This window comes from Protopterus annectens, chromosome 5.part0 (assembly GCF_019279795.1).
Source record: "Protopterus annectens isolate FY-2018-M chromosome 5.part0, PAN1.0, whole genome shotgun sequence".
Classification (NCBI taxonomy): Eukaryota; Metazoa; Chordata; order Ceratodontiformes; family Protopteridae; genus Protopterus; species Protopterus annectens.
In genome coordinates, this window is record NC_056735.1 from 672,487,861 (window position 1) to 672,776,218 (window position 288,358).

The following is a 288,358-nucleotide window of genomic DNA, read 5'->3' on the forward strand; positions in this document are numbered from 1 at the left end:
GTTAAACAGTTCTTCAGTATTTTCACATATCTATCTATCTATCTATCTATCTATCTATCTATCTATCTATCTATCTATCTACCTTTTTATTATTTTTATTTATTTGACATTTGTTTACAGGGAAAATCCATTTCCAACAAATGCCCAGGGAGAAAAACTCCAATTTCTAAGCTATAATATATACATCTATATATCTATGGGTCTACGTCACGTCACCTAAAACTCATTTCACTGACAGTGATTTCAGAGAGACCAAATCATCTAAAGTTTACTTCACCTAAAGTTAGTATATATAGTTGGGGGGTGTATTGTCCGGTTTGGTTTTATATTGTTCGGTAAAGCCAAACTAGGTAGGGGGCTGTACCCCCCAAATATATATACTAACTCCAGGATTGCACTACAGTGGAGAAAAGGACATATACCTTTTACTTGCCTTACAGTACTCTGCACACTGCCAGTACTAATTGTCAGTGAAATGAGTTTTAGGTGAAGTGAAGTAGACATATATATATATATATATATATATATATATATATATATATATCTGTTCTTCTTTTGGCTTTTCCTGGTTAGGGGTCGCCACAGTGGATCACCTGTCCACTCATGATTGGCAGTGGAGTTTTACAGTGTCAAGTTGCCAACCCAGCACCCAATCTTCCATAGAAGGCACACACATGCACACACTCACACCTAGGGCCAGTTTAGAGTGTCCAATTCACCTACAGCATGTCTCTGAGATGTGGGAGAAAACCGGAGCACCTGGAGGAAACCCACGCGACCACAAGGAGGACATGCAGGCTCTGCACAGAAGGCACACCAGCCGAGGATTGAACCGGAGAACCTCTTGCTGTGAGGTGGCAACCCTAACCACTGCACCACCTGTTCAGCGAAACAATAAAGCCATGGAGAGAAATGTAGGCAGACTTCCGTTTAATAGTAAAAGTCACAAAACAACAAAACACATAAACGTATTCAACACTTCGTTTTCATTTTTAGCACTTCCTCAGTCTTTAAATCTAAAATCTTCCCTGCTGGATTTAACTACTGTGGTGTCCTAGATGTGTGTATGTCTCTAAATTGGATTGGTTTGTGACAGCCCACATCTGAGGAAGTGCTAGAAATGAAAACAAAGTGTTGAATACGTTTATGTGTTTTGTTGTTTTGTCGCTTTTACTATTAAATGGAAGTCTGCCTATTATTTCTCTCCGTGGCTTGATTGTTTCGCTGAATAGTGGCATCCAGGTTTATTCTTTGGTTTATTTGTGTGATTTTTCCTTGTTTGCTTGCTTTTTGGATATACTTTATATATACATATATATAAATATATCTATATGGTTACCCTTTATAATCTTAAAATACTGAAATCTCAAATTTCAGTATCTCAAAACCATAAAGGCGAACACTCAAAATCCCGAAACCCTAAAACCATCAAACACAAAATCGAGAACATTAATACACCATACACCACACAACACATACACCATCCTACCACACTACAACGTCTCAAACAACAAAACATACACAAACACAATAACACAAATTAACTCCAAGATTGCACAAACAGAAAAAGACAGCAAACTCACACTCAGACATTCTACAGTCCCTTGCACACACACACACACACACACACATACACACACACACACACACACACACACACACACACACACACACACACACATACACGCAAACACACACACACAAACAGACACCAACACATCCAACTAGGGTTGCCACCTTTTCAAATGGCCAAAGTGGGACATTTTCAGGACACACATCAGATTTTACAGGCCGACACATACCCACGGTCAGTACAAAGGATATAACTTAACTTTTTTTCCTAAATAAAAGCTTATTCTTGTAGCAGTTTAGTTGTTTATTATGTTTCTTGTAACATTTAGGTATTTTAGATACAGAAATAACTATTTTATGAATCTATTACATAAAATATGGTACATAATTATGTCCTACAATCTCAGGACATTTGCCCTTTTTAATATTTTTTGCCAGGACACAACTGTCCAAAGAGGGACTGTCCCTCTCAAAGTGGGACAGGTGGTAACCCTACATCCAACACTTACACACTCATACTTTCACCTGCCTACCCTAACCCACACATACAACTTACAAACACACTCACATACATTCAAACTCCCACCCAAAACCCTTACAAAACACTCACTTACCTTAAATCGCACCTACATCCACACACTACACCAGACACCATCCACACAAAACACCGCACATAACGTAGCGTAAAGTCATAACCACAAATTAGAGATATTCCAATTCGCGATTATGCACTTTCGCTATTTTTAAAATTTGCCTTTATGGTCTCGAGATACTAAAATTCGAGATTTCAGTATTTCGAGATTATAAAGGGGAACCACACACACACACACATATATATATATATATATATATATATATATATATATATATATGGGTACCATTGTTTTGGTTGTGGCATAGAGCTCTCACTTGTGGCTGTTTTTGATCATTTTTGTTGTTGGTGGAGATAGTTGCATTATATTACCTTCAAACTGCAATAAGTCAGCTGTTACGTAGTTAAGGAATTTTCTTTCTCCTAAGTTTTGTGACCATGGAGTATATTTGTACTTGTTTTACATGATCACAAATCTAATGGTTCTAGTATGAAATGCTGGCATCCTGAAAGTCGATGTTTCAAAAGAATGAAAACAAAATTGCCTGAAATACAAAAGGGCAAAACATCCATTTTTTATTGTTTTTTTTTTCTTTTTCTTTCTGCATCCCCAACATATATATAACAACTTCATGGTCACACAAACCCTAAAGAAGTGAATCATTGCTGGTGCACAATTAGAAATCACACTAGCAACGCTTTCTTATGGGAAAAATCATTCTGCATTTTGTTGTTCATCTTTTTGTTTTGTAGGCTACTGATGCTCACACAGTTTCACCTTGAGCATGTGCAGGGAAGCCAAATGTAATGTTTGCTTACATTTGCAATCAGTTCAGTTAGATCTTTTTGTGCTTCACTCATACTGATCACTGATGAACCTGTTTAAAGTATTTTTGTAGATCAGAGTTAATTTCATCTGTGATTTAAGATAATATATGTATATATATATATATATATATATATATATGTGTGTGTGTGTGTGTGTGTGTGTGTGTGTGAGTGTGTGTGTGTGTGTATATATATATATATATATATATATATATATATATAATATATATATATATATATATATATATATATATATATATATATATATATATATATGACTTTGTGACAAGAACCAGTTTTCTAATCCTACTAAAACAGTTATTTCTTATGTGACAGAAATCTGAGCTCATGCATGCTATTAATCTGCATTTTTCATAATTTTTTAGGCTTTGGGTTCTTTCCCATTGACTTCAATAGGCTATGTTAATTGCCCAAATTTCTACTAAATAAGTGCTTTCGGTAGTCTGCCATAGATTTCTATGAATGTTGTGTCTCATGGGTCATTTCTGCTCTAGATCTGAAATATATTTTATTCATTCTTTAGGAGTTAGCTTATGTTGTTGTTTAGAGGGGTAGAAGACAGCATGGTAGGTTTGTTATTTTGATATATATACAGGGTTTAGTGAAAACACTCAAAGTTAATGGACTAAATATTGACTGTATATGGTAATAAACATGGAAAACAACACAGCAGTACACATGTATCGAGCAAAAGCCTCTGTACATGCAACTTCCGCAATAAAAAAAAAAAACATGTTCTTTGCAGTGGAGGAGCCCCTCTTCTCCCACCACATCCTCTGCTAATTATTTATTTATTTATTTACATTTGTTGATCGGGAGTGTCCGACTGGACGTAGGTCCATTTTCAGCGGAGGCCCGGTGAGAAAAGCTCCACAGTTAAAATAAACAGACAGTAGTTACATTGGATTACTTAGAGATTAACAATTTAAGATAGCAATTACTTACAACATATTTACAGATGAAGAACATAGTACATCAGTAGACAACTAGAATCTTTATCTGTGAAGTACATAATAGACATTAACAAATGTTACAATAAGAAGTTCCTGCTGTATAATAAGTACTAGGCTTATGAGCATCTGAGCTTGCTATAATCAAGGTAGTTAGTGGAGTGGAAATAAAGGTAGTGGCTGGATGGGGAGGGTGATATTAGAGTGGGAGTTGCAAGGGCATAGCCCGCATGTTTTTAGGTGCGCTTTTAGTAAAGTTTTGAAGTGGGTGCATGATGGTATGGAGGTAATTGTGGGTGGGAGCGAGTTCCATAATTTGGCTATGGTGCAAAAGAATAGTGCTTCACCAGCAGGGTTATTGGCTTTAGTGATCTGCAAGTGATTTTTGTTGCTGGATCTTAGTGGTCTGGTGGTGCGATAGGGTTGGAGTAGATTCTGGAGGGATGGGACATTTAATGGATGGTTTACTAGTTTGTGGGTGAGTGAGAGTTGATACCATTGAAGGAGGTGAGGGAGTTCAAGCCAGCCCAGTTCAGCAAATGAGAGACAGTGGTGACTACGGTAGGATGCCCCTGTGGCGAATTTGGCGATTTTGTCATAGCAGGTCTCTAGCTTGTTTAGATCGCATTGCCTTAGGTTGGCATATATTGGAGAGGCATAAAGTAGGGTGGAGATAAGGTGGGAATTTGCTATTGAAATCTTTGCTGCTTTGGTGAGAAGTTGCTTATTTCTGTATAACGCTCCTAGTTTTTTGTGGACTTTTTTTTATGGTCATGGATATGTAAATGTCAAATTTTAGTTTATTGTCTATTTCCACTTCTAGCAATTTGGTGTGTTCATATAAACTAAGTCCAAGATTGCACAATCCCAGGAGAAAAGGGAACATTACCCTTCCCAGGGATTGTTAAAAAAAAAATATATATATATATATATGTGTGTGTGTGTGTGTGTGTGTGTGTGTGTGTGTGTGGGGGGGTATATTTATACCATCGACAAAAAACGACCAGCATTCAAGATCTTTAATTTAGTTTAGGCTATTTAATCAACATAAGCCTGTATGAATGAAGCAGCAAGAAATTTAAAAAAGCAGACCGGTTTCACCAAATTGACGTCATCAGTTCAATTAGCATCTAATACTGCTATTTACATTAATCAGATGAAATTCATCCATTAAATATACAAGCATATTCTTACAAAAAATAACTTTAAAAAATCCTGACTATTAAACAATAATAGCCACCAAGTTGCTGACCCTTTAATCACATCTAATTTTATATTAAATCAAATTAAAAATATTCATAAAGTCTATGTCTATAAATACCACCAAGATTATCAATTTTTTCTTTCCTATCTAAAAGTTTACATTTAGATTTTAAAGAAAAACCACCCCCAACAACAGGATCAATACCAATAAAAACAAAATGTGCAGTAACATGTTCCAGTTTATGTTTATACAAAGCACTTCTGTCATGTTTCCATTTTAAGTCACTTAAATGAACTGTAATACACTGTTTCCAAGATCTTGAAGTCTGACCAACATAAAAAGCTCCACACTGGCATACCACCATATATACAACCCATTCTGAACTACAAGTAATTAACTGTCTAATAGTATATATTTTTGATGTATTGGAGGTAAAGGATTTGTTTTCTGACAGCATTTTACAATATACACAATTACCACAAAAATACTACCATATATATTATTAGTACCTACATCATAATTAACAACCTTTCCTCTTTTATACCGAGATAAATATTCATCAATACTCTTACCATGTGGTAAACCAAATCTACATATATCATTCAAACATTGATCAAAGAATGGGTCTGTCTTTAAGAAGTGCCAATATTTATTAACAACCTCTCAAATATTAAAAATATTAGTGCCAAATGCGGTTACTAGTCTTAGTTTACATTCATTATTATTGCCTTTAACAGACAACTCAGACTGAAGTAAACTATCTCTTGGCACCTTTGATGCCAACAGGCGTGCATGGGTGACATGTGCATCATAACCCCTTTTCCTGAACCTATCATCCATATTAATAGCTTCATAATCAAAACATTCTACTGAACTATAAATATGACATAACTTCAAGAACTGTGCCTTTGGAATGTTCTTAATAATATGCTTAGGATGATTTTAAATGTCATGTTGCTTCATACAGGCTTATGTTGATTAAATAGCCTAAACTAAATCAAATATCTTGAGTGCTGGTAATTTTTTTGTCGAAGATGTTTAACTGGACCGTACACCATTTGTAGGGTTCGTGCACCAACTTATGTGGTGGAAATAACTTTTCTGAGTGCTGGCCCTTTTATTGTGCTGATCAGTGCAATAACCATTACCGTATCATCGCAGTATGGTGGAGATGCAAGATTTGCGTGCTTTGCTGGATAATTTATCTAGTGATAAAGAGGACATCACTTGTTTTTCTTTTAGTAATGAAACTTCTGTTACAGGTAGTGGTACTTTAAGCTTGGAGATGGATTTAGTACAAACGTTTAAGGATTTAACATTTCACATGAAAAATTAAGGGCCATGATATGGCATGTTAAGCTTCTCAAAGCTTCTTTAAATGCAGGTATAGCTCCTTGCACACTTCGTGTGTATGTGGAACCAGGAGTTGGTGTAGAAAATTAGTGTTTTCTGAAGAAAGGAAGTGCAATGCAGCAAACGGCTTCCCAGATGTTTTTGGAGGTATTAATTGAATTCTATGCTCAACAGCTGGTGTATATTGGCAAATCTTTAGACAACTCTACTGAATCTTTGCAACTGTTTACTGAACAAAAGCATTATGAGGGGTGTATATGCAATTTTTAAAAGAGATTAAAGACTATGCGAGTAACCTTAAAAGTCGTAAGTTAAAGAAATATAATCGTGATTTAAATGACTATTAAAATAATGTTACATATACATGGCAAACTTCTAGATGAGCTGTACATTTTGCTGAGTGTAACAAAAAGAAAAATGTCTGGCTTGAAAGCAAATGGGGCAGTTCAAACTGAAAACATTCCTCAGATCATAGTGCTTCTGAGTCCAGAGTTTCTGATTTTTCTTCTAATACTGATACCGAGACAGATCTAGGTGATTTGGTGGATATTAATCCACCTAATAGTAAAAAATCGAATGTCTTAGGCAAAGATGCAGAAAACATAGAAGAACAAGTCAAGATGTTTTTCAGGACAATGATGCAATTAATGACAATGATTTCAAAGTTAATCTATCTTCACATGATTTACCTAGTAATGAAATTGGTATATTAAAAAAAGGTTTGAGTTATGTTGCATTTTTTTGTTTCACAGTATTCAACTGTTATGAATATTAAATATTTTTTATCAGATGTGAAATTGTAAATATCTTTCCAGTCTGAAAACAAAATGAAGACTTTGAATTTGGAGCGCCTTTTCATTTTTAAAACTCTAGGTTTCAACCCCCTACCATCCCACAGTGAAATTGTTTGAGCAAGATGTGATTTGTGAGTTACATAACAATCAGGCTATAATATTTAGAAATGTTGGTCATAATTTGAGTAAACAACAAAAGGTTGCACTTAAAAGCTTGACTAAATATGAGCAAACAGTAGTGGTTAAAGATGATAAAGGTGGGGCTATATTGTTGCTTGCAATTCTGTTGATTATGAAAAGGAGGTTATGAGACAGTTAAATGATAACATGTTCTATTATAAATTGCCTTTTGATCCTACTGTTGATATTAAGCAATTTATAGATGGGTTTCAGCATTATGCTAGAGAGTGTTGTTTTATTTCTGAACATATTTTTCATCACTTAACAGTGGACATACAGAGATCGCAGAGATTTTAAATTTTGTCAAAAATTCATAAGCCCATTGATAATCCACCAGGGAGACCAACAGTATCAGGATGTGGCTGTCTAACTTAATCTCAGACTGTTTATTTAGAAAGTCAACTTAAGCCATTATTACAGTTGGTTCTGGCTCGTTTGAAGGATACGACAGAATTTTTAAAGCTTACGGTTGATATACAAGTTCCGAATAATGCTTATTTATGTATGTCTAATCACTATCCAAAACACCAAATACAAACTTGGAATAAATGGCTCATTGAAAGCTGGAAATACAGGCACCAGAATTGTACTTTAAGGAAAATTTAATTAAAAACTTTTTTTAAAATCACTGCTTGAAGATTTAAAATCCAATCCTTTTATTTATACATAAAATGATGAGAGCTTTCACCTTTTGACGTGAACGACTTCATCAGACAAACAATTCAATTACACACACACTTAAAAAGTATTTTAGACCAATAAAAATGACTTAATTATAACCATGTGATTTTCAAGCCTCCTAACAAGCACTACCCAGTTCATAAAACACTTTTACTTTGTAGCCATTTACAAAACTCAAATGATACTCTCTTGTGAGGTTAGCTTAGCAGTCAAGGTATCCACCCCACAAGCAAAAGGTGGAAGGTACAGCTCTCATCTGGGGCAAGCCACTAGGTTCCAGATGCCACACCATGGCACCCAACCCAGCACCACCCCATAAAAGTTCGCTTTTATAAATATAAGTTCAAACTTGAAATTTAATGTTGATCTGGGGCAAGCCACCAGGTTCCAAATGCCACCCAATGGCACCCAGTCCAGCACCACCCTATAAAAGTTAACTTTTATAAATATAAGTTCAAACTTAAAATTGAATGTTGCTCCTCAATAAAGCCAACTTAAATACATTTACTATCTCTGTTGAGCCCTTAGTTTTAATATACAAGCTATTGATACATTTTCATTTAAACCTGGCTGGAGATCACCATTCAAATAAAGTTGCCAATACAGTTCACACTTTTCAAGGGTTAAAGTCCAAGGTACCCCCTCTTTCATTCTCTGCAATTTGTTCAAGTCTGATGAATTTAAAACAACTGGCAGGGTTTTGCTGCACAGGATTAAACAGTACACTTCTATTTTTCTATTTTTTTAATGTTATAAATATGTTCATAAGCTCTCTTCCTGAGTCTTCCTTCTGTCTTACCAATGCAAATGCATGTACACGCTGAACAAAGTGCTAGGCATACCACCCATTTTGTATTGCAGGCGAAATGTCCTCTAATTGTGACTTTATGGGTGGAGATAAGGCAATCCTTCTTAACAAGAATATGTTAACATTGAGGGCAATTCCCACACTTGAACATTCCAGGGTTGTTGGTGTTGGTAAGTACCTTGGGTATACTCAACCCTTTTTCAAACATTGCCTTTAAAGTCTTTAATTCTTTCCCCTTTTATATACCACATGTGGATGTGAGCCAACATTTTTGATTATCCCCTGCTCATTCCTTAAGATGGGCCAATTTTTTTACCAAAATGTCCTTTATCGCCATACTGTCAGTTGTAAAAGTGGTAATGAGGCACACTTAAAAGTACTTGGATTTTGGCATGTGGTTGAAATCTGGGTAGTAGTAGGCTGAATCCCCTTACTCCAATTCCCATTGTCATGGAAGATAGTCTTCTTATTTTCCAAAATTGGATTAAATATATTTTGTTCTCACTTATTCATGACTTCATACATTAAGTTGTCCATGAAGTCATTTGGATACCCGTTGTACTTTAAACATGTCCTTCAACCTATGACATTCTTCCCCAAGTTTCAACAACTGTCATCATTCTTGTAGCCTGAACAAATTGCCCCTTCACTACCACTCTCTTTTGACTTAATGGATGAGAGCTGGCAAAGTAAAAGAAACTGTTAGAATAAGTGCGCTTTCTATAAGTTTCAGACACAAACATCTGATTTTTTGCATCTTTTATCAAGAGTATATCAAGATAGGCAATCTGGTCATTGTTACGTCCATGTGTAAAATTTAGAAACTCTATAGTTGCATTAATGTACTCAATAAATGTTGGTATGTCGTCTCTGTCCCTGTCCCAGAGGATAAACATATCATCCAGGAATTGGGTATAGAATCTACAATGGAAAAATAATTCTGAGGGAAAGAAATATGTTTTCTTCCACTGGTCCATTACGAAACTTGCAAACAGACCCCCACATGGTGAACCCATAGCGACACCCTTACTTTATATGTATAACCTTTTTTGAAGACCAGGTAATTATTTTTTAGCATCATCTCCAGTAGATTCTCATAAAGATTAATGTGATCTTGCTGTATCCCTTTTTGGTGCAAAAATTCAACAAACCGCTTGATCCCCAATTCATGTGAGATGACTGTGTACAGCTCCTTTATATCTATTGTGATAAATATATATGACTTCTTGAATGGTATGCTATTCATCTTATACAGAAACTTCCACAAGTCCTTACAGATGTGTTCCTCATCCATAATTAGGGATTTCAGTTTCTCATCAATAAAGTTTGCACTGGGATAGATAACTGATTCCCAGGAATCTACTATGGATCTCATTGAGGGTTGCTTGATGTTTTTATGATTTTTTGGCAGCCCAAAGATAGATGGAATTAAGGATGTTGCCACATTCAAATAGTTATTCATCTACTGAGACTTAATCTGTAAATAGGTCTTGAATGTTAGCTCCAGTTTGTCTGTATGCCCCATTTAATTCACTAATGGAGGTTTCATAGTAGGTCTCATCAGTCAAACATTGTTTCTTCTTGTTGGAATAATCTCTCTTGTCCATTACCATAGCTCCTCCCCCTTGTCTGGCTTCATAATATGAATCTCTGAATTACTCATGAGTTTGTGTAGGCTGGTCATCTCTCTTCCTTCTTAAGATTACTGAAATAGGGAACCTAAGCATTAAATTCAGTTATCTCATGAAGTCAAGTTCACAGATCGTCTCATAGAGGTGAATTGCTGGATACAAGGGGGATTATATGTGCTAGAAACATGTAGTGTACTCAAAGTCTCATCCACTTGTTGAAATATTATGGTAAAATTTGGTTTTCACATGTATAATTTCATGTCCATTAATGTATTAGCTATAACAGCAAATTTTCTTGGGACAAACGTAAAACCCCTTGCAAATAAAGCACAACGTGGTATTAGTATTTTGTGAGGAATAATTGTACACTTTAAAATCCTCACTTGTATTCGAAACAATAGACACTGTTGCCTCTAATGTAGCATTTTCTAAACCCTTTGATTCCAGTACTGTCCTCTCCACCTACTCCTCCCCATGTGGTGGGAGAAGGTTTGGTTGGTTGATTGGGAAACTTGGTGGTGTTGGCACTCCTTGAGACACTCCAATCTCCTTGGGATAAATTCCCCCGTTGATCTAAAAATACATTTTGTCTAGACTGGTTATTCTGTTGCAAGACCTGAGAATGGTTAACATTTATCATATCAGTTCTATGTTCAGAATTATTTGGAGACTGGTTTGAATTAAATCTAGTTCCCTAATTTTGTGAAGGTGAGGTAAGCCTTATTACAAGCATAATCTTTTCTGTCTCTCTCCAAGTTTTTTATCTTATGATTTTGTATAGAATGTATTTGTGCCAATGTTGTTGTCTTTTGGCTTTTCCTGGTTAGGGGTCGCCACAGCAGAACTTCGGTCCACTAATGATTGGCAGTAGATTTTGATGAATGCTGAGGTGCCAGCTCGATGTTCAACCTTCAACGAAGGCATGCCCATTTATGCATGTCTTTCAAATGCCCACCCAACTGTGGGGAGGACATGAAGACTCCACACAGAAGGCACTCCCCACACTCCAGCTGAGAATCGAACGGGAAAACCTCTTGCTGTGAGGCAACAATGTTACTGCTGCACCACCGCGGATGTTGTATTTGTGCATCAATACTTGTAAAAAATCATGCATGTTCAAATTTGTGAAGTTCATATTGAGTATAACTAGTAATTTCTGTATCCAGTATTTGGATGTCTTTAATTAATTAATTGATCAGTATGGTGTTATATTTAATTAGCAAATTCTTATATTCACATCCATATCGATTGAATAACACCATAAGTTCTTTATGAAATGAGGAATCTGCCAAAAGCCCAGAAGGGTACTTCCGTATCCTCAAACCTTTTGGTACCATATTAGCTCTTAGGCATTCCCCAAAATATACATTCTCTAATTGCTGCTTTTTAATTTTTGATAATTTATAATCAAACTCACTCAGCTTGTTAAGTTAACTATCAAATTTGGATTTGAGCCAGTCTGTTGGTTTACAATTCGATTAAAATGAAGTTGCAACCATTCACTTAATACTGGTGGATTATTTCTAAAATTATTTGCAGGTTGTCTTAAACTGTTATTACTGTCAGATGCCAAAATGATTGAAACAGAATAAATTACCTGGTGAAATTCCAGTTCTACCATTTGAATGCTCATTGCTTGCTGGAATATTGGAAGGCCTGAAGATTTCTGTTAGTTGACCAGGCTGTGAACTGGGTAAAGAAGAAGGATTATAAAAATCCATTTGCTGAGTTAGCTGTCGTGCAAGTAAGGATAAAATTCCAACAGAGTGTTAGAGGCTTGGAAGGTCTATTTCACTGAACGAACTTTGGCTTTGATGTCCACCAATCCTTCTATCAGCCAGGACATAGTAAAAACACCAAACAACTGTATAATCACAATCCAAAACACCAAACACAAATTTGGAACAAACGGCTCACTGAAAGCTAGAAATACAGGCACCAGAATTATATTTAAAGGAAAATACAGTTAAAAACTTTTGTTAAAATCACTGCTTGTAAAGTTAAAACCCAGTCCTTTTATTTATACATAAAATGATGAGCACTTTTGTCTTTTTATGTGAAAGACTTCAACAGAAAAACAATCAAATTACACTCATGCTTAAAAAGTGTTTTAAACCAATAAAAATCACTTAATAAAATCATGTGATTTTTCAAGCCTCCCATCAAGCTCCACCCAGTACATAAACACTTTTACTTCATAGCAGTTTACAAAACTCCAATGCCACACTCTTGTGAGGTTAGCTTCGCAGTCAAGGTATCCACCCCACAAGCAAAAGGGGCAAGGTTCAATTCTCATCTGAATCAAAATTGAATGTTGCTCCTTAAAAAAGCAGCTTAATTTGCTTTTGCTGTTGAGTCCTTAGTTTTAATAAGCAACCTGTTTTTTAATGTCATAAATATGTCCATTTTGTATTGCAATTGAAATGCCCTCTAATTATCATTTCATGAGTGGAGAAAAGGCAATCCTTCTTAAGAATATGTTGACATTAAGGACAATTCCCGCACTTGAACATTACATCACAATTAGATGGCATTTTGATTGCAATACAAAATGGGTGATATACTGTGCACTTTGTTTGGCATGTACATGTTTTTACATTGTAAGACAGAGGTTTATGAAAATATTTATGACATTAAAAAATAGAAAAATAAAATTGTACTGTTGAAACCTGTGCAGCAAAACCCTACCCATTGTTTTGAATTCATCATAAAAATGCATCAATAGCTTGTTTATTAAAACTAAGGGCTCAGCAGGGATAGTAAATGTATTTAAGTTGGTTTTGTTCTGGAGAAACATTCAATTTTAAGTTTGAACTTATATTTATGAAAGCTAATTTTTATGGAGTGGTGCTGGGTTGGGTGCCATGGTATGGCATCTGTAGCCTAGTGACTTGCCCCAGATGACAGGTGAATCTTGCCCCTTTTGCTTGTGGGGTGGATACCTTGACTGCTGCCATAACCTCACAAGAGTATATCATTTGAGTTTTGCAAACTGCTATGAAGTAAAAGTGTTTTATGAACTGGGTGGAGCTTGTTGGGAGGCTTGAAAATCACATGGTTTTATTAAGTAGCTTTTATTGGTCTAAAATACTTTTTAAGCATGTGTGTAATTTGATTGTTTGTCTGATGAAGTCTTTCACATAAAAAGGCGAAAGGGTTCATCATTTTTTGTATAAATAAAAGGACCGAATTTCAAATCTACAAGCAGTGATTTTAACAAAAGTTTTTAACTGAATTTTCCTTTAAGTACAATTCTGGTGTCTGTATTTCCAGCTTTCAGCAAGCAGTTTGTTCCAAGTTTGTGCTTATTTATGTATATTGGATATACACTCTTTGTATATATTAGTATTCCACATGAGAGTATATACAAGCTGTTAAATATTGGTTAATCCATTCTAAATTTTATTCTCATTAACACTGTAATATTTTGTTAAAGTTGTTGGGCTTAGTGTTGGAACATATTGTGTTTTTGTACAAAGATGACTACTTTCTACAGATAAAGGATACATTTGTAGGAATATCTGATTTATAATGAGAGTAATATTTATAAGAAATATATGGAAATGTGGTGTCGGTATTTAGAAGATTGTTGGCTCATTGGGATTGGCTTGGTCAAGGTGTTGAAAGTATTTGTTAGATATTTGAATTCTAATTCTTTTGGTCTGTTTTCTGTGGGGAAATTTGATTTATTTAATGTTGATTTTTGGATGCAAGTGTCACTAATTTAATTGATGGTACGATGTTGATTCGTTTGTATAAAAGCCTTTTACTGAGAATTCATTACTTGAAGCTACTAGTTGTCATCATAAGCATATTATTAAACTCTGAGCTTTGTCCGGCTAAAACCTATCTGCAATCAACTGGACGTATAAGTGAATTTAAGTAAATCTTTACCTGTATTTTTTTTCAAATAATACAGCATTTAAATTGATTTATTTGTGTTGCATTGAATACTATCTAGCTGGAAGTTGTGGCTCTGTTTTTTCAGTTAATGCTTGTTAGAATTTAGTGCTTGTTAGAATTCCTGCATAGCCAGTGATAAGTGGGGGTAGTTTCACTTCACTGATATTTGGTTTCTGCTTATTTAAGTGGTACATTTTGGATTATTTTCTGCTTAAACTCTGTGCTTTGGCTGGCTAAGACCTACCTGCAGTCAACTGGATGTATAAGTGAATTTAAGTAAATCTTTATCTGTACTTTTTTTAAATAATACAGCATTTAAATTGATTTAATTGTGTTGCATTGAATACTATCGAGTTGGAAGTTGTGGCTCTGTTTTTTCAGTTAATACTTGTTAGAATTTAATGCCTGTTAGAATTCCTGCATAGCCAGTGATAAGTGGGAGTAGTTTCACTTCATTGATATTCAGTTTCTGCTTATTTAAGTGGTACATTTTGGATTATTTTCTGCTTAAACTCTGAGCTTTGGTCGGCTAAGACCTACCTGCAATCAACTGGATGTATAAGTGAATTTAAGTAAATCTTTATCTGTACTTTTTTCAAATAATACAGCATTTAAATTGATTTATTTGTGTTGCATTGAATACTATCTAGCTGGAAGTTGTGGCTCTGTTTTTTTCAGTTAATGCTAGTTAGAATTCCTATATAGCCAGTGATAAGTGGGGGTAGTTTCACTTCACTGATATTCGGTTTCTGCCTTATATAAGTGGTACATTTTGGATTTGTTTTCTGCTTAAACTCTGAGTTTTGGCCAGCTAAGTCCTCCCTGCAATCAACTGGACGTATAAGTGAATTTAAATAAATCTTTATCTGCACTTTCTTCAAATAATACAGCATGTAAATTGATTTATTTGTGTTGCATTGAATACTATCTAGCTGGAAGTTGTGGCTCTGTTTTTTTTCAGTTAATGCTTGTTAGAATTTAGTGATTGTTAGAATTCCTGCATAGCCAGTGATAAGTGGGGGTAGTTTCACTTCATTGATATTCGGTTTCTGCCTTATATAAGTGGTACATTTTGGATTATTTTCTGCTTAAACTCTGAGCTTTGGACGGTTAAGCTCTACCTGCAATCATCTGGACATATAAGTGAATTTAAGTAAATTTTTATCTGCATTTTTCCAAATAATACAGCATTTAAATTGATTTATTTGTGTTGCATTGAATACTATCTAGCTGGAAGTTGTCAATCTGTTTTTTTTTTCAGTTAATGCTTGTTAGAATTTAGTGCTTGTTAGAATTCATGCATAGTCAGTGATAAGTAGGGGTAGTTTCACTTCATTGATATTCAGTTTCTGCCTTATATAAGTGGTACATTTTGGATTATTTTCTGCTTAAACTCTGAGCTTTGGCCAGCTAAGACCTACCTGCAATCAACTGGACTTATAAGTGAATTTAAGTAAATCTTTATCTGCACTTTTTTCAAATAATGCAGCATTTAAATTGATTTATTTGTGTTGCATTGAATACTATCTAGCTGGAAGTTGTGGCTCTGTTTTTTCAGATAGTTTCCCACCCAACCTCCCTGCTTTTGTTTTGGTGTTAATCTTGGTGGCTTTAAATCTGCCCACCCCTCTTGTAAATTTGCATTTGGATACTACTCCTGGGCCCATCTCAAAATTTTGCCCTTTATTCATCTGCTTTTACTGTATTTGTCTTTCTTCCTACTTTATTACTTTATTTTACTTTTGTGTCATCCTAAAAGTACTCAATTGTATTTATTACTGCTTGGTGTAACTATTATTCTAAGCATTTGGTTTAAGCACTTGGGCTTCAGTCCAGTTGTTTTACATTAAGAAGGTTTGTGGTATGCACTGTTGTGGCAGGACAGGTAGCTTACACCCTTCTAAGTTGGGAACTGCTGATTGAAGGCTCAGTGTCTGTTATTCAAAAAGTGTATTCGTTCTGGTTAAGCACTTGGGCTTTAGGCCAGTTATTTTACATTAAGAAGGTTTATGGTCTGCACTCTTGTAGGAGGAGAGGCTGGACTCTGCCCTTCTGAGCTGGGAATTTCTGGTTAAAGGCTTGTAGTGCCTGCATATTTGAACTATTTCTTACTAACATTGGTCTGCCTTGTTTGCTGTAGCATAGACTAGATCCAGGCCTGCTGAATCTAGCTTTGTTTGCATAACTTGAGCATTAATCCAGGCTTTCTTAAAAGTATTCAATTGTATTTATTACTGCTTGGTAGTAACCTGATTAAAGTGTAGCTATCATTCTAAGCTTTTTGGTTTAAGCACTTGAGCTTTAGACCAGTTGCTTTACATTAAGAAGGTTTGTGGTCTGCACTGTTGTGGCAGGACAGGTAGCTAACATCCTTCTAAGTTGGGAACTGCTGATTGAAGGCTCAGTGTCTGTTATTCTAAAAGTGTATTAGTCCTGGATTAAGTACTTGGGCTACAGGCCAGTCATTTTACATTAAGAAGGTTTATGGTCTGCACTCTTATAGGAGGAGAGGCTGGACTCTGCCCTTCTGAGCTGAAAATTTCTGGTTAGAGGCTTATAGTGCCTGCATATTTGAACTGCTTCTTACTGAAATTGGTGTGCCTTGCTTGCTGTCGCATAAACTAGATTCAGGCCTGCTGAATCTAGATTTGTTTGTATAACTTGAGCACTAATCCAGGCCTTCTTTTTTGGAGAAGGTTCCCCTGCACCCCAGTGGCAGAGTGTGCAGTTACAACTTGTCTGATTGAAGACTACAGGAACAGGGCTCAGTTTTGAGATTGTTTTACTGGTTAACTGGGTAATTTGTTTAAAAGCCTTTTCTGATTGCTTGTAGTCATCTAAAGCTGTCTTAAGTGCATTTGTTTACTGTTTGTAGTCATTTAAAGCTGTTTTAAGTGTATTTTTTTTACTGTTTTTGCCTTATCTTTTCAAAAATAAATTTTCCTTGTTTCCCACATTTCTAAGCTAGTATAGTCCAGTTTTCAGTCTAGTGCTGAATTCAGGGCTGTGTTACAGGTTTCTGAGCTGCCCATACCTTACTTGGATAGAAGGAGGTTTCTCTGTTTACCTGTGAGAGAGGGAGCTTTGAGCAGCCATCTGTCCCTTGAGGAGTGGTCCCAGCCCAGAAATTAGTATTTTATAGGCCATTTTGGGCTAATTTCTATCTCTTTCATTTCCTTGCTGTAAAAAATGCGTTTGCACAGTTTTGCACATCCGGGTAGTGCCAGTTAGCTAGGGCTATTTCCGGCTCCACCAAGTCTTTTCTTCAGTTTTTCCCTTGAAAGTAGTCTAACTCTCAACCTAAGCACTTAAAAAGCATCCTACAGTCCAGCACTTGCTCAGACCTAATGGCATGCACTAATATACCACAAGACTTGATTGTCCAGCAGGGCAAGGCTCATTATTCACTCCTCACCAAAGAAGTGACTAAGCAGCTCACCCTACTATTCAGGCATGACCAAAGGGCAATTTCAGGTATTCTCTCCAGTCCAGCTGGTGAACATGGGTATCCTGAGACAGTTACAACTGCCTCATGTACACAGATAACTCTCTCCTCCTACCACAAAACATTAACATATGCGAGAGATGCAACTATATAGCTAAACTGGAGGCTAAGCTCACTCCACCCAAGACTGGAACAGGAAGTCATGAGAAGAACGTTAACATTGCACCACACCTCCAGCCTCACATAGACATACTAAACCAGCACTGGCAAAAAATGCACATAAATACACAAAATCATACTCAGAAGCTCTAAATAAAATCCTGCAAATGCATCAGAGACCTCCGAAGCAGACACCCAAAAAACCTGCACCTCCCGTCACAAACCAGACAACACATAAAACACAAAATCAGTGTGCTGCACAACCACAGCCCTTAAGGTGAATTAACATACCTAACACACTAGTAATAGGCAACGTTATAGTCAGGCACACTGACGTCCCACTCACTAGGCTGGATAAGGAGCAGGTTACTGTTAGCTGCCTGTCGGGAGCCAGAATCTGCCGCATAACACAAGCACTCAGGTCGCTCCAGAACAAGTACATAAGTACAAATATGACTCGGTCATTGTTCATGTTGGTGAGATTGACCTGAGACATACCTCCCTGGACTACATGAAAAGAGACATAGAAGAGCTTTCTGATTATGTAGACCAGGTGGGTATGACCCTGACCCTGAGTAGCATCCTGCCCTCACCAAGAATGATACCACAGTATAAAGAAAAAAATGATCAATTTCAACAATTGGCTAAGCTTCTGGTGTCATTCAAAGGGGATCCAGTGTCTGTCAGCCTGGGATGACATGCTCAACAAGCCTCGTTGCTTCGCAAGAGATGGCTTGCACCTGTTATCCCTAGGCTTTTGAATACTGGCCAAGGCTCTTGCTGCCCCCATAGTGCCTTTTTTAGGCAAGGCTCAAAAGTCAAACCCACCTCTGTAAACAGCACAAATAAAAAAATGAGAGTTATGCTACTCAATGCCAGGAGTTTAAATCTCCAAATGCATGCACTCAAAGCACTCCTCAGTATGGAGAACGCTGACATCTGTGCAGTAACTGAAACCTGGTTCAAGGCTCCACAGAGGTCCCCAGCACTACCTGGCTACAACTCATGCCACACATTTCGGCCACAGAACATGGACTGAAACACAAAAGGAGGGGGTGTATCCATATTCATCAAGGATACCTACACCTCCAGGTTAGTGGCACAGCATGATACCTCTGAGATCATCCATGTGCAACTAACATTGGGCAAATCTGAAATGCAAATTGTGGCCTGCTACAGATCACCCTCTATGACCTAGGACCACCACTCTGCTTTTCTGGAGACACTGGAGAACATGAAGGTCCTACCGAACACCCTGATATTGGGTGATTTCAATTACCCTGCCGTTAACTGGGAAAACTACTCAAGTACAAACTCCAAGGTCCAGCGCTTCCTGGAATTTATCAACTGAAATGCCCTGAATCAGTGGTGAACTCCCCTACCAGAGGTGAAAATATATTGGACCTGGTCATCACCAACATGGGTGACAGGTGTTCCGCACCGGAGGTCAGCCTGTCACTGGTTAGATCAGACCATAAACTAATCACTCTGAATGTCCACACCACATCACACCACCACTCCCAACCAAGGAAACCACAGTGAAAAACTTTTCTATAGCAAATTTCACCTTATTTAAAACAGAGGTAGTAAGTTTCACAGCCCCCACACTAAAGGATAACAGTATCCAAGATGCAGGAACCTTTACAAATGCACTCTATGAGCACCTACAAGGATGCATGGATCGTGCCATCCCTAGTAAAACCAAGACTCACTCCCCTAAGAGAAGGAAACCAATCTCGTGGACCCTTGCCATAAACAGGCTACACAATAGAAGGAGGAAACTAGTTCAGAAAAAAAGCAAATCTCAAGAAGGAAAGACTTCCCTGATCAGTATCAGTAAGAAACTAAGGTCCCTCATAAAATCATCCAAGGCTAACTTCAAAAGAAAAATAGCCAAGGATTCAAAAGATAACCAGAAAGCTTTGTTTAGCTATGTCAAGAATCTAAGTGGCAACTTGCAGATATGCTCTGAGCTAGTGCAAAATAGCACAAAATATACTAAACCTACTAATATTGCCAACATCCTGGCAGTTAGATTCAGTGCAAACTTCACCCCCCTCTCACCTCCAAAAGGGCCCACAACAATACCAGAAAAGTGTAGTGTCCCGGAAATCACAGACACACAGGTAAAAACAGCCCTTCCAAAAGCCAAAAGCACAGCGTCAATGAGGCCAGATGGTGCCCCAGGCTGCATCTTGCATGAACTACAGAATGAACTAACCCCCCACCTGTACACACTGTTCAACCTCAGCCTCTCCACAGGCTACATGCCCATAGAATGGCGCACAGCAACGGTTATTCTGCTCCACAAAGGAGGGGCCACAACTGACCCTGGTAACTATCGCCCCATAAGCCTGACTAGCCTGGTCTGCAAGGCTATGGAGCGCATCATCATGGAACTCATTAGCAAAGACATTGGGAACCTTCAAACACTTGACCTGACCCAGTTCGGCTTTGTTAAGGACAGATCATGCCTACTAAACCTGGTTGACTTCTTCGAGACAGCCACCAAGGCCATAGATGAGGGGAAGGTGGTTCACACAGCCTACCTTGACCTCGCCAAGGCTTTTGATACCATTCCCCACTCGGGAATTATAGAAAAACACACCAGCCTGAACATAAACCCCTACATTACGAGATGGGTCGCCAACTGGCTTACAGACAGAACTCACACGGTAAGACTAGCGGGCTCCAGGTCTGACTCTAAACCAGTCACAAGTGGTGTCCCACAAGGCTCGGTCCTGGGACCCCTACTGTTCGGCATATACTTTTCAGAAGTACAGACAAACACAGGAGGACTATGGCTAACCAAGTTCACTGATGACTGAAAACTGGGAGCCATAATTGACTCTCCGGCTGACACGGATATTCTCCAAAAGGGCTTTACTGAGACGGACACCTGGTGTCAAAGTCATGGTCTCAAGCTAAATGCCAAAAAATGCATAGTCATTCCATTTGGGAAAAACAAAACACCCATGAATTACCACATAGGTGGCAACCCCCTTAATACAGAAGAGGTAATAAGAGATCTGGGGACCCAGGTAGATAGTAATCTCTCCTTTGACAATCATATTGCCAACGTAGTTAGGAAATCCTTCTATGTAGCCCATAAAATTACTAAAGGGGTCGCATCTAGAAATAAAGAGGTTATAGTGCCCCTCTACTCGTCACTCATCAGACCCATCATAGAGTACAATGCCCCATTTGGGATGTACCTCACAAGACACTTCCAACAACTGGAAAAACCACAAAAGTACCTCACCAAGAGGATTACTGGCCTCAAACATAAGTCCTATGCAACCCGACTGGAAAAACTCCGGCTGTACTCAATGGCATATCACTTACTCAGAGGTGATCTCTGCCTGACTTATAAAGCCATGTCCAACTCAGAATTGATGGACATGCTCCACCTAAAGAAATCCAAGTCACTGTGAGCCACTCGATCTAGTGAGCTAAACCTCACCACAACAATAAATAGAACATGCTGGAGGGATAGATTCCTGTCACAGAGACTCCCCATGCTTTGGAACAAAATTCCCAACTACATTAGGCAGAGCACCTCATTAACACTCTTCAAGAGAAACCTTGACGAGTGGATGGGTAACAGAAAACACACGCCTGGGATCACTTCATTGGCTCTTCTTGACAGAGACTCAGTTAATTAATCAATGGGGCGGCGAAAGCTGACACACTCTGGCTAGGCTTATAAATGCCCTCGGGCAGATAGCCTAGTACCTATCTATGAACCTATGAACCTATTAAGAGCATTCCAAAGGCACAGTTCTTGAGGTTACATTGTATTCGCAGTTCAACAGACAGTTTTGATCATGAAGCTATTAATATGGATATCAGGTTCAGGAAAGGGGGTGAGGTTATGATACACATAATGTCAAGCAGGCACATCTGTTGGCATCAAGGGTTCCAAGAGATAATTTACTTTAGTTTGCGTTGTCCATTAAAGGTAATAATAATGAATCTAAATTAAAACTAGTAACCATATTTGGCACTAATTATTTTAAGATTCGGGAGGTTGTTAATAAATATTGGTACTTCTTAAAGACAGACCCATTCTGTGATCAATGTTTGGATGGCATATGTAGATTTATTTTTTGATGTGATAAGAGTATTGGTAAAAATTTATCTTGGTATAATAGAGGAATTTTTTTTATTTATGATGTAAGTACTAATAATATATATGGTACTACTTTTATAGTAATTGCGTATATTATAAAGTGGTGTCGAAAGCTAAATCCTTTTCATCCATTAATAAATCAAAAATATATCATATTAGACAGTTAATTACTTGTAGTTCAGAATGGGTTATTTATATATATATATATATATATATATATATATATATATATATATATGTATATATATATATATATATATATATATATATATATATATATATATATCAGTATACCAGTGTGGTGCTTTTTATGATGGGCAAACTTCAAGACCTTGGAAACAGCATAATCCAGTTAATTTAAATAATTTAAAATGTAAATGTGTCAGAAGTGCTTTGTATAAACATAAGTTGGAACATGTTACTGCACATTTTGTTTTTATTGGTACTGATTCTGTTGTTGGGGGTGGCTTATCTTTAGAAAACATGAACTTTTAGATAGGAAATAAAAAATGTGGATTATTAATCTTGTTGCTATTTATAGACATGGACTTAATGAATATTTTTGATTTGACTTTATATTAAATTAGATGTGATTAAAGGGTCATCTCCTTTGTGGCTATTATTGTTTAATAGTCAGGATTTTTTAAAGTAAATTTTTTGTAAAAATATGTGTGTATATTTAATGGTTAAATTTAATCTGATTAATGTTAATGGCAATATTAGATGCTAATGCATTTTTTGGGGTTTGGATTTTGGGGTTTAGATTCTGTTTATGATGTGATTCTCTTTAAATACACAAATATATATCTGTGCACTTACTGGGGACGTGTTTGATTTCAATGATGATGCCGATAGGCAAAACCAGTCTGCTTTTTATAAATGTCATTCTACTTCATACAGGCTCATGTCATACCTCTCAACTGTACAGAGTTTCACAGATTTTACAGATTTTTGCCTCAAATATTTGGTCTGTTTCTCATAAAATATTTGGTTTTCCTGCAAATCATGGAGGACTGAGGTCACTAAATAATGACCGATAACTACATATATTTGAGTTTCAGATATCGTATCCTTCAGAAAATTAATGCTAACACAAATCCTGTTATTCTAGCAGCTTTCTAACCTTATAAAATCAAGATTTAAAATCTGTCCCTATTTTTGGGCCTTTTCCCCCCATTATATTAGGCTTTGTACAGATTTCCTGCATTAAGAGGTTGATAGGTATGGCTTATGTTGATTTAAAAGCCTAAACTACATTAAATATCTTGAGTGGTGGTCTTTTTTCATGAATGTGTTTCTGTACTGATTTATGTAGTGGAAATGTATACACACACACACACACACACACACACACACACACACATATATATATATATATATATATATATATATATATATATATGAGTCTACTGCATTTCATTGAAAACTCAGGTCACTGAAACTCATTTCATTGAAAACTAATTTCTCTGAAACTCAGCTGCCTAAGCACAATTCACTAAAAGCTTACTTCACTGAAAACTCATTTGACTGAAACTCAATTTGCTGAAAGGTATATGCCCTGTTCCCCACTGTAGTGCAATTCTGGAATTAGTATGTATAGTAAGAGGGGTGTGTGGGTAGACCCCACATAGTTTGGGTATATATTGTCTTCTGGAAAGAGTTATTCATTCAACTTGTAATTATCCATGTCTATGGTTTACAGTGTTTAAAATAGGTGAGGGGCTACACCCCCATATCCCCCAATGTGGGGGATGTGTCCCCACACACTCCCTTACTATATATACTAACTCCAGGATCGCACTACAGTGGGGAACAGGGCATATACCTTTCAGCAAAATGAGTTTCAGTGAAATGAGTTTTCAGTGAAGTGAGCTTTCAGTGAATTGTGCTTAGGCAGCTGAGTTTCAGTGAAATGAATTTTCAACTAAATGAGTTTCAGAGAAATAAAGTAGACCCATATATATATATATATATATATATATATATATATATATATATATATATATATAGTTGCAGGCTGAAACAGCAAATGCATTTTCAGGTTGTAAATAACAGCAAATGCTCATATGAGTGAACATTGTTTTCACTGGAGTTTTTGCTAGTAGCCTTTTGTATGGGATCATGATGTAGCAGGATAAAGGAATTTGTCCTTACCCCATCGTTGGTGATCTCTGAGTTTATATAGATATATGGAATTAGCAGAAAGGGTGTGAGGGGGTGTAAAAATGAATTTTAATTTCATTTTTTTTTTATAATTTTAGATTTTATCTAAAATGATCATTCTATTGTTAGGTGTTGTGAGAGTTTGATGTTTGATGAGACTCCCACGTGTGTTTGTATATAGATATATGCATCTACTTTGTTTAAACGAAAGTACATTTAAATGAATCTGACTTACCCAAGCTGATTTCTCCGAAATGGCATTTTAATGAGCACATGGACTACCAAATTTCTTTCTCTGTGAAAGGAACCACTTGGCCACCATGGTAAGTAACCAAAATGGAGCCAAAGTAAGCCCACCAAAGTGAGGAGCTATGTCCACCACACCCCCCTTCTTAAATATACCAACTCCAAGATCACACTTAATGGAAGAGAGGGCACAGTTCATCATGGTGGCCAAGTGGTTCCTTTCACAGGTAAAGAAATTGTTATATTTATATATATATATATATATATATATATATATATATATATATATATATATATATACCTGCGGTGGTGATGCTGCAGTAGCGTTGCCACCTCACAGTAAGACGTTGTCCTGTTCAATTCTCAGCTAAAGCGTCTTCTGTGTGGGAGACATGCGTGAATGGGCGTACCTTCGTTGAAGGTTGTGCATCAGGGCTGGCAACTCGGTACGTAAAAATCTACTGCCAATCATTAGCAGACCGGAGTTCTGCTGTGGTGACCCCTAACCGGGAAAAGCCCAAAGATACAACATATATATATATATATATATATATATATACATATATATATATATATATATATATATATATATATATATATATATATATATATATATATATATATATATATATATATCTACATGCATATATATATATATATATATATATATATATATATATATATAGATAGATAGATAGATATATATATATATATATATATATATAGAGAGAGAGAGAGAGATTTTTAGTTTTAAATAGTTTACTATTAAACTATGAAAAAACAAAAGTCTTTTGATACAGATGCAGTTTTCCCAAACTACTAAGTAGCAGTCAATGTTTTAAATATATGTTTCTAGGGATCTACTTGATATGGTCGACTAACCATTTCGTCGACTTTCACATGATTGCAATGACATTGTCAAAAGTTTAAAATAATGAACACCCGGAACATTGTCTTTTTCCTCCATGAAACTAATCACTTGGCCACCAATTAAAATAGAAATGTAACAAATGAAACCCACCAAAGTGGGGGGCTTTGCCCCCGCACCCACTTTGTGGGGCATTGCACCCCCACTAACTAAATATACCAACTATGAGATTGCACTACAGGGGAGGAAAGGGCAAAATTCACCATGGTGATAAGTTGACTATATGAAGCAGATCTCTCTCTAGATGTACTTTTGCTGTCATTTTATTTATTTATTTTTTTTATGGAGGGGAATTGAAAATGTATGTGTGCAGAATATGAAGCTACTTCTCAAAGAGAAATATACATGTTTTACTTTAGTTTTAATTTTATTTTACTCTTTATTTTAAAAGGTTTAATTTTATTTTGCTTTGTATTTTAAAAGTAAGTATATACTTAGGTCGGGGTTGTTTTAGGTGGGCTTGCATGTTTTGGGGTTTTGTTTGTTTGCTCTGTCTGCATGCAGTATGCAAACTTTTACTTCAGTTTTTAGCAAGTACATTAAATATTCATAGATTCATAGATTGTTACTAGGCTAACAACCTGGGGGTGGGGGTGGGGGGGGGGCTTTCTGAGGCTAGCCAAGTTTTCCCTGAAGAAGAATGATGTCCTGTTTCTGAACAGGATGTTGAGAGCCAGGCATTTATAATCTAACCATGTCCATGAGGGACATGGGTGCCAGGCCCAGTGTAAATTTCCTATTCCTCATTCACTGGTCTAGGTTGCACTTAAACTGGGTAATAAAAAACTCAGTTTCACATGGATGACAAGCCTGTTCCATAGGAGGGGTAGTCTCTGGGACATATATCTGTCTCTTGAGCATGTTCTGTTTAAGTCACAAACAAAATTCAGGTTCTATATCTTGTATTTGTGGTACTTTTTGACTTGCAAATATGTAGGAGATTCATAAGTGTAGGTTTTGCAGATTGTAAGTCAGGTATAGATCATCCTTCAGGCAATCTATAGGAGACTGAGTAGAAGGCACTCTGCATAAGGCAGGTTTGTTAATATTTGTATTCTTTTTGTAAGTAACCTTTGAGGTCACCCTCTTTGCTGCATATGCCTGGTCAGGTACATACCAAAGGGAGCATTGATTGGCCTGATGAAGGTGGAGTACAGAGGGATAATGACCTCTTTGGACATAGATGCCATGCCCTTACTTATAAGTTGCACAACATAAAAGGATTATCTCTCCACTGTGGCCACATGGTGGGCAAAGGTAAGGCTACTGTCTATGTGCATACCCAGATCCCTGACCACTGGGTCAACTCTTGGGGGAGTATTTTCAACATGGTAGTTAACCAGGATGGTTGACTTGCCAAAGGCTACAGTTATGCATTTCTTAGCACTGAGTTTAAGACCATGGTTTTGGAATAATTTGTTAGTCAGATATAGACCTGCTTGAAGAATGCTAGTGTCTGCAGAGGAGTCAATGATAACCCCCAGCTTGCAATCATCTGCAAACTTAGTCAGCAATAAACCTTCAGCATTTGCTTCCATTTCAGAGAAACAGATGCCAAAAAGGAGCTGGCTCAGTACCAAGCCCTAGGGGACTCAGCTAGTGACTGGTCTCTTGTTGGAGATGGCCTCACCTATTTTGACCTCCTGGGTCCTATTAATGAGCAATTTGGCTATCCAGTGGGTGATAAAAGGGTTAATACCTAAATTAGTGAGCCTGTCTATAATGCCTGCATGTGGTATTGTATCAAAAGCCTTGTCCAGGTCAAGGTAAGCTGTGCACAATCTTATCTTCATCCAATACTTTGGTGACTCTCTCAAAAAAGTCCACCAGATTTAAAAGACATAACCTTCTCTTAACAAAGCCAAACTATGATGGGTCCAGCATTTGCAGGTTACCAATGTCCTCATTCATCTTGTCCTTGATGATTCTCCATGGCCTTACATATGAGGCTGGTAGGACTTATGTGCCTGTAGTTACCCAGGTCAGTGGTTGGACCTCCTTTGTGGAGGGAAATGACTGTAGTCATCTTTCATTTCTTGGGCACAAAACCTGACTGAAGGCTCCAGTTGAAAAGAGATCCAAGTGTACCAGAGGGGTCATGTTAGGCTTAATAGAGTTTCATAAGTTTCTGATGAGTTGCCAACAATGTACATAAATGAAAAATATGAACACAGACTAAAATCATATTGTTATTACACTCTCTTTCTTGATTGGATGCAATATATAAAAAGTTAATGTCTTCTTAAACATTTTAATAGTAGCTCATCAAATACATAAAGAAACATAATTTATATTCAGTTATAAGATTAATTTACTAATAATTGACTAATCACATTGCATTCATTAAAATATATCTCATTTCTTAAAGTGCAATTGTGCAATTGCCTTAACTTCTTAACTTTTAAAATAAGTTTAAGAGTTACTAGTTCATTCATTCATCCATCCATCCATAACCCCCTGTACCCATTTTTGCACATGGGGTGGGGGTATCACTTCAACAGTGACAGTCATCTAGAGCCAAAGTTCATTACTACTTCATTCGTAATAGGAAATAAAATAACAGCTGATTGCAACTGCCAAAAAAACTTGTTTTAAGTTAAACAAGAGTTCCATATCCTCCCCTCCCCCATTCATCTGTCCCTAACACAAAGACACAATTGTACATCTCAATGTATGCCTATATCAGGAATTATAATCTTTTCTCTTAACAAAGTAATAATCACGGACAGTGTTTAATGATTCTCAAAAGAATGAAATTCCATTTTCATGAAATTAAATTCAGGAACTATATCTGTGATTTTTGTGTAATTTCTGTTCATTACCATGATTCATTATAATTTTCTAGTGCATTTGTATTAATGGAAAATTAAAGAAGATTCTATACACAGAGCACTCAGCAGAATTAGTTGACAAGATTATAAGTAGTATATTGAAATACAGGTTGCATTGAATGAGTATTCTAGACTAAAATGCAGAATTCCATGAAAATCCTATACCGTTGTTTGTCTTTCAGCTTTTCCCGGTTAGGGGTCGCCACAGCGGAACTCCGGTCCGCTAATGATTGGCAGTTGTTTTTCTTATGGTGTCAAGTTGCCAGCCTGACGCCAAACCTTCAATGAAGGCACACCCATTCAACGCATGTCTTTCAAATGCCCACTCGACCGTGGGGAGGACATACAGACTCCACACAGAAGGCACTCCCAACCCAAGAAGAGAATCGAACGGGAGAACCTCTTGCTGTGAGGTAACAACGCTACCGCTGCACCACCATGGAAGTGAAAATCCTATACCGTACAGACCAAATTCAGGGTGCACTAGTATTTTTCCTAGAAAAATGCAAACTCAGTGTCCCGGGTAATAATTATCTCAGATGTTAAATTCAGCAACTGCAAGAGAAAAAAACCATATAACCTATACAGCATAGATAACCTATTAAAATACATTAGAAATGCTAGTCAAAACATAAAACATTCAGAAAAAAATGGATAAATGGAAAGGGTCTGTTTTTGCATTATATGAAATATATTGTACTGTAGTGCTAGAAGAATCTTTTCATGACTTCATGACTTGCAGTAAAGCCACTCACAAGAAACTCATTCCATAAAATTCCCAGAACACACACACGCCACACACACACACACTCACACACACACACACACACACACACACACACACACACACACACACACACACACACACACACACACACACACACATGCACGCACTCTTATAAATATATTATCTTGTGTCAACAGCGCAAATAGCAAATGCGCACATTACCAAAAACATTCATTGAATATTATACTTCGTTGCAACACATATCTTCTAATATAAATCATCTCAAATACAAAACTAGTGCTGTACATTTGGTATTAAAGTACCACAAATGCAAATCTATCTTACCAATGCAATACATAGACTAAAAATGTACTGTAGTGATTGCAACTGTTCATAGATTGCTTTACATTTATGATCACAATTCCTACCAATGCACATCCCAAAAAAAAAATTAAAAATACAAATGGCTTCTGAGAAAAAGTTAATTCCTCACAAATTAATCATTTAAGTTATTGTATCTTTTAGCATGTGGGGCTTCTTCCTTTGACAGGAGCCCCCACAACCCCATAACACACACACACACACACACACATATATATATATATATATATATATATATATATATATATATATATACTAACACCACAGTCACATGACCATAGCACTAATTATACTGAAGTCAAGACTTTGTAGCTTGACTATAGCATAATTCAATGAATGATACAGAGACCAATTCTGCAGAAAAATCTAAATTCAACAAGGTCATTATTCAATGAACTGGTACCTCTCTCTTTTAACACACACACACACACACACACACACATACATATATATATATATATATATATATATATATATATATATATATATTTATATCTATTAATAGGTTTGACATTTATCATCAAGCTGACAGCACATCAATGTTTGGTAGACATCAGTGGTTGACAGAAACAGATGGCCAACATGTGTGAGAGGGCGACAATCCTTAGATAATGGGACGTGCAATTTCACAATTAGTATATATAACGGGGGGGTAACAGGGTCAGGTCGGGCTTGACCCCCCCCTGCAAAACACTTGCTTTTGGTTTTATCTGCTCCAAGGTTAATCCTCAGAGCCTACACAGTTAGTAACATGCAGAGTATGTGCCCTTTATGTTCATCTGATCACACCAGTTTGTCTTTTATCATATCAGGCATAAACCTGAGAAGGCTGTTACATATTTTAGCATGAAAAATTAGACAGAGAGGGTTTTGTCAGAAATATAAAAATTGTGCTTGCTTTAACAATGTGAAACAATTGGAGAGTAATTGGAAACATTTCCAGCATGGTTAAGAAATGTTTACAAAAAAAAAAAAAAAAATTGGAAAGAAGTCCCAAAATTAAACCCTAGTGGGACAAAGGACTGAAAAGTTATTAAACAAGAAGATGAGGTTATATAAGTGATAGAAGAAGCATATAACTAATTTTAACAAAAACTGCTTGAATACATTTACTGGGAAACTTTTATTAGAGTTAAGAGCTAAAAATGTAATATGAGGGATTTCTACTAGACTATACAAATATAAATATGTACATGCCTCTATAAACATCATTACTACAGATGGTCCACTGCATATTAATGGTAGCGTGATATCAACATTAGCAGTCATTAGCAGTGTCAGGATTATTTAAAACATACTTTGTGGCTATATGTTCATATAATAACATAATGAACCCAAGCTATAGTATGTATATAACATCTAAGTGTCCACTAATTACAAAAGAAGATGTAAAGCTTTCATTACGTTTGGCAAAAGAAACTTGTTTAGCTGATCCAGATAATATTTCAGAATATCTGGTCAAGCCTATATGTTCAAATAATGACATAACAATGAACAGAAGCTATAGTATGTATACAACATCTCAGTGTCCACCTATTACAAAAGAGAATAAGACTTTCATTACATAAGGCAAAAGAAACTTGTTCAACAGATCCAGGGAATATTTCAGGATATTTGGTCAAGACAATCTCTGATAATGCGGTGACTATATTAGTGCAAATGTTTAATGTCTTTCTTCCAAACTCTGTGATGCCAAAGGAATAGAATTTATAAGAGAGGAAACAAATATGATTCTTCAAGTTACAAACCTATATGTTTAATATTTGTAACTGGGGAATGTTTTAATAGTTGTTTACTTCAACATCTTATATAGGGCAGTAAATATGGCTTAACTAAGGATGATACTTAACATGGTTTTATTAAGGGCAGGTGCACTCTTCATTCTTAGATCAAAGGAGAAAGTGTGTATTTATGTATCTGGATATATCCAAGGCATTTGGCTGCATGCTATATGACACCACGATACAAACCAATATATCATAAAATAGGGAACCGGTTAGCAAATAAGAAACAATGTATTGTATTACAACAATCAAAATGAGAATGGAGATACACCAACTCTGGGGTACCACAGTGTTCGGTTTTAGGCCCAGTATAATTCAATACAGGTCAAAAAAATATGCAGATGATTGCAGAACTGGAGCTGCCATAAATAACATCACTAACATTGTGGCACTAAAGTATTTAAGCTTTCTTGAAGCATGGGCACAAAACAGGCATGAGACTTAATGTTAACTTAACCAAGGTTGCATGGCTCCACTAGGGCTATACACATTAAACTAGGCAACTCTACCCTTGAAGTGACACCATATTTTAAAGTCCAATCAACTCTAGAATAACCCCAAGGCAACACATTGCCAACATAAGAAGCAAAAATAAAGCAAATTTGACATATTAAGGAGCTCTTCAGTCCTGGGGCCGCTCTTGTTTGGCATCTACTTCTCTGAAGTACAGGTCAACACTAAGGGACTCTGGCTAACAAAGTTTGCAGATGACTGCAAACTGTCAGCCATTACTGAATCCCCAAATGATGTGGATACTCTACAAAAGGGCCTTACAGAAGCAGATGCTTGGTGCCAGAGCCATGGGCTCAAGCTCAATGCCAAGAAATGTATTGTTATCCCCTTTGGGAAAAAACATGTATCCATGAATTACCATATAGGTGGCAGTACACTAAACACAGAAAGTGTGATAAGAGACTTAGGGACACAGGTGGACAGTGGTCTCACCTTCGATAACCACATCGCCACAACAGTCAGGAAATCCTTCTATGTGGCACACCTCATCACGAAGGGCTTTTCATCCAGAAAAAAGGAGGTAATTGTCCCACTGTACTCATCCCTCATTAGACCCATTATAGAATACAACGCCCCATTTGGTATGTACCTCTCAAGACATCTGCAACAACTGGAAAGGCCTCAGAAATACCTCACTAAAAGAATCACAGGCCTAAAGCAGATGCCCTACGCTGACCGCCTTAAAAAACTCCAGCTATACTCTGTCGCATATCATCTACTCAGAGGCGATCTCTGCTTACCATACAAGGCCATGTCAAACCCAGAGCTGTTGGACATGCTACACTTAAAGAAATCCCAATCCCTTAGAGCTACACACTCCAGGGAACTAAACCTTGTCATCACAATAAACAAAACATGCTGGAGGGATAGGTTCCTGACCCAGAGACTCCCCAGACTCTGGAATAGATTGCCCATACATGTCAAGCAGAGTGCCTCTTTGGACCTCTTCAAGAGGAACCTTGACGATTGGATGGGAGAAAGGAAATTCACCCCAGGGATCACGTCAGTCGCCCTGCTAGACAGGGGTCCAGGAAAGTAAATAATATGGGAAGAAATGGCCAGGGAATTGTTATGGCTAGGCTTGTATAGGCCCTAGGGCTGATAGCCTAGTACCAACCTATGAACCTATGAGCCTCATCTTTGTCTACTGTTAGACCAATTATGGAATCAAATCTTATCTTGCTAGAGCTCTATTTGTGCCTAATGGAGAGTGTTTCTTAAACAATCTGAATTACAAAGCTACAGAACTATATTTTTTGCACATTATCTAACAGTTCAGTGCTTCTTATCAGTACTGCACTGGTTGTGTTTATTTGCTTATGAGTACTGCACTGCTTTTTATTTATTTGTGTAACATTACTGTACTAGTTTACTGCACTTTTTTTATTTATTTGTTTGACTGAATTATTTACTTTTCTGTGTCTCCATTTATATATTTGCTGATCTCTGGTTGAATTTTTGTTTTTCTCCCAGCCTCCCACCCATTTGCTGTTGTGATGTTATAGTTTGTGGCTTTTGCTGTTGCCCGCCCCTAATGTAAATTTGATAAGGGACACTCCTCCCAGTCCCATCTCATTAGCTCATTCTACGTAATACAGAGATCATTTGGGAAGGTCAAACCCCTTAGTTCCTTGAATTTTATTCTGTTCCTCCCCTCCCCTCTCCCTTTCCACTTTACTAACAAACAAACCCCACACTTTATTCAGCTTCTTTTACTATATTTGTGTTTCCTCCTCCTGCTCTATTACTTCCTCTTGCTTTTTCTGCTACTTGCTGTGGTTTGTTCTCTAAAGTGTTCAATTGCATCTTTTCTGCTGCATTTGTTACTGCTTGTTTATAGCCTGTTTAAATTGTAAGTGTTATTCTAAGCCTCTTACTTTTGGTTTAAGCACTTGGGCTTTAGGTTTACCGCTTAGCTCTCCCTGACCTTTCTCTCTCAGACTCTGACAAATATGGATGGACAATTTCCTACAGTTTTGCCTGCAAGTCTGGTTGATATGGGCATGCTGAGATAGTGTAGCAACTGCCTTATGTACACAAACAACCACCTACTACTACCACATAGGTACACAATTTGCGATATATGCAATTAAATTAGGAACCTAGAGTTTTATGATCTCTCCCTCACAAGCCAGGATATCTGGCACTGGGAAGGTTGACAACACAATCACTACAATTCGAACACCACCTACACCTATGCAACACACATCCACATATGTGGATATCCTCAACAAAAACATACCCAAACAAAGGAGACCTCGAGACAAAACCACACACGATCTCCACAGCCCTCCACACCACATACCATGCATAGTTGACACACATGTATCTCACAAACACTAAGGCTTAACCATAAACCCAACATATTAGTCATAGAAGACTCCACTGTGAGACACACAGATGTGCCTCTCACCAGGCTGGATAAGGAGAAAGTCATGGTTAGTTGTCTGTCAGGGGTCAGAATCTGCCATATCACACATGCACTCAAGTCTCTCAACAACAGGTACTGTTATGACTCTGTCATAGTCCATGTTGGTGTGAATGAATTGAGATGTACCTACCTGGACTATATGAAGAGAGACATGTTTGAACTCACTAAATATGTGTCCCAGGCAGATATGTCCCTAACCTTAAGCAGCATTCTACCATCACCCAGAATGATGCCTCAATACAAACAGAAAATTATTGATTTTAACAATTGGCTTAGTTTCTGGTGTCATTCCAGGGGGAATCTACTACCTGACAGCCTGGGAAGATATGATCGACAGACCATGATACTTTGCCAGAGATGGTCTGCATGTGTTTCACTTGGGCTTCAGGCTTCTGGCAAAGGCACTTGCTTCCCCCATAGTACCTTTTTTTAGAAAAAGTGATGAGGTTAAAACTACCGACATAAAAATTTCAACAAATAATAATTTAAAGGTCATGCTGCTAACACTAGGAGTATAAACATGAAACTGCACTCATTGCAAGCATTCTTAAAGCTAGAAAATGCTGACATCTGTGCAGTCATAGAAACCTGGTTCAAAGCTGCGGACCGCACCCCAGCCATACCTGGTTCCTCATCCTATCATACATTCAGACCCCAAACTGTAGGTAGTAAAGCCAAAGGAGGTGGAGTTTCAATATATATTAAAGACATACACACCTCCAGGCTGGTCAAACAGTATGACACACAGGAGACACTTCAGGTGCAGTTAACCATTGACAAGACCACTATACAAATCATAACTAGCTACCGCCCCCCAAATCTGATTCAAGATGCCCAATCTGCCCATCAGTGGCAGCTGGTGACTTCAAATCAAAGGGGGGCTGCAGGAGACAGCTGAATGGGTGGGGTAAATGGGAATGGGTGTGGTCAACTAGAAAGGGGAGGGGCTATGTTCAAAACCACAAAAACTGTAACTTTAATTAAATACGCTGCCCTGGGTGCCAAACCATCATTATGAGAGTCCAATCAAGACAAAATGAAGTGTAGAAGAAAAAAATATTTCAATGCATTGGCTGCATGACAGCTTACTTAATATCTAGATGGAAACAAAAAGGTTGTGAGGCATGAAAAAATAAATTACTTTTTAAATACATTACTGGAATGCCAGTCAAAATCAAGTATAAGAAAAGCAAGCAGCACTCAACTCAAACCACTTCTCCTTGCACTGCAGTTTTAATTATAATTTATATTTAGCTTTATTAAAGTACCAAGTAATATGCTGAAAGTAGCAATCTCTGTGATACCCCTACTTGTAAAAATGTTTCTTATCCAAAAAAGACCTGTTGCCTGACAACTATCTACTTGTTTCATGGGGAAAATATGATCAAAGTAAAAAATGAAAAGCAAACAAGAAACAAGCTCAAGATACATTGCTTAAAGGATTACTGCACAGGTTATGGACCACACACAATAGCTTGGCATTCTGTTTAGTTTGCAGGTAAAGCCTGCAAAGATGACTGCAAGTCTCCAACAAATGTAATGAGCTTCTTAAAATAATGTAATCTTGTCCTTTATTACAAATACTGTAATTTCAATATCCAAGGCTTATACGTTATCTAGTTATGCAAGTATTCTCTGCATGACAACAACAGAAAGGCTTTCAATGTTGGCAATTCTTTAACAGTATACTTATTAAAGCTTACTTGCATTTTACAATCTCAGAGAAGCTTACCTGATGGTCATTAAAGCATTGCTACTTAAACACAGCGCAACGGGTACTTTCGGAATAATGTTGTTGTTTGTCTTTCGGTTTTTCCCGGTAAGGGGTCGCCACAGCAGAACTCTGGTCCGCTAATGATTGGAAGTAGACTTTCACAAACACTGAGGTGCCAGCTTGACGTTCAACCTTCAACGAAGGCACGCCTATTTACGCATGTCTTTCGAACACCCACCCAACCACGGGGAGGACATGCAGACTCCACACAGAAGGCACTGCCCGCACTCCAGCCGAGAATCGAATGGGAGAACCTCTTGCTGTGAGGCAACAACACTACTGCTGCACCACCGCGGATGAAATCAACAGTATAAAAATATGACAGAAACCAGAACATTCTGCAAAAATCATGGACAGATGAAAAGCCACTGTAGTACTTGTGTCTACCTTGGATGGGGGGAATACTCTGCATATTTACACTGCAATACTGCTTTTTGCCTTGCTTGGACACATCCAGAGTCACTACATAGGGGAGTGGGGTGCAACAAGTATGTCACAATTTGAAATGTCTCTGGCCGACTGTGATGGCCCTGACACATTTGTCATACCTCTCAACCTCAGAACAAGAAATCTGGACAAAGCCACACACAGAAGTGGGACAAAGGCCCAAAAATAAGGACAATTTTTAAATATTGCTCTTATAAACTTAAAAAGATAATACAATAGTAGGTCTTGAATTAGTATAAATTTTCTGAAGGGTATGAAATCTGAAACTGAAATGTCTGTCATTATTTTCTAACTTCAGTCTTTAATGATTTGCCACTAATTTGCCAAAAAACACAATTTTATGAAAAATGGACCAAAACTGTAATGCAAAAATATAAAATAGCCAGACGATACAGCTGGGAACCTGTCAAAGAAGGGACACTTTTTTAATATTAGTACTGCTAACTTGAGCACCTGACAAAATAAAAGAGTCTACATGCATTTCTGAAATAAAAGTAATCTATAACTCTGATTATTACAGTTATTTATTAATTGTAAACCCTCCACGTTTTCTTCCAAAATTGCCATTTTGCAGAGGGATTATTAGGGGAAGAGCAACATTTTGAGCCAAAATCGGGGACAGTTGAGAGGTTTGGATATGCCTAATTCTATAAAGCAATTTATTTGCACATACACGTACCTCTCAAACTGTTAATACAGGAAATCTGGACAAGGCCAAATATATTGGGGGAACATATAAACAGTACTAAAAATTGCTCTTGTATAAACTGAGACAGTTGATAGAATAACAGGTCTTGCTTTTGCCTGCATTTTTCTGAAGGTTATGAAGTCTGAAACTCAGTGTCTGTCATTATTTAGTGACTTAATTCCTAAATGATTTGCCAGAAAACCAAAAATTTTAAGAGGAACAAACCAAAAATAAGAAGCAAAAATCTATTCATTCTGAAAAATCAGGACAGTTGAAAGGTATAGTTCAGCTGGGGATGTCTTTGAGTTTGCCTCCCTTCCCCTCTCACAAAATCATGGTTGAATGGAGCCCCCCCCCCCCGCAGCCATTCCAATGAACCATTACTTGGCTATTTCACCCCATTTACCATAAACACTAATGTGCATACTGCTTTACTTCTGCGATGATTTGGACTTCATTTGAAAGTTTTATTTTGCATTTTACAGCACAAACACTAACAGATATCTGATAAACAAAGCAATGCAGTCTCACAATGAAAACAGACTTAGCATTAAAACTTCTCTGCCCTTGAAACTCACATTAATTGAAAAAGCATTGAAACCCACATTCAAAAATATACATTTTGCCAGTGGCAGATAAAGATTAACTTTGGGTTTGGGCTGTTTTCAAATCACAGGCCCCTTGCACATGAAACCTACACATGCTCTTTCATACACCTTCCTGATTGTATTAAATTATATTCCTTGTACAATACAGTACAGTTTTAGAGGGCATTTTAAAATTATTGTTTTGAACATTTTTCCAGTAAACAATGAAACAAAATGCATGCATCAATAATGACAAAACTAGCAAATTCAGAACATTTCCATCATAAAAGTCTTCTTAAACTTCTACAGTCTACCAGTATCAGTAAATATGCACAATCTCTGAAGAAGTAAAAGTCATCTAAATAATTCCACATTAAAGAGATCTGTAACTAATGAAGAGGTTGCTGTTAGCAAACAACTTTATATTTCATTGTTTCATCTACAAATAAAGTACCTGTTGCCCTTGAGGAATAAATTGCCTATGTTACACTAAAAATGATAAGCTAGTAATATTGAAATAGGGAATGGATGGCAAACTGATAACAGATTCATAGTTACTAGGTATCTTCTCCAAAAAGGACTACAGCATCCATCCCCTTCACAACACAGTACCATATCAGCAATGCATCTACCTACTATGGAAGTAGGACCCACAGCCTTCTGCATCAAAAGCAAGGACACTACCTGTTGTGCTCTTAACAATGCAAGCAGACTCACCATAAGCAGCACTAAACTTTTGCTCCCCTGCAACTCTCGGCTCCTTGTAAAATCTACTTAGCACTCAGCTGTTTCTCTGAACTTTGCAGCACAAGAAATCTGGAAAAAGCCAAAATTTATTGGGGGGACAAAAGCCCAAAAACCAGTGTCACATTTTAAACATTGCTTGTATAATGTTGGAAAGTTGCTAGAATAAAATGCTGTGTTATTCCCATACATTTTCCTGACAAGTCTTGAACCCAAGATCCTGTGCAAAACAGTCAGAGCAACATACCACTATGCTAAATCAGTTGTTGTGTGAAAGTGAGGAAGATTGAAACTTAAATGGCTACCATTTAGTGAATTCAGTTCTCACCATAGCTGTCAACCTTAGCATAAAACACCTGAACAAAACCAATAATGGGGGAAGACAGCCCCCAAACATATTCAGTGAACTCAGTTCTCACCGTAGCTCTCAACCTCTTAGCAAAAAACACCTGGACAAAGCCAGTAATGGGGGAATACAGCCCCCAGACATATTCAGTGAATTAAATTCTTGCCATAGCTTTCAACCTTAGCAGAAAAAACCTGGATGAAGCCAATAATGGGGGAATACAGTCCCAAAAATAGGGCAAATTTGAAATATCCATCTTATAAACTTAGAAAATTGCTAGAATAAAAGGTTTTGTGTTACCATGTATTTTCTGAAGAATATGAAGTCTGAAATTCAAATACTTATCATGTTTATTTATTTAACATCTGTTAACCAGGAAAGTCATACTTGGAACAAAAGCCAATTTTCAGCAGAGGCCCAGGGAGAAACACTCCAGACACACGTCTTTGTGAGATGGGAGGACACCAGAGCACCCAGAGGAAACCCACACAAACACAAGGAGGGCATGCAAACTCCACACAGAAGGCACCCCAGCCAAGAGTCAAACCAAAAAACCTATAGTTGTCAGGCAGCAATGCTACCACTGCACTACTGACTTTACAAGGACACAAACATACAGAAACCACAGATGTTATGAGGAACAGAACAGAACAAATATGAGGGAAAAATCTGCAAACTTTTTACAGATGGTGGTGGGTAGGGAATTCAGGCTCTTGCCACCTGGTCCCAAGGTGCAGGGTTCCAACCTGTTCTCTACCCACCACCATATATATATAGCAACTGGGGAATTACACACACACACACACACACACACACACACACACACACACACACACACACACACACACACACACCTTGGCAAGGAGATGTCATGTCTGTTACATTTGTTTTCAGACAGTCACCAAAGCCATGGAGAAGGAGAAGTCAGTGCACACCACCTACCTTGATCTGGCCAAAGTCTTCAACACAATTCCCCACTCAGGCATAATAGATAAACTCTCTTAACTAGGCATCAATCCATATGTTACCAGATGGGTAGCTAACTGGCTCACTGATAGAACCCACCTAGTCAAAATAGGGGAAGCCACCTCAAGCAGTAGACCCGGATCAAGTGGCATACCCCAGGGTTCGGTATTGGGGCCTCTGTTATTTGGGATATACCTTTCTGAGGGTCAGGCCAAAACCAGTGGGCTATGACTGACCAAATGTGCAAATGACTGCAAGCTGGGTGCTCTCATCAATTTCCTTAGTGATGTGGACATTCTCCAAGAGTATCACCCAAACAAATGACTGGTGCCAGAAACATGGCCTCAAGTTGAATACAAAAAAATGCATCATCATCATCCCCTTTGGGGAGAGTGACATCCCCACAAGTTATCACATTAATAGCAATGTCCTAAGTATGCAATCAGTTGTGAAGGATTTGGGCACCCAGATTGATAGCAACCTGACTTTTGACCACCATATTGTTGCCATTGTATGGAAAGCTTTCTACATGACCCACCTCATAAGTAAGGGTATCTCATCCAGGGACAAGGAGGTCATAACATCCCTGTATTCTTCCCTTATAAGGCCCATTATTGAGTACACTGCCTCATTTGGCATGTACCTTGCAAAGCACATGCAGCAGCTGGATAGACCACAGAGGTTCCTCACCAGGAGAATCCAGGCCCTCAGAAATCTACCATACACAGATAGGCTAAAAGCCCTATCACTCTATTCAATTTCATACAGACTCCTCAGAGGTGACTTCTGTCTGTCATACAAGATGATCTCAGACACATTTGTGATGAAGTCATCTCAGGTTGGAGAATAAAAACCACTTATAGGACATAATGTTCCCTTGGTCCCTTACAAGATTGGTGGAGGTAACACACAGGTATATAATATAAGTATGGTTATCCCCTATGGTACTGGTGTAAGAGGAATCAAGGACATAATTACCAGAAATTGGGTTATGTTTAAAGGAAACCCAGATATAATGCAGATTTTAGGCTCTCAACCTCATTTTGTATACAAAGCTGGTAAAAATCTTAAATATCTTTATGAACATGTTTACATCAACCAATATCTTTTTCCCAGAGGTACAACTAAATGTGGTGCATGTTAACAATGTTCTTATATTTTTGAAGCACATTCAGTTACTCTACAAGGGACACCATTTATAATTAAGTTAAAAAAGGGAAATTTTAGCACTGGATGCATAAATTATATTGCAATTAGTGACAATTGTGGATTTTTCTATGTAGGAAAAACAGAGAGACATTTAAGAAAGAGAATTTATGAACATCTTTATGCCATTTCTAAAGCAAACTTTAACAATTCCCTTTACAAACACACCTTAGTATGCAAGGGGTATACAAAATTTAAGTTTGGGATCTTGGAAGTGGTGCCATGCAACCCTAGGGGAGGATGGTGGGAGGTAGAATTAGAAATTAAATAGTTGCAGTGACAAATAAAATTAAATGCTACTATTCCTCCAGGAATTAATGAAAACCTGTTCATACTTCCTATTTTAAAGAAGAAAGCTTTAGATTTATAAGAAGGGGTTTACAAAAGATGAATTGCAAGTGTTCGGTTCCTATCGGTAAAAAAGACGAGTAAAATTTATATTTTATTAGAATAAGGAAGTTATTTTTTGGGGGTATGCATTTTATTAATAATTAATTTGGTTAGTTTTAAAGTGTTCTAAATAAATAATAAACAGTCAAGAGACTTTTAATGGAAATGTTTGGTAAACAACATAAGCAATCATACATTTATATACATGAAAACAAACCACATTGACACAATCCTAGTTGCAAGCATTTTACATCACAAACCATACTGACACACTAGCCACACTCCCACTTGCAAACATTATGCATCACTTATCTACCCAATCATTTTCAGTCAAACATCACACAGCTAATTTAAATCCTGTCATTCATCCACTGTATGTATTGTTCCCACAGTTCCCATCTTTCCCATGTAGTTTGCTCATACCATTTTCTAAAGATCTCAGTTCCAGTTGTTTTATCTCTGTTACTATATTCACTACTTCTAGTGTAGTTAGTTTAAATTTTGTTTTCCATTTTCTAGTAATTGATGTTTTGGCAGCCACCATAGACATTGTAAGGTCTTACCATGTCTAGGCAATTCTGATTCTGTATCATAACTCAGAAAAATCATCTCCCTTGTCAAACCAATTTGCTCACCCAGCATCTCTGACAATGCATCCTGCAGGGAATGTTTAAAGTCACCAGCTCAACACCCTCCCAGAAATATGTCCCTAATTACCTCTTTTTTCACTGTCATACCTCCAACATTTGCTGTCTACTTGAGGAAAAATTCTCTGGAGTCTACTTGGGTTATAAAAATATCTATGTAAACATTTCCAAGCAAAAATCCTAAATCTTCCAGATTCCGTTACATATTTGGGAGACATACTTATATCCTCCCATTGTTTATTTGTGAATTGCTTATCCAGTCTCTCTTCCCAATCCCTTATAACCTCCTCTGATTGATTCTTAGTTATTATGCAAGATTGTATATGCTCTACTAATTATTACCTTTTTAATGGCAGCTTCTGTTCTAGATTTTATCAAAATCTCTACCATTACTGGTCTTTCATTAAGGACCCCCCTTCCTTTCTCTTTGTCTATACTCTGATATCAATCCTTGATATGGAAGGCAATCTCTAACCTGCAGTCCAAATAAATTCTTGGCATCTTCCCATTCTATCATCTTTTCCTGTCTAGTTATTTGCTGCTAATACCTTGGTTCCTTTGCCAGTTTTCTCCAATAAATTCCAGCCCCTCTTGCCTATTGTCTATATCTGTAATTGCAGTCATTCCTATCAGCAGAATCTCATTTCCCGTGTGGGCTTAGTTCTTAAGCCTATTTCTAAAATCCCAGTCTCTCCTTGTTTATTGAGTTTCCCCCTCCTGTTTCACCATCATCCCTTTCAACTTTGAATTATAGTTTTCTGCTTGTGCTATGTATAGGAGGAGCCTTAACTGTGTAGTTCTGAAATACCGCTTCAAATTGGGTAATTCCAATCTGCCCTATTCTACTGGAAGAATCAGTTTATCCCACTTGACTCTTGCCATCTTCACCTCCCAGATAATGTCCTTCAGCTCTTTATTAACTGCTCTCCACAACTTCTCCTCTAGTTGATAAAAATATGCCTGACCTGTGTATAAGACTAATGGGACTAAAAGCATTTTAACTGCTTGTATCTTACTATGCATATCCATATAACAATATTTCCATTTTCCTTAGTTTTTGTATTATCTTTTGTTTAGTCTCTTCCCACATATCTTTAGCTGCCACACCAGAATTATTTTAATCCATACACCTAAATACTTCATTTCATCATATCCCCATAAATATGGACATTGCTGAACCGATTCATATATAGGTAAATAATTTACCACTATTGCCTTTGTTTTAGCTTCATTAATTTTGTATCCAAAAAGACTTGAAACTGTCTCAAAATGTTCCACAACACTATAATGTCTCTTTCTGGTTTTGTCAGGTATAAAATAATATCATCTGCAAATAGCTTTTTTTGATTACCATACCAATTATATCCTTGAATTTCTGAGTCCCTTATTTTCTTTGCCACTAGTTCTAAATATAATGCAAATAACAAAGAGGACACCCCTGCCTGGTTCCTCAGCTCAAGCAGAAATTATTAGAGAGGACCCCACTCACTTTAGGTTTCACCTCCGATCCTTCATATATCCTCCTTATCAACCTTATATATTTTTTTCAGGAAATGCAAATGTTTCAATTGCCCTACTCATGAAGTCCCAACTTACTCTGTCAAATGCTTTCTCTGCATCAAGGCCCACCAACAACAATGGCATTTTCTTACATTCTGCTTCTCTCTGGATCATTAATGTTCTGTTAATGTTGTCAAATGTTTGCCTCCCCTTCACAAAACCACCTTGATCTATGTCTATCAATTTTGGCATTACTTTTGCTCGAATCCAGATTTTAAGCATAAAATATTTTTTCTTAGAAAAAAATTCCAAGCGATATTTTACATCAACCTGAACTATTAGCAATGTGGGCATTTGAGGCTTGATTTTAAAGTCTCTTCTAAAGGTTGGCACCTCAGGATGCTAATATTCTCTTTATATTGAAAATTATAACCAGTACCTGAATACAAATCTAAGAGCTTGTTGTGGCATGAGAATTTACAACCTTCTGATCTTCCAGGCCATCAACGGTGAGCATTCTTTCTGCTTTTCTCCTGACACTTCTTTTTAAATACCGCTAAGAATGCCCTAATCTGCACCTGATTAAATTTAGATCCTCTGACTCTGAGTTCATCTGTCAGCTTTTCTAGAATACCTCATCTGTAAATGTCAACAAATCTTATGTCCTATTGCGTATATCATTGTGTTAGACTGAATGCCCCTAAATTAAGTTTGCTATTGACTAACATTACATTTAGTAATTAGTACTAGCTGTCTAAGATTGCTATGGGGTCTATGTCAGTTCAGTGTTTTAGAGCCATGAATAACTAATAAAGAATTTTGCTGCCTTATTTTTTCATTCATTTCCACTATTTTACCCACTTGGAAACATGGATTTTTTTTCATGGACACATATTCACACTCCTGCTGCTAAATGCTGATGTTCAAAAGTCTTTGCCCACTAAGAGGGTATAATTTTTTTTAACTTACCATATTCTGTAAAGGTAGGTAGGTTTAAAAACATGTAATCATATTAAGTGGTGCTCTGTACAGCACTGTTTCTTTCTGAATATCCACTTTCCCACAAGTGTGACTGTATTATGTGACTGTTATGGAAAGTATAAGACTTTTCCACAATAAGAAGGCAAATGATAAGTCTTTTGGGATTATCTATTAGCAACAAATAAGCAGCTCAAATCAAACTGAACTCTGTTTAATATTTCTAATGTATCTCTATGTAAAAGAAGAATGTGGAATGCAGGTTTGCTATTTTTGTTAATTAGCCTTCTTTTATTTTAGAGACCATATCATTTTTTTCCTCTTAAATTCAGAGTTAAACTTTTGTTAATTTTATCTCAGAGTGTGTAGCCAGGGATAATACCTGGCTACAAGAAAGTCAGTTGTGAAACCAGGGTAGTGTCAGGCTAAAGGAAACAGAGTTGAAAATGTATAAATGTAATGTATCTTTCTGTCTTTTCTCTCTTATTCATCTCTAATTAACATGTTGTTCTCATGTTTGCAAGAATGTGTGACTTTTTATCTTTCGGGCTATCAAAGAACAGGGCATGTATTTTGAAGTTGATCTTCAAACTTGCTGTCTCTACTTACTAATGTTGCAAAGATGAAAGACCAGGAAATGAACTTCTGCTAGTAAGTAATTAATGTAATGCATTATGAACTTAATGGCTTGCATATCATTAAGATACCAGAATGGATTTAAAGGAAAGGAAAGGAAACAAACTTGGAAGTGTATTGACAAGTCTATTATGAGTATGACAAGTAAAAAGTGATTTCATGCATTGAACAGTGTGGTAAGGGAAAACATATTGTAAATAACTGTGTGTATATACCATACGATGTAAGAGACAATGCTAGATGTTGCTGTCATGTTTGCAGTGGAAGCATCTGTGAGTAAGCAATCAGGCCCCCTTTCAGGAGTGCTGGTAGGGCTGGCCAGAGAAAGAATCTCTGGAACCCTGATTCTGCAGGCCACCTCTGCCTCAGGATTGGTGTCCTCAATTAGAGCTCCCCCTCTGCCCTGAAGGGAGCATCCACAATGTGTGTCCTGGAAAGGCCCTTGGGACTTCTTGAACCACATATTTCCACTCCTCTGATTCCTAGGGTAGGACTGTTGGGGAGTAGAAAAACATATGCCCACTACAGACAGAGTCTTCCCATCTTTCTCACACCTGGCTAGAGTGTCTTTGACTTTGGGGCCAAAGAAGATTCATCAAAGGGAGCATTGACAAAGGAAGACTTAAATGGCTCTGCAAACTCACACAGGTGCATCCAGGTATGTTATCTAATTGCCTCACCAGTACTGGCTGACCTAGTTGCCCCTTTGGCCACATGTGCAATGAATCTCATGGACAGGTTGTAAATAAACTCCAGGGTAGCTAACTGGGAGGCCACATTTTTTTGAACCCCATCAGATACAGCTACTGCTAGGGTTTCTGATAGCTCCTTGATCAGATCCCTCTCGAGCCTAGTGAAATGTGCCATAAAATTCAAGGACTTTCAGGTGAAGGTCAGTGATGCATAATTCCACTTTCCAAATCATTCTATTGCCGAGATTTTCAGTTAGTGGATGAACAGTGGAACTTTCCTCAGCTAGTTACTTTTTGGTGGCCACCGCCACCACCATGGCAACTACTACTAACCCTTTTACCCAATACTGTTTGTCCTCAAGAGCCAAGAGTATCTTATCTGGTCTCCACGGAATCAGTTCTATGGAGTCAGAAAACTTTCAAGTCTGCTGAGCAATCAACTTAATGAGATTGCGAGTGAGAGGGGTCACCCAGGAAGTAGATGGATGAGAACCAAAGACTTGCAAGTACACAGACTCCTCAGAAGAAAGGTCTTTGGGTTTCCAGTTACTGTCTGTTTAAGGATCTCTAGAATGTCTCCAAAGGAGATGTCTTCCAGTGGTGACTGGGGGGAACCCTCCCCATCATCAAAATCTGTGTCCTCAGTGACGGACTCTTCAGGAAATTCTAGGTGTTTCCTCTTACACATTTTCTTCCAAGGAAACTCTTCATTGGGAATTTCCAAGGAGGACTAGGAAGAGGAGTGACCATTGCTGGGATTTCTTGCAGCTTTGCAGCTCACTGTCTGGGCATGGAGGTTGGTGGAAGCTCTTGGTAATAAGGGATCAGGGGATGAAACTCTGGCACAGCAGGAGCCACCTGAGAGACCATGGTGGCCAATGCTTTCTTGATTGCTTGGAAGGCAGGCACTCCCCAAAGAGGGAAGGGAGCCTGGAACTGAGAGAGACAAACTCAGAACCAAGGTCACACCCTGCTCTGAGAGACCCACCTCCAAAGCATGAGCCAAGGAAAGGTCCTCTGCCATCAGAGTTACAAGAGGTAAGGGTGACCCCAAAAAAAAAAACAGGAGCTGACTCAAAACCCTCAGGTCCAACAGTGAAAATACAATCTCAGGAGCCCGTCAATTCTGATGGAACTGAAGAAGTCAGAGCCGACTCTGGAACCGAAGACACAAGGACTGTCAGTGCCAGAGTAACTGGAGCCTGAGTGGTCAGAGTGGGCAGCTCTAAAGCCTCCAAGAAGGTCAGAGGAGGGAGAACTGGTGGAGCTCTGGAAGAAAACATCCTTGCTCTAGGTGGGAGAGGAGGTTGGAAAGAGGCAGAAAGATCCTAGCCACTAGGAGCTGGCCCACCAACCTTACTGCATCTACTTCAGTGAGACTCCTGGAGAATCAAACAGACAATCCAGAGGGGGATTCTGGCATTTCCACAAATGGACCAGGAAGCTGAACATAGAAAGGGTCAATGAAAGGAGAGTACCTTGTCCTGGGTATATAGAGAGGTTCACTTTCAGCACCGAAGGAGAGGGTAAGATCTGTTGTGGTGTGGTTGGAGATGTCAGTATCAACCAAGAAGCTGAAGAAGTCGATGCAGACACCGGTGCCAATGGCGCCACAGTAATGGCTGGTGCCAAAGAGGAAAGCCATTCCAAGAGTTTGGAACCTTAACTTTCAGTTCCAATGAGGAGCCAGCAAAAGAGGGCTTATGGTTTATTGTTATCAGTGCCAATGGAAAAGTCGGTACTGACTGACTAGTCCTGGAATCAGTGGCCTTTGGAACAGTATCAGCCTTGGATAAGGCATCTTCAAAGGGGGCCTTAATAAGCCCTTTAAGAATTAATTTATTTTGACGTTCTGCCAAGGCCCTAGTACTGAAGGCCTGGCAGATGGAGCACTCCAAGTCTAAATGCAGAGCACCTAAACAATAAACACAGGTGGAGTGCCCATTGGAGTTAGGCATTTTTCGCCCGCAGTCCTGGCACTGTTTAAAACCAGTTGTGCCCTTGGACTTGTCTGCCATGTTGACAACTAAGAAAACAAGGGAGGTCAATGGGCAGAACTGTAGTCACACAGTCACACACACACACACACACACATACACACACGCACACACACACACACACACACACACACACACACACACACACACACACACACAAACAAAATTCTACCAACAATGGTAGATAGAACTACCTAAAAATAGGTAAAGAAGTTAGAAGAGAATGAATACTACCAACTATGGTAAAAAAAGGCACTACCTAATGGTAGAGAGGGGACTACTAGGGCTGGTAGGGGAAAGGATACAAATGGGTATAGAAAATAATCCACTTGCTTGAGAAAAGGCGGGTAGAGATGAGAAAACAAAGGTTTTTAAGTAACAAGAGGAGAAAGGAAAAGTAGAAAGACTAATAAAATTTAAACATTTAGTTAGCTGCAAGATGAGACTCAGCTGATGTGTCTTGTGACAAGAGCAGCAAACAAGATCTGAGGTAATATAGAGAGGGGCATTGTGGGTAGAGTCTTAGCTTGAGAGATTTTTGGCTGGCACGAGCTGTATAATGGTTGAACTGGTTCTGAGAATTGGAACTGACTGCCAAGAGTAAAGAGTAGATGAAGACTGACAACATCAGATTAATAGTTAGGGATAATATAGCTGTAGTAAACTATAGCCAGGGAATGTAGGCACCCAGAGCTTATTTTTTTCTGTATGCACCCTACTTTATTGTCTTTTGTTTTATTTCTCTCTCTGCTAATTTTTATGTTTTTAATCTGTATCTGTACTGTTTTCTTTATTTTTTAAGTAAAGTTCACTTATTAACCTGTAAGTTTTTGTTGCTGGGATTTATTTACTTATTATAAGCACGTTTATACATTGTTATTTTATCTTAGAAGAAGATAAATATTATTTACACTGTTGGTTAACAAGCTTTATAGCTTACATATCCCTTTAGACTGCTAGAGTTAGTGGCAGTGAAAGAAATGTTAATTGGTGTATTTCATAATTATCTTGATTTAGGAACAAACTGAAACACACACACACACACACACACATATATATATATATATATATATATATAAACACATTATATAATATAATAAACATGCGAAAATAATATTTTAAAACTTTGTTAAAGTTTTTTTTAAACCTAGCCTGTTCCATAAATTAAATATAATAACAAGTTAAACATACATAAAAATGTTTAAAAGTACAATTCATGAAATTTCAAAATTGCAAGTATGTCTCCCTTAAAAAAATCATATATACTAGCGTTCTAAAGCTTTTAATTTCAATAAACATGAAATAGAGCAGTGTTCATTTAAACCAGGTCTATATAAGGCATTAAAATGCAGTTGCCAACTTATTGCTTGGTTTTGAAATATTATTTTAGCATATATTTATTATATTATATAATGAGTTATTATAATAGAATGCACTTTGTTAATAATATGCTGCCAAATATTGGTTCCTTGTCACTTCAAATGCTGTAAAGGGAAGGTTTCTTAATGATCACATAACCAAGATTTCTTAAGGATCATGTGATCACCATTTTGGAGGGTTATTTCAACTACTGACTCTTAGAACGGTTTATTCTGAAGAAGTCCTGTGGGTGTACACGATGAAAGCACTTATTTTAATGTGTTTTATTTTAATAAAGTTGGATGTAAAGTTTTAAATACTGTTTGGATTTATTTATAGAGCACTAGAACATTGTGGTTGGCCATTAAGCTGATGACTAGTCATCTTTTGTTCTTTCATTGGTTTGTTGTTGGAATTATTACCTGGTTATTAAGTTGATTTAAGAGCAGCAGGTAAGTGGAAGTATCTGGCCTTTTCAGGGTTTTGGCAATACTATCATGTCAGCAAGGAGACTGTGTGGAACTGGAGAATCCAGGCTGTGCATGTGGGGGTGTGAAAATCCTACTTTGTGTGGAAGGCGGTTGTTGTGGGCAAGGGATTACTGGAAGAAGAGAGAGAGAAAGAGAAATCTGTGAGACAGGGGCCTGGGAGTGCTTGGCTAAAGGCTCTGTACATGACCTCTTTGCAGTCAAGTCTGGGAATAGATGTTAGAAACCCATACACCAGACAGCAGTACATATTCCCTTTATGCCCTTTAGGCCAGATTGTACTTGTGATGCCCATGCCTTGGCCCCAGCAATCAAGGAGCCTCAATTCTCACCACTGACACCTGTGAGGGGCGTCCATATAAGGAAAGTATAATGAATAAACACACAGTAAGGTACAATTTCCCTTAAGAGCACACAGAGATCACAGTCAGTCTGGGACTGGTTTCTCCTTTTCTCTCCAGGTCCCCAATAAAACTCCCTACTGGCACAGCTACAGGGTCCAGATCTCAGCCTTGTGGGAAAGCTAAAACCTATAGCACCCTCTCTGCCCAACCAGTGCTTCGTGTCCCTGCCCAAGTAGCTGACACACACATACTTTGAGATAAGAGTTATATACAACCACACAGACACTCCCAGGGAAGGCTGGCACAGGTTCTCCAGCTGTGCCCCTTTTCTGCCCAGTCTAAAAGGTAGTACCAGCTGCCACCACCCACTAATATCAGCTACTCAAAGGCCCTTCTGAAAGGGTGTCTAATTATTACTGTGCAATATTATTATCCAAATGGTAAGTGTGACTGAACAATCAAGGCTTATTAGAGTGACTTGGTACAGTATCACTATATGCATGCAATGTACTCTAGAGCTTAAATTAACCCTACATAAAACAACCACAGTTGAAAGGTTTAAAAATATTTAATAATAAATAATAAAACACCAGACAATACTTCTTACTACACAATGCTAGTCATGAGTTCAGAAATCACAGAGAAATACTTAAAATAATACAGTAGCAAAAGTTCTGCCATCACAGAAAAGCAAACAAGTCTAATCTTTCTATTTCCTAGCTATATCTAAGAGAAAACACAGTTCTAAATAATTTATATATAGAAACAGGCAGTGCAGTTGATGTTGGATGTTCTCAAGACAAAATGTTCTGAGCTCCCTGATTCTCTCTCTTTAAATTGATAACACAGAGCTGTTTCACATGACATAATTCTTCACACTTCTGTGGTGTTCACAGGCTAACAGAAACTACATTTACATTCTTTACACCTGGTCAGAAACCAGATCAATAAAGGACATTTATACATGCAAATTCTAGCCATTAACTCTGGTCTTAAAACAGTGGGCAGCCACGGTGGTGCAGTGGTTAGCATTGCCACCTCACAGCAAGAGGTTCTCCGGTTCGATCCTCGGCTGGAGTGCCTTCTGTGCGGAGTCTGCATGTCCTCCCTGTGGTCGCGTGGGTTTCCTCCGGGTGCTCTGGTTTCCTCCCACATCCCAAAGACATGCTGCAAGTGGATTGAACACTCTGAATTGGCCCTAGGTGTGAGTGTGTGCATGTGTGTGCCTTCTGTGGAAGGTTGGGCGCCGGGCTGGCAACTCGACACCGTAAAACTCCACTGCCAATCATGAGTGGACAAGGTGATCCACTGTGGTGACCCCTAACCGGGAAAAGCCGAAAGAAGAAGAAGAAGAAGAAGAAAAACTCTGGTCTTAAAACAATAGGCAGGTTGCCTCCCTCTAGACATATTGGCTCCGAATCTTGACATCAAAGACAGTCATAAAATGCTTGATTTAGCTTTCTTACAGCAGAGTGCACTGTTGTTACATTTTTGCAGTTCAATATCCAATGCAGTCTTTTCACATTTAAGAGAACAAGCCTGTGGCTTACATTAATATTTACAAATGACAGAATTATCTACAAAATTCTATCTGGCTAGGCTGGGAGCCTTCACAGTACTTTATGAATTAATTATTGAAATAGACTTATGCGCACTTTCTTGTTATTGTTTCACCCTTAGAGACAGTGGTGGGATTCAAACCTCACTGATGCCAGCTGGATTGACATCAGGGTATCATCACATTTGGTGACAATGGTACCAGACAGGTGACACACAGAGTAAAAGTGGAAACCATATGAAACCTTGTAATGAGAAATATGCTTGGCACTTGCCTCCTAAATGAATTGATAAATTAATTTATTTATTTTTACTTAGAAGAATGGTTGAGACCTCATTGTAATGTATTATCTCTACAGCATATGCCCTTAAATATATTGCCCTTAAATACAAAACCTTCCTATGAAAGATCTCAGCTTAGTACACTGAAATATATTCACTCAGTTCACGTTTATTAATTCACAGATCCAGCCCTTTCCCCCAGTACTCTGAACTCTACCCCTTCCATCTCGTGTAGTGAAGATCTATGTCAAACCAAGGCTCCCCTTCCCTATGCAAGATGCGATATGCACAGTTTCTATCTATTTTATCAGGAACCAAGGATAAGGACTTGGAAGCACCACCCTTAGAAAAGAACTAAAAGTGTGTGAATGAAAAAGCATAGGTATTATGATTAATAGTACAACATTCCCTCAGTTCTATATGGTGGGGATGGGGGTAATAGTGGAGGCAATAAAGGCCAAAATAGACCAAGGAAGTGATCATACCATGAAAACGGATGTCCCATGAAGCCAGTGTTCTTTACATCCAATATGAAGATCAAGTCTAGAGTATGTCCAGATTTTTGCATTTAGGAAGTAATAATATGAACATACCAAAATCCTTTCATAATACAACTACATTTCTCAACAAGAGTCACTGACTCATCATTGATTCAGATAAATAATCAGCAAAATCAATGACAATCTACTAGGAATGACTTCACACAGCCAAGGAGATGGTAGCTAAGGAGAAACCAATATGTTTCGACTGCAGGATTTACATTAAGCAATCATATTATTAATGAGAAAAAAGAAAATATGGACTAGTCCAGTCAAGAGACACTAAGATGAAAATAAACTCACAAAGAGAAAGTACAACTCAATAAAATACATAATAAAGATAAGGGTTGTGAAGTCTAATACAAAGAAAAGGCAGATGAGAAAGAATTCAAAGAATTAGGCCAGAGACCAGGAATGTCCAAACCTGGTGATCATGTGCACATGCATTAGAGATTGTTCCTGGCCAAAGCTGATAGAAATGGTATTATGTAGAGAGAAACAGGGAAGAGCAAGAGGGTATAGGTTAGTTAAATTAACCCATTTTGCAGCTCAGAACAAAAGTACCAAATGTGTGATAATACGTAGTTTGCATAGTATTGAATAAATCTGCATATTGGGTGACTAGCAACTTACAAAGATCCTACACCAAAAAAAAAAAGTAGAAAGGTTATAGAAATAACTGTGGCACCATACAACTAGTATTAAAATAAGATCAAAATATATTGTAAAAAGTTGAATCTAAAGTCCGAAATCCAGTACGTATGAAAGAGAATTAAAATTAATGCCAAATACATTTGATGAACAGGCTGGTATAAGAAAGAAATGTGAAACTGCAAGATTTAAAAAAAAAAAAAAAAAAAAAAAAAAAAAAGAATACAGTGTCCAAACTGATTGTAATTGACAGTAAAATCGACAGACAGAAACATCTAAAAACAGACTCAGTGTTCAGATGTTAAAGTAGAAAAGAGTAGGAGAATAGTGCCAGAAAGCACCCTGATGTAAAAACCATGACCAGCCAAAAGGATGGCTCCACTGGGCTGCTAAACAATAGTCTTCAGGCTACAGAAATAAACAATGCATTAAAGCATTGCAAAACAAAGTCTAAAAACAGCAAGAGTTATCAACTATAAAAGGGAATTGGCAATGGTAAACCTAAATTAATGCTTATATAACTGTAATATGAAAAACACTGCAGTCTGGAAATCACTGGCAAGTAGAATAAATCAGAGGGAAAATAAGGGGATCAAAATGGAGGAGTAACGCTGACAGACACTAAAATGTTCTTGGACATTTAAACAGATAGTAATGGGATATAATGCAAGCTATCAGCATGCTGTCAAAAAACAGCAGTGCTGGAGAAGGCAGTCAAAAAGGTATTAACTTCATGAAAAAAGTGAGAGTCTGAAACAATCTGTCAGGAAGCAGTCAAAAGCTGAAACGGTGCTGAACATTATAAAAGAATGATAGTGATACTGACTGTCAGCAGGCTGTCAGAAATATAAATCACTCACAAAAGTCAAGGCAATGGATAAACAAACAAAAAAAAAATGGATAAGGACCAAAAATATTAAGATGCACAGTAACTGGGTGTGTAGACCTACAAGTTTAGTAGGCTGATAAGATGGAACACAATGTGGTGAAATATTGGTCTGTAGAGCAGCAAAACCATGGCTAAACACATTTATAGCTTAACTACATACTCTTCAGATAAAGCCCGTGGTGGCATAAATAGATTAATGAAAATTAAAATTGTAAAAAAATGCTTAAAATTAAATTAATAAAATTGTCAAACATCTTAATACACATGCAAAGTTATATGTGGGCACAAAGAGAATGACTAGGCAGCCATTTGTGCCATCTGGAGCTGTCCTATTACAGACTAGTGATAAAGCTGAAGTTGAAAACCATTGTTATAATATTATTTCTATTCTCTTTTTAAATTTGTAATATACTTGCTTATAACGGAGAGGCATAATACACAATTAAATATACTGCAGTATTTTTCTTTGGCTTTACATACTATCTTCCTTAAAAATATTGCAACTTTGCTTTTACTCTTCAAACATATTATGCATTTGTTGTTTGATGATGATGTTATAAAAAGGGAAGTAATACTTTTATGAAGGCTTGTGGCTGTGGTGTTAGTTTCAATAGAGAGGTACAAACAGCAGCTTTTTTGTGTTTTTTCCCTATTTTGGTTATGTTATTACCTTTGGGGATGATAGCATGCACAGTTACACACATGCTCCATGCTGAATGCCATGCACACATGACTTGGTAGCAGCACATGCACATCACAGACTAGTATACTCTTCAGTAAATACAGCATTGCAGCATGCCATGTGACCTGCCTCTCCAAGCATGGACAAGCCAGCACAGCCCTCTTACTTCTGCTGTTCCTCACTGGTTCCTCCATTGTCTGCATTCCAGTCAGTCTCTGGTCCTAAAGGATTTTATCCCTTTCTACCACTGAGCTGACTCATCTTTTGAGTAATATGGCATTATTTATTGAAGTAATTATGATATGTGTTTTGCAGTTATCGCATATTTAATAATCTGGGATCTATTTTCCATTCTTATGAATGAGAAGTACAGAGCCCTGTGGACAGCAGGCAACCTCTCCATTACCATTAATTATGTCTCTCTCCTTGATTTCACATAGGGTACTATGCAGTGTGGTGGATCTAATTTTGTGAGTTTTTTATGAACTCATACCAGTACCACTTCCATCCTAAATGAGAGATACAGCCACATTGCAGCATTATGTTTAACATTATTTATAGTGGTTTAGTTAGTATTTTCTTTATACTCTAAAAAAAATCCAATTTCTGTCAGTTACCACAGAATGTAAGATTTTAATTCTACTTTTGACAGCTTTTACTATAGCTGTACTTAAAACATATATGTCTCCACTTGCTGTTGTAGCACTTACATATATGTCTTTACATACTGTGAACATTTGTACATTCACTGTACCCTGTGGCTAGAGTTGCAAAAAATTGTTATAGCTCATGGTTATTCTTCATTAAATACATAATAACTTGTAAATTCTTCACAAGTGATTTAAATAAAATACTTATATTTTTATGACAAAGGAAAGCTGAAAATCAAATGCATGATTATGCAAGGCATATTTTCATATAATTTAAGTAGTAGCTTTATATTTTCAAGGGCCTTACAATTATATTCTCTCTATTAGCAAACTATACTGTACTGACAAATAGTTAAAAGACAAAGTAAGTGCTGAAAGAGTTAAGGGATGTTATGTTGAAAAGTCTAGTTTCAGAAAGTTAATGAATTCTGGAAGATATCTGATTAAAACTGAAACTGTAAACAAGGAACAGTTGCACTCTGGCCTTCTCAGACTAGGGGATGAGTGTTTGCAAGGCTGCCTGTAAGATAGTGCAGACTGGTACTGAGTGTTATAAAGTTAAAGGACAGTAAATTTGAACACAGGTGGCTCATGTTTAAAATGCATATTTGTGAAGTGTTCATGTGAAGCACTAAGTGAAAAGCACAACAGTTGAAAATACTTTAAAATACACTGATCTGCTAAAAATAATGTAACGTCAAATATCTGCATGCATGCAGCTGATTAAAAAAAAGGTATATATGCACAGTGTTTTCTCTTTATTCCTTGAGACTGATTCTGCTGATTTTAGCAGGTAGTCTCCCAGCACTGATTATGAAATAAACAAGAACTTTGCATACACTAAAGTATCATTATTGACTGAGTCAAAAGGTAAAATTCTTTGCTATTTAATTTGTACTATAAAAATTGGTACCATTACTCATATCCTAAACTTTTTGTTGTAGGGCACTGTGAAGCAAACTACAAGGGTCCAACATGAAAGTTATTCTGTGAAGTCCACACTGCTTTGTATGGGATAGTCAGAGACTCAGATACTAAACTATTCCATCTGTGAAAATATGATAGACTAGGTGGGAAAACTGATTGCTGGGAAAAAATGTAGATAATTGTAGTTAAAAGAGTGGAATCAGTGTATAACTGTTTTTGTTGAATAACTGAGTTTGCTTGGCAGGTTTATGTAAAGTAATAGTGGAAGGACCCCAAAGGAAATTTGGAAAAGTTTATTAATTGCGTATGTGCATACAAAAAAGGAAAAAAAATAACGCAAGGAGGGACCTTGTGTTGAGTGCAGTACCCTTGAGAGAAAACTAAAAGGTAAGAGGTATGAGATGTATTGTGTGTTGTTAAATGTATGAGTTAGGAAAATTTAAATCAAATTCATGAGCACATAGCACACTAGGACATAGCTGTGTACAGGTAAATCAAATGTATGAACCCATAGCACATTGGGACATAGGTGTGAAAGAGTAAAAAGTACCATTAGAGGGTCCAAAAGAGTGGTCAGTTCTGGGCACAGTACCTAGTTGCCCTGTTATCCCAATTGCAATGCTGGAGGGGGGTGCTGTGGGAAAAGGCTGATCGAAACCCTTCCTCTGTCATTGCACAACAGAATTCCTACCCTTCTCTCCCTGAATGGTACATGAATTGGTGTAGTTATTTTTGCTGAATTACCAGAATTCACAAGGTAAGTCATAATAGGGGAAATGGAAACAACATTAAGAAGGCAGGATCAAATCACTGCAAAGGGAACACCTGCGTATTTTATGTACCACAATTATGGGAAGAAAGCTGTAAGTATTTGAATGATTGGTTTCAGCTCACAAATCAATTACCCAGGTGAAGTGTTTCCATTAAATAGGACTTATGATAAGGATATTTGAAGAATATTTTCCAAGAAAAGAAAAACAAAAGAAGTGGGAAACAATGTGCAGTATTTTATTCCTGGCATGCTGAACCCCTTAAAAGGGAAAGGAAATCAGCATTAAGAGGATTACAGGATACAAAGAAGAAGTTGCTTGAGCAGGTAAGATAGGTTAAGAAAGCAGTACAGATGAGTAAAAAGGGGACCCTTTATCCTGTCATGGCAGGTTTGGTAGAGACTGGGGATGCCCAAAAAGCAGAGACTTCAGAAGGAGATGATAATCCTCCAGTAACTATTGCACCCCCACCCCATAAGCACCGGTAGAGGTGGCTCCTGTGCAAGATTTCACTGTTTCTCAGACCCTTACATTTTGATGAACTATCCAGTGGATGCCAGGTCAGTGTAGTATTGTCACATCTCACTCTAGTTTACCTGTTCACCCCTCATCTTTGGAACAAGCATCCAGAGTCAGAGAGGCTGATTCTTCTCTGTTTTATTCTTCCTCTCCTTTCCAACAAGTGTCTACCTCTCTAACATGAGCACTTGTATTTCACACACCCACAGCTCTCCACATGTGCTCACACAACAAGGTAGCACAAGAGGCTGATGTCTCTGGAGAGGATCTTCGGGCACCACTTAGAGAAATACTAGGGGTCAATAACAGAGAGTTGTTTATTGCCCATGGACACCTGCTGATTTGCATACTATGTCCAAATATTTTCCAAATATTAGAAAAGATCCACTGAGGTTTAACAAGAAATTGAAAACTATAGTAGAATGTTACAACCCTACTATAACAAATTTGAACAAGCTGCTTTAGGTAGTCACTTAAGATGAAATAAGAAAACAGTTACTTGAAAAGGCTGGAATAACAGATTTTACTCTCCTCTCACAGGAAATGCACTTCTAGGCAAATGGACGGGGTGTTAAATAAAATTACGGAAGTCTGTCAAGTTAGGACAGATTGCTCTAAGATATGCAAGCAAAATAAAGGGGTATCCCATGCAGATTATTTGAGTTGTCTCAAAGCCTTGTTTGCACAATATTCAGGAATACCAGAACCAGAAGAACAAGCTAAGGCAGCCGTTGCAGCTGCTTTTTGTGCAGGGTCTGTGAGCCCCTGTACAAAATCAAATAAACCAAGTACTTATATTCTGTCAGGAAAAGGACATGAAGTCCCTAGTGAGTGCTGCAATTCACTGTATTGAGCATCAGAAAAAAATGGGAAAAGGATACTGAAGATAAGCTGTTAACCTTACAGATATGGCAGTTAAAAGCCCTAAGGGGATGAGACAGAGGCAGGGGAAGGAGGAGAGGAGTTGCTGGGGGGTTTAGTAAAAGTGCTGGTCAAGGAAAACAAGGTACATCTGATTGTCACCAATGAGCTGGCAGTGTTCCTTATGCCCAACCTGATGGATCTTGCTTCAGCTATGGTAAAGCAGGACACTGGAGAGGAGAATAACACAGAGAATCCAAGATACCTGGACTAAATGGCAGACAAATTATAGCAGAACTGCATTTCCCTCACCACCTAGTCAAATTAAAAGGAGCCAGAAATCACTGTACTGGCTATGCCAGGATACTAAAACAAAAATAAATCTTGATCCTCTACTGCCAATAGACCAAAAGGGAACCCATGTTAAGGTAAAAATAAATTCAAAGGGGACAGTGGAGCTACTAGGTCTGTATTAAAGTTACTTCAGATAATCAGATACTGATATCAAAACATAAAATAAAAGCAGTTGGGGTAACAAATGCTACTGTTACATATTGTGTTTCAGAGCTTATACCCATTTCTTTAGGACCTATTGAGGAAAGACATTCTTTCCTTTTAAGTACTACTGCACCAGTAGATTGATAAATATTAGGCTAATTGCTGTTATGAACTATTTTAAGCCTAGCCAATTAGGCCATGTGAGGAGCAAACCCTGCACCTTGTGTTTGTAAGGTAAACATCTTAACCATTATGCCAACCTCTCACCTTTTAATTTGCTGGAAAGAGAGCTGCTATGAAAACTGGGCTGCATTATTTAATTTACACCAGAAGGGCTGTATTTGGATGTCCCTACAAAATCAGAGGAAAAAGTGTTAGTGGTTTTGGCACAAGCTGAAAAACAGCCTGCTGAAGATATACAGATAGCTGAAGAGCTGTTATAGCAGGTACCTGCTATGTCATGAGCTAAACATGCTAATAAACTGGGTATATTAAAATCTGCAGAACCAGTAAAAATAAAATTGTATCTATCTAAACCTCTCCCTAGGGTTCTACAGTATCCAATAAAACCAGAGACAGAACAGGAAATTAAACCTGTAGTTCAATCTTTAATGCAACAAGAAATAATAGTGACAGCTAAAAGCCCTTGTAATACTTCTATTCTCCCTGTAAAAAAGCCAAAAAAGATACATATTGGTTTGTGCAAGATCTGAGGGCTGTAAACAATGCAGTATTACCAACCTTTCCTGTGGTTTCAAATCCAACAACAATGCTGAGTTGTATAACACCTACAGCAAATGATCTTTCTGTGATAAATGTGTGCTCAGCCCTTTTTTCTATACCCATACAACCTGAAAGTGAGTTTCTGTTTGCTTTTACTTATAAGGGACAACAGTGTACATGGACATGGTTACCACAGGGATACACTAAATCTCTTTCATTACTTTCTCAAATTCTAAAAAAGGATTTGGAAAATGAGACATTTCTTGGTGGGTCTGTGTTAGTGCAATATGTAGATGACTTATTATAGCATTTAATTCTTTTCAACATTGTCAGCAAGATACAATACACTTTTAACTATTCTTGCAAAAAGGCACATAAGATGATAAAAAAAAGTTGCAGCTATAGTATCTCAAGTACAGTATCTTGGCCATTTGATATCTCAGGGTAGTAGACAGATGCTACCATCTCGTATTGAGGCAATGCCTAAAGCCCCATGACCAACTACTCAGCGACATCTTAGATCCTTTTGAAGTATGACAGGATATTGCAGCCAATGGATTTATACCTTTGCAAAAATTACTAAACCCTTAACAAATCTCTTAAAACCGGACACACAAGAGGCCCTCCCTTCAAATACCAAAGAGAAAAATTAATTTCTAAATTTGAAGTATGCTTTAGCTACTGCCACAGCTTTAGGCTTGCCAGATTATTTTGTTTTGTCAAGAAAAAATGGATTTGTTCAGAAAGTGCTTGCACAAAAACATGGAAACAACTATCGACCATTATCTTATTATAGTTCAGCATGACTGTGTTACAAAAAGATTTCCACCATGTTTAAGGGTGGTGCCTGCTTCTGCCATTTTTAGTTGCTCTTGCACAATCATTGCTGCTTGAGTACGAGCTTACAGTTGCAGTTCCTTATTCTGTATCAGCTCTCTTGCTTAAAATGAAAACTCAACCTCTCTCGACTGCATGTCTAACTGAATAAGAACTTACTCTTTTTCTGGACCCATTTATTTTTCATACAGTGTCGTGTTCTAAATCCTGCATCTTTGTCTCCTATTGTTAAAGATGGTAAATCACACAATTGTGCGTGTGTGTGTGTGTGTGTGTGTGTGTGTGTGTGTGTGTGCGTGCATGCGTGCGTGTGTGTGTGTGTGTGTGTGTGTGTGTGTGTGTGTGTGTGTGTGTGTGTGTGTGTGTGTGACTAATTATCTGCTTTCTCCTAGGGATGATTTAAAGGACAATCCTATAACTAATGCTAAACTAGATTTATTTGTGGACAGTTTCTGTAGGAAAGATCAAAAAGAAAGTTTGGTTGTGGGAATATCCATCCGTACCATTAATGAGGTCTTGCTCCAACAAAGACTAAAGGGTGCATATTCTGCTCAGGTAGCCAAGTTAGTGGCTCTACAAAGAGCTTGTAAATTAGCAAAGGTAAAACTGTGAACATCTGTATGGATAGTCATTATGGTTTTGGTGTTGTACATAATTTGGGCAACTTTAAAAACAGAGGGGGTTCTTAACCTCAGCAGGAATTCAGATTAAAAAATTATTTCTATGTCAATGTTCTTTTAGATTTTTTTTATTACTTAAAAATGAGCAGTAGTCAAATGCAGTGCCCATCAAAATGGCATAGATACAAGGAAAATAATTTGGCAAATCAAATTGCTAAGCAAGTTGTAAAAGGACTTTTTGCAAAACTACATGTGATGTTATTACATGAATCTGAAAGTGATGATGTGTTTAATTTTAAAAAAGTATCAGCTTTCCAAGCTGAAGCATTACAAGAAAAAGTTCAAAGGTGACTTAAGGACAGATAGAATAAATCCACATTGGGGCTATGACAACATCCAGACAGCCGACTCGTGGTATCTGCCTCCTTGCTATCTTACCTGGTAAAGGCATATCATTTACAAGCCCATGCACATAAGACAGCACTATTTAGTCAAATTACCCAAAGCTGGTATGGCCATCATATCTCTTCTTTGATTCTTCGGTATTTTAATAATTGTGCGGTATGTTTAAAACACAATATTAGCAAAAATGCAAATATTAAAGCTGCATCTTTACCACCTTCTTAGGGACCTTTTGTTAACGTGCAGATAGACTTTGAGCAGATGACTAAGGTGTGTAATTTACAGTATAAATTGCTGTTGGTTTGTATGTTCTCTGCATGACTGAAAGCTTACCCACTCCGCAAAGCAGATTTTGCAACAGTTTTTGATTGTATTCCTAGGTTTGGTGCACCCAGCACTATCAATAGTGACCAGAAAATACATTTTAATAATTTACTAATAAAAGAACTGTGTAAAAATGTTAACACTAAATTAAGTCTTCACTGCTCCTACCACCTGCAGTCATCTAAACTGGTAAAAAGGTCAACAGGGCCTTTAAAAATGAGATGGCAAATATCTGCACCGAAACAAATCTCAAATGGCCAGATGCACTGCCCTTAGCATTAATGTATATGAGAAGTGCATTAAATATGACAAAGAGATTCAGTCCCTATGAGATATTAATGAAAAGACCCATAGCCCTTCCAGCTACTCCCCCTGTGTCAAATAAAAAAATGATTCTAACTGATAATGTTATATTGTCTTACTGCACAAAACTTATTCATTTATTATGGCAGTACCACAGAACTGTAAAAAAAGCCCTTTTTCAACCTCCTGAGCAGCTCTGTCACCAACTGCGGCCTGGTAATTGGTTTATGTTAAAACTTTCTATAAAAATAACTGTTCATGTCCAAAGTAAAAAAGCCCTTTCCAAGTGCTACTTACCACCTTTACTGCAGTATGTTCTGCAGGACTACAAACCTAAATTCATTCATTTCATTGTAAAAAGATCTGTCGTGTAGAGACCCCAGACAAATCAACTTTGTTAGCCAAGGGAGAGCAAAGAACAAAGGATAAACCATCTGCCCCAGTAATGAATTAAAAAAAAAAATCGACTCAGATGGCAGTCCATAACAAATCCAGTAGTAGCAGGTATTTCTAGCTTGTTTTTGTTGCTGTTTTCTCTTACAAACTGGTCAAAAAAGATAGTTTCCCATAATTCTGATCCCTGCATCACAAGTGACATTTTAAAAAAAGTAGTGATTCTAACTTAACTTGGCATAATGTGACTGACTTTTCAAAGGCTGTGTCTCTTCAGCTTGCAACAACAAATTGTGGAGACACATATTACACCAAAAATGAGACTGTACCAGTAAAAACCAGCAAATGTAATGATACTAGACATAAAAGTGTGTTAAACCCTTTATAACTAAAAAGCTGTGACTGGGGCATGGCATGGACATAATAGAGGAATGTTGTTATATTTATAGTGATCATGCCTATCCCTAATTGTCTACAAACTGATTTAAATGTTGTTTCATGGACTTTAACATCCCTTCTAGTCAACATTTCAAAAAAATCTCTAGCAGACAGACTAAAAAATAAAGGGACAATCCACTAGGCAAAACAGGTATTTTCAGCCTTTAAGAAAACTGTAACTCCACCAAGGTAAACTCGACTACCTCTATAAAAATGACATAAACAAGGACCTTAGCATAAAAAAAAGTTATTCACTTTCTTCTATCACAGACTTCATCAGAAAACACATTACCCCGGATTCATGAAGCTCGGCGCAAGGCTGGTGTAAGGCCTGCGCCGGCTGTGCGGCATATAAATGGTGTAGTAGCACCATATGCATATTAATGAAGGTGCGCTGCTACCACATCCACGTGCATAGGACTCGTGTGCGAGTGCATGGGGCGTTACTAAGCTGCGCCCGGAGGTGTGTCAATGTCGGCTGGCGATGAGCAACCTAAACTGCTGAATATTATAGCCTGCCTGCAATAGTAATCGCACCTATCATTGTCCGTGGATAATGAAACGTATGCAAAGCATGCAAGACAGTTCCCGGCCACACAAAATGGAGAACAAAACAGAAATGCACGCAACATAATATGAGTTTCCGTCCATGGAACAAATGACATTTAAAATCACGTGTCCATAATGTACTGCACTGTCAGAAGTTATACTCAGTGAAAGTGAAGCGCATCATGTCAGCGCACCGCCAATACACATGTCTAGCCCCATGGGTATGGTCACCAGCAGTCCCACAGTGGTAGTGATAGTACACAGCAGGGCAGTTGTGGCTATATAACAACCGTAAAGAAACCTGACAGTCCATATTATATACCAAACACACACAAACATATGTATATTAAAATGTGCTATACACATGAACAGGAACGTAACCGTCACATACACATAGGATGCTATATGCGGAACCGGGATATCCAAAAGGAGAACCCATGCATGGAAATGCAATATGCAACAACCCCTATATAGCATATAACCCGCACCCATGTCCGAATGTCCACCAAATCCAGCTACCAGCCTTGCGCATCCGTACACCTACTCATAGCGGGTATTCCCCATATGTAGAAGGAAGTAACGTCCTAGGTAGTGTCCGGATTGCAAATATGTATCCCACATTTGTAAACATCCCATGACAGGTATGTAAATCCAAATGCCCGCGCGTTAATGTTACGGCAAAATGTGTGTACATCCCGCGTGGGATAAGTAACCTGTTGAAACCTCAGAGTTGTTAACACACCACGGTGTCCATTACTGTGCACATCTGGACAAAACATGTATGCGTAGTCACAGTACTGTTCAGTATCTACACAGACATGCAATTCATACTACGCAGGATGGAACAGCTGTCCACCATGCAGGTCACCCCACTAGGGTTGCCACCTGTTCAGATGGCCAAGGTGGGACATCCCTTGTAGAAATGTGAGAATTTGCAGGATAAAACATACCCCCGGCCTGTGCAAAGTACAGAATTACACGTGTATGCCAAGATAAAAGCAAATGCCATAGCATTTGAATAGCTTATGCTATCCCAAATAATAGTTATGTGTACCAGATACAAAATACCTGTATCATGCAACTAGTACAGAAATGAAGAAATATATTATTGTCTTAAAATCACAGGACATTTGCCATGTCTTAGGTGTCATCGCAGGACACAACTGTCCAAAGTGGGACCTCCCCTCATAAACAGGAACAAGTGGTAACCCTACTCCCCACTGAATTATCGACAGTATATATTCAACTCAATCACATACTGACACCACCTCTCAACCTATTACAGTAACAAAACCTGGACAAAGCCTAAAAAGATGGGCGGACAAATAGGGACAGATGTAATTACTGCTCTCACAAGCTTCGAAAGTTCAAGGAATAATAGTATGTACATAAGCAGGAAATGTTGTGAAGGATGTGGAGTAGTCCCCAGTATTACAGAGGTCCCTACATATATACTGTAACAAGCCGTCACATATGTTGACTGTACTACTGCATACCCGTAGTTAATTAATAGTTAAGTCATGTGCAAAATAATAACCCTCGTAAGAATGAATACAGGAAATAGTCAAATGTGAATGGGAACACCACTCACCATGGATTATGTATCGTAACCGCTCCCACCCATATTATGTATTGCCAACATCATAAGCTGCTGACAGGTGCCCAAACACCTGTGTCTGTAAACACAGATTAAATGAAGTTAAACGCCAAAAAATGTATAGGCATACCCTTCGGGAAAAACAAGGTAACCCCAAGCTACTATATAGGTGGCAATCCACTAAGCACAGAAGAGGTTATCAGGGACCTGGGGACCCAGGTTGACAGTGGCCTTTCTTTTGACACTCACGTTGCTAAAGTGGTTAGAAAGACCTTCTACATTGCCCACCTGATCATGAAGGGATTCACATCCAGATCTATTGAGGTCATTGTTCCCCTGTACTCTTCACTTATCAGACCAATGATCGAGTACAATGCCCCATTCGGGATGTATCTCACCCGACATCTGCAGCAATTGGAGAGACCCCAAAGTTCCTCACCAAAAGGATAAAGGGACTCCAAAATCTGTCATATGCTGCCAGATTGAAGAAACTCCAGCTCTATTCAGTCGCATACCGTCTGCTCAGAGGTGACATGTGCCTGACATACAAGGCCATGTCCAACCCGGAATTAATGGACATGCTCCACCTCAAAAATCCAAATCCACCAAAACCACTAGAGCAAGCGACTTAAACCTTAGCACGAATATAAATAGGACGTGCTGGAGGGATAGATTTATCACTCAGAGACTCCCTATGCTGTGGAATAGAATCCCGGTCCATGTGAGGCAGAGCACCTCGCTGACTCTGTTCAAGAGAAATCTAGACCTGTGGATGGGAGATCGTAGGTTTACCCCGGGAATCATCTCTGTGTCACTGCTGGACAGAGGCACAACAAACTAATGGGCACAGTATTTTTTCATATAAGGGGTGGCGTAAGCCACAAAAATTTGGGCTAGGCTTATAAATGCCTTAGGGCAGATAGCCTAGTATAAACCTATGAACCTATGAACCTATGTTTAAAATGGACAAACCCTGTCCATGTCCTTTGTCTGACATTTGAACATGGTCAGGGCAGTTCCATTCACCAGGCGGACAAGCCTAAACCCAGATCACCAAAAAACACACTGACAATTAGAGGCCTGTATGTGTCAGGACTATAAGCCTTTGGATTCTGAATATCCCTGCAGTGATGAAATATGCAGCGTGGGTCCAGAGCAGTAGGGAATAGGGAATGTGTAACATGTAGTACCGCATTTTTCCCAGCAGGAGAATGGATGCCTGTGACGTAAGTGAAGTGGTGAGGCATATGTTAATGTAGCTATGTTCTATGGGTATGCATATAAATGTCAGAACACCAAATGTATAGTGGTTACAGCATCCGGCCAACGGGAATGCAGTCCCGGTTGAACAACGACTACAGCACATATAATGTGAAAGTGTAATGAATGCATCTGTGCTGTACAGACAGTTAAATATGTAAAGGTGAACGTGTGTTTCGCAAATGTCCGTTCACCCTATTACAGATAATTACTGGTACTGTCACAAGTAATAAAGCCCACATAAGCACAAAGACTTAGTAAACATATGTAACCCAGAATAAGGATATGCATGCGCGCCTGCGCGTAACCCACAATAAGGAAATGCAAGTGTGCCTGTGCGTGTGTGATCTGCTCACAGCATAGTAAATGAATGCTGTTTCCCCCATGTTAGTTATACATGGCTCAAACCTGTTAATCTCGTAAAGTATGAAACCGGACAAAGCCATGCAAACTACCGGTACAAATAGGGACAAACACCAGATATGTGCCAGAACAAACATAGAAAGTGGATAGAATAACGGGTGTGTCAGTAGCATGGATTCTCTGAAGGGTATGCAGTCGTAACCTGAACTGCTTGCCAGAAATCCCCACTGTAAGTCTCAAATGAAATGCCACGACATTGCCAGATAGACACAGGTTTATTTAAAACACAGTGAAGATAAAGGGGCAAGCAGCTGTACACTCTGCGACAATCTGTATAGTGGAAAGGTATGGTATGGATATAGATATATGTGTATACACATAATCCACAGACGTAAACCAAAGCAAGTTACGAAATGAGGATTGTACATGTATATATGTATACACAACAGACTTATGTCCCGTAGATATGACATATGTACATAAATAGGCGACGTTATATCTAATATAGGTAGACAAATAGACATGCAGGAAAGGTGAATACACCGCAGCATTCCAAACCATTGGCCAGAAAGTGACAGTCCAGCAAGTTCTACACTTTAAACATGCAGATAGGTGTCCATTGCAGGACTCCAAAAATTGAATCTTACGTAGTGTCAACCGACATTGACGCAAAAGAAGTGACCGCAGCAAATACGAAATAGCTGTACATGCAACAGTATCAGGTGCAAGGGTGACGACACATGTGTCGATAGAATGTACGACGTATGAACTGATATCCGGAGAGTGGGGAGTGCATATAAGTGTCTCCACACTTCAGTACCACACACATTAAACATGTGTAATGGGTACTGTAGAGTGTTGTCAGGTATGGGAATCATGGGTATGCAGAAATGGGCCTAGGTGTTGTTTGGCAGGGATTTCATAGGCCCGCCCTGTGGGAGTGATGTGGGTATAGCACACGCCTATATTCTCAATAATGGGGCAAACCATCCACTGGATATTGCGGAAACCATTTTGGCAATATGTAGGGCCCTATATCAGTGTCATGTAGGTGATTATCATGGATGGACATGCGTACGACCAAGATGGTACCCATAACTGGCAAACTGTCAGAATAACACAACTGCACTAAGGCATAGTACATGAAATACAAATAGGGACTATATTAGATATACCCCAGACAAAGTCAGAACGTCGTGAGAATACTGGCGTACCCAGGAATACGGATGTTATGAGTGTTACTAATCATGTAATGGAAATGTCAGTCACTATTATCTACTGCACAGTCCGTAATGCCTTGCCAGCAATTTATCAGAAATGCACATCACTATGACAAATGTAACAAGGTCAAACGTCAGGGTGTTTACCCATAATGTGTACAGGTAAGGGGTATGAAGGTAACCTGTCCAAAATACATGTACAGAACTAGTGATACTAGGTGGACAGGTGAGAAGAAAGACATCAGGACAAATGAGAAAACATGTACAAGACACATGCATGTACCCCGACAAATGTGAATGACAACGTATGCCCTGTGAATGTCAATGTGGAAAGTTAATAGACACAAAAGTAATGTGTCCCTCAGGGTGTCATGCAGTGTCACCATAACAATGTCCAGTCCCCCAGACACGTACGTGAGCTCTGCCACTGACTGAAAGCGCAAATACCGGCGCACACATACGGTACATTTTAGACCAATTAGTGTGGATAAGCAGCTGTTGGCCTGAGTGAGGAATACAACTGTCTGGGTGGGTGTGTCCTGCAATATAAATGTAATGGCATGTGGCCTGTGATGCCGCCATACAGTGTGTGTATTGGTGTCAGAAAGATGATACTTTGTTACAGACACATGCTCCGCAACTGTACAGATTTACGCAGAATGTGCAGAGTTCTGCCTCATATGTTTGGTGTGTTCCACGTAACAACAGTAACATTCTGGCACTTTCATGATAACTGAAGACATGAAATAATGACAAACATGTGAGTAAGACACGAAATCCGACAGAAAAGCCATACTAATGCAAAACCTATTATTGTGTCAACTATCTACACTTGTAAGAGCAACATGTCAATACTGCCCCTATGTGTCCCACTATCAGATAAGGCCTTGTCCAGCAACGTGCTCTAGGAGGTGGAGTGGTATGAACAGAAACAGATCCATGTGTGAGGAAACAGCAATATCGACTGCAAGATAACGCAGAAGGTATGAAATGCTCTGCAGTAGGACGTGCAGTACTGTCCGCAGGTATGTGCTGACATGTCAAATGACACAGTAGTCTACATGAAGAACCTATAGGGCTGTCACCTTTACAAATGATGATAGTGGGACATACCCAGAGCCATGCACACATCACAAATAGACATACACACATCAAAACTAGGCCATGATACATGAAGCCTCCGACATGTACGAGTACAGTGAGAGTACAGCAAGGATAGATGTCTGCCAAGATATACAGCACTGCAGTAGGACGTGCAGTACTGTCTGCAGGTATGTGCTGACATGTCAAATGACACAGCAGTCTACATGAAGAACCTATAGGGCTGTCACCTTTACAAATGATGATAATGGGACATACCCAGAGCCATGCACACATCACAAATAGACATACACACATCAAAACTAGGCCATGATACGTGAAGCCTCCGGCGTGTACGAGTACAGTAAGAGTACAGCAAGGATAGATGTCTGCCAAGATATACAGCAAACGCCTGTAAGGGCGTGTAAAACTGCCCGTAACACGGACGTTGCATGGACAATGTTGGGAGTTGCAACATACCCCATTGGTATGTGAAAGCTATGTAAGTATGCGATACATGAAACAGTCAGCTGTCCATGCAAGAGCAGAGTTATGGGCAGAAAATAGATTATAAATATATATATATATATATATATATATAGAGAGAGAGAGATACAGACACACACACACACACACACACATGTGGCAGGGCTGATAATCGAACCTACACATAACTACCCTATCATACTACAGCATGACACATTTACAGAACACGCTACCGAGATTACTAAACACAGCAGACACACAGGTATTCTACTAGGTGCGTGTCAACATCCGCAAAGACAAAGACGTCAGCAGGATACATCTGTGTTGCGAAGCATCTAAAAGCATAACCTGAGTCCCCAGGCGGACGGCAGCATGCACACACACACACACACACACACACATCTGGCAGGCCTGGGAATCGAACTTACACCTAAGTGCCCTATCACACTACAGCATGACGCATTTACAGAATGCGCTACCGAGACTACTGAACACAGCACTCCCAGAGGCATACTTCTAGGTGGGTGACATCATCCGCAAAGGCAAAGACGCCGATAGGGAATGTATGTTTTGTGAGGCATCTAAAAGCATTACTGTGTCCCCAGGCAGCTGGAAACACACACACACACACACACACTTGGAAGGGCTGGGAGTTGAACACACACCTACCTACTCTAACACACTACAGCATTATGCATTTACAGAATGCGCTACCGAGATTATTGAACACAGCACTCCCAGAGGCATACTTCTAGGTGGGTGACATCATCCGCAAAGGCAAAGATGCCGATAGGGAATGTATGTGTTGTGAGGCATCTAAAAGCATTACTGTGTCCCCAGGCAGCTGGAAACACACGCACACACACTTGGAAGGGCCGGGAGTTGAACACACACCTACCTATTCTTACACACTACAACATTACGCATTTACAGAGCGCGCTACTGAGATTACTGAACACAGCACTCCCAGAGGCATACTTCTAGGTGGGTGACATCATCTGCAAAGGCAAAGACGCCGATAGGGAATGTATGTGTTGTGAGGCATCTAAAAGCATTACTGTGTCCCCAGGCAGCTGGAAACACACGCACACACACTTGGAAGGGCCGGGAGTTGAACACACACCTACCTATTCTTACACACTACAGCATTATACATTTACAGAACGCGCTACCAAGATTACTGAACACAGCACTCCCAGAGGCATACTTCTAGGTGGGTGACATCATCCGCAAAGGCAAAGATGCCGATAGGGAATGTATGTGTTGTGAGGCATCTAAAAGCATTACTGTGTCCCCAGGCAGCTGGAAACACACACATACACACTTGGAAGGGCTGGGAGTTGAACACACACCTACCTACTCTAACACACTACAGCATTACGCATTTACAGAACGCGCTACCGAGATTACTGAACACAGCAGTCCCAGAGGCATACTTCTAGGTGGGTGACATCATCCGCAAAGGCAAAGACGCCGATAGGGAATGTATGTGTTGTGAGGCATCTAAAAGCATTACTGTGTCCCCAGGCAGCTGGAAACACACACACACACACACACACACACACACTTGGAAGGGCTGGGAGTTGAACACACACCTACCTACTCTAACACACTACAACATCACGCATTTACAGAATGCGCTACTGAGATTACTGAACACAGCACTTCCAGAGGCATACTTCTAGGTGGGTGACATCATCCGCAAAGGCAAAGATGCCGATAGGGAATGTTTAGAGAGTGAGCGGTCTGAAAGCATATTACCGTCCCAAGGTAGACGTACACAAACACGCCAGTGCTGTCAACGGGCCAACTAGATATCTATGGAGCCCAACAACACTGAATAGATACGGCATGTGCCACAGACAGTACACCCTTCAAGAGAGCAACAACTGTGTTCAATGTAGGCATCCATCGTGACATTGAAATTGGACATCTGGTGCCTGGATGACCACCATGGCTATACAGGATGTCAATGGCCATGGCCACACGCTTAGTATCACACATCTGTTTGGAAAGTACTGTGTGTCCATCTACACAATGTTGTACTGGGCATGCTCACACACTTAGCTGTTGCAAAGGGCCAACTTGCATGCACACGGAGTCTCATCACGGAAGGGCGCAGTATGGAATGTACTGTGTGTCCATCTACACAACGGCGTACTGGGCATGCTCACACACTTAGCAATTGCAAAGGGCCATCTTGCTTGCACACGGAGTGTAATCATGGAGGGGCGCAGTGTGGAATGTACTGTGTGTCCATCTACACAACGGCGTACTGGGCATGCTCACACAGCAGTTGCAAAGGGCCATTTTGCATGCACACGGAGTCTAATCATGGAGGGGCGCAGTGTGGAATGTACTGTGTCTCCATCTACACAACTGCGTACTGGGCATGCTCACACACTTAGCAGTTGCAAAGGGCCATCTTGCATGCACACGGAGTCTAATCACGGAGGAGTGCAGTGTGAAATGTACTGTGCGTCCATCTACACAACGGCGTACTGGGCATGCTCACACACTTAGCAGTTGCAAAGGGCCATCTTGCATGCACACGGAGTGTAATCACGGAGGGGTGTAGTGTGGAATGTACTGTGTCCATCTACACAACTGTGTACTGGGCATGCTCACACAGCTATTGCAAAGGGCAATCTTGCATGCAGATGGAGTGTACACACAGAAGGGCACAGTAAGGTATAACTGCCCTCACGCACTGGGCGGTCACACATGCAGTGACCTGTACACACACAGCTGCCATCACAGCTGTCACAGGTGCAGGTCACACGTACACACTGCAGTGTACACTGTAGCTGTCAAGTCAGCACCATGTCATTGGTGCAGCACTACACAGCCTTACAGTCCAACAACACCATGTGACACATGACCACTGGGCTGTACAGTGGTGTACACCAGCTGTGCAGAGTACACACGTACCAACAGGGATCCAACAGGTGTTATGCATTGCAATGATACCAGTATACATGAACAGGTCGGCTCAAGACATACCATGGCCCTTACACAGCTGTGAAACCTGACTGTTGCTGTACACCAATGAACACACGTCTGGGTATGTCATACATGTGATTGTGTGGATGTGTGCATGGACTGCACACACAACACATACATACCTTTGATGTACCTCGTGCATAACACTGGCCTAATCAATGCTACACACGTGAATTGAATGTGGGCCCATGTCTGTTGAATGCTCACACTACAGAGGGTAGCAGTGTTGGCCGGGACACATACCCTTGTACTGGTCGCCTGTGACACCTGTGATATCATACCGCAGTCCATGTGTTATGTATGTCAACACACATGTCCAACAATAGCAATGCATACAAACATGGCAACAGGAGACACATGTGACATCTGTACTGTGCATGCAGCAAACATGCATGTGCAATGGCCGATGTCCGTAACATAGTTGCACCTACCTACGACATGTAGACGCAATGCAGACCCATCATTGACATCTGTATACGGTGACATACAAACAGCACGGATGGAGGGATGTGTGTACATAATGTGGTGAACCACCTGTCTAGATGTATGTGTGCAGGGGGTGGCTCACAGTTGTGTCACACACCATCCTATCATGCCATGTGCTAACTGTACACTATGTCGCTGTTACGTGACGGTGCTGACATAATGCATACACAGCGGTCAGGTGTTAACAACTATATGTCATATGGCACCTGTAACACCTACAACCTCTCATGTGTATATAGCAGCACATTTGCCAGATATAGCATTGGTACACATAATGCAATCAATACCACTGCATGTCCATCAAACATGTCATCATATGGCTGGTGTATCATTCCCAGCACTGCCATATGTGTCTGGATGTGTGACCAGGGATGCCACATATTGCGGGGAATATGTCCCAGTTGCTACACATCCCTGTACACCATTGTAGAGAACTGTACATACGTCAGTGTGGGAAGCATGACGTTCACCGGTGAGGTGATTCACACACATCGGCTGTCCATATACACATGTGTGGTCACCACAGTGTGTGTGTGTCTGTAGGTATGTCTGGTGCTTGGTGTGATTGTGTATGCTAATATACGGTGGGAAATTATCACTGGCCCCACGTGTTGACTAACCCGTAATGGTGATGCATTGCACAACCCTTTTGATGCCATAGGTCCCAGCCATACTGGCTACCTGTGCATGTCCCTTCTCTGTGGCACATCGTGTGGGTGCATAGTACTGTGAGGGTGATGACCACAAAGGCAAGGGTCCCCAGCTGCACAGTATGGGGTGTGCTTTATAGTGGTGTACACCCCGTGACTGCGGCCATGTTCATGTACTGTTACAGGGTCCTACTGCTGCACAGTGTGGCCTCCAGCTACCAAGTGACACCTCACATCATCATTGGCCAGGCCGCTGTGTACAACACCTGCACCATGTCACCATACCTGTAATGTGTCCTGCTATGTATGTCACATCTCTGTCCAGTGTAGACTGTGGCACCGACCACATGCATCAGGTGCAGTATATGTGCGGACATCTGTGTCATGTTTGTGTGTCCAACAGTCAGGATGAAGGTACATGTAGCATTCTGATATTGAATTGCCAGACGTGCCTGTGTGTACTCCACAGTTACACGTGGGGGACTGCAAACACTGCTACCTGTAGGCACATGCAAGTACACCATAGGAGGGAACCAGGGTATCACAACCAACATGGTGCTACAGATGTAACCGAGACACATACCGTGAACACATCACAATGCATGCTGCACCTGCACTACATGGTGTGACTGGTGCATGTCGACAGTACACAACCTATGTCACATACACAACTCAGTATTCACACACAACCACTGCAACATACACATCCCTCACTATGCATACACAGGTATTACATACACCTCTCACTATGCTGTTCACCCTGTGCATCAGAATATTTGTGCATAACCCTGCACCGATGGTGTGGATGACAGGGATGCGGCACAGGCTTTATCATATGCACAGGGTGATATGTTTGCCAGGGCCATAGGCTGCACACAACCACTGCAACATACACATCCCTCACTATGCATACACAGGTACGACATACACCTCTCACTATGTTGTTCACCCTGTGCATCAGAATATTTGTGCATAACCCTGCACCGATGGTGTGGATGACAGGGATGCAGCACAGGCTTCATCATATGCACAGGGTGATATGTGTGCCAGGGCCATAGGCTGCACACAACCACTGCAACATACACATCCCTCACTATGCATACACAGGTATGACATACACCTCTCACTATGCTGTTCACCCTGTGCATCAGAATATTTGTGCATTACCCTGCACCGACGGTGTGGATGACAGGGATGTGGCACAGGCTTCATCATATGCACAGGGTGATATGTTTGCATGGGCCATAGGCTACACACAACCACTGCAACATACACATCCCTCACTATGCATACACAGGTATGACATACACCTCTCACTATGTTGTTCACCCTGTGCATCAGAATATTTGTGCATAACCCTGCACCGATGGTGTGGATGACAGGGTTGCGGCACAGGCTTCATCATATGCACAGGGTGATATGTTTGCCAGGGCCATAGGCTGCACACAACCACTGCAACATACACATCCCTTACTATGCATACACAGGCATTACATACACCTCTCACTATGCTGTTCACCCTGTGCATCAGAATATTTGTGCATAACCCTGTACCGATGGTGTGGATGACAGGGATGCAGCACAGGCTTCATCATATGCACAGGGTGATATGTTTGCCAGGGGCATAGGCTGCACCAATGGATAACATCATGTGTGTGTGTAAGGGCCAGTGAGTTGACTGGACATGTCTGTGCAGAATGCATGTGGATGTTGTGGAGCCCTACAGTTGTGTTTGCTGTGTGTGTGTGTGTGTATGTGTGTACACAGTTCTGCCATTTGTGATGTCTACACGGGGTATAATTGACAGCCCCAGATTGTACAGTGCAGGTTGTACAGCTCACTGTGTCCATCCACGGCTACATGACCTGTGCCTGCTTGGGGTTGCACGGGCACTACCAGATGGAGGTACAGAGTGGCTACTGTCCGATGACACATGTTCACTGGAAACGTGTCCCCGCTGAGACCGTCCAGGGCCACGTCCACGTAGCCTGCTGTGTTCTGGTGTTGGACAGCGCAGCAGCAGCTGCACTGCTACTGCTACCGGCACTATGGGAGCGGGCATGTGAGGTGGCACGCTCACGTCGGCCTACACTAGGTGGTGTTGCTGGCCTACGTCCACATGGCCTACGCCTCACTCCTACCAGGTGTTCTAGCGCAGACAGCTCCCGCTCGCAGATTGCCATGTCTCGGTCAAGGATTCCGACCATTTCACCTAGTCGCCTATCCAGAACATTAGCAATCTGCTGTTGAGCATTTGCCAATGCCTGGATGTTGTCATTTAGGGTATGGATAGCAGCCCTCTGCAGCCTCTGCCCTTCTCTGTTCTGCCATTCAGCACGTGCCTGTGCCGCCATTACAGTCTGGAACATGCATCTGGTGATACCAGCTGCTGCGCTCTGTCCTGCAGGTGCATGTCTACCAGAGGTCCTCCTACGAGCAGCACCGGCCACATGCCTGTGTGGCACATCTGCAGTCATTACACTGACACTATGGTGTGTAGACACACCTTCTGTAGCCACCACACGTTCCTGTTCCATGCCAACAGACACTGACTGCCCTTCCTCTATGGCCACCGGTGATGTGGTATGTGTTGGCAGCAGAACTGTGTGCGGGGAAGAGGGGGATATAGCTGGGATGTTAACCATTGGCACAGATTCAACCCCTGACAACCCTGCCTGTACCTCATGCATATGTTCATCACCGCTAGTATCTGTGGGGACACTAACATCAGATGGACTGCAGGAGGGTAATGCACCTACATCACCTGTGAATGCAAAGAAATACTGTAAAGTACAATAGACACAGACACACACACACACAGACACACACAGACACACACAGACACACCATGCATGTGATTTGTCAGATGGCATGCAGCATGCCTGCGATAGAGCAGAGGGCATGCAGCTCAGACATTAATAGTGTTAGTAAGTATACCTCCCTGGGGTGCACAGTACAGCAAGCAGGTGTCATATCAGTAGCCATGCAGTTCACACAATCATGGTAGTATGCATGCATCCCCGTGATACACCATGTGGCCCAGAACAGGATAACAGTACACATGGCTGACGTGACCTTGACATGTAATTTGCTGACATGTGCATTAACATGCATGCATGTTTGACACAATGGTGTCCGGACACATGTACAGCATCATAATGGGCTTCACATTGCAGTGTTGTGTGTATGCCCTACAGATAGAATGCATGTTTAGCAAATGTGCATGAGCACGTGAGGGTAGTGTGAGCCATCTACATTGCTATACAGTGTGAAGTACAGACACTGTGCCATTGCATGGCAACATGAGGCATGTATGTTGCTGTAGAATGCATAATATGTACACATTGCATAGCCATAACTGCAACACAGTCATGATGTTCGACAGATCGTATATGGTAGACTTCAGTGACACCTCCAGTAGCTGTGCACAGGCTTTTAGGTTATCCACTGTACCACATCAACTGTATAATTGGTCAACTAAGGCTATAATTGGACCATGTGTGGACAATGTGCAACAGGGTGTATACACATCCCATGTACTGTGTGGCTGCATGTCTCTGGCCATCCCCCATGGCCATGTGTGCACATGTGGTGGCCAATTGTGTGTGATGGGCATCTTCTTCACATGTCTGTGCAGTCCCATATGACATACACCCATACATGTCAGATATGCCACATTCCACAGGTCTATGCAGACAATGGGTTGTATGTTTGGTATGTGGGGTATAGGTCATGTGATAGTGTGACAATATTGCAGACAGAACACTACATGTCTGGGACATGTCAGGTGGAACATCACAATGTGTGCACCCGATGCAGGGGCATATGACACAATAGTGACACTTGTGGGCTGCCCATATCACAGCTGACTGTGTGGTACTGTGTGCGTACTACACATGTTGTTCCAATACATACTACATATGCCTCCATTGTAGAACACCTCCACCGTTGCATGCACAGCTGACCACACATGTTGCAATGACAAGTACTGTGGTTTCATGTCTGTGTATCATTACGTGTGAATATATTGAACATGGGTGGCATGTGTGAATGCATGGTGGTGCGACCTGCATATCATGACTGGAACAAACATCAGGTGTGCAAGTGTTAACTGGCCACATGGCAAATAGATCTACACTGTAACATGCCTGATACTGATGACAGTCTCACCTGCAACGGACCCATGTTTGTGCGGCACACCAGAGGTTCCTGTATAGGGGGGACACACCAGTATGAACATTATCCATGACTGTATGACAGCCAAAGGTTGCACTGTGCATGTGCACACATTCACCTGTGTAATAGCATATAGTATGCACATGTGTGCATACACAACGTAGCATACTATAGTATGCAGCATGTGTGTCCACATACCTGGCATATGTTGTTACTTTACATTATGTACAGTGACACGTGCAACTACATGGGATATAATAGCCATATGTGCATTACTGACTTACCAGGCAACTCCAGGCTCATTGGTTGGGAGACACCCACCTCCACGATGGCAGCTAGTGTTTCTGGATGCTGTTCCCTGGGTGTCCCCAGACTGGCCAGTAGCTCCTCGGTGTGTGTGAGTGGGGGCTGTGTTGGTGGCTCACCACCTGTTCCACCTTGTTCCCTGGTGATTGCAGTGGCACGCTGTTTTGCATGTCATATCAGGTCCGTGCAGTGTCTGTGCACCTGCTGGTAGGTGCGGTAATGGCCACCCACATCGTTCACCCTCCTGCGTAGATCCTGCCACAGGTCATCCCGCTGCTGGGCATGCTGTGGCACATGGCTGAACAACAAGTCATAGTTGTCATGGAGCTGTGGGATGAGGACATCATCTTCCTGGTGGGTGTATGCTGGGAGGCGTGTATGGGGCATTATCTGTAAAACATAATGATGGTGACAGGTCACAGTTTCAGAGATGTACAGAGATATTGCTGCACATACATTTCTATGACATCTACTGCATCTGCACAGTTATCTTTGCAAAGCACCATGACACTGACATGACTGACGTGTTTGTGTCACACATGTCACACCCATTATGCATTGGATATCATCACCATATATGTGTGTCACCTCATTACAGTGTTCATACTCCATGTACATGCTGTCTTGCTGTGGGCATGTCTATTTGCCTGCACTTGTATTCTTACCTATCTGCACATGCCTCAATTTGTCCACGGTACTACTGTTGATCTGGATGCTGTGTACATGTCACATATCAACACAGACACAGCCGGAATGGACTTGAGCAGTGACAATGCACACATACGCATGGACACCTGTACATGCATGTGTTTTGCCATATACATCTACACAGCACTGTACAACTGTTCAACATCCTGACACGGATCACCTGTATTACACATGTGATAGACATGGGACAATGGATAGTCAGACGACATTCGCAGGGATGGTCATCAACCATAGCATGTGCGGGCACGGTTTCCACACTGTTACAGATGGCTGTTGTGCCACTGCAAGCTGCATCAGTGCCACATTACTGATCCAGTCAGTTGATAGTACACCTACCATGCGGCCATCACACCATGTATGACTGGGATGACATCTGCAGCTTTAATGGACAGGGTTGCATGGTATGGTGGGAGTATGTCACATATATGACACAGGGATCTGTCCAGCCTGTGGCGATCCTAGCATTAGGACGGTGGCTGTTCATGACATATGTCATATGGATCAGGATATGGACATGTAGCATGTCCATCATCATGGTGTAGCAAATGTCCTTCTGCAAGGTAGACAGCATGCTGCATAGTGGAGGTGTGGATTGTGAAGGCTGTTATCGCACATCCATGCATAGCCATTACCCCTTACAGGTGGTATGTGATCCAATATTGGTCACCACAGTGCTGTATATGCCTGGCCACTGATCTCCGTGCTCATGGATGGCACCCTGACATGACATGGGTACCTCAGATGACTACCTAAGGGGCCTGGAGACGTCACCATGCCAGGGGTGCACTGCACAGCACCGTCCCTTACACAGTGTCCATGATGTTGACCACAGCCTAGGTAGCAGTTTATGGGTACAGGGATGTTCACCTAGCAGTGACACCACTGGTATCATCCATCAGACTGTGCACATATGCCACACACCTCACACACACAGCCCATTCTGTATGTTGTTCACAACACTGACACAGCTACACTGATAGGTCATGGCCATTCACAGCCTTACATACACAGATGCCTAACATTTGTGTGTGTGGTATGGGCTACAATGAGGGTGGGGTACAACACATTAACCCTGTTCTACTGTATCTGGCACAGATGTGCTGTGCACATGTCACTCTTGCACCTTTTGTAGTTGTGGGTCTGACAACAGGCCACTGGTGGAACACACCTGTGACATGCAAAGGTATTTGTAATCAAATATCCGTGCTATCTTGTACATCTGTACTGCTAACATCTACAGTGCTAATGGTTCATGGACATGCACACCATACTCAGCAGGGTTATAGTGCGATGCCACCCTAAATGACTGTCATCACCACTTGTGGGTTGATATTATCCAACACCCTATCTGTATTGTATGGTCATGCTAGGCACTTGTTCAGAACATGTGAGCATGTCATGAGCTAATGATTACTATAGCACCCATTCCACACCATTTCCTACAGGTACACTGGCTGTCCAACACTTCCCAGCTTGCTTAAGGTACGACAGCTGTTGTACACACGTAACGCACATATCCTGTGGGGCATGGTTGTAAATGCAGGCATGTCCAACTGTCACGTACCAGTGCTACTGCCTGTCTATATGAGGGATATGTCGTACATGTGGCAATAGAGCAATTGTCTCGTGTACACATTCAATGCTCACTTCCCAACATACGGCACTACAGCCTGTGGGGGATGCACGTCTGCAGCCGTGCTGGGCCCATAGCTCTCAGGTGTACCTCATTACGGGAACGCTCTAATTTGGGGTTCTAAAAGGTGCATGTTCCTCAAGGTTCCACATTGGAAGGGTCTGTCACACATTCATTGTTGTACATAGTTTACCTGCTAGCCATGGCTAGATAGATGAGAATCATAGTAATTCATTGGAATATCTGTTTTATACGTAACACCAGCCTATTTTAGCCATCATATGGCCTTCCTAGTTGACGCTGTTAGTAAGCCAGTTGTAAGTGTTCCACGTTTCGCCCATTTGTCACACTGTATGAGGGCTAATGTTCCTCATTTTGGGGACAGGAGGCTGACAGCTATGGCTGGGGGTAATGCTGTCGCCAACCCTGACTGCACCTGACATTCATTTGGGGATGTGTAACATTCTCAACACACCCCACCCATCACATAGTCTCACATAATCTACACCACTGGCCACACCTACGAGGACAACCTGTGCAGTACGTCTCCATACTCACTGTAGGCACCAGAGGTAGCCCCCATCAGGGAAGACAACATCACCAGCTTATAGCCCACAGACTCATGTGTGCCCATCACATACGGCCAATAGTGTGTTATAACATTCACAACACAACAGTCATAGCTGACTGTAGGGTGTCACACTGCAGTTCCACACAGCAGGCTACACAAGGCGTTAGTCGCTTACATGTTGCTGTCGGGTAACTGCTTCTGCAACATAACCTATGCACCCATGCCACACCTCACCAGGTACGATATGTCTGTCATTCGCCATGTTAGTGTGACTGCCCTGTGATGCCACTTCACAGACTACGTGTGCAGGGACATGCAATAGCTCACCAGTCTTATAGCCCTGAGGGTGGGCCTAGCCCTGGGGAGCATTTTGCATTCGTCCAGACACGATACCACTGTACAATGACCGACTGTGTCACTTCAACAGTTGCCTATGCTCCTATTGTCATTCCACAGGCATGTGTTATCTGTCCGCTATGACTGTCCTGGTCAAACACAATGCTGTGGCACAGATGACTTGCACCTGTCAGCCCTGGGAGTACAGCTCACATGTTAGGCTCTTGCTGCTGCTATACTGCCTGTCCTGCACAGTTTTCTATAACTGTCACCGGCAGGGCAGTAACTGGCATGCATGACATGGGGTCATGTGGCACATTGCTTGCATCTTCCCCTGTGATGCACGCAGGCAGGGCACACCTTATAGTGCACCACTCCAACATCTCTGCAGTGACTGGGATCTGCCTGTAGGCTCTGCAGAGCACACCTGCAATGACAGGTTATAGACGGACCATACCTTCCAGGCACATACCTGGACCGGCACACCCACAGCTGAGGGGTTCCCATATCCCACTATGTTTTGCACACATCCTGGCAAGTTGCTTAGCACAATGCATCAGAGGTGCTCCATGTGCAACTAACTGTGTCTGGGACCACTATACACATTGTAACAAGCGACAGAGTCAACATCATACCCCACGGGTAACATACCTTCTATGGTGGTATAGTGGACAGTGGGCCTCAGCTACTACTGATGTATGACTGACACTACCCCACACTTCACTAGGATAGCCACTCATGTACCGACACATCCATGAGTCATACCCTCCACTCTGCTGGATCAACACATACACAACACCTCCGAGACCTACATTACCCTTGGCATGAACACTACCACCATGTGACTGGTGTTACACACCTGGGGTTATCCCCTCATTGGTGGATTCCGAACATATGCTAATCTACCTTGTTAGCCACATCCCGGAAACACACCCATCACAGCATACACAGTACATGTGTACTACTACACCTACTACAGACGTCTGCTGACAGCGGTTGTTAACATCATGACACCCGTGCAGATGGACAATGCACATACAAATGCTGACACATACCCCAGTGCACTTAATTAGCATGTACACAACTGCATGGATCATGCTATTCCACACAGAGCCATGATGGTACACACCAGATAACAGACGCCACTCTGGTGGTCATGTTCCACGGACATATGATGTACGACAACAGGTGTAGGCTGTTGCACAGTGTTGTACATTCCCATGTGTGGGGTGGCTCACTGGTCAGCCATGGTGGAGCCACAGGGTCCCTCATCACATACTCCAAGACTAGCTGCGTAAACATGACTGCCACACATTCCAGGGTGTACCACCAGGCATTATGGTGGCATGTCAGTATTCGATGGCAACACCCACATCTGCTGTCACATACAACAGTCACTCAGGGACATTGCAGACCCAGGTATTGTTGGCAACATGCTGGAGGATGGATTCAATGTTGACAGTACACCCTCTCACTCACTACAGGGCCGCAATCCATACATGAACATTGTGGTGTCCCTGTGGTCACACCTACACAGTACTGACCTACACTCTATGTGTCCTGGGACACTGGCCCCATGTCACCTTCCAACGTCCCAGGCTGTGATGTCCACTAACCTCTGAATTCCTTGTCTCCCCACTAGGCCACCATATTCAGTAATAGCCTTGTTTCAGACATTGTAGACCCTGAATGGCACACAGCAGCATTTATCACACTACACACAGGTGGCACCACATTGCACGAGTGGGACTATAGTCCTACACACCTGACTGGACTGTTCTGCGTGGCTATGGGGCACATCGTCAAGGACGTCATTCTCAGAGACATTGTTGGTCTCCCGTCCTCTGCTGCCGCCCAGGTTGGGCTTGTTAAGGCCAGAGCATGGCCCCTACACATGGTGGACTCCTTCCATACAGTTACCAGGGCAGTTGCTGATGGTACGGGAGTCCACACATCCTACATTGTCCTCTCATTGCCTTTCAGCACCATTCCCCATTCTGGTATTGACAACATACACATCCACCTGCACATCGTACCCTGTGTCTCAGGATGTTATGCTATGTGGCTCATGGACAGGACACACAGTGAGGCCAGCATACCATAGTACCTACTACATGTCAGGTACTTTGGCATACCACAGTCCTCGGTCATAGGGCCCCTCATGTTAAGTATATGCTTCCCTGCGGAACAGGCTGGCACAGGGGACTTTCCCTGCCTAGCTTTAGAACCCCTACATACCGGGCGCCATGATTGCTCCACCAGCTGATACTGACTCCAACCATACGGGTGTCACTGTGACAGATACATAATATGACTATCATAGCATCAAGCTGCATGACACAAGGTGCATGCACATCACCTTTGCATTACACCATTCACCCACTGACTATCACATGGATGGTAGTCCCCTACATACATATCGCATTGTACATGTTTGCAGTACACACATATGTTGCACCCACTCCTGTGGTTACCATATTGCCACTGTGGTGTGGATATCCTCCTACGTGGCCACACCTATCTGTACTGGGTGTGTAACAGGTACATAGGCACCCATTGTACCTTTGAACTCAGGACATCTACACACATTCAAGGGTACACCACCCCATTTAGGGTGTATCTTACACAACAGCTACAGCTTTACATGCCACAACATTAACACGCCATGACGTTTACTGAGCTCCGACAGTTTAAATATGCGGCTGCACTATGGACAGCACATCTGTACACATTTGCATACTACATACTCATGGGTGACCTCTGCTGATCAGACAGGGCCCATGTCCACAACATTATTGATGGATATATTCCTCATACGCAACATACGCAGAGGCCACTGTGAGCAACATGCTCATGGATATGTGTACACACGCCTCAATGAGTGGGATGTGCTTCAGGGTTACATTCCCAAACAGGACACTCACCATGCTGTGGAACATAAGTCCTGTGTACATCACGCAGGGACACTTAGTAGCACTGTTCATGTGATACCTCCCTTGGTGGTTGGGAGACACATGTAGGCCTGGGATCACTGCAGTGGCTGTACTGTGCAGTGGTGCAGGTGACACCTGGCTCTGCTCTTCACAGGACACTACCCTGGAGAGGTGCCACTAGTGTGAACACTGTAGTTGTGCTTACACATGGACTTGACAGACTGCATAGTACCCCACTATGCACCTGTGCAGCTATTACATGTCCTTTGTGCATGGTTACTTGGTAGCCCTTCCATTTAGTTTAGCTATCATGCTATTACTATGTCCCATACCTACAGGCCATATGTATCCTGTTATTTTACATACCAATAGACGATACCCGTGGTATGCATGATATGCCTGTTATGCTGTGTAGACTATCTGTCATATCTACCTATAATACTATACATTACACATATTTCACATAGTATCCCATGATGCAAAGCATACTTGCTCAGCTGGACCACCTTACATATGTCATTAACGTTATTTACCCACACACATGCGTGCTGTGACACTATATCAACATATACTATCCCCTGCTATGGCACATCCTTGTTAGACATACCCTACCACTGACGGCGGGTTGTATGGCATTGTTCTGTTTAATGGCCTCATGTAGCATCCCTTCTGGTGTCTGTGCTGTGTACCTTGTGTCCCACTGCTGGACGCACAGATTCTACAAGCGTTAGTATGCTCAGCAAGACATCACTACATCAATACCTTTCCCCACTTTATGCATTGCGGACACGTTTAATTAATGCAAACCAGGCTATACATACAGTAAATCTAATTAATACAGATCATGCTATACATAACCTTACATATCGGGCGTTCTACATACCTTATTGTCATTGCAGCATTTCGTTTCTATCTCTCTCACAGTGTTTCAACTGTTATTCGGTATGAGCATACGGTTTGAATGTCTGGCAAGTCATCCTTATATACATCGATACCTGAAACATGGGGATTCTTCCCGCCAATTGGTGTTCCTGAGTGACTAATTACTTGCATATCAGCTGTGCAGCTACTCCATTCACCAATTACGCGGCGACAGTGGGGTATAATTGGATTCTCCACTTGGGCGTTGCCTATTTGCCCTACCTTCGGGGAGACGGTCTGTATTGTGTTTTATTATGGGTAACTGCAACTGCTATGCATGGAGACAAGTATAGTTTGGATTCATGTCCCCCGTGGATTGTGTGTGACAGGTAGAGTATTTGGTTCAACATGTGGGTGTACCTGTCATCCCGACGTCTCATAATGGAGTATTGCAATTAAAACCTGTAACATGGCTGTTTGTTCCATTATACAACACCTGCAATTTTGCATGTCACCTTTAATTGTGTTTCTCACACGGTATGTTGAGGGTTCTGCAGATGTAATTGACTGACTGGATGTTTGTGCTGCTATTACAGTTTGTATTGCTTTAGTTTCTAGTGTGGGGGATGTCGGTGGTTGTATGTAACATATACGGTTTGTGGGCCTTGCATGTCTACATATTCCGTATATATGTGTGCGGGCTCCGTCCCTAATTAGAGAGCTAATAGTTAGTAGACTTCTGTTATGGGATTGTACGTTGGGCCGTTGTTAATTGGTTTCTACATCATCTGCAGGTGAGCTTGCTACTTGTATACCTCCGTAATTGCAGCAATATATCAGGGGATATGTGTAGGTGACAGCTATCCCTTGTATTTCTGTCCCAGATATTTGCAGTCATTGTGGTTGTGTTGTTAAAAGAGCCTGTTTGCCATGGGTTGCCACCTTATCATATGGTCATTGTTGGACACTTGCGGGACACAAAGTGGTGTTTACAGGCCAACATGTAGCCACGGTCAGTACACAGGTAGCACATGCTTTTATCCTCAATAGATACCTATTGTTGTGTGACTTTGGATACTTATCATATTGCATGTTACATTAAAGTTTCTTACATACAGGCATAACTATTAAATACGACTGTTACATTATATATGGGACATATTTATGTCCTACCATCTCGGACATTTGCCCTTTGTACTGTTTTATGTCAGGACACACCTGCCCAGGGTGGGGATGTCCCTCCTACTGTGGTACAGGTAGTAACCGTATGCCTACGGCTAGCTATACCCACACCTACCATACTGATCTGCCTCTGACTTGGCACCAACATACACATGTTGCGGACACACACACACACATTACAGTCACACAGAAACACACATGGCACCCTCAATGCACACTTACGCAGACTACGGCACTCACAGACACAGCTGAACACAGTACCTACGTGGACCGCGACACCGTCAGCGGTGAGTAACCGTCCCTTCATATCATCATACTATTACTCGCGGATGTACTGTTCCGGTACTGTGTTCTATCGGTCTTTCAGCCTCGTGGTTACGCATGTCGGTATGTTACACATTCCATGGTTGGCGGTATCCTATTTATTTGTACCTCCAAGATGTTATGAATATCGTTGAACTATCTATTATATTTGCAGAGATCGCTGAATCCATCTATATCATCATATATCCCTCTATTGCCCTTTCTATCTGTATTATATATATGCATATGTGTACATATATATATATGGATCTATCTTACTACGTCGACAAGTCAAAACGCCGACAACAAAATCACCGACACCACATAACCGACATTTCACAAACACGAAACCTCACATGCCCGACACACCATAATCCCGACAAGCAACAAACAAAACAAATCCCCGGTCCAAAAAGCACACACACAACACAAGCACACCAAAATCCTTACAAACCAACACTAAACCTCACATACACAACTACCTACAACCTTAACCCAAACCCTAACCCTAAGGTCCGCCACTATCGCACACTCACCTAACCCGCCTAACCCTAACTCACTTAACCGCCCCTAACCCACAAACTATCACAGTCGCACACTTACCTAGCCAGCGCCCTAACCCTAACTCACTTAACCCACCCCTAACCCACAAACTATCACAGTCGCACACTTACCTAGCCAGCGCCTAACCCTAACTCACTTAACCCGCCCCTAACCCACAAACTATCACAGTCGCACACTTACCTTACGACCCTAACGTCCGTCACTACCGCATACATACACAGCCTTTTCCCATGTCGATGTTCTCAGCGTGGGTTTTGATCCGTCGGTCTTCTCCGTTTTCGATCTTCTGGCATCGGTGTTCTCGCTGTCGGCGTTCTGACTTGTCGACGTAGTAAGATAGATCCATATATATATATATATATATATATATATATATATATGTATCGATATATATATATATATATATATATATATATATATATATATATATATATATATATATATATATATATATATATATATATATATATCTATCTATATCTGGCGGGGAACGTGACAGGCACACAGCACCACCATATGCTGTAAGACTCATGTACTGTTCACGTGTTGGCATTCCATGTTGCACTGGCTGTTGTGTTTACAATGTTTGAGGGCTGCCTATGTAGGAGTCACGCATTGGGCCACCTATACATTACAATTTACAGGTGGTCATGTTTGTGTGCCATCCATTTTACTGTGTGTGCAGGTGGAGAGGTGTCAGTCCATAGGGGCCTACACGGTCAGTGTATGTGCTATACATTCCCTCTTTGCCAAGGCGTAGGCATATTGGGCACGCCTCCATCTGCCTACTGGGGCTGGCACAGTGTGTTCATGGTCTGAATCCCTCTGTGCCTGTACTGGCCTTGGCAATTGTGGTGGGCTATAAGGGCCTTCACCATTTTGTCCCTGCTGTAGCTGCTTCCACAGGATCATATTATGTAGCATGGCACATACTATGACGATGTGGGCACACATGCCTGGAGAGTACTGCAAGGCTCCACCAGATGAATCCAAGCACCGGAACCATGATTTCAGCATCCCGAACACACGCTCTATGATGATTCTGGTTTGTGCGTGTGCCTCATTATGGCGTTCTTGCATGGGTGTGTGTGCATTTCTGATGGGAGTCATCATCCACGGCTCCAGTGCATAGCCAGCATCCCCCACGAGATGGCCATGTGGGATGTCCCCCCTGACAAATACCTGATACAGCTGTGAAGCATGCCAGATATGGGAGTCATGGTAGCTTCCAGAGCTGCCAGCACACACATCCATGATAATGCCCTGGGCATTGCACATGACATGGCAGTTGATGGAGTGGAATCCCTTGCGGTTTATGTAGCGCATACCCTGCTCACTGGGTGGTGACTTGATTTGTATATGCGTGCAGTCTATCGCACCCAGTACCTCCAGGTATTGTGCCACACGGTGGAAGTGACGCATATTGCTGGCCAACTCCTCCTGAGTTCTGGGGAAGTATATCTGCTCATTGGCATGTGGTAACATGGCATCCAGGAACTGGTGTAGTACCCTGGATGCTGATGCCTGTGAGATACCCATTATATCTCCAGTTGGCCTTTGAAAGGTACCTGTGGCCAGTATTCGCAGGCTTACACATACCTTCGTGTCCACTGGGATGGGTTCCCCTCTGTTGTTTCTGGTTCTCAGGTGTGGCCAGCACAGCTCCACTATTTGCTGTAAGATGTCCCTGTCCACCCTGTAATGCTCTACTATCTCCAGGTCATGTAGCCCCTGGTAGGTTACCCTTGGTCTGAACACTCTCCTTCTCCTCCGAGGCCTGCGGTGGTTGTCGGCATCATCCTCCACAACACTGTCAGTCTCTAACACATGCCGATGAATCACAGCTATGGCAGCTCCCAACATGTACATTTTAAAAGTTCCCAGTGTGTTTACACCTTTGGTGCAGTGTTTGGGAATACACAGGTGTGTGTTGGGTGCTTACACACTTTATACTATTGTGCTGTGAACACCGATGATGTCATAGGGTGTGTATGTACGTCAGAGCTACAGGTTATGTTATGTGTTTTACTGCCGGAACTACTATTGTGATGCCTTTGGTGTTGAATTACATTTGCCTGCCATGGATTACCTCTTGACCTTCCCTTTACATGTCTGCGCATTGCACCTACCATTTTCTGGCGTGCATCCTGCAGCCTACTTTCATTTGTGCTTTCCTGGACCTGGCATATCTTGCGTTATGTGTGCTACTGCCGGTCTGCTGTCGATTTGCTTTGCTCTGCTGTGTCAGGTCTCCTATCTTTGCAATCCAATACCTCCCCTCCTTTGTTTGCATTCACATGCTTCCCCTATCCTGTTTTGCAGGTTTCTGCAATTGGACTTGTCAGCTGCTGTCGACTGACCTTCGTGGGCTGATTGGTGTTGATTGCTCATTAGTACACCAATTATCCTACTTCCGCATTTCTTTTCCTTCCCCTGACCTTCCTGTTTCTGCTATTGTTTGTGGCACGTGCGTCCGATTACTGGGTTTCGGGCACGTTTTCATCCTCATACACATGCGCTTTTGGCCACCATGTGTGCTCTCAGCTAAACGATTCCTCCCCACCCCTATCCTGCAGCTTTGCTTAGCAACGGACAGGCCAGATTTGCAATGCTCCAATGTGCTTAGTGCTACAGTGGCACACCCCTCTGCTGATGTCATGTATCTCCTCTGAGCCACTCCTCGGTGTTATACCGCTGCGCCGTATGGTACAACCTTCCTCTGGCGGGACATTTGCGATTCAGTATTATCTGCCTCATTTGCATGGCATTGACTACTAATTCATGGTTACCATGCCGAACACTATCGCAAGCCCTTAGCAACCTTTGCACCTTGGTTGTGGTGTTCCATGCCTACCATTGTGTGTTATGCTGTAAACCTGATTTCTATTACGTTGCGATTTTATGACATTTTTATTTATTTATTTATATTACAGCTTCCGCACACATGCCCTGCGGTTCTGCTGTGCATTACTGTGGACATGACATTAAATGTTGTTATTTACGTGTTGTGCATCTTTTCTTATGCCATTGGCTGTGTATTTCACCATTGGCATATGTTCATGTTGTGATACCTGGGTCTGGCCCTCTTCCATAGCTCCGATGTTATGTTTGGGAAAATGTAAACCATGTTTTTTGGTTTACATTTCCGTGGGCTTACGCTACGCCTGCACCACTTCATGAATCGCTATATGCCTTCATTTGCATGGTGCAACACTGCACATGAGGTGATTTGCATACCTACGCCGGGGGCTGCGCAGATCTGGCGTACGACGGTAGTGCACGTGGAATTAGATCGTACCTGAATCGCTCAGCGGCCATATTTGGTGTTATGATGCCTATGCTATGCGTGCGCCTGGCGCAAGCTTCATGAATCCTGAGGATTGAGTAAAACAAGGTACTCAAATATACATATATATGTGTGTGTGTGTGTGTGTGTGTGTGTGTGTGTGTGTATATATATATATATATATATATTTATATATACATACACACACACACACACACACACACGCATACACACACACACACACACACACACACACACACACACAGACACACACACAGACACACACACACACACACACACCTACAACCAATGGATAACCTAATCGGCATCAATTAATATTTAAATTTCCTAATAAAGTAATAAAAATAAGCCACAAGATATATACAAGTGTTAGAACTACATGAAATATAAAACTGAAATATAAAAAATTATTCAACAACTTGAGTAAAAACTATTAAATAACATCTATGTTAATACTTTTGTACTTTTAACTTCTTGTCCTTGAGAAAGCATTTGGTATTTATTGATTCATTTAATCCTGGAAACGTATCTGCTCCCATTTTACCTGCCAAAGAGTCTCCTTTTGTTCAGTTTTATTCCTATAGTCCCCCCATCTTATGTCTTTGGGGACATGTTCGAGTATAGTTAACCAAATTTTTTTAAAATCACATTTCAATTTATGTTTGTAAAGGGCATTATTAATATAATTGTTTTTCATAGTGTAAAGATGTTCTTTCACTTGTTGTTGCAAACTTCGTTCACTCATCCCTATTTAAAAGCAGCCACAATCAGAACAAATAATATAAACTATCCCTTTGGTATTGCAATCATAAATCCCACTAATAGGTAGGGTCATCCCTGAAAGCATTAAATACAAAAGGGGCCCTTCTAAAATATATATATGGGTCTACCTTCTTTCCATGAAAGCACGTTTCTTCGAATCCAAGTTGAGCGACTCCATTTCTTTGAAATGCTCTTCCATCGAAAGCACAAACTGCTGAAATCCTTTTTCTGTGAAAGGAACCACCATGGTGAACTTTGCCCTTTTGTCAGTGCACTGCGATCTGGGAGTTGGTATATTTAAGTAAGGGGGGTTGTGACAGGCAAAGCCCCCCACTTGGTTGATTTTAGAGTTGGTTTGTTCATGTTGTTTCCATGGTGGCCAAGTGGCTCCTTTCACAGGGAAAGGATTTTTGCAGTCCTTGCTTTTGATGGAATGGCATTTCAGAGAAGTTGGGTTGCTCAACTTGGATTCGAAGAAACGTATTTTCGTGCAAAGAAGGTAGACCCCTATATATATATATATATATATATATATATATATATATATATATGTATATATATATTATGTATATATATATATATATATATATATATATATAGATAGATATATCTGATATAGATAGCTATAGATAGAGATATACAGCTAGATAGATAAATACATATATACATATATAGATGTAATATATTTGTTTTTGTAATATACACTCATAAAAATTGAAGATAGCCACATTCTAAGATGTACGATATGGAATCAAGTAGTACTGTCAAGCCTAAAATCAGATCCTAAGTGCAGCTGCTAGGTTTGTTAGTGCTACAGTAATGTCACAATTATGTTTGCATTACTAAAACTGTGCTGGACACACCTGAACAAAGAATTAACAGAGATTTTCTTTTTGCAAGAGACATAGGATTTAATGAGTGAAAGGAAGTAACAGAGGACTGATTTGATTTAGAAGTTGGAAAGAGAAAAGACAGGGGGTGTCAGGTACAGATTTTATATATATATATACATATATATATATATATATATATATATATATATATATATATATATATATATATATATATATAAGACAGGGAGAACCTGATAGCAAATAAGCATATTTTAGAATGGATGCATAATTGAGGATTTGCAAACCTAGAACAGTGACATCTGTAGTCCATCCTCAAGTGCCTACTGTGGGAGGGAAGTTTATACATAAATTATTAATATGGGTTTTAAAGGCAGTACAGAACAGAAATGGTGAATGGGATCAGAGATAACATTTTAAGGAGTCAGTAGGTAGGAATTATATGGCATGGTTGCAGCAGAGCTGAAGATACTTTCACATTGCATTGCTTTCAGTAACCTTATGAAGTTGTGTGCAACTCCTAGACAAGAAGAAGGGAAATATCGTTCCCAATTTCTTTTTAGCTTTATAATTTGGACTCCTTTCTACCAACAAAGGACAACAATTTGCCAGTCGTTCTATCTGCATCGTTTTCACATTTGTATGTGGGACTCATTATCCTTTTTTGATGCAGTATTCTGTATGTGTAACAGAGTCTGCCTCTGTTTCTTATCTTGGTCTTATATCCTCAACATAGTTATCTTAAAGGGCGTTATACTGCCTTATTGTTATGCAGTCAAAATGTTTATGTTGTAGTAGGTAGTTGACATCTTTTTTTGTGCTGTTGACAATCCTAGTTATTCTACGTTAAGTTCCATGCTGAGATGATATTAGTAAACACGTAATTGTTCGAACAGTGATTTTCAGGATTGCGAATCTATTCTTCTGGCAGTCAAAATAACCAGCGGGGCCATTTATCACTATGGATGAGGCTGACTGTACCAGTTATCTTTTCGGGGCATCTGGTATAAAATTGTATAATTATGTTAGTCTACATTTAGCCTCAATGTATGTATAAGGATAACTTGCCTTGAGAGGAAAATTAGGAAGGAGCTCAGGATGGTTTATATTGCTTTAATAATTTCATTAATTTCACATTCCATTTGCATATATAAGTAAACTATGACATAAAAACGTATGCTTCTTTAATTTCCATCACTTCTTCTTCCTTTCTCTTGTTAATCTTATAGAAAACACTTCCATGAATCTCTATTCCCTTTAGCTACATATGAAGACTATTTGTTCTTTTCTGCGAATATGCATATTCTTAAAACTTCATTTTTTTCTAAGTATGTTTTGCCCTCAAGCCTACTGACCTTCAAGCATCCTCCTGTCAGACTCTGTTGATTTATCCTCCCCCTCTAGGAAATTACCCCAGTACAATACAGGGCCAAGAACCTTCCAGAGTATTCTTCATACTGGCGATAAGAAGAGTTGCTTCTGCTCCTGCTGACATTCCACCAATGAGGATGTTTTTATGTAGAATAAACCCACTCCCTGGCAGAGGAGATGAAGCACCTGGATCACAGCAGGAAGCCACAGCATCTTCCATCATTTTAATTTCTCTGTCTTGTCTTTTGGGTTTCTAATGCCATTACGGAAATGGAAACCACTCATAAGTCAGGATACAATTACAGTTCATAAAAATAGTGTTGTTGCAGTCTTTTTTGTTAGCCAAGAGTGCTCTTCTCAGCACCCATAATGTGCCCAGAATAACCTCCTTCTGTAATTCATATGGGGTTACATATATTGATAGCATATCTAAATATGATTGTCATTTTTTTATTAGACCCTTTTGCTCCTACTACTATTGGAACTATGTGGGTAGCTTTTTTCTACATTTCTACTTCCAAATCCTGTATTTTATGACTTTGTGTCCCTCTGTTGTGAGATACTGCAATCACTGTGTGTAGCAATTTCAGTGATCAATGCTATTTTGTCTTTTTTTCATGGACTATTATATCTGGTTTTCTCACATCTATTTTTGAAGTATTGCTAATGGGTGATCCAGTGGGATATAAACTTTATCATTCTCTATAACAATTTGTGATTCATGTTTCCAGTGCATCTCATCTACTTCTGTATTATAGTATTTGCATAATTCCCAGTGCAAGTCTTTCCACATTATAATGCCTTTCAATATACAGGCGTCCTGCCGTGAGTGTATCACACCCAGCAACAAGATGTGGTACTGTTTCCATTTCTACTTTATAGAACCTGCATTTGTCTGTTTCTCCCACATGTTCAATGGACTTTGTAAAACAACATGTATATAGTCCACTAACTTGGGCCGCCATTATTAACCTTTCAATTTTTGGTTTTAGTTTACCTCTAATTAACCATAAGCATGAGACATTTTTCTTGTTTTTGCATTCATTTGATACAATACATTTTGGTGCCAGTCAGTCACACCAAAACTGTAAATTGGAACAGGAAAAGCAAACTGATTTATAACTTGAAATTTATTCCCAGATGTCAAGGCAGTTTTCAATATTAGTTTAGCCTTCTGAAGTATATCTTAAAGAGTTTTATTGTTATTTGTTCATGTTTTATTGTTGATCCTTCATCTAGTCCCAAATACTTAAACACTCCTACCTGCTCAAGTTCATTTATATCACATTCCTGCCCCAGGTTGCTATTTTCTTGGTGTTGCAGCTTTTCTGTTTTAAATGTTAGTTTTGTACATTCATGAATACCAGCTGTCATTTTTATTTCATCTTAAAGGTTTAACCATTTGTAATTGTGCTTTCAACTCTTCATCTGATGAATCCATTTCATACTTATATTCTTCCCCTTTTTAGAACTCCCATTATGGTTTTATTTAACAACAAATAATCCTTTGTTCCATTTGTCTTCCTTTTGTTGCCCTTTTGCTATATTGCTATAATATATAATATAATATAATATATGCTTATTGCTATAAGTGAATTTTTTCCCAAATGACTATAAACTCTGCCTGCATCAGTTACAATATATAGTTTGTATATTGTCAGAAGGCAAGTTATCAATCTAAAGTTCTGAGAATGACTTGCAGATCCAATCTTAAGGAGAAATATATTTTTTCCTGTTGTTAACCACACTGGTGTCTGCTTGGATTGTGTATATGAATAATTGTTACTCAGGACTAAATCTTTGTGCAATGATGTTAATATTTTTAGCTAGAAGTTAGGTACTGTGTCTGGGCTTGGGATTTTCCATTTAGGAGCTTTTCTTAATTTTGTCTCAATTTCTCTGGCCATTATTTCATCCCATTTTGTGTCATCTAGATAAGAGCTCATCACTGTTTCCTTTATTTATTCAATCAGCATCTTTGTTATATTCAACAGGGTCTTCATAAATACTTCAAAATGTGCCTATTTTTTTCTTTTTGGTGGTGTTTCTATTCCTTTTACTTTGCTTCCTAATGTTCTATAAAACCTTTTTGGGTCATCAATAAATTGTTTATTTTGTACTTATCCTTTATATTTATTTGCATAACTGCTAAGTTTTTCTGTCTGTGCTGATATGTTTAGTTTATTATTGACAACAGGGTATAATAAATCCTAGTCTGTTGTGATACTGTGCTTTTACCTATATCTGTCTTTCTATGTATTTTGATGATGTGTTCCCTTTTCTATATTCTTTTACCAGTGATACTTTGAGTCTAATTGCTTTATAGCTTTCTCTAGTTGATGTGTCTATGGTGGTATTTTATTTGTTCCTTTCCCTTCCTTTCTTTTGTTACTCTACATTTTTGTGGCAACACGTTATCCGTTACTAAGTGTAATTGCACAGTAATATATTATATGTATTCATGCTATATCACATGTTGTTGTTGTTATTTGTCTTTCGGCTTTTCCCGGTATGGGGTCGCCACAGCGGAACTCCGGTCCACTAATATTCATCTTAAAAGTCTTGATTACTGTGTTCATCTGTTTTACCAGTCTTCTAACATCCTGGGTTTTATTTACTTTCTGTGATCTATTTTTCATCTGTCTTAATATGTTTGCCCATCTTTATTAAACCAAGCAGATCTTCCCTTAAATTATTTTCCTCTGGACTGACAGCATCTTCTCTGCTTTCTGTTTCCAGAGAGTATTGTCCAGAAACTTCCTGGACATCTTCTTGTGGCATATTATCTTCAGATGCACCATACTTCACCTGTGCTCCTTCATGTGGGAACCCATTGGCCCACCAGTCTACAACATTACCCACATCAGAGTTGCCACTGTTTCCTGCTCCTTCTCTGTGAAATTTCAACTGGACTCATACTGCTCTCCTACAGGAGGCTTCAGAGCATCACCATGCTGCAAACCTTCTTCGGATGCCTCCTGCGCCTTATTATGGGGACCCATTATTCCATCATGGTATGACATTGCAAGTGTTGAATTCTCCACACTAAATCCTTCACTTTGCAGATAATCCATCATTTCAGTTTCTATTTGTTTTAACTTCTAGATACTAATCCTCTTTTCTACATTCCTCCTTTGTGTTCTTATTTTTTGTATTTTGAAATTTTCTGCATTTGGGTGCAATTGCCTGAATTTCTCTTCAAATATCTCTGGACCTCCTTTTTTGCATTGATTAGTTTGGTTTTCTCATTTGCATAAATATTGCACTATACCAGATCTCCTTTTCTTTCCAATGTTTACAGCTAGTGCGGGGCAGTGCCCTTCAGGCAAAGGGTTCACCCACGCCCCCACCACCCCCCCCCGTGCCCCCATCCTGGGGTACAAATAAAGCAAAAAAAAACTGAAGCACCCTGCTGAGTGGGTGCCCAGGCGGCCTGCCTAGTTGGCCTATGCCTAAGGCCGGCTATGCCTTTCAGATATCTCTGGGTTTTGTTTTTCTTATATTCTCACACTGCCTCTGTTCATAGGTTCATAGGTAGGTACTAGGCTACTATCGGCCTTGGGGCCTACACAAGCCCAGCCAAAAAGGTACCCTGGCTTTTGCCACCCAAGAAAATTATTTTCCTGTACCACTGTCGAGCAGAGCCACAGAGGTGATCCCTGGGGTGAATTTCCTATTTCCCATCCAATCATCAAGATTTTTCTTGAAGAGTGCTAATGTGGAGCTTTGTTTGATATAGATAGGTAGTTTATTCCAGAGAATGGGAAGTCTCTGGGACAGGAATCTATCCCTCTGGCATGTTCTGTTTATTGTGATGACAAGGTTTAGGTCCCTAGTGCATGTAGCTTGGAGGGATTGGGATTTCTTTAAGAGGACCATGTCTAACAGATCTAGGTTTGACATAGCTTTGTATGTTAGGCAGAGATCACCTCTGAGTAGGCGATATGCGACGGAGTAAAGCTGAAGTTTTTTGAGATGGTCTGCATAGGGCATCTGTTTGAGGCCGGTAATCCTCTTTGTGAGGTATTTCTGTGGCCTTTCCAGTTGTTGTAGATGTGTTGTGAGGTACATACCAAAAGGGGCGTTGTACTCTATAATGGGTCTAATGAGTGATGAGTAGAGGGGAACAATGACCTCTTTTTTTCTGAATGAGAAACCTTTTGTGATGAGGTGTGCCACACAGAAGGATTTCCTGACTACTGTGGCGATGTGATTATCAAAGGAGAGACTACTGTCCACCTGTGTCCCAAGGTCTCTTATCACACTTTTGGTGTTAAGTATACTACCGCCTATGTTGTAGTTCATGGGTACAGAGTTTTTACCAAAGGGGATGACAATGCACTTTTTGGGCATTGAGCTTGAGGCCATGGCTTTGACACCAGGCTTCTGTTTCAGTGAGGCCCTTTTGTAGGATGTCCACATCGTTAGGAGTTTCGATTATGGCTCCTAGTTTGCAGTCATCTGCAAACTTTGTTAGCCAAAGACCTTCTGTGTTAGCCTGTACTTCAGAGAAGTAGATACCAAACAGGAGAGGACCCAGAACTGAACCCTGTGGTACTCCACTTGTCACTGGTCTGAAGTCGGATTTGGAGTCTGCTACTTTCACAGTGTGGGTTCTGTCAGTGAGCCATTTGGCAACCCATCTTGTGACATAGGGATTTATACCTAGTTTAGTGAGTTTATCTATAATTCCAGAGTGGGGGATGGTGTTGAAAGCCTTGGCAAGATCTAGATAGGCTGTGTGAACCTCCTTACCCTTGTCTACAGCTTTGGTGATTGCTTCAAAGAAGTCTATCAGGTATAGGAGACATGATCTGCCTTTTACAAACCTGAACTGCGTGGGGTCTAGAGTTTGGAGATTACCAATGTCTTTGTTTATAAGTTCCATGACGATAGGTTCCATGGCCTTGCAGACCAGGCTCGTCAGGCTAATGGGGCGGTAGTTCCCGAGGTCCGTGGTGGCTCCCCCCTGTGGAGTGGGATAATAATCACTGTGCGCCATTCAGCAGGCACAAAGCCTGAGGTGAGGCTATGATTGAACATGGTACTTAGGTGGGGTGCCAGTTTGTTCTGTAGTTCATGTAGTGCGCAGCCTGGGATGTTGTTTGGTCCCATGGATGCTGTGTTCTTGGCTTTGGAGAGTGTGGTTACAGGAACTTTACATTCTTCCGGTATAGAGATGGGCTCTTTTTGGGGTGAGAGGGGGGTAAAGTTAGCACTGAACCTATCTGCCAGGATGTTGGCAATATCACTTGGGTCTTTATATTTAGTGCCATTGTGCTGTAACTCAGAGCAGATCCAAGTGTTGTCATTGAGATTCTTGACATAGCTATAGAATGCTTTGTGGTTGTCTTGAGAATCAGTGGTGATTTTCGTAACTAGCTTTGGAGGATTTTATCAGGGATCGCAGCTTCTTACTGAGGCTGACCAGGGAGCTCCACCACTCATGGGATTTTACTCTCTTTTGCAACAGTTTCTTCCTTCTGTTGTACAGTTTGTTTATGGCAGGGGACCACCAGATTGGCTTCCTTTTTTTGGAGGATAGCATCTTGGTTCTGTTTGGGATAGCACGATCCATGCACTCATGTAAGTGCTTATAAAGTGCAATTGTGTAGGATTCAGTAGTCATAACTGTATTGTCCATTTGCTTCTTTTTTTCAGGCAGCCCAATGTTTCTTCATCTATGTATTGTTTTTCATGCATTTGTCATATTGGTGAATAGAATTTTTATTTGTAGCTATTCACATTTTTTTCTGAAGGTATTTTTCTTTCTTCTAATTTTTCTCTTAATCTTTCTGAATATCCTTTATCTGAAAAGTCTGGGCTTCTTCAGTAATATAAACAATATATAATTTCTCCCTTATCCTCAATAATCCACTTTGTTGTCTTTATGCCTTTCTTTTTATTTAGAAAAATACAAACGTTTGGGTTGTGACTGTACTTACCTTAAGGAATGTTTAGATAAAAAATTTCCGAACAAAGTGGTGGAGGGTTTGGATTTTCATGCTGAATTATTGAACATTTTTGACAATTATGGTTTTGAAGTTGTTAGAGCTATTTTAAGGGAGAATGAAAGAGTCAGGACAGTTACTTTAGAACAAATTGAACGTATCAACACTGCCATTATTAATGATCTTCTTTTCACAGTTGAAGTGGAGAAAAAACTTTACTTTAACATTTTTTCAGATATTGAGACTAAATGTATTGTTAACATGAAAAGAAAGCAAGCCAAATTGACAAGAGACCTTAGGGACTACAGGGCGGGTGAGGCATATCCCAAACCTAGACCTGTTAACCATTGGGTTAAAGAAACCCCTTTTAACAACAATCAGCAACCTGTTGATAATTTTGATAATTTTGTTAATGATTCTGAACACGATGGACAAGAGGTTTTTTATGACCAGGACGACAGGTTCCCTTTAGATTACCCACCCCCGTTGCGACGCTCAGACAGGATTCGCAACAAGAATCCAGTATATTACAATTTTCGCAATCGTCGACCAAATTATTAGTGACTACTGACCTAGATACACATCTTCAGATAGTACAACAGGGAAATATTTTAGAATTTAACAACTATAAAATATTTAATTACAGTAGCTTGTCGGTCGATTTGGATTATTTTAAATTGTTTTCTAAGGGATTTAAATTTATTCCTATAAGGAAAGCTAGTATACCCAGATCTATAGTAGACTTAAAGTTATTTTTACGAAAGAAGAATTTAATGTTACTATTTCAAGATACCTGTAATTTAGGTTCTTATTCAGTTCCCTTTAAGAAAAAAAGTACAATTAACCCCCCATTACACCCACAACTGAGAAACTTGGAGAATGTATTGGAGAGGGAAATTAGAAATACTATAGTTAATCATAGAATTTTTCCAAACCTACCCCCTGAGGAAAGAAAACTATTAACAGGACTGCAGAACAACAGCCATATCAGGATTATGCAACCAGACAAAGGGGGTGGCACTGTCCTTATGGACACCATATTATACAAATCCAAGATGAAGGACTTGCTATATGACACCACCAAATATGCAAGAGCCTCGATTAATGAGGTTAACATAGCAAACTCAAAAATCAGTTTACTCTTGCAAGATTTACTTTTGGAAGGTTCCATTACAGGGGACTTGTACAATTATTTAATCAATCCACATCCTAAAGTTCCTTCAGAGTTTGGCATACCAAAGGTGCACAAGGACCCACAAGACCCCCCTTTATGAGTTATTGTCTCATCCGAGGGATCGGTCACTACACCCTTGGCTAAATTTGTCAACGACAAATTAAAGCAACTTTCATATAGGGGTGAAGCAGTTCTTAGAGACTCATGGGATTTTCTCAGGTCAGTTCAATCACATTTATTTTCTTCGAACCTTATATTCATCACTATGGATGTTGTGGATTTGTTTGGTTCTATTCCCCACGAGATAGGACTCCAATGGTTAGAACATAGCATGAGAGACAGTCATCTTTTTTCCCAGAATGACTTCAGGAATTGTTTGACCTTCATGGAAACCATTTTAACTAATAACTTTATGTTTTTTCAAGGTGAGTTCTTTAAACAAACCAAAGGGGTAGCCATGGGCACTAAATGTGCACCAACTTATGCAAACATAGTTCTGAACAGGTGGGAGGAATTGTTTGTTCTACATAGTCTTTATTCCAATTGTTGGAATATGTATAGAAGATTCTTGGATGATATAGTTATTTTTTGGACTGATACGCAGGAAAAATTATTTGAATTCTTGAATTACATAAAGGGTACTACTAGCGTTCTTGATTTCACTTATACTTTGAACGAACAAACATTAACATATTTGGATATTTCCTTAACCAAAACAGGGTTAGGGTTTTCATCCAAAATACACCGTAAAGATACTTTTTCCAATGCTTACTTACATTTTAAAAGTGGCCACCCATTTTATCAGAAAAACAACCTTGTCAAGGGACAATTGGTCAGGGTAAGCAGGATGACTTCCCAAGACGATGAATTTTTGGTTGAGAGTAAGAAAGTTATGGATATGTTTGAGGAAAGGGGTTATCCGTAACATTTAATGCAGGAAGTTTTTGAGGATGTTTTTCAAGGGAGAAAAGGTAGATTTGCACCCATCCTAGGGATAGGCATTGAATTGTTAAGAGATAATGATGAGGTGACCCACCAAACCAACAACTGGGAACAAGCATTTGTTTTTGATTACACAGGAGACTCCAAGGTTATTAAGGAACTTGTTTCTAGGGAATGGAACAGATTTGTGGAAATTTCAGATCTGAATTTAGGGGGTTCTCAGCCCCTGAAATTCAATTATCGGAAAGATTTAAATTTCAAACAACTGTTTGAATTTGGTGGATCTAGTAACAAGGAAGGTGGTTCACGGAAGAAGGGCACTTTCAAATGTGGTGCCTGTTCACAATGTTCTCACATAGTCAATACAAGCAAAATACATATTTCGGCCAGGGACAGGCACATTTTCAGTAACAGTTATGCCAACTGTAACACCCAAGGGGTGGTTTATATTGTAACTTGTAATCAATGTGCATCCTTTTACGTTGGGAAAACTGAAAGGAGATTGAGAAACCGAATGTATGAACACTTTTATGAAATCAAAAAACAAAATAGTAAAAATGCACTGTTTCGTCACACTATTGACTGTCCACAGGCCACTTTTTTCTTTTTTGTATTGGACATAGTTCCCAAGAATATCACGGGTGGTATGTGGGAAGCCAGGTTGGAATACAGGGAACTGTTTTGGCAGATTGTCCTGGAATCCACAAAATCTCCTGGTTTAAATGATTTTGTGTCCATTACTTCTGTTCTTAAACTTAGAGCAGCAAAACTTTGATGTAATGTGTGCACAGATACACAAGGTGGCAGCATTGTATTACTATTTAGAAGTTTATAAGGAAACATGATTTTTAAATAATACTGATTTTTAAACAATATTACTTTTTATTATACCATTTTTTAATATGTATTCAAGGTTTTAATTCACTTCATTGAGTAGGTACGTCTTTTTTAATGATATAAATCTCTTTACATCACAAACATCATTTCAAATTTACTATGTGTATTTAAATGAATTTTAAAGTTCTTTTGTTGCATGTGAAAGGGTATGTTTTACCTTGAGTCATTTTGTCTTATTCAAAGTAGTTACTTCATTGGATAATTAATCAATTAAGAACTAGTGAAAAGGTACTTAAGGTGATTAAAACTGTGGCACTTTGTGTGTGCTTTTTCTGAGGAAGACTTACTACTAGTGTTGAAAACGTATTTGTTTGTTGGCGTTAAATTAAAGAGGATTCACTTCTGGCTTCTGGTTTCTGACCCTTATTTGGATCTCCTAGCGAACTTGTTTCAGGTTCTAATTTTTCTCTTAATCTTTCTGAATATCCTTTATCTGAAAAGTCTGGGCTTCTTCAGTAGTATAAACAATATATAATTTCTCCCTTATCCTCAATAATCCACTTTGTTGTCTTTATGCCTTTTTTGGCCTGTCAGTTTCTGTGGTTTTGGTGGATATTTTTCCACCAGGGAGCCATCCTCCCCCTTAGTCTGGCCTAACCCTGTTGAAGGAATGTTTTTGTGTCCTAAAGACTCTACACTGCCTTTTTTCCAGTCCTGGCACCAGTGTGTACACCAGGACTGGAAACTTTTTATCATAAGACTTGTGCACCTAGCTGTTGTTTTAAATGTGTTTACCCTACCTTTCTACATGATATCAATGTATTCATGGTGAAATTTCATCTGTGGGAATGTACTCACCATAGCTCTCATCTGTCCAGATTTTTGCCTTTGTGTATTTGGTGTGTTCCTCTTAAAATGTGCAGTTTTCAGGCAAATCACTGACGACTGAAGTCACAGAAAATCAAATGTATGTCATTATTTAAACTTCACAACCATGACAAAATGCATGCTAACACAAATTATGTTATTCTAGCAACTTTCTAAGTTTATAAGAGCAACACTGAATTCATAACCTTGTACTTTAAGCTAATAATTCATTTTACTTATCCTGTATTCTTCTTTTACGTTAACAATTTCATAGTGTGTGAGTTTCACATTCTTTTCACTTATTAAGAGACCCTTGTACCCAAAATCCCATCAGAAAGATTTTTTACCTCAATTTTGTCAATCCAGGCTCAGAAATCAGAGGAATTAAAATCTAAACTATAGAAATTTCCAGAATATCCAATTAGTATATTTACATATGGCTCACAGTCATCATCAAGGTAACCGTCTGGTCCTTGCTTCTTTACCTGAGTAAATTCCACATTGAAAAATGGTTTCAATAATGAAGTTTTACTTAGGTTATTTATAGGCTGCTATAGGGGTCATTATGAATACAAGTCCATTTAATTGTCTATATGCCTGACACTGGAGTATAATTGGAAGGAAAAGTGAATTTCTTCACCAATGACACAACGATCTGTAGGAACTTCAGATATAATGTGCAATTTATGAAAAGTTGATTCTCAATGCTAGAAGAATGTTTGTATGTTTGGGAGTTTAGATTAAATGTAAATATAAATCCCCAAAGGAGTGATAAAGAAATTATAAAATAAATTAAAAATAAATTACAAAAATGATGATGAGGATGTACTTTGTGGCTAATGATTTTAGCTAACATTAAAACAAACAAAAAAAACAGGAAATATCAATAGGTTAGTTGTGGTAATGACATGTAAAAAAGTGATTGGCACTATCAGTAAAATGCTGCAAGTTCTTAGACTGAGGGGATGAACTCTTTTTAGCCTTTTGAGCATTGCATATCCCTAACCCTTTGATATCCTCCATCTTTGGAGAACTAATGGTTCTGTTTAACACTCATGGCAAAGATCTCAGCCTTCACATCATGATCAATCCTGCTGGCAAGACAGATTCATCACTCAGTAAAATGTTTGACTTTGGAATAAACTCTCTGTCTACACATCAATCATAGTAACATCCTATCTACTTTTAAAAGCAGACTTGATGACTGGATATAAATTCATGCCTGGGTTATGTATAAATAATCTGCTGATGCAGGGTAGCTAATCTACATTTAATCCCATGGGATGCTGAGTTTAGGCTTCATGATGACCTCTTAGCAGTGACATTAGTATGAACTTATGAAACAACAGCCTATTTGGAGCATTGCTGGTTGGTCTAGGCACACTTTCCTTAAAGACTCAGAATCAAAGAAATCCAGAAAAGGGCAAGTAAAATGGCGCGCAGTCTTCAGCTGAGTCTATGGAAGTTATAGGATTCTAATGCAGCCGAGTCTATGGAAGTTATAGGATTCTAATGCAGCAGAGTCTATGGAATTATAAGATTCTAATGCAGCAGAGTCTATGGAAGTTATAGGATTCTAATGCAGCAGAGTCTATGGAAGTTATAGGATTCTAATGCAGCAGAGTCTATGGAATTATAAGATTCTAATGCAGCAGAGTCTATGGAAGTTATAGGATTCTAATGCAGCAGAGTCTATCGAAGTTATAGGATTCTAATGCAGCCAAGTCTATAGAAGTTATAGGATTCTAATGTAGCCGAGTCTATGGAAGTTATAGGGTTCTAAACTGCACATCATAGGAGACAGCAGGAAAGTGAGAATCACCGAAATATCATATACCTCCGAGGAATCTACAAAGAATCAAAGATGTCATTATTCATATAAAGAGTGTGCATTACTACACATTGGCACAGTGAAACACTGATGTGTTATGCATTATGGGTAAAATTAGAAGCATTGTTTCAGAGAGAAAGAGATGCGCACTCACATAATTGTTCACTGAGGAAGTTGTAGTTTTAAACTCAGTGTGTATATATGTATGTAAAAGTACATAGGAATGACACATGGTATTACAATATAAAAATACTCAAAGCCAAAAAAAAGTCATACAGACTTCATTAGCAGGAAATACTAACATTTATTAACTTGGTTAAGCGCTTTCATATTTTTTAATAAGAACATCATCAGAACCAAAAAAAAGCCATGTTAGTCTTTATAAAAATGCTGTCTCAGTCATGATTTTCACAACTATCTCCTAAGCAATCAATTAAAATATTTTTATATTAAAATATTAAACATAAATATCCACTAAAACAAGTAAATTAAACAATAAGTTAAAAATTACTAATAAAAAGTTAATATTTTAACATATTTCAAAAGTAGGTATAATAAAAAACAAGAATTAAATCACAGCTTACATTTTTGCAGAGCTCAGGTTCAACACACTGTGAATGGATATGTGCTCATTCAAACCTGGCTCCCTTGATGCAATCAACAGGGGTTGCCAGTACAACTCCCTTCACTCTAGTTTATTCTCTACACTCCACCCTTTTCTGAATTCTGCACTTTCTCCAAAAAAAGCCTTTTTAAAATTATTATATTTTTTGAATGCTTGTTCAATGTTTTGGTCATGTCACCCTTTCTAATGGAATATAAATGCTCTTAAATCTGTGCCATTAAAGCACATCCTGTTTTGCTCACATAAAAGCAAGAATATGCCAGACAACTTGGTAAATAAACTTCCTCTACAGTCTCACAATGCTACTTTCCCTTACAGGAAACTGATCTTGAATAAAAGAAATAGTAGTGTTGACACTATCTCATAAATAAATTCACTGGGGATACATTCCACATTTACCATCCCAGGAAGCTGTGACATTCTTACAGTATCAACTGTTTCCCATTTCCAGAATATCTTTCAGGTTCTTTCTTCACTCATACTCAAATCTTGGTTAAGCATCAAGTATTTTCTGTTAAATAAAAAAAAAAAAAAACAACTACAGATGTCCAATTTCTTGTGACTGCCTTTTTTTAACTTCTCTTATATTAGGTCCAAAAGGTAAGACTATAGCTCTGGAATAATCTATGATGTGACCCACATTGCTGTAAAAAGAGATGGTAGATTCAGGATACCTTAATAGGGGCTTAAAGTCAGTATCCCTTTTTGCTTCATTGCATCATTATACTGTCCAATAACTGATTAGGGCACCCCCTTTCCTTAACCATCTTGCCCAACTTGTTACATTCATCTAAAAATTGGGCATCGTTAGAAATTATCCTAGAAAGCCTAATGTTCTGACCTTTTACTAGGCCATTCTTTTGCCACATAGTGTGACAATTTGTGTAGTGGAACTGACTATTGTAAAATGCAGCTTTTTTTTTGCATGTTAGACTCATATCTCTTTGCCATCACATTCTTCAAAATGTGCGCAACCATAAAATTAATACTTTCAGTGTATATAAGACTAGTAAACTTAAGAAATTCTACCATGTATTTAAGAAATTTGAAAAAAAAAATATCAAATTCGCCCAAGACCATAAAATAAAAATATCAAACAAAAATCTGAAATACAGAGTAATCTTTGTCCAAAACAGCTGGCAAATACATTTTATTTTTCCCACTACCACATCACCACATTGGTAAACACCAGAGGCAATGGAACACCCAGTGCCACTCCTTTCACTTATTGATAAAATTCATGCTCAGTGTATTTAAAATTGTTTTTAAACATAATTTCCTTACTTTCCTAACAATCACTCTATGGGATAGACTTATATCAGTAACTAATGTGTCATGAAACCATTTCATACCCAAATCATGAGATTTTACTATCAATAAGTATTTTAGATTAGTATTAGGATATAGTTATCATTTTATGCACACTGAGACATCTTTGTTAAAATAATCGCATGAGTCTTTAAAGATGTATGACTTGTTCAAAAAAAAAGTGCTTCAACTTCTAGTCTACCAGTATGGCCAGTGGTTTTGTTCTTAGAACCACCCAGAATCAACAGTCAGATATCATGGTGGGTATACTGGTCTTTATGTGTTTTAGGCATTCCAAAAATGGATGACACAAAACAACTTTTACTATTAAAAATTCATACTGTGTTTAGATAAATCCTGCCCAATGTATAATTCCCATAGCCAATAATCAATCTTCCTATAAGCATTATTTATTTCATCCTTGGATGATCTAAACACTTCACCATCATTTTAAGTGATCAAGCATCCTAGCAGAACAATCAGAAGTATTCATAATCATAATTCTGCCCCTCTTAGTGGGTTTCATAATATGAATAGATTGTTACCTGACAATGCTCTCACCAGTTGTTACTCATCTGCTGACAAGTTAAAAAACTTTTTACATTCATTCTTTAATAATAATGTCTGTATGTCATCTTCACAAACATTATCACATGCAGAAACCGTGGGCAGGACTGAAGGATTAAAGGTACTAGGTGTTTTCAAAACTTTCCTTTTGTACTACCCTTCAACCCAGAAAAGAGGAGACCAAGATTCAGTTTTACGGTGTCAAGTTTTACATCCACCAAATTGTTTATTAAACATGGCATCATTACTTTAAGGTGAATTAAACCTATTTGTCTTGATTAAAGTCATGTGCTGGATTTCCTTTGCTGTTGTGGGCTTTTACATTTACAAGTAAAAAAAAACTTTGAGGCAACACCACAATTGGAGAGAGAGAGAGAGAGAGAGAGAATGTGGAGTTATATAGCTTGAGAGATGGACAAGAACATATAGGATAATCAGTGCTGTAAAACATTGTAAAATTAGATTGGCACTCAAACTGCTGAAAGTTCAATAAGCATGTTCCAAAACCTAAACTTCAAGCATGCTGCTCAATAAACTGTGATACACTCGAACCAATGGAATTAACAAAAGCATTCCAAAACAAAATTTAGTAACCTAAAAAACACTCAACTAGTGTTGACCACCAAGTATTTTATTACACACTTTAGTCAGATGATAAGAAGCAACAATACAAAAATACTCTAATTACAAAAAAAACTAAAGGCTAAATATAAGTATATACTATTTAACCTTTATATAAAATTTTAACCATTCCATCAGTCTTAGAGTAAGCAATATTAATAGCATTCAGAGTTACCACTTGACATAATTCACCGTACATCAAGAGTGATAACATACAAGTAGAATAGATTATACAATGCATAATCACAATAAAAATTGCCCAACCAATGCCAACTGAGTATTTTATATTCTGTTTATTGTTTTTTGTCTAATAGCAGCAAACTTCATATGGGAAATAGTACTGCTTGCATATCTGAAAATCAATTGCATAACTAAGTCAGTTGGTAAAAAAAAAACAATAAAAATATACTATAATTTTAAAAAGCCTGTATATAAATATATAATATTTAACCATTACAAACATTTTATAATTTTGTAGCACACATTTTAAAATGCACTTAATCAACTTTGTTTCATTCAAACCGGGTTTCTGTGTAACTTTCAGTTTTAATTGCCAATACAGTTCCCTATTCTCTGTTATTGTTTTCCATTTTCTACATTTGGGAACTGGTACTTTTTCTTCTAAAAAATACTTTAAAAAACATATACTTTTCTGTGTGCTTATTCAGGGCATTAGTAGGATCCCTAACTTTGATACTATATACATGCTCATAAATTCTCTGCCTTAGCCATCTCTCCATTTCACCTATATGTAATGCTTCACTAAAGAGGCAGCTAGTCAAACTGCTTTAGAAAAGTAGTTGAAATGTCCAACAAACATCAATTATTTAGGATAAGATGGAATACTATATTTCTAGCATCACTGAGGAATTTACACTGCTTATGTATTATATACTTCTCTATAATGCTCAGGCAGTTGTGCTCTAACCTGATGTTAGTATTTGCACTTTTTTACAGGCAAAATTAGGTTCTTTTCCCAAAAATTCTCTAAATTAGCATTCTGTTTGTTTTAATAAAAACACATTTATATTCCCATCTCTATTAGAATATGGTATTACCATAGCATTCATATAGTCTTTTTCTCACCATGTGTCATTTTATGTCTACCATCCAATTTCATTTCTCCCTTATTTTTTAAAATAGTAACAAATTTGTTAGGTCTTCCTAACTGAAATTCATCAAATATTTCTTTTACCAATTTGGTAGGATAATCCATATCATGAAATATGTATTTCAAATTTGTTAACACATTGTTAAATAAATTGTCATCGGATATTTGATATTATCTAGTTCAGGCTAACCATCAGACCTTTTACCAATCCCCTCTTCTCCCACAAAGGGTGGTTACTGAAAAAGTGCTAGCAACTGTGACAATTTAAGTGGACTTCCTGCAAATAAGTTAATCATAATAATTTTTATTCACATAATCCTTGGAAACAGTTATGTATAAGAGGATAATCCTATCTTTATCTACTGTATATTTAAATCTTAGAAATTCTTTCAGATATTAGAAGTTTTTTTTTAAATCATTGATAGTAACTCTTCAAGTGATAAATATATCATCCAGGTCATATGAATATATCATAAGAAAAAGTGCAAATAAAGAATCCAGTATAACTTTAGATTCCCAATAACACAAGACAATATTGGCATAAAAGGGAGGAGATCTTGGAACCACATCTATACCTCTAAGTTGGTGAAAATGTTTACAGTCAAAAAATAAAACATTATTGCTGAAAACTGTCTCAGCAAATGTATTAACCAGTCTGACCTTAGTATTAGTATTCCTTTTGGAAAACAGTGCCTTTTTACAATGTATAGTACAGATAACATACCCTTATGAACTGAATAGGTAGTCAGGGACCCGTGTACATGGGTTGAAACTTCCCTCTCCTTGGATAATCTTGTGGCAACTGCTGTCAGGAATTCTTCCAGTTTAGCACATCTATTTGCCAAAGGTATTTTATCTAGATCCAGAAATGTTATATTCCCCCTATATTCAGCACTGATCAGACCCTTTTAGAGTGCAATGCTCCATTCATCTCATATGACATTTCAACAAACTCAAAAGGACACAGAGGTTCCTAACAAAAAAATATCTGTTTTTAAGACCCTTAGCAATCAAGAAAGACTGGAAGTCCTGTCCTTGAACTTTGTGTCTTATAGATTACTGAGCTGTGATCTGTGCCTTGCTTAACATACCATTATGAATCTGTTTATCGTGCATCTCCTATATCTTAGTAAGACAAACAGCTCAGTTAACATTAGAACCAAAGACCAAAACCATTCATCAGCAGAATAACAGAACATAACAGAGAAACAGATTCATCACTAAGCATCTCCCCCTTCTTTAGAATAAACTTTCCCTTCAGATCAAACAATATGATTCTGTATCTTCATTCAGAGTAAACCTGGAAGACTGGATGCATACTCTCAAGTTTATCTCAAGACTAACTGGCCTCTCTCTATTTGAAAAAGGAGATAAAGCTGGAGGGTGGGAATTAGCAAGGTGTATAAGGTCATTAGACTAAAGTAACATTGAAAACCTATGAAACCCATGTGACAAAGTCAGTTAATAAAAAGCAATAATAAAAATACACTCGAATTACAAAAAAAAACAAAGTCTAACTATAAGTATAAAGCATTCAACCTTTACAAAAGTGTATATCTTTGCAGTATGTATTCCCTCAAATTGAGATGTTTTCACTTTGTACTCTATCTTCAACTGAGCATTAGATCTATATTACTTCATCAAAGTTTTATTCCCATGAATACCTAATCATCAATCACTTTTCATTGAACATCCATTCATTGAATGTTCACATCACTTTTAGAGTGCAATGCTCCATTCATCTCATAGACAAGGGAGTTAGTTGGCCTTCATTAGAAATTTGCCCTTTTCTCCACCATAGTATAATCTTGAAGTCAGTGTGTGTATATATATATATATATATATATATATATATATATATATATATATATATAGGAAGGTGGGGGAGCAGCCCTCACATTGGGATTGTGGGTGGCATACTCCCCTACCTTGGCGTATTTGAAATAATGTAGTTAATGTAGTGTGCGTGATGATCACTGTGGTGGACAAGTAATTCCCTTCCATATGAAAACCATTGACTGATGTCAACATTCGATGAATAGTTGTTCAATGTAAAGAAGTCAATGATTAGGTATTCATGAAAATAAATCTTCAATGAAGTAATATAGACCACCTGGGCATGGCCTGAGCCTTCAAAAAAAAAAAAAACAACAACAAAGTTATCACTTCTCAGTTCAAACAAATGTTCAAATTTCTAGAACTATAAGTATTATTAGAAAACTGTGAATGGCATACTGTACAGCACAAAGTAATCTTTACAGTGGCTGCATTCATTCATTTTTTTTGTCTTAAACTGGATTTTATAAGCTATGATAAGCACAGCATGTATTCATTTTATATGATAAATCAGTAACCATTCAAGCACATACTGAAGACAGTATTTCTTCACACAGCTGTAAACTCTCATAAGAAGCTAAGAAGTTGTGTCTGCATCACTTGATTGTTGAGATATTTAGAGAAATGTGAAATTTATTACAACCCAAATAAGTATTATACAATTAATAATCAAGGCCTCTTTAGATGCACTAGATGGGGTCAAATATCAGTGTTCTTGTGTTTGCCATCATTATTAGCTTTAAGATGAAATCTTCTAATACCAAGTGTGCAACATAGCTTTGGAATTATTAATGCAAATTTGAACAAGTAATATTTAACGACTAGAGGTTTCAGTAGGAGTTAACTTCATAAAAGGCTGGGGGTGTCACTGGGCTATAATGAATTAAAACAAAATTGACATTGTTTCATTCAAATCTGGCTTATGTGTATCTTTCACTTTTAATTGCCAATACATCGCCTTATACTCTGTTGTTGTTATTTCCCAACTACCACCATGAATAGGAACTGGGATCTTTCTAAAATAAAAAATGCAAATAATTTAAAATGTATATACTTTTACGTATGCTTACTTAGCGTATGAGTAGGATTCCTAACTTTGGTGTTCACAAGTCCTCTTTTTTAGCTACCTCTCCATTTTACCTATATAAAATACTTCACAAGAGAGGCAGTCTGATAAATAAACAATCCTTTAAGTTAAGCAGATAACATATCTTCCAAAAGTCAATAATCTTGGACAACCTGGAATACTGATATTATTAACATTATTTATGTATTTACACTGCATACCTGTTACATACTTCTTCTCTGTTCTCATACTTCTGTTTTTGTTTCTACTCATATTATAGTTGTGGTCTAACCTGTTTTTTTCTTAAAAAATGTGGTTTTCAAATTATCAAACAAATACAATTCAAAAGAATAAAACTATATACAATGTCCATAACAAAGTAAACAAATATATATAATTAATATTTCTCCAAAGGGTTACATAGCTTCTGTCATGCATTTAGTTGATGAGTTGTGTTGTTAGTTCTTGTTTTTATAGTAGAGATTTCAGTCTTACAAACTGATTTTGCAATATGAATAAATTCACTATTAAAAGAGATAGCAGACTTTGTTTTCCAGTTTTTCATAATAAGTTTCCTTGATATAGATAACATAGACAAAAGAAGAGGTATTTGGTGTGATGGTATAACTTCTGGAATAGGAACATTAAAAAATATAAGACAGTCAGTTATAATACAGTTATTGTTCCACAAAGCATTACATGCATGTTGGTTTACAAAGTCTATTGAAAATGTGGGAGAAACAGAAAAATGTAAGTTTTTGCAAAACAGAACTGGAAACAGTTGCACACCTCATTGCTGGGTGCAACAAACTAATGGCAGAAGGACTGTATACTGAAAGGCATAATAATGTGGCAAGACTGTTGCACTGAGGATTGCGCAAACATTATGGTACTGAAGTTGCAGAAAAACACTGGAAACATGAGCCACAAAGCATCATAGAAAATGATGAAGTCTACATCACATGGGATCATCTATTACCAGCAGTTCAAAAGACAGATGCTAGAAAACCGGATATAGTTGTCCAAGAAGAGAAGGCAAAAGTAGCATTGATCATTGAAATTGCCACACCCAGTGACTATAGTGTCCTATGTACAGAGAGACACAAAGTTATAAAATGTCAGGATTTCCAAGCAGAAACAAGAGCAATGTGAAAGAAAGATACCCAGATAGATCCAATAGTAGTGGGAGCAACGGGTCTTATAAAAAAGAGTCTACAATCATATTTAGATATGCTACCAATACATGTAACTCCATATGAATTGTAAAAGGAATCATTACTGGGCACATTTTGGGTGCTGCGAAGAGCACTTTTGGCTGACATCATAGAGTGAAACAATACTAATTTCATGAACTTTAATCGTTCTTTGACTTAGGAATGGGGTCCACTCCTGTCATGGTATTAGAAACCCAAAAGATTTGGAGAAATTAAAAAGGGAGGAACCATTTATAATAGCTGATATGAGCTGTAAGATTCAAGGAGTGGAATTAAGTGTGTTTAAAGTTAATCTAGTTTTATATTACCTGTAATCCTTACATGTTTGAATATCAAGCCAGTTACAATTCTGTATACTGTATCTGGCTATCAATTAGTCAGCAGAATGAATTTTATTACCTGACAAAAACTAATTCCAATACAACAAATTGCTATTTTTTAATTATATCATCTTACCTGTGTCAAAGGTTATCAAACATTCACCAGTATAAGTTACTGGAAAATTATTACTACATTTTTAGTTATATGATTAGAATTCATAATTCTTTTGAAAATTAATAATAGCTGATTTATGAGAGGAAATGATGTGAGCTTTTGCTTGTCATTTAATATTTAAGTTTTTAAAGTACACAGAAATATATTTCTATCCATTCTAACAAAAGGATCAAATAATGGTTTGTTATATTCAAATAGCATGTTCTCATGAACTGTGCTCTAACCTGTTTTTGAAATGTGTACCTTTGTAACAGACAAGATTTGATTCTAACCTCAACAATTCCCTCAATTGACATGCCTGTATAGCAGCTTTCCAATTTTTATGAACAAATGCTTTTATCTTCCCGAATCTTACACAATAGGATATTGCCATAGAATTCATATCACCTTTCTTATCACATGCCATTTGCTGCCAATCATTCAAATTCAGTTATTCTTTATTTTTTTTAAACAGGAACAAAATCATTAGGCATTCAAAGTAGAATTTGTTCACGTTAACCATCTACTTGTTAGAGTATCCCCTATCATAAAACATATATTTCAAATGATTTCACTCAGTGCTCAATAAGTTATCATTTAATATTATCTAGGATGACCTAACCATCTGACCTTTTACCAATCCACCCCCCCAAGAAAGTTACCAGAAAAGTGCAACTAGCTATTAGAAAAAAAAAGGCTTCATGTAAATAATGAAATCATATTTTTTCACATAATCCGTGGAAAAATTTACATCCAAGAAAATAATCTTATCTTTCTGTACTATATAAGTAAATTATTGAGCTCACAATACATGATGTTAAACATATCATCCACATAAAATAAATACAGCTGGAGAGAATATGCAAATAAAGAATCCCAAATAGCTTTATCTTCATAACACTGCAATACAATATTGACATAAATAGTCATAGGTCTCATTCTCATAGCCACACTTCTAATTTAGTGAAAATATTAACCTTCAGTGAATAAAAAGTTATTTTGAAGACCATCTCTTAAATGTTCCAACAAATCTCAAATGGTGTTAGGGTGCATAATCAATGGAGAGTAGATCAAAAGAAAGTGAGAAGATTATTCATCTCTACTTCACATAGGTTGAACTTGAAGAATGGGATACAAGGCTAATAAATGTCGGAGTAGAAAGTGATGAGTGTGCTGAACAGAATGCTAGGACAATTATAATAACAAAAGAGGCTAAGCCCTGGGTGTGTGCAGTCTATTGAAGGGGAAGAACAAGAAGGATTTGATGAAAATTGTCAAAGCACTGAAAATGTGGATAGGCAGTGTGATGCCCGTGGCCTGGCCCAGCAATTAAGGAGCCTCAATCCTCACCGCTCACACCAGAGAGGGTGTCTCATATGAAAGGAAAGAATAACAAATACACACAGTAAAGTGCAATTTCCCTTAAGAGCACACAGTGATCACAGTCAGTCCGAGGCTGATCGCTCCTTTGCTCCCCAGGTTCCCAATAAGACTCCCCACTGGCACAGCTATAGGGTCCAGATCTCAGCCTAGCTGGCAAGCTAAAACCTCCAGTGCCCTCTCTGTCAAACCAGTGCTTCATATCCCTGCCCAAGTAGCTGACAAACAAACACACACACACTTAGAGGTAATTATTTATACAACTTCACAGACACTCCTGGGAAAATCTGACACAGATTCTTCAACTGTGCCCCTATGCCCAGACCATATGGTAGTAATTCCTGCCACCACCAGCTAAAATAGCTACCCAAAGGCTCTTAAAAGGGTGTCCAATTATTACTGTGCAATATTATTATCCAATGGTAAGTGTGACTAAACAGTCTTAAGGCTTATTGGAAGGGCTTATTACAGGATCACTTATAAGCATGCAATGTACTCTAGAGCTTAATTATCTCTACATAAACCAGCCACAGTTGAAAAGAGTTTAAAAATATTTAATAATAAATACTAAAAACACAAGACAATACTATTACACCACAGTGCTATTCAAGAGTTCAGAGATCACACAGAAACTTAAAATAATTCAGTAGTACAGTTCCGACATAACAGAAAAAACATCTAGTCTAATCTTTATAGTCCTAGCTATTTCTACAAGAAAACACACTTCTAAGATAACTTACTTAAAAGAGCAGGCAGTGCTGTAGGTTGGATATCAAGACAAAAATGCTTAACAATCTCTGGTTCTCACTGTTTAAATTGAAACTCCATTTCTGATAAACATTGCATCATCTTTTTCACCCTTCCTGGAGTTCCCAGGCTACACATTAACTGCATTTACACTTATAGCAATAAAGGACATTCCACATGTAAATTCTGGTAATTAACTTTAGCCTTAAAACAATAGGCAGGGAACCCCCATCCAGCCGGACTGGAGCCGGCTTGTAAAACATTAAAGGCAGTGATGAAATTATTTTAATTTCAAAGGACCAACAAGAATTGCTTGACTTAGCTTTCTTTACAGCAGATGGCAATGTTACCACATTGTTTTAAGTTCAACATTCACAGTATTTACAAATGATAGAATTATGTGCCAAATTCTATTTGACTACGCTGGCAGCCTTCACCCATCTCTACCCAGTCTTCACAGGCAGTACAGGAAAATTATTAAGGAACTAGGAAAAGTCTTGAGGTCAATAAAACCAACATAAAATTTCAACAAAAAGCAAATTAAAGTTCATGCTGCTAAACACCTGGAGTCTAAACATGAAACTGCACTCATTGCAAGCATTCTTAACCCTAGAAAATGCTGACATCTAGAAACCTGGTTCAAAGCTGCAGAAAGCACCCCAGCCTTACCTAGTTACTCATCCTATCATACATTCAGACCCAAAACTGTGGGCAGTAAAGCCAAAGGAGGTGAAGTTTCAATACACATTAAACACATACACACCTCCAGGCTGGTCAAACAGTATGATGCACAGGAGACACCCCAGGTGCAGTTAACTACTGACAAGACCCTATTCTTGCAAATCTGATTCAAGATGCCCAACCTGCCTATTTGGACCTGTTCAAATCTGTCAAGATTCAACCCTTTACCCTAGTACTGGGTGACTTTAACTTCCCAAACATAGATTGGAAGAACTACTCATGCCAGAGCACAAATACCCAGAGATTCCTCAATTTTGTCAATGCAAATGCCTTGGAACAACTAGTCAATACCCCCACAAGAGGTGTTAATATCTTGGACTTGGTATTAACCAACATGAGTAACCACTGCAGCATCCCTATAGCACTGGCGACTAGTGCTATCGGACTGCATGACTGCAGCCCCAGCTGTGAAAAGAAAGAAAAATATTTTTTTTAAAAATAAAATATTTAGTAAATAAATAAATCTGTAAATACTGGCTGCTTGCTTAGCTGCGAGTCTGGCTGACTCACTGTTAAGTCCCGGAACTCGAACTGCTTAGTGCATTCCAGGTTTAAAAAAATTAGTTTCTGTAAATCCTGACTGCTGTTAAACCAGTCTGGATTAAGAATAGGAGGCATCAGTGTACAAGATGCCCAGAAGTCTATGCAGTTGGCTGGATGGCTACTGATTGGTTCTCGGCTCTCGCTCACTTCCTGTGCTTTGTGTGCTGAGAAAAAGAGACCAAGCTGAGAAACAGTCAGCAGCAGTACTTCAGTTTTAGTTTTGGAGGACTGGAGTTGTTGTTCAGTCGGAGGAGTCAGAGGACAGTGAACACATTAGTGTGACTGACAGGCAGCACAGCAGTGCACTTTGTTTGACCTGTCTGCAGTGCTGGATTGTAGAAAGACGAAAAAAGACAGGAGCACTTCATCTGAAAAAGAAGGAGGAAAGGAACTGAATAAATAGGAGGTTAGTGAAGGTGAAGGGGGATACAAAAAAAAGTTGAAGAATAAGATTTTTTTTATTGTTGGCTTTGTTGCAATAATATAATTCTTAGTTATACTTGATAGCTTGCTTACATTATTATAGAAATTAATAGAGTAAAACTGTCTTCAGTTTTAAGATGGCAAAGCAAATTCTAAATTAGTGATGTTCAAACCCCTCTCCCTGTGTGTGTGTGTGTGTGTGTGTGTGTGTGTGTGTGTGTGTGTGTGTGTGTGTGTGTGTGTGTGTGTGTGTATGTGTGTGTGTGTGTGTGTGTGTGTGTGTGTGTGCAGATATTGGTCTTTGAAAGGTTCTCAGCTGCATTGTGTAGCTATTTTATATTTTGACAAAGCAACATTGTAAATTAGTGATGTTCAGACCCATGTGTGTGTTTGTGTGTGTGTGTGTGTGTGTGTGTGTGTGTGTGTGTGTGTGTGTGTGTGTGTGTGTGTGTGTGTGTGTGTGTGTGTGTGTGTGTGTGTGTGTGTGTGTATAAATATTGGTCTTTGACAGGTTCTCAGCTGTATTGTGTAGCTATTTTATATTTTGTATTTTTGCATCACATTTGTGGTCCGTTTTTCACAAAATTGTGGTTTTCTGGTAAATTAGTGGCAAATCATTAAAGACTGAATTTACAAAATAATGACAGACATATGAGTTTCAGATTTCAAACCTTTCAAAAAATTCATATTAATCCAAGATATACTATTCTATTATCTTTCTAAGTTTATAAGAGCAATATTTAAAAATTGTCCTTATTTTTGGGCCTTTGTCCTACTTCTGTTTATGGCTTTGTCCAGATTTCTTGCTCTGAGGTTGAGATATTTCAAATTGGGACATACTTGTTGTACCCCACTGCCCCATTTAGTGACTCTGGATGTGTCCAAGCAAGGCAAGGAGCAGTTATGCAGTATACGTGTGCAGAGTATCCCTCCATCCAAGCTAGACACAAGTACTACAGTGGCTTTTCATCTGTCCTTGATTTTGCAGAACATTCTGGTTTTCTGACAAATTTTTATACTGTTGATTTATGCTTCTTATTATTCAGAAAATACATGTTGTTTCAGTGTCGGTTGCTATGTATTTAAGTAGAAATGCTTTAATTACCACCAGGTAAGCTTGTCTGAGACTGTAAGATGCAAGTAAGCTTTAATAAGTATACTGTTAAAGAATTATCAACATTGAAAGCTTTTTTGTTGTTGCCATGCAGAGAATATTTACGTAACTAGATAACATACAGGATCATAGGAAGCTACTAGGATTTTGACCCTAAGGCCCTTATAAGCCTATCCAAGTTCTACCCTTATTTCCACGATCAGCACCTAATGCTCTGTGCAAGAGAGACACAGGTAGAGCCCCCATGGTAAATTTACAGTTACCCATCCAGATTTACATAAACTAAATCTGAAATTGCTGTTTCTATGAACATTCTGTTTTCTCTGAGGTATGGCAATGTCAAAGTTAGTTAAGTAGCAGGCTGGTGGTGAGGTGCACACAATTCACTTTTTGGTAATTCAAGGACTCAGTTATGGGTCACAGAATTACACAAGAGGGATAGTTCTTATTATAAAAGTTCAAGAATTTTGTTTTCTGTTATTTCTCTTGGCATTAATTTGAAAAACAGTCATGTGAGAGAGTAACTTCTAGAGGTCAGAAAAAGGTATGTAAATCTGTTAGTACTATATCAGTAATGATATGTGTCCTACTAGGAGTTATGATAGAGTGGCGTAGCTGTGGGCTTTTAACAAAATCATCCTTTAATTGTGCACATTTAGTGCATGTAATGCAGTTAATCCAGTCAATCACAGTACAGCTAGTTCCCCATCATTATCTGATCATTTGTGATTTGTAAACCATTTAGCAGACTTAAGAAGTCTTCATGCCCAGTTATTGACAGGAACAGATTATGCCAGTGTCCTATAAAACTGTATTCTGTACTATCAGCTGTAATTATGTTTATTAATTCTTTGCTAATTAATCTCTGTTTATCAGCTTTTTATATGATTGTTTGCATATATGGATATACTGTCACCAGATGCAATAGGTTCTGAAACAATTTAATGAGAATGCTTTCAGTCTAGTTGTTAAATAAATTCGTTAGAGTCAGACTGTAAAAATCATTGAGTTATTCAAAAACAATGTCAATCAATAACAAACAATAATGCAGGAGAACTTGAGTATCTTAAACTCTAATGTACATTAGGAGGCAAAAAACCATACACAAGTTTGTACAGAATTTTGTCTAGTTTTATTCACAAAGGGCACCATTTTTATATATGTCATTATCAGTTTTGCCCACCTCACTGGCGTGGTCAGTGACAGGGTCTTTACATCATAGTAATTCATAAAAAGTGCTGAATTTGTGTTTTTCAAAAAGTCTTTTTCCCATGTGAATGTTACAGCCTTGCAAGCACCTGGTCAGTCACGATGACCTCCTGAGGATGTAGCCAATTCAAGGTTCTCTGATTAGTTCGAATACAATAGATGTATGTCTTCTTTAATGCCTCTCTTTGTCTTCCTCGTTCAGCTGCACTATCAGAGATAGTGCGCAAGGCTATTCTCCTGGTGGAAGCAGGAAAGAGGATACACATGCGAACAGATTTATTATTTTCTAACTTTGCAAAATAATCTTTACTTGAAAGACATGAGCCAGGCTGTGTTTGCAAGCTGCCAAGGTCAAATTTCTGATTACACTGCAGCTTGTGCTTCAAGCAATAATATGCAGGTTTATTTCTACTATTATTCTAGTAAGACAGAATTAAATGCATTATATACTACTTTCCAAACTTTGTTCTCTTTTATGGATTTAAGTACATTTATTCCTAACTAAAGCACACATTTCTCTATATATTTGACCACACAACTTATATGTGTTTGAATGTTTGAATACACATTTTCCCAAGCAGCATACATTGTAAATATGTTTTCTAAGCAGCATACATTGTAAATATATTTTCTAAGCAGCATGTATAGATTTTTCTAACATTCTCCCTCCTGTTAATGCATTTTATTCTGTCTGAAACATAAACAGTATTATTTCATTTCTTAGCCTTTTCCTTTCAAGGACTCTCAGCTAAGTAAGTCATTTGTTTTATATTTCAGATAGGCTTTCACTTGGTATCAACAAATTCAATTCCATATCTTGGTACATAGTTTCAGTCACTGATACATCAACTAAGTCTTTAACTAATTTTTCACACAGGGTATCCCAGCAGACACATGCTCCAATTATGAGCAGTACCACACAAATTGCAATCAGAATGTTCATAAGGACCGACCCTACCCCCAAACAGATTCTGGAAAAGTTCGTCAGTGGGTTTGGGCCTGGTTCTGCCATTGCTGACACCTGCTGTATTACCTCCAGGTGATCATTAATTTCATGCTGGTTGTCTGAAATGTATGCACAGCATTCTTCTTTGATAAGCGCGCACGTACCACCTCTCGCCGCTAGGGTGAAGTCAAGAGCCATTCGGTTCTGTAATACAACTGTTCTCATTGCATTCATTTCATCAGTCACAAGTTCAAGAGCGGAAAAAGTCGCATTGCTCATTACTTCGAGGAGTTTTGACAATTTCCTCAGTTCCCAAATTGATTTGACTGCTCCGTAGGCTGGGAATATCCCAGCCCAGGATATAACACTGTCACTCAAGTCCATATGGGTCAACTTTTCTTTGTCCTTCACAGACGAATGATCCTTCCAGCTTGCTTCAATCTTACCCACTGGATTAGTAGGTTTTCTGACTGTATTTTCGGCTTGCTGAGCTCGTCTCTCACATTACGTATTTTACCCAGGGCAATTCTGCAGTATGTCTTATGGCTGGAACCAGATAACCCAAAAAACAACTGCCGGACCAATTCTCAGGTAACCATTTATAGGCCTTTTTCCCACAAACAAAATAACAGTTTTCTACTTTTGTACTGATGCGGGTTAACCCTGAATGAAACATTTTCTTATCTATAACAGATAATTGTCTATATATTTCAGGAGTTTTTTGCACATCTCTCAATGTTGTTTTCATCAAGCTTAAGTATGAACCATAATTCGTGCTACAACTAGTACCTTGGTTTATAGGTTTTATATAACATTTGTAAGACACAGTTATGTTACAGTTACTCCAACCAACCTGGAGTGTATCATTTTTAACAAAACAAACAATTCCTTTCTGAGTAACAGGCAAATATAATGCCACTTTGTCTTGTGATCTCACAGTGCCTGTGTCAAATAACAGGTTTTCCCAAGTTTCATTTATTCCCAAGGGGACAGCAGACATCAAAAGTCCTCCATATGCTGTGGGTATTGCAGTACAAACCCAGCAATTTGAAACGTTCATAGTCTCTACATAAACTCGTTTCATAGCCAGGTATGTGTTAAAGTTTGGGTGCCAGTCTATAGCCAGTCCTTCATCACGTTTATTAATTTCACTTCTGTAGTTATATGCAAGAAAAACCATAACAACAAAAAGGTTACTACAAACATAGTTAATAAGTGTATGATCAGTAGGCCAGTGAACCAATGTCTCTGGGGTTGTTTCACATTTTTATTCATTCTGCCTCTGGCCATCCTGTTCCTGTGGTATGTCCAAACTAAATTTCTTAACAGGTTTGCAATGGGTTAAATGAACCCAAGATGATCTCTCAGCAATTCTCACTGCAGTGGGTGTTGCCAATAGTACCTGGTACGGACCTTCCCACTTTGGACTCGCCCAGTTCTTTCTCTTTATGATTTTCAGCCAAATCCAGGACCCCGGGGTCAGCACGGCTTCTGGTTTTGCTTCTTGTTTATCTGAAAAAGAGTTCAACTGCAAAACAATCTTATTTGTTAATAACTTCTTCATATAACTAGCTAATGAGCCATCGGCCTCCAGCTCTGCAGGCATGAGGGCCTTCCATTGTGGCACACAATATGCCCTTCCAAACACTATCTCAAAGGGGTCAAGCCCTTTACATTTGGAACAGTTCTCATGCTCAGCAGTGCTAAAGGCAGACAGCAAATCCAAGTCTTTGAGTCTCACTCATTAATTTTCTCAACTTGTTTTTCAAGATTCCATTGTACCTTTCCACCAGCCCTGCTGACTGAGGGTGATAAGCACAATGGTTTTCAAAGAAATCCCAAAAATCTCCCAAGCTGCTGTATTGTCTGATTCACAAAATGTGTCCCATTGTCACTATAAATTCTTTCTGGTATGCCAAATCTAGGAATGATTTCTTTCACTAGGGCCTTTGCTACTGTTGCTGCATCCGGATTCCTGGTTGGAAAAGCTTCTACCCATTTTGAAAACATATCTATGATTACTAAACAGTATTTTTCCCTTAGCATTTGTTCAGTTCTATGAAATCCATACAAATAGTATGGAGCGGATAGGGTGGTGTTGGAAAGCTCCTCGCTTTGGTTTAAATGCTCCCTGTGCATGATGTTTGCTACAAATATGACATGTTGCACAAAATTTTTGTGTATAATTGTAAATCCATATGTTTGGAATGTTTTGTTAACTAACTGTACCATCCCCCCTGTTGAGACATGGCTCTGCCCATGACTCAACAAAGCTGCATATCTAAATAAATTAGATGGCAATATGGGCTTTTTCTCTTTGGAGATGTACAGTCCCTCTTCAAGGATTGCTCCTCGTTTTATCCACTTTTGCTTTTCTGCTTTTGAAGCTAATGTCTGCATTGTTTTTAACATTTCTAAATCTAGAGTCTCAGAAGGTTGTAGTTCTTCATTTAAGAGCACAGTTTCTGGGTCTGAGGCAGCTTGCTTCGCAGCTGCATCAGCCCGAGCATTCCTTTGAAATTTTATCTTGTTGTTTTGTATGGGCTGCACATTTACAGATAGCTATTCTAGTGGGTAACTGAATAGAATCTAACAGGTTCAGAATCAATTGTGCATGATTAATCGGCTTGCCAGTAGATGTTATCATTCCCCTGTTTTTCCATTGTTGTGCAAAGACATGCACTGTAGAGAAAGCATACTGACTGTCAGTATATATGTTAACACATTTGCCTTCGCTAGAGTGCAAGCACGTGTCAAAGCTATCAATTCTGCTGCTTGAGCTGACAGGTTATGTTGCAGGGTTGTGCTTCTATGATTTCGTCATCAGTCACTACTGCATAGCCCACTAGGTTTTCCCTGTAGGACCTCGTCTACAGGACCCATCCACAAAAATGTCACCTCTCGTCAGCTAAAGGTACATCAGTAAGATCTTGTCTGGGTGTGGTTATTTGTTCCATTTCCTGTAGGCAGCTGTGCGGTGTGCCATCCACAGGAATCGGAAGTAATGTCGATGGATTTAATGTTGTACAACGTTCAATTGACATATGGGGTTGACTCAATAGTATGGTCATGCAAGAAAGATGTCTGGCAGGGGATAAAAATGCTATTTTTTCTTGTAGTAAAATTATCGCAACTGCATGAGGTACTCTCAACGTGAGAGGATGAAACAACACCACTGAGGCTGAAGCTTGCACTGCCATAGCTGCTGCGACTACTGCTTGCACGCAGGGTGGTAATGATCGTGCCACGAATCTAACTGTGATGAATAGTAAGCTATGGGCGTTGCTTGCCGCCATGTTGTTGCGTCAGTACTGACGTCATATATCCCGCCTACAATCTACAGTTTGGAAAAATCTCTTATGGTAATTGAAGCCCTAAAACTAATGATGAAGCTATCAGTTGTTTTAGTCTACAAAAGCTGCTTCTGCTTCTGGAGTCCAGTGCAGTGTTTCTTGTGCTGCCATTGGTGTTTTAAATATTAAATCAGCCAATGGAGCCATTTCTAAAGCATAATTGGTATCCAACTTCGACAAAATTAGTCGTACCCAAGAAGGCCATCATTTCCTTTTTCGTAGTTGGTCTAGGGTGCTTGTAAGATAGCTGTTTTCGTATCAACATCTAATGTTCTACCTTCTTTGGATATCACATATCCCAGGTATTTAACCTGTTCTTTCCAAAGTTGCAATTTATGTTTGTTCACTTTATGCCCCTGCTCAGCTAAGAATTTCAACAATGCTATTGTATCTTCCCTACACTGCTGCTGGGTAGGGGCTGCAAGCAGGATGTCATCTACATAAAGTAGTACTTGGCTGCCCCCTGGTGGAGAAAACCCTGCCAGGTTGCTAGCCATCTCTTGTGCGAATATTGTTGGACTTTCACTATATCCCTGTGGTAGTCGGGTGTATACCTTTTGCCCTGAAATGTAAATGCAAACCAATGCTGGCTGTCAGGGTGGATAGGTATTGAGAAAATGCATTGCTAATATCTACCACGGTGAAATATTTTGTTGCGGCTTCAAATCATTTAACAAGGTATGTGGGTCTGGCACCGTAGGTGCTCTTGGTATTACCGCATCATTTACAGCTTGTAAATCTTGTACCATCCGCCATTCCCGTTTGCTTTTTACAGGAAATAGAGGAGTATTACATGGTGAATCTAAAGATTCCACCAGTATCCCTTTCTTAAGTAATGCCATTATGATAGGTTTGATTCCCTGTTCCGCATCCTTGCTCAAAGGATATTGTCTTTTCTTGGTCTAAAGGCTGATTTTGGTGTAATAACTACTGGCCCTGCTGTTCGAATAAGTCCTACATCTGATTTTCCTGTTGACCAAAGAACATTTGGTATTTCACTCAAAGCTTTTCTTCTTCTTCTATCAAGAACGCCAGTCAGCTGTCTTCACTCTGTTGTAAGTGTACAGCTGGGCGTGCTTGCGTTAACCAATTCAGTTTTTGCTTCTGTACTCCTAAGTCCGATAATTCTGAGTCAGTTAGTCTCTCCCATCCTGTCACTTTGTCACCCAAGTCTACCCACCTAACATTCTTGTTTTTGGTTAGGCTAACGTGTGGTAGTTTATTGGATTTGTACAATTCCAAAAACTCCTGAGGTAACGAACAACTCACTACACTGTTGCCCTCAGTGTCCCAGTATAGGGTCCGTAGTATCAGTCTATTTGCAGGATTCCTGAACAACTTTTGTTCGTATTCTTTATCAGGTCCTGGTGTGCTACAATAATATAGGGTACAATGTAATAAATGTTGCTGGTCAACATCGAGGGGAAGCACCTTGCTGGTGGCTACATTCATCAGTTCCTTGGTCACTGCCCCTGGACCGGTTGTAACCAGATCCTGGCTGTACCAATAATAAGCCTCACCCTCCGACCGTACTACAAAAGTATCGGTTTGTCTCTGTGCCTCCATACCGTTCATGGTAGGGACTACTGCTATGCCAAAAAGTTGCATAAGATCTCTTCCTAATAAGTTCATGGGGCATTTGGCAGAAAGTACTATTTTACTTCTTTGGGTCATGCCGAGACGGGGTCAGTTATTGCTATATCATGGGAAAGTGGTTCCCTGTACAGCTGTCCGTTTGCTGCTTTCACTAATATGTAATCAGGTGACTCAGAATGTTCGGTAACTTTGAAGGATGTATCAAAGTTCGTGATGCTCCTGAATCACACAAAATTTCACTTCTCTCCCTTCCACCAGAAGTGTAACTTCCGGTTCGTGTCTGCTAAATAGAGCTCTAAGCTCAGTAATGCCAGATCTAAAACTTCACTTTCCCCAACTTCTACATCCGGTTGCATGTCATCTGTTTCTTCTAAGGTATTTACATCATCCCCTGCTCATTAGTCTCTCCTGGTGACTGCTGAGCAGCATAACTGTCATATAGTCAATCCTCATCTTCCTTATCCTTTTTTTTCCACAGGTGCCTTGCTCCTGCAATCCCTTGCCAAATGTCCCTTCTTACATAATTGAAGCACTCACCTCTTTTCTTCCTGTCCTCATAAATTTCTGAGTTTCTGTCAGAGCGTTTATTACCCTGAGCATTTAAACACCCTTCTTGGCTTGTACTACAAAAACTTCCGCCGTCTTCAGCTGTGAAGACCTCGTTTTCTTTTCTTTTACTGTTAAAATGTTTTTCGGCATGTCTAGCATACTCTAACAAGGCTTGAAGCCTACTTGTTCGGTGATCTATCATGTGCTTCGTGATGAAGCTATTGATAGGGGCAATACAACCTTTCAAAAATGCATTCTTTAACTGCTGTTCATATGAGCTATCATTCTTCTGATTTTCAGGAATAGGCATGCCACTATGGTTATTAAAACATTCTAATAATCTACTATAGTATGCATCCACTGTTTCATTATCTTGTTGTACACATTGGTTAATGCAAGTCCAGTCTGCCCTAGGTTTTCATTTTCAGTAATGCGGTCTGTAAGACCCTTCAATCTAGCATCTAGTTCTGCGTCATTATGTGGGAGTGGCCTGTGTTGCGCGTCACGGGCATTCCAGGCACCACAAATCATGTGCCAGTCCGGACCTAAAATTTGTCTAACTACTCTTTCTACTTCTTCCCCATTTAAGTGGTAACTTAATCTCATGCCCTGTAAATCCTGTAGAAATTTCTCAAAGTTAATTTTGGATGGGGAATTCCTTCTGTAGCTTTTCGGATGTCTTCCGGTGTCCATGGTCTATACACTAAGAGAGTTGAGGCCTGGCCCTCCTGTCCTGCCTGTGGGTTAGGTACTTCTATTAATGGACAGATTTCCTCACTCTCATCTAATAAACTTCCGCTTGGTTGAACATCTATAAGCGTTTGGCGTGTTCGGGATCTAGTCGATAGGTTCTCTTACAAATGGTTGTCTTAATATCCCTGTTGTCTCTGGAGTAACGTGGGGGTCCAGCCGCCCTCCCGCTTCATATTCTAAGTAAGGCATCGGTGGAGGTGGTAGGGGAGGGACCGATGCTACTATTATGTTATTATCCTCTTTGTCTAAAAATAATGCCTTTGCTTTTTTATTTTTCTGTTCCTTCGGTTCACTTCCTCAATCCACCTATGTGCTTGAGGAACACTCAACTGTTGTTGTTTTTTTGCCTGACCTTCTGCGTCAGATTTTAACTGTTTCAAAAGTTTTACTAATGACATTTTATCTAATTTACCATCAAAGTCATACTTGTTAACCCATTTTGAAAAATATCTCACATTATCTGCTCTCTGTAATTGCATGTATTTTGCATCTTCTGTTAGGGGCGGGTCACGTGACCCTTTAGTGCATTCATTTTCCATGTCTCTGAAAGAAAAAAAAAAAAAAGAGAGAGAGAGAGAAAAAAACAGAACTGTTACGTAACCTTTTCTCTTGTACCACGTGGTATCTTATTCCCCGTATTCACAGTAGTGTCTAGAATGACTGTTTACTTTGCTTTGTTTTATTTCCTGATCTATGACTCAAGATACAATACTTCGACTACCTCTCTCCCTGCTATCACAAACCTTAGCAATAGCACAGTGTAACCTGGTCCCCGATCTAAAACAAAAACAAAGAGAGGAATTCTGCTTAGCCGAGCCTCCTGCTTATGTTTGATATGCTTTTTAGGACCCAGTTTTCCGCTTTTCGGCCACAGATCAGACAAGTGGACAGCCTCTTTGGGCACGACAATTCAGTCGGAGGTCTTTCCTTCTTCTGCAGATTTCGGTACCACCTATATATTCTGACCTGTAGCTTACCAAGGGAATTCCGGCACGATTAGGACCAAAATGTTAAATAAATTCGTTAGAGTCAGACTGTAAAAATCATTGAGTTATTCAAAAACAATGTCAATCAATAACAAACAATAATGCAGGAGAACTTGAGTATCTTAAACTCTAATGTACATTAGGAGGCAAAAAACCATACACAAGTTTGTACAGAATTTTGTCTAGTTTTATTCACAAAGGGCACCATTTTTATATATGTCATTATCAGTTTTGCCCACCTCACTGGCGTGGTCAGTGACAGGGTCTTTACATCATAGTAATTCATAAAAGTGCTGAATTTGTGTTTTTCAAAAGTCTTTTCCCATGTGAATGTTACAGCCTTGCAAGCACCTGGTCAGTCACGATGACCTCCTGAGGATGTAGCCAATTCAAGGTTCTCTGATTAGTTCGAATACAATAGATGTATGTCTTCTTTAATGCCTCTCTTTGTCTTCCTCGTTCCCAGCTGCACTATCAGAGATAGTGACAAGGCTATTCTCCTGGTGGAAGCAGGAAAGAGGATACACATGCGAACAGATTTATTATTTTCTAACTTTGCAAAATAATCTTTACTTGAAAGACATGAGCCAGGCTGTGTTTGCAAGCTGCCAAGGTCAAATTTCTGATTACACTGCAGCTTGTGCTTCAAGCAATAATATGCAGGTTTATTTCTACTATTATTCTAGTAAGACAGAATTAAATGCATTATATACTACTTTCCAAACTTTGTTCTCTTTTATGGATTTAAGTACATTTATTCCTAACTAAAGCACACATTTCTCTATATATTTGACCACACAACTTATATGTGTTTGAATGTTTGAATACACATTTTCCCAAGCAGCATACATTGTAAATATATTTTCTAAGCAGCATACATTGTAAATATATTTTCTAAGCAGCATGTATAGATTTTTCTAACACTAGTACAATATACAGAAAGGATATTGCTCCAGAAGTAAAAGGTAAAGAGATGTACTGCACACTAAGCAATATCTCAAAGTGTCATTGACATGAAGCAGTCCAACATCAACCAGTCTGAATCACATTTTGATGAGACAGGTATTTCTGCTGTAATGAAACTAGATGTGTATTAGAAACAAATACAGAATCCTCAGTACAGATGTCTGGCCTTTAGACAATGTTACGGGAACAGAAATTCCAGGTTTATGTCAGATTCAGTAATGGTTATGACTTAAATATTGAGATCAAGAATCCATATCTACAACTATAAGTCTTCGGTATTGAAATGCATATGACAGTATTTGTAATAAAGGACAGGATTACAGTATTTTCAGAAGGTCATTGCATTTGTTGGAGACTTGCAGTCATCTTAGCAGGCTTTACCCATAAACTAAACAGAATGACAATCTATCATATGTGGTCCATAAACTGTGCAGTAATCCTTTAAGCAATTTATCTTGAGCTTGTTTCTTGTTTGTTGTTTATTTTTTACTTTGATCATGTTTTCCCCATGAAACAAATAGATAGTTGTTGTCAGGCAGCAGGTCTTTTTTGGATAAGAAACATTTTTACAAGTGGGGGTATCACAGAGATTGCTACTTTCAGCATGTTACTTGGTACTTTTATAAAGCTGAATATAAATTATAACTAGAATTACAGTGCAAGGAAAAGTGGTTTGAGTTGAGTGCTGCTTGTTTTTTTATACTTGATTTTGACTGCCATTCCAGTAATGTATTTAAAAAGTAATTTATTTTTTCATGCCTCACAACCTTTTTGTTTCCATCTCGATATTAAGTAAGCTGTCATGTAGCCAATGCATTGAAATATTTTTTCTTCTCCACTTCATTTTGTCTTGATTGGACTCTCATAATGATGGTTTGGCACCCACAGCAGCCTATTTAATTAAAGCCCCAGTTGTTTTGGTTTTGAGCATAGCCCCACCCCTTTCTAGTTGACCACAACCCTTCCCACTGGCCCCACCCATTCCACTGTCTCCTGCAGTGCCCCTTTGATTTGAAGTCACCAGCTACTACCGCTCTATAGTATCATCCTCCCTAGTAAGATCCAACCATAAAGTGGTCATTTTCAAAGTCACCATCTCTCCCAACCCACCTCTAGCTAAGCTCAAACATAAAAAATTCTCCAAAGTTGATTATAGCCTCCTGAAGGAAGGTATAAACAGCTGCAAAGCCCCCTCCCCCTCTGTAGGAACTGGCACCAATATCCAAAACTACACCAAATCACTATATGAGCATTTATATAGATGCATGGAATCAGGAATACCCGACAGGACTAAATCATCCCCTGCAAGGAAGAATAACTCTGTCTGGTGTACATCTGCAATAAATAAATTCTATTACAAAAAGAAAAAATTGCTGTCCAAGATCAAGAAGAAGCAGGTGCCCAATTGGAAGCAATGTTTCCTTAGCCTGAACAAGCAAATAAGTGCACGAGTGAAATTCTCCATAGCAAACTTCGAGTCCAAATTGTCCACATCTACTAGAGACAATCATAAGGCCTTCTTCATATATCTCTGTAATCTCAAAGGAAGCACCCAGATCTGTCCAGAACTGGTGGACAAGCACACCACATATACAAATGCTGTAGATATAGCAAACTTGCTGGCTGACAGATTCAGTGAAAACTTCACCCCTCTGCCCCCTCATCAGAGAATCAGGACATCCCCAGTACCTTCTCCCTCCCCTTATATCTAGGGAACAGGTCATCACTGCTCTCTCAAAGGCAAAAAATACAGCCTCCATGGGACTCGATAACATACCAGGCTGCATCCTACATGAACTCAGGCAGGAACTTGCAGCAGCATTTAGGTGCCCTATTCAATCAAAGCCTGATTACCAGTTTCATCCCAGCTGAGTGGAGGACAGCCACTGTCATCCCTTTACACAAAGGTGGAGCATCCACTGATCTGGGAAATTATAGACCCATCAGCCTAACTAGCCTGATCTGCAAGGCCATGGAACAGATTATCATGGACCTCATTAACAAAGACATTGGCAACCTCCAAACACTCAATCCCACACAGTTTGGCTTTGTCAAGGGGAAGTCATGTCTGCTAAATTTGGTTGACTTGTTTGAGACAGTCACCAAAGCCATGGATGAGGGGAAGACTGTGCACACTGCCTACCTTGACCTGGCCAAAGCCTTTGCCATTATTCCCCACTCAGGCATAATAGATAAACTCTCTCAACTAGGCATCAATCTGTGTGTTAGCAGATGGGTAGCAAACTGACTCACTAATAGAACCCACCTAGTCAAAACAGGGGAAACCACCTCAAGCAGTAGACCCATAACAAGCGGCGTACCCCTGGGTCCAGTCTTGGGGCCTCTATTATTTGTGATAAACTTTTCTGAGGTGCAGGCCAAAACCAGTGGGCTATGGCTGACCAAGTCTGCAGAAGACTGCAAGCTGGGTGCTGTCATCAATTCCCCTAGTGATGTAGACATCCTCCAAGAGGGTCTCACTCAGACAAATGACTGGTGCCAGAAACATGGCCTCAAGATGAATACCAAAAAATGCATCATCATCCTCTTTGGGGAGAGTGATGTACTCACAAATTATCACATTAATAATAATGTCTTATGCATGTAATCAGTCATGAGGGATTTGGGCACCCAGGTTGATAGCAACCTGACTTTTTACCACCATGTTGTTTCCGTTGTACGGAAAGCCTTCTATATGGTCTATCTCATAAGTACGGGTAACTCATTCAGGGACAAGGAGGTCATAACATCCCTGTATTCTTCTCTTATAAGGCCCATTATTGAGTACAATGCCCCTTTCGGCATGTACCTTGCAAAGCAAAGGCAGCAGCTGGAGAGACCACAGAGGTTCTTCACCAGGAGAATCCAGGGTTTCAAACATCTACCATATAAAGCCCTATCCCTCTACTCAGTTTCATACAGACTCCTCAGAGGTGACCTCTGTCTGGCATACAAGGTGATCATGGACCCCACCTTGATGGGACTGCTGCATATCCACAAGTCAAGCTCTACTCAAGTAACTCACACACATGGCATCAACCTGGTCTGTGACATCCATAAGACTTGGTGGTAGGACAGATTTGTGTCCCAGAGACTCCCGCATCCATGGAATAGTCTCCCTGTCCACGTCAAGCAGAGTACCTCTTTACCCCCTTTTAAGTGCAATCTGTATAACTGGATGGGAAATAAAAAATACATCCGTGGAATCCCACCTGTGGCCCTGCTGGACAGGGACATCAGGTGCTGATTTGTCTATGCATGAGCTAAACTCTTGGCTGGGCTTATAAGGGCCTCAGGACCAATAGCCTAGTAACTTCCTATAGCTCCTTATGGCATCCAGACCTTTCTGGGTCTGGCTTCTTTAACTAAGTGACTTACCAGCTAATAACTGGCTGCATTAGAAAGTGCAATGAGTTATTAACAAAATGACACTCACAATGTTAATTTACGATGTCCTGCAGTAGTGAAATTAATCACTGTTTTGTCACTTATTATTCATATGTTCATGTTATCATAACTGAGAGCGCTACGTGTTATTGAGGGGTGTGGTATGATATGCTATGAGAATAAAATTTCTTGTCTCCTGCCAATGTCCATTTTTTTTAAACTGCACATGAGATATTGCTAGCTGTTTGTTTACAAGCATAAAAATAAACAATGTTTCCATATGCACTTAATACTTCAAAAAACAAGTGACTTACAAGCTTTTGCACTATATCTGGTGAAACCTTAGATGTTATTGAAAAATCTGTCTTTGATATTTCCACTGTAAATTGCACATCTTTAGAGATATTCAGTATTATTAATTTTGCTAATAATACAACTGAGCATGTATTTTCATATTTCTGTACATATCTCAATAAACATGCACTCATAGATGAAACTCGTGTTGTTATGTGAAAGCTTATGTTTGGTTAACCAACTATTCTAATAATATATGTCCAGGCTGTACAGTTTCCAAGATGTGACAATTTGTTTCAGATAGTTTAGCAAAAACATATTTCAGGGTTTTTCTGCATTATAATATAATACCTACAAAAAGGACTATCAATACACTGACTTTTATCACTGTAAAGAATTCTTACCGACAACACTGATATTTGTATAGTTGTGATTGCTTTTGTTGTTCGCAGAATATTTGCATTTGCATTTATCTTATGCATATTAAGTTTATTTTTTCAGAAAATGCCCTAGAATGCAAAACTTGTGTAGGCTGCTGGAGGTGTGATATTCCACACAATATAGGTGTCAACAAGTTAATAGAGATGTGAATCTAAATTGGCTGGAGTCTCCATTTTTTTTAGTATGTGAGATTGATGAAAACAACTGCTTACTCTTCTCCATACCATTGTAAACATATGTTAGGCATTTTATCAAGTCATTCCCTCTGCATTTGTAAAACACTATTGGAAATATATATGGCCCCAGAGCCTTGACATTTGTCATTCTTTTTAATGCTAATTTTACTTCTCCCTGTGAAATTCCTTCATTCAGTAAAACCTGATCTTCATTTGATTTTGTTAAGTTAGTATCATTGGACTCAAACCACAGCTCCATTGTGTTGCCTTCTTCTGCAGGATATATTTTTGAATAATAATTTTTAAAATATTCCCTTTTCTTATTTCCCAGTTATAAAACTATCATCTTCTCCCCTAATGAGTGGAGTGAGTTTTGCATCCCTTCTTTCTTTAGAGGTCCATGCTAAATACTTAGTGTTAGCTTTGTCCTGTACCCACCAAAACTCTACAGCTGAGGAACTCATCTTCAGCTTGTGTCATTGTTACTTTCTCCAGTTGATAATGAAGGGAATTAATTTGATTTCACAATGTTTCAAGGGGACTAGGATCTCTAGTGACCCAGAATTTAACCTATTTTAATTTACTTTCCCAGTCTAAAATCAGGGTGTTAGATTATCTCGTATAAATGCCCTCCATTGCCATAAGTTGAGCCTTGAAAGATGTTTTCACCCAATCCCATTAAGAGCTACATGGTGTTTCTTTGTCACCTATATAATCTATGTTGATTGGAGACATTGTTCCTGGCAGCAGAGCCCTGCAATCTGACTTTTTCCATTTGTATTGGCTCCATCTCCATCCTCTATCAGAGTTTTAGAACCCAGGAATATCTAAGACCAGTTTGAGTGAGAGTGGTCTGATATATATCGTTAACTCATTCCCTCCAATGGACATCTGTCAGTTTGTACTGTAACTTCCAATGGGCAGATCTTTTTGATAGAATCAAAGCATGACCTCACATTTAAAACAGATGTCTATACTTCTGGAACCATAAGGGTTACTAAAAAAGTTTAAATGGCAAAATCTTCAGCACAAACTATTTTTATATTGGTATTATTCCTTAGATTCTAGGTCTTAAACTGGATTTTATAAGTCACAGTAAACACAGTAATGATCGAGTTTGTAATATTTTGCAAACAACTTAAAATATCTCAGCAGCTAGTCCAGTTACACACATACTGAGAACAGTGTTTTGTTTATCTAGCCAAGAACTTTCATGTAAGGCTAATCAGTGCTGTCTGTGCTACTGGGTTGTTGAGCTATTTAGAGAAATATGACATTTAAGGCAACATAAATAGATATAACAAGATAATTAATATCTCTTTATCTGCACTAGACAGATGTCAAATATCAGTACAGTTGTGTTTGCATTGTGTAAACTTTAAGAAGAAATATTATAATAACTTGGACTTAGCATGGATTTGGAATTATTAATGCAAATATGAGCAAGTGATACTTGATACCTAAAGGCGTCAGTAGGATGTAACTGCAGAAACACCTGGAAATGTCACTCGGCTTTAATGAGTTAAAGGATCATAATATCTTTAACCTTGGCTACCTCTTGGTATAGAATAAAAATAGTCCAATCTGCTAACTTGATGGCCTCCTGCCCTAGAGAAGGTAATTCCTATTTGATTTGGGTTGAACTGTCTTCACACAGCTTTCCATCTTCTTTCGCATAATGCCTCTAGAACTAGTTTCTGAACTTTTTGTGGGTTTCTTTATTTACTTTAAGTCTGTCTAAATCGTGTTCTGCTGTAACATTGCTGTCCCAGCCAACAACGTCTGTATTTTTTAGTAATATTTTGTGCACACACTTTAAAAAAATTCTTAAAAAAGGAACATCAGCTATGTTAAATGCATATAAGTTAGCTATAGCATATTTCTATTTATTGATTATTCTATTCCAAATTATCCATCTCCCGTAGTAACTGATTTCGACCTGTATATCTCAATTTAAAAGCCTCTTTAATTTTTAATTTGATTTCCTGTAGCAATAGTATTTGCCCCTTTGCCTGCTCTACCCTCTGGAACATTATTTTTATTTTAGAGGGATTGGAGATGCCACCTATATTCAGCCTGATGAGATTTATTGCTGCATGCAGATTCCCTGTTCCTATCTCATTCCTCTTGTCTGTATTCTTCTGTGCTTCTCTATCAAATGATGTTTTTTTAATCTGTTAACCCCCCAAACCCCTGAACATATCTAGAGTCTCCATCCTAAGCAGGAGGGAACCCTCATGGGGTACTTTTTGTACCCATGCTTAGGTGAAATGGCTTTAGAGGCTAATGCTTTGCCGATGCAGCAAAATTAGTTTCCATCCTACCATGACTGTAATCTAGAAATAAATTGTATCTGATCCCAATGTCAGTCTCCCATTGTATTGAAACTATACACTTTTTACTCTATAGACCATGATCCCTGACCCCTTCCTTTGTCAGGAAAGGCCGAGGAATTTAAGTGACAGTCACTTCCACATAGTCTACCTGCAGTCCAACAATATTTGTCCTGAGAATCCAAATCAGAAAAATGTTTTTTCCTCCAATTTTGATTGTTGGACATGTTGTGACAGCTGTATACATCTGTCCTTCATGAATATCTCTTTGTTGAATGGTCTTCCAGAGTGTTCTGCTACCATTCATGTATCTTATGGCCTATTACCTGGTCCCTTCTACTTCTAGTTTGAACTGGTGCATCCAAGGGTGGAGTTGTATGTGCCACATTCCTCTGTTGTTGCCATTCGGCTTCACCCAAGTGATTTTGCACTTTTTTTATCTATTTCTTTACATTCCCTCTTTGCACTTTTTTATCTATTTCTTTACATTCCCTCTTCCCTTTGCTTGCTTCCCATTCCATCTCTTTGACTAATATTACGTGTTCTCATCCTCCCACGTGACACTCTCTGTAACCTGAAGGTCATATCTCAAAAATTTCCATGCTTCAAATTTGTCTGAAAACTGATAGACCTTCCCCAAGAAGGTAAGACATTTTGGGTATGTGATCAGCGATATATGTTAATTTGCCAGGAACTGTCTTTTTATAGGTCCTGTCTCCTTCCTACTGTTATATACAGAAAGAGAGACATCTTACATGAATTTTAATTGGCCATTCCTCCACTCTACCCCTCTGCCTGTTGTAATATAATTTCTAAGCCATTTCATGGGATGAAATGACTCCAGGGCCATAAGCGCTTGCTTGAGAGGTGATACATTGGCAGATCACGTGCCATCCTGCTGGATGAGTACAATATTTAGCTAAAAAGATTTGGGAAGCTCCATGTGCTTAAAATAGTATTGCTTACACAATCGCTTAGCTCTTCTTTAGATATGTTTTCTGGAATTCCACTTATGCAAATGTTTTGTCTTCCTAACTTGTTCTGTAAGTCATCAGTCTTCACCTGTAGCAATTTGCATAATTTATTTAAGTTTTAGTTTGTTATTGCAATGCCATGATATCTACATTTTGGCCTTGGAACCCTTCATTCAGATTGTAATACATTTCTGTGGTAGCACTTAACTTTGCATAGTGACCAGAAAAAAAATGTCGTTCATGACATAACTGTGCAGTGACAGTGGGACAATCCTTGATATTGGGTAGCCTAATTTGCATGCTGCTGATAATTTAATAAGATTTATTAAACAATGGAAATATTACTAGATTAACTGGATTAAATGCTACTTCACTCCTTTGGGAAGCGTCGATAATTGTGGTTCAGACTTTTGCACTGTTGGCTTAAAGTGACACTTTTTAATTTATGCTTCCATCATTGTGCAGTTCCATTGTGAACAAATGGATCATCTTTTGTGGCACAATTCATGATGTGATGTTGCCATACGTGTTGTGTTGAAAATATGGACCTAAAATGTCCGGGTTCTGGCATTAATGGAAATATCACAGGATATCATAATAGAGTTAAAGCACTTAGCTTAAATGGGATTGTTTCCTAAAGGAAGAGAAATCTCTTCTCCAAGCAGATGACTACAAATGGTAACATGTAGATGTTACAGTAGGATGTGGCCTGCAGAGCAATGGATCACTGAGGGGACTACAGATGCAACAGATATGTTTTAGTTTCAGTGAACAAAAGCTGAAGACATTCTCTTAATTTTGGGGATTCCTAACAAGAGAAATTAGTGATGGTAGATGATCTAGTATCCCCATTGTGACTATAAAAGGGCCTAGATTTGGGTTGTTTTCTATAGCAAATAGCATAGTGGAAAGGTTACTGTAATTGTTTGAGAAAAAGCTGAGGTTTGCAATAGATTATTTTTCTGCATTCCAGGGATTTCAGCAAACTCAATTAGATTAATCTCTGGCAGAATATAGCATGAGAAAGGGTTTGGGCAGCCCCAATGTCACAGGGAAAGGGTGCATAAATTCAGTGAGGGTGGAACACTGCTTTGGGAGGATGAGTAATTAGTTTCACTATTAAATGAAAACATTTGCAATTTGTAAAGAAATGATTATTTTCAATGTAAGGTTCAGAGTTGGAATTTGGTGACTAGGCACTCCCAAGATCGGTAACACTGGGGATTTCCACTCACAAAAGTCAGTGAAAAGGGTGGTGGGTTTGAGTAGAGAAGGAAAAAAAGCACACACACTTGATGCTTACTAAGGAGTATTTCCTTTACTCCAAGGATTGTGACAGAGCAGCAGATTAGGTGAGCACAATTACCAACATCCAGTTTGGACCTTGGGAGATCTGGCACCTCCCACATCATCCAAACGTTTGATGAGTAATTATTAGGTGGGAATCAATACCAGGAGTAGGGGAGGATTTATTAATAATAAATGAAACTGAATTTGTGTCACGTGTTTTCTGAAAAAAGAACAGTTTTCTGGGTCACAGCTTCACATGATCCTGACAAATTAGGCATGCACTACCACAACAGTGTATGCATGTGAGAGTGTGTGTGTGTGTGTGTGTGTGTGTGTGTGTGTGTGTGTGTGTGTGTGTGTGTGTGTGTGTGTGTGTGTGTGTGTGTGTGTCATTGATTTAAGGCATAAGGCTAGAGACCTGCATGTATCAGGGAGAGTATGCTAACTGTAATAACTGATTCAGCACTTCTAATGGTGATCATGTGACAGCAAGCAGAAATGAATCTACTGTGATTTGTAAAAATGCCAGATCATTCGGATACGGTGCATGTTATGCCCCCGGAATGCCTAATCCTCTTTTAAATACTTAAGTCTTTGACTGTATTATGAAACAGAGAAGGTTGCAATCAAGGAAACTGAAATTTATATGACTCACTGAATCAGTACCAGTTTTGACATGTTAACCAAAATGACCAGGGAACAACCAAGAGGTGCTAAATAACCAAAATGCTGCATAAAACACCTCCAACTTCAATGGAAAAACACAGGAAATTAATGAAGGGTTGAAACAAAAAAAAATTATTGTCACACAAAGTAGCAGTCAAGTGCTTTCGTCCTCAACAGGACTTTTTCAAAACTGCTCCAGCTTCTAACACACTTAATGGAATAGCACATTCCACCAATCAACTAATTAAAATGATCCAATGAAAACCTAGTAGAAATAAATACATAAATTAGATAGCATTTTTTTTAAATAAACTTGTTATATATGTAAATGTAAATATATACACAAACAAACATGTTTAAACATAAAAATTAAGAAATGAATTGTTGTTTGTATATTAAAACAAGAACAATTGAACAGCAATTGTTAATGCCTGTATATGCATTCAAACACAAATGCCAAAAAAGCACCTGCTTATTTAAATGCTCCTTTCATGGTCCAGCCTGTTCATAAGTATCAACTTTTTCCAAAATAAAAAAATAAAAATACAAACTTCTTGAAAATTTTTGCATACCTGAGAATGTTTAAACAAAGCATTAGTGAGATTACCATTCTTAGCTGGACCTGGTAATGCATATAAAACCTTTTTTAGAGCTGACATTCTGTCTTGCCCACATAAAATGCATGGCAAGAAATGGACTGACTCAGACACACAACTGCTTTTGTGTTGCAGTCAAATTTACCAGGGCATATTAAGCTCAGTCAATGGTTCTTAACAAATGCACTCTTACAATCAAATATATACGGCACTGCTTAAATCTGACACATTTGCTCAATTTTGATTTATTAATATCAAATAGACTAGGTGTAAATTCTAACCACTGCTTGATATTAACACCCCATTTAAAAATAACGTTTGGTTCTAAGCCCAGGTTAATTAACAGTTCTTCATGGAAACTCTTCTTCCAGTTTCTGGATAGTATATCCCTGATATGGCTCGCTTCATTAGTAAAAGAACAAGCAAAATCTCTGTTCAAATTATTGTTAACATTAGCTTTTTTCATCCATGATGAAGCTTTATCCATCAATATGAGCTGATAGCTGGTGTTTCTCTTAGTGTAAACCAATTCTTTGCAACTATCGATCACCTTATTAGGGTAACCCCTAGCCAAAAACATGTTCGCTAGCTTTCAAACTTCAATATTAAACAAAGAATTATTCTCAACAACCTAATCATTTGCCCTCTAACTATGGCCTTATTCTGAAAAGTGGAATGGCAACTGGCCCAGTGTAAATAACTGTTTGAAAACACTGGTTTTCTGTAACCAGTAGACTGAAATGCCTTAGCACGCTTATATTTATACAATGTAATATCTAAAAAATGACTGGTTTCACTAGACCATTCATACAAAAATTCAAAAAACTGGTAGACTGATTTAACTTGTAAAAATTTTTTTCTAACTTTGGCTGATCCCCTACCCATGAATTCCAATCCATCAAAGCATCCAAGATAATTAATACCAATTTGATCAAATGCAGAAATAGATGTATTACAGGGATGTAAAGCTCCTGTCACAGCTGCTAAATAATATAATGAACTCAGACCTTTTTCTTTTATCTGTTGTACATAGCAGCTCTGCCAAGGCATATAGAATACTTAAACGTGTTTATTTCACGGAAATATTCCACGCTTGTATTTAATACACTTACTGAATTCTACTATAACAGGCCTTGGAGAACACTGAATGGAGAAATTCATCAGATTTTGCCAATAAACATTTCAGATTATCCCAGTGGTTAAGCTTGTTATTTGAGTAATTGGGGTCTTACACATGGGATGTCTAGTAGGTCCCTGTGATATGCATATAAAGTCTATCAGACTGCTATGACAAAAAGTCAGAGTTATACTTTGGCTATACACCCTGTTGGCATAAAATGTCTTATCCCATGTAACACAAATTAGCAATAAGGATCACTTTCTTGATATACCTTATTAACTACTGCTGTATCTTAAATATAATTGCAACCAAGTTGATTTTATTATGGAAAGTAATTACCAGGATTTGAATGGAAAATATATCTCTGTTTCCAAAGCATATTAATTCTCTATGGTAGAAGAGATTCCATTGGTCTCTAAAAAAGCATATTACTAAATCAATAAGAAGCTGCAGTGATAACTGTAACAGAATAAGTATTGTTGAAAAATATATATTTCCACTATTTTTATTTTATTTTATTCTATATTTTGATGGGATGTTCTAAAATTCAGAAGAACTGGTGAAGACTTTTCCCTACCCAACTCATCTAACCTCATCACAATTAAATATTGTCAATTAAATAGCCTGAGTTACTCAGCACCAAACTAAGTGCTGTAAAAATTCACCTGTGGCTATTGGCCTGCCTTGACTAGCGAGGATAAGGGTAGAAACATCACTTGCCTGCATCGTTGAGGAGACCAGGAGGATGCTGGGTGAGTTGCATTGTGTTCTACATAATGGCCTACATGAGTATACAGTCACACATGAAAGCATCTTGCATGTATATTTGAAGATGCAGTCTGAAAACGAAGGCACATCTCTACCAGAGCATTACTGAATTATCTCAGAAATGTCGTACTAATGCCACTGTGAGGGAATGAATGGATCTGAATCCATGATGGGTCTGAATCCATGGGTAAGCATGACACCTGAGAACCATAATCTAGCTTAGTGGAGAGGAAAACAAATAATTTCAATTCTACTCTAAAGTCAGTTGCTAGAATGTGATGAGAGATCTTTCCAGCAGAGGTGGGGATATTCTTTGTACTCCACGTTCTGGAGAAATTGGCTTCAAAGTAAATAAGGAAATTGTCTGTCTGGAAAACACTAAATATACTGGTTCATGTTTCTCATTTTTTATGTTATGAGAATGCAGTATTTCAACATTGCCCACTGCTCAGTTCATACTTCCTTCATTTCATTTCAATTTAGTACTTCAGAGAAGGAAGCTATGATAGCAGCTATGCCACTTAGCAGACTAGCACTTACATTTACTAGGTGGTTTAGTCCTTCATGTTAAAAATCTTCCCATTAGTAGAATACATGTCAGAATGTCATTATAGTGGTGGGGGTGAGTGCACGCTAGCAATCTTTATCTTTTCCTCCTACAGAGATTATGGCACATCGTCTTCCTGATGACAGCTTCCGGGGTAACTAGAAGTTCAACTTCTTTAGATAAATAGTACAATAATGCAGGAGAAATCACACTGAGGAAGATGCAGGTATAGAATCAGGCAAGTGCATGTTTACAAACAGGCAGGTGCATGTGCATAAGCAGGGAGGTACATGTGTAGAATCAGGCAGGTACATGTGTAAAAGCATGAAGGTACACATGTAGAACCAGTAAGGTACACGTGTATAAGCAGTAAGTTACATGTGCAGAATCAGGCAGTTGCATGTGTATAATCAGGAAGGTACATGTGTAGAAGCAGTCAGGTGCACGTGTATAAGCAGGAAGGTATATGTGTAGAAGCTGTCAGGTACATGTGTATAAGCAGTAAGTTACATGTGTAGAATCAGGCAATTGCATGTGTATAATCAGGAAGGTACATGTATAGAATAAGGCAAGTGCATGTGTATAAGCAGTAAGTTACATGTGGAGAAGCAGTCTGGTGCATGTGTATATGCAGGAAGGTACATGTGTAGAATCAGGCAGGTACATGTGTAGAATCAGGCATGTGTATATGTATATGCAGGAGGGTACATGTGTAGAATCAAGCAGTTACATGTGTAGAATCAGGCAGGTACATGTATATAAGCAAAAAGCTGCATGTGCAGAATCAGGCAGGTACATGTGTAGAATCAGTCAGGTGTGTGTGTGTGTGTGTGTGTGTGTGTGTGTGTGTGTGTGTGTGTGTGTGTGTGTGTGTGCACATGTGTAAGCAGGAAGAGTGTGTGTGTGTGTGTGTGTGTGTGTGTGTGTGTGTGTGTGTGTGTGTGTGTGTGTGTGTGTGTGTGTGTGTGTGTGTGTGTAAGCAGGAAGATACATGTGTAGAATCAGGCAGGTGCATGTTTATATGCAGGAAGGTACTTGTTTAACATCATGCAGGTGCATGTATAGAATCAGACAGGTGCATGTGTATAAGCAGAAAGGTACATGTGTAGAATCAGGCAGATACATGTTTATAATCAGGAAGGTACATGTGTAGAATCAGGTCAGTACATGTGTATAAGCAGGAAGGTAAATGTGTAGAATTGGTTTACTATCAAAATATGGAAAGCCCTAACCATGAATGTTCACATTACTGAAGCGGAACAATGAGTAACGTCAAGCCGACAGCTCAGAATGTTGATTCGTTCAGAAGGCAAGAACTGACATTTGACAGTGAGTGGACCACTCGCCATCCGAAAAATACACCTTTTTAAATTCAGACATATTTCTACTGTTTTGCAGGGGGACAAGCCCTCCTGCAACCCTCACACCTCTGCTAATTATATATTCTAACTCCAAGATCGTACTATAGTGAGGAAAGGTGTGATTGTCCCGATCCATACTGTAGTGTAATCTAATTCAAAACACCAACGTTCAAAGCAGCAAACAGAAGCTACATGTCGATGTCTCAGAGTTGACAGGACTTGTGTTTGCAGTTTTGCCTTTTTGCACCTTTCTGTTCAACCTTCTGACAGACAGTAAGGTGCATTTAATTATTTTCATAGTCAAGCTGTAGAATCAGTCAGATACAAGTGTATAAGCAGGAAGATACATGTGTAGAATCAGACAGGTACATGTGTATAATCAGGAAAGTGCATGTGTATAAGCAGGAAAGTGCATGTGTAGAAGCAGTTCAGGTGCAAGTGTATAAGCAGGAAGGTACATGTGTAGAATCAGGCAGGTGCACGTGTATGAGGAGGAAGGTAGATGAAACCAATAAAAACGGAACCGGCAACTGTAGAGATTTCTAATACACCTTTTTAGTTCTTAGTTTGATTTTGTTTTTTGTTTGGTTTGAGGAAGGTAGATGTATAGAATAAGGCAGGTGCGTGTGTATAAGCAGGAAGCTACATGTGTAGAAGCAGTTAGGTGCATGTGTATAAGGAGGAGGGTAGATGTATGGAATAAGGCAGGGACATGTGTATAAGCAGTCAGGTGCAGGTCTATAAGCATGAGGTACATGTGTAAAATTAGGCAGGTGCATGTGTATAAGGAGGAAGATACATGTGTAGAATCAGGCAGGTGCATGTGTATATGGAGGAAGATACATGTATAGAATCAGGCAGGTACATGTGTTTAATCAGGAAGGTATACATATAGAATGAGGCAGGTGCATGTGTAGAGGCAGGAAGGTGCATGTTTAGAATGAGGCAGGTACATCTGTATAAGCAGGAAGGTACGTGTGTAGAATCACTCAAGTGCATGTGCAGAAGGAGGAAGGTACATGTGTAGAATCAGGCAGGTGCATGTGTATAGTCAGGAAGGTACATGTGTATATGCAAGAAGGTACATATGTAGAATCAGGCAGGTGCATGTGTATACGCAGGAAGGTACAAGTGTAGAATGAGGCAGGTGCATGTGTATAGTCAGAAACATACATGTGTAGCATCAGGCAGGTACATGTGTAGAATCATACAGGTGCATGTGTATATGCAGGAAGGTACATGTGTAGAATCAGGCAGGTGCATGTATGTATGCAGGGAGGTACATGTGTAGAATCAGGCAGGTACATGTATAGAATCAGGCAGGTGCACGTGTATATGTAGGAAGGTACATGTGTATACTCAAGAAGGTACATGTGTAGAATCAGGCAGGTGCATGTGTATAGTCAGGAAGGTACATGTGTAGAATCATGTAGATACATGTGTAGAATCAGGCAGGTGCATGTGTATATGCAGGAAGGTACATGTGTAGAATCAGGCAGGTGCATGTATATATGCAGGGAGGTACATGTGTAGAATCAGGCAGGTACATGTGTAGAATTAGACAAGTGCATGTGTACATGCAGGAAGGTACATGTGTATACGCAAGAAGGTACATATGTAGAATCAGGCAGGTGCATGTGTATAGTCAGGAAGGTACATGTGTAGAATCAGGCAGATACATGTGTAGAATCAGGCAGTGCATGTGTATATGCAGGAAGGTAAATGTGTAGAATCAGGCAAGTACATGTATATAATCAGGCAGGTGTATGTGTATAAGCAGGAAGGTACATGTTTAGAAACAGGCAGGTACACGTGTAGAAGCAGGAAGGTGCATGTGCAGAATCAGACAGGCACATGTGTAGAATCAGTCAGGTGTGTGTGTGTGTGTGTGTGTGTGTGTGTGTGTGTGTGTGTGTGTGTGTGTGTGTGTGTGTGTGTGTATAGGCAGGACGATACATGTGCAGAATCAGGCAGGTGCATGTTTATAAGCAGGAAGGTACTTGTATAAGATCATGCAGGTGCATGTATAGACTCAGACAGGTGCATGAGTATAAGCAGAAAGGTACAGGTGTAGAGTCAGGCAGGTACATGTGTGTATAAGCAGTAAGTTACATGTATAGAATCAAGCAGGGGCATGTGTAGAAGCAAGAAATTACGTGTGTAGAATCAGGCAGGTACATGTTTATAATCAGGAAGTTACATGTGTAGAATCAGGCCAGTACATGTGTATAAGCAGGAAGGTAAATGTGTAGAATCGGTTTACTATCAAAATATGGAAAGCTCTAACCACGAATGTTCACATCCCTGAAGCGGAACAACAAACAACGCCAAGCCGACTGTTCAGAATGTTGATTCATTTAGAAGGCATGAATCGACATTTGACAGAGACTGGACCACTTACCATCCAAAAAATACACCTTTTTAAATTCTGACATATTTGTACTGTTTTGCAAGGGGACAAGCCCCACTGCAACCCTCACACCCCCTGCTAATTATATAGTCTAACTCCAAAATTGCACTAGAGTGAGAAAAAGTGTAATTTTCCCGAAGCCCACTGTAGTGTGATCCAATTCAAAACACTGATGCTCAAAGCTGCTAACAGAAGCTACTTGTCAATGTTTCGGAGTCAACAGGATTTGTGTTTGCAGTTTTGCCTTTTTGCACCTTTCTGTTTGACCTTCTGACAGACAGTAAGGTGCATTTCATTATTTTGATAGTAAAGCTGTAGAATCAGTCAGATACAAGTATATAAGCAGGAAGGTACATGTGTAGAATCAAGAAGGTATACATGTAGAAGCAGTCAGGTACACGTGTATAAGCAGGAAGGTATGTGTGTATAAACAGGAAGGTACACAGGTAGAAGCAGTCAGGTGTGTGTGCAAAATCAGGAAGGTACATGTGTATAAGCAGGAAGGTACGTGTGTAGAATAAGGCAGGTGCATGTGTATAATCAGGAAGGTACACACACAGAAGCAGTCAGGTGTGTGTGCAAAATCAGGAAGGCACATGTGTAGAAGCAGTCAGGTGCATGTGTTTAAGCAGGAAGGTACATGTGTAGAAGCAGTCAGGTGCACGTGTATAAGGAGGAAGGCACATGTATAGAATCAGGTAGGTGCATGTGTATAATCAGGAAGGTACACATGTAGAAGCAGTCAGGTGCATGTGTAGAACGCAGTTATCACCATACTACAGTAACATCATTGCACACCCTATATGAAAGAAGAGGAAGAACAGGCATTTATTAGGACTGAGATGCTCCAACGCCCCCCCCCCCATTATAACACAGAAATGGAGGAGAGGCACAGGTGTTCAGTTAATGGCAGAAGTGAGAGCTAAAATATTAAGAGAAAACATGTTTTTTATTTACAGAACTACATCTACCCATTGTAACTGGCATGTCAATGAACAAAAACTCAGTGTCTGGAGGAGATAGAATGGGTTTCTGCTAAAAGAATTTTGTCATTTCTAATATACCTCATATAAGATATGCATTGTACTGTACAGTTGCACAAAACATGAAATACAGAAAGCAAAGAGGATAATTAACAGCATTCTCAATATGCCTATATGTGTAAAACTAATTCAAATGTTTGTAAGCCTTATAATTAATAATAAATATAATAATTTTAAAAGGAAAGAGGTAAAAAGCCAATATAAGCAATTGGTTGCAAACAGGACTTTATTTATTTACTGACATTTGACTACCATAAAAGTCCAACTGGTAGGCACCCCTTTTCAATGGAGGCCCTGGGAGAAAAGCTCCAAAGTATTAGAAAAACATTTTAAGAACAATAATTTTACAGTCTTCAAAAATAATACAAAAGCATCTAATTAAACCAAATTGGATATAATGTGAAAACATTGGTTAAGTGCAATTTATATGACAGTGATTTAGTATTTAGAGAAATTGTAATCTGAAATGTATGCTCCAGATATGTACTCAGCAATATTCTTGCAAATGTTTTGTACTAAATTATTGAAATCTGACTTAATGAGATACAGAGAAGCAAATACACAAGCCTGAGTGCACTAGCACACAGCAAAATCTCCTTTTGTGCAAAAACAAATCAACAGATGCATAAAGCTAAACTACAGCTACAAAATATGAGAATGGCCTGCTCCTTCTTTATTTTGAACTGTGGATAATTTAATTTATTTTATTCTTTATTGCTATATTTTATTAATATATCATTATTTTACTCACTTATAAGGTTGCAGCCGTAATGATTAGAATAGTGTTAAATGGAAAATAACTCATTAAAAACGCATTATGCGAACACACAGTTCACAGCATGAGTTTGGCAAGATTTATGCTTGCTTCATAAGATCAGCTTCTTAAGCCTCTAAATTTAGTTCAGGATGCAAATGTTTTGGCAAATGTTATTTTTCTTGACCTGAATGTGACATTTGACACAATATCTTATAATACTATGATCAATATGTCTGAAATAGGTACTTGTCATGAAATGCTGTGACAGATACACCCATCACTCCACCATGAAAGAAAACAAGACAGAGGATATGAAACAGTCTACATCAAAATGTTTCTTTCAAACTATCCTTCAGATAACTCACATTTAATTTCTGGCATGGGAAGAGGACAGCTCTGGAGAGGGTGGGGTGGGAGTATCATAGTATCGTAATATCATAGTAGAATACTAGGCTAGTGAATCAGGGGTCCTTTTTAAGCCTAGACATGCTTCCCAAAAAATTTGATAAGTTTTTGTTCTTGAGGGTTTTGTGAATATATATATATATATATATATATATATATATATATATATATATATATATATATATATATATATATATATATATATATATATATATATATATATATATATATATATATATATATATATATATATACACTTGGGCATGGGTGGCCAAGCATTTACAAGCTTCCTGTCTCTAATAGAGATCTAGGTACCGACCAGAGAATATATTTATGGTTCCCCATTCACTCCTCTAAGATTTGCTTGAATAAGTGCATGGATGAACTCTGCTTCACATGGATTGAAGCCTCTCCCTGGGAATGGGAAACCTTGGTGACACATACCTGTTTCTCCAGTATGTACTATTTATGTTGCAGAGAAGGTTTAGTTCCCTGAATCAGGTATTCCTGACACTATTTGTCTTACAGATGTGCAGCATGTCCCCTAGGGTTGGATTGGAGGATGCTCTATAGGCCAGGCATAAGTCGCCTCTCAACAGCTTGTAGGAGACTATTCAGTTTGAGGTGATCCACACAGTACTTGTTTTGTATATCATGTGTCCTTTTTATGAGGAATATCTGTGGCTGCTCCAGTTGTTGCATATGCCTAGGCAGTTTAATACTGAAGAGAGAACTGTACTCAGTGATTGGTCTTAGTTTGCTGGGGTGACCATCTTTCTGAAAGATACTATGATGCTCTTTCTGGCATTGACTTTTAGATGCTAGCATCAGTTGTTAGTCTGTGTCAGGCCTTCATGGGGGATATTTGTATCTTGGGGAGATTCAGTGACTGCACCCAGTTTGCAATAATCTGCAAACATAGTCAGTCAGAGGACCTTGACATTAGCCTTGACCTCAGAGAAGTAAATGCCAAACAAGAGCAGCCCCAGCAGGGTAGGGTGGTAGCACTGAAGCTTGAGGCAACCCACTGGTAACCAGCCTTTTTTGCAGAGGTAGACTCTCCTATTTATCACTTCTTGTATCCTGTCTGTAAGCCAGCTGGCTATCCAGTGGCGATGAAAGGGTTTATACCTAGTTTAGTCAGCTTTTCTACAATGCTTCAGTGGGATGTTGTGTGAAATGCATTAGCCAGACTGTGGATGGTAGTATGAGCCATTTTGCCTTTATCCATTGCTTTAGAGGCCTTCTCAGGGAAATCTACCAAGATGGGTAGGCAAGGCCTGCCCTTGACCAAAGTGAACTGATTTGGGTCCATGGTTTGTTGGTTACCAGTGTTGTTATTTAAGATATCCATGATTATTCTGTCTTTGCATATCAGGCTAGTCAGGCTTAGGGGTCAATAATTCCCCAATTCAATGGAGCTACATTTGCCAGTCAGGAGGTTTGTAATATCTTCTGACTCTGTATAGGTGTATCATATACAATTACTTATATACATTGCTGAGTATTCCATTGAGATTATAGACAAAGCTAAATAAAGCTTTCTGGTTTATCTTGGCTTTACTGGCTAATTATATCTCAAATTTGGCTTTAGTAGACTTAATTAGCACCTGGATTAGCTTGTTTAGGTTGATGAGGATTTTTTTTACTTTGCTGGTATTCCATCTCCTAATTATTGCCATGAATTTCTTCCTTTTGTTATACAACCTATTAATACTGGGATCCTAGCAGGATGGCTTGTTTTTTTAGTTGGCTTTGCACTTAATCTGGGTAAGCACTGCTGTCTCTATGCAGTTGTTTATATAATTATACAGGGTTTCTCTGAGCAATTCTGCATAGGCAGTAGTGTTCTCAGGGTTTTAGGTTTAGGGCTTGACATTTTGCCAGAGTGTCACTTATTACAAGGAAGTTTGTCCTAAAATTATTCCTAAAAGTCCCAGGGTTAGTGAGTGGCACTGATTTTATCTTTACTTCAAAGGGCACAGGTTTATGGTCTCATCTGACCAGGAAGGACATTATATTAGAGAAGGCACAATGTTCTACCATGTTTGTGAATACCAAGTTATGGATGTTTGCACCCCTAGTGGGCATACAGACTAATTGGTCTAGTTTGTTCCTGTTAACAAAGTCCAGGAATCTCTAGGCCTATATGTCAGGAGCCATGTATAATTCCCAGTTTATATCGGGGTAGTTAAAGTCAACCATGAGTATGGTGATGGGTTGAATGGGAAGTATCTCCAGCACATTTAAGTATGTATTATGGTTTTCCTGGTTCATAGAGAGGGACCCATAGCTTGCAAGGACATGGCATAGGACATTGTGCCAACACCTAAAATAGTTAATAACTCTAATACTATCACCCTCGGAACTCCACAGAAAAACAAGTCCTCCTTACTCGTCCTCAACGTGAATGTCAGAAGTTCATGACTTGCCTGTCCTACTTGCTTTATACTCTCCTGATATATTAGTAATGTCTGAAACTTGGCTAAATTCATCATTAACAACAATGAAATTATAGCCCCAGGGTACAATATTCTACATAAAGACAGGAAATCAAGAAAGGCTGGAGGAATAGCTATTTTATTTAAAGATCACCTAATTCTAGACCACTTAGACATAAACATCTCTGACCTTGACAATGTTGAAGTTATCTTTGGCAAATTAAAAATGAATCCCAAAAAACACATTAATATCATTGGTGGTTATATCCCACCATGAAACAATATTGCCACTCTGGAAAACATACTACTTTGGATTTCCAATTCCCTCCCACAAGAAATAATCCTGATGCATGACTTTCAATATTGATTGGCTTAACTGCTCCTCAGAAAATCCATCTTCCCATATAAACCTCCATGGGTTAACTTAACTCATCACCTCCTCTACAAGGACTGACAAATCCTCCAAACGACAGTCAGTTCTTGACTGGATCTTGGTTAGCATCCCCTCTCAGGCATCCCAATCAAGATGTCTGCCAAACAGTCTAAGTGATCACCAGCCAGGCTTTCTTCTTAGGACCCAGACTCACCATGTCATCCAACCCACCTTCTGCTTAATCAGAAACAAGAAAAAAATCAACTTAAATAGTTTCATCAATGCTCTAAATAGTTGTAACTGTGACTCCCTCAAACATTTAGCACTAGAAGCCGCAGTAAACTCATTCAACAAAACATTCTTATACATGCTAAACTTCCATGCAGCCCCTAGAACAATCAGAGTAAAATCCAAGTATGCACCCTGGCTAACTAAAGAATGTAGATCCCTGCTCAAGGCTAGGGACAAATCCTGGCAAAAATATATATAAAAAAAAACAAGGTATAGGCAATTAAGCAAACGTATCTAGAACTTTGGAATATAACTAAAAAAAAACTAGTAAAATTAGACAAAATCAACTACTACCAAAACACCCAAAACAAATACACAAAAAACCCTCAGAAATTCTGGGCAGCAGTTAATAACACACCTCATCCAGGTAAATTCACTACCCCTGCCTCAACAACAACCAACAATTCTGATAATATAGCAACCCAGTTCAATGAATTCTTCACAGAAACTATCCAATCCCTAGCAAAATCCCAAGGCATTATCAGCATCCCTACCCCTCTTACCCCCCAGAACAGCACCAGCTCCCTAGACTCCACCTCCCACTTTAACTTATACCCAGTATCTGTTAAATCTACAATAAAACTACTTCAAAAACTTAAACCAACAACCCTAGCCGCTGACAACCTTCCAGCAGAATTTCTACAAATTGTAGCAGAAGCAATAGCCTACCCAGTAGCTATACTCATAAATCGATCAATACCTGAAAGCAAGACACCTGTAATATGGAAAGCCTCCCATATTCTACCACTACATAAGGGAAGTAACTCCATCAAACTCACCAACTATTGCCCAATTGCCATCCTATCTCCCTTATCCAAAATACAAGAAAGAGTCCTGCACACCCAATTAATGGACTACTTTCTCGCACACAAACTACTGTCAACCACCCAATATGGTTTCTGTCATTCCCACAGCACCACCACAGCACTACTGTCCTTTACTAATGCAGTTAAGTACCTTAGAAACAATGGAGAATTTGTATCAGCCATATTTTTAGACTTATCCAAAGCCTTTGACATGGTAAATCACAATAAGCTAATCAATATTCTCTCCACCCTAAACCTCAGCTATTTCACTATCACATGGTTCCAAAGTTACTTATCACGACATCTGCAAGCCATCCAATGGCAACACAAACTTTCCCCTCTTCTTCCAGTCACCGTAGGGGTTCCACAAGGCTCAATCCTTGGACCACGATTATTCTCTCCATTCACTAATCAACTCAGCACCTCCACACCACATGCCTCTGTAATACAATATACTGACAACTCCACTATAATATATGCAGCCCCCACTCTGAAAGACCTCCAGACCAAAACCCAAGATTCCTTTCTGACTGTTGAAACGTGGCTCACAAACTCCCAGCTCATTCTAAATCCCAAAAAAACTAAGCTTCTTCTTTTTAGCCCAACCAGATTCCCCTCATCTTCCCAGTCCTTTGAAATCTTGTCCACTATAATCACCCCAATCACTCACACTAAACTGTTTGGGATCAAAATTGACAATAACTTGAAATTCGATAGTCACATAGCCCAAACTATCAAAAAGAGTCACAAGAAAATAGGACTGCTGTACAAAAATAAACAATTTCTTACTAACAACACAAAAGCTACCATAGCTTGCACTCACCTTCTATCAATCCTCCTCTATGTCGCCCCAGTATTAACCAATCTCCACAAAACAGACCTAATCCAACTGGAATCCTGCTATAATAAAATAGCAAGATTTGCCACTGGTTCCTCACACAGATCACATCACTGTATATCATTTAAACAACTAAATTGGCTTGAACTCTCCCGGCTTCTACAATTTAATCAACTAACCTTTGCCCACAAAATTCTCCACCAACCTGACAAAACCCCCTTCTTTCCATAATCTCATTCAACCATACACCACAGCTCAATCTCTTCACTCCAACAACCAACACCTTCTAGATACCACCAAAGCCAACAACTTAGCTGGGAAATCTCTTTTCTGTAACTATATTCCTAAAATATGGAATAAGCTGCCAATCCCAATAACTTCCAACAGCTCTATCTCTCAAGTTTAAAAAGCTCTTCAAGTCACACCTAATGGATAGCTGGCTATACTCTTGTAACTCCCCTGGATAGGCTTTTCCAAGTTCCCACACAATGTAAAACCCTTTACTGTACTTTAAACTAATAGAAAGTAGTAACTACATCTGTGTGTAATAACCTCTTTATCATATCAACTGCATTAGCAGAATTATGATGTATAATGCACTTATTCCATGTAATGAAATGTATGCTTCAACATTTTATAATTATTATTTACCAGTAATATGGTATCTTGTATGATTGTAAACTGCTGTAATGTTCTGTAACTGGTATGTATACTCTTATAGGTTTCTGGAGTTTTTCTCCCTGGCCATCCGCTGAAAAAGGACCTGTGTCCAATTGGACTTTCCCGGTAAACAAATGTAAAATAAAATAAAATAATAAAATAATTGTCTAAGTTAAACTGGACATGGAGAAGCTCGAGCATGTCATACTGAAGGACCAACCACAAGGTGTATGTTTTAATATAAATAGAGTCACCTCCACCTTTTGTCCCTTCCTATACAGTAGTTGGTCTAAATGTTTGGAAAGCATTGTAGCCCTCCACTGTTGTGATGTTGTCAGTGGCCTTAAACCATGCACAGATGTGTACATTCTCCAGGGTGATTTTTCTTCTCCATGTGCTACAAATTAGTCAAAAATTAGATTAAAAAAAAACAAGATACATTGTGTTGGCTTTGTAATGGAGTAGATTTTCTTGTTTAGATTCCTGGCGGTAACACCTTCAGATTTTCCTGGGCTGGTTTAGCTGTCAGTAAATTTTTCAGTTTGACAATACCTAAACAGGCAGTATGGGAAAATGGACAAGGTTTTAGACAATATACAAAATTGCAGAGTGGACAGGCGTACACCATCCCTGGCAAAGCAGCATGGTCTGACAACCATATCCTCCCAGGACATTAGGTTGTTAGGAAGGGGTTAGGTTGGGGGAATGTTTGGATGCCCCACTCATATGACAGCTCACTATCAGTAACCTTTTAAGGAGAACAAATGGGCAAGCTGGCTCTTACCCTAATTGGGAATGAATGGGCTATATTAGTCTTGCCTGCTCATGGAATTCATTTGCCAGTTCTTTTGAGGAGGAACAAATGGATCAATATGGTGCCATGAAAGGGACTTAATGATGTGTGAGGCTAAAGGAAAACATTTTCTTTCTGATTACATAAATAAATCACACTCTGAGCTCATGGCTATACCTAGGAATTTTTTTCCAGTTTGTTTTTAGATGTTATTTCTTAAAGCCATGGAGACTTGAATGCTTGCAGAATGCCATAAAATATAGTTGACTATGAAGTATACCTCATCAGTTCATGTATACAAGAAAAAAGTAATATTGTATGTTATTGGACAAACATTAGTGAATAGTAATTCCATTGAATAGTATGCTTTCTTTATGATCTGTATAATTCTTCTCAATCCGTAAAATTTTGTGCTGTTATACTGAGTGTATTTTTATATGGAGTTTTTCTCCCCCAGGCCTCCACTGAAAATAAGTAACTAGCCCAATCGGACTTCCCTGGTAAACAAATGTTAAATAAATAACTAAATAAAATTTTAATAATATGGGCACATAATTTAGCAGCTAATGTTAATATTAAAATGTTAAGATGTACTCATTTTAACAACAGAAGACAAGATTGCAGTTTCAGTCAATATGTAAATTAAAAAATGCAGTAATGATATGTTATCAGAAATCTTGTTTGAGTCCCTCAAAGTTCTATTTTGGGCCCCCTACCTTTTAACATTTTCATAAATGACCGCTATACAACAATCAAAGTGTAGTGCAATACACAGATGACTCTAATCTGTAAAGCCTCATTTCTCAGCAAACAAGAAAAAATAACCCAAGACTCCTTCACATCAGTTGAAACTTACTACTGACCCCTCCCCAAAACTAATATTTTTCCTACAAAAACAACTTTCACTTTAAAAGCAAAACTTTCACATCTCCTCCATGGACAACACAAAAATTGAAGTAATACCACACACTAAATTGCTCAGTGGTTACCATAGGTGAAAACCTTACTTTTGATCAACACATCCTACAAGCCATTAAGAAAACATACATGAAATATACAAGAAACTTGGCTTTCTGTACTGAACTTGACCCTAACAGGCTAAGGTAGAAGAAGTACAGAAGTACTGCTTCCTTCTACTTCCTCCCTACCCTCCTCTATGCATCATCAGTCCTCACAAGCCTACACTTCACCTATAAAATGAAATCTGAAGCATGCTGCAATAAAATAGAAAAGTTTGCTGCCACCTTCCCATATAAAGCACATCGGTAAACAGCTCTCAAACAGATAAATTAGATGTAGCTACCACACAAGTTAACCTATACACAACTCCTCACAGCTTATAACCTCATCCATAAACAGGACTCAGGGCCTTCCCTAAAAAACATTGTACAACTATTCATACTAACTAGGGAGCTATGGCCTAGTGATAAAGCTTTGCTAATCACTATCAAGTCAAATAATACAGCAGGAGACTCTTTATACCTTGGTTATGTCACAAGGTTGTGGATCTAAACACCTTCAAATCACAACTTAAACAGTACCATAACAACTCCTGGCTATGTTTACTTAGCACGCCAGGCTAATATTTCTGTCTCCTCTTTTTCCATTTCTACATCAAACCAACCTAATATCATACATTGATATAAAGTACAGCTATCTCACTCAGAATAAAAAATGTTAAAAATCGGTCTCATAATGCATATTTCAAAGTATAATACAGAGGACCATTTCTGAGTTGCCAGTTGTAACTCACTTATTAGAGAAATGAATCTTGGCATCCATGTCAAGAACACATAACATGTAATTACGATCAGAGATCCAGCCGATCATAATTCTTTGTAGTGCATGGAGATTTTTCTTTTCCGTGTACTACAAATTAGTCAAAAATTAGATTTAAAAAAAATGAAATACATTGTGTTGGCTTTGTAAGCTAAAGCAGTGGGGGGATGATCAATGTCTTTACATATTCCCTGTGTAAGGGAAGCTGTTTAACTCAAAATGTTCTGTGCAGTTTAGCAGACAGCATGCAGAAACATGAGTTGAAACAAAACTAATTCTATCTGCTGCTGCTGTTTATGGGTCAGCGCTATCTGCCTTTAATGCAGACCTGACCTTAACACCACATGGGGGTGCTTAACAATCCTCTAAGTGTTGTTAAGGTTGGGTAATAGCGCTTAATTAGAATATTATTTAACCATTTTTTTAGCATAATCAGGGGTGCTCCATGTATTAGATAATTTTAATCAGTCACTTGCTTTTTCACTGCAAAGAATGTAAACCACCTCAGAATGTAACCAAAAGGAAAATGTATGCAAATACATCTATGTAAATATCTTTATCTTCTTTTTTTTAATTTGAGCTTTAATATGTAAACACATGTAAGTAATTTTCTCTTATTTTATTATAACTTTGATGTAAAGATACACTATCTCTCTTCTGAGTAATGCTTTACTACTCTTTGTTACATTAGTATTTCTTAATTATAAAGTTGATGGACCTTGTCACTCAGGCCTCTTCTAAAAAAAGACAGCTCTTGCCCAGTCATACTGTCCCAGTAAACAAATACCAATAAATAAATTATGTTCATATTTATCTATATTTTTTTATCTTCATTTGCTAAAATATAGAGTTGTTAGTTAATTAATCTTGTTGCTATTGCATATTCGAGCACCTTTGTCTATTGCTCAGTATATTAGCTTGTATCCTAACAACCAAAAGTAAATTTAGATAGTAAAATGAATTCAAAATGCATTTGTGTGGTGTGTAGAAAATTAATGTAATGTTACAGTGGCAAGCTAGCAAATTAAAGTAATACTCTAGTGTCATAATGTGACAACTATATATGTTCATTTAAAATATGTATATAACATATTTGTTTATTTTACCATGTTAAGCCTGTATGGATGGGAATGAATTTGAAGTCAGAAAGGACATCCATGCCTTGCATTTTATTTATTTATTTTATTTTATTTTATTTTGAATTTGTTAATTAGGGTAGAACATTGATCCCATTCAACCTATTTCAGTGTCAGCCCTTGGTAAACACAATAGATACATGACATTACAAAGAGAGTGACATGACAAAATGCACTATATATATATATATATATATATATATATATATATATATATATTATATGCAAAGAAAATATCATAGTTGGCTTGATGGTATAAAGGCAACATTATATACAGAGTTAACTGACAAAACACAATATATTCATGCATTACACACAGAGTGGAAGACAGAGCTGGCATGCTGAAGGAATCACATTGAAAAGTAGCATCAGAGCAAACTATATTGAAGGGAGGAGGGTAAGAAGAGGATATGTTACAAACCAGAGAGAGACAGCAGGTGCATTGTCCTAGAGACTTTAAATGTGCTTTTATTTCTGATTGGAAAATGGGGTAGGGAGAATTATCTTTAAGAAAATAATGGAGAGGTTCCCACAGTTTGGGACCAAGGACTGAGAAAGCATGGTCTGTACAGTAAAGCCCAGTTTTGGAGGCTTATAAGGAGAGGACATGAGTGGTTAAGCTTTCTAAGGCTGTAGACTGGTGTATTTCTGAGGGTACAGGAGGTTTGGACTCCACTGATTCACCCCCAGATGATTCGTCCCCAAACGATTCGACCCCGGACGGTTGGACCCCAGTAAAAAATGTAACGTAAGTGAAGCCAAGCACATTAGAGCATGAATAGAAAAGAATGACTATTTAAACATTCTTAAAATTAGTTTAGACAGTCTTTCTTTCATATTTATGTGCTTTGACTACTGTAATTTTAGAAAAAAAATGAAATTATAATGAAAAGCAATAACTGAAAAAAAAAAGAAAGAAATAACCAGATGGATAAATACCAGAAGTTTGCAGCATGATCTATTCTGGAGTTAATGTATAACGGTAACAATATCAATGTAGAAGAATAAAGTAAGTTAAGTATAAAAATGCATATAAGACATTAAAAATAAGTTATCCCTAGAAATGTAATGTAAAGATAACACTTATATACAAAAATATAAGCAATAAATCAATTAACAAAAACTCCGGACTAGGTCGCGCTGAGGACATCCGAATTAGTTATCAAACAGTTGTAAAACATAATTACTATACCTGACATACCCCAAAGAAAAGCATAATATCAGTACCAATTATAAGAAATGCATTTAAAAAAACAATAAGTGTATGACAGAATAGCAATGTAGATATTCAAAATACAACTGCAGCCTAAATGGAAATAATTAGGGAAAACCATTACAGAAATAACAAGTACAAAGAAAATGTATAGTAAAAAGTAAAAAAGAAATACATTTAACTACCTGAAACAAAGAAAATGATGTAGAAAAGGGTAATGAACTGTAAATCCATGTATATCCATAACAGCTCTCCACAGGTATCAAACGTTTTATTAAAACATTGAGATGTTAAAAAATATTTCACTAAGCGCTTTCATCCCCTCAAAATGGGGACTTCATCAGAATGCATGCCTTCTGTGCCTGTTTTGAACAGGTGAAGAATATTCAAGTTAATAAGCAAGATGGTACTACAAAATGTGGATCCTGTTCACAATGTTGTCATGTAATAGATTGCAAAATGGTCATTTTGGAAAATACCCTGAAATCAAAAGTTGAATTTCTTAAGGGTAATTGTCAGACTCTTGGTGTTATCTACCTTGTATTATGTAAAGGGTGTCCAGCATATTATGCTGGCAAAACTGAAAGGCAATTACAAAACAGGATATATGAACACACATATCAGATATCCACAAGGAATACCAATAATGCACTGTATATGTATTCTATAGTTTGCAGGAGCTTTCAGGGGTTCCATTTTGGTATTTTAGAGAAAGTTTTAGTGAATCCTGGTGGGGGGGGGACTACAGAAACTTAACTGAAGAAAAAGAAGTAAATGGCAAATTAAGCTGCATGCAGGGCAGGGTTTTGGGTTAAACAACGTTATTTCTGTAAAACCATTGTTAATTAAGAGAGCTAGGGATAAAAGGTTATGTCAAACTTTTATCAAGTAGGAGAGATTATTTTAAATGTATTTAAATATGGTATATATGTTTATAAATGTTTTTTAAGTATGTATTTTCTTATTAGGCATTGGCATCTTTAAATGCACTTATGCGGTTGTGATGTCATTACTATATTGAGTTATATATATATATATATATATATATAATGGCACAGAAGGCATGCATTCTGATGAAGTCCCTGTTTTGAGGGGATGAAAGCGCTTAATGAAATATTTTTTAACATCTCAATGTTTTAATAAAACGTTTGATACCTGTGGAGAGTTGTGGTGAGTTCTGGCTGCAACACAGTGATTTCATCATTTTTATTTTGTTTTGGCAGTTACTGGGGTCATTGTTTAAACAGTTTTGGCATATATCCATAACAGATAAACTATAAAAGGAATCACATACAGAAAAAGATTAAGATTAAGAATGTATAATGCGTTAGTGTACTGCCACCTAGTGGCAATATTAAGATATTATCATAAAAAAATGTTGAAAATTACCTCAAAAAGAAATCGAGAAAAAATAAGTTATAATGGATATCTGTACTGCTTTGCAAAATACAACCACGATCAGACAATAAAATTTTGGAGATATGACAAAAGAACATCCTATAACTGTAAATCCAGACTTCATACAAGTGTATCTACAAATGAGGTAATGGGTATGTTACATGAACACAGTCACGGAAGTGACATGTCAGAAATAGAGGTGGAGAAGATAAAAACAGTTATATGTTAAACATTTAAATGTTATATTTATACTAACCAATGTAATAATTAAATTAAATAAAAATATTAATAAAAAAAATATATTTACAATAAAAAATTAACAGTGCTATTATTGAATAATTGATTAATTAATAACTTAATGATAAAGTACTTAAAAGAATATATTTGGGGTCAAATAGTCCGGGGTCAAACTGTCCACTAAAAAATCACATATACAATACATATAAATTTATACATGAACTTGTACAGAAATGCATTGGGGTCGAACCGTCCGGGGGCGAACAGTCCAGGGTCGACCTGTCCGGAGTCGAATAGTCCTGCTTCCTCTTTGAATGGTCTGGAAGCTGGAAGGGGAGAGGTTTCATACTTGATAAGTTTAAATAGTTAAGAGGTTACTAGAATGTCAGAATGTTGTTTCACAGGTAGCCAATAAGTTATTTCAATGTTTTGCAGTGGTGTTCATTTTTTTGATTTAAGAGTGATGAATCTGCATATGGCATTTGAAATGGATTAAATGGTGGGTGCATTTCTTTTAGAAGCTGCAATAGTTACAGGGAGACAATATTCTAGGTAAGCCAGTAAGATACTTTACCTATAGCATTTCTATAGGGTCAGGGGAGAGCATATTCATCCCAAATAGGAGAGCGTTGATTTCTTGTGTGTGTGTTTGTGTGTGTATGTGGAGTCCAGATAGTATTGGAAATTTAGGAAGGGTTCCAACCAAATCCCCAGGTATTTGAATAAATTGACATTTTCAATAGTGTTATATAGATGATTGAGGAACTTTAGAGATCTGGAGATGAAAGTGAGTTTTGCCAAGTACCAGAAAACATTGTTTCTGCTTTAGAGGGGTTAAGCAATGATTGTTTGACCCATTAAATAAGGACATGAAAATCAGCCTGATATTTGAGTTCAAGAGAAGAGACAGAATGGTTGGAGCTGTATAGGACAATCTCATTGGCATAAAGCAGTAAGGGAAGACAGGGTAATTCAAAAGGAAGCACATTAAAGTAGATAGAAAAGAGGAGTGGTGCTAGATCATTGGGGGACACCTTTCTGCAGCAGGACTGAATTGGAGGTTGATAAGTTGAAATTTGCCAAGGATTAGTAGTTAGAAAGGTAGTTTTTGAGTCAAGGTAGTGCATTATTGCTAATGACTACTTCAGTTAGATGGTCTAGGAAAACTGAGTGATTGACAAATAATTAGGCCTTCGTCCAAGAATGTTGTCACTGACTGTCTAGATAGTTGTGGATATTCTGTGACCAGACAAAAATCCATGCTGCTTTGACAGAGAAGGTGATATGAGTTGATGTATTGAGTGGCATGCAAGTAAAGTAACTTTTCCACAATCTTTCATATGGTAGGGTGAACAGAAATGGGCCAAAAGTCTTATGGATTGGGGGGATTGAGTTTCTTAGGGACAGGTTCTACAATTACATTTTTTCCAGATATTAGGGATAATATTAAGTGTAATACACATGTTGTTGATGTGTTTAAATGTGGTTATTATGTTACAGTCTATAGAAATTCTGGTGTGCTGGATAACAATAACAGTGATGATAAATATATCCAAAGTTTCTGCACATATATTCTGATTCTCCTGAATAATATCAACTGAAACAGTCTTTTCCTCCTGAACAGTATAAATACTTGACCTGACTTCTGTACTCCAGCTCAAGTGTTTGTTTTGCAGTCCAAAATCTAACTTACATTCTGAAATGGCAGATATTTAATCTTTTCTGTATTTCAGTCTGAACTAACTTACTGGTTTCACTGACTGTATCAGAAGTATATTCTCATAATACCAAAAACCCTGTAATGTTTTACATGTCTCTTTAGCCTTGGTTTCCCAAGCCTTGGCTTGCATGTGCCTTTTCTGTCATTCCATTGCAAGTGCATCTTTCCCTTGAGAAAGGAACATTCTGTATTTCTGTATTTCTGGACACCTCATGCTTTATCTTTCCTTTCTAATGAATTGTCTTTCCCTGAAACTAAATGTATACATGAAAACACAAGTCTGACTCTATATTTTCAGACCTATTATTCTACCTTAATGTATCATAGTGAATTCACTAAAAATACACTCACTCTAACAACTTCCCCTGAGGTCCCTGATGAAAGTTTACAGGGACCTTCTTTTGTAGTTACCATATGCTAAGTACTGTGGTTTGAATATATGGCTTTATGCCACCTGACCCATAATCTGAAAATACATTTTCAAGGGGTGGGAGGTTGGCATAATGGTTGAGGTGTTTGCCTTACAAACACATGGTGCAGGGTTTGATTCTCATATGGGGTAATTGGCTAGGCTTAAAATGGCCAACAAGGGCAGTTAGCCTAGTACTAGTCTTTGAATCTATTTAAGATGAACCTATTTTATCTGGTAAATAAACTTGCAATTCTAATTTTGACCTCTAGGTGTCCCTTGAGCATTTATAACCTGTTGGGATTGAAGTAATCACCCTGTTACCTAGATCCATAGTCTTTAGAGTCTTTTAGTCTAAGTTCTGATGTACGTGTGATATATTTAAAACCTGCACATTATTCTAAAAATTAGCATCTTTTAATTCTGTGTTTTTTAAAACTGATTAGGTCAGGTAATTTTTTAACTCTGCTGTTACAGAACAATACAGAGAAAATGCCATGCACATCCTTAACCTGTCTCTGTAAGTCTTTAAAGTTAGACAGAGTACAAACTGTTAACCCTGCCTATTTTTTTCCGTATCTCTGTATGCTGTAATGGCAAAACTACACTATATATTGCCTATGATTTTTACTTTATGAACTGTATGAACTGCTGCCTTATTGTACCAGGATGTCTGTCTCTTATAGCAAATGAAACCTTTTCCTGTTGTCCATTGATTTAAATATTCAATGATTATACTGTTTAGTCCATTTTCCTTTTTATTGCATAGCCTATCAAGCATGATGGATATTTTCTGAAGATTAACTGAAATCTGCACTAAAGGGATAACTTTATAACTGGTCTTGAAGCATAATTTCAAGCAAATTCACCCCCAAACACTTTCCCCAACAGTTCTGGAGTGAACACATACCATCCCAAACCCAGCCACTACCCACAAAACAAACCCTAACATTCTCTCTCAATCCCATCTTACTTATGTTTGTCTCAAGCAATGTTATCTCTGGAATCCTGTACATTCCATGTACTATTCTAATTTTAAACTTTCTAACTGTGGTATTTTGATAAATCTTGATAATACCAGTGAATATTGTACTTTGAAACTGTAATCCTATGCAATGAAAATTTGCTTGGTATGTATAAATATCTTACTTGTATGTTATTATTCTATAGAGCTTTTCTCCCCGGGCCTCCGCTGTAAATGGACATGTATCTAGTCGGAATCTCCTGCTTAACAAATGTAAAATAAATAAATAATTACCATATAGTGTATTAACATGTGTCTGTAAATTCTCATCTAGATTTGCTAATAATGCTGTTTACCTTTTTGAACTTGCATGTGCTCTAATATATGTCTGCCTCCTAAATTTGTGTCTGAAATATTCTACAAATTTTATTTATTTTATTATTTTATTTTACATTTGTTGACTGGGATAGTCTGACTGGATACATGTCCATTTTCAGTGGAGGCCTGGGGAGAAAAGCTCCAAGGTAGAACATACAGTAAAAATCACAAAATGATTACAAGTTACATACAGTTTACAGGCTCCAGTTGAGCAAGCAGGTAATATAATCATACATTTTTAAAACAGTGTTGACAAATTGACTAGGCAATGTAACCTGATTACAGACTATAGAGGAGGATCTAGTCAGGTTTTGAACAAGGACATAGCTAGTGAGTTTTAAAGTATAGCTTGAGGCTTTTTTTGAACTAAGAGATGGTTCAAGAGCATTTATGAGCTATAATAGTTTACTAAAACCCATGCTTTCTGTATTTCAGATCTATATCTTTGCATACTCTGTCATTGTCCTTTTAAGTTTCTGACTAATGTACAATAAAGTGTGCTGTAATCTGTAAATTAATTAACAAATTACACCTGCCCTGTTATATCTTGAGTATACTGAATTACTACCTATTCTTTAGATAACTTATTTTAATAAGCCTGCTATAAATAATTCCATTACTTTACCCTTAACTAATGGCTGTGCAAATGATTATGTTATTTTACTCTTAAAACTAATGACTGAATAATGTAAATGATGATGTAATAGAAATGTATGATGTAATAAGCCTGCTACGAATAATTATGTCACTTTACCCTTAAAACTGACTGAATAATATGAAGTCAAAATCTATAACTGAGTGTTAATGTTATATTCTGAATCTTGACTGAAATTTCCATTACTGGACATTTAAAATAACTGTGTATAAATGTTATAATCTAGAAACTACTTAAAGTAATACAAATGAATATCTTTTTCTAGCATTACTTAAACACAGATAAAAGCATAACTGAAAACTGGTAATGTTATATTCTGGAAACTAAACTTTTAGTATATTTTCCTGTCAGTATTGTCTGAACATATGAAAACTAGCACTGTTGTACAATTGTCTGAAAACATGAGAACATTTCCATACTTAATACCTTTTTTGACAGTGTTACCTGACCATAGATAAAAAATAAACTAAAATCTATTAATGTTATATTCTGGAGACTAAACTATTAATACCTTCTTGTCAATGTTGTCTGAACATAGATAAAAACATGAAAACTAGTACTGTTATGTCATACATTTTAACTTTAAACAAACATTGAAGAAATAACTGAAACACATAGTTGACTTCTACACCACAGCTCTTGCCAAATTTTACTCTGCATTGTCCCCATCACTGATGAGGTATTGGATGGCCTGCTTTAATGTCCATGTGTTTTTTGTTTGTTTATTTTTTTTTTATAATTAGGTCTTTTAAACCTCTCCTTTTCATCTCTTCTGCAAGGCTGGCTGGCTAATGTTCTTGATTGTATTTATCAGGTCCTTAAAATAACATTTGCAGTTTAAACAATTATAAACTGATAGCATTGTTTGTTGCCCTGACTTTATTTACATTTTCTATATGAAATAAACATTTGCTGTTAATAAACTCTTCCAAGTGTGTAAACAAACTGATAATGTACTACAGTGACATGGAAAGCTTGTAACTTTATTATTAAATCAAACTGAAACCTTAGTTTTCTTGTCATAACCTCAAATGGAACTAAAGTAGTAATCCACGCTGTGCATTTCTGCACTATATAAAATTAATTTTAACTGCTGAACTTTTTACATTTACTCCCGTGACCCTCAGATTCTAACATACCATTCTGTGAGTGAAACTCCACCCACTGTCTTACCATAACTGTTTCTTTAGCTGATGCCAGTTTTACTGAATGCTGAAAGAATGTATCATTACTGTCTACAATTTTCTTGGATAAATAGTAAGAACTGTAACTGCATAAACTGTATTAAATTGATTTTTACCATACTGCCTTATGGCATACAGTACTGTCTTTAATCCAGCTTGCTGAGGTGGCTGTAATCTGATCTGGTGTGCTTGGTAAACTGTAATTTCTGTCTGAAATATATACATCCTTAAACCAATTACATAGAGACATTTATTACCAGATTTAAACTGACCTAATTCTGGAAGTTTACTTGTCTGTCTTTTATACAAGTACATGAAGTTTCTTTATATAGTATTGGCATTTATTACTAAAGTTGTACTGATCTAATTCTGGAACTTTACTTGTCTGCCCTTTATAACATAAGAGTTGAACCTGTGGCTTTAATGACACATAATATTTATGATGTACTCTTTTCATGTATGGAATCTGAAATTTTGAATGTACTGTCACTTTTGCAATGTAGCATTGACTTTTTTACATTCTGTAAACTAGCAAAACAGCATTTAATATTTGTGATTTTTTTTGTCTCTGTCTGTATTAAGATATTATTTATGCATTGCAACACTTTAATACAAAGCTCTTAACAGTGACTGCTAAATAAAACAATAACACAAAAAATACATTTGCCAAATCTGTAACTGTAAACCCTTTATTCTGCAAATCAACTTGACTGTCATTTCTGGTATGCCCTACACAACATAGATGCGTAGAGTTACCCTTTTTTTCTAACTGGACACAACCAATATGTCTCTCTGAGCACTTTACCTGTGTCAGCTAAGCTGGAATCTATTTTAGCTTTAACCCATAAATCTGCATGTTTCTGTCTTAACCGATTTTTCAAATTCTATATATTTGGACAATCTACTGCAAGCAGATTCTTACAAGTATTATCTATATGCACTGCTGTACATTCTGTAACATTTTTATTTTTCCATAAAATCTTGTTATTGAAGTCTAAAACAACATATAACTCTGATGACATGTCCATACCTTGTGCGGAGTTGTTATACTTTGAACTGTTAGCTGCTGTAATCTTTGACCGTTTAAATCCTGACAAAACTACGTGTGTCCTCTGTTATAGGTCTATCTGTAAATGGGGTTGATTTATCTGTATTAATCAATACATCATTCCATAACTTTTCTATAAACAATGAAATGCTGTCATTTCTTTTAACCTTAAACAATGAAAGTTAAATGCTCTGGTTTGGTGCTGGACTGCCACATTGTTTATAGAAAAGCTGGAAATTCTTTGTTATAGCACTAGCAACAGCACTGACTTGAGCTATGCAATGCATTTTTTCTTTACTTTGCTCTGAAACAGTAGTTTGCAATGAAGTCTGTATATTATTTACTTTATCATACTGATTAAAATCTGCAGTTAACCCCCTCAGTGCAATACTTGCACTGGCTTATGAAAACAAGAAACTATATGAAATAATGTGAACTTGAGATATTACAAAAGTATTTGGTCTGGCAATTTGCATTTATGTACACTGGTTGTGTTTACATCTGTATTTACCAAATTGTGATTTAACTCTGTACCTGGAATTACATGTAAACAAGAATTTATTACATTCTGAACATTTGTATTTGAAATTGTACTACAACCTAACTCTGTATGTTGATTTGCAAGTTTTGTAACATTTACACGAGAATTTGTGTTATTTAAGTCTGGAACCGTACTGATAGAAGTTGACTCATTCTGCAAATTAGATGTTGCAATGTGCTTCTGTGATTTAACCCTTTTGTGTCAGGAAAGATGTAACATTTCTGAACTAATAACCTTTAACTTTAAAAGAACATTTGTGGAACACAGTTTTTTAGACTGTTTTAACCAACTTTTCACTTTAAACCAAACGTTTACTGGTGTTTTAACTGTAGAAGTATTACGTGACATGTTTATACAACAGGTATGCAAATGACTTTTACTCATGTATTTAAACTTTTCTGAGCTTTTAGCTAAAAGGTGCATATAAAGTCTTGCATAACTTTATGATTCTGGAAGAATGTGTCCTATCTGAGGGTTTTAAACCTTTTCTTGCTTTTTGGCTGTGTGTGATGTCACACTGGAGACTTGAAAGTTTGTAGATATGATAAGGTACATAGCTGTTAAGTGGATAATGTCTTTTATGTTCTGAAGGAACACTGCTAAAGTTTGTTGATTTTCTGAAATAGTGCTGGTCTGTTGTAGTTCTTTGAATATTTTTTTAAATAAACACTAGTGCTCTGCAATTTGTCTAACAGTTGCAATTGTTGTATACAAAGGTACGTTGTCTGCTCTGGCTGTTTTCTGTATGAAGTTTTCATCTGGAATACCAATGGTGTCTTACAAAAAGGTTTGCTGTGTGAGGAGTAAATGTAGTGCTGTTGGCTGTGGCATTATTCTGTATGGAGATGACTGTCTCTCATCTGGAAAAACACGGTGTACTGCTGAAAAGTCTATTATGAAACATTTGCTGTAATTACTGAAGTTACTGATAGACTGGAAAAAAGTGTTAAGCTGGCTGCTGCACTTGAAAATGTACTTGAAAGGGTTACTTTCTACAGATGTATTTGTTGAAGCTTGAAGACGTGTTCTGAATGAACACTGGCACATGTAGTCAGACTGCTGATAAGGTTGCTTTGAACAAAACACTGTTTTTCTGTAGATTGCTTTGTAGAACACATGTAGTCAGCAGCGGCCTTAGCTCAGCTGGTGCCCTAGGCAAAAGGGCTCCACTGCGCCCCACACACCACCCAGGTGCCCCCATCCTGGTCTACCTACACCGAATAAATACTGGAAAAGCACCCCTGCTACAGCGGCGCCCAAGGCAGCCGCCTAATTGGCCTATGCCTAAGGCCGGCTATGAGTCTGACTGCTGATGAAAGGTTACTGTGGTGTTTTGGGACTTACTTTTACTGTTTTTTCCCCAGTTCATAGTGACTTGCAATTGAAAGAATTAATAAGACTGTAGTATATTGGAATTAACTGCAAACAACTGAAATGAGACTGGAATTAATGTATTTATCGGTTAATTACCCAAATGTGTGCTGAACAGGTGCAGTCTCTCCTTTATGGACCAAGTCTTTTGCACTTTCTCAAAAAAGTCTGCAAAGACTGTAGCTTGGTTAAGAATAATTTATTAAATGTTAACAATATCCAAATACTGTCTCCAATAACAGTGTTGATAAACAATAACAGTCTGTAGAAATTCTGGAGTGCTGGATAACAATAACAGTGCTGATAAATATATCCAAAGTTTCTGCAAGTATATTCTGATTCTCTTGAATAATATCAACTTAAACAGTCTCTTCCTCCTGAATACTATAAATATTTGACCTAACTCCTGTACTTCGGTGTGAGTGCTTGTTCTGCAGTCCAAGAACTAAATTACTTTCTGAAATGCTGGATATTTAAGCTTTTCTGTATGCCAGTCTGAACTCACTTACTAACTTTACTGACTGTATCTGAAGTATATTCTCATAATACCAAAACCCTGTAATGTCTTACATACCTCTTTAGCCTTGGTTTCCCAAGCCTTGTCTTGCATGTACATTATCTAGCTTTCCATAGCAAGTTCATCTTTTCTTTGACGAAGGAACAACCTATATTTATGTATTTCTGCATATCTCATGCTTTATCTTTCCTTTCTAATGAATTTTCTTCCCCTGAAACTAAATGTATACATGAAAATACAAGTCCGACTCTATATTTTCTGGTCTATTATTCTACCTTAATGTACTATAGCGAATTCACTAAAAACAACATTACTTTGACATTGTGTAATTTTTTTTTTTACTTTTAGTATGGAGTTTTCCTTTCACTTTGAATGAAGAGAAAACAGCATAGTAGTATTAAATAGAACTGGATGAGTGGGAACTACTTAACAGAGTGAGTGATATGGTACATATAGTCTGGAAGAAAAGTAATAGGTGTTAGCAGGAGGAGCAAAAGTAGGCAGTTAGGGCAAAAGGTGGGGCACATTCTGTGGTAAAGATGAGCTTTGTGGGCCAGAAATCACATTCTGTGAGAGTTAATCACCCTACACACCTTCAGTGAGTAAGAACATTCACTCGTAAGTTGGTATATAAGGCATGCTTTATGTTACAGAGAAAACAGCTGCAACAAATATTTTTAAGAATGAAAAAATGATAATCAGCGTTAATTGATTAAATCAGAATTGAGGAGGGGAGACAGCTGAGCTTATTTAGTAATTATGACTATTTTGATTCACACCCAGAAGTTCTCCAAGTATTTTTCAAGTGAAAGGAAAAATAGATGAAGGGTATAAAATGTTGCTTGCAGTTTTGTAAGCCAGAGCCAGGTCAGCCAGTTAATAAACAGTTTAGAACATCCAATTACATTTGAATCCATAATCCAGAAGGGGTGCAGCAGCAAGCACTTAGTTCAGTTATTTAATTATTTGTTGTGCCCTGTAAAATGTTGTACTTGCTCCATTCAGGTGTTTAATTAATAGACAAAAGTTACAGTGGTGTACAGGTTAACCTGAGTTTCCAGAACAGCAGGGGAAGTCTTGAATCCAAACAAGGTTTGGCCAGTATCAATTGCTGAACTTGTAGGGAAAAATTGTAAGTGAGCTCAGACTGAGTAGACAATGAATGAGCTTAGACTGATTAGACATCTTTGAAAAAACCTAGTGAAGAAGTTCCCTCATTGACTAGGATATCGAATGTACAGTTGTGTTAAAGTGTCTTGATCCAATTAATAGACATGTTTTCAAACTCTTCCTTTGGCAATAAGTAAAAAGAAAGATCATTCAAGGGAATTAAATTATTATTTTTTTTAAAAGTCAAATAGAATGGCTTTGGCACCCTCACTAGTGTCCTCGTATACGGTGATTAACTGGGCCAGTGCTGAACACTTGTATGATCTCTGGTCCACTTGTACCACCTTAACAAGCTTAAATTAATTAGGTAAAAGTTATCTAATCTTTTAGCAAGTAAATTAGTCAATCTTTAGCAAATAGGTCTATAATTGCATGTGTCCTTAGAATCCTCTTTACCTTTAGATAGCACCACAATATGGGTTTTCAACATTAATGAGTGACCATTCCTTCCTTAAGTATAAAGTTTTATGTAATCTTTAATGTCTTTATTTTAGTATCCTCTGTCCATTTATAAAATGCTATTGGGTATCTAGCCACTACTGCCAATTTAAGGATTTTCAGTGATGCTGAAGTTTGAATAATTTCCCTGTCTTCAACACATTGAAACAAATTTATAGTTATTTTGTCTCAACAGATGAGCCTGCAGTGTCAAGTTTTTTGTTATATGTTTTGTACAGCATGAGATAAAACTCTAAACTCTTCCCTGATATCCATTTCCTCTGTTAGCTGGTTATCTTTCAGCCCTCAAATTTTTGGAATAAATTGTTCCTTTTTCATTTCCTTAAACTTCAAGCCATTTCCTTTACCATCGTTCTTGCCAGTAACTACCCATATGCCCTCCCTACTTAAATATTCTTCCTCTCTTGCATTGTAGTTAAGAATTCTAGGTCAAATTTCAGTTTAGTCTCCTTTAACTTCACTTCAGTGGCTGAAACAGACTGTATGTGTTCCTTTTCTGGATTTCTGATTTTCCTTAATTTTCACTCAATCATTTATACACTCACCTATCTCTATTGCTTTCACCCTCCCCAACTCAGTAAGCCTATCTCCTACCCTTCTGGCTCATCATCCTAAAAACTATTTCTTTTAGAATTTCTCTTTTGTTCCTTTCCCAACTTACATTGTGCTTGGCACTGGTGTGTATGTTTTCATTTTCAAAATGAATTAACATCCTTGATACTTAATGAGACACAATTCAAGATCAATATGTCTTTGAATTATATATTTCACACTTTTCTTGCTTCAGTATCTAGTCTACCGATCTGTTTAATTGTACCACTTGGAAAGGCAAATTGTTAATTTTCCTACTGTTTAAGTCTTCACATATCCTCCCACCCTCCTTCACTCATCTTTTCCAGTAATTCTACTTGCTTTCCTTGGTGATGCTCTTTCTTTCCACTGACCCTGTCTTTAGTTGAATTCAGCATCACATTAAAATCCCGTGTAACAAATGCACAATATTCTGGTTTAGCATGCTCTTCCAAATTCCCATACTTTCCCTATAAAAATTAGGATTACCATCATTATATCTATATTTGTTCCTTATTGTTTATGATTTAACACCAGCTTCACCTATCCAAATTGGTCATCTTTCCTTTTATCACTCTATAAGTTCTTTGAGAACTTGCCTTGAATCATTGCAGAACAATATGGCTACATTTCCTTTTAATCCACCATCTAGTTTGTAATTTGGAATCATTGCCTGAATCATTTATATTTTAGTTTGATACTATTTGGCTTGCTTAATTTAATCTTTCTGTCAGTATTCCATAAATAGTCACTGATAGATCTTGTTTTTTCTAAATAGATGTGAAGATTCATAATATTCCATGTGAGGATTAACTATTTAAAGTTATCCTCGTACATTAGTACATGCTGAACCTTCCCGCCTCACCATGAATGAAGGATACCTGGATTTAATTTCCTGGGTCAAGACTCTTTAAAAGTCCACTGGTCAATCTGTAGAAATGGCTCAGGCACATCTGAAGTGAGTGGCCTTAACTTCCAGTAGCCTTACTAAAGGTATATGAAATCCAATCCAAATTGTCCTCAAAAGCTACATTCTGCTCATCGATCTATGGTTTGATTTTTAGAAGAAAAGATCAATAAAGTAAAGCAGTATGTGGTGTAGGCCTCATCTTATAAGCTTGAAAGTACTGACTACTGTTAGAACAGTTTTAAAATATTCAAACCCAGTCTAAATGCTTAAGTAATACACTTTCTTGTGATGCTGAACAAACAGCACAGGAGAATGTTGGTCATCAGTTTGCATTATTCCTCTTGGATTTATTTTATATTGAAACTCCACATAATGTAATAAGAATTTTTGTAAGATGAAAATACTGAACTAATTTGAATTGGCTTATGAGAATATATATCTTTAAATGCCTACAACTTAATTAAAATAGAAGAAGAAGGATAGAAGGAAGTTTCTCTGTTCACCTGTGAGAGAGGGGAGCTTTGAGCAGCCTATCTGTCCCTGGAGGAGTGGTTTCAGCCCAGAAATTAGTAGTTTATTGGCCATTTGGGTAAATTTTTATCTCTTTCTTTTCCCTGCTATAAATACCGTAGTTGCCCGGTTTGCACGCCGGGCAGCGCCAGTTAGCTAGGGTAAAACTATTCCCAGCTCCACAAAGTCTCCCTTGGAACTTGACAAACTTTCAACTTAAGCACTCAAGCCATTAATTTCTCAGCTCAAAACTTATAGCAAGCACTTGTAAACCCTAGCACTAGACTCTCCTGTACTGTACAGAAGGACAAGGTTCTCTATTCCACCTTACCAGCCATCCAGTAAAACAGTTCACTGTATCTATCCAGGCATGTCCAAAGGGCAGTTTCAGGTGTACTTTCCAGTCCAACTGGTGAATCTGGGCATTTTGAGGCAATGTTACAACTGCCTCATGTACACAGACAACCCCCTCCTCCTACCACCAAACACTAATACAAGATAGAGATGCAGTTATACAGCCAAACTAGAGGCTAAGCTCTCTCATCCCAAGACTGGATCAGACAGTTAAGAGGAGAAGGGAAATACTTGCATCACACCACCAGTCTTACATAGACCCATTAAACCAGCACCGGCAAAAAACACACATAAATACAAAAAAACATACTCGGAGGCTCTAAATAAAAATCTGCAAAACCAACAGAGACCTCCAAAGCAAACATCCAAGCAACCTCCACCCCCAACACAAACAATGAAACACATACTTCACAAAACCAGTGTGCCATGCAATCACAGCCCTTAAGGCAAAATAACATACCCAACATACTAGTAATAGGTGACTCTATAGTCAGGCACACTGACATCCCACTCACTAGGCTGAATAAGGAGAAGGTTACTGTTAGCTGCCTGTCGGGTGCCAGGATCCGCCACATAACACAAGCACTCAGGTCACTCCAGAACAAGTACAAATATGACTCTGTCATTGTCCATGTTGGTGTGAATAACCTGAGCTGTACCTCCCTAGACTACATGAAGAAAGACATGGAAGAGCTCTCTGATCATGTAGCCCAGGCCAGTATGACCCTGACCCTGAGTAGCATCCTGCCCTCACCAAGAATGATACCATGGTATAAAGAAAAAAATTCTTGATTTCAACAATTGGCTAAGTTTCTGGTGTCATTCAAAGGGGATCCAGTGTCTGCCCGCCTGGGATGACATGCTCAACAAGCCACATTGCTTCGCTAGAGACGGCTTGCACCTGTCACCCTTAGGCTTTCGAATACTGGCCAAGGCTCTTGCCACCCCCATAGTGCATTTTTAGGCAAGGCTCAAAAGACAAACCCACCACCATAAATAGCACAAGTAACAAAAAACTGAGGGTAATGCTACTCAATGCCAGAAGTCTAAACCTCAAAAATGTATGCACTCGAGGCACTCCTCAATATGGAGAAAACTGATATATGTGCAGTAACAGAAATCTGGTTTAAGGCTGCAGAGAGCACCCCAGCACTACCAGTCTACAACTCATACCATACATTTCGGCCACAGAACCCAAACCGAAATACAAAAGGTGGGGGCATATCCATATTCATCAAGGATACCAACACCTCCAGGTTAGTGGCACAGCACAATGCTTCAGAGATCATCCACGTGCAACTAACAATGGGCAAAACTGCAATTCAAATTGTAACTTGCTACAGATCACCCACCATGTCCCAGGACCCCCATTCTGCATTTCTGAAAACACAGGGAAACATAAAGGTCTTACCAAACACCCTAATAGTGGGTGATTTCAATTACCCAAACATTAACTGGGAGAACTACTCAAGTACTAACTCCCTTGCCCAACTTTTCCTAGAATTTATAAACTCAAATTCCCTGGTTCAACTGGTCAACACTCCCACCAGAGGTGACAACATATTGGACCTGGTCATCACCAACATGGGCGACCGGTGTTCCACACCAGAGGTCAACCCCTCGCTGGTCAGATCTGACCATAAATAAATCACTTTGAATATCCATATTCTGCCCCACCCCCAGACAAGAAAATCATCATGAAAAATTTTTCAAAAGCAAACTTTACGTCACTTAAGACCAAGGTGGAAAGTTTCAAAGGCCACATGCTGAAGGATAACACTGTCCAAGCTGCAAAATCCTTTACTAATGCATTCTATGGACAGCTACAACAATGCATGGATCATGCCATCCCAAGCAAAACCAAGACTCACACCTCCAAGAAAAGGAAACCAGTCTGGTGGACTCCTGTCATAAACAAGCTATACAATAGAAGGAGGAAACTAGTACAGAAAAGTGTAAAATCCCAAGAAGGGAAGACATCCCTGATCAGTATCAGCAATAAACTACAATCTCTCCTAAAATCATCCAAGGCGAGTTTTGAAAGAAAAATTGCCAAGGACTCCAAAGATAACCACAAGGCATTATTTAGCTATGTCAAGAATCTAAGTGGCAATACTCAGATCTGCTCAGAGTTAGTGCAGAATGGCACAAAATACACTGAACTGACCGATATCGCCAACATCTAGGCAGACAGGTTCAGTGCAAACTTTACCCCCCTCTCACCCCCAAAAGGGCCCATAACCATACCAGAAGAATGTAGAGTCCCTAAAATCACAGACACTCAGGGTAAAACAGCCCTCTCTAAAGCCAAAAACACAGCATCAAAGGGACCAGATGGTGTCCCAGGCTGTGTCCTACATGAGCTCAAAGACGAACTAACTCCAGGCAAGCACAGGAGGACTATGGCTGAACAAGTTCACAGATGACTGCAAACTAGGGGCTATAACCGACTCTCCAGCTAACACAGACATCCTCCAAAAGGGTCTCACTGAGACAAATATCTGGTGTCAAAATCATGGCCTCAAGCTAAATGCCAGAAAGTGCATAGTCATCCCCTTTGGAAAAAACAAAGTACCCACAAACTACCACATAGGTGGCAGTCCCCTAAATACGGAAGACATAATAAGGGATCTGGGGACCCAAGTAGATAGTAATTTCACCTTTGATAATCACATTGCTAAAGTGGTTAGAAAATCCTTCTACGTGACCCACCTAATCACAAAAGGGTTCGCATTCAGATCAAAAGAGGTCATTGTGCCCCTCTACTCATCACTCATCAGATCCATCATAGAGTAAAATGCCCCATTTGGGATGTACCTTACAAGACACCTGCAACAGCTGGAAAGACCACAGAAGTACCTCACCAAGAGGATCACTGGCCTCAAACAGATGCCCTATGCAGCTCAGCTGAAGAAACTCCAGTTGTACTCAGTTGCATACTGCCTACTCAGAGGTGATCTCTGCCTGAAATACAAGGCCATGTCAAACCCAGAATTGATGGACATACTCCACCTAAAGAAAACCTTATCCCCTCAAGCCACACACTCTGGGGATCTAAACCTCACCACAACAATAAATAGGACATGCTGGAGGGATAGATTCCTGTCCCAGAGACTTCCCATGCTTTGGAACAAAATCCCAATCTAGATTAAGCAGAGCTCCTCACTAACACTCTTCAAAAGAAACCTTGACGAGTGGATGGGAAACAGAAAGTTTACCTTGGGGATCACTTCAGTGGCTCTGCTGGACAGAGGCACAGGGAACTAATCTAAGGGGGCGGCGAAAGCCAACACATTCTGGCTAGGCTTATAAATGCCCTCGGGCAGATAGCCTAGTACCAACCTATGAACCTATAAAAGTCTTTTATTTTCTGTTATAACAAAATATTCATACAATAAAAAGCCTATGATTATTCAATAATGTTAAAAATCTGTTTAAATATATTAATACCTGGAGCAATGTAGACAACTGATCTAGAAACACAAGACAAAGTGTTTATACACCTGGAACATAGATATACTTGGGAAACATTCCTTCTGTTTTGTCATAAAAAATATTTATAATCAGTCATGCAGAAAATAAAGTATAGCTATAACTTGGATTTACTCGTGTGTCTACCACAGAAACAAGTATATTATGAAATTATGCTAAAAATGGAAAGTAAAAAGTAATTTGGGTTATAGCAAAATATGTTGATTGATCCACATTTGACTAAAGGAGTAATGATCCATCTATCATAAAATGTGTGACCAGAGCTAGACATGTTCAAAGTGGGCCCTAAGAAGGGTAATGGCTGAGTCCCCAAACATGATACCATCCTTTTTATTTGATCATTTCTCCACAAATAGCATAAAACAATGTTGAAATTTCTCAGCATAAATAATGTTTTTATTCTTTAATTTTACAGTGATCAGATATATTTAAATTTAACTTAAAACTGTCATTTCAAACATTAACAGCAATTAGGGTCATTTGCTAAAAAAAAAAAATTAATGTTAAGTAAACAGAGTCAACATAATTAAAAAAGTAAGGTGTTATTCTCTTGAAACTCACTCATATTTTAAGTGTACCTGCAAGCCATTAAACTGAAAGAAAAGTCATTAATTGCCCACATAATTTCCTGTTTACCTTAACCATGAGAATTGTAAGTACACATGGTTCTACCAAAAGTGGTGCGCAATTATAATTTTTAAGTGGGCTGAAAAGTCCATAAATCTAAAGGATGTGTGGTGTCATACTCTTCCATAAAGATTTTCAAAGCTACAGTGTGAGGTGGTGAACCCAGCCACTGGGGATGCACAAGCCAGTGCATTTCTTTGTACCGGTCCCAAGCCCGGATAAATGGGGAGGGTTGCGTCAGGAAGGGCATCTGGCATAAAATTTTGCCAAATCATAAATGCAGACAACAGTACAGAAATACATACCGGATCAGTCGAGGCTCGGGTTAACAATGACCGCCACCAGTACTGTTGGCCAACAAGGTGCTGGCAGAAATTGGGCTACTGTTGGCCGAAGGAGGAGAAGAGGGGGAAGGCATACCCGAAGGCAGGTAAAGGCTAGTACTGTGATAGTGAAGGTCGGAACTTTGAATGTTGTCAGTATGACTGGTATAGGGAGAGAGCTAGCTGATATGATAGACCAAAGGAAGGTTGGTATATTGTGTGTGCAAGAGACCAGCTGGAAGGGGAGCAAGGCTAAGTGTATTGGAGGTGGTTTCAAATTGTTTTATCATGGTGTGGATGGGAAAATAAATGGTGTAGGCATTATCCTGAAGGAACAGTATGCTAAGAGTGTTTTGGAGGTGAAAAGAGTGTCGGATAGAGTGATGTTTATGAAGCTGGAAATTGATGGTGTAATGATGAATGTTGTTAATGCATATGCTCCACAAGTTGGGTGTGCGATGGATGAGAAAGAAAAATTTTGGAGTGAGTTGGATGAAGTGGTGATGACTGTACCCAAGGGTGAGAGACTGGTGATTGGAGCAGATTTCAATGGGCATGTTGGTGAAGGGAATGGAGGGGATGAGGAAGTGATGGGTAGGTATGGTGTTAAGCAAAGGAATGCAGAAGGTTAGATGGTAGTGGATTTTGCGAAAAGGATGGACATGGCTGTGATGAATACACATTTTAACAAGAGGAAGGAGCATAGGGTGACATACAAGAGTGGAGGAAGATGCACACAGGTGGATTATATCTTATGTAGAAGGGCCAGTCTGAAGGAGATTGGAGACTATAAAGTGGTGGCAGGGGAAAGTGTAGTTAGGCAGCATAGGATGGTGGTTTGTAGGATGATACTGGTGATCAAGAAGAGGAGGATGAGTGTGAGGGCAGTACCAAGGATCAAATGGTGGAAATTGAAAAAGGGTAATTGTGAGGTGATGTTCAGGGAAGAGTTAAGACAGGCACTGGGTGGCAGTGAAGAGTTACCAAATAACTGGGCAAATGCAGCAGAGCTAGTAAGAGAGATGGCTAGAAAGGTGCTTGGTGTGACATCTGGAAAGAGGAAGGAGGACAAGGAGACCTGGTGGTGGAATGAAGAAGTACAGGAGAGTATACAGAGAAAGAGGATGGCGAAGAAGAAGTGGGATTGTCAAAGAGATGAAGAAAGTAGACAAGAGTATAAGGAGATGAGGTGCATGGCAAAGAGAGAGGTGGCAAAGGCTAAGGATAAGGCATATAAAGAGTTGTATAAAAGGTTGTACACTAAGGAGGGAGAAAAAGACCTGCACCAATTGGCTAAACAGAGAGACCGAGCTAGTAAAGATGTGCAGCAGGTAAGGATGATAAAGGATAATGAGGGAAACGTACTCACAAGCGAGGAGAGTGGGTTGATCAGATGGAAAGAGTACTTTGAGGGGCTGATGAATGAAGAGAATGAGAGGGAGAGAAGGTTGGATGATGTGCGGATAGTGAATCATGAAGTGCAGTGGATTAGCAAGGAGAAAGTAGGGATAGTCATGAAGAGGATGAAGAACTGAAAGGCTGTTGGCCCAGATGACATACCTGTGGAAGGATGGAAGTGTTTAGGTGAAATGGCAGTAGAGTTTTTAACTAGATTGTTTAATGAAATCTTGGAAAGTGGGAGAATGCCTGAGGAATGGAGAAAAAGTGTTTTGGTACTGATTTTTAAGAATAAGGGTGATGTGCAGAGCTGTAGTAACTACAGAGAGATTAAACTGATCAGTCACAGCATGAAGTTATGGGAAAGAGTAGTGGAAGCTAGGTTAAGAAGGGAGGTGATGATTAGTGATTAACAATATGGTTTCATGCCAGGAAAGAGCACTACAGATGCGATATTTGCTCTGCGAGTGTTGATGGAGAAGTACAGAGAAGGTCAGAAGGAGTTGCATTGTGTCTTTGTGGATTTAGAGAAAGCATATGACAGGGTGCCTATAGAGGAGTTGTGGTATTGTATGAGGAAGTCGGGAGTGTCAGAGAAGTATGTAAGAGTGGTACAGGATATGTACGAGGGTAGTGTGACAGCGGTGAGGTCTGTGTGGGAGTGACGGATGCGTTTAAGGTGGAGGTGGGATTACATCAATTATCAGCTCTGAGCAATTTCTTATTTGCAGTGATGATGGACAGGTTGACAGACGAGATCAGACAGGAGTCCCCATGGACTATGATGTTTGCAGATGACATTGTGATCTGTAGTGAGAGTAGGGAACAGGTGGAGGAAACCCTGGAGAGGTGGAGATATGCTCTAGAGAGAAGAGGAATGAAGGTCAACAGGACTAAGACAGAATATATGTGTGTGAATGAGAGGGAGAATAGAGGAATGGTGAGGATGCAGGGAGTAGAGGTGGCGAAGGTGGATGAGTTTAAGTACTTGGGATCAACAGTTCAGAGTAGTGGTGAGTGTGGAAGAGAGGTGAAGAAGAGAGTACAGGCAGGATGGAGTGGGTGGAGAAGAGTGTCAGGAGTGATTTGTGACAGACGAGTACTAGTAAGAGTGAAAGGGAATGTCTACAAGAGGATAGTGAGACAAACTATGTTATATGGGTTGGAGACAGTGGCATTGACAAAAAGGCAGGAGTCAGAGCTTGATGTGGCAGAGTTGAAGATGTTAAGATTTGCACTGAGTGTGACGAGGATGGACAGGATTAGGAATCAGTATATCAGAAGGTCAGCTCAGGTTGGAAGGTTTGGAGACAAAGCCAGAGAGGCAAGATTACATTGGTTTGGACATGTGCTGAATAGGGATGCAGAGTATATTGGGAAAAAGATGCTAAGGATGAAGCTGCCAGGTAACAGGAAAAGAGGGAGGCCTAAGATAAGGTTTATGGATGTGGTGAGAGAGGACATGCAGGTGGTTGGTGTGACAGAGCAAGATGCAGAGGACAGGAAGAAATGGAAGCAGTTGATCTGCTGTGGTGACCCCTAATGGGAGCAGCCGAAAGAAGAAGAAGAAGAAGTGTGAGGTGGTGCTGCAGTCAGGTCTACTTTGGTAGACCAAAATTTCACTTACCCGAAATTCATATCACTGAAAAGGCCAATGACCGCACAACACTGACGTCCTGGAACACTGACTTTCCACTCCAGGTAAGCAACCGTTAACAGACTCTGAATTGAATATCTTGAATAAAGATTTGTCTTTTATACATGCACAATGTGCTGACTTAGCAGATACCCTCATTGAACTTAGATTATTTATTCGAAATTTGTCATTGCATTTCATGTTTAATAATGTTTATGCTACTGATGCTATACAGTTATATAGGAGACCCAGTGTCTATACACCACAGAGCCACCCTGTTTTGGAAGAGATTTATAAATTATTAAGTGATGATAGAAGGTGGAGGGACTTTGAGGACCTTACCTCTGATGAACAACAAGCGCTATTGGCTTTGCAGTGTGATCAAACTATAATAGTGAGACCGTCTGATAAAGGTGGCTCAGTGGTGGTAATGGACAGGGTGTATTATTTGGGTCTATATTATAACATCGAAGTTCTCTAACATTGAATGTTATAATATCGAACCTGTAATTTCAAACACTGAAAACAGCGAAGGTGCAGGACATCGAATTCTTTCCCAGGGAAAGAATTCGATGGGCCGTTGCTGTGGCTTCGCTGTTTTCAGCGTTCGATATGTTGGAACGTTACAGGTCGGGTTCAGATAAGTGTGTGATTGTGTGTAGGTTAGGGTTAGGGGGTGGGTTAGGTGAGTTAGGATTAGGGTGCGGGTCAGGTAAGTGTGCGGTTGTGTGGAAGTTAGTGTTAGGGTGCAGGTTCAGGTAAGTGTGTGATTGTGTGTAGGTTAAGGTTAGGGGGCGGGTTAGGTGAGTTAGGGTTAGGGCGTGGGTCAGGTAAGTGTGTGATTGTGTGTAGGTTAGGGTTAGGGGGTGGGTTAGGTGAGTTAGGGTTAGGGCGTGGGCTAGGTGAGTGTGCGATAGTGATGGACCTTAGGGTTAGGGTTGGGTTAAGGTAAGTGGATAGCTAATACTGTATGCAAAGTTTAGTTTAGGTGTAGGATTTTAAGTGTATGTGTGTGGATGGCTGTTTTTTGTGTGTGTTTGTGCTGTGTGTATATTTCTCGGAATAGCAAATTTTTTCCCTGGGAAAAAATTCACTATTCTGACTGTTCAATGTTTTCACACTTCGGTGTTTAGGGTTCGATATAATAACATTCGATGTTAGAGAACTTCGATGTTATCATATAGACCCATATTATTTCAACATTATTAAATGTATGTTGAGAGATTCTACCACATATAAGGTGATTATGAGAGATACAATAGAACTTATGAGGGAACAGATAGTGAGATCGCTTAGTTATTGTATACAGAGCAACATCATGACTAAGGAATTGTTTCAATATTTTTAGTAGAAATTCTGTAGTACCTAGCCTCCATGGAATGCCCAAAACACACAAGGAGCCTATCATGCCACCCTTTAGACCGATTGTGGCAGGAATGGGTTGGCTCACACAGCCATTCTCCATCTATGTATAAAAACAGTTGAGACCGGTTTTGTAACACTATACTCTAGTTATATGTGATAGTAAGTAGGTTTTGCAGGACTTATATTTGTTTTTGAAAGAGAATCACGGGATCTGTGTTGATTTGTTAATCACACTAGATGTAGCTTCCCTTTTCACTGTTATTCCCAATTCAGAAGGTATTCAAATGGTGAAGACCTTCCTCTCTGAGAACAATGGATACTCTTTACATCATATAGAGTTTATTTGCTATCATCTCGAGATACTGCTTGAATCTAATGTCTTTGTGTTTGATGGGCTATACTATTTACAAGTCTCTGGCATAGCTATGGGCACTTCTTGTGCCAGTAGCTACTCCAATATTGTTATGCCCCAATGGGGAAGTGTGAATGTGTTAAGCATGCTAGGGAAAAGCTTGTGCTTCTACCATCGGTTCGTGGATTATCTCTTCTTTTTATGGAGGGTAATGTGAAAGAACTTTTGGATTTTTTTGATACTCTGTATAGTAGTAGTAGGTTTTTGAGATTTTCTCTGAATTATTCAGACAAACATAGTCAATTTTTAGATATACAAGTAGCCAAGGAAGCTGATGGAATTTTTTTCCAATAGGATGCATAGGAAAGATTGTTTTCAACCCTTCTATGTGCATTATACTAGCATGCATCCACAGCATGTTTTCCATGATGTTGTTAAAGGACAGGCATTAAGAACTTCTAGGCTTTTCCTTAATACTGATGAGTTTGAAGGAGGTCTTGAAACAGATTAAGACAGATTTTATAAAAAGGGGTTGTAAAAAGCCTGAGGTAGAGGAAGCCTATTCTTTAGCTAGGGAATCCAGACTTACCACTGGGTGCCCATATTTTTCCTCGCGTCCAGCAGCTAGTGGCGCTAAGAGGACATGAAGTAATGGGCCCACGTTTTGTCTTACTTATAGTAGTGATAATAACAAATTAAGGGATATTTTTATAAGGAATTGGCATATTCTTCCCACAGATGAAAAGATTGCCAGTTTAGTAGGACCCAGACCCAGGTTTATCTATAGAAATAAAAAATCACTCAGGAGGAGGTTATGTTACCCTAAGGATTTGACTTCAGTAAGGACAAACAGTGTTTTAAGCACCAAGAAGTGTAGAGCATGCTCATTTTGATGAGTCATTAATCTTTGCACAGCCTGATGATGGGAAGGTTTATTATGTTAAGACTCTAGCTGATTGTAATACACAGAATTTAGTATATTTGGCTCACTGCAAGTCCTGTAAGGTGTTCTATGTGGGCAAAACAAATAGACATCTACATGAACATATAAGAGTCCACTCTTATTGTGTCCATAAGGGGCTGAGTTATAGTGCCTTAGCCAAGCACATGAATGAAAAGGGTCAGGGGCATAGCTTTCTTTTTCAGGTTTTGGAAGTTGTACAAGAAGGCTTGAGGCTGGGGGACATGATTAATGAGATTGAATGTGTTGAAGTGCACTGGATTCTAAGACTGAGAGCACACAAAGGGGCAGGCTTGAATGATTTTATTTCTTTGAAACCTGTTCTAAAAGCCAGGAAATTAAGATGAGTTAAGAATTACACTATTTTTTAAGTTTTAGTATTTAAAGTTTTTTTAAGTTTATGTAGTTAATGTTTTCCTATAAGCTTTTAGAAGAGGTAGTTCTTAGAATTTTATCAAAAGATGGACTCTGTGTGTTATACGAGCTTTTGCATCCTAGCAACAATACAGTTTTTTATTGGATGATTATTTAATTGATGAGAGTTGTATTACTATTTAATGGGAAGGGATTTTGCTTGGTTTATAGTCTGAAGAAACAATCCTGGAATTGCAAAAGCACTTACCTGTTCATTATTAAAAAGAGATTTTGCTACACTTACAGTGGTCGGCTTCATTTTTTCCTGAGCTGTTTTTCTGTGCAGTTCTTGTTTTTCTTGTTGTTGACAATTTTCAGTAGCTGAACTTCTTAGAATTATAACCAGGTATTGTAAAGTAAATTTCATCCATGGCCATTATTTTGCTTTTTTAATGCTTTTATGTACAAGTAAAATTAAAACAAATTCTAAGTGCCGAACATTGAATAAGTAACTTGTTAATTTTACACGTAGTCAATATTAGAAAAAATACAAGTCATGACAAATTGGTGTTCTGGCATAAAATACCAAATTCCATGCTATCTCCTGTTTTTTTTTTTTCATATTGGTATGCTATTTGTTTTAAAAAGATAAGAAAAATCAGTGTTCTTCACTCTCTCATCCTTTGGCGTTGCACGTCCATGACTTTAATAATCAATGTCCATCTTGCAAAGCACCAAAATACTGTTTAAGATTGGAAGCTTAAAAGAATATCAATATAGAAGTGGCCAAGAATTTGGCTTTGATGTATGACTTTTCATTCTCAACAGCAATATAGTCTGTGTATTAACATGACAATCAAAAATAATTTTAAAGAAATCATCAGTATGTTTGCTTATCTAAGATCATTAGTCATTACTTAACAATGTTAAGAAGTTCCCAAACACCTCTACAGGCAGGGAGAGATGGAAATATAGAGTTATATCCAGTTGTCCTCTATCTAGATCCTTCTCCATTAGGTGATAATAGAAGTTCAGGGAAGTTTGGGAAGAGAAACTTAAGTTTCAGCCATCGTTTCATTTGTTGCGACTTTCATTGCCAGACAGATGTGCCATTTGTCTTAACATTTCCCATCTTTGCTAATAACTTAAAAATGTTTCCAACTATGACACCCAAATAACTGAATGTTGCAATTGTCCATCCCAAGATAGCCTCATGTCATTCTAACTAGAATTTAAGACAGCGCTAGTAGTTTTGCAATACATCTTCTCATTATACAATAGATCAAATTCTTTATTGAAGATATTTTTAAACTGGATGTGATTATTACTTGTAAGAGATATGCAGTTAGAATAGGTTAAGGCTGTGTAGTCTCATTAGAACATTTTTACACCATAACATGAATTGATGACTGTCTTCTGTAGGTAACATGCAGGCAGAAATATTAGTGTACACAGTTGTCATCATTAACACTTAATTGTATCCCGTTCCACAGGAAGCCAAAACAAAGTCCACAGAAACATGGCTCACTTGAGTCTGTGTTGCTAAACTGGTCACTAAAGCACTCCTAAGTACAGAAAAATCAAAGAAAATCCAATTCCCCACAAAGACAATCAAAGATCCATCTAACCTATATGCAACCACCTTAGGATGTAACACAACAGGATGGGTTATATTTCCAACCTATATGTATGCGTGTGTGTGTGTGTGTGTGTGTGTGTGTGTGTGTGTGTGTGTGTGTGTGTGTGTGTGTGTGTGTGTGTGTGTGTTTCTCTGGAACTGGAGGTTCATTTTGGAAAAGTCTGGTGTAATATTCTGTTAACTTTGTTTTCATAAAGTATTCTTCAGACATTCTTTGAATTCTTCTTATAATATATATATATATATATATATATATATATATATATATATATATATATATATATATATATATATATATATTGAGATTTGATCATTTTAAATATGAAAAGTTTGGAAGATATGTGCTGTTATCCATACTGAAACTATTCCTCAAATTCATTGATAAACAGAATTAGAAAGCAGCAGGCAATTCTGTTCAGTGGACTTTAATGACCTTGAGGATTGCATATCAAAGAGTGATGATGGAACTTAGAGCAACCATCTACAACTGTATGATTCAATAAGGATTACATATTTGAACTCGATTCGCCAGTAGGAAGTATATACAGAAAGATGTACAAAGACATTTAATGGCTTGCTAGCAGTGCTGCCAGTACCATTAGAAGAATTTTAATTTATACTTGCAACAGTATTGTTGGTTAGTTAATGACTTGCTAATGTTGCTTTCAGTACCTTTAGTAGATTTTAATTCGCATTGCAATAAAGATATTGATTATTAGCTTACAACTAGCATTATTGCCAGTAACTTTAGCAAAGTTTTAATTTACACTTGAAACAAAGCTAAAAAATGGAAATACTACTGAAAATCGTGGTCTTGTAATGGCTAACCAAGTCAGTGGACTAGTGTCCATTTAGTGGTAGAGCTGTAGAGAGAAGCTTATGCAGCCTGCCAATGACCCTGAATACACTGCAACACAAACGTTTGTGTTGTTATCAGCAAGGGAAGCATGATCCCACTCTTCACAGATACCCAAATGGGCCAGGGAAGCTAACAAATGTCAGAGGACCAAAAGGATCATTCAAAACCACTCAAGCTAGGCAAAGGAGAATGAAAAACAAATCAAAACAAGTAAGTTATAAAACCTTTTAACTTTGATTCCCTGTTGGGCAGCAGCCCCGTCTTCTTTGCCATTCTGTGTCTACTTTTGTACTTTTCTTACAGAGTCATAATCATGGAATGTATCTATCATGATTTTTCATCTAAGTACTACCTAAAGGAACAACTCCGATTAGCAGAACAGCACATATTGGATCTCTGGGCATAAAAGATGCGTAATTTGCTTTACTGGATCTGTAAACTCTGTGCTATAGGTGGTAGTGCTGCAAGTGCAAATTAATTAATATTAGCCTTGTAGTGGCTAGCAGCATTATAGGACCTCAGCTTTCGCATAGAAAACCTTATAATGATCCACCTGTGAATCAAATTTTAACATGTGATTTCAGTATGATAATTCCTACATAAGCATTTCCAATTTCTCTTACCTCTTTTCTATGGCTTCCAACCAGTTTACGTAATCATAGCAAACAAGAAACACATTAAGTTCTATTTATATGCAATCATGAATCTTTAATTTGCAAATATATACATATATATATATATATATATATATATATATATATATATATATATATATAGATCTACTTGCTATTAATGAAAGTACAAACCACCGAATGTTAAAAAGACGAGCTCACACAACTGAAACCAGACTTTCATAAGAACCTATATTACAAAACGCAAAAATTAGCGAAACCCATTTTAACGCACTTGTTGTTCTGCCTTTTGGCTTTTCCCGTATAGGGGTCGCCACAGTGGAACTCCGGTCCGCTAATGATTGGTAGTAGATTTTTACGTGCCGAGTTGCCAGCTCTGACACACAACCTTCAACGAAGGTACGCCCATTCACGCATGTCTCCACCATTTTAACGCACTACTCTACAGACAATAATAAAATACAACAAACACACTAGACTACAGTATACAGGGGATCAAGCCCCCCTCACCCCCCACATTGGGAAAAGGGAAAATTCCCACAGCCTCACTGTTCCGCAATCTCCAACAACTTTACAAATATACACATAACCTGGCACAATTCAGTTAACACCTCCTCATTCCTCATCAACAAGGCAATCCAAAGGCACGCACAACAATTCATTTAAAGTTCTATCTGAGTTACTTTTTAAATTTCCTAATTACGTAATTTATTACTTATTTATTACTTATTTATTACTTATTGCTTATCACTTGTAATATTTAACACAAGGAATATAAGCAATATATGGAATATACATAATACATAAAACATATGCAACATATTAAGAACTAAGAGTGGGCATATACCATATAATATGTACATCCACAATACATTTTTTCATAGCACCTTTTCAGTACATTTCTAGTTTAAGGGGTTGTCATGATGGTAAAATGTATTGTATTGTATTGTATTGTTTTAAAGGTTTTTAAATATTTTAAACATATAAGATATTTAGAAGATTTTAAATATGTATATTAATTTACACATAGATGCACTTCCTGAACTCTCTTAGTGTAAAGATACATGTATATACATACAAAAAGAAATATAAAAAGAAACTTAAAAAGGAAATTTAAAAAGTAACTCAGAACTTTAAATGAATTGTTGTGCGTGCCTTTGGATATATATATATACGTATATATACGTGTATATATATATATATATATATATATATATATATATATATATATACATATATATATATGTATATATATATATATATATATATATATATATATATATACGTATATATATATATATATATATATATATATGTATATATATATATACGTATACGTATATATATATATATATATCATGTGTATATATATATATATATATATATATATATATATATATATATATATGTATATATATATATATATATATATATATATATGTGTATATATATATATATATATATATATATATATATATATATATATATATATATATATATATATATATATATATATATATATATATATATATATATATATATATATATATATATATATATATATATATATATATATATATATGTGTGTATATATATATATATATATATATATATATATATATATATATATATCTCCAAATGGCAAAAACTGATCCACGGACTCGACCAGAGAAGATAATCCAGCAACGATGTAAAAAACACAGTTTAATAAGAGATAAAAACACTTGATAAAATCCGTACACAGAGCTCTATTTCACACGGTTAAGCGCTTTCATCTGGTATACTCCAGACTTCATCAGAACCAATTAGCTCCTTAATTACAATATTTTTATACCAATTTTGGTGCCAAAAAACAGTTCATTAATGTAATAAAAATGTTACTAAATAATACAATAACAAAATGTGTAATGTGAAATATTAAAACAATATTGAAAAATACTAAAATAGATAATTATTCCGTTCTGCAGTCTTGTAACATTATAATACAATGTAAGATACTGTATTCATCTGTACTCTCTGAAGACACAGTACTAATTATTTTGAACTATGATACTAAAGCTTTTAATATTTACCTTTTACTATGACAACTGAAGCTACACCTGATATTTGTTGAACCTAAACATAATTCTCTATATATATCATATACTGACCAATTAATTCAATATCAAGAAAGGTTTTAAACTTATGCTGTCATTAATTCCAGGGGGGGGTCGTGGCGTCTAAACATATCTGCCATTTACTTTCTACCCAAGCTAAATAAGCTTTCCAATTCCCACCTCTATCAACCATATCTACCTGGTCAATAATGGCAAAACTGAATGTATGTTCCTTACCCATATCAATAACGTGTTTACTTAGGGTATTGTTAGTGTCACCTTTCTTTATCCTATACAGATGTTCATAAATTCATGTTTTGAACTTCCTCTCAGTTTTGCCTATATAATAGGCCGGACATTTAGAACAGGTAGCAATATACACTATATGCTCTGTATTGCAATTCCCATTTCTGCAGTGTATAATGGATTTTATTACATTGTTTAACTTAATTTTCAAACTGTCATTTATATACTTGCATTGGTTGCACGTTCCACATTTAGTGGTGCCCTTCTTTCTTACAGTATGAAACCCTTTCTTTCCTTGCTCTAAAATCCTCTTCAAATTGCTGCCTGTTTTGTAGACACTAATGGGATACCTTCCTACTATATGACCTATAGTACTTGAACACGAAATTAAGTCCCAATGCTTCCGAAGAATTTCTCTTACCAAGTTGGTATAGGGATTAAACATAATTACACAGGCTTTACTATCTCTGACATCCTCAACCCTTGGGGTACTCATCAATTTTTTCCCCAAAAGGGGTACATATTTCAGTCCCCATTGTGCCTTAACATAAGTAGTCACCCCATCAAGCATACCTAAGGGGTAGCCTTTGTCCTGAAATAATTTATACACTACTTCCAACTCTTGTGTCATGATATCCCTTGTTGATGACATGCGTGCAACATGTATACATTGTCCTTTGACAACGTTCCTAAAGATATGTGGTGGATGACAGCTACCATATTGGATATAGTCATTAGAGAAAGTCGGTTTTCTGCATATCTTCGAAGCAAAACCTGTCCCCGTATTACTGATCCATGTGTCTAAATAGACAATACCTGCCTTGTCCATTTGAAAAGTAAACTTCAAAAAATCAGTCGTATTATTTAAATATGCTATAAATTGGGGTTTCAATTCAGTGGGACCTTTCCAAATAATAAACAAATCATCCAAAAACCTTGTGTATAATCTTATATATTGATAATATTCACTTGTAAACACGAACTTATTTTCCCACTCCAACATGACTAAGTTAGCAAAAATTGGGGCACATGAGGCTCCCATTGCAACTCCTCGAGTCTGTCTGAAGTGTTCTCCTTGGTAATAAATATAGTTGTGGTCTAAAACTAGCCCCATCATATCAATAATAAGATTGATTTTGTCCCAACTTAAGCTAGAGAACTTACTCAGACTGTTGTAAAAATAATCCAAACCAGTGGGACCCGGTATACAGGAGAAAAGATCTTGAACATCTACAGTTAAAAAAAACTAAATCAGCATCCCATACGTCCATAGTCAACTTGCTCAAAAAATCCCATGAGTCTTTTACTAGGTGTGACACCTTAGTGTATACCTGTTTCGTCCATTGGTCAATGGTTACACCTAATTTGAATGTTTTGGATTTAGACCCCGAAATAATGGGTCTAAAAGGAGGGTTTTCCAAGCTTTTATGTATTTTGGGTATCCCTATTATGTGGGACAATATGGGGAATTCCGTTCTCAAATATTCATAAAGCTCACTACTGATACGATTATCTAGAAGATATTCCTCTATAGCCAGGTCAATATGCCTGTATCTGATATTAATTTGATTAAGAGAAATCTGTTCGTAATTACCCGACTCATACAATATATTATGTATTACTCTTTGGTAATGTTGGCTGTCAAAAATCACAATACCTCCGCCCTTGTCGGGCTTCATAATCCTAATCTCTTCATTCAAGACTAGTTCTTCCAAACATTTCCTTTCACTTTTACTTAGATTATCAATGAAATTGATGGAATAATTCTGATTACACTTGATATCCCTGAATAGCATATAGATATCTTTACATACCATTTTCTCATATGCTGCTGTTTGTGTATTCATAATAGGAATAAAAGAACTTTTCTTAACTAACCGGGATTTGTTTTTATTTTTATTTTCCTTAGTACTATCATTAAAATGTATCACCAAATTTAATCTCCGACAAAAAAGCTTGATTTCTTTAATAACACCAAACAAATTGAATGGTACCGTAGGAATGAATTTCATTCCTTTACTAAAAACTGAGAAAAATTCCTGTGTTACAATCAGGTCAGTGTAGTTGTACACATTAAACCCACCGTAACTATGTATCCTGGGATTGGATTGTGAGCTCGACACATCACCCATACTAACCGCTAAATGTTTTTTTGTTATTTAAATGCTTTGTAACCTCTCCTTGCTTGCTACACAGGACTAACCCATCATTCAACCGAGGTTCAATATATGATGCACATAAGCAGGGGACCCACCTCTCTTTTGGGCTTCTATCCATTTCATTTAGTATCCCCTTCGGTATTGCTTGGGAGCCGGATAGAATCTCCCTCCCTGAAAATTTTCTTCTTCATTAGCCCGATAGTTTCTCCGTCTACCCTTTGTTTGTACTACCTCAAAAGCACAATCGTTGTCAACGTTGTGCTGTGGCCAAACATATGCTCTACCATTTTTATATAGTTCTAAATCTCTTTCGATTTTGTGCACTTTTCTATTATATACATTATTCACTCTATTATTAGCATTTTGGAATTGTTTAGTATAAAAATCATGCCATTGGGTAAAATTAACATCATGTACTATGATTTCATTTAACTCTTCAACTTCGTGTAATGTAGCTGCAATTTTCTCATCATTACACTTCATAATTTGTTTCATGTAAGCGAACCCAAACCCGTCAAACATCTTATTAAACTCAGACACAACCATAGAATTATAAACTATACCTAATGGTAGTTTAAAAAAACGTAATCCCTTAGGAACTACTTGCAACTTTAAACATTTATCCAAGTAAGCATTGTCAATTTTGGCGCTCCTTAACTGTACTAATTTTTTACCTAATAAAAAAATTTTTGATTTAACATCATCTGCAATAACACCAGACCCATTTCTAGTGGGCATATTTTTGTAATCAGACTTCCCAACAAAATCATACTCATCAGCTAAAAAGTCATTTAAAACGTTTAAAACATTCATGTCGTTGTTCTTATTTTCATAGATAGCTCGTGTTTTTAAATGGCCATTTCTGGGACTAGATATTTTATCTCTTGTCACAGTACCTTTTTTAAGTTCTGCTCCTTTACTAGTAATAGCGGAATAAGTCCTCTGTTGTTTGCGCTGTTTAGGTCACGCTCCCTTTCATGTATTTTCTTGATTACTATGAAACAAGCTGAAGTCAAATGTAAAATCAGCTTCTAACGATACATTATCGTTCGTGTCTTTAATGTCCAAGTTATGTCTAAGGCTTGGTGTTATAGCCTCGCCTTGGCCGTTAGGTATTTCACAGATACTGCTGTTTCTGTCCAAATCCGACGGCACAGTTTGTACAACTCCTGAATTAACCAACGGTTGGTGCTTAGCGGAATCTCCACCTTGCAATACAGATTCGGAAAGTTTTCCTACTAGTTCCAACAGTCGGTTGACGTCAGATTGCAGCGACGTAACTTCAGACCGCAATGATAAATATTCTTCTCTACTCAATGAAGCCCCCGAAGGATCCGTGTCTGCCATAATACAACCAGTAAAAATGTAAGCTAGCACAACCAACTAGAATCTCCAAATGGCAAAAACTTATCCATGGACTTGACCAGAGAAGATAATCCAGCAACGATGTAAAAAACACAGTATAATAAGAGATAAAAACACTTGATAAAATCTGTACACAGAGCTCTATTTCACAAGGTTAAGCGCTTTCATCTGGTACACTCCAGACTTCATCAGAACCAATTAGCTCCTTAATTACAATATTTTTGTACCAATTTTGGCACCAAAAAACAGTTCATTAATGTAATAAAAATGTTACTAAATAATACAATAACAAAATGTGTAATGTGAAATATTAAAACAATATTGAAAAATACTAAAATAGATAATTATTCCGTTCTGCAGTCTTGTAACATTATAATACAATGTAAGATACTGTATTCATCTGTACTCTCTGAAGACACAGTACTTATTATTTTGAACTATGATACTAAAGCTTTTAATATTTACCTTTTACTATGACAACTGAAGCTACACCTGATATTTGTTGAACCTAAACATAATTCTCTATATATATCATATACTGACCAATTAATTCAATATCAAGAAAGGTTTTAAACTTATGCTGTCATTAATTCCAGGGGGGGTCGTGGCGTCTAAACATATCTGCCATTTACTTTCTACCCAAGCTAAATAAGCTTTCCAATTCCCACCTCTATCAACCATATCTACCTGGCCAATAATGGCAAAACTGAATGTATGTTCCTTACCCATATCAATAACGTGTTTACTTAGGCCATTGTTAGTGTCACCTTTCTTTATCCTATACAGATGTTCATAAATTCGTGTTTTGAACTTCCTCTCAGTTTTGCCTATATAATAGGCCGGACATTTAGAACAGGTAGCAATATACACTATACGTTGTGTATTGCAATTCCCATTTCTGCAGTGTATAATGGATTTTATTACATTGTTTAACTTAATTTTCAAACTGTCATTTATATACCTGCATTGGTTGCACGTTCCACATTTAGTGGTGCCCTTCTTTCACGGATTTTATCAAGTGTTTTTATCTCTTATTAAACTGTGTTTTTTACATCGTCGCTGGATTATCTTCTCTGGTCGAGTCAGTGGATCAGTTTTTGCCGTTTGGAGATTCTAGTTGGTTGTGCTAGCTTACATTTTTACTGGATATATATATATATATATATATATATATATATATATATATATATATATATATATATATATATATATATATATATATATATATATATATATATATATATATATATATATATATATATATATATATATATGTATGTTTATATATATATTTATATATATATACATATATATATATATATATATATATATATATATATATATATATATATATATATATATATATATATATATATATATATATATATATATATATATATACATGTATATATATATATATATATATATATATATATATATATATATATATATATATATATACACATATACATGTATATATATATATACATATATTTATATATATATATATTTATATATATATATATATATATATATATATATATATATATATATTATAGCTTGGGATTCATAGACAGGTAGAACAACACACAGTGCAGAACAAGTGGACAAGTGCATGGTGTAGGTGATCCATTATTTGCATGAAGACATAATGTTTAAAATTGTGTGATATACATAGCATGCATATGAGTCTAAAACCGTGCGAATAAAAAGCCCCTTGGAAATCATCAAAACATAACCTGCAACTATAGTAGACTAAAATATCAGAGTAATTCATAGATATAGCAAATGGTCACATTACAAACCCATGTTTACCTAGATTGAATGATTATAGGGATGTTACGATGACTCACATACCATCACTTCACAAAGCAGATGGATATAGTCAAACTGGGTTGCCCACAAGATGAATAAAAAGGGATACATGTGGTTTGTCCATTCCTGTGGACACTAAGCTATGTACACCTTTGGCCAGCCTAGCCACATTGAACTTTTAGCAATGTACATGGGACATGTGAGGTATAGTGCTAGCCTCTGTCTCGTGAATACTAGACCAATTGCTTAACATCATGCTGTGTGGTGAAACACTGCTAATTAAGACATCAGGGGAGAAAAGCAACAGAATGCAAACATTCTATGACATTGTATGCTTCACTGAGGCCCAGGGCCCAATATATTGCATTCATGCTGCTAATAACTCCCCATCTGGTACATACAGAAAGAGATAATTAAATAGAAAGAATCACCACTCCCTGAACCTCCAGATGTCTATATTGCCCAGGGCATTGGTCATAATGTGCCTGCATTCCACCCAGGCAGTTCCTTTGTTTCATGGATAATTACACACATCTAGCCTATACCATCGATGCCTGCAAGAGGACTTCCCACAGGGTTACCTTGTTGGTAGGTAGACATAAATAATACAGAGAAAGTTCAGTGCACAGTGTTAGCATGCATGCCAGGGTGAATGTCACATATAACTGTATGCATGTGTTACAGGTGAGTCTGAATATGTCCTTGAGACAGGGATCATGACCCACCATTAATAACTCATAGACAGTGGCAGAAATGGAATGCTAAATAGCCCACTCCAAAACAAGAAATGTACAGGGAAAATGTATTCACAGCCACCATCCCTTCAGTTGGAACTAGCACTAATGTCCAAGCCTACACCAAAATACTATATGAGCACCTACATATCTACGTGGACTCAGCAATATCTTATAGGACCAAATCATCTTCCTTAAGGAAGAGTAAACCTGTCTGGTGGACAGCAGCAATAAACAAACTCTATAATAAAAGGAAAAAAATTGCTGTCCAGGACCAAGAAGGAGCTAGTGCCAAGTTGGAAACAATCTCTCCTTTGTCTGAACAAGCAAATAAGGTCACTGGTGAAATCCTCTAAGGCTAACTTTGTGTCTAAATTGGCCACATCCACTAAGAACATTCACAAGGCCTTCTTCACATATGTCCACAATCTCAAAGGTAACATCCAAATCTGCTCTGAACTGGTGGTCAATAACACCACATACACAAATGCCATAGATATAGCCAACCTGCTAGCAGACAGGTTCAGTGAAAATGTCACCTCCTGTCCCGCCATCAGTAAACCAGTACATCCCCAGCACCTGCCCCTTGCCTTATCACCAAGGAGCAGCTCTTTAATGCCCTCTCAAAGACAAAAAATACAGTCTCCATGGGACCCGACAACATCCCTGGCTGTGCCTCCATGAACTTAGGCATGAGCTCTCAGCTCCATTAGGCAGCCTATTCAACCAAACCCTGAGCACTGTCTTCATCCCAGCTGAATGGAGGATAGCCACTGTCATCCCTCTACACAAAGGTCGAGCATCCACTGACCCAGGCAATTATAGGCCCATCAGCCTAACTAGCCTGATCTGCAAGGCCATGGAATGCATTATCATGGGCCTTATAAACAAGGACATTGGCAACCTCCAAATGCTTCACTCCACACAGTTTGGTTTTATCAAACGGAGATCATGCCTATTAAACTTGGTTGACTTCTTTGAAACAGTCAACAAAGCCATAGACGAGGGGAAGACAGTGCACACCACCTATCTTGATCTGGCCAAAGCCTTTGACACTATTCCCCACTCAGGCATAATAGATAAATTCTCCCAGCTCAGCATCAACCCATATGAGTAGCTAACTGGCTCACTTATAGAACCCACTCAGTCAAAATAGGGGAAGCCACCTCTAGTAATAGACCTGCAATGTGCAGTGTGCGCCAAGGATCTGTCTTGGGGCCTCTACTGTTTTGGATATACTTTTCTGAGGTACAAGCCAAAACCAGTAGTCTGTGGCTGACCAAGTTTGCAGATGACTACAAACTGAGTGCTGTCTTAAATTCCCCGAGTGTTGTGAACATCCTCCAAGAGGATCTTACCCAAACAAATGACTGGTGCCAGAAGCATGGCCTCAAACTGAATGCCAAGAAATGTATCATTATCCCCATTGGGGAAAATAGCATCCCCACTGATTATCACATTAACAACAATGTACTAAGCACACAATCGGTCATGAGGGACTTGGGCACCCAGGTTGATAGCAACCTGACTTTTGACCACCACGTTGCTTCCATTGTACAGACAGCTATCTACATGGCCCACCTCATAAGTAAGGGTATTTCATCTAGGAACAAGGAGGTCATAACATCCTTGTACTCCTCCCTTATCAGACTCATTATCGAATACAATACCCCCTTTGGCATGTACCTTGCCAAGTCAAACTCCACTCATGCAACCCGCACACAAGGCCTCAACCTGGTCTGTGACATTAGTAGAACCTGTTGGTGGGATAGATTTGTGTCTCAAAGACTCCCCCATCTGTGGAATAGACTTCCTCTCTATGTCAAGTAGCATATCTCTCTGGCCCTTTTTAAGAGAAACCTGGACGACTGGATGGGAAACAAAAAATACACCCCTGGGATCCCATCTGTCTCCCTGCTGAACAGAGGAAACAGGTGCTGACTTTGTGGGAACATGGGTGAAATTCTTGGCTAGGCTTATAAGGGCCTCCAGGCCAATAGCCTAGTATCATTGTATGAACCTATGAACCTATAAAAAGTATCTGTACTAGTGAAGGGCACATTCTGTGTTTAGACAATACTGGTGAGCATTACAAAATAGTCCAGTCATATGCAATAAAATATTTGTAGAGTGTGCCATACTGTACAGTATTGTCCTGCATTAACAGACAGAGTTGACCAATGACATGCCAGGTAGGACAATCCATATTTGATACAGCAGTAGCATAACAGAGAGAGAGAGAGAGATAGAGACAGAGACAGAGACAGGGAGACAGAGAAGGTATGGGGAAGACAACCGAGAACCAGAACTTCAGCTGGGGCAGCACTGCATGCATTACATTTCAGCACTGGAAAAACTGGAGGTATCCATGCCTCTCCACCTGCAGGCATTCAAAATAGGAACAAAGGCCCTTGAAAATTAGGTACATTTAGCCAAACATCTGGGAATTTAATTAGTATAAAATCTGAATAGCAAACATACCTCTTCCTACTTCCAGTAAGAATATGGGATGCTGCTCAAAAACACATATCTAAAAACAGAGTAACAAAAATTGCTCCACAATGGTGGGTCATGACACAGACAATACAGAATAATATGATGCATGCTGTAACACTCAGAATATGCAGGGCAGTGCAGGATTTGGCCACACTGTGCATCAGGCATCAGCAAACCCACACTAGACAAGGGTGGGCAGTGCACATTCATCATCACGTAAACAGATGTGGAGAAGACACAATAGCAGCTGGCTGCAACACTACAATGCGGGGAAGAGTCATGAAGAGTCATGACATGTGAATGCAGTAGTTGTTTACTTCATGTAATATTTCACCTTTGTTGGTGCTTTCTAGGATATTGATCCTTGAGCATTTTTACAAGCCTAGCCAAGTATTCCCTTTATGTTTTTAACTCTTATATTTTAAGTACAAAAACCTAGAGATGAGTGTAAAATTTGGTGCAGTGCTAGGATCACATCTTCCAATGACAAGGTGGGGTACCACTGAGTGACTGCTAGCAGCTTATACTTTGCTAGTTAGCCATTTCCAGGCTAGACATATTTGATGACAGGGAAGGAGCTGAACTGTGAGAGCTTTTAGGGCCACCACCATGAATAGGAACCAAGGAACTTCTCTGATCACTACCAGGGTATTTAGCCAAGTGTCAGCAAGCAACACCAATGCTGCATGTGCAACACTCTGCATCCTCACACATAGGGACCTGTATGTGTCCACCTTAGGTCTAGACACTCTCTGGATCATGGATACTATGTCAGACAGACCTACTTTGTAGGACACTTGAGGCATGTCATATGTAGACAACATTCATCATCAGTAACCTCAGTAGCAGTGATTTCTATTGTACCAATTCCCCTCATTACTGGCAGTTAGTGCATGCTCTCTGGTATGCTACAGGGTGCAAGCCTAACTCCACAGTGCTATGACAGCAGCTGCTTGTATTAGGACCACTGATTACAAGTGCTGCATGCTTACCAGGGAGAGTTTGGGAGTCGGAGTGGCATCAGACTGCTCTATGTCTGTCATCTATGGTGGGTATGTCCACGTCAAACACAGTGCACATATCAGAAGCTACATCTGATGTGGATTCAGGAGAAACTCATGGGGGAATTTCATCTATAGGTGATAGGACAGGCACCTAGAAGCAGCTACCTCATGTACCTCTGTCCCTATAGATGTGGGTGCTCCAGCCTTTAAGTGTCACAGACAGCACTAGGTGTTATCACACTCTGCTAACAACACATTGCCATCATCATCCTCAGTCATATCAGGCTTGCTGACATCAGCCATTTGTTTCCTTAATGTACTGAACCCCCCACCAGTGGAATTTCTAAATGCAAGAAACATTTGATATCAGTCTGCACTCGAAGCCTGAGAGTTGCATTGCGTATTATACATACTGGCACACCAATTAAATGTTGCTATGCCATACTCTCTAATATGTACCTTTTTGGGTAGGACATTATACTTGTAGACCATAAGTTTCTTCAGTACAGAGTTGCATGTTACAAAAAATCATATCCGCTGTACTGTATACCTGCGTATGCATCATACTACAGAAGTATGGTCAATTAAAACTTCAAGAATCACCTATTAACATGTAGGCAGTAGCTTTCAGACAAGCACCCACATCTAAGCCAACACCAGTGCAGCATCAAAAAATCCTCGACTTCCATCAGCTGCTTCAGTACTGGGGTCCAACCCGTGATTGTTCTGTCCACTTTGACGTCACATAATGACAGTAAACAAAAAACAAAATGCTAAATATAAGAAAGATAAAAAGTATAAATGTCTGTTACCATCTAACTAAGATCACACATGTAATGGAATTTTATTCATAACCCATGTTCATACCATGGAAGAACCATCTTTGGATAGCATTTATCATTTATTTGTCTACAACATTCATAATCCTTACTGCATGTACACAGTTTAAAGTAAACTGTTTATATTACCTTCCCAGTACTTAGTCCAGCTATGGATAAAGTGACAGAATGAATTCAAAGAATTCCCATGCTTATTAATTTGACAGTAAATCACGTGTGCCTACATGCATAGCTACTTGTAGTGATGAAATCTTGTAACACAGGAATACTACCCTGCATTCAGTTTGCATTAAAGTTGTAACTAAATAAAGTATTTAATAAGTAATCAACATTCAAACGTAATCATTTCAAATTTGTTGCATACACATGAACTGGTCTTTAAACAGTTGCTAGCAAAAGTATATTTCTCTCTTACTGCCCTGGAGCAAGGGGGTCTTGGATAAATAAGCTAATCAGTAAGCAATACCTGGCAATGCTACCTGAGGAGGAGCAGTGCTCATCTGTAGAGGTCAAATTACCTTAAAACATCTCCAAGCCTAACTGCTGTCTTTTTTGTCTTTCCATTTGACTATCTCCCCTTTTATCCCATGAAATGAATTTGTCTTGCTCAGTGCTGATTTATTTTCTTCCTTTGTCTGCTTCATTTTATTTCTCAGGTCATTCTCACATTGATGGGAAATGCCTTGTCAAATGTTCTTTCCTGTATGTGTTTCACTGACATGTCTAAGGGTGAAGTGAATCTAACTGGTCTTTTCCTGTCAGGACATTCAGGGCTACATTGTGTCCCTTACATTTCCACAGTAACCATTCTAATCCTTTCTCTGATATTTTGCTCTCCCGGTCTTTGTTGGACATTTTTGCTGCCTGCTGATGAGCCTTTTGAATAAAACCCTCACCTTCATCTTTGTTGGGTGGCATAATTCTTTTACCTCAAGACCATTCCACCTGTAGTTCAGGATAGATTAGATCAGCTGAGTATCATATTTGCTTTAAATGATGCTTATGTTGTCCTATATATTGTCTGAGCCAATGAGCCTGCTGTGAGAAGCCCTCCACCAATTTAATGTGATACTTTCAACATGGGACTTCCACGTGTTGCCACCTGTTTTGACCTAGCCAGTCTTTGCTCTATTTAGATCCCGTCACCATGAATACATGCCTGTTTCCCTTTGCTTTATTTTCATGATTGACCACATATCGGATTCTTTCTACATGTAGATTATATTGTGGCATCTGCATGACATTTTAAACCAGTTTACAAAAATCTCTTAGCCCTAATCCTTGGCACTCCTATGATACTGCCATTCACTTTTAATACATTCTGTACATTGTTGATCTTTTTGCCCTGTTCTTTCCCTAGCTGTACTACCTGAGTGAGTCATACATTTTCCTTTTTACTTAAGACATTGTTCTAATGCAAATTTTCATTGATGAAGAATATTTTTTTTCTTCCACAGTGGCATGCTCTCCTATTGTATCAAAATAATATGATGTTATCGCTTTTTTTCTTTGATTACTACAAACAGACCCACAAAAAAGCAGCACATAGCACCATTTTCTCTTCTGCCATTGCTTATTTTCTTTTTTTCAATACTGTCATCTCTGTTCCTTTTTCTATTATGATCAAAGGATGTCACTTTCAAAAATGTAATCTATCAAAGTAACTTTCCTAAGCTGAAATCTTTACCAAGGTCAAACATTTCTCCTTCAACATGTATTACTACCATTTTTTGCATAAACCAGTATCCTAGAAAAATTACATGTGGTGAACATGTCTCAACATGTTACCATTTTCAGCCCATTTCCAGTGTACATTATTCATAAGTACTAGTTCAAACACTGATCCCACAGGCACTTTGTTGACCACACCTCTTTATGGAAAGTAATCTCTTCCCTGTTTAATTTGTGTGTGCACACTTGTAAGGAAGTTGACATTTTTATCTACTATATCATAATCTGAAATTTGCATACAAAATACAAATTTCTCTGTAATGAACAATTATTTTCTCATTCAGAAATACCTTAAACTGCACTACAGTGTTAGGGCTGAAAGACAAATAGATGCACCTCATGTAAGAATAGAACCTGCACCCTTCTGATATTCACAGCATTAAAGTCAAGTATGCTATCTGCTGAACAACTGACAGATTTTTTTAAGGTTGGCCATTGACCACCTGCTGACAAGTCCTTGTTACTGCATGTTTTGCAGCAGCATGGATTATACATTCCTTTTCCACATCATTTATATACATTATTATAAGATATATTATTGGATTATTAGATTATTAGATTAATCTATAATAATCTATTAATCTATTATTAGATAATATATTATTAGGTTACTAGATTATTATTATTAGATATATTATTTATATATCATCATGTATGTTCTCATACATATCACTCTATTCATCAAAGCAACTGGCCTTTATTTGTAGGTGACCTCTGTGCTCCCTATTTTGTGAAACAAGGCCACATGAAGGTTTTACCCTATTCACAGAGTTTGTGTCTGATATCTAGAAAACCACCTCCATGACTACTCTACCTAAGGGTGACCCCTCTACAGATCTAGGCAATTATCAGCATCACCAGCCTTCTATGCAAAGCCATGGAACATATTACAACAGGACTCATTTATGCAGACATAGGTGACTTAACTGATTGAGATTTAATCAGTTTGTTTTTGAGCAGGACAAGTCCAATCTCCTCAACCTAGTAAGCTTCTTTGAAAAGGTTACAGAAGCTGTGAACAGTGATTATTCAGTGCACATAGCTTATCTTGATCTGGTAAAGGCTTCTGACACTATTCCCCATGCTGGTATTATTAAAAATATATAAAAATTCAATGTGAACTCTTATGTTGTCCACTTGATTGCAAATTGGATATCTGATGAATCCTAGGCTGTGAAAGTCGGTGATCCACTTTCTGAATGTAAGAAAGTAACTAGTAGGGTATTATAGGGATCAATGTGGGACTTTTCCTCTTTGATCTTTATTTTGCAGACATCCAGTCCAATATCCCAGAACTGTGGTTTATCAAATTTGCTGATTACGGAATGTTGGACACTGTTACCTTCTCAGCCACTGACAGCAAATAGCTCCAGCAAAGGCTATAATATGCACAACATAAACTTGGTGTTCTGAAAATGGGCTCAAGTTAAATTCAAAAAAAGGAAGTGTAGAAGTATTTGGTAAAAAAAGCTGTTTCCACCTCATATGCTTTAAAGGGTACTCTGCTACAGATAGACAAGGTCATAAGAAACCTGGATACTATGCTGACAATTCTTTCTCATGTGATTCTATTTCTACCATAGTCAGAAAATCCTTCTATCTGGCCCAGTTAATTTCCAAGGGAATATTTTAAGATCAAAAGAAGCCATCCTGCTAGTAAGCTCCTGCCTTATTAGACCCTTTTGTATGTATAAATCAAAGGATATTGCCTAAAAAGGCCCCAAAGATACCTTACCAAGAAAATGATAGGCCTTAAATCTTTCAACTATCCTGAAAATAAGGCTATCTCCCTAGAGCATTTATAAGCCTAGCCAGAATGTGTTTGGCTTTCGCCACCCATTTTAAATTTATTTTGCTATGCCCTTTTTCGAGGTTAGTATACTGTGCCTCTGTCTAACAGTGACACAGAAGTGATACGATCTCCCATCCACTCATCAAGATTCCTCTTGAAGAGAGTCAATGAGGGACTCTGCCTAACCTTTACTGGGATTTTATTCCAGAGTGAAGGGAGCCTCTGGGTTATGAATCTGTCCCTCCAGCATGTCCTATTTATTTCAGTGCTGAGGTTCAAGTCTCTCGAGCATGTAGCTCGATGGGATTTGGATTTTCTGAGGTGCAGCATGTCCGTTAATTCCAGGTTGGACATGGCTTTATACGTCAGGCACAGATCGCCTCTGAACAGGTGGTATGCCACTGAGTAGAGCTGGAGTTTCTTTAACCGGGAAGCATATGGCATCTGTTTGAGCCCTTTGATCCTCTTGGTGAGGTACTTTTGGGGTCTTTCCAGTTGCTGCAGGTGTCTGGTAAGGTACATCCCAAAAGGGGCATTGTACTCAATTATGGGCCTGATGAGGGATGAGTAAAGAGGCACGATGACCTCCCCTGATCTAGATGTGAATCCCTTCATGATTAGGCTATATAAAATGTTTTTCTAACCACTTTGGCCACGTGGTTGTCAAATGAGAGATTGCTATCAACTTGGGTCCCCAGGTCCCTAATTACTTAATGGATTACCACCTATGTGGTAATTTGTGGGCACTTTGTTTTTGCCAAAGGGGATGACTATACACTTTTTGGCATTCAGCTTGAGGCCATGGCTCTGGCACCAGTTGTCTGTTTCTATGAGGCCCTTTTGGAGGATGCTTGTGTCGGCTGGAGAGTCGATTATGGCGCCCAGTTTGCAGTCATCTGCGAACTTGGTCAGCCACAGTCCTTCCGTGTTGGCCTGTACCTCCGAGAAATATATACCGAACAAGAGAGGTCCCAGGACTGAGCCTTGATTATGATTGAGATGATGGAGCCTTCAGTAGCCTGGATACTTATGTGGACAATCCTTTCTCATTTGATCATGTTTCTGCCATAGTCAGAAAATCCTTTTATCTGGCCCAGTTAATTTCTAAGGAACAACTTCAGGATCAAAAGAAGAAATCCTGCTACTGTACTCTTTCCTTAATAGACCCCTTTGGTATGTGTAAATCAAAGCATATTGACCAAATAAAAAGTCAGCAAAGATACCTTCCCAAGAAACTCAATGGCCTTAAATCTTTCAACTATCCTCAAAGTACAACTCTCATCATATTCAGTAGCCTGCAGGTTGCTCTAAGGTGTGTTTTGTTTTTTGAGCCATAAAAGACCAGATCTGATTTGATTTTCTCTTTATCCTGATAAACAAGTGACTCTACAAACACCTGCTCTAGGGACCTAAATCTGCCCCAATAAGTAAAGAAGAGGTAGGTTCCTAACTCAATGTATTCCCAGCCTATGGACTAAGCTACTGCTACAGGTCAAACAAAGCTCTGCTTTGACTATGTTTAAGAATAGTCTTGATGACTGGATGGGAAGACATAAATTTATATGTACAGGCCTGCTTGATTTTGAAGTTAGACGCTATTAAGAGCTTGACAAAAGAGGCAGGAACGTTTAAGTGTGCTTACTTAAGGGTGTCTATAGCTGAGCATCTTGCTGTCCTTGTGTTCATTTGTCTAGTATTCTTGCTATGTTCCTTTGTTCAAGAAAACACTGTTTTATGACCCCCCATCTGAAAAAGGTTTTCTGTTTATTACAAAAATTCATGTAACATGACAGCTAGCCAGAGTTACTGCCCGGGTTAACAATGACCACCACCAGTACTGTTAGCCAACAGGGTGCTGGTGGAAATTGGGCTACTGCTGGCCGAAGAAGAAGAGGAGGGGGAAGGCATGCCCAAAGGCAGGAAGAGAGGAGGAAGGTTAGGAGTGTATTACTGAGGGTAGGAACTTTGAATGTTGGCAGTATGACTGGTATAGGGAGAGAGCTAGCTGATATGATGGAGAGAAGGAAGGTTGATATATTGTGCATGCAAGAGACCAGATGGAAGGGAAGTAAGGCCAAGTGTATAGGAGGTGGGTTCAAATTGTTCTATCATGGTGTGGATGGCAGAAGAAATGGGGTAGGGGTTATCCTAATGGAACAGTATGCCAAGAGTGTTTTGGAGGTGACGAGAGTGTCTGATAGAGTGATGTTTATGAAGCTTGAAATTGATGGTGTAATGATGAATGTTGTTAGTGCATATGCTCCACAAGTTGGGTGTGCAATGGATGAGAAAGAAACATTTTGGAGTGAGTTGGATGAAGTGGTGGTGAGTGTACCCAAGGGTGAGAGACTAGTGATTGGAGCGGACTTCAATGGGCATGTTGGTGAAGTGAACAGAGGGGATGAGGAAATGATGGGTAGGTATGGTGTTAAGGAGAGGAATGCGGAAGGTCAGATGACTGTGGATTTTGTGAAAAGGGTGGACATGGCTGTGTTGAATACGTATTTTAAGAAGAGGGAGGAGCATAGGGTGATGTAAAAGAGTGGAGGAAGATTCACACAGGTGGATTATATCCTATGTAGGAGGGCCAGTCTGAAGGAGATTGGAGACTGTAAAGTGGTGACTGGGGAAAGTGTAGTTAAGCAGCATAGAATGGTGGTCTGCAGGATCATGTTGGTGATCAAGAAGTGGAGGAGGAGTGTGAAAGCAGTGCCAAGGATTAAATGATGGAAGTTAAAAAAGGGTGATTGTGAGGTGGAGTTCAGGGAAGAGTTAAGACAGGCACTGGGAGGCAATGAAGAGTTACCGAATAGCTGGGTAACTACAGCAGAGCTAGTAAGGGAGACTGCTAGGAAGGTGCTTGGTGTGACATCTGAACAGAGGAAGGAGGACAAGGAGACATGGTGGTGGAATGAGGAAGTACAGGAGAGTATATAGAGAAAGAGGTTAGTGAAGAAGAAGTGGGATTGTCAAAGAGATGAAGAAAGTAGACAGTAGTATAAGGAGATGAGATGCATGGCAAAGAGAGAGGTGGCGAAGGCTAAGGATAAGGCATATGGAGAGTTGTATGAGAGATTGGACACTAAAGAGGGAGAAAAGGACCTGTACTGATTGGCTAGACAGAGGGACAGAGCTGGAAAAGATGTGCAGCAGGTAAGGGTGATAAAGGAGAGTGAGGGAAAGATACTCACAAGTGAGGAGAGTGTGTTCAGTAGATGGAAAGAGTACTTTGAAAGGCTGATGAATGAAGAGAATGAGAGAGAGAGAAGATTGGATGATGTGGGGATAGTGAATCAGGAAGTGAAGCAGATTAGCAAGGAGGAAGTAAGGACAGCTATGAAGAGGATGAAGAATGGAAAGGCTGTTGGCCCAGATGACATACAAGTGGAAGCATGGAGGTGCTTAGGAGAAATGGCAGTGGAATTTTTAACCAGATTGTTTAATGAAATTTTGGAAAGTCAGAGGATGCCTGAGGAGTGGAGAAAAAGTGTTTTGGTACCTATCTTTAAGAAAAAGGGTGATGTGCTGAGCTGCAGTAACTACAGAGGGATTAAAATGATCAGTCACAGCTTGAAGTTATGGGAAAGAGTAGCGGAAGCTAGGTTAAGAAGGGAGGTGATGATTAGTGATCAGCAGTATAGTTTCATGCCAGGAATGAGCACTACAGATGCAATATTTGCTCTGAGAATGTTGTTGGAGAAATACAGAGAAGGTCAGAAGGAGTTGCATTGTGTCTTTGTGGACTTAGAGAAAGCATATGACATGGTGCCTAGAGAGGAGTTGTGGTATTGTATGAGGAAGTCGGGCTTGGCAGAGAAGTATGTAAGAGTGATACAGGATATGTACAAGGGTAGTGTGACATTGGTGAGAACTGCGGTGGGAGTGACAGATACGTTTAAGGTGGAGGTGGGATTACATCAAGGATCAGCTCTGAGCCCTTTCTTATTTGCAGTGGCGATGGACAGGTTGACAGATGAGAGTAGACAGGAGGCCCCGTGGACTATGATGTTTGCAGATGACATTGTGATATGTAGTGAGAGTAGGGACCAGGTTGAGGAGACCCTGGAGAGGTGGAGATATGCTTTAGAGAGGAGAGGAATGAAGGTCAGCAGGACTAAAACAGAATATATGTGTGTAAATGAGAGGGAGGGTAGAGGAATGGTGAGGATGCAGGGAGTAGAGTTGGTAAAGGTGGATGAGTTTAAGTACTTGGGATCAACAGTTCAGAGTAATGGTGAGTGTGGAAGAGAGGTGAAGAAGAGAGTACACGCAGGATGGAGTGGGTGGAGAAGAGTGTCAGGAGTGATTTGTGACAGACGAGTACCAGTAAGAGTGAAAGGGAAGGTCTACAAGAGGGTAGTGAGACCAGCTATGTTATATGGGTTGGAGACGGTAGCATTGACGAAAAGGCAGGAGTCAGAGCTGGATGTGGCAGAGTTAAAGATGTTAAGATTTGCACTGGGTGTGACTAGGATGGACAGGATTAGGAATCAGTATATTAGAGGGTCAGCTCAGGTTGGACAGTTTGGAGACAAAGCAAGAGAGGCGAGATTGTGTTGGTTTGGACATGTGCTGAGGAGGGATGCTGGGTATATTGGGAAAAGGATGCTAAGGATGGAGCTGCCAGGTAAGAGGAAGGCCTAAGATAAGGTTTATGGATGTGGTGAGAGAGGACATGCAGGCGGTTGGTGTTTAAGAGCATGATGCAGAGGACAGGATGAAATGGAAACAGATGATCCACTGTGGCGACCCCTAATAGGAACAGCCGAAAGAAGATGATGATGATCTTTGTTTTTTGTTGAGACTGATTGACCACTGGTCCTCCGGGAACATTGTCTGGCTCAGCTCTGAGGTTATAAGCAAAAATAAACAAACAAAAAGAAAAAACATTGTAGCGCTGTAGTAGTATTTTATTATTTACAGTACTTAATTTAAAGGGCATCTCAGATGGCCCTGCTGTCTAGTTACAGTTCTCTTATAATCAGAAATATGTCACACTTTATTGTTGTTCTCAGTGAAAACCTTTCAAGATGAGATTAATATTTTGTTTTGTAATGCATCTTTATACTGAGTTTTTGGAAATTATAGTATCTCTTTGCTTGACAAGCAAAACGTCTTTCCCCTGGTGTTCTCCTAGCTGATTTGTACAACTATGCCTTCATCTATTATGTTTTTTTCTTCCCACTATTTTTTCAGGACTCCAAGGATAACATGTTGACCCAGTCAGTTTTAGTAAAAGTCTAACTAAATTATATAACACACAAAAACTATAGCTGATTATATATGCCTGGAGATGTTAAAAAGTGAAGTCACTGAATTCTAGCACCACAGAACCAATACACAGTAAAGGATTTTCAGTCGCACATTTTCTTAAAAGCTTTAATCAATCAAATGATTGCTTTCAAGAATAAAAATAGATTGGTTTCTGTAACAAAGCCATCATCAGTATATTCTATTGTTAAAACTCCATCCACTGCTTTAGAAAGTGTCTTTTTCTATAATGACAGATAACTGAAAACCAAAGAAACAGTCAAACCACCACTTTGATGTACCCATGAAAAACAAAACTTTTAATATGGAGTGATTTCTGAAAACACAAGCCAGCTATATGAATCAACTCTGCTATTGAAGAAATTGCATGTGGTTAGAGAGATTTCAACTTTTCTGTTGTTTTTTTTTTTTTTTTGGTTTATGAGTACTACAGCTACTTTACTGCATACCTATCAAACTCTTAGTACCAGAAATCTGGATAAGGCCTGACATAATGGGGGACAAAGGTCAAAAAATAGGAACAGACTTTTAAATATTGCTCTTATAAACTTAGAAAGTTGAAAAACCAATCCTAATCAGTCGAAAGTGTAAAAATGATCCAAATCCAAAACACAAAATGAGTAAAGTAAAAAAAAAAAATCAAAAAATAATTCAATAATGGAAAAAATGAGGTGATGGAGGGGATCATTTAGATCATTCAGAACAAAATAAAACAACTATTTATTTATAATAAATATTTATATTAAATATTAATTTACCATTAATTAAATTATAATTCATTTACCATTCAATTGCCAATCAACTTCAATCAATAGTTAATATGCCCACAGCAACAGTCATAACTATCAAAACGGTATCCTAATCCTAACAGTAAATTAAGTTTTATAGTAAATTTTTACATCCTTCCTCATAAATATTCTCTACACACATAATATATTTGTAATATTTTTCCAAGTGCATAATGATTGATCGGTTCTGAGTACTAGCGAGTACTGATAAAGTGCGCATTAGAGTTTCGCATAATAATTATCAACAAAATCAAGCAGCATAAAGTAAATAAATCAAACAGTTTATGTTGTCACTTATAAAAATAAAAATCATACCACTTAAACAGCAACATTAAGCACATTAGCAAAGCATGATTAAAGCATGGACTGCTGCATGAAATAAAGAGCCTTCTTATAACAATAAATACTAGATGATAATACATGAACCCAACATAGCAAAAAACATAACCCCAGCAGACAAGATTGGCCAGACAGCCATGGGAAGCCATCAAACCAAAAAACAAATGAAATGAAAATCTCTTTCTCTCTTATCTATGATATGATTACTCTGATATATGTGAACCATAAAAAAACACAAAACTTGAAGTAAAGTAAAATGGATGTCATCTAGTGCAGAGAACACCTGATGAATAACTTACAATGATATTTTCATTATGTTATGTTATAATGTTACTGTGAAAGTGAGGTAGTTAAAAAGATCTTTTGTTTAGCTTAACTTCCTTTTCTTCTATTTATCTCTGATTTTATAAACTTTTCTTCTAAAGCAAACAAAAGCATATATATTATAATTTAACCTTACTTGAAAATAAGGCACTAAATGATCTTAAAATGGCGCACCTCACTTTACGTAACAGCATAACATCGCATAATGAAATATCAGCTGTAAGTTATTCATCAGGTGTTCTCTGCACTAGATGACATCCATTTGTTTACTTCAAGTTTATGTGTTGTTGTCAGTTACTATATGAATCAGGTATATCATAATAAGAAGACGAGATCTACAGTAATTTTTTACGTGTTTGATGGCTAAATTGTTATAAGAAAAGGGGAGAGCTTTTTTTAAATGCAAGTCATCAACAGTCATCATTTTTGTTAAATGTTGCTTACACTTGATTTATGTGTGCAGTCAAATAATTATTATATTTAACTCTACAAACTCTAATGACTTTATCAGTAATTTCAGGACGTAATCAAGAAATCTACAGCATTATGCACTTGGAAAATATTGCAAATAATGAGTGTGATTATGAGAATAGTTTGTTTTTTTTATATTAAGAAGCCTTAGGTGATCCCCACGCCGAAGCCATTTTTATTCTTCCATGGATCGACAAGCTCATGGGAGAGCATTATACATCATGATGTAAACCCTTTATTGACTCTGGACTTTGCAAATACCAAAGAAGCTGCTAGTGATTCTAGTAATGGTGAGAATTTAAATGATTTCTATACCTTAAGTAAATCATTAGAAGATGACTTGTACAGATTGCTTAAACAGTGGCAGGATTTAAACATAGACTTGGGCTTCAGGTACATGAAGTTACTTATTCAGTATTTTCAGCCAATAATAAAGCAGTTACAACTTATAAAGAGTTAATAACAGATTAAACAAAAGAAATTAATGAGAAGAACATATAATAACAGAACCAATAATGAAGTTGCCAGCAACCCTGTTGGCTCCAATGAATGATAATACCCATTTTTACCTTATCCAGTCAAACAGAACTTTCAGAACCCATCAGGAGAGAGATTTGGACAGACAAGGAGAATAAGGCATTGACTGAATTGGTGTATAATTTATCTGACATTGATTTGGGTGATACAGAAATTAGCCTTTATCCCAGCTTGCACTGGCGTTTTGAGTGAAACACTTATTGATTTAAGACTTTTTTGTCACAGACTATCCTTAAAACTGTTGTTTAAAGATCAACAACAAATGAACATCCATGATAGCCAGCTACCTCAGTTTAAATCTAAGAGTAACTTCATACCCAATATGCCTGGTCATATAGAGTGTTTTTTGAAGCTTTGTGAAACTGATTTTTATAAACTTTTCTCTTCTAAAGCAAACAAGCCAGCATATTATAATTTAACCTTACTTGAAAATAAGGCACTAAATGATCTTAAACACAGGAATGATTTAACTGTTAAACCACTGACCAAAATACATATAAAGAAATATATACCAAAGAGGTTGATCAAATTATACATAATATGATTTGGTCATGTGTAGGCAGATTAGCAAGGAGATCTATGACTTCTTTTATGTTGAAAATCCAGTTCTACCCATTATTAAGGGACTGCCCAAGATCCATAAGAACATAACCCCTATACCAATGAGACTTTATTGAACACTTGTTAAAACCTATTGTTGAATCTTTTCCTTCGATACTGAGAGACACGTATCAGTTGTTAGATTATTTAGAAAACATAACACTCAATGTTGACCAACATGATTATCTCTTTATTACTTTGGATGTTAAAAACTTATTCACCTGCATACCTAATGAAGCAGGCATACAATCCATTCATGAGATACTCATTAAAGAATCAACATATAGTAATGATAGAAATCTACTTATTTTCCAACTGTTAGATCTGGTATTGAGTAACAACATATTTGTATTTGGGGAGAAATGTAATCATGTATTTACCCATTCTATGTTTAATAGAGTCAAGATGTACAAACGCTTTGTAGATGACATCATAATCATTTGGGAAGGCACGCAAGCAGACTTCAATTTATTTTGGTCAGATATAGAATCTATCTTCAACAGTATCTATTCCTAGTGATATTGGATGAGTCACATCCACCCTATATAGGAAATCAGTTTGGGATATTAGATCCATGGTATTGGGATTCTGAGACACACAACCCCCTAATACTCAACACATTTATGCATGTAAACAGAATGAACCCAGGAACCTATCCATGCAACAAATGCAACACAGGAATATTTCCATCCACATATGAGTTACAAGTTTTCTCCTACGTTCACTGATACCTGTGACACAAAGAATGTAATATATCTTGCTCAGATATCAGGAAGGGCAATAAAAATAATGCCCTGGCCAAGCATTTGATAGAGCATCCCACACATTCCTCTTTTCAGTTTCGAGTATTAGAGATAGTGGCTTCAAATCCAAGAGGTGGTGATGCAGCGAATAGGTTAGCTAAGGCTGAATTAAACTGACATCCAGTCCTGAACAACTTTATTTCCATCAAACCTATACTTTAAATGTATTTAACTATATATATAGATTTGAATTTCTCATTCCTTATGTTTTGTAAGGATTGAACTTGTTCTTATCATACTGACGGGATATATTGTTGACTCTTAAAAGTTTATGGCCTATATATAATGGCCAATAGTTATGACCATATGGATATTCATATTGCATAAAGACATTCATACTGTATGAAGACTTATTAATATATAGAGACCTACTTTGCTATTGAAGTCTATCAATTTCTTGATCTCACATTGTTATAAGGTTATAGCATTATGGTCCTTCAAACAATCCTTAGGACCCTTACATTATTCCCATGTTTCAAGGATATATGTGTTAGATTAACATAGGCATATATATTTTATATATTTTATATATTTTTTATATATCAGACATTCTATTTGTAAGATATATTTGTAAGATATAAATGTTAATATCAGCCATGGTTAGATCTATATTCCTTATATATATAGCCCACATTGATATGTCATATTTGACCTCAAAGTACTATGCTAGTTAAGGCATTTAATACAAGGTTTTATGTTTTATGTTTAATAGAAATGATTAGATAAAATTTATCATCTTCCTTTTTTAAAAAACTTTTCTAAAAAATTTTTTATATATTTTTTTTATGGTCCTAGTCATATAGTTAATATTAATATTATTACTACTATTATTTTTATTATTATTATCATTATCATCATTATCATTATTTTTCAAATGCAGTTATATAGGTCTATATAATTACAGCTCCTCATATATAGCATCTTAGTGAAGTATGTTAATGAAGCTATGAGAACTTATAATAATATTTAATATACATGGGCTCTGGTTTGTACATATAGATAAATGCATGTATTATAGGAAATAATAATATCATACATACATATATTTGTCAACACGACATTAAGGCAATTAATTTGTTATGCATCTTTTGATGTATATTATATTTGTAATATCTATATGTTGTGTATATATTTACATCCATATATAAGATCTTGATTTGGATTAAGATATTTAAATTGTTATAAATATTATTTATATACAGTTCTTGTTATCTGACTTAGATAACAACGTCTCTAGAGATAAATAGAGAGAAAGGAAGTTGCGCTAAACAAGTGATCTTATAATGAAATATCAGCTGTAAGTTATTCATCAGGTGTTCTCTGCACTAGATGACATCCATTTGTTTACTTCAAGTTTATGTGTTGTTTATCTGGGTTATATGAATCAGGGTATATCAAGATAACGAGAGATCTACAGTAATTTCATTTACGTGTTTGATGGCTACCTTACATTTTACATAATGTCAATCTATTGGCTGTCTTGGGCTGGTTTGTTTATGTTGGGTTCATGTATTTAACAGCGATCATCTAGTATTTATTGTTATAAGAGAAGGGAGAGCTCTTTATTTAATGCAAGTCATCGCACAGTCATGCTTTGCTAAATGTTGCTTACACTTGATTTATGTGTAAGATATTTTATATTTGCAAAAGTGACAACATAAACTGTTTGATTTAACGCATTTATGCTGCAGTCACGTATTTGATAATTATTATGCACGAAACTCTAATGCGCACTTTATCAGTACTCAGGACGAAATCAAGAAATCTACAGCATTATGCACTTGGAAAATATTGCAAATAATGAGTGTGATTATGAGGAAGGATAGCGTTTGAATGTAAAGCCTATATTTACTGTCAGGATTAAAGCTGCGTTTATGATTAGGATGCTGTTGACATAGCGATATTAACTGTTGGCAAATCTTTTTAGCTTAAATAATTGATTGATTGGATAATTAATTGTCAATTAATGTTTACTCTTCCCGCCATATTTGATATAAAATAGGGAGAGTTTTTGTATGTTTTTATATCTGAAGAAGCGTAGGTGATCTTTATTCTTCCATGGATTAAACTTTTTACTTTTACTACGGAGACTTTGTGAGTGGATCATTTGGATTTTTACACTGTGTTCGTGGTTAGACTACCGTTTGCTGCTGTTTCATTATCTTAACCTTGTGACGGTGAGTCTATTTAGTATTGGGGCTGTTTCCTGTGTCCTTAAACTTAGAAAGTTGATAGAATAACAGGAGTTGTCTTAGCATGCGGTTTTCTGAAAATATGAAGTCAGAAACTCAAACATATATCATTATTTAGTGACTTCAGTCCTCAGAACATCCCAATGATTTTCCAGAAAAGCACAGATTTTATGAGAAATAGATCAAAAATATGAGGCAAAAAAATGGTCATTCTGCATAAATCTTGACAGATGAGAGGTATGCTGCAACTCGTGATGGACAGCTGTCTGTCGATATGTAAAAGATCAGCAAAACACAGACAAAGGTATCAACACTAATATCTTTCCATGCACTTCTGTTCTTGCTTGCTCATCAAATATTGTCCCCCTCTACAGATAAATACAATAACTCTACAGGAATGTCTGACACTGACAAATTCTTGTTTTATTCTTTCCTGGATGAAGATTGTTGGTGCTGCATAAAAGGGATATTGTTACCATTTTGGTTATAAAAATACTCATTAGCGACATGTAGCCATGCATTTAGAAACATGGTATTCACAACTGGACTGTGAATAAGCTCCCTGCTAATGACTTGTTTTATATTATACATCATTCCTAGATTTTAAAAGAAGATTGAACAGCGTAGTTGAGCTGGATACCTTTCCATCCTTAAACTAATGTATTAAAATGTAAAAATCATGGAAAGCAGTGGACTATTTGCAGCTGCGTATGCTGTCATTAAAAACTGCATTTTAGTTTTGAAGTTAGTCTTGAAGGTGTTATTTGCTTATAATATAAATAGCATTAACATCAGATACATTGGCTGCCTGTATAATGCAAGGCTTAAAAGGAATGTATTCGACCAGGGGCTACAACTAATTTTGAAACATCTGTTGTGTTTGACAAAGTGAGAACACTGTTCAGAGTTTCGCAGCCAAAATTAAAATTATGACAGCGATTGTACTGGGATTTTTCTTCTGAATAAAAGAAAGTCAGATCTTACAATACAGTTTCAGCTCTATTAAGACTTTACTAAGGCATTATGTACTATCTGTTGAGAATATATTCAACCCCCTCATATAGTAATAACAAGATGTGGAAGACACAAGGCTGTGTAGTAGCTAAAGACAGAGATCACAGAGCAAACAGCAAGTGCCCAGAACAGTTATATCTATTTCAAGCCAATTTTGTATAGACATCGTAATGGGCTACTTACCTCCACATTCTTCCTTAGGACTGCCCCCTCAACTATGATGTCTAGCAGGGTGCAGTCAACAACACATGGGCAACTGTAAATTAACTGCAAAGGTTTCCACTTCATCAACTGACAGGTGGTGTGCAGGTTACAATGTATCATATGTAATAAGCCTGTGTCCCAGTCAGGCAGTTCCTACGATTTGCATATCTGGCACACATCTAACCTACCCAACAATTTGTGGGAGTTAACTTCCCACTAAGACACTTATTTATTGATGTTGAATATACCCTAGAGCCATGGCTCATGATACTGATATGCACCCCATATAGGATGGCTGAATTACAATACAACACAGCACTGTCACAGACAGTACACTGCTGAACATGCATTCCGACTGATGAAGGCCTTTTCAACTGCCTAGACTCCTTTGATGACACACTATGGTATCCTTTAAAGACCTGTGGCAACATACATCCTGTCTGTGTGATTTTTAAAACAACATAATTGTATATAAACAGCTAGATCAGGGAATTGACATAAAATAATCAGAGCACGTACCTGAGCCATCACTAGAGGAGGGGCAGGTTGAGGATCTATCACAGGAACCAACTGCAGGGAAAGGTCATGCAAGGCAGTGGCTGGCACAATATACTGTAACATGAACAATGCTGTATTCTCTGGTCTACAACTATAGGCCAGATTGTTGATGTATGCAATACTACAACCAAGATATGCTCTGCAGTTCATTCACTGGCTACACTGTGAATCAGACTTCACCTACCCATGTGACATAGTTGTGAGGGGAGGGTACAGTCATTATCATATGCAGAGGTGGGAAGGATCACAGTGACAAGAAATGGCAATAGGCACAGTGTTGGGGTGGGAATTAACTAAAGATGTGAAAGGGAGTCTGAGTGGTATGCCTAAGGTACTGGGAGAGTTGTGTATACCGTGTAGGCCTTAATGATTCCTGAGAGGGGTAGGTGCCCAGCAGTACTAGGGATTTGTTCAGAATGGCTATCAGGGACAGAGCTCTGGCAGATGTGATTATACTGTATGCATGTGTGAGTCACAGATATTGTAAGACCTCAGGTTAGAAAGATGTAGACCATGGATGTCCCAGGCCAAGGATACATTTCCTCTAGTAAATGGCACTAGAACAAACAGCTGTTGACAAGAGAATGGCAAACTACAAGACCATGATACCTTGCATTAGCATATGTCTGTACACCACATACTCCATTTCTGCATGGACAGCCACATAGTGCTTCACCAGACAGACTACTGGTGGGTTGTGTGGAGAAGGTAGCAGTAGGTGAATTGACCCACCTCCCTCATAGGGTGTACCCACAGTGATGGCAGATAAGCAACTACCACAAGAGCAGCATTTGTTCTGTAATGTGGATGCAGAAGTATCCGAGGTAACAGTGATGACACTCAAGTGCCTGTCCAACACACCATTGACTTTGGACTTGTATTGATGGCCCTCACGTGCATCATCACACATTACACCAGTGTATGACCTGCATGATGATGGCCACACAGGTCACACATTGCACCAGTCATCTCTGCCATGGCAGTAATGCATCTGCCTGTCTCTGGATAATTGCCCTGCACATCAGTTGTGTAATACCTATTGTGGCAACCATGTCATGCAATGACCATAAGACATGATGGTGATGCCAACTAATTGGCAATTCTTGACCCCTGTACTCATTCTCTGTGGGAGCACTGTCACTCACAGCAGGTAGAGATGGAAGTGCTACTACATGCTTCTGTGAATATCAACAGTAGATACTGGAATCAAATAAATGTGATCAGGCCTTCCATATCTGTGTGCATGTGTGTGGTGTGATCTGGTGGTGAACGTGAATGTTGTTGATGACAAAAACAAGGTAGCATATCAGATTCATCAAAGAGTCACTGTCATGATCCTACATAACCATCAAAAAGCCTACCCTATTGCATAGAAGAAGATGACTATGGGTGGAGGTCCACCATCATAGATCACTTTTGGCTGTCCCAGAGAAGCTCCTATTGTCCTTTTCTGGGGAGATGGAAAATACCTTGAATGCATGACAGAAGCTTGGATGTTGGAGATGAACTGGATTTATTATTCTTGTGCTCTCTCTCTCTCTCTCTCTCTCTTGGGATATACCAGGTTGGGAAAACTTTTCTAGGAACTTCCTGTCTTAAGACACTATGTTCCAGTCTGTAAATGTAGACATAAAGTGATGGTCAGTGTGCAGACACATCATATACACAACATCAACATCTGCAATATTCATACACCCAGAAGGCAGCCATGCCACCATAATGTGCCACACCTATCCTACCCCAATATGACAGGACTAGTCCCTGTAGCCTTCTAGTATGGCAGCATGGGGATGAATTGTGGTGTGACCTACACCCTCTCAGCAGCTTAAGTGTACTTGAGCCCAATAGAGTATGGCCATTAAGTTCTCCATATTCATTCCTGCCTAGAATCTGTCTGCTGCTCCCACTTTACTTATCCACTACATTACAGATCTGATCCAGATACATAGACAGTGTGCATCACAACACAGTCATCTCTTTCTGAGTTGCATAGTGGCATTCATAGTGAACTTCACACACACCCTCAGACAATACTTTGTTGGTCTACTGCTGCCTACATCTGAGTCCTATTCTTAGTCATCTATTATTGCAACCTCCCTATGCTCCTAACGCATCTATTATCAGATAGCTATGGAGCCCCCCCCAAAAGGTCTTACAGTTATACAGTCACTGTCCCCAACTGCCTGTGGTCTGTGTCCCTTACCCCATGGCATGTTACACGTTCCTGTAATATCTGGATTACTGTGATTACGTAAGTACGACATGCCTCTCAACTGTCCAGATTTTCACAAAATGTCCAGATTTTTGCTCAATATTTTTGGTCTCTTTGTCATAAGATGTTTGGTTTTCTGGCAAATCAGTGAGCATAGAAGTCAGTAATAATGACATACCTTCAAGGTTCAGACTTTGTATCCTACATAAAATACATTCTAATGTAAAACCTGTTATTCTAGCAACTTTCTAAGTTTATAAGAACAATATTAAAATTTGTTGTTAATTTTGGGCTTTTATCCCCCATTATTTCTGCCTTGTCAAGATTTCCTGTGCTTAGTGAATGAAAGGCATGATACATAGCTCTATTATAAACTGCCATGTGCCCTCCACCACCATGTCAGCAGCCATATATGAAGCTGTCTCTCTGACAACAACAAAATACCATTACTGATATGCCAACATTTTCTGTCTGTCTCTCTCTTTCTCTCTCCACAACTCAGTGAGAAAGGAAACCACTGGCTCTAGTCTGTGGATTAAACCCAGGACCCCCTGCATTTTGTGTGGTTGTCACTACAGTTGGACCGATAAGGGGTCTGTAGACAGTTAGGTACATGGTTTCCCCCAAGGTTGTTTCTCCTTTCAATTAGGAAATCACCAAAATGGTGATTTATTTTTAGAATGCACAAGCATACAATGCAGAATAACCAATTAACCTAGTATTATTGGTCCAGTGCCAGCGGCAGCTGCATGGAATGCTTGTGTTGGGAGGGGTCTGGGTTCAGTCCCTAGAAAAGAGTCAGTGTTTTCTGTTCTCACTGAGTTGCTAATACAATACTAGGTGATGCGGCAGTGACCACCACATCATGCACCTGCATTGCCATTGGCTGCTGGGTCCTATGCTGTCTACAGGATAGCCTCCCTGCAGCGTGACAATATGTCATCTGACAGGGGGGTCCTTGTTGCCTTCTGGTAGTCTGTCTTTGGTGTAAGGCAGAGGCTGTCCATTGGGAGAAACCACTGCTGGGACACATTATGTCACACAGGATGAGGTAAATGGCCTGGTGATGGCCTTAGTGGACCAGTAGCTGGACACCCACACTGATAGCCTGAAGAGTGCCCTCATGTAACTGGCAGAGTCACATAGCTACCTAGCCCTGAACAGTCTGACAAGAGTAGCTGGGCTCAGCCATGAGAGTGGTCATGGAAAGGACTAACCTCAGGCTGGCTGTGGCACTGCTCTGCTCTAAAATTAACTGGTCCTTCCTCTATGATCTCTCCCTGTAGGAAGCTGTCCTGGTATTTAACAACATCTGTCTAGACACACTTAACTCCCTGGCTCCCATCAGAAAAATAAGAATCAAAACCCAATATGACCCCTGGCTAACGCAAGCCACTAATACACTTATGCGTAAGAGAGAAAGTGCACGGAAAAATGGAAAAAATCTAATACTTCGACTGATCTTCAGCCCTACAGAGAGCTTAGTAACTTAAATAAAAAAAAGGTCACCCTTGACAAGAAAAACTATTCCATAATCCTCTACATAATCATCACTCCAATCCCTAAAAACTCTGTCAATCAGTAAATAAACTACTACATCCTGGTAGGCCCCATCACCTAATCCATGCCTTAACAGCTTTCCCATTGATACTGCTATCTTTCTTAATTCTTTTTTCATTGACGCTATTCGCAATCTAACCAAAAATGACACCATCACCTACCCCGCTCCTCCTTCGTCAACCCAACCAAACCCCCTCCTCTCTTAAACCCATCCGCACAACTTATATCAAGTCACTCTTTAGCAAACTTAAAACATACTCTCCATCAGCTGATAACCAACCTCCTCAATTCCTAAAACTTGCTGCCAGTTCTATCACCTACCCCATCTGCATCTTAATCAATAGGTCAATCAAAGAAAACACTGTACCTGAAATCTGGAAGAAATCCCATGTCATACCCTTACATACATAAAGGTGGCAACTCAACTGACCCCTCAAATTTTAGGCCCATTGTCATTCTATCTCCCCTGTCAAAAATTCTCAAAAAGTGCATCCACAAACAGCTCCTCAATCACCTTCTCCTAGAAAATCTGCTTTCCCCTACACAGGATGGTTTCCACCGAAATCACAGTACAGCTACTGCTCTGATATCATTCACTAATTCTATTGCAAATTCTTGTGACAATAACAAGCTAATCTCATGTTTGTTTCTGGACCTCAACAAAGCCTTTGACACCATTTCCCACCAATTGCTTCTATCTAAGCTAGCTAACCTTAATCTCTCCAATTCTGCACTTTCTTGGTTCTCTAGCTATCTCTCCAACAGATTCCAGGCAGTTTAATGTCAATCTAACTTTTCTCCCTACATATCAGTACAAACTGGGATACCCCAAGGCTCCATCCTCATACCCTATTATTTAATGTTTTAATAATGACCTACACTCTTCCTGTCCACTCTCATTTGTCATACATTCCACCATCATCTCCTCCTCTGACAATATTGCCCACATTCACACCCTCACCAAAGAGTCTCTTCACTCAGTTGAAAAATGGCTAACTTCCAACCAATTGGTACTTAACCCCAAGAAAAGAAAATGTCTCCTATTCCTTCCTAAATCACTCCAACATCTTAAAGCTACCTTTACTGTCCACTCCTTTAACAACACCATCATCTCTGTTGAACCTCACAGCAAATTGCTAAGAGTTATTATCGATGACAAACTAAAGTTTGATCTCCATATTCAGCAGTGCATCAAAAAGGCACATCAAAAGTTAGGCCTCCTGTATAGGCATAAAAAATCCTCACAGATGTCTCTAGGATCTCTTTTGCACAAGCATTCCTACTGTACACCCTTCTTTATGCTGCCCCTATTCTCACCAATATCCAATCCAATCTTCTGTCAAAACTGGAACTCACCTATAATAAAATTACAAGATTTGCTTCTAACCAACCTTACTGCTCTCACCACTGCCTAGCCTTGAAAAACCTTTAGTGGCTGGAATTTCATCATCAAATCCTACTACCCAGCTTCTCATAGCTCATTCTATCTTACACGAACCCTCCTCTTGTCCCTCACTCTCTCTCTCTCTCTCTCTCTCTCTCTCTCTCTCTCTCTCTCTACCCTCATCCAGACCTATACTTCCATCCCCACCCTTGGTAGCTCCCAACAGCATCTTCTGCAAGTCTATGCACCCAACAAAAACATTGGTAAACTCCTCTACAATTAGTCAGTGGCAAATGCATGGAATAAATTATCACTAAGTGTTAAACAGATCTCTAACCCCAACTCTTTCAAAACAACACTAAAAGAAACTCTACATATGGCATGGACATGCTTATGCTATGACCCAAATTAATCTACTTCCCCTCCTATAATACTATTGCAGCAATCTTTCGTCCTGCCTCTCTCTGCCTCTGCTTCTTATAAAGTCTACTAATAGTCAGTAGTTCTTACAGCTTCCACAGCTGTAGTCTTAGACACTGGCTCTTGCCCTGGGCTTATCTCCTGTTTATATATTTGTTACTTTCTGTTTTACAAACTTATCTAGATTTTCTGCATTCTGCTTACTATTGTATGAAACTTCATATTATATGATGTTTTCAATTTAATGACCATTATCTAGCATGTTGTTTCAACATGCATCTCATACATATTGTAATTATTGTAATTTTAGCTATAACTCTGTCTTGTGATTAATTTTGTTACTTGTACTTTTTATAGCTTTTCTCCTCGGGCCTCTGCTTAAAAAGGGCTGCTGCCCAGTCAGACTAACCTGCTCAACAAATGTCAAATAAATAAAAAATAAATAAATAAAATCAGTCAGAAAGCAATCTGCCCTATCCCCCACCATGGTGTTCCCCATCCTTGCCTTTCACTTCGCTCTCCAGTTAGTAGTCCAGTCCTCGCATTACCACTTGTCCACCCTCTGTTTCTGTTTATCCTTTGTGTTCCCTACTCCATTTGTGTCAATACCTCCCCTGTTGGTCTTTGTCTTTCTTTTGTAATTGTTTGTCAGCTACTGTTGTCATCTCTTTACCTTTTTTTCTTGCTCACACCTTCACTTTGCAGCCATTCTTGGAAATATGAAAAAATGAGTCTGTCCCAAAAATACATCCTTGCATCCTACCACTGTACTTTTCCCTTATCCCTTCTGTGTGTTCTAGTGCTTGCTTTCCTCCTTTCTGGCAGTACTATATACAATTTCTTTCCCAATTATAATAAAACAGTAGAGGAGGCTTTGCTGTGTAGCCCTTATGATTGCTGTCAGCAGTGCTCATTATGGTGTGTCATTGCATATGCAAACACTCATAGATGCCATGCTACATGTACCAGCTGAACTCATCAGGTCAGGTGACACCATCATGTGGTGCTAGTCATTATGCAACCTAGTGAGTTTTCACCAGCAAATTCCCTATTTAGTCTGACCCCATTTAATTTCTCAGCCTTACTCCTACTGCAAAGCTGACCAATTTCAAGCTGAATTTAGTTACTTCATCTGTGCTATTTTACCTTTACACAGCTGTGAAAGTGATTTTTCTGAATCTGTTCCCAGGCCTTTTTTACCCCCAAAGGGCAAAGGAGCATAACAGTTTTACTAAGTAAAGGAGAGAGCATAAGGGAACACAGCAATTTTACGAAGTAAATCAACTAGCAAAGGTGAAAGCATTTGAGAAGATGAAATATCAGATTACGCTGCTAAGAAAAACACGATGTACACACACTGCACTTTTTTAACTCTTGGACAGTTTTGCTGCAATATGCATGCAAAGGTATAGTTGAGTGAAGAATGAAGATGGCAGCTGGAAACCACATGTGCCTTTGAGGTGAAGGTTGACCACTACTGGATAAGGGCCATATGCGGCTCAACCAGTTCTTTCCTCACTACCCAATTTCTTTATCAAAATTTGTAATGTATTTTTGCTGACATGTTTTCCTTTTACTTAGCATTCCTGGAATTACTTATAGTAAACTTATCATGTTAGAGGGGTATGTATACCCTTATGATCCTTCGAGGTAGGTTGTCTGGAGATCATTGTCCTGGAAGAGACACCCCTGGCAAATTGGTCAAAAAAATAGTAGTCAAAATAATTGTGAGCCAGAACACCACTCGTGAAGATTCAGTTGAAGAATCTGAGAGCCTCACTCAGAGGAAGAATACTTGGTCACACCCCCTTGAGCTAAACCTAGGGAGTCATGTGCATCAGCCTGAAAAGCTGCATAGACCTATCTTGTGGGTTTACCACCTACAGGGCAAAGGGTAAGGATCATGTGTGATGAAAAAGTGACAGTAAAGATTGTGATAGACCAGACCCAGGCAACATAAACTAACTCTTGGGACATAGTATACTACCCCTAAAAGACTTCTCAGTTGTGCCTATTTTAGAGAAATGTCCTCATTTTCAGGCCCAGTTTACCCTGGTACATGTCTATTTTGGGAGATATGTCCCCATTTTTAAGTTTAATTTTCCCTTTCACCCAATCTTCTAACTCCCCCTTAAGTGAAGATATTTGAGGCTGTTTAGTGCACAGAAAACCACACATGATCAACATACTAGCAATGCTAATAAATTAAAGAAGGAGGACTCACATCTTACATCTTCCTTTTTCCTTTTTCATAAGCAAAATCAATGACTTTGTAAGGTATATTTTTTCAAAATTACTCATTAAAGGCTACACATTTTACACTGTTTCTTTAATAATATAGTTACATTTTGTCATAATTTTTCTCACTCTTGTTTTTAAATTTGTGTTTCTGAGTATTGTCCCACATTCCTACTGAAAATGGTGTGACTTTCCTGTTATTTGGTATTCACATTTTATAATATTATGTGCTCAGATTTTTGACTATATATACCTACTTTTCAAGAGCCTATGTACCTATTTTCAGTGTCTGCAGGTCGAGAGGCATGACCCCTCACCTGAAGAAGAAGTCAGAGTGTGATCACAGAGGTTGAAAAGCATCAGCTAACTTTAGTTTATTTTACCTGTACACAAAACATTGATTCTCAAACCAGACTTCTTGAGTGAGTGGTGTCTCTCATATTCTGAAAATGATCCTCAGAATAAGCTCTGGGAATGTATGGCAATACTCACAAATCCTGAGCTAGGTGTTAATTCAGTGGCAGAGTGTACCAGTATATAAAAGAACTGCCTCAATGTGACTGTATGTTACAGAAAGAAAAACACTCTTCTTTGTACGTATTCATCATTACACCACTTAATGCCTCACTGATCAAACCCTTTAGCAAGTACAATGCTGCATTTTGTATTCTTCAATCAAATCTTCTTAAAAAAAATCATAAGAGTGAAAAACTTGAACTATTCAAAAAGGCTTCAGAAGCTGTTTTTATTGTGTGTTTCTTATATGTTACTAAGGGTTAATCTCTGCCTGGTCTAAACAGCAGTATCTGATCAGATTCTGTTTGAATGTTTATATTTGGAACACAATGCCTGGGAGAGAGTTAAAACTTGATCGTCGAACTTCACACTAAAACTAAATATCTGTAAAAGAAAAATAAATGGCAGATAATTACAAAGTGCTTTCCAGGAACTTAGAGTAGGCCTTTATTTACAATCTCAAGAAGGGAATCAGGGTTGCTACTGTATGCTAGTTGGTTCCTGCACTGGATGATTGAGAGTTTTCTATGTATTACTGGCAATAAACTGAGCATGTTTAAGCTGGATGTAGGACTCTTGCAAGAGAGTGCCTTCTTCCCCCTCTTTTTTGTGATTCTCACAAACAGAATACCAATGTGCAGTCAAGGTCAAGACAGCATCTAGTACTGGGATGTAAGGTTTGCATATTTGTTACCTTTCAGTAAGGTGACAGTGACCTCCAGCATGCATTGGATTAACTAAGCATGAAGTGGATAGTATGAAAATCAACACTTCCAAATCAGAAATCATGGTTTGCTTCCGGAAAGGTGCGCATTGTTCTCTCAGGTGAGGGAAAACAGATACCTCAGGTAAAGGACTTTCAATAAGATGGAGCATTGTTCATGAGTAAGGATAGAGGAGACTGGAAGACTAACCTTGTAAGACAGAGTGGCAGCAGTACTACAGGCATTCCACAAAACTATGGTGGTCACATAAGATCTAGTTCTAGAGACAAAATGATTGGTTTTCCAGTCAAACAATGTTTCTTTAGACAACTGTGTTCATGAGCTTTGGGTAGTGACTGAAAGGATGGCATTATATGTACAAGTAGAAGATGTGAGGTTCATTCACTATGTAGCTAGGGGATGTTCAGTTACAGCCACTGTTCCTTCATGTTGAATACAATCTTATAAGGTGTTTTGGGCACCTTTTAAGGATGTAAGTATACTCATATATATGTCTCCCACAGGAGCTGTACCAGTCATGGTGCATTCAGGAAAAGCTATGGGGCAGATCCAGGACATGGTAGAAGGATGTTATCTGTCAAATTTAGAAAAATATCATTTGGCACAAAAAAACAACATTATTAGAAACCAGAAAAAAATGTGTAAAAATTTGCTTTTTGTGCCAAATTATGATTTAGTAAAAATTTGGAGTGTGGAAATGTTTATATTTGGTAACAATCATGAAAGTTGTGTTCATATTATTGTATTTTATCTCTCAACTTGTCAGGAGAATATCTGGACATTCAACAATAGAACTTGGAGACTATTTCTAAGCCTAGAAAAATATGGTTTGCCCTGCTTAGCTTGCTGCCAAAAATCTTATCAGAATAAGCACAGATAGGGTTCTTGAAATACTTAGGTCTGTACCCATTTTTTTTTCAATGTGAAACTGTATTGGGGCTGTCAATGTCTACCAAAAGCAGGCAGGCTTGGTATCTCTACAACCCACTTTTTTTCTTATTATGTTTTCCAGGATTGCAGTTCAGTTGCTTTTTAATTATTTTATTAATGTCTTTGTCTGGTTGTATGTCTTTTATGAAAAAATATTTAAAGTGTGTTTCCTCATTAGGCTTATAGTTTTGCTTCATCAACCTCCCTTCTTTCCAGCAGGGAAAAAAAAATAATGTTTTGGTTTAAAAAACATAAAGCAAAAGTATTCATTTTTAGCTAACAGAATTGCCATGCTCATCAGCCAGTTATTATAATGTGATCTATGGAGACTGCTAAAATTGAATCAGTGGATTTCACTAAAATGAGACTTACTAGACACAATCTCCATGCATACTGACAGTGAAGGAAAAAAAAAATATGCATGTTGTGAGACACAAACAGAAAAGATAGGCTTTTTCTTTACATAAAATAATACTCATGAGACCGGAGTAGGTTTACAAGACAAGAGCTACCTTTATTTGATGAGTCATGCGGTATTGTAGCTTACAACTTCAACAGCGAAAGACAACTGTATTAAAAAGACCCTTTACTTTCAAAAGCAGTTCAGGATTCTATAGAAGAATGCAAGAATGATTCTCAAGCATCAGGTAAAAGTTACATAGTGAGCCTCATAAATTATTCAACAAGCCTACTTTCTGATCTTATCTTTTGATTCATTCTTCAGGCAATAAATGTTTTATACCAGTCAGATTAATTCAAAGTAAATCTATGGGGAAAACATACTTCCAAGGCAATTCAGAGCTTTGCAGTTTAAAACAACTGTCAAAGAGTTTTGGGCCATTGGATATGAGCTTAGAAAAGCTATGTTCACGTTTTTGACCACCAGATCAATTTCCAATCATTTTAAAGTGACTCAGTGAGTTTTATAACCTGTGACTTTAATATATATTTAGGGACTATTGTGCCAAGTTATATTCACCTATCACGTGCATGATCAATATTGTCATTTCTTTTAAGATTTTTATCAGACTGAGAGCAGCATCTATCCTTTTGCTCTAAAGCATTCCTTCTTGCATATGGTCTGTTTTAAACATTTTTATTTCATGAATTTTCACTGATTGTGAAGAGTACAAGGCACAGTGAGAATGCAGTTCAAAAATAACAATGACTTCATAATGTGTGTAGTATAGCCATACTTTTCTTACAGATACAGAAAACAGTTATCAGGACTAATGTTCATAAAAGCCCATCTGCTAACATGACCCACTCTTGGGCAAGTGTCATTGAAGCAGCATGTGGCTACCTCACTGTTTTAATATAAGGCTGCTAGATACTATAATGTAATACATAATGGTCATTACAAAACCCAGTGTCAGGCTTCTGTTCTGTCACACCTACATATAAACAGTGCTACAACCTAGATAATACTGTTCATAAAACTATACGTAACACTAAAATAACCTTAACACATAATATAAATTGAATGCATATATTCACAAAAAATATAAATTCTCAATTGCTAGGCTGTACTTTATCAGAAAAAAAAATTTAGCATGCAAAATACTGTAAGCTGGTTCCAACAATGTTACCAAATAATTATACAACAGTCAATTAGAAACATAATTATACATTTCAAACAATGACAGTACATGTGTAAATAATTATATGACATGCAAGCAGTGGTGACAGTCTTCCCTTGATAGTCCCATTTAGTTGTCATTCATTCTATGTCTGTTAGACTAAAACAAGAAATTTTCTGCTGTTCAAATTCTAGACATTTTAGTTTTGCAAAAAGACAAGGAGAACGACTTTCATTTTCAGACAATTCGTGTTTGCCTTGTCTCATAAAACTGCTTTGGATTCAAAAGGTATGGAGTGATTAAGACAAGAAAAGATTAAACTGGTTAAACATTGAGTAGACTGCAACCCTTTCTTAATATATTTACCAGTAGTCTGTTAATACGGCACCAATCAATGACAGCTATCAATTAAACAATTGATCTAAAAGAATTGTAGTACTGTTTATTTTTTTACAGATATGGAAAAAAATGAGTTACATCATGTGTTAATCACAATAGACAATTTTAGTGCATTATTATTTATCACATACAAGAGTGACCGCATATGTCTTCTTCATGGAGAACGAGTTTAGGATCAAATTTGTTTTTTCTAATAATTGTGTAGATTTTATTTCAGAATGCACAAAAAGGAAAAAATGCATTTAGTCTTAGTCTTACACATTGTATTAATTAAATGTTACACTATCAGCTTGCCTTTAAAAAGTGCCATACTAGCTGCACAACTAAATATACTTCTCCAAGGAGAACATGTATGCATGCTTTTCACACTGTTTAGTGTTTTATCATTTTTTTCTTTCAGCAAATTCGTGCTGCCTTTGCAGTTCATTTGAGTATAACATCTGTCATCACTATGGCTTCTTTGCAAAATATTACTCAAAAGGCTTGAAATGGACTTGATGCTTGCCTCATTAGGCATGCATGCATTCACAGCCAACACGGAGAGGTCTGCAGGTTGAAAATACTTGCCTTATCTTACTTTGGCATTCAGAGCTTCATCTTAACCTTCTTCACTGTTATACAACTATTTTTTGAATAAATAATTATTTTTTAATATCTCGTTCAGTTTGATATGAGGTAGAATGATTTCAGTGACTCATGCAGATCTATTGCATCCCTTATAAACTAAACTAAAATGATTTACCAACTTCATCAACAGCCTTGACTGGGCATGTTACAACACAAGCACACACACATACCCCCCCCCCCACACACACACACATATATACATGCACCTGATGACTTCTATGCCTGGGTAGTGCTAATTAGTGCACCAGCTGTGCTATAAGCATAATATGCATGCAAATCCAGACAGATGGTACAGAAAAATTCTTAGAAATAAGAAGTCGGACAAATGTTTCAATATTTACCTTGTTGTCAAAATCTCAGCCTTCACATTTCTTTACTCTGCATAACACATTTTCAGACTTGGATGCCACAGGATAAACAATATTGACAAACTACCCAAAACAAGTAGCAATCAAATAAACCAGTAATGTATAAGTATAGATGTTCGCATCAATGATGCTTCAGCCAGTAATGTATAAGGATAGGTGTTCGCATCATTGATGCTTCAGCCAGTAATGTATAAGTATAGGTGTTTGCATCATTGATGCTTCAGCCAGTAATGTGTAAGTACAGGTGTTCACATCATTGATGCTTCAGCCAGTAATGTATAATGATAGGTGTTCGCATCATTGATGCTTCAGCCAGTAATGTATAAGGATAGGTGTTCGCATCATTGATGCTTCAGATATCCCATTTTCTCCTCAGTTACCTTAAAGCATTTGATAACTAGCTAATCTGACTGCAAACAAGTGCACCTTTCCAAGACTAACGTACAAACATTGTGGCTTGCTTGCTCATCCAGTTTGCAAGACAGTTAAAGAGATGATCACATAAGAAAACAAAAGCTGCAGCAATCTGAACTACATAATAAATGGAATTAGGCAGAATGCAACAATTATGGTTTTATACAGTTTTCTAAATTTATTGATCAATTATTTTTTTATTTTTGGTAGTTGTTTTGAGATTACCAGCAGTGCCATTTTCCTGGAGAACCCCAGGAGGCAAAAGCAAACAGATGAAATCAGATAAAAAAAATATATAACACTGCTTTCAACATCATATATACAATATAGGGCATATACAAATGACATGGTAATTTACTGTCAACATTTGGCAAAGCATACACCCAATAGAGGCAAACTGGGAATAAATCTGTGTCAGTACTGAAAGTAAGGAGCACATTATTTTGTGTCTCACTGTTTGTAGACAGTCATAATTATTGATAGCAAAATGATTGTCCATCGTCATCACCAACAACCCCCTTTTTAACCATTTTCTACATGGGATCAGGACGTTGTGCTAATTGTTGCCATCTCTCTCGATTCAATGCCATATTCCTGTAATTTTCAACACTCATGCCTGGCTGTAATAGATCCTCTCTGGCACCATCCATCTACTTCTTTAGTGGATAGTTTTATTTCCTCTTCCTTTTTCCAGTCTCTCCCTAATCTTCTTCATCTGCTTCTCTTCACCTTTTCTGCACATGTCCAAACCACCATAATTTGCTCTTTTGGATTTTTTTCTGCAATTGGAGCTACTTTGGCTTCTACTATGTCCTCCTTTCTACGCCTGTCCCACAGTGTGCATCATACCACCCATTTTGGGCACTTCATTTCCGTCACATCTAGCTTCCTCATCTGCTCTGCCTTTAATGCCCAGGTTTCTGTACCATACAGTAGCATGGGTTGCAACACTGTTTTGCACATCTTACTTTATAGCTTCATTGGCATTCTTCTGTCATACACTACCCCTCACACTCTATGCCAGTTGGCTGCAGCCCCTTTGATTCTAGCTTTGACCTCTTAATTCAGACTTCCTTTCTCCTCAACCATCCCTCTTAGATACTTCATAGGTTCATAGGTTCATAGGCTGGTACTAGGCTATCAGCCCTAGGGCCTATACAAGCCTAGCCATAACAATTCCATGACTATTTCTTCCCACATTATTTACATTCCTGGACCCCTGTCTAGCAGGGCAACTGACATGATCCCCGGGGTGAATTTCCTTTCTCCCATCCAATCATCAAGGTTCCTTTTGAAGAGGGCCAGAGAGGCACTCTGCTTGACATGTATGGGTAATCTATTCCAGAGTCTGGGGAGTCTCTGGGTCAGGAACCTATCCCTCCAGCATGTTTTGTTTATTGTGATGACAAGGTTTAGATCCCTGGAGCGTGTGGCTCTGAGTGATTGGGATTTCTTTAAGTGTAGCATGTCCAACAGCTCTGGGTTTGACATGGCCTTGTATGTTAAGCAGAGATCGCCTCTGAGTAGACGATATGCGACAGAGTATAGCTGGAGTTTTTTAAGGTGGTCAGAATAGGGCATCTGCTTTAGGCCTGTGATTCTTTTAGTGAGGTATTTCTGTGGCCTTTCCAGTTGTTGCAGATGTCTTGAGAGGTACATACCAAATGGGGCATTGTATTCTATAATGGGTCTAATGAGGGATGAGTACAGTGGGACAATGACCTCCTTTTTTCTGGATGAAAAGCCCTTAGTGATGAGGTGTGCCACATAGAAGGATTTCCTGACTGTTGTGACGATGTGGTTATCGAAGGTGAGACCAATGTCCACCTGTGTCCCTAAGTCTCTTGTCACACTTTCGGTGTTTAGTGTACCACCACCTATATATTCATGGATACATGTTTTTTCCCAAAGGGGATAACTATACATTTCTTGGCATTGAGCTTGAGCCCATGGCTCTGGCACCAAGCATCTGTTTCTGTAAGGCCCTTTTGTAGAGTATCCACATAATTTGGGGATTCAGTAATGGCTCCCAGTTTACAGTCATCTGCGAACTTTGTTAGCCAGAGTCCCTTAGTGTTGGCCTGTACTTCAGAGAAGTAGATACCAAACAAGAGCGGTCCCAAGACTGAACCCTGAGGTAATCCACTTGTCACTTGTCTGGAGCTGGATTTGGAGTCGGCTACTTTTACAGTGTGGGTTCTTTCAGTAAGCCAGTTAGCAACCCATTGGGTGATGTAGGGATTAATGCCCAGTTTAGTAAGTTTATCTATGATTCCAGAGTGGGGGATGGTGTCAAATGCCTTTGCAAGGTCTAGATAGGCTGTGTGGACCACCTTACCCTTGTCCATGACTCTGGAGACTGATTTGAAGAAGTCAATCAGGTTCAGGAGACAAGATCGGCCCTTCAAGAACCCAAACCGGGTGGGGTCCAGTGTTTGAAGTTTGCCAATGTCTTTGTTTATAAGTTCCATGCTAATACACTCCATGGCCTTGCAGATAAGGCTTGTCAGACTGATGGGATGGTAGTTTCCGGGATCCAAGGTGGATCCCCCCTTGTGGAGTGGGATAACTGTAGCTGTGCGCCACTCAGTGGGCACGAATCCTGAGGTGAGGCTATGATTAAACATGACACTTAGGTGAGGTGCCAGTTCATTTTGTAGTTCATGTAGTACACAGCCCGGGATGTCATCTGGTCCCATGGATGCTGTATTCTTAGCTTTGGAGAGTGCGTTTTTTACCTGTGTGGCCATTATTACCGGAATTTGGCAATCTTCCGGTATTGAGATGGGCCATTTAGGGAGTGAGAGGGGGGTGAAGTTGGCACTGAATCGATCTGCCAGGATATTGGCAATATCCTTGGGATCAGTATATTTAATACCATTCTGTTTTAGCTCAGAGCAGATCTGAGCATTGCCATTTAGATTCTTGACATAGTTATAGAATGCCTTGTGGTTGTCTTTGGAATCTTTGGCAATTTTATTTTCGTAACTAGCTTTGGAGGATTTTATGAGGGATCTCAGTTTCTTACTGAGGCTTGTAAGGGAGTTTTTTGCATCCTGGGATTTTCCTCTTTTCTGCAACAGTTTCTTCCTTTTGTTGTAAAGTTTGTTTATGGCAGGGGACCACCAGATTTGCTTCCTTTTTTTGGATGAGAGCACCTTGGTTCTATTTGGGATGGCAAGATTCATGCATGAGTGGATGTGCTCGTACAGTGCCTTAGTGTAGGATTCAGCAGTTGAACTTTCAGTTCCCATCTGCATGGGTGTCATGAAGTTTGTCACTTCTGACTTAAGTAGTATGAAGTTGGCTTTGGAGAAGTTTTTTATGGAGGTTTCCTTACTGGGGAGTGGGAGTGGGATCTGGATGATTAGCTTATGGTCAGACCTGACTAATGAGGGGGTGACCATAGGTGTGGAGCATCGCTTTCCCATGTTGGTAATTACCAGGTCTAGAATATTGGACCCCCTGGTGGGACTATGGATTAGTTGATCCAGGTCGTTGGAATTTATGAATTCCAAGAACCGTTGGGCAAAGGTGTTGGTACAGGAGTAGTTTTCCCAGTTAATGGCAGGGTAGTTAAAATCACCCAGTATTAGGGTGTTTGGTTCTATCTTAATATTTTCCAGTATGTTTAGAAAGGTGTAGTGAGAATCTTGGGGTATGGTGGGGGATCTGTAGCAAGCTACAATTTGGATTGCAGTCTTACCTAGTGTTAGTTGCACCTGGAGAATTTCAGATGGATTGTGTTGGGCAACTAGCCTGGTGGTGTGAATATCCTTGGTGAATATTGACACTCCTCCACCTTTAGTGTTTCGGTCCTGGTTTGGTGGCCAAAAAGTGTGGTAAGAGTTGTAGCCTGGTATTGCAGGGGTGCTCTCTGGAGCCTTGAACCAGGTCTCAGTTACTGCACAGATATCGATGTTCTCCATTTTTAGGAGTGTCTCGAGAGAGTGCATTTTGAGGTTTAGACTTCTAGCATTGAGTAGCATTACCTTCAGATTTTGCATGCTTGTACCTGTTACAGAGGTGGTTTTGTCCTTTGAACTTTGCCTAAAAAAGGCACTATAGAGGTTGCAAGAGCCTTAGCCAGTAACCTGAATCCCAGGGGCGACAAGTGCAGACCATCTCTGGCAAAGCATCGTGGTCTATCAATCATGTCGTCCCAGGCAGACAGATACTGGATCCCCTTTCAAGCTATTTACCTGTTCCACTATCTTCTCTTCTATTTCAATTCTCAGCTTCTTTTGATTTCCCCAATTTGCTGCCATTACCACTGTCTTATCTGTACTTAGTTTCATTCCATGTGCCTTCAATTTTGCATTCCATTCCTCTATCTTTTGCTGAAGTACTTGCTCAGTCAGAGTCTCCCTGTAATGTCACATTATCTGCATTCAGAAACTTTGTTGATCTGTATCCTCCAACCTGTTTGCTAATGTTATCCATTACCAGTATGAACAGCAGTGGGCTCAGAGATGAACCCTAGTGCACACCCACTCCCACTGGGGACCCCTTTGTGAGACTGAACACTGTTCATACTTGAGTTATTTAGTTGTTGTACATAGCCTGCACTAATTCCTCCAGTGTTTCTGGTACTTCAAAACATCATAGTGCTGCCTAAATCATTTTTTTGGGGGGTGGGGCCTTGTCATATGTTTTCTCTGAGTCTAGGAATGCCCAGTTAGACTCTTTCCTCATCTCTGGCTTCTTCTTAACTATCTGTTTCACTGCAAGCATTGTGCCAGATGTGCTGCATCCTGATCTGAATCTGAACTGCTCATCTCCCATCTTACTTTCTAGTACTCTGCTTATCCATCTATTAATCACCCTCTCCAGAACTTTCATGCAGTGTGACAGGAGTTTGATACCTCTGTACTGCCCACAGTTGTGGATGTCCACTTTTTGTCTTGTACACTAGCAGTAGTATGCTCATTATCCAGTCATCTCTATATACCTTTCTCTCCACACTGCTATATGTACCCTCAGGAGATATTTCTCCCCATCTCATCTAGCATCTTTATCATATCTGCTGTGACCTCATAAGACCCTGCTGCTTTCCCTGACTTCATTTTTCCTAGTACTATTCTTACTTCTTCTAGGTTGGGCTCCTCTTCTTCTCTCATCGTAGGCTGTGTCTGAGGTAGTACAGCTTCTGTGGAATTCTCTTCATTCAGAAGCTGCTGGAAGTACTCCTTTTGCCTGCCTTTGATGTCCCATGGACTGGTGAGCAGGTTATTGCTGGCATTCCTTATGAAGGATATCTGACTATCTTCTTTATATTTCTGTCTTTGCCTTGCAACCTGAAATAGTTTCTTTGTGCCACCTACTGAGTCACTTTCCAGAAGCTGCTAAAGTGCCACTGATGTCCTTTCCTTTGCTATTGCAACTCCTTTTTTAGCTTCTTTGTTAGTCGACCAGTACTCCTTCCTAGCCCGGTCTGTCTTTTCTATCTATCACTTTTTCCTGCACTCCTTATTTCTTTTGATGACTTCCTGGACTTGTGCATTCTACCATCAGCTTTCCTTATTATTTATTTATTTATTTATTTAAATTTGTTGACAGGGAGTGTCCGACTGGACGTGGGTCCATTTTCAGCGGAGGCCCGGGGAGAAAAGCTCCACAGTAAAATAAACAGACAGTAGTTACACTGGATTACATAGCGATTAACAATTTAACATAGAAATTACTTACAACATATTTACAGATGAAGAACATAGTACATCAGTAGACAACTAGAATCTTTATCTGTGAAGTACATAACAGGCATTAACAAATGTAACAATGAGAAGTTCCTGCTGTATAATAAGTACTAGGCTTATGAGCATCTGAGCTTGCTATCATCAAGGTAGTTAGTGGAGGTGAAAGAAAGGTAGTAGTTGGATGGGGTGGATGATATTAGAGTGGGAGTTGCAAGGGCATAGCCAGCATGTTTTAGGTGCACTTTTAATAAAGTTTTGAAGTTGGTGCATGATGGTACAGAGGTAATTGTGGGTGGGAGTGAGTTCCATAATTTGGCTATGGCACAAGAGAATAGTGCTTCACCAGCAGGGTTATTGGCTTTAGTGATCTGCAAGTGATTTTTGTTACTGGATCTTAGTGGTCTGGTGGTGCGATAGGGTTGGAGTAGATTCTGGAGGGATGGGACATTTAGTGGATGGTTTACTAGTTTGTGCGCGAGTGAGAGTTGATACCACTGAAGGAGGTGAGGGAGTTCAAGCCAGTCCAGTCCAGCAAATGAGAGACAGTGGTGACTATGGTAGGATGCCCCTGTGGCGAATTTGGCAATTTTGTTGTAGCAGGTCTCTAGCTTGTTTAGATCACATTGCCTTAGGTTGGTATATACTGGAGAGGCATAAAGTAGGGTGGAGATAAGGTGGAAATTTGCTATTGAAATCTTTGCTGCTTTGGTGATAAATTGTTTATTTCTATATAATGCTCCTAGTTTTTTGTGGACTTTTTTTATGGTCATGGATATGTGAATGTCAAATTTTAGTTTATTGTCTATTTCCACTCCTAGCAATTTGGTGTGTTCAGTTGGGTATATAGTGGTGTTGTCTTTTGCTGTGATGTTAAAGTGAGAGTTGTTTTGAGTATGTTTGGTGGGTTGGAAGATGAGTAGTTTAGTTTTGTTTGGGTTGAGTATTAATTGGGCATCAGATAACCATGTTTCAACAGAGGAAAAGGCTTCCTGTGTGACTTTTGCAGTATGGGTAGGGACTGGGCTGAGCAGATGATGGTTGAGTCATCTGCGTATTGGATGAGTGTGCCATGTTTGGTGACAGAGGCTAGATTATTGGTGTAAACAGAGAAAGTAGGGGTCCAAGGATGGATCCTTGGGTGAACCCCTATGGAGACAGGTAGTTGGGGAGATAGGTCTTTCTGCCATACAATGGATTGTTAGGCGGTCAGACAGGTAACTCTGAAACCAGTTGGTGACTGATTGTGAGAAGGATAGGTTATTGAGGACAGAGATAAGTTGTTTGTGTGGGACCATGTCAAATGCTTTAGATAGGTCTAGGAAAGTAGCAGAGGAGAGATAGCCATTGTTTTTATGCTGAAGGATAGTGTTAGTAAAGGAGAGTAAGGCAGTGGTGGTGCTATGGTTTGGTCGGAAACCATGCTGAGTACTGGAAAGGAGGTTGTTAGTAAGGAGGTAGTGTGAGACCTGAGAGTGTATGCATCTCTCTAGTATTTTGGAGAGTGGAGAGAGAATAGCTATGGGGTGGTAATTGGTTAGTTCTGCAGAGGGTCCGCCTTTGTGGAGGGGAATTATATGTGAGACTTTCCACAATGTGGGAACGTAACTTTCTGACAGAGATCGGTTAATCAAGATGGATACTGGGTAGGCCAGAGCATCAGCTGCGATTTGTAGGTATTCACTTGGGAGGTTGTCTGCTGCTAATTTGGTGGGTTTAAGTTTAGTTAAGAGTTTTTTTATGTTGGAGGTAGGTACAGGAGAAAAAGAGAAGGCAGTGGTTAGATTACTATTTGAAGGTGTGGGTTGGAGGGGAGGGGGGTTGTGTTGTTTAGCTAGTGATAGTATGGTTTGGGTGAAGTGTGTGTTGAATGAGGTAGCAATATTTTCTGAGGAGTGAGGGATGTTAGGAGGAGGGGTACTGACTTTACCTGGGTGGAGGATGGAGTTTATGGAGGACCAGAATTGTTTGGGGCTGTGTTGTGAGAAGTCTAGGGCAGACTGGTAGTATTGGAATTTGTCCCATTTTATTAGCTTTTTGACTCTATTGCATAGTTCTAGGAATTTCTGTCTAGCTGCGGGGGTTTTGGTTTTGCACCAGTGCTCCCAGGCTTTATCCCTGTTTTTCATTTCTGACTTAGTGGTTTTCTGTAGCCATGGGGAGGGTTGTGCTTTGGTTCTGGAAAATCTTATGGGGGCATGGTAATTAAGGATGTTCAGGAAGGTAGAATTAAAAAATTCAACTGTGTCATCTAGACTGAGGTACTTTAGAGCATGCCAGTTACATTCTTTGAGGGATGAGATGAATGTGAGTGGGTTAAAGTTTATTTTTTTACGTATTTGACGATAGATTACATGTTTAGCTTGGTACAGGTATTTTTTGAGTAGGAATGTTGGGGAGTGATCACTGAGGCTATCTGATAAGCAGCCTGTTATATATGACTGGGGGTTCTTACTGACTAGTATCCAATCCAGGGTAGTGTGCTTGCTGGAGTTTTTATTTATCCTTGTATCTTATTTCCATACCTGGCTCAGACACATATTTGTCCTGTAGTCCTCACAGATGCTGTTTTGAGGTGCTGCCATTCTTCTTCAACTCCACTTATTTCCTCTTCTTCTTGGGGGTGCTAGAGGCCTGAGTAACTCCTTGAACTGTTGTACTTTATCTCCAATTTCCAGGTCTTTAGCTTGGTCTCTGTTGACCTTACAGCCTTCTCTGACTACTGCTTGCAGCTTTTTGTGGCAGCCAGTGGTTTATGCTGTGGGCTGACTGTTTCACTGGGGATCACTTTGCAACCACTGATTCTACCCCAGTGCCCCTTTCCATACTAGGAGGAATTCTACCTGAGTTGCATGTTGGCCACTCCTGTATATGATCTTGTGACTGTCTCTCTTCTGAAACATGTGTTGCCTAAGCCATTTTCCAGACAGAAGTCTAGAATGGCCTCTCCTTTTTTTCTTGTTGCTCCACCCATGTGGACCCAGGCAGTCCTCATATCCTGTTCTGTCTGTGCCATTATGTGCATTCCTGTCACCCATTATCAACACCAATTCATGTTGTCCTGCTTTATCTAGTAGGTCCTGCAACTGGTGTATGAATGCACTCTTTTCCTCACTATCACAACCCTGCATTTTAAAGGCAAAGGCTGAGCTGTTCATACAAGTATCAGAGGGCACAGGGGATTCAAACTGGCTATAGTCCATATGGCACTATTTAGGTGAAATCCAATATATCACTCTGAGGGGTAACAAAGAAGATCAGAAGAAACCTATGTGCTCTTGCAGTCAGAAGAGATAAGTGAGCAATCTAGGATTGAAGGAATAAATGTGCCTTTGCATTATTCAAAGCATGCTGTACAAGAGTTGCTAAGAGAATGATGGCCATCTCTGTGACTTGTACTATACATTCATTGTTTTACCATTAGTACAATTGGTGAAAATCTAGCAACATGAATTTAAAGAAGTTCTGTAGGGGTTAAGCTAGTCTCAGGTGAAACTTTTCAGATGGTTGCACCAGAGTTGAGGTTGGAAGTACAATCCTTCTTTCACTTGCTAATGTAATTCTTCAACCATCAACAAGGCAGTATTTATCATATATACTCAAAGCTACCTGAGGTATTAATTGCTTGGTTTTTTTTTGTTCATGCAGAGTTGCTTGATAATGTTTTTCTTACATCTAATTGCTCCCAACTTGTAGCAGAGAGTTGTAAATACTTGTTTATGCTATTAAATACATAAGGTGTCAAGTAAAAGGAACATCACAACAGTTTTATATGATTTATTACTCTTAGCCAATTTCTCCAAACTACAGTAGGTTATAATGAAAACAATAAAGCAAGTATGGTTGGGTGCAAAACGGCTTGACCCCCCCATATTATTAATGTTTTATTTGCTCAAAACTACTGTTTCCTTGAGTACATTGTTTTGAAAGCAGCTGGATACTCAAGGTATTGATGGTTACTTTAAACAATTAGGCATAACTTTCCTGTGTATCTTATTTCCCAAGTTTTCTCCACTTGCTGTGAGTAGCTTGCCCCATTTCAATGTACCTTAAGCCTAAAACATTGTACCTAACCCTCATTCTGAATCTCTGTCTCTAACCCTAAAACTCTTTGCCTAGCCCTAATCTTAAATCCCAATCCCTAAACCCTAATGTCCTTAACCCTAATGCTAAAACCCCTTTTCTAACTCTAAAACTCTATCTGTAAGCCTAAAATCTCTCCCTCACTCTGAAACCTGCCCTAACCCAACTCCAAAAACCCAACTCCTAATCCTAAAACTCCATCCCTAACCCTAATATTAACCCCCTTCCTAAAACTAAAACTCCATCATTAACATTAATCCTAAACCTCAAGCATAAAACTTTATCTCTAACCCTAACTCGTTAAGCTCCATTACCTACCATAACCTTAAAATTACATTACGATTACTGAAATGTGGTTTAAATGTTCAGAAAGCATTCCCTTTATATTGATGTTGTCTACCTACCATGCTCTGAGGCTCAATGGCAGCTGTGGTGGCATATCCAAATTTGTCAGGGACTATATCACTTCTAGGCCAATCACCAGGGATCCACAAACAGAGCTCAATGAGCTCCAAGGCACATCAAACAAACCCAAAAATCAGTTTATAGTCTGTTAAGAGGACAATCTCTATGTCCCCTGAAATTCATGTAAAGTTTCTAGATGTCATCAGTGAACTCCCTATTATAAAAAAACTCCATTATTTTGGGATACTTTAACTATCTGTCAATACACTGGAGCACCTATACCTAAAATATAGGATATGCTCAAAATATCCTAGATTTCATAAGCAAAAACTCCCTGAAACAAATTATCAAATTTACTACAGGGCAAATATTCTTGACCTAATCCTTATAAATATATATATATTCTTCAGATACTATTCCTCTGGTATGTCTCTCTCCCAAGTTAGGTCAGCTCATAAACTAGTGACTTTCACTATTAGAACTTCTTAACCTGATGATACCAATATCTTGGAATCCAAGGACTTCACACCTACAAATCTTATTAAATTCTATGATGATGTTTTAAATTCACTTATTCCAGCATATCCTCAGACATCACCTCAGCAAGGAACTACTCTAAGGAATCATATGCCTTCTTAGATAAATCTTTAGACTTGACAATATCCACAAGTTCAAAATATATTGGGAAGTTTAAAAGCAAGCCACCCTGATGGTCCACCAACATAAATCAATGCTGCAATGACAGAAAAAATACAGTATTCTGCAGATCTAAGGACCTTCATATCAAGGATAATTATACAATGACTAAAAACTAAACTAAAAGAATGCTAAGGCAGCCAATGAAATGAGGCTAGCTTTGGAAGCTAAGGACAACTACATATTCTTTAATTGTGTTGGAAAAGTAAAAGAATAACTCCCAGCATTCCTTGGAACTTCTTCAGGATTAGCTAATAAACCCAGGACCAACTTCACCCTGGAAATGACTGCTCAATACCCACATGTCCGTGGAGCCCTCTGACATCTCCATCACCACAAAGCATTATGTCTTAAATGTGGTCTTAAAGCTTAAAAATACTTGCTCCATGGGACCTGATAATTTACCTGGCTGTTTAATAAACAGTATCAAACAAGCTCTGGTGGACCCACTCCTTAAAGTGTTCAACCTGAGTTTAGCCATTGGCTTCATCCCTGATGTTTAGCACAGAGCAGTAGTGATGGTCCCAGCCTGACAAGTCTCATATGTAAAGCCATGAAGCACATTATAACTTACCAAATTAATTATGACTTTAGAATTCTCATCTGGCTAGATCCACAACAGTTTGGCTTTGTTAATCGTAGACCCTTTCTAATGAATCTGGTTGACTTCCTTGAAAAGGTAACACAACCTGTTGACAGCAGCCATGCAATACACATGGCATACCTTTACCGGGCCAAGACCTCTGACAATATACCCCATGCTAGCTTATTTAGCAAGTTAAAAACCATTACAAATAGAATTTTATCTGGTAAGAGAGTTAGCAAATGGGCTAAGGAACAGAACTCATACTATGCCTGTAGCAGGTTCCTCATGAAAGAGTATGAAGGTAACCAGTGGTGTTCTGCCGGTCTGCATGCTGGAATGCCTTTTGTATGGCATTTATTCTTCTGACCTCCAGACCACAAACCAAGTTCTCTGGATAACCAGTTGTGTAGTTGACTGCAAACTGAAAGCCATTTTCAAGTCACCCTTTGACACCAAATCCCTATAACAAAACCTTACACTTGTAAACACTTGGTGTGCTAACAATGTGCTTAACGTAAATGCTAAAAAGTGTAATACCATTTGGTGCCCCCCCCCCAGTATATGACATACACAATACCTCAACCCAAAAACAGAATGGTGTTGAGACCTTGGGACATGGATTGATAACTCCATCTACTTTGATCACCACATAAAAGTAATCAGCATGTCCTTCTACTTAGCACAGCTGATTGCCAAAGGGATATCTTCCAGATCCAAAGAGGTAATTGTATCCTCATATTCAGTATTAATTAGACCATTTACTTAATAGAATGTCCCCTTTGGGATGAACCTCACTAACTATATCAAACAACTGAAAAGGCCCAAGAGATTCCTAACAATAAAAATCACTGGCTTAAAATCCCTAAATACAAGAAAAGACAGGAAGAGTTGTCCATTTATTCAATGTCATATAGATACCTGATGTTAGATCTATGCCTTGCCTTTTTAGCCATTAGGGATCCAGTCGTCTGGGATCTTTTGTATCTCCACAAATAGATTAAACCCACAAATACCAGAACAAGGGATCTACATCTTCACTAGTAGATAAATAGAACAAAATGAAGAGATGAATTCATTATGCAACACCTCCCCTTCCTTAGAAATAGATTTTGACTGCAAATTAAGCAGTGTGATACATTATCTTCATTCATATGGGAAATGGGCAATTGGATGGTTATTCACAAAATCATCTCTGGCTTTACTGGTCTGGGCCTCCTTGAGACAAAAGATTCAGTGTGAGGGAGAGTATTAGTAAGGCATAAAGGGTTGCATGACTCAATTACTTTGCATTTCCCATGATTCTGTAATACTATGAAAGCCCTATGACTAACACAAAAAGTCTAAGCTAACCCCCCCCCAAACAAAGTGCCTCTAAACATAGTAAAGTGAATTGCCTACATATAACATGCACACATAACATGTTATTTGAAAAAGATCACTTTGTTGCCTTTGTTTGCATAACTCATTGTTGCACTGCTTCTGCAAAGTGTCTCCTTGTCTGTTGTAACTAACCATTGCCCCCAAGGCTTTGAACTGAAAGAGTAATTTAGTAATGTTTCAATGCTTTAGGAATAGAGAATTCATAGTTGAGCCGCATCCTTAAAACCAGTATATCTACATGCTTCTCTAAGGTAAACTTCCTGCCCAGCCAGATTCCAGGATATTTACTCTCTGGCTATACCTAAGTTTGGTCAACAACCTCAGGGTTAATATTTTAGTGAGAACTATGAGAAAGACCCCAAGATGGGTCTGTTGGGTCGCTGTCAGGGTTCCATCTCCATATAGCATAGAGCCAGATTAATTACTGTATATTGAAGTCAAGCAAAAGTTTATTATGTGGATGATACAAGTTGTCCTACTGAGACTGTTTTGTAGTGCTAGCCTAATATGAAGAACTTGAATCTGTTTAACAGGACTTTATATCCAAGTTTGGAAACGCAGTAGCTGACAAATATGTCAATGGTATGTAATGAAGTGTTGCTTTAACAATGGTGGTCACACTCCATTTAAGGTGAAGCAGTGAATGAAGGTCTTTGTCATTTATCTTAAGCTCACACCATGAAAATGGGTTATATTCAAATGATCATTTCTGAACTTTGTAGCTTTTTTCTTTCAAAATTATTCATGATCAGTATTCTTCCTCAGAACACCAGTCAGGGGGTAATTCTAAATGTATTAACCCTAGTGATAATACAGTACCATCCATGGGTAATCATTATTCAGACCTAATTGAGAATTATTGATAACTTCAACTATGGTGGATACAAAAACTTTTGGTTAACTCATATATCAATTCCAGTAACAATTTGAAATATAAATGTTACATGATCACTAAACATGGCTGCAATATTCTGTAACTAACAGATAAGAAAAGGTTCAAGATACAAGTTAAAAAGATAGGGTGAAAGCAGACACCCCTGTCTGGTGCCATTTGTAATTTTAATAGGATCTGATAATGTTTTATTTATATAAAGGGAAGTAGAGGCATTTTTATACATCATCCTAATAGTATTAATGACCATATCCGGGAAATTAAAGTATTCCATTGTTACATATAAGAAGTTGAGATCCACATTATCAAAGGCCTTAGTTGCATCTAACATTAAAGCGTATCTTGGATGATTATCCTTTTCAAGGAACATTAATAATGTATGCAAAGTGAGAGTATTATCACAAAGTTGTCTTTGCTTTATAAAACCCAAATTGCTCTGGAGAAATAATAATAATAATGACCTATCATCATATCCCAAAAATCTATAACATCGAAATAAAGTACTCAGCGTTTGCTGATGACCTTAACATTTATTTTGAGCTTCCTAACACAGACCTCCAGAAAATTCGAAACTCTATTGATCGCTTTTCTAAAGTTGCTAACTATAAGCTTAATCCCACCAAATCATCCTGTTTTCCTTTGAATCCTAAGAAGCATTTAGAATACTACTTCCCCCTTTCTGACATACCTCTTAAATATTCAGTAAAGTATCTGGGTATAAACTTCACGCACTCTCATCAAGAACTTATGAAACTAATCTTTATAAAGTTTGGGATCAAATAAACAATGATCTAACTAGATGGAAAAATATTAACCTTTCACTGTTATCAAAATATGCTATTATCAAAATGAATATTCTACCTAGAATTCTTTTCCATTTAAACTCTGTTTTTCTTAATATTCCAAAAAACTTCTTTCGTAAAATGGAGACCACCATTTCTAAATTCTTATGGTTCCCTAAATCAACCAGAATACCATATAGAAAATTAACTATCCCAAAAGCTAAGGGTGGATTAAGTCTTCAAGATTTCAGTCTTTATTATCAAATAATTACCGCAAGTCGGTTAATAAAAATAGCCAGTTATGATCCGTATGTCTAATCTTGGTCTCCAATATGGGTCAAGATCTGGTATAATTATATACGTTCATTCAAAATTAATTCTCAATCTATCCCCTTTCTCACACCTGTTGGTGAATTTAACATTAAGTTTTTGCCTCTTCTAAAAAACAAAATTCTTATTTTTCATGATCTGATAAAATCCCTTAATTTGCAAAATACAATCCCCATTCTTCAACCCATACATCTGAATCCAAATTTAAAAATCAGTAGTAAAATGATTGACCTATCTAACTTTCCTATTATCAAGAAGGCTACAGTCTGGCATTTTTATAGTACAAAAAATGCAGCAGAAGTTAAAACTTTACTTGGGGCTCCTAATAAATATGACTCTATTTTAAGACAACTCAGCTCACTTATAAAACAAAAATTCCTTAAACACAGAGTTATGGAACAAGATATTCAATTAACACAGTCAATCATCAATTCGCTCTCCCTAAAAAACAAAATTATCTCACATACTTATAAACTTGTGTCGTCCATTATACATAGTCATTCACTTTTATTTTCCAAATACTGGGATTCAATACAGGATGAAATCTCTAGCGAATCTAAGTATGAAGCAATCAGAAATACACTAAACTTGTCCCCCTTCAAAAATCTAATTTACACACAGCTAATGATAAATAATAACTCTTACTACACCCCAGTTGTTTTACAAGAATTTGGATGTAATAAAAACTTAACATGTCCTTTCTGCACTCTCACTCATGTTGACATAATACACATGTTCTGGAGTTGTAAGACCATCTATAAACTCTGCTGCTCCCTCAGAATTCAATTAGAAAAAATGGGGTATGAGAAAACTACATTTTCTTGGCAAACTATGATTCTTAATATTGCTCCTATTCAAATCAAAGGTATTCGCCATCATGTTCTTGTCTCAGTTTGTGCTCTCCTTAAATATTTCATTACTAAAAATTGGATCAACCCCTCAGCATTTTCATGGGAAAACTTTAAGGATATGGCAATGAAATATATATCAGCACACAAAATGTGCAAGAATAGCAAAAAGAAAAAGAATTATTTTAAAAAATATTGGGAAAATCTCTTTGATCTAATCCGGAATAAGTAAAATTTGTACATTTGCATTCCAAACTGGATCCTTTTTGCACTAGGTATGGTCCAAAATTATTTGATAATGTAAACATTACACTTTACTAATTGTCTTATGTCATTTTATTTGGATAGGTCCTCTGACATCCATGATGTAAATATATTGTAAATATGGTGTAAATAGGTTTTTAGGACATGTATAGTTTACTCTAGGTGGTGTACCCCCAAAATAGTTAATAGTTTATACTTTATATAATAGTATGCTATCTGATTAAAGTTATCCTCCTCTTGGGTGGCTTGATTTCTATTTGTATTATGTTTTTCTGGGGTACCCTAGTGAATGTGTTACCCGTTCAGGAGTAAAGTACTTGTTACAATAACTGCTTGTCTATAAATCAAAACTTGTTGTTAACTGTTTGTATTAATTTAGAATGTACTTTACTTTCTTTTTCTTGGTTTGATGTACCTTACAAGTTCTTTATCTTGTATTTATTTGCATTTCTTTTTTGTAAAAGTTTTAAAACTAATAAAAATATTTTTGAAAAAAAAATATTCTGTAACTAACAAAGGGAAAAATCTTAATAATCACCATTCTTTCAAAAAATAGTGAAGCCTCAGATTGATATATTACATAGTTAAACAACAATTTGCAAAGGCCAAAACAAGTAGACCACAAAAGTAATATCTAGACCAGGAAATTGGCTATAGTTAAGAATTCCTTAATTTGGATAACTGCACATTGTTCAACCAAAATTATAGATTTTTAGTTCACCATCATACTCAAATCAGCTGTTGAAAGTACAATAACAGAAATGCAAAAAAAGATTGGTTAACAAAGGGAAAGACAAATTAAACACACTTCAGAACAGTAAAAGTATTAAAACAAGACCCAACTCCCACAAGTTTTCACTGAGAATATTGTCATTGTTCAACGTAAGCAAATTTACCATGAAGAGTTTTGCTGTCTATTAACTTCAGTTAGTCAAATACACGCCTGCTCTGTGCTAGAAATTGTCTGTAAAATCCCCTCCTTCCAAAGTAGTAGTCCTTGTGCTCTAAAAACCACTTAAGTTGGCCACTGTCATTACACTTGATTACTAGATTATACTGCATATGCCAGTTTCTTAGTCTCCCTAGCTGCCAGTTTTCTGCATTCATGAAATGAAAGAAAACCTCTTTTACTTTGTGCCCCTCTGCTAATTGCTTTGTACTGGCTATAAATGGGGAACTCTCTGTTACAATTTGACTTAAGGGTGCAAATCCCACTATGCTCATGCTTGGCTTTGCTTCACCACCCTACTTTACCCTACTATTATATTTCTTACATACACATTTCACTTGTGACCCTTATTCCCTAACCCTCCCCAACAACATTACTGGTATCATACAAACACTCCTGTTTCTTTTTATCTAATTCCTAACTTCCATTTAAACTTTAACATCACTCCCAACTACCTATATCTATCCCCATACTGCTTTGCACTGTATCCATTCATAATAACATCCCTCCCTAACAGTACCTATCTACCCTGCATTGTATCCTATACTTTTCACAAATAAACCCTCACTTCCTCCTATTTTACCTACATTCTCATACTCTAGCCTTTTAAAACCCTCTATTCCTTACATTCCAGAAAAGATACCAGGGTGATCTAATTATGTTCCTTCATAGAAAATACTTCTTTCCTACCTACCCTCTACCCACTTTCAAACTTCCTTCATAACTAATTATCTTACTGTTCTGCAACTTCTTGTTTCCTTCTTAACCCCTACTTCTGCACTACCTGAAATCAATAAAATGCAGATCCCTTTACTTAATCATGCTACTCCTTAGCTTATCCTCTGTTTTTCTCCTTCTACAGGGTCATGTCTCATCCTACCATGACCCTGTAATAGCTCTCAACATCTTTCCAACTCTGTCCCAACCACCTATCCATACTTCCTCCCTAGACTCTCCACACATTGCACCAAACCTGTTTAATGACACCCCCCCACACCTTTACTCCAAATATAGACCGATTAACTCTGTTTCAACTCCAAAACAAAATTATGTGGGAAGATACTCAGCAAAAAACAAGTATCAGTAATTCCCCAATATGCTAAAATCCTTCTAGGAGGAGACATTCATCCTAATCCTGGTCCTGCCTATCACAATGAATATCAGGACAATTCTCTTCTACATACTACTCTAACTCCACAACGGTCAACCCCCAACCCCAGTAATCTAACTTTTGCTGTCATAAATGTTAGAAAGATAAGAAATAAAACTGCTGAATTACATTCCTGGATTACCCAACATAAACCAGATGATCTCACTGTAACTGAAACTTGGCTTAAACCCAGAATAAATTGGTCTGAAATGATATCTCAGGGCTATAATGTCATCTGTAATGACTGTATAAAGAGGAACAGTGGTGGTATTGCTTTAATATTTCCCAACAACTACTACACATCCCATTATAACAAACCAATGCCAACATTTAATACAGCAGAGTTTCTAATTACATTCATGAAAATAAACAATTATAAACAAATATTTAATACTGTCATTTATAAACCTCCTGGAGACAATAAGGCTATACTGGAAGATATCTTAGATTGGCTATCCATAACAATTCCACAAGAACAAATATTACTAAGTGATGTAAATGTCAGTTGGTTGGACATCAACTCGAATTCCCCTTCATCTAGCATGAACTTATATGGTTCCACATAGGTTCATAAGTTCATAGATAGGTACTAGGCTATCAGCTTGAGGGCCAAAGCAAGCCTAGCCAACAGTGTACCATGTATTGTTAAATTCCTGCCCCTCTATCAAGCAGTGTCCCAGGCATAATCCCAGGGGTGAATTTCCTATCACTCATCCACTTATCAAGGTTTTTCTTGAATAGTGCTAATGATGAGCTCTGCTTGTTGTGGATGTGAATCTTGTTCCAGAGCATGGGGAGTCTCTGGGTCACAAATATATCCCTCCAGCATGTCCTATTAATTGCTTTGGTGACGTTTAGGTCCCTAGAGCATGTAGCTCGGGGAGATTGGGATTTCTTCAAGTGGAGCATGTCCAATAATTCCGAGGTTGACATAGCTTTGTATGTCAGACAGAGGTCTCCTTGGAGTACGCTGTATGCGACCGAGTAGAGTTTGAGTTTCTTGAGCCGGCTGGCATAGGGCAATTGTTTGAGGCCAGCGATCCTCTTGGTGAGGTACTTTTGGGGCCTCTCAAGTTGTTGTAGGTGTCTTGTGAGGTACATCCCAAATGGAGCATTGTATTCAATGAGGGGTCTGATAAGTGATGAGTAGAGGGGAATGATGACTTCCTTATTTCTAGATGCAAACCCTTTTGTGATTAAATGGGCCACATAGAAAGATTTTCTGACCACTGTGGTAATGTGGTTATCAAAGGAGAGATTGCTATCCACTTGGGTCCCAAGGTCTCTTATCACACTTTCTGTGTTGAGTGAACTGCCCCCTATTTGGTAATTTATGTTTTTGCCAAAGGGGATAACAATGCAGTTTTTGGCACTTAGTTTGAGGCCATGATTTTGACACCAGGTGTCAGTCTCGGTGAGGCCCTTTTGCAGGATATCTACATCAGCAGGGGAATCGATAATGGCACCCAGCTTGCAGTCATCTGCTAACTTGGTTAGTCATAGACCCTTGGTGTTTGCTTGCACTTCAGAGAAGTATATACCAAACAGGAGGGGTCCCAGGACTGAACCCTGGGGTACTACACTTGTCACTGGTTTGGAGTCAGATCTCGAGTCAGCAACTCTTACAATGTGGGTTCTATTCATGAGCCAGCTGGCCACCCATCTCGTGATGTAAGGGTTTATGTTAAGGTTAGTGAGTTTATTAATGATTCCTGAATGAGGGATAGTGTCAAAGGCTTTAGCGAGGTCCAGGTAGGCTGTGTAGACTACCTTGCCCTCATCTATGGCCTTTGCAACTGTTTCAAAGAAGTCTACCAAGCTTAGGAGACATTACCTACCTTTTACAAATCTGAATTGGGTAGCATCCAGAGTTTGGAGGTTACCTATATCTTTGTTTATGAGTTCCATGATGATACGCTCCATGGCCTTGCAGACCAGGCTTGTCAGGCTAATAGGTCTATAGTTCCCAGGGTCTGTGGTGGTTCCTCCTTTGTGAAGTGGGATAACTGTTGCTGTGCACCATTCTGTGGGCACATAGCCTATAGTGAAGCTGTGGTTGAACATGGATTTTAGGTGGGGGGCTAGTTCATTTTGGAGTCCATGTCCAGTCCCATTGATGCTGTGTTTTTGGCTTTAGAGAGTGCCATTTTTACCTGTGTGTTTTGTGATTGCCGGGGTTCTACAACCATCTAGTATAGTTATGGGCCCTTTGGGGGGTGAGGGGGGAGTAAAGTTTGCACTGAACCTATCTGCCAATATGTTGGCAATATCAGTTGGCTCTGTATAGTTTGTGCTGTTCTGTTGTAGCTCAGTACAGATCGGGGTGTTGCCATGGAGATTCATTACATAGCTAAAGAATGCCTTGTGGTTGTCTTTGGAATGTGTGGCAATTTTTCTTTCAAGATTAGCTTTGGAGGATTTTATGAGAGATCTTAGTTTCTTACTGAGACTCATCAGTGAGTTCCTCCATACCTGGGTTACTCTCTTTTGCAACAGTTTATTCCTTCTGTTGTAGAGTTTGTTAATGGCAGTAAACCACCAGATCGGCTTCCTTTTTTTGGAGGATAGCATCTTGGTTTTGTTTGGGATCCGTGCACTCGTGCAGGTGCTTGTAGAGTGCATTTGTGTAGGATTCAGCAGTTGTGACTGTATTGACTGAGTTAACCATCTGCAGGGGTGTCACGTAGTTAGTCACCTCAGTTTTGAGAAGCGTGAAGTTCGCTTTGGAGAAATTTTTTACAATGGTTTCCTTGTGTGGGGGTGGGGTCGGGATGTGAATATCTAGGGTGATTAGTTTATGGTCTGATCTAACCAGCGAGGATTGATCTTGGGCATTGAGCACCGGTCACCCATGTTGGTAATGACCAGGTCCAGAATATTGTTGGCCGTGGTGGAGGCACTGACATGTCGATCCAGGGCATTAGAGTTTATGAACTCCAGGGATCATTGAGCCAGGGGGCTAATACAAGAGTAGTTTTCCCAGTTAACGTTTGGATAGTTGATATCACCCATTATTATGGTGTTTGGACCCTCATTTTTTCCAATGTCCTCAGGAACGAGGAATGAGCGTCCTGGGTCATGGTGGGGGATCTATAACAAGCTACAATTTGGAATGCATTTTTTCCCTGGGTTAGTTGCACTTGGATGATTTCAGAGGCATTGTATTTTGCAACTAGCCTGGAGGTGTGGATGTCCTTGATGAATATGGACATTCCTCCGCCTTTCATGTTTCGGTCTTGGTTTTGTGGCCGAAACGTGTGGTATGAGTTATAGCCTGGTAGTGTTGGGGTGCTCTCGGCAGCCTTGAACCAGGTCTCAGTCACTGCACAGATGTCAATCTTCTCCATTTTGTGGAGTGCCTCGAGTCAGTGCATTTTGAGGTTTAGACTCCTAGTGTTGAGTAGCACTGCCCTCAGTTTTTTGTTTCCTATACTTCTTATGGTGGTGGATTTGTTTTTTGAGGCTTGCCTAAAAAAGGCACTATAGGGGCGGCAAGAGCCTTGGCCAATATTCTGAATCCTAGGGTGACAGGTGCAGGCCATCTCTGGTGAAGCATCGTGGCTTGTCAAGCATGTCATCCCAGGCAGACAGATACTGGATCCCCTTTGAATGACACCAGAAGCTTAGGCAATTGTTGAAGTTGATCATCTTATCCCTGTACTGTGGTATCATTTTTAGTGAAGGCAGGATGCTACACAGGGCTAGGGTCATACCTGCCTGGGCTACAAGATTGGAAAGCTCTTCCATGTCTCTTTTCATGTAGTCCAGGGAGAGGGAGGTACATCTGAGGTAATTTACACCAACATGGACTATGACAGAGTCATATTTGTAATTGCCTTGTAGTGCCTGAGTGCATGCGTTATGTGGCGGATTCTGGCACCCGACAAGCAGCTGACAGTAACCTTCTCTTTGTACACAAGTGTGTTGGGTATGTTGTTTTCCCTTATGGGCTGTGGTTGTGCGGCACACCGAGTTTAACGGGTATGTGTTGTTTAGGGTGTGTTGGTGAGAGGAGGTTGCCTGTGTGTCTGCTTTGGAGGTCTCTGTTGCCTAGGCAGATTTAGATTTTTAATCAGAGCCTCCATATATGTCTTGGTGTTTCTATGTGTGGGTTTTGAAGGTGTTGATTTAGTTGGTCTATGTGTTGTGAGTGGGGTGTTGCGAGTTGTTACCTTCTCCTCTTGACTGTCTGTTCCAGTCTTGGTTGGACAGAGCTTTGCCTCTAGATTGGCTGTATAAGTGCATTTCTTGCAAGTGTTAGTGTTTGGTGGTAGGAGGAGAGGGTTGTCTGTGTACATGAGGCAGTTGTAGCATTGCCTCAAGATGCCCAGGCTCATCAGGTAGGCTGGAGAGTACACCGGGAGCTGTCTCTTGGACATGCCTGAATAAGTAGGGAAGTATAAAGACTGTTCCCTTCTGGCAGATGCGGGGTTGAGTGCTTAATGCTGCAGTACATTTAGAACAAGTGCTGGGCTAAAAGGTGCAGGTCTGAGTGCTTTAGGCTGAAAGACTGACTAATTAAGACTAATTAATAGCCCCACACATTACAGCAAGACATCAAATTCCCTTTTAGACTGAATCTTTGTATGAGACCCTAGCAAATACACCACCACAGGTACAATGCCAGACTCTTTCAGTGATCATCTCCCAATATAGCTAACTAGACTTTTCACACATCCACTTAAATAGCATGTTTATGAAATAACATGTAACCTTTCCAGGTTTAACCCAGAAATGTTCATTTCTTCCCTATCATCTATTAATTGGAACTTCGTAAAAATCCTCCCCTTAGATGATACTGTAAATAAATTCAGTATAATGTTGCTGAATATCCTAAATAGCCTTGCACGTCTTGAAGTAAGAGGCTAAAACAAATAATGCAATTTGACTATCCAAAAAAAGTGTAGAATGCTAATGCAGGATTGAGAAAAAGCATGGAAAGAATAATAAAAATGTAAAACGCCACAATATCTTTAAATCTTCAGAATGCTTTGCAATCATACTAAAAAGCAAACGAATGATGACAAAACTATACTAGAGCAACTTTCAGGATAATAGTAAACACAACCCAAAAAAATCTGGGCAGCCATTAAAGAAATCTTGCATCCCAGCCAAATATTCAACCCTCTCCCAATAACTTGAAGCCTCGATACAATTTAACTAATATTTCACAGATAGTACAGCATCTCTAACCAAAGATTCCCCAACATCTAATCTCAGCACCCAACAGCCATGTATCACCACATCCACTTTCACCATCCAACCTGTGCCCACATCCTATATAAAGCTTCTCTTAAACAAACTCACACCATGCTCTACATCAGCTGATGACTTTCCAAGTGAGTACCTTAAAATAGCAGCTGATTACACTGCCTATCCTGTCACAGTCCTTATAAGTAGTTTAATACAGGAATCCCATATTCCCTCTCTCTGAAAACATTACACATTATCCCTCTACACAAAGGAATAAATTCAACAGACATTACTAACTTAAGACCTATATATAGCAATCTTATCCCACCTCTCCAAAATACTTGAAAAATGTATTCAAAAACAATTGTTAAACTATCTGCTGCAGGAAGAACTCCCATCTCCCACACAACATGGCTTCCATCTTTCCCATAATACTAACAATGCACTTATAACCTATATAGAGAATGTCAGTAAAGCTAGAGATAACAGCAAACTAGTCTCTTCCTTATTTCTAGACTTGTCAAAAGCCTTTGACACAGTTTGTCACAGCAAACTTCTACTTCATGTCCTCGCTAGGTTTCTGTAAGCCCACCCTTGTATCGTTCAAAAACTACCTGTCCAATATGTGTCTGTCTGTAAAATGGCACTCCACCCACTTTCCATACCACCCGGTCATCACTGGTATACCACAAGGATCTATCCTTGGTCCCCTCCCCTTTAACATTCTCACCAACACTCTCCACACATCCACACAACAGGCCTCCATAATACAGTACGCAGACAACTCCACACTCATTTACATATCCGACAACATGGTACACCTCTAAAAATTACTCAGGAAACTTTAACAGCCACAGAAAAATGGCTTTGAAACTCATAATTCATGCTCAACCCCAAAAAATAAACAAGTATGTTTTTTCTTCAAATCCCTCTCTCATGAAAATACAAAATATAAAGTCCTCTCTCTTGATAATACAACCATTGAAGTCACTTCTCATAGCAAATTATTAGGGATGATAGTGATTGATAATCTTAAATTTGACCTGTATATATTGGAAAACTCATCAAAAACTAGGAATGTTTTAACAGAGCCAAAAACTTCCTTACCAATGCAACTAAAACACTTGTCCCTACTTATTTCCTCCCCACACTTCCTTATGATACACCCATCCTTAGTAACCTCCAGGTATCACAGAAATCAAAACTTAAAACAATGCTATAACTTTGACACCCCTGCACTGGCCCAGTAATCAAGGAACCTCAATCCTCACCACTGGCAACAGTGGGGGACTTACACACTGGGAGGATGACAAGTACACACACAATAAAGTTAAATTTCCCTTAAGAGCACACAGAGATCACAATCAGTCTGGGGCTGGTTTCTCCCTCTTTCTCCAGATCCCCAGTAAGACTCTCCACTGGCACAGCTATAGAGATGAGTCCTTAGCCAGAGTTCCAAGCCAAGTCCTCCCAACACTCTCTCTGTCCAAACAGTGCTTCATGTCCCTGTCCAAGTAGCTGACACACACACACACACTTTGAGATTTGATTTATATACAAACATACACCTGGGAAAGGCTTGCACAGGTGTGTGCAAGCCTTTCCCAGGTGTGTGTTTGTGTATAAACACACACCTGGGAAAGGCTTGCACAGGTTTACTAGCTATGCCCCCTTCTGCCCAGACTATAAGATAGCTATCACTGCCACCAGAACCCCTTGTCAGCTACTTTAAGGCCCTTAACAAAGGGTGTCCAATCCTACTGTGTAATGTTACTATTAATCCAAATGGTAGTATTTCCTTCTGTTACATTTCTATAAAAAACATATTAATACTCACAAATTACAAAGAATTATTTACAAAATTCCAGCTAGCTGGGCTGGCAGTATTTCCCTTTGTCACAATAACAAAGTTGCTAAATTTGCAGCAAGTGCTCCTTTCAGAACCCACCACTGTATAGCACTTAAAAGCCTAAATTGGTTAGAACGACCCCATCAACTAACACATAAACAGCTTCTTACCACATTTAAAATTATCCAGCATCCATCTGTTTGTCCAGCATTAAATACCATTCTACAAAACTTTGTTCCCAAACAGTCATTATGATCCAGTGACCAAAACTCCTGTTTGTCCACAAACCTATCAAATCTGCTGGGCATTGTCTGTACTAATACCATATTGTTAAGGCCTGGAATTACTTACTTATATCCATCAGGTCAATACCCTCCCTCCTGTCCTTCAAAATCATTCTGAAAGACTTCCTAGCCAAAATCTGGATCTCCTTTTGCTCAGTACCTGGATAAACTATATTCCTAAATGTACAGAAGTAACTATTCATTCCGTACACCTACTTTCTCTCTCATCTTCACTTACTTTCATACTTCTATCAATTTTTCTCACCTGGTTTTCTCTCTAAATACACCATAAGCCTGCTTTTCCTCAAACTTCATATTGCAGTTCCTGTTTGTATTATACTAACTTGCCCTTAATTTCTCTATAAACTGGATAAAGTTTCTCTAAATATTAAATCACTGTCATAGAACTTACATCTATTTTAACCAATGTTTTCATATTGTGTCTAACGATGTAATTATTTTAACTGTAGATGGTTTTGTATTATTTTTGAAGGTTGTAAAATTATTGTTCTTAAAATGTTTTGTAATACTTTGGAGCTTTTCTTCCTGGGCTCCCACTGAAAATGGGCTCCTACCCAGTCAAACTTTCCTAGTAATCAAATGTCAATAAATAAATAAATACAATTTAAATGTGAGCACATTACCTCATCAGGAGCAGCAAAAGGTATGCAAAAAGCTAAAAGATAATCTAATGAAAATGCAAACATAAATCCCTCAAACAGGAAATAAAGCAGTGCAGAAAAGGACATGAAGCAAATAAATTAATACATGCACAGAAGACCAGTATTCCCCACAGCAAGAGAAAAAAGATATATACCCTGGAATTCGTTAACAGTCTTGTAGATGCCACACTAAGCCTACACAATTTAAGCACGTTAGCACGATGAGCAACAGTGCTAATCAAATATGCATGCTGCTCATTGCATCTACACATTTGTAAGCACCTTTTCATGGCCAGCAATAGTGATTGTGGCCATGGAAAGGTACTTGCATGCATGAACACAGAATTTTAACAAAACCGCTTGCTTATAGATGAAGCTAAGATAGAGCATGCACTGTAGTCCTGAAATATTAAGGGCAAGTACAATGAAAGAATTATGAAGGAGGGTAAATTAAATTGTACACAAAGAGCAATGGTTTGCACTTCATAATAATTAATACGGAAGGGGAAATCGATGAATTATAGTCACATATCACAGGCAAATGTGCTGAAGTGTCAAAGGAATTTTCCTAACATAAATGCTGGCATATTGATGTAATGATAATTAAAATGTCAATAACAATACCAGTGTTATGCACATAAATAAAAGCAGACATGCTATCAAAGAATGTGATCAGGTTATAAAGTTCTAGTGTAACAAGGGCGAGTTAAAATGTCAAACGTTAATAAAATGATGCTTCAAGGTAACAGCAAGAACAGAAGATATATTATGGAAAGAATGCATGGACTAAGTTATTGCATATGAGCTCTATATACAGGAAATTTATGTATGCAAGATGACACCGCAGCTGTATTCTCCACCTCAGCATGTATACACAAGAACAAATGGAGCTTACAGCTGTAATGTCATGTTCATTAGAAATGGACATGTGTTAAATAAATTCGTTAGAGTCAGACTGTAAAAATCATTGAGTTATTCAAACACAATGTCAATCAATAACAAACAATAATGCAGGAGAACTTGAGTATCTTAAAACTCTAATGTACATTAGGAGCCAAAAAACCATACACAAGTTTGTACAGAATTTTGTCTAACTTTATTCACAGAGTACACCTGTTTTATACAGGTCATTATCAGTTTTGCCCACCTCACTGGTGTGGTCAGTGACAGGGTCTTTACATCACAGTAATTCATAAAAAGTGCTGAGTTTGTGTTTTTCAAAAAGTCTTTTTCCCATGAGAATGTTACAGCCTTGCAAGCAGCTGGTCAGTCACGATGACCTCCTGAGGATGTAGCCAATTCAAGGTTCTCTGATTAGTTCAAATACAATAGATGTATGTCTTCCTTAATGCCTTTCTTTGTCTTCCTCAGCTGCGCACTATCAGAGATAGTGCACACAAGGCTACTCTCCTGGTGGAGGCAGGAAAGAGGACACACATCAGAACAGATTTATTATTTTCTAACTTTGCAAAATAATCTTTACTTGAAAGACATGAGCCAGGCTGTGTTTGCAAGCTGCCAAGGTCAAATTTCTGATTACACTGCAGCTTGTGCTTCAAGCAATAATATGCAGGTTTATTTCTACTATTATTCTAGTAAGACAGAATTAAATGCATTACATAAACTTTGTTCTCTATTATGGATTTAAGTACATTTATTCCTAACTAAAGCACACATTTCTCTATATATTTGATCACACAACTTATATATGTTTGAATGTTTAAATACACATCTTCCTAAGCAGCACACATTGTAAATATATTTTCTAGGCAGCATGTATGTAAATATATTTTCTAAGCAGCATGTATAGATTTTTCTAACATTCTCCCTCCTGTTAATGCATTTAATGCTTATTTGAAACATAAACAGTATTAGTTCATTTCTTAGCCTTTTCCTTTCAAGGATTTTCAGCTAAGTAAGTCATTTGTTTTATATTTCAGATAGGCTTTCACTTGGTATCAACAAATTCAATTCCATATCTTGGTACATGGTTTCAGTCACTGATACATCAACTAAATCTTTAACTAATTTTTTCACACAGGGTATCCCGCAGCAGACACATGCTCCAATTATGAGCAGTACCACACAAATTGCAATCAGAATGTTCATAAGGACCGACCCCCACCCCCCAAACAGATTCTGGAAAAAGTTCGTCAGTGGGTTTGGGCCTGGTTCTGCCATTGCTGACACCTGCTGTATTACCTCCAGGTGATCATTAATTTCATGCTGGTTGTCTGGAATGTACGCACAGCATTCTTCTTTGATAAGCGCCACGCATTACCACCTCTACGCCGCAGCTAGGGTGAAGTCGAGAGCCATTCGGTTCTGTAATACAACTGTTCTCATTGCATTCATTTCATCAGTCACAAGTTCAAGAGCGGAAAAAGTCGCATTGCTCATTACTTCGAGGAGTTTTGACAATTTCCTCAGTTCCCAAATTGATTTGTCTGCTCCGTAGGCTGGGAATATCCCAGCCCAGGATATAACACTGTCACTCAAGTCCATATGGGTCAATTTTTCTTTGTCCTTCACAGATGAATGATCCTTCCAGCTTGCTTCAATCTTACCCACTGGATTAGTAGGTTTTCTGACTGTATTTTCGGCTTGCTGAGCTACGTCTCTCACATTACGTATTTTACCCAGGGCAATTCTGCAGTATGTCTTATGGCTGGAACCAGATAACCCAAAACAACTGCCGGACCAATTCTCAGGTAACCATTTATAGGCTTTTTCCCACAAACAAAATAACAGTTTTCTACTTTTGTACTGATGCGGGTTAACCCTGAATGAAACATTTTCTTATCTATAACAGATAATTGTCTATATATTTCAGGAGTTTTTTGCACATCTCTCAATGTTGTTTTCATCAAGCTTAAGTATGAACCATAATTCGTGCTACAACTAGTACCTTGGTCTATAGGTTTTATATAACATTTGTAAGACACAGTTATGTTACAGTTACTCCAACCAACCTGGAGTGTATCATTTTTAACAAAACAAACAATTCCTTTCTGAGTAACAGGCAAAAATAATGCCACTTTGTCTTGTGATCTCACAGTGCCTGTGTCAAATAACAGGTTTTCCCAAGTTTCATTTATTCCCACTGAGACAGCAGACATCAAAAGTCCTCCATATGCTGTGGGTATTGCAGTACAAACCCAGCAATTTGAAACGTTCATAGTCTCTACATAAACTCGTTTCATAGCCAGGTATGTGTTAAAGTTTGGGTGCCAGTCTATAGCCAGTCCTTCATCACGTTTATTAATTTCACTTCTGTAGTTATATGCAAGAAAAACCATAACAACAAAAGGTCACTACAAACATAGTTATTAAGTGTATGATCAGTAGGCCAGTGAACCAATGTCTCTGGGGTTGTTTCACATTTTTATTCATTCTGCCTCTGGCCATCCTGTTCCTGTGGTATGTCCAAACTAAATTTCTTAACAGGTTTGCAGTGGGTTAAATGAACCCAAGATGATCTCTCAGCAATTTTCACTGCAGTGGGTGTTGCCAGTAGTACCTGGTACGGACCTTCCCACCTTGGACTCGCCCAGTTCTTTCTCTTTATGATTTTCAGCCAAATCCAGGACCCCGGGGTCAGCACGGCCTCCGGTTTTGCTTCTTGTTTATCTGAAAAGAGTTCAACTGCAAAACAGTCTTATTTGTTAATAACTTCTTCATGTAACTAGCTAATGAGCCATCGGCCTCCAGCTCTGCAGGCATGAGGGCCTTCCATTGTGGCACACAATATGCCCTTCAAACACTATCTCAAAAGGGGTCAAGCCCTTTACATTTGGAACAGTTCTCATGCTCAGCAGTGCTAAAGGCAGACAGCAAATCCAAGTCTTTTGAGTCTCACTCATTAATTTTCTCAACTTGTTTTCAAGATTCCATTGTACCTTTCCACCAGTCCTGCTGACTGAGGGTGATAAGCACAATGGTTTTTCAAAGAAATCCCAAAAAATCTCCCAAGCTGTTGTATTGTCTGGTTTACGAAATGTGTCCCATTGTCACTATAAATTCTTTCTGGTATGCCAAATCTAGGAATGATTTCTTTCACTAGGGCCTTTGCTACTGTTGCTGCATCCGGATTTCTAGTTGGAAAAGCTTCTACCCATTTTGAAAACATATCTATGATTACTAAACAGTATTTTTTCCCTTCACATTTATTCAGTTCTATGAAATCCATACAAATAGTATGGAACGGATAGGGTGGTGTTGGAAAGCTCCCTCGCTTTGGTTTAAATGCTCCCTGTGCATGATGTTTGCTACAAATATGACATGTTGCACAAAATTTTTGTGTATAATTCGTGAATCCATATGTTTGGAATGTTTTGTTAACTAACTGTACCATCCCCCCTGTTGAGACATGGCTCTGCCCATGACTCAACAAAGCTACATATCTAAACAAATTAGATGGCAATATGGGCTTTTTCTCTTTGGAGATGTACAGTCCTCTTCAAGGATTGCTCCTCGTTTTATCCACTTTTGCTTTTCTGCTTTTGTAGCTAATGTCTGCATTGTTTTTAACATTTCTAAATCTAGAGTCTCAGAAGGTTGTAGTTCTTCATTTAAGAGCACAGTTTCTGGGTCTGAGGCAGCTTGCTTCGCAGCTGCATCAGCCCGAGCATTCCCTTTCAAAATTCTATCTTGTTGTTTTGTATGGGCTGCACATTTACAGATAGCTATTCTAGTGGGTAACTGAATAGAATCTAACAGGTTCAGAATCAATTGTGCATGATTAATCGGCTTGCCAGTAGATGTTATCATTCCCTGTTTTTCCATTGTTGTGCAAAGACATGCACTGTAGAAAGCATACTGACTGTCAGTATATATGTTAACACATTTGCCTTTCGCTAGAGTGCAAGCACGTGTCAAAGCTATCAATTCTGCTGCTTGAGCTGACAGGTTATGTTGCAGGGGTTGTGCTTCTATGATTTCGTCATCAGTCACTACTGCATAGCCCACTAGGTTCTTCCCTGTAGGACCTCGTCTACAGGACCCATCCACAAAAAATGTCACCTCTGCGTCAGCTAAAGGTACATCAGTAAGATCTTGTCTGGGTGTGGTTGTTTGTTCCATTTCCTGTAGGCAGCTGTGTGGTATGCCATCCACAGGAATTGGAAGTAATGTCGATGGATTTAATGTTGTACAACGTTCAATTGTCATATGGGGTTGACTCAATAGTATGGTCATGCAAGAAAGATGTCTGGCAGGGGATAAAATGCTATTTTTCTTGCAGTAAAATTATCGCAACTGCATGAGGTACTCTCAACGTGAGAGGATGAAACAACACCACTGAGGCTGAAGCTTGCACTGCCATAGCTGCTGCGACTACTGCTTGCGCAGGGTGGTAATGATCGTGCCACGGATCTAACTGTGATGAATAGTAAGCTATGGGGCGTTGCTTGCCGCCATGTTGTTGCGTCAGTACTGACGTCATATATCCCTGCCTACAATCTACAGTTTGAAAAAATCTCTTATGGTAATTGGAAGCCCTAAAACTAATGATGAAGCTATCAGTTGTTTTAGTCTACAAAAGGCTGCTTCTGCTTCTGGAGTCCAGTGCAGTGTTTCTTGTGCTGCCATTGGTGTTTTAAATATTAAATCAGCCAATGGAGCCGTTTCTAAAGCATAATTGGTATCCAACTTCGACAAAATTAGTCGTCCCAAGAAGGACATCATTTCCTTTTGGTAGTTGGTTTAGGTGCTTGTAAGATAGCTGTTTTCGATCTTCATCTAATGTTCTACCTTCTTTGGATATCACATATCCCAGATATTTAACCTGTTCTTTCCAAAGTTGCAATTTATGTTTGTTCACTTTATGCCCCTGCTCAGCTAAGAATTTCAACAATGCTATTGTATCTTCCCTACACTGCTGCTGGGTAGGGGCTGCAAGCAGGATGTCATCTACATAAAGTAGTACTTGGCTGCCCCCTGGTGGAGAAAACCCTGCCAGGTTGCTAGCCATCTCTTGTGCGAATATTGTTGGACTTTCACTATATCCCTGTGGTAGTGGTTATGCACGATACCTTTTGCCCTGAAATGTAAATGCAAACCAATGCTGGCTGTCAGGGTGGATAGGTATTGAGAAAAATGCATTGCTAATATCTACCACGGTGAAATATTTTTGTTGCGGCTTCAAATCATTTAACAAGGTATGTGGGTCTGGCACCGTAGGTGCTCTTGGTATTACCGCATCATTTACAGCTTGTAAATCTTGTACCATCCGCCATTCCCCGTTTGCTTTTTTACAGGAAATAGAGGAGTATTACATGGTGAATCTAAAGATTCCACCAGTATCCCTTCCTTAAGTAATGCCATTATGATAGGTTTGATTCCCTGTTCCGCATCCTTGCTCAAAGGATATTGTCTTTTCCTTGGTCTAAAGGCTGATTTTGGTGTAATAACTACTGGCCCTGCTGTTCGAATAAGTCCTACATCTGATTTTCCTGTTGACCAAAGAACATTTGGTATTTCACTCAAAGCTTTTTCTTCTTCTTCTATCAAGAACGCCAATCAGCTGTCTTCACTCTGTTGTAAGTGTACAGCTGGGCGTGCTAACCAATTCAGTTTCTGTTTCTGTACTCCTAAGTCCGATAATTCTGAGTCAGTTAGTCTCTCCCATCCTGTCACTTTGTCACCCAAGTCTACCCACCTAACATTCTTGTTTTTGGTTAGGCTAACGTGTGGTAGTTTATTGGATTTGTACAATTCCAAAACTCCTGAGGTAACGAACAACTCACTACACTGTTGCCCTCAGTGTCCCAGTATAGGGTCCGTAGTATCAGTCTATTTGCAGGATTCCTGAACAACTTTTGTTCGTATTCTTTATCAGGTCCTGATGTGCTACAATAATATAGGGTGCAATGTAATAAATGTTGCTGGTCAACATCGAGGGAGGCACCTTGCTGGTGGCTACATTCATCAGTTCCTGGTCACTGCCCCTGGACGGTTGTAACCAGATCCTGGCTGTACCAATAATAAGCTTCACCCTCCGACCGTACTACAAAAGTATCAGTTTGTCTCTGTGCCTCCATACCGTTCATGGTAGGGACTACTGCTATGCCAAAAGTTGCATACGATCTCTACCTAATAAGTTCATGGGGCATTTGGCAGAAAGTACTATTTTACTTATTTGGGTCATGCCCGAGACGGGGTCAGTTATTGCTATATCATGGGAAAGTGGTTCCCTGTACAGCTGTCCGTTTGCTGCTTTCACTAATATGTAATCAGGTGACTCAGAATGTTCCGGTAACTTTGAAGGATGTATCAAAGTTCGTGATGCTCCTGAATCACACAAAAATTTCACTTCTCTCCCTTCCACCAGAAGTGTAACTTCCGGTTTCGTGTCTGCTAAATAGAGCTCTAAGCTCAGTAATGCCAGATCTAAAACTTCACTTTCCCCAACTTCTACATCCGGTTGCATGTCATCTGTTTCTTCTAAGGTATTTACATCATCCCCCTGCTCATTAGTCTCTCCTGGTGACTGCTGAGCAGCATAACTGTCATATAGTCAATCCTCATCTTCCTTATCCTTTTTTTCCACAGGTGCCTTGCTCCTGCAATCCCTTGCCAAATGTCCCTTCTTACCGCAATTGAAGCACTCACCTTTTTTCTTTCTGCTCTCATAAATTTCTGAGTTTCTGTCAGAGCGTTTATTACCCTGAGTATTTTGCTTACCCTTTTGGCTGCTTGTACTACAAAACTTCTGCACCGTCTTCAGCTGTGAAGACCTGTTTTCTTTTCTTTTACTGTTAAAATGTTTTTCGGCATGTCTAGCATACTCTAATAAGGCTTGAAGCCTACTTGTTCGGTGATCTATCATGTGCTTCGTGATGAAGCTATTGATAGGGCAATACAACCTTTCAAAATGCATTCTTCAATTGTTGTTCATATGAACTATCATTCTTTTGATTTTCAGGAACAGGCATGCCACTATGGTTATTAAAACATTCTAATAATCTACCATAGTATGCATCCACAGTTTCATTATCTTGTTGTACACACTGGTTAATGCAAGTCCAGTCTGCCCTAGGTTTCCATTTTCAGTAATGCGGTCTGTAAGACCCTTCAATCTAGCATCTAGTTCTGCGTCACTATGTGGGAGTGGCCTGTGTTGGCGTCACGGGCATTCCAGGCGCCACAAATCATGTGCCAGTCTGGACCTAAAATTTGTCTAACTACTCTTTCTACCTCTTCCCCATTTAAGTGGTAACTCAATCTCATACCCTGTAAATCCTGTAGAAATTTCTCAAAGTTAATTTTGGATGGGGAATTCCTTCTGTAGCTTTTCGGATGTCTTCCGGTGTCCACGGTCTATATACTAAGAGAGTTGAGGCCTGGCCCTCCTGTCCTGCCTGTGGGTTTGGTACTTCTATTAATGGACAGATTTCCTCACTCTCATCTAATAAACTTCCGCTTGGTTGTATATCCACAAGCGTTTGACGTGTTCGGGATCTAGTCCCGATAGGTTCTCTTACAAATGGTTGTCTTAATATCCCTGTTGTCTCTGGGTAACGTGGGGGGGGGTTCAGCCCGCCCTCCCGCTTCATATTCTGAGTAAGGCATCGGTGGGCGTGGTAGGGAGGGACCGATGCTACTATTATGTTATTATCCTCTTTGTCTAAAAATAATGCCTTTGCATTTTTATTTTTCTGTTCCTTGATTCGGCTTCCTCAATCCACCTATGTGCTTGAGGAACACCCAACTGTCGTTGTTTTTTTGCCTGACCTTCTGCGTCAGATTTTAACTGTCTCAAAAGTTTTATTAATGACATTTTATCCAATTTACCATCAAAGTCATACTTGTTAACCCATTTTGCAAAATATCTCACATTATCTGCTCTCTGTGATTGCATATATTTTGCATCTTCTGTTAGGGGCGGGTCACGTGACCCTTTAGTGCACTCATTTCCCATGTCTCTGAAAGAGAAAAAAAGAAGAGAGAGAGAGAGAGAGAGAAAGAAAAAAAAAAAACAACAGAACTGTTACGTAACCCTTTCTCTTGTACCACGTGGTATCTTATTCCCCGTATTCACAGTAGTGTCTAGAATGACTGTTTACTTTGCTTTGTTTTATTTCCTGATCTATGACTCAAGATACAATACTTCGACTACCTCTCTCCCTGCTATCACAAACCTTAGCAATAGCACAGTGTAACCTGGTCCCCGATCTAAAACAAAAACAAAGAGAGGAATTCTGCTTACCCGAGCCTCCTGCTTATGTTTGATAGGCTTTTTAGGACCCAGTTTTCCGCCGCCACAGATCAGACAAGTGGACAGCCTCTTTGGGCACGACAATTCAGTCGGAGGTCTTTCCTTCTTCTCGCAGACTTCAGTACCACCTATATATTCTGACCTGTAGCTTACCAAGGGAATTCCGCACGATTAGGACCAAGATGTTAAATAAATTCGTTAGAGTCAGACTGTAAAAATCATTGAGTTATTCAAACACAATGTTAATCAATAACAAACAATAATGCAGGAGAACTTGAGTATCTTAAAACTCTAATGTACATTAGGAGCCAAAAAACCATACACAAGTTTGTACAGAATTTTGTCTAACTTTATTCACAGAGTACACCTGTTTTATACAGGTCATTATCAGTTTTGCCCACCTCACTGGTGTGGTCAGTGACAGGGTCTTTACATCACAGTAATTCATAAAAGTGCTGAGTTTGTGTTTTTCAAAAGTCTTTTCCCATGAGAATGTTACAGCCTTGCAAGCAGCTGGTCAGTCACGATGACCTCCTGAGGATGTAGCCAATTCAAGGTTCTCTGATTAGTTCAAATACAATAGATGTATGTCTTCCTTAATGCCTTTCTTTGTCTTCCTCGTACCCAGCTGCACACTATCAGAGATAGTGCACACAAACTACTCTCCTGGTGGAGGCAGGAAAGAGGACACACATGCAAACAGATTTATTATTTTCTAACTTTGCAAAATAATCTTTACTTGAAAGACATGAGCCAGGCTGTGTTTGCAAGCTGCCAAGGTCAAATTTCTGATTACACTGCAGCTTGTGCTTCAAGCAATAATATGCAGGTTTATTTCTACTATTATTCTAGTAAGACAGAATTAAATGCATTACATAAACTTTGTTCTCTATTATGGATTTAAGTACATTTATTCCTAACTAAAGCACACATTTCTCTATATATTTGATCACACAACTTATATATGTTTGAATGTTTAAATACACATCTTCCTAAGCAGCACACATTGTAAATATATTTTTCTAGGCAGCATGTATGTAAATATATTTTCTAAGCAGCATGTATAGATTTTTCTAACAACATGATTGCAAAGAAATATAAGTGGCACCTATAGGAAAGGGGTTTATCGCCTATAAGCATGTAACAGACAAGCAAGTGCTGGCTACTCATGTAAATGCTAAATTGAAAGCAGAGCGCCTCTTTGGCCCTCTTCAAAAGGAACCTTGATGATTGGATGGGAGAAAGGAAATTCACCCCGGGGATCACGTCAGTCGCCCTGCTAGACAGGGGTCCAGGGAAGTAAATAGTGTGGGAAGAAATAGCCAGGGAATTGTTATGGCTAGGCTTGTATATGTCCTAGGGCCGATAGCCTAGTACCAACCTATGAACCTATAAGCCTATGAGATATAATAACACACAGCTTACAAAACTAACAAATAATGACACAGATAGAATGACATTTCATGACTTCAAGTTTTAAACTGGCAATTTCCAAACATCTCAGGCATCATTATATTGGGCATGCTCATATGGAATTACTCGGAGCAGTAATATAACAGCAATTCAATACCACCAACACAAAAGAAAGTGTTCTAAAACAGGACCAATCATAGTGTCTGATGGTCTGGCTGCATGCCATACAGGAAGAAATGTTTATGGAAGCCCTCATCTGCCATTAAGCTATATAGTGCAATGAAAACAATAGCAGTAATAAAGAAATATATAAATAAATAAATAAATAAATAATGTCTGGATTAAGACATGCAATACAGAGCATAATTGTTTAGGAAATAGGTAATGCCTCTGAGCAATGAATGACATAATAGATAATCACATCATGTCATTTCTGAACACATGCCTGAACAGATATCAGACAGATGAGTAACAATCATAGATGCCACAGAACTATGCATATCAGTTATGCCATGAAAAACACCCTTGAAGGCCTTACAACTCTTTCCTATCATAAGGGCTATAGATGCCCTATCTTATAGGACAAGGCCTGAAAAATGTGGCCCTGTGACTGTGCCATAACTGTTGTGTCTGTGAAACCCACTGCTGTCTGACAACCAGATGCAACTTCTGCCAGTTATACTAGGCTCTCATAGGTTCATAGGTGTGTACTAGGCTAATGACCATAAGGGCCTTTTTAAGCCTAGTCATGCATCCCAAATCTCTGACAAATTATGGTATCCTTGATAAATGTAAGCAGCGGCTTGGGAGGTGAAACATTTACAAACAGGGGTCTGGGAGATAAACTGTTTACAGGATGCCTGTGTCCATTAGAGGCATAGGTGCCAAACCAGGGATGAATTTCCTGTTCCCCATTTAATTGTCCAAGTTACACTTGAATTGAGTTAGAGAGGAACTCTGCTTCACATAGATGGGGAGACTGTTTCAGTGAAGAGGTAGTCTCTGGGATACATACTTGTCTCTCCAGCAGTTCCTATATATATCATAGGCAAGGTTTAGGAAGGGTAATTCTGGTGCTGTTTGTTATGTGGATATGCAGGAGGTCCATCAGAATGAGATCTGTCTGCAGGAGACAAAATAAAGTGATAGAGCCTTGAGGTGGACTGTATAGAACATATTACTTATGCCCTGTAGTCTTTTAGTGAAGAACCCCTGTGGACATTACAATTGTTGGATATGTCTGGTTAGGTACATACAAAAGGGGGCATTGTACTTAATGATAGGTCTGATGAATGCGAAATACAGTGTAACAATGACTTCTTTGGACCTAGATGTCATACATTTGTTTAAAAGTTACACAACACAGAATGATTTCTTCACTGCTGTAGACACAAGATGGTCAAAGGTAGATTACTGTCTATGTGTGTCCCCAAGTCTCTGACTACTGGGCCAGCTCTTAGGGGTGCATTGTCAATATGATAGTTTACAGGGGTGGATGACTTCCCGAAGGATACTATTATGCATTTCTTGGCATTTAGTTTTAGTCCATGGCTCTGGCACCAGTTGTTTGTGTGTCTCAGCCCTTCCTGGAGAAACATTTGTGTCAATGGGCAATTCAGTGACAATTCCTACCTTGCAATCATCTGCAAATTTCATCAGCCAGAGGCCACTGAAGTTGGCCTTGACTTCAGAGAAGCAAATGCCAAAATGAGCTATCACAGGACTGATCCCCAAAGGCTATGCTTGTGACTGGACGCTTTGTAAAGGTGAACTCCCCAGTTCTAACTTTTTGGGTCCTATTGATGAGCCACTTGGCTAGCCACCAGATGATATAAAGGTTTGTACCTAACCTCTTAAGTTTGTCAACAATGCTTGAGTGGAGGATTGTGTCAAATGCCTTGACCAGGTCAAGGTATATGGTGTGAACCATTTTGTCCTCATCCATGGCTTTGGTGACCTTCTCAAAGACGTCCACCAGTTAGAGTAGGCATGACATGCCCTTGATGAAACCAAATTTGGTTGGGTCCATTCATGTCATGTCATTTCTGAATACATGCCTGGACAGATATCAGACAGCTACATAAAAATCATTGTTGCTACAAAACTACAAACGTCGGTCGTGATGAAGACCATCCTTGAAGGGCTTACAACACTTTCCTGTCTCCAGACTTCTGTATTCACTGCATGTGTCACATCAGATAGCAACAGTGGCTGTCACAAGTAACTGAACTGTATGTGTGCAATAAGAGAGGAGTTAAAAATATAATATGAACAATCAGATTTAGCCAGAATGCTAAAAAGGAGCTACACATGTTACTGTCCACACAACCTTAAGGAGTACAGTATCAAAGCTTCTTTGACAAGGAAGCTGTTTCCATGGTGTAGTACATGCACTGTCCCAAAACTGAACCACAGTCTATCTGTAGTATATTATATAAGCCAGTACTCGACACACATACCACAGGAGCACTCACTGGACATCATGCCCAGAATAACCATTTCAATGCCATGGAAATAGGAAAAAAACTCTGTTAATACTGCTAAAGCTGCCAAGGAACAAATGACAAAACAAAGCAAAATCTTCGGCAAGACACCACGGCTTGACTACTATTAACTATAAAAACTTCAGGGAGGAGAACACTTATGTTAAAAGTCACCTTTAATATATGGAAACACAGAAAAAACTGAAAAAACGATGAGCGCTTTCGGCTGTATTAGCCTTCATTAGATCATGAATATATGTTCATGTAAAACCACTTAAAAATGAAAAACATCCAATCATATTAATTTCTAAAACAATCTAACCAATAAAAAACATTTCCTACGAACGTAAACATTCATTACTGGATTACCCAATCATAAATTTCATTAAAAACAGTGTACCAATGACTCGTACAGGGTGGAGTTAAAACACCAATAATAATGTATTTAGTTGTCATGGCGTATGCAAATTAGATCTTTCAAAGGAAGCTCGTTATTGGTCTTCCAAGTAAAAACAATATACCAATGACTTGTATAGGGTGGAGTTAAGACAGCAGCAGTAATGTATTCAGTTGTCATGACAGATGTAGATTAGATCTTCCAAAGGAAGCTCGTTATTGGTCTTCCAAATAAAACCTACTAATAGTAAATTGTTAACCAGTACAAATGACCAATCACTCGGTCCCTTGGATAATAATTGTTAAACGTTGAAAGCCCGGCTCCCTAATACAAAAAGCATAAAAAGATTATAAAAATAAAACCTTCAAAACAGGTTATGTGCTATCTTAGTTTAATCAAAACCCTAATAAACATAAAACAATAGCTTCCACGATGAAACGCAATGCTAAAAAATTTGTTGTAAACAATGGTTATGATTAGTGTAAAAAAAACTATAATCTATCGGATATATTACAAATAACTAATCTTCCAATATAATTAAAGCAACAACACTAGCAACTTCAATACCAAATAAAGTTCAAGGTATGAAGCTAGTCATAAGGAGAAAACGTCTTCTCAAACTAAATTAGCTGGCACTATTTAACAAGCAGGAATAAAATTAAATCAAGTGTAAAACATGCCACCATAACAAAAAACAGGTCAAGTAATGATATTCAGAGAAGAATAAGCATATTAAGGACACAGCCATGTTCAAATTCTATTAGGTATAATCCAGATAACCTCTAATCAAGCAATACGTTCAGAAAAGAAACCAGCACAACTAACGATACCAGCGGTAATTACCACTAATACTGCTAGATAGATGCAAAGTACGGAATTAATCCCAGAAAGAGAAATTGACTATGAACAGTTAACCAACCATAAACGTGGACAGCATGAGATATAAAAATTGCCTTAACAGCAGGACACAGATCAAACCATATACAGCTTTTCCAGGGAGATTGAGCATGACTAAATACATGGCTGTATATAAATTCAATTGATCATTAGAGGCATAAACCTCTTAACAATGCTAGAAATATTTAAAATACAAAGTCAGTCCCAGAAAAAGGATTTCTTCTATAGTAAACTGACTAGCGACCATTTACCAAATATAGACAGAGGTGACATTAAATCAAAAATAGGACATGCATTCACAGTAAAAAGCAGATCAAACCATAATAGAGCTATGCAAGATAGATCAGGCATGCTAAATACACAGCCACATATAGATTAGCAAGGGCATATGAAAATCTCTTGATATTAACATCTACTCAGTCTCCTTGCCTTCAATATAGGTTTTAATGGAACCACATTATTAATACCTGAAGTATAATGAGCTCTGAGGTTCACAATTCATTCAACTTCCTTGATTTCAATGCGATTCACAATATCTCCTTTCCTTGCTCTCTGATGTATACATTCTATTACTTGAAACTTAAAATTATGGTTAGGGAAAGTAACAATGTGTACTGATAATGCATTATTGGGATCACCATTTCTTATGTCCTGCAAATGTCATAGTATGAGATCTTTCAGATGCTGGTTAGTTTTGCCTACATAAAAGGCTTTGCAGATGGAACAGGTAGCTAAATAGATTAAATTCTGTGTGTTGCAATTAGCATACACATTGAAGGTGTATTGTTGATTGGAAACTGGATGGAGGATGGTATTACTGCCATCAATAGACATGCATGCTTTGCACTGATGGCATCTAAAAGTACCTTTCCTATTCGAAATTACTTGTTTAACAAAACCACCTTTCTGGCAAATAAGCCATTTTAAATTCTTTCTGTTTTTAAAACAAAATTTGGGATGATCCCCTACAATACCTTTGATCTTATAATCTGCTATTAAGACTGGCCAGAATTTCCTAATAGTCTTACAAACACGTTTACTATCATTACTAAAAGTCATCAAGCATTTCACATGTGAGTTGTCAGTCCTGGTATTGGGTGGTAAAGGGGAATCTACTGGTTGGTTAAAGTGCGGCCGACCTTGTTTGGTTTTAATGGTATTAATATTATTGGTCAGTTTAAGGTCAACATCTTTGCATCCTCTTGATTTGAAGTTGTGATGCAATTCAATGAACTCTTTTTGAAAATTATGTTCACTGGTACATAATCTAGAGATTCTAGTGACTTGATTTTCCATAATATTGAAGACGTGTTTGGGATGCATGCTCTGTCTATGCAAATAATGATTTCTCCATGTATCTTTTTTGTGGAGATTGGTTTGAATTCCATCTACACGATCTAACAAGATCTTCACATCCAAGAAATTGATCCTTTGATCTGAATAATTAATTTAAATTTCAAAAAAACAGTGGGGTTATTAAGATAATCTGTAAAAAAACTCAGTTGTTCATTATTGCCTTTCCACAGAATAAAAATGTCATCAACAAAATGACCATAATAGAACAGATGTTGATATCTGGGGTTTAGCTCACATAATACTTGCTCTTTTTCCCATTGGGTTAGGAATAGATTAGAATAGCTGTTCGCACATGTCTTGCCAAAGATTTTGCTTTGTTATTTCAATGCCATGCAGTCACAATGTGTGATGATATATGTCCAACATAAAAATGAATAAGAATAACTAGATACAATGTTTTTATTTAGCATCAGTAAATTCATATACAGTGGATATAAAACTTTACGCACCCCTATTAAAATAACATGTTTTTGTGATATAAAAAAATGAGACCACAATAAATCATTTCAAAACTTTTCCCACCTTTAATGTGACCTATAACCTGTACAATTCAATTAAAAAACAAACAGATCTGTTAGGGGAAAAAATATAAAAAATAAAAAAACATACAATAAGCTGGTTGCATAAGTGTGCACACCCTTAAACTAATACTTTGTTGACATACCTTTTGATTTAATTACAACATTCAGTCTTCTTGGGTAGGAATCTATCAGCATGGCACATCTTGACTTGGCAATATTTGCCCCCTCTTCCTTGCAAAAGCACTCCAAATATGTCAGATTGTGAGGGCATCTCTTGTGCGCAGCCCTTTTCAGGTCACCCCACAGATTTTATATTGGATTTATATCTGGGCACTGGCTGGGCCATTCCAGAACTTTCATTTTCTTCTAGTGAAGCCATTCTTTTGTTGATTTGGATGTATGCTTGGGGTCATTTTCATGTTGAAAGGTGAAATTCCTCTTCATCTTCAGCTTTCTAGCAGATGCCTGAAGGTTTTAGGACAAAAATGACTGGTATTTGGAGCTGTTCATAATTCCTTCCACCTTGACAAAATCCCCAGTTCCAGCTGAAGAAAAGCAACCCCAAAGCATGATACTGCCACCACCATACTTCACCATGGGGATGGTGTTCTTTTGGTGATGCAAAGTGTTGTTTTTTGCGCCAAACGTACCTTTTGGAGTTGTGGCCAAAAAGTTCAACCTTGGTCTCATTAGACAATAACACATTTTCTCATATGCTTTTGGGAGACTTGATGTATTGTTTTGCAAATTTTAGTTGGACCTGAATGTTTTTTGTGTAAGAAAACGCTTCCATCTTGCAACCTTGCCCCATAGCCCAGACATATGGAGAATACAGGAGATTGTTGTCACGTGTAGTACACAACCAGTACAAGCCAGAAATTCCTACAGCTCCTTCAGTGTTGCTGTAGGTCTCTTGGCAGCCTCCCTGATCAGTTTTCATATTGTTTTTTCATAACGTTTGGAGGGATGCCCAGTTCTTTGCAGCATCACTGTTGTCCCATATTTTATCCACTTTGTCATGCCTGTCTTCACTGCGTTTCATGGTATATCCAATTCTGTGGAAATTCTTTTGTACCCTTCTCCTGACTGATACCTTTCAACAATGAGATCACTCTGATGCTTTGGAAGATCTCTGTGAACCATGACCTTTGCTGTAGCAGGCAACTAAATAAATGTCAGGAAAATCCTACTAGCACAGCTGATGTTTATGTGGGGTTGATCAGATTCTCTTTAATTGATGGCAGGTTTGTACCCAAGAAGACTGAATGTTGTAATTAAATCAAAAGGTGCTTCAATGAAGTATTAGTTTAAGGGTGTGCACACTTATGCAACCAGCTTATTGTGCATTTTTTTATTTTTTATATATTTTCCCTAACAGATTTGTTTTTCAATTGAATTGTACAAGTTATAGGTCACATAAAAGGTGGGAAAAATGTTGAAATGATTTATTGTGGTCTCATTTTTTATATCACAAAAACATGTCATTTTAGCAAGGGTGTGTAAACTTTTTATATCTACTGTAATGTTACCCTTTCAGAAATTGAACAGCAAGCTATATGGCTCTACCGACTAATGACATGTGGATGAACCACAAGCACCACAGTGGAAGTCTTAACATAACCGTGACAGTCCATATATGCTAACTTATTACATCAGATGCCTGTGTCTTAAACAATCTGTTTGAGCTAAAAGGGTAGTGGATGCCAATAGCACTGCAAATGGACACATGTAACTGTGGAGGATGCCTTTCATGCATTACAGTATAGGACTCAACAATGCTAACAGGCACTAAATGTGGATGTTGAACACATGAGCATTTGACATCAGAAAAATATATATTTCACAGGATGAATGCGCCATGGTAGAAGTGTCACTACAATTGTAAAAAAATGTCAGTATGTCAAGAAATTACATTGTCTTAAGGCTGCAGCTGATATGTGTGCCTGTAATTATTGTTCTAAGGCAACAACATACAGGATGTTGCCTCATTCCCTTGTACCAGAGGATAATGCTTTCTACATACGTTATGTAAGGAAAATATAATTACATGTCATCATTGCTCCAAATAAAACCAGTGCTGTGTGAGAAATTATCATATCTTTTTGTAAGAGGAATCAGAATCTACACATGTACACAGTAGAAGCATTGAGCAACAGTATTAAATACATGTGCAGTCACAATAAGACCGACAAAGTCTTATCTGAGCAGTAATGGCTGGGTTTGAACTAACTACCAAAGATCACAAGCTACTGATTAGTGAATGAATCGCAAGCACCACAAGACATGTTGAGGTGCAACTGGGGCAGTGCACAGTTAAATGAATGACATTACCACTGTTTATTAGCTGGATGTTTATGCTAAAAAGTGGTCAAAGTGCACATTAACACTGTACAACTACACATTATAGATGCAGTTGAAGAGTATTATACACAGTATGGGGGTGAAAGACATACTCACAGCTGTCCTCAGTTATTCTACATATGCAGTTACACAATGTACAAAGCACACTATCAAAGTCATGCTACAAAGGAGAATTTGCACTTCAGCTGTAAGATCCTGCAGTTATTGCAGCATTATTGTTATTATTGCATAGCCCAATATTTTTTACCCTGGAGATGCAAGGATTTGCTTGTGTAATGCTGTGCCACTGTAAAGCCATCTCATTCATGGAAGTGTACATCAAGGTGGTTGTGAGGGGGCCAAAAGTATCAGACAAGCAGGGGTAGACTCAAGCCACCTACCTATCTAGTTATATCATTTACACAGCACATTATCAGCAGCCAGTGTCACAGGAGAATACTGAGTACAAGTAAGGCAGACAGCATCTATGATGAGATGGCATCAGTAATGAATTGCGAAGGAGATGTGTGAATTAAAATGACTTTTACAACCATCTGGAGTTGTAATAGCTGCCACTGCAAATGTGTGTGAACCAATCTTGAATTAATTTACAGTCACATAAATACTTGGAGAAATAAAGCACTACTGTATTTGAACCTCCTCCTTATCTATGTACACATTCTGGAAAATAGTGTAAAAATGCATGTGCCAAGGAGAAGTCTGACTCTTAAGGAGAGAGTGCACTTTTGTCAGGATAACATCATCAGTGTGTTTCAGCAAAAAGTGGCATAAGGGAGCAGTGTGCACATTTACATGCATTCTCCTTAGGGGAAGTGGATACAGCACAAAGTGTTACACACATACACACATTTCCTCTGTGGAACACTGCATCTCCTATCTATCTAGTTACACAATCTAGGCAGTACTGCATTAGTTGCAAGCACCACAAGAGAAGTCTGACTATTAAGAGGATAGAGTACACCTTTGTCAGGATGACCTCATCAATGTGTTTCAGACAGGATTTTGCAGTAAAAAGTGTAATAAGGGAGTTTTGTGAAGAGTTGAATGTATTCTTCTCAAGGGAGGTGGATATTGAGCATTACACACACTCACACAGAGACAAACACACACCCACTTTTTCCATTCTGAGCATCAAACCTACCTATTTAGTTACACAATCTTGAAAGCACTGTATTAATTGCCAGCATCACAGGAGAAGTCTGACTATCAAGGGAGAGAGTGCACTTTTGTCAGGATGACCTCCTCAATATGTTTCAGAGAAAATGTTTCAGTAAAAGGTGGGATAAGAGAGCTATGTGAAGATGTAAATGTATTCTTCTTAGGGGAAGTAGATACAGGGCAAATAGTTGCATACACTCGCACAGACAAACACAATTTTCTCATTCTGAGCATTGAACATCCTACCAACCTAGTCACACAATCTAGAGCACACTGTATTAGTCACAAGTGCTACAGGATAAGTCTGAATCTTAAGGTCAGATACTGTGCAACCCAAAACAATAATTATGTGATTTTCTTTTTTTAATGTTGCTCTTTGATAGCAGTGCTGCCAAGCTGAACTATGCTGCTGATGGCAACGTTTTAGTATTGAAGTTTTGAACTTGCAATGGGAATTGGCAATACTCTATGTTGCTCTGTGTTAATTTTCAAGTAAAAGATCTGCAAAAGACAGACGTCATAATAAGGAGCAGGCACATTAATATGGCAGCAAGACAATGATATGTTAAGAAAAGGTGTATTCAACATTTACAGCTAGAGGAGTCTGACCAAACATACTGAAACATGTTTTCATCCATCTGGATTAGAACCTTTAGAGCATTCCAAGAAAAGCATTTATACCTGACCATTATTTAAGCACCCCACGTAGGATGTCACACTTTTGATAGCTGACATTTGACAGCAGATTTCAAAAAACGTGAATGTATTTATCTTTATGACTCTTAATCACTGTAATCTGTACATTCAACTCCTCAGCTTGTTGAAAAGTACATTTAATTTAATATATATAGCTAAGCACAGTGGTACAAAATGCAACACACTAATTCTTCTGAAGGCAATACAATCCCAAGATATTGCCACAAGCTGTGTATTTGCATTTAGCTTTATTTGTATTTGCTGCCCAGTGCAAGACATTGCACAAATGCAAAGGTGGAAAAACAATGATCCAGAAGGGAGATGATACATTAACAAGGTGAGATGGGGGCAGGGACAAAGTAGATTATGACAGAGGATGGATACAGATGGATCATAATATTTAGCCAATGGGTAGACATCAAATAGTGTACAAAAATCAGTCAATAACACTTAGATAATGGCTGGTTTAGGACCTTTGAAAGTAGTCAAACATTTCTATCTATGTGAGCATTAACTCATCATGCCACAAAGGGATTATTATTTCACAACCTTTAAATAAAACAGTTGAAGCACAGTAACAACTTACTGAAGTAGAAGGGGCCAGATGAAGAGAGGAATTGCAACATTACATTTAGGGGACATGTTGGAATATCTTTTTGGTGTGCTACTCTTACTTATTAAATCATCATCATTAATCTTCCATGCTCTGTACAAAAAAGTGCTTGTTGTAGGGAGAAATAAGAGTTAAGAGAGTGCTACAGGCATGAAGACATAAGCAGAATAAGGTTGTCTTAATATCTTTCTCTATTGGTGCAGCAATGTTTTGATAAAACATGTCTCGTTGCACTGTTCAAATGGTATGTTAATGAAATGTTGTATATGGAGAGAAATACAGATGTCTGAAGTAAAATATATGAAAGTAATATGAAATGTCATGAATTGACACACTGACCTACAGTTGTACTCGAAACAATGACACTGCAAAAATATCAGTCCACAAACAGGGTAATTATCTCAGCAAGCCGCATATAAACTCCTACTTCATTACATCCAGCAGACTAAGAACTGTTGCATTAACTGCATCACAGTGCTGCCCACATTCTGTAGTCCCATAATGCAGTGGATTTATGCACATTAGCACAAAAGTAACTGGACAATTGCAGATTAAATTTAAATCTTCAGCTTTTGCTATAAGAAGTTAAATAGCATTTGTTGTCACTCAGCATTACTGCACTATGCCAAACTCTGCACAAATGTCGAAGGCATAAACTGAAGGCTTTTCCATGGGCCATTTCTGGCCATGTGCATTGTGTGTGAATCTATTTTTTGGTCAGATTAAATGTGTAAAAAGGGGTGGATAGGACCATTGTGAAAATAGGGCTGGCAAGCAGAAGATAAAACACAGTCAAAAGAATACAGGAATTTGCAGGATGGTCATAGGAGAGCACCATAGCTATTCACTTCTTCACCACATAAAAGTACAATTGTACATACAGTTTCATGACTTTGGAGAGTCACCACACCAGTGATGGATGGCAGCAACAAAATAATGATGTATGGTTAACTGGACCAAATTAATCATGTCAAGATGACACATACTGTAGATGAAGTGGAGACCTATATATGGGATGTATTCTTTTTTCTTTTTTGTGGAACAAGTGCCAATTTTGTATTATTTGTTTGGGAAAGGTAGGTATGTTGAGAAAGGTGCTTAGGTATGAGAGGGTCAGATAGGTAGAGTAGGTTAGAAAGCATTCACAGACATATGACACATACAAGACAGACAGGGATGATGATGAAGACAAAAGGTTGGAGACACCATAATTGGGGATAGGTAGGGGACATTGGAGGCATATCTACATCAAGTTTGTGAAAAATAAGGATCTAGTCCTCACCCTTAGAACATTCATTTCTGTCTCCTGCAGCAGTTCCCTGGTTAAGTGCCGGATGTGGCATCATCTTTACAATCTAATGCAGACCTTTTCAAACCAGCTGATACATGCACCGGGGCACCTCTCCTTGATATCCTCTACCAGCCCTGTCAGCTCCTGCCTGGTGACAAAATTGCCACCTCCACTGATACTACTCCCAGGAGGTACCACTGCACCAGCAGCTGAAGCAGAGCTACCTGGCACAGTTGAAGCTGGTAGGGTAGGATTTGTGGAGGCAACACTGATAGATTGTGCAGCCAAAGTGTAGGGTGTCTGTGCTGCCTTCTGTGGAGGTATGGCAGAGCAAGATGCTATGGTCAGTCTACCTCTCTATTCTTGGTCATTTATTTCTCAGCAGCAAGGTATGCAAGCAGTGAAAAGTTAATAAATATATCTCCTACAAAAGAAAAGAGAGAGATAGGCTTGAGGAGACAAGTAAAGAGAGGCAATTAGATACATGGCATGTCATATTGTTGTATTTTTCAATAAGCTAAGTTTGGTGATAAATAAACAATTATGATAATTTACTATTGTACACCTTTGCCACAACCATATATGATGAAAAAGAATTAATGTTCCATAAAATAAGCAAATCTCACTACTGTACTATAACAAGGAGCAGCCTTTATTTCCTTATGATAGATAGGATAAATGCATTCAAATGTAATAATCGCAATAACCATAACTGAATTGTTCCTATGTTAATATTTTAGAAATATTTATCCAGTAATAAAAAATAACTGCTGTTTCTGCATATTGAACCCACACAAAGTAAAAATGGTGCTCTCATTACTTGCTGCAAGCAGCAAGAGTTACTGGGGAAGGCTTGCACGTCTTAGAAGATGAGGTGTGCTTGCTTAAGATGCTAGTGACTGAGGAAATGAAAATAAATTTCTGGCTTGAATTTGGACCTGAATTGAAGTTATTGCATGCCTCTCTGCAGTAAGATAATCACTCCTGGTGTGCCTTATGGTTTCCTTGGCAGCTCTACATTACAAAACAAAAGAAATATTTATGAAAGAATTATGAGTACATGCATTGGGTGGCTAGATCATTAATGTCATATCATAGACAGGTTATGAGTCAGTATACTTGCACAACTGAGAGCTATTTGTAGTCCTACATTCAGCCTCCAACTGGCTTAGGAGGCCTGCTTGCACTTCTTAAGGTCATTATAGCGGTGACTACATTGTTCCCCATTGTATGGAATGACAGTTGTACTGGAGACAGCCTTGGCAAAGCTATTCCAAGCCTCAGCCTTATACTGAGATCTGATATAATTCCCTGCAGCAGCCCATAGCTGTAGCGTTTCACAAGGAGTGCCACAAATATCATCAACTCCTCAAAACCCCAGCTTTGTGTTCTAAATTTAGTATCATTCTCTCCCTCACCAGTCATATCTGCAAAAGTCAAACTTACAAAATCTGTCTGAATTGGCACTCAGTTCAGATCTCACAGGTAACTGGTTGCGCCCAAAGCTTTGCCAAATGCATCTGTATAATTGAAAGCAGATGGATTCCTTGATAGACACATTTAGCATTACATACATTACATAGCAGTAAAGTTGTCAAACATGACATTGAGCTTTGCCGTCTGTGATGCTCAACCTACTGATGCAGGTTTCAATGTTTGCTTAACGGCATGGCTTTTAATCCTTGCAGTTTGGAAGGAGACAGAGGATGAATTGTGACTTATTGTAATATTGGGGCTTACACAAAATGAAAATGTTGAACCAGCTGGGAATTGATCCCATGTGATGAAGCATGCAAAAATTGAAAGTCAGCTTATTGATTGACATTACCACAGGAAAACTACCTTTCCTGAATGAAAATTAGACATATACTAATTTCTGAATGAATGGAGATACACTTCAGAGAGGCCTGTATGTGTGTGATTTTAATTACTCCTGGGAATATTCCTATGTAAAAGTCATTATTTCTGTTTGTAAATATATTTCAGATGGATGTAGTTGCATGTGTTGAGGACTATACATTAGGATATGTTATATAAATACTTCAAAAGACATGACTGTGCTAAACACATACTAGGGATATATGATGAGTCACAATTATTATAATGAATGGATTCTGCCCATCATGCATATGCAAGTGAATTTTATATTAAATATCATCATTGTCTTGTTTAAGGAATTGGATGCGCACTAACTTGAGATTATATGTGAAACATTAATGATATATGCTGAATATAAAAGTTTACTTATGCAAGCATTACTGATAAACTGCTTGTACGAAACATATCTTTCATTAGCTTTATAGTCCTAATCAAAATATTGTGAGAAATGGAGTTCTTGCACCCTTTGTAAAAGCGTCTTTTATTTGTATTTGAAACCCTTAATCTGCTGTGTTTTTATCTAAACTCACTGAACTTACACCTTCTGACACAGTGATAGGTATGTGACAAGTGGAATTTCTTCACTCATTATGGTCCAGAGTGCAGAGAAAGGTGTACCATTACCAGGCATGATTGTGCTACGTAAGGCAGCCTAAACTAAATTTATCACATTTTTCCTTAAGTAGTGAACCCTTTTTGAGCACTGCCAAATGGGCAGCAAATGCAAATTAAAATGAAAAAAAACATTACATATTGTGAATAACATATTGTGAATAACTGCAATGAGATCTCTAAACAGGATTCAAACAGTGCTCCATATGCTTTATTTCTCTCAATTCACTTCAGTTACACCTTGTGCCACAGAGAAAGTTACAGAGAAAGTTACACTGAAGGTGTACTTTCTTCACTGACTACTATCCGAAGAGCTGCCAGGCATATTTGTTCTCCATAAAGCATCTTATACTAATTTTTTCACTTTTTTCCTTACATAGTGATCAATGTTTCTGTGCTGCCAAATGGACACCAAATGCAGATTTACAAAAATAAAAAATGTATATTACATACATAGAGAATAAGTGCACTGTCATCTCGACACAGTTTTTGATCAATGCCTCCTGTAACGTATTTCACTCAGTTCACTTCATTTATACCTTGCCATCTGCCCTGGGCATCTGTCAGATACATTCTCTGCAGTAAATACTACCCATGGTGCTGTGGGCAGTTCATTGATACCAGGCATATTTGCTCTGCACAAGGCAGCCTAAACTTTTTTTTTTTTGTGAAATGCTGAGTAGAGAGAAAATAAAAAAGCATTAAAAGAAAATATATACTAGATAAAAATGCTGACAGTAATTTAAATGCAATCAATGGCTATATGTAGCAATGATCAGAGCAAGAAGTTAATTCAAGTGACACATTCATTGTTCTCACATCTCATTGCAACATCAGAAATAAACTTTATACGGCACATTATTAAACTTGTAGTTAATGACAAAAATGTAAAAGTGGACATGCAAAAGTTCACATGTTGTTAGCAATACTGGCAATATGTGAATTTTAAACAACAACACAAATGGTGTCAAAAATGTGATTAAATATGTATTCAGACCACTGTCTATAAAATTGTCATTTAGGTGGATTCAAACCATGCATCAGCTATCCTTTTTCTCTAAGCTCACTGCACATATACATTGTGCCTCAGAGAAAGTTCCCTGGTAGGTGTGCTTTCCCTCACTGAGCACTATCTGATATCTGCAGAATGCCACCAGGCTGGTTAGCACTGCATAAGGCAGCCTAAACTAAACTTTTCATTGTCTGCATTAAACTGAAAGTTCATTTCACTGTGCCAAGTGGCAGACAAATGCAGAGGGCAATATTTATCAGAAGCATTCACACATTTTTGGAATAACAACTTGAAGAAACATGAAATGAATCAGAGTGCATATCTAGTAATTAGCAGACCTACTACTGCATTACACTGATACATTCCACCTTCTCATTTCTTCTTGCTACATCATTACTTTCATGTATGTCTCACACGATCAGGACTTTAGCTAATTCCATGGTAATAAAGAAGGACAGAGGGAACAGGAGAACTACTTTTATTGTTTACACAGCACACACAATTTATATTGACATAATTTCAAATGACTTATCTGTCTTTCATATTTAGTTAGTACTGACTGCACTTGAGTTTCCCACATCAGCACATTCATACACCAAAATGAGTGTTAAAATTTAGTATGACCTCCATCAGTAAAATGACCCGTGAACAGGTTGTGAACCCTGCATCACCTGTACTGTTTCTCAAATTCAGCATATTTACACATTATGTCACAGAGGTAGTAGTGTGACAACTTGAATTTCTTCACTCAGTACTATCCAGACTGCTGAGAAAAGTGCAACAATGCCAGTATTAATTGCACTATTAATGTCAGTCAAATTAAAATGTATAATTTTTTATGGCAGTTCACTGCTACTGACCACTGAGAGTCAATGGAGTGCAATGCCAAATGCACCATAAATGATAAAGGGACAAAAAGGAATAAATGCTTTGGACTCAAATTGTTTAAATGTACATTTCTAATGTTTAATCAACTTTGTTATCTTGCAACAGGAAGCTGTATGGATTTGTTGCCTCAAACAAGGGTAGGAAGAAAAATAACTGAAGAGTATTTCCCATATTTGCCATAGACGATGACATATATTTGCAAGGAGAAAAGGGTTTAGATGTACTGATTGTATCAAGTCACATAGAAAAAAGTTATACAAATTGACATAAATGACTGGATAATTTTGATATTGCAGCCAGTTAGGATACCCATGTATTCACACAATATTAAACAAAACCTACAAACACTGTAGGTGTATTCCTGTCTTTCTTTATAGTGTCTCAATCCCTTATCTATGCTTTCTTCACAACAAGACTATCTGATTTATTCCATATGTTATCTGTATAAATGCCTAAAGTACATGAATGTGAAAAATATTTCTTACTAAGGAAGAATAACTGTGGTTTTAAAGCCAGCATATGAATGTTGGGAAAGTTACTCTCCTACATCAGTCAATGTACTTTCAGATTTTTTGGTAAGTCTCTTCTCGCAGATACATCCTCAGTAAGTGTACATCAAAGAGGGAAAACTGTGAAACCCTGATTGCTCCTGCAGTCATCATAGACACCTGCAAGCTACTAGCAGGTAACACTTGCAGGCTCATGCATGTAGCTCCTTACAGCATGTTTACATTCCTTACATTTAGTGGGTTTGGTATTCAGGAATGCTAATGATGTAACGCATCATTTGCATACATACAGTGCTCACAGGGCTGACTCTGCAATATATAAAGGTAATCATGTAGCTAATGCCCTTGTATCATACTGGGGAGACTGGGTCCAGAGAACTTGATACTGCTAAATAACCACAACTTTTGGAGAATTACCTACTTTCTACTCTGCCTTTTTGCCAAGCTATGTTGTTATTTCTTACATACTGCTTTTAGTGTAAAATTAAAAGATAAATTGCACTGGCCACACAAAAGTATTTTTTATCCTAATATTTATTCTTTATCACTTTCTTTTGGCATAGCCATGTCTGTATCATGAAAAGTTTGTGTCATAATGCTATACAACCTCTATATTTTTTCAATTGCATTTAATTGTTATCTGAACACTTATTGCAGATGAACATATTATAACTTTGTAGGAAGATCTGGCATTTTCACCTGTTTTAGTAGAAAGAAAAATGTGCTACATTTGTGGATTTCTACATGACCACCCTCCCCTGCAGTGGAGATGGCACTTCTAATAGTTTTCTTACATTTAGAATGCTACATTGTTATTGTTTTGTTAATGCTGCACTGCACTACACAGTTAAATCTGTGTTATGTGCATTACAGAAGTGTTATAGATTATTGTTAATGTTTGATTTAGAAAATTTGGGGGGGCTGTCCTAACTTGTGTGTTGTCATAGGGAGCATTAACTTTTAAATTGCTGTGTGCATGATGGATACATGCATTCACACATAACTGGGTGCACAACCATCCTGTCTGTGTATTAAATCATTATCTGTCTGTTTTCTGTTTCCTCTCATACAGACATATGGCACCAAAGAAGAAATATTCACCCTGCAAGACACCATACAGAGATGCAGAAAAATGAGTCATTTTCGAAGTGACCAATCTTCCTGAGACAGAATATGGCAGCAGGGGGTCGACGGCATCCCTGCTGTCAGAGAGCATGGGAGAACTTACTCCTAGATACAACACCAGGCAAGTGATTCGATATCCTCTGCCCACTGTACGGTGTCTGCAAATGCCTAGGAAGAAGTGGCTATAGGATGTGACCTTGCTGCCAAACCACCATTAACTGAAACAGAGGAGTTTCTGCCCAATGCCAGAGATCCAGATAACGTGACAGAGGGTTCCCACAGAATCCTTGATACTGGGGATGATGTGAACTACAGACCGAGAGTGTCACAAGCAGAACTTCCAGGTATGCAAAAGACAAGCGTCATTATTATATCTTTATATGCTTATACATTAGATGTTTGATATATATATATATATATATATATATATATATATATATATATATATATATATATATATATATATATATATGTGTGTGTGTGCATATATATATATGGATCTAGGACATTTGCTCGACTAAGCAAATGACCGAAATCCAAACGGCCAGCCATACTTACGCGAAAGTGCTTTTCATCGAAGAAGCACTTTCCCGTAAGTATGACTGTTGCAGAGGCTGTACTACGGTGCGGGTAAGGGAAATTTCCCTTTTCCCCACTGTAGTGTGGTCTCGAAGGGAGAATATTAAAGAAGGAGGGGTGTGCAGGGGGGCAAAGGCCCCCTGCTAAAATGTAAATGTAGTGCTTTTTCTTGTCACATGCTTTAACGAAAGCGCTTTTTCGATAAAAGCGCTTTCGTTAAATTGTGTTCGTATTTTTATGGATTCATATATAGACTGTATATGTGTGTATATATATATATATATATATATATATATATATATATATATATATATATATATATATATATATATATATATATATATATATATATATATATATATATATATATATATATATATATATTATATATATATATATATAGAGAGAGAGAGAGAGAGATAAGTGTGAGTCAGATGACATAGTCATAGAGACATAGAGGAGGGTGTTTGGGGGTGATCCAACTGTTCACTATATTTTTGTATGAGAACATTTTTAATCTGCACATGTGAAAGGGATTGTTCTCTCTTTTTTTTTTGTTTCATTTGCATTATGTTAGTTATCAACATTCTTCCCTTTCATCACATACAGGGACATCTGGATTGCAGGCTGCCAGCTCACCTGCACATGGTAAGCACACATTTGGTTATTGCTACTACTGTATATATTGTAGATTCAGGTCTATATAAGATTAACATTTGTGTTGCTTTAGCATTTGTTAGAGTTTAACATACTTTTCATGTAAGGAAAATATGTGATCAGTTTTAGTCTCTGTTTCTCTGATTGTTGTATTTTTTGCTGTTTATCATGGGTGATCATGAGACTTGCACTATGGAACTCCTACCACCTGATGTCAGAGTATAGTTAGCCTCTGATGATGATGATGGTTTGAACAGGCACAGTCTGGGGATGAAGGGGTCAGTCTGACACTGAGATTGTAGCTCCAACATCCTCTGCCCATATTTTTGGACACAGTCAGTATGCCTATGCATACCCATGACACAGAAACCTCTGATTTAGAACAGGTTGAGGATGATACAGCTGATAGTAGTGTGGTTATTCCAGTTTTAGAACTGGTCTCCTTGTATCCATCATGATGGTATGATGTCACACAGAATGGTTGGTAGAGGTGCTCAAAGGAGGCCTGTTGTCCACTCTCCTCCTGATGCTGATGTGTTATTAGATGCCACCAGATGTATATGTTGGGCCATGGTGGAGACACTGGCATATTCGACCAGGGTCTCAGAAGAGACAGTGTGACAACTAAATGTTGTGCATTCTGACTTGCTTGGCTTATGAACCATGTGGGCATCTCCTTGGACAGGATGAAAGACATACTAGATTGGGCAGAGTCTGTGACTGAATTATATTGGGGAGGGTGGGCATCCAAGTGGCCAGAGAGCTGCTACATCTTCTAGTATTTGCAGATGTGATCATGCAAGATCCCTTTCCCATAGTGATACTACATCTACTGCTCCATCAGTGATTGTAGTGTCTGCACCCAGACATGGTAGGCCAGGGGGTCATGGTCATTATTGATTCATAGGTTCATAGGAGGTTTCTAAGCTAATGGACCTGGGGCCTTTACAAGCTTAAAGACAAACCAAAGTACTTGCTGTGATTTATTTCCTGACGTGGATTATTCCATTTTTATCTTCAGCTGTGGTCTAACCATTGGTCTTTTCATTTTTTTTTTACTTGCTGTAACAACTGAGAAGTTACGTAACTCCATAAAAAGGAAATCCAACGTCAAGATACTGTTTTATTCACAAACAAGCAAAGCTTTCAGGTCCACACCCTTCTTCAATACTAAAACACATTAACATCAAACATTAAGAGTTTAAATAGGAGCACAAACCATCACATAGCTACAGCCAACCAACCATGTGATAGAGACAATAATTATTTAAAATAATCATTTATAAAGGTACATACCTGTAAAACATAAAATGTATATATATAAGTGAATACATATAACATGAGCAAATCTTTTTAAAAATATAATATAAAAAGGTGTTCAGAGTTTACACTGCTGTAATCTAGCCAAAATAGGTTTCAGGGTCACTGCAGTGTTAAGGCCAGGTGGAACATCTGCCATCAACTGTAATATCCACTCATATTCTTTTGTTTCCAATACATTATTTATATCACCTCCCCTTTTAGAGTTACACACTACATCTATCACTCTAAGCTTAAATTTATGTGCACTGTCAGTGCTCAAGATGTGTTTACTTAGTACATTCTTTTCATTTTTCCTGCGTATGTCCGACTTATGTTCTATAATACGTTCCTTTAATTTTCTTGTGGTTTTACCCACATAGAATGAAGGACAAATCATGCAGTTTGCCATGTAAACTACATTCGCAGTAACACAATTCGCTATCAGCTTAAAAGTATAATTCACATGAGTAACTAGTTATTGGAAGATCTCACTTCCTTTGCCTAATATATCAATACAGCATGTACAACCCATACAGCAAAATGTGCCTATTCTTGTACCTAATGTAGGTATCAACTTAGAAGCAAAATCCTTGTAGCACAATTTACTTTTCAAATTTCTTAGATTTCTATATGAAAAGTATGGTCTATCATCTAGTACACTCTTAACATCAGGTGAGGCCATTAAAATTAACCAATTCTTTTCTATGATCTGTCTAACAAAATGGGTTCTAGTGTTATATGTCATAACATATCTAACCTTTTCAGTATTCGATCTGTGAGTTTCCATGGAGCTATTATGGCCATCTGCTACCTTAAAAATAGGTTTAAGGGATGTCTCTCTTTCCCCGATTACTTTATTACTTAACTCTAACACTTGACTATATTCATACCCACTAGATATAAATTCTGCTTTCATCTCTTCCAATTGTCTTAAGAAAACGGAATCATCCATATTCAACCTACTGGCCCTTCTGAATTGTGCTGTCATTACTCCCTTAAAAACATGTGGAGCGTACATGCTGTACCTATTAATATATCTACCTGCATATACTTGTTTCTTATGGATACTCATATCTAAGATGCCATGTTTAAATTCTAAATTTAAATCCAGAAACACTATACTGGTATCAGAATATTCCATCTTGAATTTTAAAAAAGTAGTGGTGCTATTCAGATAATCCACATATTCATATAATTCTCCAACCATTCCTTTCCAAATAATAAAACAATCATCAACAAACCATTGATATAAACAAACAGTCTGGTTTAACACATTCCTATTACTACAAACATATTTTTGTTTCCATTGATGGAGAACCAAATTTGCATATGTGCTGGCCACTGATGTCCCCATGGCCACCCCAGATGACTGCAAATAAATATCATCATTAAACATGAAGATATTCTTAGTTAGAACTATATCTAATAAAGAACAGATGTTTTCCATTTCCTTAGCCGACATAACATCCTTATTCACTAAAAATTCCCTTATGGCTTGTATTCCATCCTCATTAAGAATAACTGTGAAGAGTGATGCTATGTCTAATGTAACAAAAACATAATTCCCTCAAGATAGCACCCTTCTATCCAATTTATCATACCAATCACGCAGCTTCACAATGAAGTCTGTGGTATCTCTTAAGATATTTACACAGTCAGGCAAAAAACAACTCAATTTTCTCTGTAAGAATATGGAAATGGGCTCAGTTATCCAGCCCTTTCCAGATATACGTCTCATCGGAGGGGGGGGGGGTGTGAAGTGATTTGTGTATTTTAGGGAGTCCATATAGCTGTGGTATTATAGGACATGGTACAGTGAAGTAAGCGAACAGGGATAGATCTATATCCCCATTCATCTGTAGATCATATACTAACATATTCACTTCACTGATAATTTTTTTTAACATCCATAGATGTAATACGTGTGAAGGTATTACCTTCTCCCAGTAACAATTTCATAGAATCCATGTAATCAGCACAGTTCATCACTACCACAGAGCCCCCTTTATCAGCCTGTTTTATCATCAAATTATCATCCTTCATCATTTTCAAAACTAATGACTCATCATATGTTAGATTTTGCTTCTTATTTCTTTGCTTAATAGCATATAACTTTCTTAACTCAACTTCACAAATATCATGAAAGGCTGTAAGCACAGGTAAACTCAACAGTATATATGCACTTCTTCTCTTACAGTCCATTAAAGGTTCTAATAAATGTCCTTTAAACAATACTTTTAAGTTCACTGATCTAACAAAGAGTTTTAAGTCAGTAAGAACAGTAACTAAATTTAGCAATGGGATTATTTGAAATTGAGTATATATATAAACATCAATTTTTTCATCAACATGTAATCAAGTACTATCGATATGTTGATGATTTAATTTTTTTGGTAGAGGGAGACTACAGGTTGGCACGTCAATTTTTTACTGATCTAAATTCCAATAGATTTCTCTTGGAATTTG